Source organism: Ostrinia furnacalis, unplaced genomic scaffold (assembly GCF_004193835.3).
Source record: "Ostrinia furnacalis isolate ACB-3 unplaced genomic scaffold, ASM419383v2 OfSCF5816, whole genome shotgun sequence".
Classification (NCBI taxonomy): domain Eukaryota; kingdom Metazoa; phylum Arthropoda; class Insecta; order Lepidoptera; family Crambidae; genus Ostrinia; species Ostrinia furnacalis.
This window is the reverse complement of record NW_021136055.1, coordinates 194,444-428,693: the sequence shown is the minus strand read 5'-3', so window position 1 is coordinate 428,693 and position 234,250 is coordinate 194,444. Positions and strand designations below refer to the sequence as shown.

Genomic DNA, 234,250 nt, shown 5'->3' with positions numbered 1-234,250 from the left:
GTTATTGTTCTAACTTAAACCGTTTATGAACTATTACTGTGTGACCATCAAATTTGAGTGTAAATGAGAAGTACCCATAAATAATCTGTTCGTTCATTGACGTAGTCCGTTTCGGTTTAACTGTAAATAGGTACACAAATGGTACAATTAGTATCAGTTTCATGTTCGCTTTTTTATCGTCCGGCAACCAACTGCCGGCTCTCGCCGTGTCACGTATGTCCTGCGCCCAGATATTTCGCTGCGTATGCATAACGTGAGCCGTTCTTTATCTTCCACCATTTCATTCATTCTATTTATGGGCTGTAGCTCTTCTGAATCGGTGAAGATTGTGCAGGGCATCTAGATCCAATAGATGACATTGGTACAGTCAGGGGTTTTGCCTGGGTGAGCCGAGTTGACCTTCCATTTTTTTATTAAGCGCTCCAAATGATCAAGAGTTGGTAAATGCTTTTATAAACGTATCAGCATTGACTGAAAGCGGTGCTGTTCAAAGACTGTGTAAGTGAACTGAGCATTACATTTTGCTGCAGGAGCGTCACAATTAAGTCCTAAGAAGCATCTTGCCTTTGCTTACATTCGTTTACTAATACATTGTATGGAAACTGAGTTGTTTCAAATTCATCTGAACTGCGTTTGCCGTTGACTGTAGTCTTCAGAAACATGGTTCTAGGATGCCTTTAAATTCACGAGTTGATAGTGTACAGCTATAATTATGCTGTGTTTAATTTAAATAATAAATACCTACTATAATTGGGATTCTAATATTCAATAAAATAACAAATCTTTCATCTTTATAATATTGGTACAGATATAGTTCCGGGAGACGTTAAAAAATATTCTGGATCTGCTCGCTAGTATTCTACTTTGGACTAAGTAGGTATGGGGCATGTTTCGTCAGTCCGATTCTTTCACAGGATTGTATGGACAGAGCTCTAAAGCTTCCGGGTTCCACTTCGGGTTTGTCATTTTGTGTGGTTAATTTCTTCCATTTGCGGGAAGATTCATCCGACCCATTTGAAGCTCGGCGACAACCTCGAGTCCTGTCTTGGCGGCGCTGGTGCGCCGGAAGATGGCTTACGTAGTTGACTCCTCCATTGAGTACATTACTAATTGAATACTCCATTTCGTTGGATGTGTTAGCGGTGAGGTGGTCTTGTGATGCGACCATTTATGCTCGCTCTGAGCTCATTTATTCCTGCTGCAGGAGAGCTGAGCATTTCTGCATTTGGCTGCTCATTCTTAGTGAACTTTGCTTACATTCGTTTACTAATACATTGCATGGAAACTGAGTTGTTTCAAATTAATCTGAACTGCGTTTGCCTTAGGCTGCAGTCTTTGGAAACGTGGTCCTGGGATGCCTCCAGTTTGAAGTGTTGATACGCTATGTGCTCGCTCTGAGCTCACTTATTCTTCTTCTAGAAGAGAGCTGAGCATTTCCGCATGTAGCTGTTGATACACGTTTGTTTAGGTGCTTATTAAGCGCTCCAAATGATCAAGAGTTGGAAAATGCTTTTATAAACGTATCAGCATTGACTGGAAGTGGTTTTGTCAGTTCGTTGCCACATTTTTCGAGGTTCAATGTTGTTGTTATAACTGTGGTTATTCCATACTTAGCGGCGCGCCGTGCCCGGCTTCGCACCGGTAGGTATATTTGAATAGGCCTTTATTAATCAGGTTTTTTAAATATTCAATACTAAAATACAAATCTTTATTAGTGCCGATTGCCATATCGCTTCTTGGAATGGCGTCCGTCTGGAAACATTGGCATTATGGATACTTCAGATATTATTTTTATGATGATGGTGATTATTATTATGGCGGTATGTATTGCCCCGCGAGCGTGACACCCGCAAGTGTCCTTTTCATACAAGTAATTATTGTTTGCGTGGAATACGCACGCGGAGGGTGGGGGACGCAGGCCATCCCGCGTGCGTGATGAAATCCACACGATATTAAAAACACCCTAAATACAAAGTTTTTAAGAAATTGCCTCGTCTGTGACATTTGAGGCGCCATTATGCTCGCTTTGATGGATGGATGGGTGAGCTAAGCATTCTTGCATTTGACCGCCGAAGTAAAAGCACAGGTAAAATTGTTTATTATGTAATTACAGCATGCCTTGTCAGAACTGTAAAATAAGGGGGTATTAATTTTTTTGGAACGCAGAATTGATTTGGGAAACCGGAATTTTACTTTTAAAATATAGATTCACTAACAATCACCAGGTGGGAGAGTTTTCAAAACTCGTCTGGGTGGGTACCACCCTCTTACTTATTTATGTATCAAGCGCCAATTGGACCTGGGTATCACCTGTATACGGATGACAGCACGTCTAGCGAAACTACTCTTACGTAGTAATTGGTGCTATTTTGTATCAAAAATGGGATGTGCTGTCCGCTGTACTTACTCGGTTTGAGTTACTGGGTTAAATGCACAACCCAATACTGAATTACTGAGTTGGCGCGATTTGCTGTTACCCACGTCTGAACTAAGGTACGAGTTCGTAGCAGCAAACGGCGTAAGCGCCAATGGAATTGCAATGGTACGCCAATGGTTTCTATGTAATATGAAATACAGACGGCGTGTCGCTACTCGCTAGCAACGGATGCTATTTCATAAATACTAGAAGCTTAGGCTGATTTTCATCACTTTAATTTTAACCGGTGTGTACTTTGATAGACTGTTGACGTTTGTTAAAGTTAAATTAAGGTGGTGACAGGTCATACTCAATGCTGCTGTTACGAATTCATACCTTAGTGGTAGTTTTGATCTTAAGGGTAAAAGAGCCAGTGAAATTACGGGAATAAGGCATAACATCTTAGTCCTTAGCTCTAAGTAGGCGGCTGGAAAAGTCGCTTACGCTCTTCGGGCTCAAATAGACCTAAGCGACAGTTTTTCCATCGCCTATTTTATAGAGCATAATTATTTGGGATATAATATCATCTATGTCCAATAGGGTAGTAAACGACAACAGACGAGCTAGCATTATAGGACGTAGCACACTTATCAAAAGGGATCGTAACCGTATCAACTCGAACTCGTTTGTTCGAAACTTCATACTGCAACCGCATCGTGACGTAAACGCCTCGCCTTGCGGTTGACAGCGTGAAATACGGTGTTGATCCCTTCCAGAGTTGATAAGTCTGCTTTGACTTTATGCGACACGCGATAAAATGTGGTTCGGTTAATAATCGTTTAGATTATGCTACAACGCATAATATTGCGTGGTTCATGCTAGCCCACACAATCTTGGTAGGAGGCTTCGCAAGCGACACTTGTGTCATGTGTGGTAGGTACATACAAGCCAGCAGTGAATATTTTTATTTATTTACATTTTTTTTTTAATTATTACACATACATCGTCGCTTGCCTCTCTAACTGACGTAACTGACATTTTGCAAAATTTTCAGGCGATTAGACAGATCGATTCGTCTTGCGAAACTGATTAAGATGGTGTAGATAACTCAGTTTCGAAAAAAATGTCAGATACGTCAGTTAGAGAGGCAAGCGACGAAATATTTAGCCGTTACATCTCCAATCCAAATTGTGTCTTAAAGCCTCTTGAGGTTTGTCCAGACTCTACTGTTCTATACTAATCAGCCCCTCCCTACTCAAACGTAGACACTTTTTGTGTCCGAGACTTGTATGTGTCTAGTGAGACGACACTATAAACTCGTTTTGGACTAAAGTGTTGGTTTAGGTCCGGACACAGCTACTCGGTGTGCCGTGCGTCCGATCGCCTCTACCGAACACCACGATACAGTTTCTGTGTGAAGCTGTGTCAGTAAAAAGGTGTCTACGTTTGTGTCTTGTGGAGTAGGTACCAGTGATGTTTTATTTACAATCAACACTTGGTGTCCGAGAACAAAGTATGTGTCTAGTGGACGACATATAAACTAGTCTTGGTAAAAAGTGTTCGATGTAGATTTTTTTCTTTAAAAAATCGGTTTAGGTCCGGACACGGCTACTCGGTGTGCCGTGTGTGCGACAGTGTCCGATCGCCTATACCGGACAAAGTGTAGGTCTCTATGATGTGCCGTGTAGGTGACACAAGGTGTCTAAGTTTGCATTAAAGGACGTAGCACACTTATCGACACGGAAACGGATCGTATTTATCAACTCGAGGTGGTCAGTATTATTTGTATGAAACGCCTCGACCGCGGTTGACAACGCGGCGAAGGGCGATTCATATTGATCCCTTACCGGGTTGACAAGTGTGCTATGGCCTTTAGGCTTATAATTATTACTTTGTTAACTTTAGTTTCTTAATAAAATTGTAAGGAGCGATTAATTCAGTTTCTAAGTAATATAAAACCATCAATCTTCTACAAAAGCAACTGTTTTATTCCCAGCTCTCGTTCCCACCGCTGCAACTCCTGTGTAGCCAGGATCTACAGCTTGACCGCCAATAATCCAAATATTGAAGGTCAAGTTTGTCCCGGGGGAAAGTTAAACTGTCATTGGACCCTGTTGAATATGTAAAATGAGGTTTTTTGTTATCCAGCCTTTTGCAATGGTAGGTAGTTGATGTGATGGACAGTTGGTACATTTGTGATATTATATCATAAATTAATTAAAATTTATTTAATTATTTTTATTTTTATTTACCTAATAAGTACGTAGATTAGTAAAGTTGTTGTACTTAAGGGTGTATATTAAGAACACTTTTGTATTTTTTGTAAAAAAAAAGTAAAAAATCTCTTATATTTAATGAAACTTATAATAATCATTATAATAAATGAAACTTAGAATAATAATATTGTAATAAATTATGTTCTTAAAAATATAATAAACAAAATAATAATTATCATTTTGTTTTCTTTTTCCTATATCTCATTATAATAGCTTTGCCTGCGACTTCATTGATTGGACTAAAATATTTAACTATCGTTCGTTTCAGCCAAATGACGTCCACTGCTGGACAAAAGCTTCCTCCAAGGTTTTCCACAATGAACGGTCCTGCGCTGCCCGCATCCAGGCTCTTCCCGCGACCTTTACCAGATCGTCGGTCCACCTAGTAGGAGGCCTGCCCACATATTTTTTTAAAATAAATCAAAGCCTTATGATTATTTGATGTAACAATCAAAGCATAGATTTTACATAGTTTATGAAGATAGTCAAAAAATATAGAAAATAAGGTGAAAGCTTAAGTAAAGATATTTCTTCCAGTCGACTATGGTGACCAGGATATAACTGGTAGGTAAGTACGTATACTAAGTAAGGTAATACAATGTGTAGGAGGTATCGATAAATCTTAGGTAATCACAAGGTGGACCAAATCACAAAGGTAGCAGGAAGGCGCTGGATGCAGGCCGCTACCAACCGGGATGTGGAAATCATTGGGGGAGGCCTATGTTCAGCAGTGGACGTCCTGTGGCTGCAATGATGATAATAATGATGATGAAAACACGTTTATTTTACATAACCACTACCTATAAGAGTAGGCGCTCACCGTTGATTTTTCGTCGGCCGATAGTTTAGTCGGGCAGTTGATCAGTATGGGCATGTATGGGAGTGCGCACACTACGCCGATTCGATTTGGCCAATTCTTCATACAAATTAAAATCAGGCACAACTATCGGCCAACTAAAAAATCAACGGTGTGCGCCTACTCTAACCTAAGTTAAACGTAATCATACGTAAATCATTGATCTTAAAGGTGATACTGTGGGTTCGATTCCCACGAAGAATGTTACTAGGTATTTAGAATCAAAATTATTTTACAGAATGCATGCAATATTAACTACTATAGTTCTAGAGGTTAAATCAGTCAGTGCTTGAGGCATACGGGAGGGTGTTTTTTACCCGACTACGGCAAAGCAAAAGGAGGGTTATGATTTTGACAGGCTATGTATGTATGTATGTATGTATGTATGTTCATTAGAGGTGGGCGCCGATATATAATTGGCCGGCGGCGGCGCGCCGACTTTTTGACTTCGGCGGCGGCGGCGTCGGCGGCGTGACCTTGTTTAACCTTTATTCATTAGGTATTTTTTTTAAATCTGCTAAAAAAGCATGTGTCGTCAAGACTAATCAGGTGATTTGCAGTTGGTTGGGGTTTGACACGGTAGAGCTACTAGAGCAGTGGTTTACCCTAGTAAATCAGCTCTCTTGATCATAGATACTTTGATATTTGGATAGCAGGTTTGGCTTAGATCAGGTTTTCGTATATTTCCTAAAGGCGAGCGTACCAATGTGTCCTTAGCATGTATTTTTGAGCTCTTTGGAAGCACACAGTTAATGATGGATTAGCTGACTGTCGGTCGACCAAAGTTAGATGCCATAATATTATGTTCAGAGCCCCGATTACGGTAATTTTTAACGTCTCCAATCCAGACGCGCTCTATCGATTCTGCGATACGATTGGTCAAAACAGCTGACGTACGCTGTTTTGATCATTACGCTGACCAATCGTATCGCAGAATCGATGAAGCGCGTCTGGATTGGAAACTTTAAAAGTTACCGTAATCGGGGCTCAGATCTTTTTTATTTATATTTATGGTCTTCCCTTGTCATCCTACGGTCCAAATTTTTAAAGTAGGTTGATTGCAGCAATGTGTCGAGAGAGATTTGAGATTTGATTTGAAATTGGCCGGAAGATAAGTTAACGACGTCTTAAATGATAATATGGTGAGACTTCGGGGCTTGCTTACATGCGCCACTTGGTCAGCCAAGCATTATTGGCATTTAGCTGACTTTGCAACAGTGTAGTCACTTTAAGATCACAGTTACATTTGAGGAAAGCCGCAGCGTTCTGGTGTCTGAGCTGCTTTACCAGTAAATGTTGTAGAGTATCGGACCAAGTAAAATTTTCAAATCTAATGAATAAAGGAGGTAAGTTGCACTCGATTTGCATTGAATTAATTGGTGAGGTGTTCATTGCTCCTAATATAAGTCGCAAATTCTTATTTTGGATTTTTTCAAGTTTCTCTACAAGTTTCTTATCAGAGGCAAAACAAAAGAATGCATATTCAAAATGGCTTCTTACCAAAGATTTATATAATAATAAAAGTATTTTAGGATCTGCACCCCAATTGGTTCCAGTAAGAGATTTAAGAATATTTGTAGCACGTAGAGATCTTTCTATAAGGCAATCAACATAGGGTTTCCAAGAGAAGTTTTGTTGGAAAGTAACACCTAAGAATTTTGCACCTGATTCCAGTGGTAGTTCTTGATGGTTATATTTAATACCCGAACTTAATAAATGTATGCAGCGTTTCTTAAAAACAACAACTTTACTTTTATTTGCATTTACATCTAAATTCAAATACGATAGATAATTATGCAGTTTATTAAGTAGTACATTTATTTTGCTTGTTAACGTGGACAAATTTGGGCCTTGAGTATATATTGCTAAATCATCTGCAAATTGTAAATTACATATTTGGGGATCAGGTCCCAAAATTTCATTTAGCCTATGGATGTATATAATATACAATAACGGGCTCAAAATACCTCCTTGACAAACTCCTTTGAAAGAGAGTCTTGGACCATATAAAAAACATGAAAATTACTATGCAACTACATTAGCAAGTTTGAACAGTTCAGTATTCTGAAAATCTTGTTTTATACTTTTTCAGCGTCGTTTTTTGTCGTAGTTGGGTTTTGGGATGTCAAACCAACGTCAGCGAGACTTCAAAATAAATGTGCTTCAGTGGGCTGAGTGCGAGTTTACACCAAACGCGCTCACTGTATGAAAATTTTAGTTCTTGAACGTTTCCCGCTAGGGGCACTGTACAATCCGTCATACATTTGCCATTCTTTGACGCGCTCACTAGTGAAAACTCACTCTAGGTCCTCAGTGGGTCTAGACAAAGTGCAAATTAAAATCGCAAACCAGTCGATAAGTGGTCGAAAAGCCCCTTTTTTGTATGGAGTTTTGACGGATTCGATTTTCGATTCGATCAAAAAGTGCGTTTTGTCTAGGGGGGCAGGTATAGATGACCCACGCTGAACTGTCCCGCCAAACTCAATGACAGGGGGGCGCTACCATCGTTCAACTATATGGTTTCCAACATGGCAAAAATCTGAAACAGCGATCCGGTATTGACGGTGGCGCCCCACTGTCAATGGCATCGACAGGACAGTCCAGTATTTTGGAACTATATGCTCTGTCACGTCATAAATGTCAATGGGTGATGGACTCCGACTCCGCTCCCATACCTCAAGCACTGACTGATAAACGCTAGACTTAAAGTTCAGTAGCCTTATTCACTTAACAAAACTTGAACGACAACAAATCGCTGAGGTGAGTTCCCTTATTTTCCTGTGTACCCTTGGCTGTTCCCTTGATGGTACAGTGGAAAATAAATTTTAACCGCTGTACCCTTGGCCGTAAAACCCAACCAACTTAAATTGTACACGTGACCAAGAGGACTAGCTTTTCCTGAATTTGGCCAAAAAACAAAAACAAATGAACATCGAGAAAAACAAATGAAGTAACATGGACGTAAATAAAAGTAAATCCTAATTATAATTAATTAAGTACTTATAATAAAGACAATATTACGCCATTTTCCTGTACCACTTCTGAAATGTCAAAATTGTAGTACTGTCGACCGTCATGTAATAAAACAATACCGCCATTCCTCTCAATAAAACAAGGTATATCATCGTCAATGCAATTAGCTTCCATGATAAAATTCACAAAAAATATTGTAAAATCAGTTATGAAATAACATTCACAGGGACAATTGGGCAGAAGAATAATATCAAGATATCATATTTCTTTTTCAGAATAATAAAAATAGCCAAGTGCGTGTCGTAGTCGTGCCACCACGTGCAATGTAGGGTTCCGTAGTTGTCCGTCGTTAACACAATATATTTCAGAAAAACCAAGCAATTACTTAATCTAATCACTTTATTTAATATTTTCTTCTAAGGAATTTTCACTAGTTAAGAAATTTTATAATACATGAGTTAATTGACTATTACTCTAAAAAGAAACGGTAACATTAAATAATAAGTTCAATATCAATCCTAAAATAGGTACAGGATTACACTTAAAATGTAAAACTATAGTCTCAATCTCATTAAACATAGGTAAATATTAAATCTCATTAAATATGGGCAACTAAAAAGTATCATCTAACTCCTAACTTACGAAGTTTGACCTTTCATCATCAGCTCACCTAAAAAATCTGAAGTAATACAACTGTATGTACATACGTACCTAAAATATTTAAAGAATTATTCTCCAACTCGTAACGGTTAAGGAGTTTTACCTTCCATCATCACCTCATCAACATTAGATGATGACTACCAGATGCATATACTTGAATATCTTTAGAATAAATATTAAAAACGATATACATGCCTATAAAATTTAAAGGTTGTCCTCGATTTCCCTAGGATCCCATCATCAGATCCTGTCTTGGTGACAATGGGACCACCACAGAAGTGTACCCTATCGAACAAAAAAAAGAATTTTGAAAATCGGTCCACAATTGACGGAGTAATCGGTGAACATAAATAGAAAAAAAAAACATTACATACAGCCGAACATATTATAACCTCCTCCTTTTTTGAAGTCGGTTAAAATGGCGTAATATTGTCTTTATTCTATGTACTAAATTAATTATAATGTACTTAATTAATTATAATTAGGTTTTACTTTTATCTACATCATTTTACTTCATTTGTTTTTCTCGATGTTCATTTGTTTTTGTTTTTTGGCCAAATTCAGGAAAAGCTAGTCCTCTTGGTCACGTGTACAATTTAAGTTAAAATTTATTTTCCACTGTACCATCAAGGGAACAGCCAAGGGTACACAGGAAAATAAGGGAAAAAGTTTGCAACACGTCTTTGTTACAATAGGGATGTTTCCTGGGTCAAAAAGCAAGAGTTTTAATTAGTCCGTCAGGTAACTTATCAAAAAATACTCTACACGTATTTTTCACTTTTTCAAACTAATGAAAATTTAAAGAGATAATGCGCGCCAAAGTTCATAAGAAGAGACCCGTGACGTCAATGCGTGCATAAAAGTGCCGCACGTTGACTTGTGACGTCGTGCGGAACTTCAACGCACCATAACTATGTAATTATTTGTTAGATTGACAAATAAAAATATATGTGTCCAATATTTTTTGATATTAAACATGACGGACTAAAAAAATTTTTTTAGGAAACTAGCCTATTATTGGAATAAGGTTGTGTGTGTTGGCATCTTTTTGGCCACTTTGGCTGTTAAGAATTATTTGACGCTATACCAGAAGACGTAGTGTGGGCAGACCAGTTCCCACTAGCTAGACTAAAAGGTAAAAGTCACGGGAAGCACCTGGATGCGGGCAGCGCCAGCAGTGGACGTATCATTCGGCTGGAAAGACGATGTCTGAGACAGTCTTAACAAAAATCAACAAAAAATATTTTTGAAAGTGTGCATGACTTTTTCATTCACAATCAACAGTAGGTAGTTCAAAGTCACAAACTGTCGCCAACGTAGTAGCCTTGACCTTGAAGCAGCCACGAGCTATGAATTTGAAATACTGGCACTCATCCAATTTCCTAAGAGGTGTATTGTTGATTGTTGCCAAGTGTGATTTGCCTGCCAACTGTTGGATTCGGTTTTGTAGTGGAGCAATAAAATAAAACTGTAAGGTTCTATTTATGTACCCTACTAGCTTTCCGCCCGCGGCTTCGCCCGCGTGGAATTTTGCCTGTCACAGAAAAACTATCGCGCGTGTCCCTGTTTCAAAAACCGGGATAAAAACTATCCTATGTCCTTTCCCGGGACTCAAACTATCTCCATGCCAAATTTCTACAAAATCGGTTCAGTGGCTTAGGCGTGAAAGCAAGACAGACAGAGTTACTTTCGCATTTATAATATTAGTAAGGTATATTAAGTAATACCTTAAAAGGTCTATACCTTAAGGTAGCGCTTCTTAACTAAGTCAGTGCCTGAGGTATGGGAGCACCACGACTTTGACTTATGATGTGACAGAGCATACAAATCTGAAGGAGATTGGAGTCTCGTTGACGTTTGACCGTCACAAAACGACCGTCACCACGCCGCTACCTCAGGCACAGACTTAGTTAGCTAGGATCTTTTAACTTATTGGAGACTTATACGTTGCTTTTTGTCTGTTATTTGAGTCTTCCATCTATAAGAAAAAACATCATCTTCTGTTATCATTTATTTCAAACACGTCATTATAATTTTTTTTGTGTATCGAAGTATAATTTTAATTTTCACGGAGTCCTGCAATATTCGTTGAAAAACAAACTGTCGCTTTCGGTGAAATCTAACAGATCTTTTGACCCTAAACCATGTGCACTCATTGAGGGAGTAGAATGGTATGTAAACAGTAATTGCTTATCTCGATTCGTGATTTTCCTCGATGCAGGATTCTCGTAGTCATACCCATACACTTCTAAAGAATGGTAGGATTCTTCCAAATCTGTATTATAATCTACCTTCTTCCTTTTTGAACTAACTTCGGAGTATTTCCCTGTAACTGAAGGTGTGTACGGTACAGGTTTGCTTTTATTCTTAGTAGATTTCGTACTCGGAGATATAACTTTTCTTCTTTTAAACATGCATTCGGGAAAGCCGAAATCTTTATGTTTTCTGTGAGAATCTTCGAAGTGTATAGTCTTCTGGCATCTACGTTTATTCTGGGCTATAACCTGCAAAGCTTGGTACAAGTTCTGTGGTTCCTCAAATACGTCATCGTCCATTCTTAGCTGCTCTTTGAATAAATTAAGCAGTGTCTTCTTCTTTTCCCTTCTGGAGGAGGTTTTCTTCGTTTCTACTACACTTTGCGTTTTCAATTTCTTCGTCATCGGCTTTCTCAAGAAAGAGAACGATTCGGCGTGGAATTTCTTCTTCCTTGGACATTTCAATGGCACCTCGCGTTGGGGAGATGAATAACCTTGATCAAATTCTAGATCTTTCAGGCAGTAGAACTGATTAGAAGGCTGTGATGTCTCAGTTTTCTCAGGGCACCTAACGTTGAGTTTTTTGGCCACTGACTCGTCAATTTCTAGTGGAATTTTAGTGGAGCTAGCATCGCTGGGAGGGTTCGGCGCTTTATCATACTCTGCCTTTACATTATAAACACTGATTGTTGTTTCTAGGAGATCTACGAAGAAATTATAAAGTCCTTTGTCTTTCTCATTGGTAGCTTCTTGTGTCGGCTCTTTTTTATTCTCAGCCACTAGAGTCGTTGGGTCATCAATCCTGACCCTCTTATCCTTTCTGCTTTTCCGTCCTTCCATTATCTCTCTTGCTAAAACTGATGCTACTTCACTTATGTTTTGTTCTATAGCATCTTTATTCTGCTGACCTTTCTTGACTAGAACAGGCAAGTTGGACCAGTTGAACGAGTCGTTTTCAGAGTATATCGAAGGCGTCTGAATTATGTCCTTCTTCGATTGTAAAACGACCACTTGTTCTTGTTTTATTTCTTTGTCTACTTCATCGTTCAGTGCTTTAGATCTAAATTTAGTTTTTCTTTTAGGTCTAGCTTCTTTTAAGTCGTCATTTGTCAAATTATCAGTTCTTCGTCTAACATTATTGTGTCTTCTTACCTTCTTCTTGCATAGAGGATCGTTGGCGTCAGGATATTGGGTACCAGTGGTGGATTTGGATAGAATGGTCAGAACTGAAGCTAGAAACTTCTTGTTGCCGGGTCGTGGTCTAGGTGGAGCTTTTATAGGTCTCTCTTGGACTTGGTTTGTCACTGGAATACAAAATTTTACGTAACGTCAATAAAATATACCTACCTCGGGTCAAGTAGGTAAGTAAACTATGATATCTTTTAATATTTCAAGTAAACCAATCACCATGCTAAACTAAACAGAGCTTGCAGTGAAGGTATCGGCCAACGGGACTATTCCCACATCTTGTTCCCACCGCTGCAACTCCTGTGCAGCCAGGATCTATAGCTTGACTGCCAATAAAAACCCAACCAGTGAAGGCCAAGTTTGTACTGGGTAAAGAACTGTCATAGGTCCCACAAGGAAATTAAATTAGCGGATGAACAGGGTCAGGAAAGCAAGAGATTTTGCTCTATGACGCTTTTCTTTGAGAGAGGTTAAAGTCCAGCTGTGAACGGACATTGGCTGATTTTACCTATGCCACCAGCGGGATTCGAACCCGCAAGCTCACGTCTAAACAACCCAAGTGCCAGCAACTTACCCAGCTCATTGATGGCCTTAATCGTCTTCTTCTCCACGTATACCCCTCTTTTCTTCAACGCATGTGGCTGGAACTCTGCGTTGCTTCGACTTTTCTTATTATGATGCTCAGAGCGCGAGGTTTTCGCGCTATTCGAAGACTTAGACTTCACCACACTGGATTTTGTTTCCATGATGAGCTAAGTCTACTGAATGGACGATGTTCAATACATTTTTGTTTTTATAATTTTTTGTTACATAATTTTTCTTGGGTTATGTCGAAAATGGGTGGGTGACGTTTGTGAGTGACAGTGGGGTGATGGGAAGGGAAAAGTAATGGTTCAAGTTAGAGGAGGTTTTATTTTTGTCTCTGGTTTTACTAAATTACATATTTTTGGAACTGGAAGCCTTGAGAACCTTTCTAGGTAAAAGCCTAAGCACTAGGTGAAGAAATCGACGCTATTTCAGAAGTTAACTATATTTTTGGGAACCTAGAAATAAAAACATAACATATCCAACCTGTAAATCAACTGACTCCTACAAAACATTTTGCCAAACAAAAAAGTAAATCAAATAAATCAAGATGGCACTGACTTGAAATGTCATTCAAAATTAGGTTAAAATTTTCAGTGAATTAAATTTTTTGGCATGGATAAGAGAAATTTTAAGAAAACAGAACAGACAGACAGAAAACAGGAGAAAAGGGATATAAAAAAGGCAGAGAAACCAGTTAAAAGAGTATTTGATTTTGACACTAACGATGGTAAAGTTCCACAGGACAAATTGGACCCAAAGAAAGGCGAAAAACAAGCTAAGAAAGTAGTTTTTTCTATAACAAATGATAGTAAAATATACCCAGACAGGGGAGACTTGAAGAAAGCCGAAAGGCTACCTATAAAAGCAATAAATGCAGTTGCAAATGACGTGAAGGTTCATCCAGATAGAGGGGATTCTGATCGCAAAATAATAAAAGTAGAGAAACCTAAGCTTACCGTGATCGTGAAGAAAGAGGAAACTAAAACTAGACCAGAAAACCTCATCTCAAAAGAAAATGTAAAGAAACCTGATACAGACGTGAACAAAATAGCTGATGATAAACGTAAAATAAGAGAGAAATACACTTTGAAGAAGAGCCCTTTACAAGTTATTCCTAATGTTATGAAGAAGGAAGAACTATTGAAAGTAGGAAATAATATCAAACCAACAGTTGCAGAAGTTAAAAGTGGTAAGCTGAATCACTATTAATTACCTATTTTGTGCTATAAAACTATGCTATAACTCGAAATAAAGTCAAGTCTATAGATTGAATTGATTAATGTATTTTGAAGGTAGCTATTGTGAATTTGTGACAGTTCTATTGCATTATTTATACGTAACTTAGTAATAACAGGATCTAAAGCCCGGTCACCGAGCATGTATAATTTCGTCCAATGACCCCAAGCTACCCATTCTTATCCTTATGACGTATGACGTTACAAAAACACCCTCCCGTGCCACTCCCAAATCTCAGGCACTGACTGACTTCTATACCTATAACTAATAATGTTCTTACTTCTTTCCCACCAGATCGACCTCCCAAAAAGCCCAGCGACGTTCCCAAAGAAAAATCCGACGAGTCCAACGAATCTAAACAATCAGTAACCACAAATAATCCACCAAAACCAGAAAAGAAGGACACAGTCCAACGAAAACCCATCATCAGAACGATCGCTTCGAAGAACGATACGAAAGTATACAAAGCAGTTACATTTGTAGATCAGAAGAAGAATAAGCCTACGTTGTTACTAAAAATACCAAACGAAACGGTGAAGAACTCTAAAAATGTAACCGAGGGTAGTGTGAATTTGAAGAAGATTACACTGAGTAAAGAAAGCATAAAAGAAAAGCCTCTGAAGAGGAAAGAGAGACGGAAGAAGGACAAGAGATCCCGGAGGATTGCCTCCCCAGTTCTTTCAGTCAAAGCTAGGTCACCACCAACTGAAGTAGCTAAATGGGCACCCTCAAGCATTAACAGGCACACAAAACCGTACTATGAAGCGTGGGTAAGCACGACGCTAGCGGCAATTTCGAAAAATTCCAGAAGAGACAAACTGTTTCTGGAGAAACAAAGCATTTTGCAAAGCTTCCAGCGAGCGCTGACAGAAAGACCAGAAACACCTGAGTTGGTATACGAAAATTTCACAGATGAAAAGTATACGGGAAGGATAAAAGTCAAGCAGAGATAAATTAACGATTTTTGTTTATTGTGTCTTTAATAGAAAGTTCCAATAAAATTATTGATGGTGATATGTAAGCACAGGTTCAGAAGTGTGAATTCTAATGAAATAAAAGAGGTTTAAGTTTACAAAATTTTGTTTTATTTATCTACAGGTGTAGAGCATTCTGAGTCTTGTCAGGCCTGTTCATCTCCGCGAATTTACATCGAAAACAAAACACGCACGATGGCCCACCTACAGGATACTATTCGACAAGGTCTCACATACGAGCGAACATTGACTCACGCACGCGTATTCTTGTGTATGATGAAAGAAAATAAAGAAAATGGTGTACTAAATACTGTGCAGTATTTAACTGCCTAAATAATAATAAAAACACAGAATGTTTTTTAAGTTGCCTCAAGACACTGAGAGGTAAATAAGTAGTTAATATTATTCATGATAATTCATGCTAAATCATGTATTTCCGCAGTTTGGCACCTCACGTCACACCATTTTACCGAAGTCAGCCCTATAGCTTCGGCGCAGTGCCGATTACTGACGTTTGTCAACAAAATGGTGCTTGACTCTTGAGACAAGCTAAATTACACCATATTGTTAATGACATTGAGCATACATTTTTTTAAATACCTTCGCGAAGTAAAACTTCTGTACGTAGTACATTATTATTATTCTGTGGTCTTGTGGCCTAATTCACGTATTTTGACACAGTCAAAATCTCGCTGACGTTCAGAAGTCGTCCCATTGAAAAACTGTAACAGGTCTAAATCCGTATTCACAAGGGTCATTTCGATAGAACGATAACTCGATAGGATCGCAAACTTTTTGGCTACTTTGAGTGTCACGAACTATTTGATGCTGACTGTAGGTACTTACATAACAGGTTGATTTTCCCGAGACTGCCTTAGCCCTCGTTGCCTTTAACTAAGAATACCTACTTTATTGGATGACATCCCATCTCGAACATTGATTCTTCCAGTGACTTGGCCCACTTTTATCTTGCTGCACGGGCCACGTCGCACGGAAGTCGGAAGACTCCTTAAAATTCATATTTATTTACGCAACTTCATATTTACCTACAGAAAGAATGTATGAAAATTATTTCAGATATCATGCGTATAAGTAAGATGCGTAAAAAACTAATAACATGCGAACGAAACCAGTAGTAAGTTAACTAAATCAAAAGGCTAACGCCTTAATTTCACAAATGTTTCACTTCGCCGGACGACATTAGTTCATCTAGTCGTTCTAGGAACTCCACCGGGTCGTTGTATGTATCGAAGCTTAGGTTCCATCTGGATGTTATGTTTTCGGTCTGATCCATGGTGTACGACATGTTAGGTTTGTCGTTGTCTAGTTCTTGGTGCATCTCTGTGTCTTCGAAATCGGTTTCTGACTCACTGTCTTCGGCGGACTTACTGGCGGACTGGACTGGTTGATGGGACTGCTTGGTTCTGAGTACTTCTGTGAGGTTCTGTCTCAGTTCTTGTACGGTTCTGTTCTCCGTTTTTATGTTTCTTCTTTTGCACTCGTTCTCAAGTTCTGTCTTCTTGAGTTTGTATATCCAAGATGTCGGTTCTGACATGTGTAATTTTCAATTTGATGCGAAGTTTTGCGTTCCTTGTGGTCTTTCGCTTCTCTAGCGATCTGGTGTTCCCTGTAGGTTCCGTGGGTTATTTAGTTGGGCGCCATTGCAACGGGGCGTCTAAGCTAGCTCAGTCTGACACCCCGCTGTTTAGTACTAAGTCCCAGTTCGCCTTCTGCGATGAGGGATGTGTACCTATCCAGGATGCCTACAGGGATATTTGACCAAGGAAACGCACAATCAATAACACAATGGCACTTATAATTCAGGTTCCACAATGGTTCACTTATTCTAGTTTCACTGACTCTAAATCGCTATCGTTTAATAATGAGCAAGTTTACGAGTACTTTACAAGTTATATCACAATTTACTAATTACAACAAGAGGAATAATGACGCGCCCGGTTCGCGTCCCGTTAGCTAGTTTTCGTATCCGCGAGAGGGGCGGCGCCCTGTGCGAGGTTTATCGAGTGTTAGTCTGGATACTTATAACTAGGGGGGTAGGATGTGGTTCGTTAGCTCAAGCCAGAGACCGAAGCCTCGATAGTGAGTACGACCACTAGGGAAAGGCGTTGGACCTACGAGGTGAGGGGGTGTGAAGTTCAGGAAGGGTGGCAGCAGGATTGCTACCGCAGGTTCGGGATGAGTATCTCATGCACTACTCGGTAAGGACGAGAACCGGTTGGCTATCAACGATAGAACGTCTCGACACGACGCTATATGGCAAGCCGCGGATTAATGACGAGGTATCGGATCAAGCCAGAGTCGAACAGTTAGGGTTAGTAAGGAACAATGTGGATAGCTATTCGCTAGGGACTCTGTGCAATGCAGCCGAGGGAACGATAGACGCGCGCGCGAACGTCTGGCTGTTGCAATGGCTCCCGAGCGAATGCTAGGCGCCCGCGGTCGCCGCCGTCTCATATATTAGCTCGGTCCGTGCGGCGTGCGGCCGCGCAGCCGTAGGGTTGTCAAAATCTCTGCGCTCGGTGCTAGGGTTGTCGATGCGTCGCGGGGCGCGTCACAAGGTCATTGCTGATTCGACAAAATATCACTTGCACAATTACTTACTTAGTGAAAGAGCTGAATTCCTATTACTTAGCAGATAATAATTATGTTCACACAAGGTGATTCAAGATAATTATTATAAAATGCGAAAGTGTAACTAGTGTAACTCTGTACGTTTTTTTTCAAACCGATTATAATGATCCAGCTTTTGCCCGCGTGTAATTTGGGTTTTGTCTGTCACAGAAAAACTTTAACCTGCGCATCCCTGTTTCAAAAACCTGGATTTAATAAAAACTATCCTATGTTTCTTTCCCAGGACTCATGCTCAAACTGATTGTTAGATGCATTTTCCTATATTTTTATTTTCTTGCCCCAAGTAAAAAGAAAGACTATAATTATACAAAATTTTGCGGTGTTAAAAAAAATACAGAAAGCGTTCGGAAATTAAACAAGAAAATAAGAATTATCGGAAGGATTATTGACATGATGAATTTTATGCTCAAATCTCGGAATTGATCAAAACAATACGGGCAGGCATAAAGGTAGCCAGGAAGGCGCTGGACGCAGGCCGCTACCAACCGGGCAGCATGGAAAGCATTGGGGGAGGCCTATGTTCAGCAGTCAAGTGGACGTCCTATGGCTGAGATGATGATGATGATGAATACGGGCAGAGGTGTATAAATAATACCAAAATGTAGGCTGTTTCATGTGCTATATTTGATAATAATAGAACATTAATAAGATTAACTATTACGATAGCCGTTACATTTCTAATGAAATTCATACAAAAATATGCCAATAATATAATTGGACGTGAAAGAGTATATTTTTAATTTAAAAATAACACATACACAAAAGGCTGTGGCAGTTTTTAAAGCTAGCTTGCCGATTGTACAATCAGCGTCAAATAAGTCGTGACACCCAAAGTGGTCAAGTTGACAACACATCCTTATTCAAATTGCAACAAAGACGTGTTGCGAAGTTTTTGGCTACTTTGGGTGTTACGAACTATTTGACGCTGACTGTATTAGACACCACGCACACTCAGACTTAGTCGGCTGGTATAGTCCGGTCGCCGAGCACGTAGAATTTCGTCCAATGACCCCAAGCTAATTACGCGCGAGCGATAAGGATGGGTAGCTTGGCGTCATTGGACGAAATTCTACTTGCTCGGCGACCGGGCTTTAGTCGCTTTTTCAATTTGTATGAAGAATCGGCTGATATACCAAATGGCTGTAGCGTGCACATGAACTGATTAACAGCCCGACCAAACTATCGGCCGACAGTCTGTAGTTTGCCTGCAGGGCGTCTTATGCCCGTTTTCACCATCAATCCCTAATTTTTAAGTGACTCCTATGAAAACAAAATTCCTGTTATGTATCGTGTTACACGTCGTGTTATAGGGGTAACTAAAAATTAGGGATTATTGGTGAAAACGGGCATTAAAGAACTATTAATAAACATACAAAATAATATAACCATTTAGTTGCAGAACTCACAAATAACATTTCTATTAAACCTATTAAGAAAGTTGTTATTTACTATTCACTTTATCCAAGACTTATCACAAACGATGCTTGCTAAGTGAATCAGCAAATCGAACGCACAGTTGAATGGAGCTCTGTGATTGGTTCGTGTGTCACCCTGTGCGTCCACGCGCACTGTGAGACCTCATAGTAATGTTTATGAATACGGGCGTAAGTTAAGGGATTTTAGCAGCAAGTGGCGAAATATAGGCAGTAATTATACAGGGTGGAATTTTGTAATGCCACCTGCAGGGAAAGTGCTCTTAATATTGAAGATAGAATTTTTTTCTCAAAGAAAACATTCCTTTATTTTTGAAAAGAAATAGAAATAGCATTCAAAGATTTCCAAAAATTTGCTTGCCATCCCCGGGAATCGAACTAACTAAAATCTGTTATAATCTTAAATTATTTTAATTATGTACAGAAAATTTTATGATATGGTAGTGAAATTTTTCGAAAATCTTTGAATGCAGTTCTCTTTCTTTTAAAGAATAAAGGAATGTTTTCTTTGAATAAAATTTTCTATCTACAGTATTAAAAGTACCTTCCCTCCAGGTAGCATTACAAAATTCCACCCTGTATTTTTGACTTATTAATAAAAAATAGAATGACATAAGGATAATCGGCTACGTTTATCTGTAGTTATTAAATTTATGTAATCTACGTGTATTTTGAAAACGAATTATTATTTGGACGCCCCTCTAATTTGAACTATAGGTACAGTCAGTGTCAAAATTAAATAGTTCACCCAAAAAAGTTCCCAAGACGTCTTTTTTACGATTGGAATAAGGTTGTGTTGTCAACTCAGATCATAGAAAGAGGTTGTCAAGTTGCCATCTTTCTGGCCACTTTGGGTGTTAGGAAGTATTTGACGCTGACTGCACATACATTATTTTATTGTTATAAAAAAGGCCATACAAAAAATTCCGTATTAAACAGCAAGGTTGGTTTTACCAATTAATTTGTTTAATAAAATTTGTAAACAAAACAAAATAGTATTTAGAAATAAACTATATTTTTGAAGTCTCTACAAGTAACATAACCTATGTCATTGTTTATTTTACATTATTTAATTCCACGACACATTTAGCATTATTAAAATATTTAATTTTGAATTAAAAATCAATTAAGCTAACGCGCTGTGAAGTCAATGTAATAATAATAAAACCTCTGCATATAAAGCTAATTTTTAAATCCGTAAATGTAAGTTTACATAAATTCTCCAAAAACTATCAAGAATTGTGTAACTTATAGAATTTGTGAAGACATTTATGTGAATTTATCTATGAAACTTACGCCCGTATTCACAAACGATGTTTGCTTAACCCTTAACCACTGACGTACGTACGTGGTTGTTTGCTTAAGCAAAGCAGAAAATCGAACGCACAGCGTTGAATAGAGCTCTGTGATTGGTTCGTGTGTCAACCTGAGCGGCCACGCACCCTGTGAGACCTCAGTCATGTTTGTGAATACGGGTGTTGGATCTACAGTACACAGTGAACATTTAAATTGCCACACTGGATGCGGCCTGCGTTCAGGACAAGGTGAACGCAGCCCTCATTATGTATGAACTACATTGTCGGTCTTTATACATTTTGTATTGATGCGATCTGACAGTGCGGGTACGAGCAAAGAACGCAAACTGACAAGTGCGGGCTGAGTTCATTTGATCTGCCGCAGACCGCATCCAGTGTGACAAATGCTTGAATATTTATTGAATATGAAAATCCCAGCTAATATTAAATGGGATAGATGATGCGGACTGCGTTCACTTGACCTGGCCGCAGGCCGCATCCAGTGTGGCAGGCAAATCCTAAGTAGATTATAGAATTGGCTAGACAATGGTGATTAAACCTAATATTGCTAATAATATTCATTTATGATATCAGTAACATTTCATTTATGATAGAAGATTATAAAATGCAAGCACGTCAAAAGTAAAACTAAGTAGGTAGGTTTTATTAAGACTCCCCGCAAACTACCGATTTTTAGTCGGCCGATAGTTGCCCAATAATAGGCCGATGCGAATCGGTGTAATGTGCGCACTTTCATACATCTCCATACAGCCCGACCCAACTATCGGCCGACAAAAATTCGGTGGTCTGCGCCTAGGCTAAACAATCAAAATAAGGAATGAAACTATTTTTATACTAAAAAACATAACATTGTGTATTATACAAATTATAAAACTATATTATAAATATTATTTTGAAAAGATAGAAACTTTAAACAAGATAAGATCTTTCCCCTATAACTGTTTTATGAGATAATAAAATTATGTTCTTAGTTTTTAATCACCATCTATAGTGTGGTTTTGTTCCCCAGTCGACGAAGCACATGATGTCGTGCCCTGCGTGCCCAAACAACTGCACGCAGGAACATGTAATGAAGGCTACAGTTACTGACAACGCCACTCTTGTGGCGGAGTTTTGGGCTGACGCTGTGTAGGTTTGTTGTCGACACGTTATAAGTTGTGGTAATAAGTTCGAAACACGTCTTTGTTTTTTTTTTTTTTTTTTTGGTTTCGTTCTTTCCTCTTGCAGGAAAAGGCAAAGGCATTCGNGTTGTTTTTATTACGAAAATATTTTAATTACTTTAGGAGTAGCTAGTATTTTAGGTTTGTCTTACCTGAATAGATACCTACCTGATTTCTGAAATTAACCTTTAACTATGGACGTCGGGTCTCAGAGGCCCACCCCCCTTTTCAATTTCTCGGTTTAAATATCTTCCCGACACGTGCTGCTCTCGATCATCTCAGTAGCTTCGGTTTTAACTGTGTTAGGACCGAGGAGGCATAAAATCGCGTCTTCCGGCACTTATTACGTGAGTAATAACCATCCAAAATTTCATCGGGGTCTGGGAGACCCGATGACTATAATTTCCATACAAAGATACTTGTATGGATGTGACTTGTCAACTATAATTTTTTTATAGTATATCATTATAATATGTTGTAAATTGTTTTAGTTTAATAATACATAATGGTAGAAAGTATCTGAGTACATCAGCTATATTATTAGCCCAACTATCTAAGTAACATTCCAGAAGTAAGGTTTTACTTGTAGATTATCCTTCTTTTGAGTTTAGATGTCTTAGAAGGTACCATTGCTGCCGATTCCGATTCTGAATGGTGTATATTTTGCCTATCAAAGCTCTCAAGGAAAGATGACACATGCCTGTAGAGATAATTTGTCTTTAGTGTTCTAGGCCACTGTTTATAATTTTTGTAAGTTTAACCCTTGTCAAAAATTTTATTTTATGTCTTTCAGAAATTCTGTTTATGTTTTTATGTTACACGGTTATCAATTAGCAAGGAAAAAAATATTAGTTTGATTTATTTTTAATCGACTGTAATTAAGGAGCCTATATGTGATGCTAAGTCAATTAACACTGAAAAACGTCTACGTTTTTAAATTTGCCAAAAAATAATTAAATAATGATTAAAAATTGATTAATTTACTACTAGATCCTTTATTAATAGTTATTAGATATATATCAACTCTTTGATAAATTCAAATTGGTTCAGATATGAAATTATGAAGAATTTAAGATAGGGGTCTGTGAGACCCGACGTCCATGGGAGTGTGATTATTTTTTCACGACTATAGTTAAAGGTTAAGTCTGATTTAATTTTGTCCAACATGTGTTTTATGATGGTCACCCTATTGCAACAATCATAGTCGAAATTTTATCAATTGAACGAGTCGCCAATTTGCCTTCGGCATTTCATAGAACAGCGAGCGTTTGTAAACTGACGACGTCGTTTGTAAAATGCGGAATCATACAATTTGCCTGCGACTATACATATATAGATTGACTCACCTTATCTTTTTCCTTTTTCTCCCGTTTCTCTTTTTCTTTTCTTTCCCTTTCCTTTTCTTTTTCTCTTTCTTTGTCCTTTTTTCTTTCTTTTTCGCTGTGCTCCTTCTGTTTGGCGGCGTCGTCTAGAACTTTCTCCTTGTCGCGTGATTTCTCGCGTTTCTCCTTGCTTTTAGTTGGGAATTTGAATGACTTGGTCTTCTTTGATTTCGAGGGACTCCTGTGAAAAATAGCAAAAGTATTAAATTATGAACATAAGGGTTGGAAACTTAAAATAATTTAGAATTTAGTCAAATATTAACAAATAAACCTGACTTCCATAGTGAACAGACCTTACTCTAGTCTACAGTGAGCCACTATAGTTATGTGATAGTTCAGTTTCAGAGATAACTAATTGGTGCCACTTTCTTGGCTAGCAGTGAATGACAGAACTTGCTCTACTGTGACGTCAACTGGTGAGCGCTACGGTTACAGTGTCTATGTCTAAAAATGATCAACTAAAAATAGAAAGTATTTATTTGACTCAAAACAGGTTAAATTTACATTTATCTTACAATTTTACAGGGTTCGAAAATATCCGATATTTATTATAAATATCAAAATATCGGATATTTATGATAATATGTTACTGTAAAAGCTCGAATTTCGNTGGAAGCAAATTATTACTTTCTATGTAAAACTCCAGACGCTGTTTTATCAATTGTTCAAAAATTTTACCTACACACGATGTTAAAGCTATCGGACGATATGAGTCTGGACTATTTTTATCTTTATTCGGTTTTAATATGGGAACTAAGCAGTCAGTCTTCCATTGACCTGGAATCAGATTTTCCTTCCACAAACTATTAATGATAAATAGAAATTTTAATAGGTTTTCTTTATTTAATTTTTTTAACATTTTATAAGAGATAAAATCCAAGCCGCAAGCGGTGTCCTTTCGTGATTTGATCGATGATATAAGCTCAGTAAACGTAAACATGCTTAACAGATAAGAATTTGCATTACTTGCTGTACAATTAGTGAAATCTAATGGTGGCGATTCTGCATGGTCTGGAGTGTATTTCGTAAGAAAATCATGAACCCAAAGCGGACAAGAATCATTCTGCGAAAACTTGCAATTATTACTTTTATTAAATTTACGTAAAGTATTCCAAATAAGAGATATGGGAGTAAATCTACTTAAATTTGAACAAAATTCTTTCCAACTCTCAATTTTCTCTGTATTAATAACACGCATTTTTAGGGCTTGTAATTTTTTAAAATGTATATAATTTTCAAGAGTAGGGTCATTTTTGAATTGCACGTAAGCTTCTTTCGAGTTTTGTACAGCATTAGCACAGCGATCATTCCACCAAGGAACCGAAAGACGTTTAGACTTTATAACTGACGATCTGTGTGGAACGAAACGTTGAGATTGACTTTTTTTATTTGAGTTTGGCATTGACATATTTACAGCTGACTTGATGATGTCACAAAAGTTGTTGTACAATTCCAAAACATTGCTATTAGACACTGTAAAATCATTCAACATTTCATTGACTAACTTTGAGTAATGTTTCCAATTAACTAGTTTAAGATTAGGATGATCAGGGATATCAGTACCTGCTGGCATGTATGTTAGACGTGGTTGCGATGCAGTTGGTAATAGTTGTATTGAGGTTATGGTGGGTAAATGATAACTACCAAGTGGATCATCGTGCACTTTCCAGTCACAGCATAAAGCTAAACAGGGGCTCACCATAGTCAAGTCGAGTCCGTTCGGTCTCCAGACATGTGTTCCCACAGTCGTGGCCTGCTTATCATTTAATAAAACTAAATCACAATCATCTAAACTATCTAAAATATCTCGTCCTCGACTGTCTACAGTGTTACAGCCCCATATGGTATGATGGGCGTTAAAATCTCCAGCTACAATAACTGGCTTTGGCAAACTTACTATTAAATCTGAAAATTTCTTTATATGAAATCTAGGTGTACTATTAGTAGGACAATAAACTGAAACTATTGTGTATGATTTATTATTGATTGTGATTTGAACTGCTAAGTTTTGTAATGAGTTATCAAAATAAGTTTGAAGTCTACAATATTGAATTCTTTCATGAATCAGAATGGCTACTCCATTATGATCATTTCCACAGTCATTTCGCTCTATTTTATAACCTTTAACCTTAAATTTGTGAGTAGGCTTAAGCCAAGTCTCAGATATTACAGCAATATCTATACAATTATCATAAATAAACTTAGTAAATAAATTGCGATTGCACAGAAAGCTCTGAGCATTCCATTGAACTATATTTATTTGGTCTTCGAATTTGATGAATTAAAATTTTTACTGAAAGTGTCTGTAAGAATATCTAAAATGTTTTTGGATGAAATAGTTGTGTTGTTGCTTTTATTTAATGTTATAATTTTAACTATTGACTCTATTAAAAGATTCATTACCGTTGCATCAGAGTTCAATATAGACATTAAGTTGTTTTCAGGCTTTGATAAGTATTTATTATTTGTTCTTAATTCTGGAAAGGTTTGTTTACTAGATATGTCTGCATAAGTGGGAGCTTTAACAAATTTCACTCTATTTTCTTGTATTTTCTTTTGTTTTATTGGACATTGTGCTGAAATACTAATATGGTTTCCTTTGCAATGAGAACATACTGCATTTTCTTTAGGAGTTGGACAATCTTTATAATTGTGTCCATTACTGCAAATTGAGCACCGTTCCTCGTTCTTACAATACTTGGAAATGTGACCATACCTCTGGCAGCGGTAACATTGCTTAACTGGAGGGATGTACTGGGTGATGCTGTGCCTCCAGCCGCCCAGCTCCACGAAGTCTGGCAGGGTCGTCGCCGCAAAAGTGATGGCGACTGTCCCTGTGGGCTGACGGGAGAAACCTTCAGTTGTGGTGTCTTTGCGGAAGAATCTGCGAACGCTGATAATCTTCTTGCTACTGCTCAACATGGTAAAGATTTTTTTGTTATTGTACTTTATAGGCACATTTCGAATTATCCCCGTGGTTTCGGTGGATGAAGCTGGAATGCTGGCTTTGAACTGATTATCACTTAAGAAGGTTTTATTATTCAGTAGTGCATTGGCTAGACCTGGCTTTTCAAAGTAGACTCCTATTTTGTACTTGTTGAGTGCTTTCAAATACTTAACGCCTTTATTGTACCTTCTCAGAACGTTGGAAAGAGATAATAAATCTCTGTTACCAATGGGCCTCTGGCTATCAGATGACTCTATGAAGACTACGAATTCAAAAGCTGCAGAGTCCTCTGGGTATAACCTGGTGTAGTCAGTAACATAATACGGAACAAGGACACTTCCCTGACCATCCTCCACCTCGGAATCTGATGAACTGGTATCGCCGTTGCTGCGATCGCCCGGATCCAAACCGGTGACCTCCACTTTTTTCCTTTTTTTGCTACCCCTCCCCATCGTCTTAATAAACTTTCCTAACAACAAAAATCTAACAGATTTAGTTTAATTAATTTAAAACTTTCGGAAGCGCGTCTTTCCACTTCGAAGTTTCCCGCCTTTTTCTCAATGTTTTTTTTTTGTTTCAACAACCTACACAAATCGAGGTATAGCATAGCAACCTTCTTCTTGCCGTCCCATCCCACTTGGTCCCACTTCATAACTCGTCCCACACTCACATGAAAATGGCACAAATCAAGTCGGCCTCGACGAGTATTGTCAAGAACAAAAAAGAAAAAGAAGAAGAAATGTGAATCATCAGTATAACTATATGGTTTCCAACATGGCAAAAATTGGAACCAGCGATCCGGTATTGACAGTGGCGCCCCACTGTCAATGTCATCGATAGGACAGTCCAGTATTTTGGAACTATAGATGACCCACGCTGAACTGTCCCACCAAACTCAATGACAGGGGGGCGCTACCATCGTTTAACTATATGGTTTCCAACATGGCAAAAATCTGAACCAGCGATCCGGTATTGACGGTGGCGCCCCACTGTCAATGTCATCGACAGGACAGTCCAGTATTTTGGAACTATATAACGTACACAGATATGGATCCATATCTGTGGTAACGTAACGTAGCATCCCTAGTATTTGTTGTTGTCAAACTTGTCAATTTCTGTGTGTCAAACAGTGTCAAATGTCATTGTCTGCCAGTGTTGCCAGAAGGTTACTTTTGTAACCTTTTTGGTTACTTTTGNCATCTAAATTCAAATACGATAGATAATTATGCAGTTTATTAAGTAGTACATTTATTTTGCTTGTTAACGTGGACAAATTTGGGCCTTGAGTATATATTGCTAAATCATCTGCAAATTGTAAATTACATATTTGGGGATCAGGTCCCAAAATTTCATTTAGCCTATGGATGTATATAATATACAATAACGGGCTCAAAATACCTCCTTGACAAACTCCTTTGAAAGAGAGTCTTGGACCATATAATTTATTATTAAGTTTAACATGTACTAAGCGATTATTTAAAAAATTATGTAACCAGGCCACAATTTTAGTTGGAAGACCTAATGAAGAGAGAATCGATGATAACACAGTAAGATTGACATTGTTAAAGGCACCGACAATATCAAAGAAAACGCAGATTAGATAGTTATTTTCTTTCAAAGCCTTTTGTATATCTGTGTATAAACAACCTAAACTTTCACGAGCGGAACGCCCACGTCTGAACCCAAATTGATTGCTTGGAAGCAAATTATTACTTTCTATGTAAAACTCCAGACGCTGTTTTATCAATTGTTCAAAAATTTTACCTACACACGACGTTAGAGCTATCGGACGATAAGAGTCTGGACAATTTTTATCTTTATTCGGTTTTAATATGGGAACTAAGCAGTCAGTCTTCCATTGACCTGGAATCAGATTTTCCTTCCACAAACTATTAATGATAAATAGAAATTTTAATAGGTTTTGTTTATTTAATTTTTTTAACATTTTGTAAGAGATAAAATCCAAGCCGCAAGCGGTGTCCTTTCGTGATTTGATCGCTGATATAAGCTCAGTAAATGTAAACATGCTTAACAGATAAGAATTTGCATTACTTGCTGTATGATTAGTGAAATCTAATGGTGGCGATTCTGCATGGTCTGGAGTGTATTTCGTAAGAAAATCATGAACCCAAAGCGGACAAGAATCGTTCTGCGAAAACTTGCAATTATTACTTTTATTAAATTTACGTAAAGTATTCCAAATATGAGATATGGGAGTAACTCTATTTAAATTAGAACAAAATTCTTTCCAACTCTCAATTTTTTCTGTATTAATAACACGCTTTTTCAGGGCTTGTAATTTTTTAAAATGTACATAATTTTCAGGAGTAGGGTCATTTTTGAATTGCACGTAAGCTTCTTTCGAGTTTTGTACAGCATTAGCACAGCGATCATTCCACCAAGGAACCGAAAGACGTTTAGACTTTATAACTGACGATCTGTGTGGAACGAAACGTTGAGATTGACTTTTTTTATTTGAGTTTGGCATTGACATATTTACAGCTGACTTGATGATGTCACAAAAGTTGTTGTACAATTCCAAAACATTGCTATTAGACACTGTAAAATCATTCAACATTTCATTGACTAACTTTGAGTAATGTTTCCAATTAACTAGTTTAAGATTAGGATGATCAGGGATATCAGTACCTGCTGGCATGTATGTTAGACGTGGTTGCGATGCAGTTGGTAATAGTTGTATTGAGGTTATGGTGGGTAAATGATAACTACCAAGTGGATCATCGTGCACTTTCCAGTCACAGCATAAAGCTAAACAGGGGCTCACCATAGTCAAGTCGAGTCCGTTCGGTCTCCAGACATGTGTTCCCACAGTCGTGGCCTGCTTATCATTTAATAAAACTAAATCACAATCATCTAAACTATCTAAAATATCTCGTCCTCGACTGTCTACAGTGTTACAGCCCCATATGGTATGATGGGCGTTAAAATCTCCAGCTACAATAACTGGCTTTGGCAAACTTACTATTAAATCTGAAAATTTCTTTATATGAAATCTAGGTGTACTATTAGTAGGACAATAAACTGAAACTATTGTGTATGATTTATTATTGATTGTGATTTGAACTGCTAAGTTTTGTAATGAGTTATCAAAATAAGTTTGAAGTCTACAATATTGAATTCTTTCATGAATCAGAATGGCTACTCCATTATGATCATTTCCACAGTCATTTCGCTCTATTTTATAACCTTTAACCTTAAATTTGTGAGTAGGCTTAAGCCAAGTCTCAGATATTACAGCAATATCTATACAATTATCATAAATAAACTTAGTAAATAAATTGCGATTGCACAGAAAGCTCTGAGCATTCCATTGAACTATATTTATTTGGTCTTCGAATTTGATGAATTAAAATTTTTACTGAAAGTGTCTGTAAGAATATCTAAAATGTTTTTGGATGAAATAGTTGTGTTGTTGCTTTTATTTAATGTTATAATTTTAACTATTGACTCTATTAAAAGATTCATTACCGTTGCATCAGAGTTCAATATAGACATTAAGTTGTTTTCAGGCTTTGATAAGTATTTATTATTTGTTCTTAATTCTGGAAAGGTTTGTTTACTAGATATGTCTGCATAAGTGGGAGCTTTAACAAATTTCACTCTATTTTCTTGTATTTTCTTTTGTTTTATTGGACATTGTGCTGAAATACTAATATGGTTTCCTTTGCAATGAGAACATACTGCATTTTCTTTAGGAGTTGGACAATCTTTATAATTGTGTCCATTACTGCAAATTGAGCAACGTTCCTCGTTCTTACAATACTTGGAAATGTGACCATACCTCTGGCAGCGGTAACATTGCTTAACTGGAGGGATGTACTGGGTGATGCTGTGCCTCCAGCCGCCCAGCTCCACGAAGTCTGGCAGGGTCGTCGCCGCAAAAGTGATGGCGACTGTCCCTGTGGGCTGACGGGAGAAACCTTCAGTTGTGGTGTCTTTGCGGAAGAATCTACGAACGCTGATAATCTTCTTGCTACTGCTCAACATGGTAAAGATTTTTTTGTTATTGTACTTTATAGGCACATTTCGAATTATCCCCGTGGTTTCGGTGGATGAAGCTGGAATGCTGGCTTTGAACTGATTATCACTTAAGAAGGTTTTATTATTCAGTAGTGCATTGGCTAGACCTGGCTTTTCAAAGTAGACTCCTATTTTGTACTTGTTGAGTGCTTTCAAATACTTAACGCCTTTATTGTACCTTCTCAAAACGTTGGAAAGAGATAATAAATCTCTGGTACCAATGGGCCTCTGGCTATCAGCTGACTCTATGAAGACTACGAATTCAAAAGCTGCAGAGTCCTCTGGGTATAACCTGGTGTAGTCAGTAACATAATACGGAACAAGAACACTTCCCTGACCATCCTCCACCTCGGAATCTGATGAACTGGTATCGCCGTTGCTGCGATCGCCCGGATCCTTTCTTCTTTTTTCCTTTTTTTACTACCCCTCCCCATCGTCTTAATAAACTTTCCTAACAACAAAAATCTAACAGATTTAATTTTATTAATTTAAAACTTTCGGAAGCGCGCCTTGCCACTTCGAAGTTTCCCGCCTTTTTTCCACTGGGGAGGGGAAGTGGGGATGGAAAATGACATTGACGTTTATTTATTGAACCACAGATAATACCACCGACGACTAGACGACTACCGACCATGAAGCTAAAGATAAAAATGGAGGGCAGAGTTGGAACAAAAACTTGAGTCAAATACCTACTTATATCTATCTCGCTCTCTGCGGCCCTACCTCTCTTTTTAGTGTGAACTGTAGTATTGCTATCTTCTGANTTTTTTTCCAAAAGGTAATGAATGATGAATGATTGTCTATGGCTCCAGGGATTGCTCGAGTTGAGCATAGTTAAACCGTGGTTAAATTGCTGGCTTGTTTGGAGCCGAAAAATATCTAGTTAAAATTGAGTAGTTCGAAGACAGTATTTCTGAAAGTTAAGTCTAAGCTGGTTGTATTGTAAGTTAAATGTCTGTTGATGCAAGTTGAATGTAAATCTTAGTACCTAATGTAAAGCCGGAGGTCTCCAGCGCGTGTTTTACTCTACACAATCAACAAAAACATGTCAACATCCAGAATTTTGTTGAATGCTGAAATGTTTTTGTTAATTTTGTAGAGCAAAACATGCGCTGAAGATCCGACCAATCCGGATCCGGATAATAAGATTAATAGTAAAAAGTGCAGTAAATAAAATTAAATATCACTTGAATATATCACATGACAATATTAAATTACACCACTAGTACTTTCGTCAGTGACAGCTGGATGTCATTAACAGCTGATTGACTTTATAACCTCTCCGCTTGCTGTTTTTATCCAATTTTTATATAATATTGAGCTCCTCTCACAGTAAATTATGGAAAAATTAGTAAAATTTGGAACTACTATTCGAAATAATTGGAAAAAATCTGTAGTGGGTGTAATTGCACTTTACTATGGAGCCGCTACCGCCAAGGAAAAAATTGAGTAAGTTTATTGAAAAAATTTGTTCTTACTAATAACTCGCAAGAATCATATTACTAAAAGCTTTTTTTCAATTGCCAGGATCAACATCCTTATGCGGGCAGCATGCAAAGAAGCTGTTCGGTATGGGGACTCACTAATCCCCATGGAGAGGAACCCAACTTTAGTCACAGTTATTCTGAATCCAGTAGCAAATAAACGTAAAGCCAAAAAAGACTTCGAGAACTACTGCGAGCCTCTGTTCCATCTCGCTGGGCTACAGTTGGACGTTATTCAGACAGCTGCTGAGGGCAATGCTAAGGAAATAGTGGAAAGCCTTAAAGGGACAGAGGCTATCATTGTGGCAGGAGGTGATGGGACTTTGTCTGAGACAGTAACAGGTAATTTACACAAAAACAATAATAATTTCAATTTATTCGTGAAATTTAATTTATAAAATTGTTAAACCTAACAATTTCACTATTTTCAGGTCTTTTGAGAAGAAATGATGATGCCAACCAATTTCCCTTGGGTATTCTGCCCCTTGGTCGCACAAACGCATTTGGCAACTCCCTGTTCCCAGGTGGGGATGGTGTTGAGAAGGTCAAACAGCTTATACAAGCTTGCATGGCCATCATAGAAGGCAACACAGAGTGGAAAGATGCTATGAAGATTGAACCTATTCCTGAGGAGAATGAGGAACCCAGCAGGCCTATTTATGCCTTGACCTCATTAGAATGGGGAGCATTCAGAGATACATTTGCAAAGAAAGACAAGTATTGGTTTTGTGGTTCACTGAGAGAATATGCCTCATTTATTTTTAATGGTTACAAAGACTCACTCTCTTGGAATTGCAGTGGAGTGATCAAATACACACCCCCTTGCGCAGGATGTAGTAACTGTGTTCAAAAGAAGCCAGAGGTGAAGAGAAAATGGCTGTTTTTCATACCGAGCACACAAGCAGCACAGCAACTTGACAGCTCCAAGGTAGAGAACCCAGAGTGCTCCATTTCCCAGGAACTCTGTTTCAAAACTTGCGACTTTAAAATACAGCCATATAAGATCCAAAACCATTTGCCAGCGTTGGGGATTATGCTAGGAAGAGGCTCATATTCATACACCGAGTTTGTGTCTGAGGGGTGGGACCGTATTAAGAAGAAAGGCAGTCAACCAGACGTAATACCAGCAAGATCTGTCGAACTCATCCCTAACAAACACACAAATGAAGTAATGATTGAAATTGATAAAGAAGAATTCGAAGTGAAGCCTGTGAAAATAACATTGTTGCCAAGAATTGTCAAATTGTTTTGTAAATCTGGATTAAATACTATTTAAATGAAATCTCAAGTGAATTTTTTCATTTATTAGCATTGTAATAAAATACTGTACAATAATAATATATTAATATAGGCAGGCAGTTGTAAAAACTGATAAATGCCTGCATCTAGTTCCCTGCATTGATTAAATTAATAATAATTACAAAATATTCTGTCTTGTATACTCCCAAATGAAGATAGCTGCTGTGACATGCACATTTAGAGATCTGACGAATCCTTGCTGCGGTATTTCAACACAGTAGTCCATCATTGGCAAGAGGTCACAGGGTATGCCTTCTTTTTCATGCCTGAAAAAAATATATCAAAAAGAAGTTGTATTAAAATAGTAAATAATCTTTAAACATTAAAAAAAAAATATGCTTAAATGTATCAAGAGGAAATAATCTTGGACTGGATTGGAAGCATCTTGTTCTTTTGCAGGAAGAACATAGGATTGGCATTTTGTAGGTTTTGCTTCATAACTTCAAAATACTAATTTTATTGTAACAACCCGGTTAAGGCGATTAGNATCGTCTTAATAAACTTTCCTAACAACAAAAATCTAACAGATTTAGTTTTATTAATTTAAAACTTTCAGAAGCGCGCCTTGCCACTTCGAAGTTTCCCCCGACCACCTTGTCTTTTGTTTAATTTCTTGTCTAATTTTTTAAAGTTATTCGAATTTTAAATTATCGCGCGGCGGGGGATAGAGAATGTCAATTTAATTGTTCGAATTTCAAAACAGTTTTTCTCATCTCTGGTTCCTACCGCTGCAACTCCTGTGTAGCCAGGATCTACAGCAAAGAGTCAAAACTCGTAAAAGTTCACCAGTTTTCACCAGTATTTTGACAGTCAAAATCTCGCTGGACGTTCAGAAGTCGTTCCATTGAAAAACAATTCCAAATCCGTATTCACGAGGGTCATTTCGATAGAACGATTACTCGATAGGATTGCAATTTAGCGATTTGTTGTCGTTGAAGTTTTGTTACGTGAATGAATAAGGCTACAGTTCAGTGTTGTCGCGTAAAAATTCAAAATATGAAATAATGTACTCGTACCAAGCATTACAGCTTTGCCGTAAGCTCCGCGGAAGACATTAGCCTGCGCTCGCCCGTATCAGGGACTTAACGCGGCAGTTAAATATTTATGTTACGGTCAAAGTGATAAATGTGAAAATTATGAATAATCGCCGGTTATTATGAATAATTACCGCATGATTTGGCAAAAGTGATTAATATGAGGTCATTTATGTGTGTATAAAACTAAATAGGCGGCTTAGGGGTGGCCCAAGGGCCACCCCCGCCGCACCTTAACCTATTTTTCACTTTAAATCAAAATCATTATGTTATAGGCATCATGGAAAAGTAATATTATGCAAGAAACATTCCAAACTCATTATGCCAAATTATATTAATATATGATATCAAAACGTTTAAAAGTTTGGCTATACACGAGCACGTACACAAGATGTTGTTCTCTTTTATGATATTTGTTAGTACTAAGGTTGAATTATTACTGTTAAATGTGATTAATTTATCACTTTTACCGCGACTGTCGGTTATTATTCATAATAACCGGTTATTATTAATAATTTTCAATTTATCACATTAACCGTAACATTTATACAGCAGTGTGCAGGGCGCATGATTTCTGTCTTGTATTTTTAAGCGGTTTTTCATGACCTATATGAGGGTGGTTAAAATTGATTTACCTACATTTAATAGCGAACCAAAGCCAGTAAAAAATAGAGACTTAGGCTGGGTTGCACCATCTTACTTTAACTTTGACAAACGTCAAAAATCTGTCAAACTCCATACAAAAAACACCGGTTATCGTTATATTTACGGTCAAAGTGAGGTGGTGCAACTCAGCCTTAAACTGTCAACGAAATTTGAGTCTTCTTGACAAAAAAATCAAATAATTCAAGCTACTAATAGCGCTGAATTTAAATGATACCTACAAGTAGGTAAAAAAAAATGCCATATCTGCCCAAAGCATCTGAGAGGGTTCAATCGGACTGGCTTCACGTGCTTTTCGAAAAACTTTGGAGATTTCTTTGTGTTCAATAATAATCCTAACGAAACTACTGAGAACCTCTATGTCAAGAGAGTCCCACTCTTACGACTGGACCACAGAGACAAAAACCGTAATATAAAATAATCTTCCAGCCACATTCAAGCAAGATGTTGACGCCGTAAGCCCTAAGCGCTGCGGAAGACATTAACGCGCGTATCAAGGGCCTAACGCGGCGGTTAAACATTTATACGAGTGTGTACCCGCCCTACGTATAATCTACGATTTCCTGTATTCATACCGTCTTCCGGGAAGGGCACAAGGGTAAGGTTTTGACTTGCTAAGAGACCTAGAAGATCCGAACTACAACACGAGTTGCCGATTCGAATCTTTTCTTTATTAGAATAATTAATATTTACGGGATTCCTACCATGTACCTTTAAATATTATTTACGAGCCTTCGATATTTCGGCACTTACTTTTCTTTGTTTTTATTACTCCCATAAGGCCCGATTCGACCAAACTTTTATCCGAGAATAACTCCTGGTATAACTGGCACATTGTATAACAGTTTCAGTATGCGAAATATGTCTAAACTGACGATTTATTCTGAGATTAATATTTACTCTTGTTTATAATCCACCCTTAAGTCATGCAAGTGAAAGTTTAGTGACTCATTCAACATTCTTCTTCTTCCTCGGTCCCTCACTGATGAGGATCGCGACCACAGATAGTGTTCCTCCACAAACTGCGGTCATAAGCTGTGTGGACCGCACGATGCAAACTCCCGCCCACCGTCTTCCTCACCGCGTCCGACCATCACGTCGGTGCCCTGCCCATTACAAAGATAATAATATATTTAGTAAATGGCATGAATTTCCATTTTGAATCAATTTAGTACTTTGTTAAAAAACTGTTCTTACACTTTTAAGCACTTCGCACTTATACGAGTAAAAACCTAAACAACCCTTCTAGTCGAAGTTACTTGCAGCACTCTTCAGAATGCGTAACAAGAGTTGTTCGACTTCGAAATAGAAATATTATCGTGAACAGGAACTTTAAACTCTCCACCTGAGCCAACTTCCAGATTCAAGCGTCAGACTTCGAGCAACTTCGAAAATTACGTAAAATTGTGTTGAACAATTTTGCGTTAAGTGAACTTGGGAGATAGTAAAGGGTATTTTTGCGTTAAGTGAATTTTATAGATGTGACGACTACATAAAACTCTAGCTAGCTTTTCTTGACTTCATCATCACCATCCAGGTCATTTATGCTCATTTTCAACATTAATCCCTAATTTTTAAGTGACTCCTATGAAAACAAAAGTCCTATTATGTGATCCCTAATCACTTAAAAATAGGGATTGATGGTGAAAACGGGCAATAGTCTCCATTGAATTTTAGGCACAGATACAATTAAGTCCGCAACCTATATTATGACCCGAGCATGTTGATGGAAAATGTTTTCAGTTGCAATGTCCGTACTTATAGTCGGTTAAAGCAAACAACGATATCCTTATTTTTAATTTCAAGCCTAATTTATAAGAAAAACAACTCGTGATCAAGTAAACACTTGCTTTGACAACTTTGTATTCGATTGCACATCAACGTAAACACTGTGACATCTTATGCGGTTGCAATAGGGTCGAATTTGCAACGATATAAATGACTGTATACTACTACCGAAACAATTAGATAAAGTGAGCTGTCTCCCTGCCACAAATCTACGTTATTACCCAAAGGGTGGTGATAACAGGACCAAACAGAACCTTGACTTTTACTATCGTACGCATTTGATTGCTGCTACGCAGCTACGTGCCACTCTGCAATAACTTCGTGCTATAGCTAATCTACGGTTATGTACGTAGTGTGGGCAGGCCCCTCACTAGGTGGACCGACGATTTGGTGAAGGTCGCGGGAGGTGCCTGGATGCGGGCGGCGCAGGACCAGTAGTTGTGGAAATCCTTGGGGGTGCCTTAGTCGAGCAGTGGACGTTATTTGGCTGAAACGAACGAACGGTAGCTAATCTCTACATTTCTATAGCACCCGTTTGATTCAAATTCGAATCTTTTGGTTGAGTTGTGAAAAGGTAAATGGAGAGATGTATTTCTTATAAATGAAGTCCGCTTACCTAGGTTCCACCATCTTACATACCTACCTAAGTCTGGCGCTATAGCAAGAATATAAATAGCATTGTTGAGTTTCACAGTAGTAGGAGGTAAGATAGCCAGTTATTCTGTGGTTGAGGATTCTGTGAAGCTCACCTTGACCTTCGGCCATCATTTTCCACCAAGATGCAGAGCAAGAATTTCCTCGTCCATCAAGTGAGATGCAGACCAAGAGTGTCTTCGATGTGGTATAAAAATTGAAGAATGAGAAATCGTCTGATTGAATCTATTTGATAGATCTCCGCTCCGTGGTATATTCTCTTTAGTCTGTAAATATAGTCCTATAGCCCTTGATATTCCGATCGGGTCCATCGATAGCCGGTATAAAATATCGAGGGCCTACGTAAAAGGGCTCATTCCACACTCCGGCGTCGTAACTTTTTATGATCCATCGCGCTTTATTCGAAACACGCACTGCAAGTTGATTAGTGGAGGTGTTATGTTCCGACGGTATCTAAACGATGTCCATTGTCAGCTTTACTCATCTCTTTCACTCATTCTAAGATAACGACGTAGAGAGAGACAGGTAGAGCTGAAAATACAGCAATTGCGATAGTATGCCGCAGAGGTTGATCGGTGGCGCAGTCATCAGACGAGTATTAAACAGCCATATAACTTGAGAAGATAAGGATTTTCTTTTAATTTAGTTTGGTATAGTCGATACTAAAAATACATTTAACTTGCAAATGTATCTTCTCTTAATATGGTCAATGTCTCATTATTGAGTTTTCCCTCAAAAAAGGAATTAGATGGATGGTAAAAGAAATTACCTATTTCTTTCTTTAAGCCATAACACCTATGCTTATGACCTGATTTTACAAGGCGCTGGCCTCAAATAACCAGACATTATGTAGTACATAATGTAAATATCATTCACNCCTAACAACAAAAATCTAACAGATTTTGTTTTATTAATTTAAAACTTTCGGAAGCGCGCCTTGCCACTTCGAAGTTTCCCGCCTTTTCTTCACACGTCTTTGTTACACAATTTGAATAAGGATGTGTTGTCAAATTGTTGGCCACTTTGGGTGTCACGAACTATTTGATGCTGACTGTACTATTTCAATTACTTTATGTGATTGTAATAAATAATAATTATGTTGGCCCATTTTAATAGCTTTTTTGTAATTTATCATCTGTTTAAGGGGAAAAGAAAAAAATATTGCTAACTTAATTTTAATACAAAATAAACTATTAATACTCTACTATCACATGGAATTGATTGCAACAAAAATTAAATATAATTACATACATAACTATTAATAAAATGTCAAAGAGAAAACATGTATTTTTGGTCTTTATTTGCAAGTGCAATGATTAAATTGAAATTAACAGTTTTTTTAATGTAATCTGAACTAATCTGTATTTTTATTAAGTTGTATTTTTTTCAATAATAATAACAGATTTTACAGTTTTTTTTTTAAGTTAATAAAGGTATTATTGTTACCAGTTTATTTTGTAAACAAATACCCAATTTCATTTTACTCTTTGATTTTCAGAACCTTCACCTTTTCAAGGTCTGTGTACGGTAGCATTGCAACCGAAGAGGTTCTCTTAAAACTATGTTCGAACGTAATGACAGCGATCTTTTTTGGCATAGCCACAATGACCGTGTGACCCTCCTCAGCCTCCATTACATCGACCTGGATTATCGGACACATACTGAGAACTGGGCAGTCGTAACGTTCCATAAAGTTGTACTGTTTCACCGGTTCAGACTTAAAAATATCGAATTCACCCCCACAGTATGGAGCGTAGTAAATACGAAGCACTCCCCAGTTTGATCCAACGAAGTAAACGTCACCGTAAGCTCGGATAGTGACTATATCTCGCAGAGGGCCTTCTGGGATGCTGTGGTTAAATACGTACATCCATTGGAAATAGATCCTCCAGTCTAAGTTCTCTAAAAAGTTGAAATCTCTCAACACATGCAGTACGTTTGAGCTCGCTCCGAGTGACTGGTTATACACTAACTTACCAGCTTGTACGGAGTAAATATTCTTCTCAAACGTCAACACATTCAGTCTATCGGTGTAGCCCAAGCACATGACTCCTTCTTCGGACTGTTTAATAAGATCACACGAGATGTGTGTTTTTTCAAAATTGCAAACGAAGATTTCATCGTCCAAAGTCACGAAGTACATCTCCCGTTCCAATAGTAAGTAAGCTTTGACATTGTCATACGTGACGTTGGCATGAAACTGTGGACATTGTATGGTTTTTTGGACAACGAATAGCTGTAAATGATAACTGGAGATGACTATTGTGTTTGTGTTTTCAGAAAATCTTAAATAATCACCGGTGATCGGGCTGCGTTTGGCCAATTCTAACGTTTCGATGTTGTAGTACACGATGGCTCCTCTCGTGTGGACTGCGAGAATCCCTTCCTTCAGTATTGTGAAGTCGCGAATTTCATCACGTAGTTTTGCAGCTGATGCGAACTCATCTCTCACTTCTCTTGCAGAACTCAGTTTAGGCCATAAAGAAAGAGACCTATAGATGTGATACCAAAGGAGCCCACACCTGGATTTGTAGCGAGCAGTTTTGTAAACTCTGCTGAAGTCTTTCTTGCAATAATCCATCCATAACGCATCGCTTTTCGTCAAACTGTCGACAATTACTCTGAACCGCTGACATATCTGGCGACATTTCGTGAGGTCTCTAGCTGGGAGATACGTGAAGATTAACAGCAAAAGTTCAGTTGGAAGTTTAGTAAAGTAGCAAGCCATCGAGCTCTCACCGGCTGCCAGCCACTTTCGGTAATTATGGTATTGGCTGTTATAAGCCGCGTCGAGCCACCGCCTGTAGTTCACGTACTGGTAATGCTGTGTGCAGTTAATGCCGCACAGCTCAAACAAATCTCATAATATGCATCGCCTCTTCGTTCGGCTGTTTCCAAAATCTGGTAACAACAATACACAATTTGACATACTGCGTAGATCACAGAAAATCGGGCGAGCGACCGTCCGTCCGAGGCCGACCGAAGCAAAACATAGACTAAAAAAAAGTTTTCAAACTTTTCAATAGTGATGTTTCTAGAAACGATTCGATCCGAGTGAATTTAATCGATTATTTGTGAAGATTTTCCATAAAAATGAAATTAGATTTTGTAGTAGGTAAGTAAATAAAATAAATAAGAAAATACATCAATAGTGAATAATAATTATGAAAGAAGTTAGTGAATTTTTGATTGGAAGGTGTAAATGATGTCACGATAAAATAAACTGTGTTGTCGTACCGTGTAAATCGACCTTCCATTTTTTTTTAACTTTTAGTCTATACCATCCTTTTTTTTTGGTCTTCCTTCCTTTCTGTCACTTTCAAACGAAACGTAAACAAGCAGAAGTGAATCAAAATAAAATTAATTTACCTTAATTTTCACATAGTTTCTCACCATGTCTGCATTCAAAACCTTGCGCGATGTTAGCACTAACTTCAAAAGCGATCTGCAGCGTGTTTCTACTGAACTACACTCAGCTGAAATTGGAGATAACTTAGAAGACAAGATTGCTAAGAAAATGCAAGATTTATCAGTGTTTACTTCAAAACTAAGGCTTTTACGGGCCAAACCGTTAGCTGGTAACTATCTAATTTGCTCATTCTTAACGTAGGATTATTGGTAGGATTTATTACTTTAGTTCTAACGCCAGCACAACTCCATCATGATCCTAGCAGTATTATCATATCTAAAGTGACACCTTTTTACAATTTCAACACATAATTAGTACCTCAGCAATACTTTTACACACTTACCGTGTATCCTAAATGCTAAATATACACTACATTGTTTAAAACATCAATTTATTTGCCAAAAACTGTGATAACCTAATAATTTTACATTGCCTCTTATTTTCAACAGAAAACCCACAAATAGCGGATCAAGAACGAAACGAGCAAACGACACTCAAGGAATATGAAGACACAGCAACGGCAAAGGTGTTGGAGCAGCAGATCATCAAGTTTCTAACACAGTCTCATGCTGTGAAGGCACTCATAACGTCTCCAAGTAGAAAACTGGACCCTGAACTGGTTGAGAGAAAAGAGTATGTAAATAAAATATTATTTTACACTTCAATCAAATCTTTATTATTAATCTTTATTACTCAACTTCAAATTAAAGGCTAAAACCTGTGTAATTAATTAAACAAATAATTTTTTTTTTATGCATAACAAGGCAGGTATTTGACCACAATCGCACCTGATGTTAAGTGGGATGCAGTCTAGGATGGTACATATCTGCCCTGGAAGTGCCTATTCCCTCGGGGTATGAAAAAAAAAAAAATTGTAACAGTAAATTAAAAATTGTATAATAAAATATCACGAATGATGTGACTGAGACATTTCATATAGTTCTTACTTTTTTTTAATAGTTTACATTATTATCTAGCACAATTATCTGAATAATTATTAAAATTTTCTAGTGTTAAGAATCACATCTCAACTCTACATATAAATAGATATGTTTTGATTTTGTGGCACTATTTTTGATAGAAATAACTTTTTTTAAATAAGGGCAGATTTTTCAACCGTCGGATAATTTTTAACTGAAGAATAAGTTTGGCACATTGACAGTTTTAGTACGGGAAATATGTCAAAATGACAAGGTTATTCTTCAGTTAAAAAATCTGACGATTGAAAAATCAGCCCTAAGTACCTTAATATATTTTTAATTTGTGAAGATTTTATGACATTGGATAATTTTAAATATTTTGTTACGTCGTTATTATTATTATTCTGTTTGGCTTCAATGGTGCGTATTTGAAGCACACTGGTTTCGCCAATGTCGAGTGTAAAGACACACGGTGGACAGTGGAATTTGAAGTTAGCCCGGTGATCATTTAATTCTTTTAATAAAAAATCTAATAAATCATCAAATAATTCCAGAAAGATCATCACAAGCCTCGCAGAGTTCCGTCAGCAGGAGTGCCAGTTGCGGCACCTCCAAGCGTTACTAACGGAGAGGGAGGCCCAGCTTGCAGTGGTGAGGGATCAGTGGGACACCGAGCTGGGACAGCTGAGGGACATGCGGGACGGAGTTCACGGCAATGAAGAGGTTGAGATGGGACGGTTACACAAGTAAGTAAAGATTCATCATCATCATCTCAGCCATAGGACGTCCACTGCTGAACATAGGCCTCCCCCAATGCTTTCCATGTTGATCGATTGGTAGTGGCCTGCGTACAGCGATTCCCCGTTACCCTTATGATGTCGTCCACCTTGTGGGTGGACGTCCCACGCTGCGTTTTCCGGTACGCGGCCTCCACTCCAGAACCTTGCTGCCCCATCGGCCGTCAGTTCTGTGTATTATGTGCCCTGTCTGCCACTTCAACTTGCTAATCCGTCGGGCTATGTCAGCGACTTTAGTTCGTTTACGGATCTCCTCATTTCTGATTCGATCTCGTAAAAAGACACCGAGCATAGCCCTCTCCATAGCACAATGTGCAACTTTGAGCTTCTGTATAAGGCCTATAGTGAGAGGCCACGTAAGTAAAGATTGAATACTCGTAATATCATTCAGCAGACCACAAACTTTTAGTTGGCCGAAAGTTGGGTCGGGCTGTTAATCAGTATGGAGATGTATGAAAGTGCGCACATTACACCGATTTGGTATCGGCTGATTCTTCATACAAATTAAAATAGTACCCAACTATCGCATTTCTTAATATGGCACTAGATGGCGCAAAGTATTATGTCCAAGGTTATTTATAATTATTATTTACCATTCCAGAAAACTCCGAATGCTCGTAGACAAAATGGAATCCATGAGGTGGCTGATCGCCAAACTAGTGATGTGCCGTACCGGCAACTACGATTGGCAATCGGACCCGCACAAGAGACTGAACGCCCTCAAAATGGCCAGGCAAGCTAACACAATCGAGCAGTTTTTGGAAAGCTGATAATTCCCATTTGCCCCACTGAAATTCCCATTTGTCCCCACGAAAATTCCCATTCGGTCCCACAAAATTTCCCATTCGGCCCCATTAAAATCCCATTTGGCCCTACTAAAATTTATATTTGCCTCATAAAAACTAAATTACATTAAAATTACTGATATTACAGATTGCCATGCTTATTATTATTATTAAGACTCAAGTAAGTGCAGGTAAAATTTAGATAAATCTGGATTTTGAAATAAAACAAATATTGGTGAAAATCTCTTATTATTTATTGATCTTAATTTTAGTTTATTTTATTTTATTTAAGTTCTACTTTATAATTGCATTCTTAATACCCACATTGTCCAGTAAATTAATATGTTTTTAATTACAGTACAATCTCGATTATCCGGACTTCGATTATCCGGATATCCGATTATCCGGACTCATTTTTCACGGTTTCTAATTACTGATTTAGGGTCTGGGCCCAAAAAACGAAAGGCGCCGCCAACGTAACACGGTACGGACGTCGTCTTAGTTCATTGTTAAAAGAAATGGATTCATCCATATAAATTTAGATTTTTAGACTCTAAAATGATGTTTTGAAAACCCTTTCTATTGAAAAAAGTTAATTATTATTTGATTTTACTTTGAAATCGATTATCCGGAACACCCCTGGTTTTAATTGATCCGGATAATCGGGATTCTACTGTATTAATTTATAGTTTTTGCAACTCACGATGGCGGGTTAGTAGTGGTTTCAAAACTCGAAAAACTAACAGTAGCGAGCCACCACACATGTAAAGCTCACTCGCCTTCGTGAATTGCAACAACTATACTTTCTTGACATTTCATAGACAGCAGTCAGCACTGGCATAGGGCTACCCCTTTAAGAGTTTTTTTTTTTTTTATTTTAAACAGTTTCTTAACTTATAGTCTTTTTCACGTAAGATGATCCGTATGACACTTCAAGGTTATCCATATTACGCATACTACATATGCAGATTATTTTTGAAAAAATATTTGTATTTTATTAGCAATATAATAAAAAAAAAATTAACTACTTGTCTTGAAATATATAGTAAAATCTGAGTCTATTGATTATATTTTAATTAAATACGATGTAAAAATATTTTTTATTTAATGTACGCAATGTGTGAAACGGAATAGATTTAGTGCTGGGGTATTTCTTGTTTAATAAAATCGATTATTTCCGCGGTTTATTAATCGATTACAGTGAATACTTAGTTATTAAAAACATCACAAAAATCAACTATATTTTTCGATTATTGACTTTAATAAACGCATTGAAAATAAATAAATGGTTTTTAATTCAAAGAAACAGAACCAGTACTTTTTAGGAATCGTTTTTTTGAACACGAACCATGAAATTTGAATATTATCAATAAAAAATTGTTACAATAATATTTGTAATAAAAAAAAACATGTTTTTTGTTAAATAACACCTATACAAAATATTTCTCTAAAAGTAGGTTTCACTACCTCTTCGAAAAAAATCGATAGATAAATCGCTATGGTTTAGTTATGTGACATCTCTAAATCTTTCAAACTCGAAACGTCATACGGATCATCTTAGGTGAAAAAGACTAGTGTGTATTACAAAACAATGCACGAAGCAACTTAAGTTCAGTCTTAAATCTATCTTTTAATTGGCTTAAAGAGTTAATGCTCTCTTGTGAAGTTGTTATAGTCTGGTCGCCGAGCACGTAGAATTTTTTCCAATGACCCCAAGCTACCCATCCTTTAGCTCGTGCCTAATTATATTGCTGTCGCGACTGTGCAACTGGCACCCGCAGTGAGTGTGCGATCGCGACAGCAACTTACGCGCGAGCAATAAGGATGGGTAGCTTGGGGTCATTGGACAAAATTCTACGTGCTCGGAGACCGGGCTTTAGTTTTGCGAATGTTATTGTTTTTCCTTTTTTCTTCTTTTCTATTTAAATTCGACAAATCAAAAACATCATTCTACGAGTATGCTTGAAATTGTTTTTTTTTTGTTTGAATTAAAAAATAGTAAATATCAGGATTTTAAGTAATTTGTGCAATACAAATTACAATGTTTTCAACTCGGTTCTGGGGGCGTAGTGCGAGGTTACATCAAATAAAAATGTATTGACGCTGTACAATCCATCATGCATTTAATGTAATTTTTTTACGTAAAGCCCGGTCTGTGAGCACGTAGAATTTTGTCCAATGACCCCAAGCTACCCATCCTTATTGCTCGCGCGTAAGTTGCTGTCGCGATCGCACACTCACTGCGGGCGACCGTCGTACAGTCGCGACAGCAATATAATTACGTCATTGGACAAAATTCTACGTGCTCGCAGACCAGACAAAGTCAATATTGAATACGTTCGATGTAAAATCACACTAAGCCCCTTTAAAACAGACCTGACTAACTCGCATCTTACAAAATCCCCTAAAATTATTCCCCTGGCCACACCACGCTCTCAATCCAGTCCAGATAGCTGTACACCCTAGTGTAGACCGCCGGTTGGCCCGTCTTCGCACACTTGGCCCCAAACGACGTCAAGCCCACGATGTTAAAGATGCACTGGTTTTCTTTTGACGGCACTTGGAGGGGTGATCCTGAGTCGCCCTGAAAAAAAAAAAACAATATTATTAATTTATTTACTTTAAGTTATGTATTATTCGAATTAGCAAGTATTAGCGCAGCGAGAGTTGAGGCAATAAACACAAAGTAATTTGCTTGTGTTTATGTATCAACAGCGCGTGTTTGTTAGATTGAGACTTGAATTAAAAATAGTGCACTGTTACGAGCTCGCTAGTAAGACAATATCACAACTTTCCTCCTAAATTTTTGTGTGTTCATGTACACAAGTTTTAATTACCGTGTTTGCCTCAACTCAACTCTCGCTGCTAAATAACTTGAAAAAAAAAATCAATCTGCCTAATGGCGCATCCACACATATGCCGGGTGGCTCGGCCGGCAGCCAACCCGGCGTTCATGCATCTTTTACTGGCAAGGCAGAATGAAAGCCGGCGGCATGTGTGGATGCGCCAAAAGGCGGGAATTGAACCCATGACCTTTCGCTTGCCGGGTGACTACTCTTCCTTCTGCGCTACCTAGACACTGGCAGTTCGATTATTTCAAGTTATTTATTTAGTTTCAGTAGCAACTCTAAATGCTATGAAATAATAACTAATGTATAGATGCCCCACGCTGAACTGTCCCACCAAACTCAATGACAGGGGGGCGCTACCATCGTTCAACTATATGGTTTCCAACATGGCAAAAATCGGAACCAGCGATCCGGTATTGACGGTGGCGCCCCGCTGTCAATGTCATGGATAGGACAGTTCAGTATTTTGGAACTATAACAGGTATTACCTGACACGTATCCTTTCCCCCTCTGAGTTCCCCCGCGCACATCTGTGTGTGCATAAAGCCCCTCCAAAGCCGATTGCGGATGTTTGCCAGCAGATTGTCACAGTCGTCGTTCTCGAATAACGTTAGCGACACCTTCTGTAGCTCGTTTGACGTCTGACGTGTGTCTGAAAGAAAGAAGCTTTCATCATCATCTATCTCATCATCATCATCATCATTTCAGCCATAGGACGTCCACTGCTGAACATAGGCCAATGCTTTCCACGTTGATCGATTGGTAGCGGCCTGCGTCTAGTGCTTCCCTGCTGCCTTTACGATGTCCATCATCTATCTAAATATACTATATAACTCAAAGGTGACTGACTGACATAGTGATCTATCAACGCACAGCCCAAACTACTGGACGGATCAGGCTGAAATTTGCAGGTAGATGTTATGACGTAGGCATCCGTTAAGAAAGGATTTTACGAAACTCCACCCCTAAGGGGATAAAACGGGATCCACGCGTACGAAGTCGTGAAGTCTAGTTTTAGCTATAAGACGGCCACTGCTGAACATAGGCCTCCTCCAAAGATTTCCACAAAAGCCGGTTGGTAGCGGCCTGCAACCGGCGCTTACCTGCTACCTTTGTAAGGTCGTCAGTCCACCTTATGGGTGGACGTCCTACGATGCGCTTTTCGCTACATGATTTCCACTCCAGAACCTTGCTGCCTCATTGGCGTCAGTTCTGCGTACTATGCGCCCTGCCCATTGGCTGACATTAAAAATAAAATTTATAAAAACAGCTTTGTATGAAAATTACATTAATTAAAATGATCACCATACCATTTATATGCATATGTTAACATGGGCTAGTGTCGGCTAATATTACCCATTTACCTAACACCCTGTATAAGGACATCAACTACCCTCACCTGGATCAATCACTCCCCATCCCGTAGCTATAGCCGACTTGTGCGGTGCGAAGTCTGGCCTGTTCCACAGACAGGCAGGTCTGATGTTGGAGGTGAAGGTCACTTCGGTTATCAGAAGTAGAGCGATGTCATTGTACTTGCCAGGCGGCTTGTAGTTCGGATGCTTCGTGATTTGTTTGATCGGAACCTGGAAGGTAGAAATCATGGTCATTTATTTTTTGCAATTATTTATTTTGAAGCCACGATAGCCGGACGGTGAAGGGGTCCGATTCGAGATCCGAGGAACGCGGGTTCGAATCCCACTGCCGCTCGACTATTGCGTAACACAAGTATATAGCTTACCACGAGGGGCTAACGGGACTATTAGTAATTTGTGCAATACAAAAAAAAACTTTTACAGCGATATGTTTCTGGGAGAGTAAGGATTTTTACAAAGACCTGGTCCTACACTGCCCGCATCCAGGTGCTTCCCGCGACCTTCGCCAGTGACATTGTAAAACAATCAGCAGGAAGGCGCTGGATGCAGGCCGTCGCCAACCGGCCATTGTGGAAGTCATTGGGGAAGGTTTCTGTCAGAGTAAATACAAATGAGTAGGTCATCTTCATAGAAACGCATCGAGCGCGGTTTGTATGTGGATTAGCGCGGTGTTACGCCGAATTTTGTCAGTGTGTGCGTGCGCGCCGCATACGTGTTGGCGCGCTCACATAAGTACAAACCGCGCTCGGTGCGTTTCTATGAAGATGACCTAATCATTTGTATTTACTCTGCCTATGTTCAGCTGTGGACGTCCTGTGGCTGAAATGATGATAATGATGATGAAAAATAAGTGCTTACAGTAATCGGATCAGCGCCATCAGCAACAGAGTCATCTATATTCTGATCGCCGAGCCTGACCACAGCAGGCTCAGGATACCTCGCTGACGGATCCCTGATGCAATGACCCGCAGTCACCACGAACTTGTTGCTGATCAGTGCACCTCCGCATTTGAAGTCGTAACCACCTTCGAAGTTCGTCCAGCCAATAGCTGCCTGGAATACAGAAGTGTCAGATTATTCCCATTCGCCCCCACTGGTGGGGCCAAATAGGAATTAAAGGTTCTCTTCTATGGCAATATACCTAGATGACCCACGCAGAACTCGCCCACCAAACTCAATGACAGGGGGGCGCTACCATCGTTCAACTTATATGTTTTCCAACATGGCAAAAATCGGAACCAGCGATCCGGTATTGACGGTGGCGCCCCACTGTCAATGTCATGGATAGGACAGTTCAGTATTTTGGAACTTTAACGATTTATTATGTCACACTGAACTGTCCCACCACCCGCGGCATTGACAGGGGGGCGCCACAGTCAATACCGAATCGCTGGTTCCGATTTTTGCCACGTTGGACAAACATGACACATTACCGGAGGGCGCTAATATCAATACTGGATTTAGTTTTTTATTTTTGTCACTTGACGTTTCAGAATCGTGGGACTTTATACCGATAGCTAGCGGCCGCCCGCGACTTCGTACGCGTGGATCCCGTTTTACCCCTTTAGGGGTGGAGTTTCGCAAAATCCTTTCTTAGCGGATGCCTGCGTCATAACATCTACCTGCATGCCAAATTTCAGCCCGATCCGTCCAGTGGTTTGGGCTGTGCGTTGATAGATCACTATGTCAGTCAGTCAGTCACCTTTGAGTTATACTCGTTTTCGTATAAAGTTTAGATTTGTCACAATTACCACTACTTACCATGTGTGGAAATTCACCCTGCGAAGCCTTTTCACCCCCCACTATAAGTTTGACTCCGATGTAGTCACACTTGGCGCTGGTGATAGATAATCTCTCAGGGTTCGGCAGGAGAGGGAGGAATTCCACCTTCTCCACGACAGCTTTACTGTACTCGTCGCATTCTGAAAGTAAAGAAGTATTAAATAATAGTGACTGAGTTTCTTGCGCTGCTTCTTCTGAGCACTGGCCCATTTATTGTCCCGAAGCAATGGTAGGGTTAATATTGGGACGTGTAAAAGTGCTTTTTAAAAGCCTACTTGCAAAAATAAATGAGTTTTATGATTTTTTTATTGTTCTGGTTATCTGGTACTAGCTGGCTTGGCGAAATTCGTACCGATCAGTCAATTAATGTGTGTACCACAGATCACAGAAACTAAAGGGAGATGTGCCAAGGGGGCGGGGCCGGTGTCGCAGCAATATGCCCAAAAATAGAAAGTCAGAACACATTGCTGCAGACGTCATAATGTAAGCAGGTTACATTGCTTGCGTAGTACTGAAGATTATTCGAACGTTGCGTACTGACACCGCAGTGGATAATGAGCACATATTTTGATTTCTTTGTGTGTGTGAATTTATAATGCGACACTGAGTTTCGAACTCAGCGCATTAGTTGGCATCTCTCTATAACTCTACGGTTTGGGCATGTATGGAAGTGCGCACATTACACCGGTTGATTCTTCATATTCTTCATAAAAATCGGTGGTCTGCGCCTAGTCTTATCTGGGAATCGAACCCATCCACCATCCACTAAGGCCCAGAACACACGGTGAAACGCAACTGCAACGAAACTGTAACTTCTAGTTACTTTTGAGTTGCATCCGATCAAACTGGTCGCGTCATGTGTGGTCTCTCAACGGAATCTATGGCAGAAACTTAGATGTGTGTGTTTACGACAATCGCTAAAGTTAATGAAGTAATAATTTAATTATTTATTTTTTAATAAAAGAAGCAGGTTAGGTATAATAAAACTAAGAAATGCACGGTATTATAATTTTATTTTTAAACAATAATTTATAATCCAAGTTTAAGATAGGGTAACTGTTCCTTATAATACAAGATTACCTTAGTAATTACAGGGTAAGAATTACTTAATTACTTATTCTAATTACGAGAATCTCTGAGTATTAATTGAGTTTAACAACGGACAGTAAATGTTTTTTTACATTACCTAACTTATCTACCAATAGCTCATCCATCATTTTATTAAGCAATTTTACAAAACACCTTAAATAAGTATAACACTGAGTATTACAGGACAAAATAAATATGCGAACATCAGGCCTCCCCAACTTCTAGCAACATATAGAAAAAATATCTAGATACACTTTACGGCGTCTTAAGTGGGGGAAAGACTGGGACTTTTCAAAATTTTACCGGGGGCAACTGGGACATTATTTTTTACGAATTCCCAGTTGCCCCCAGTGGAATAACCGCCCGTCCGGCTGGCCAGTGGGGAGTGTAGGCCAAATCCTCCATTTGCCTCTGGTAAATTAGAGGGTCGTGCTCCTGCAGTGGAGACTAAATGACCCGATGATGAGTTTACTCATAATATGTGACACAGGACTGCAAATTACAGGTTTAGCGCTTATTGAGTTATTGTCTGAGGTATGTTGGTCTCGAAGCGCTGGTAGGGTAAAAAGATTATGAGACATGTAGAGGCTCCTTAAGAGCAAAATGACGATTTGTAAGAACTATTTATTAGTCTAAACAAATAAAGAAATTTTGACTTTGACTTTTGACTTAAGTATAGGAGGGGCACGGGAGGGTGTTTTCAAAGGGCGATGTTCTTCTATTATGCTTCAGATTTGTATGCTCTGTCATGTCATATGCCAATATTACCCCTCCCGTGCCGCTTCCATATCTCAGGCACGGACTCTTAAGCGCTAGACCTATACAGGGTGTTAAGTAAATGGGTATATGAGCCGACACTAGCCCATGTTAACATGGGCATATAAATGGTATGGTGAAGTCAGAAAATTGATATCATCATTTTAATTATTTTAATTTTCATACAAATCGGATTTTATAAAATTTATTTTACCTAACACCCCGTAGCACAGAATAAGTAATAGTACAGGTACAGAAGGATTACTCCGCAAGACGATTTAAATAAATGTGAGTCTTGCTACGACGCGATACAGTGGAATTCAGCTCGCACAGCACTACGTACCTACAATTTTATTCACCTACAAGTTTTGTCTCTTTCTATCGCGTGCCTCTGAACTCTTCTTACGCTGTTAGGGTTGCTGTCTGTCTAGTAAAAAAATAATTAATCTACTTATTTGTAATGAGGTACGTATGTAGGTAAATACGCATTCATTATGGAAAACCTTGAGTAGAGGCCTTTGTCCAGCAGTGGACGTCATTTGGCTGAAACGAACGAACGCATTCTGAGCAGTAGTCATGGTAGGTTAGGTTCCTATACTATCCTAAGAATTATTGATTACCTACATGGCCAACATACCTTTCAGCATCTTTGGGAAGCGAAAAAAAAAGATAAATCCGGTAGATTTCTTTTCGAATTTAAACACCCGAACGCCGCACAATAATATTTCTTTCTCTTTATGTCAATTTTTAAATAATACTTCGATCATAGAATTAGGTACTACAACGCACGCCAGCGTCCTGACGGGCGCGAGCGTGACACTCGACTGATATAATACCCGCCGGCGGGGCGCTTCGCTGTAGGTAATTATCGGATGTACCGCGCGGAGTGAGCCAGGCCTGCCCGTAGATAGAAGAATGAAGGTCATAGCAGACTTATCAACTCGGAAAGGAATCAACACTTTCGCTAGCTGTCATCGCGATCGCGAGGCGAGGCGTTTATGTTACGGTGCGGATGTGTGCGTTGCAGTATGGAGTTTCATACAAAGAAAGACCGCCTCGAGTCGATACGGTTACGATCCCTTTCCGGGTTGATAAATTTGCTACGTCCTTAAGCCGTGTCAGCCGTGTTCTTTTAAACTATTTGCTATCACAATTCTTTATAGTTCTTGATTTTTATCCGCATTGAAACTCAACTGCAGTTGCATCATAGGCGAATTAATCTCAATATTTCTTTTATCTCCAAGTTGCCTTGCTTTCACTCTTATCTTTTCCAAACTTGCTTTCTCACAAACAACAGGGTTAGATACCATTTTTAGATGCTTTTTTGTCAAATTCCCTGATTCTGCTTCAAACAGTACATCCGTAATTATTTTCTCAGCGAATCTTCGTTGTTCTTTGGATAGGTTCTTGAGTTTCAAAGCCCACAGCTGGGCTAAAAGCTCTTCTGTTCTCGTGTCTCGTTCGGAATCGATTGAGAGGATCGTCTTTCTGATGGAGTCTTCTATGCGGTCGATGTCGTAGACCTGGAAAAGAAGATAATATGATTAATATAAGTTAGTATTCCTAAAGCCCATTTGTAAAGGTAAACAATTCATAATAATTGTTAATTTCATAACTAAATTATTTAACTAGATGTTGAGGATTTTTCCCGTCGGCCCCACCAGGCTTGTCCCCACCAGTTTATTTAATTATATATTTTTATTCCCGCTGTCCCTACTCCTCCGGCAGGTGAAGCGGATTCAACGGCAATTAAAAAACTAATATTTTTTAAAATTTGTATCTACTAAGTAGTAGCTTCTGATTTTTTTCTTAAAAACTGGTAAAATTACAAACCCATGACTTTTCATACAAAGTCATAACCGCTAAGACTGACACCCTGACACCCCAGTGATTTGGACTGAGTTTTCGGTGGGGCAAAATGTGCATTTTAAGGAAACTACTGATACCCATTTAAAACTGTATCTATTCAATTTATGTATTTGTAAGCTGTTTGTTTTCTGAACAAAACAAAATAAAAATAAGTAAAACAATTCTGGGTTTTTGGTCAATACAAAATGGTTCATTCAAAATTTTCTTTAATATGAGTTATCTAAATACGTTTTTACTAGGTACTTACTTCATCTGACAAGGGTTGCACTGATACATTGTCTACTTCGTCATCTGTAAAAATTGATAATTAAATATTAACAATTTTATAATTTACGTTAAAAATGACTTACATAAACTAAATGTAACTTTTGTATAAGCAACAAGAAAAGCGTTTGAAAATGATCGACTTACCTTAACTTTAGTAAAGATTTATTAAACACCACACGATATCATTAAATAAGCAATACAGAAAATAAAACACATTTGAATTTTGTAAGATCAAAGCACGAATTTTCTTAACGTGAGCACGTAGAATTTCGTTCAATGACCCCAAGCTACCTATTCTTATCGCTCGCGCGCGCGTATTTATATTGGTGTCGCGACTGTGCGACGGGTGGCAGCAGTGAGTGCGAGCGCGACAGCAATATAATTACGCGCGAGCAATAAGGATGGGTAGCTTGGGGTCATTGGATGAAATTCTACGTGCTTGACGACCGGACTATAGGTAGTTGTTGGGTTAAGGTAAGGAGATGTGATAGTTGATGCGATACTCAAATTAAATTGCGAAAATTAGTTCGGTAAAATTGGTAATAGAAGAGAGGCACAGATGAAAGCCAATTTAGTGCAGACGATAGCATATCAATCTAAACTAATTGTGGCAACTTAAGTACAACCTGTGGCCTAATTCACGTAAGTTTTATACGCAAACGATTCGAAGACGAAATTTGTTCATGCTAGAGGTACAGGTGCGCATTTAACTCTACCGGGTTGGTAGTAGTTGTAATTACACTTTTAATGTCCCATTATTAACCCTACCACTGCAGAGGTAGACCTGCTTCGGGACTGAGTGTCCCAGTACTGAATTTGACATCGCTTTTTAAGTGTCCCGTGTGAATTATTATTACACACTGTATGCATTATAAAGTGACTCGTGAATTGTTTACAGTCAACGTCAAATATGTAGTTCGTGACACCCAAAGTAGCCAAAAAGTTCGCAACACGTCTCTTTTTGGCCAATTTGGGTGTCACGAACTATTTGACACTATCTGTACGTACCATAAAGAATAAAGAAGTCCAACAATAAACCGCCCTAGCTATGACATTGTCAGGAGGGCGCTACTATTAATACTGAGTTGTTGGTTTTAGATTTTTGCCACTTGGCGTTTCAGAATCGTGGGACTACATAAAGGTAATAAAAATAATAAATATTTCACTTACTTTTCTCGCTTACTCTTCTGGTGTCTGTAGGAATCGTACTAAATCTATTCTCGACACTGGGAGTGATCACGGGGGGGTTAGGACTGACATCCTGGGGACGGGGACTGTCATCCTGGGGGCGGGGACTGTCATACTGGGGCCGAGGACTGTCATCCTGGGGGCGGGGACTGTCTTCCTGGGGACGGGGACTGAAAAATAAATGTTTAATGCATATTAATTCACTAAAAACAAAGACAGCATGTATTGTTCTTGTTTAAAGAAGTTGTTCTTGTTTTTGCTAAACATATGGTACGGAACTATTCCTACGCTCCCACTGCTGCAACTCCTGTGTAGCCAGGATCTACAGCTTGACCTCCTTTAACCCAAGCAGTGAAGGTTAAGTTTGTCCCGGGGGAAAGTTTAACTGTCATTGGCCCCGCAACGAAATTAATCAGAAGAACATAGGAGGAGTTCGAAATTAAGTTTCGACTTCCATCCATTGCAAAGCGGATGACAGGTTACAAAAAAAGGATATATGGATAGATGGATACTTACACATTATTGAACTGACTGACAACATTGAAGGCGGGGATGCCATCCTTGCAACAGACGAGGGTTGTCCCAAATGGGCTGTACAGGCAGAGGGTCGGACGGACGCCATTTTCACTGAAAAGATATTTTATAAAGCCCGGTCTCCGAGCACGTAGAATTTTGCCCAATGAACCCAAGCTACGAATCCTTATCGCTCAATAATAATTATGTTGCTCGGTGACCAGACTATAGTAAAAATTGCTTGCTTGCTTGTGGGAAACGAACCTAGTCTTTCGCTTGCTATACTGCTCTGACCTGTGAGCAACCGAGACGTTGGGTCATCATCATCAACATTTCAGCCACAGGACGTCCACTGCTGAACATAGGCCTCCCCAATGATCATCATTATCCATCAAGAGTTTCTTTGTTGTGGGTAAAAAATGTAGACGTCGCGTTGCAGTCGCGACACAATCGCGTGAAAATGAAAATGAAAAATGAAAAGTTGTGTTAAATGTTTAAAAACAATAGGTGAAAATTGACATTATTATGATGTGACAGAGCATCTTCCGGCTCGTGGTCGCCACTCAAGAACTTTCCTGCCCCAGCGGCCGTCAGCTCTACGAGCTATGTGCCCTGCCCACTGCCACTTGATTTTAGCGATTCTGCGAGCTATGTCAGTCACTCTGGTTCTCCTGCGGATCTCCTCATTTCTGATTCGATCACGCAGGGAAACTCCGAGAATAGCACGCTCCATCGCCCTTTGGGTGACCTTGAGCCTTCTTATGAGGCATAGTTCTTGAGTGGCGACCACGAGCCGGAAGACGTAGCGTGGGCAGGCCTCCCACTAGGTGGACCGACGATCTGGTGAAGGTCGCGGGAGGCGCCTGGATGCGAGCGGCGCAGGACCGGTCTTTGTGGAAATCCTTGGGAAAGGCCTTTGTCCAGCAGTGGACGTCTTTCGGCTGAAACGAACGACAGAGCATACAAATCTGAAGTCTCGCTGACGTTTCACCGTCACAAAAACACCCTTACGTGCCGCTCCCATGCCTCAGGCACTCATTCAAGCGCTATAAAGATGACCCACGCTGAACTGTCCCACCAAACTCAATGACAGGGGGGCGCTACCATCGTTCAACTAGATATATGGTTTCCAACATGGCAAAAATCGGAACCAGCGATCCGGTGTTGACGGTGGCGCCCCACTGTTATGTCATGGATAGGACAGTTCAGTATTTTGGAACTATACCTATGACTTACTGGTAAGCTTTTCTGGCTGAGTCGCAGGATTCAGCTGGGGTACACTTGCCGATGGTCTGTGTGTAGTTGTCCACGCATCGATCACCGACTGTTGAGAAAAATCTAAGTCAATTATTTTGTTCAGGCACACTCAGCGTCAAATAGTTCGTGACACCCAAAGTAGCCAAAAATTTCGTCTTTGTTACAATTGGAATAAGGTTGTGCTGTCAACTTTTTGGCCGCTTTGGGTGTCACGAACTATTTGATGCTGAGTAAAGCCCGGTCTCTGAGCACGTAGAATTTTGTCCAATGACCCCAAGCTACCCATCCTTATCGCTCGCGCGTAATTATGTTGCTGTTGCGCTCGCACACTCACTGCGGGTGCCCGTCGCACAGTCGCGACAGCAATATAATTACGCGCGAGCGATAAGGATGGGTAGTTTGGGGCCATTGGACAAAATTCTACGTACCTACTCGGCGACCAGACTATACCTTATTTATTTAGACCGACCGACCGACTACAGAATTTTAGTCGGCTGATAGTTGATCGGTTTCTAATTTGTATGAGAAGTCGGCCGATACCAAATCGGTGTGCACTCATGCTGCTCAACTACTAAATAAACGGGCGACAAAAAAATCTGCAGGATACTTACTTTATTGATAAATTCCAAGATAAAAAAAACTTCAAAAATCGTTAGTTCCTGAAAACCAAGTTAGTTTTCGATTGGCTGAAAAATGTGATTTTTGGTAACCTTGAAATTAATAGTCAATTGAAATAACCGTCCGTATTCACAAACATTACTGTGAGGTCTCACAGTGCGCGTGGACGCACAGGGTGACACACGAACCAATCATAGAGCTTTAATCGACGTTGTGCGTTCGATTAGCTGCTTCACTTAAGCAAGCATCGTTTGTTTGTGAATAGGGTGTAAAAAAGTAGAGCCGTTTACGTAACAAGCATGATCAAAACCCCCGACGAAAAACCAAACTTCTTCTTCCAACTCCNCGGGCAGGCCACAACTTGACTGGCGCAGCCGGTAGGATTTCCGCGACGCGAAAACACTTAACTTCAGTGCGCGCCGGGCACTTTCTTGTTGCCTTAAACGGAAATCCACCGAACAAACAAATTTGTCAACTTGGAAAAGCCTCTACGACCGCACCTGGAGATTATTCGTCGGCAGACTCAACTTCGAGTGATGGGCAGTTTGTGAGTAGACCAAAATCGCTATTCCTTTCTATCCTGTCATATTCGATCCTAGATAAGTGTCTGAATCTAAAATTGCATATTTTTCAAACATCAAAAGTAAGTAATTTTATTTTCTTTGCTAGTTTAAGTTAATGTGTTTTTTGTGTGAAAAACCGTATTTGTGAAAGAGAAATCCTAATCACTCATATAGGTAACTAGCTTTCCGCCCGCGGCTTCGCCCGCGTGGAATTTTGTCTGTCACAGAAAAACTTTATCGCGCGCGTCCCTGTTTCAAAAACCGGGATAAAAACTATCCTATGTTCTTTCCCGGGACTCAAACTATCTCTATGCCAAATTTCATCAAAATCGGTTGCGAGGTTTAAGCGGGAAAGCGTAACAGACAGACAGACAGACAGACAGACAGACAGACAGACAGAGTTACTTTCGCATTTATAATATTAGTTGGGATAAAATAAAAAAGTATTAATTTATGAAAAGGAAATCCCGATCATAAAGTGAAAAAATTAATTGAAGTTAAAAGAAATTAATTAAAGTAAAAGGAAATTAATTGTGTTTATTAAGTGTTAAGTTTAGTTAATAAATTGTACATCTTACTTAGAATTTAATCACGTTCAGTCGTTTATAGAGTGATACAAAAATCGATCACATCCATTAACACCAACGTGAATAAATAAACAAAACATGGACCGCATCGTACAAATACCGCGTGAAATGAGTAGTGTCATCCCCGTCTTCAACGGCGATGAAAAATTACTCAACTTGTTTATACAAAAGTGCGAATATGTAATTAGAACGTGTAGAGTAGATGGAAACCCGGACCAAGACCTATACGTATACCACGTAATTACTTCAAGATTAACGGGAAAAGCAGCAACGCTCATTAGCGAGCGCCAAGACATTTCAACCTGGACAGAGCTAAAGCTAGCACTTGAACAGTACTTCGGTGACCCGCGATCCGAAGAATGCATAGCAATAGAGTTGGAAACATTGAAAATCACCAGTAGCGAATCATACCTAGATTTCTGTAACAGAATACAACACGTAAAAGGTACGTTAATTGCAAAAGTTAATTTAATAGCAGATGAAAATTTGAAACGAAGTAAAGCTATAATTTATGACAATTTAGCCATGAATGTCTTTTTATACAATTTACCCGAGGACCTTCTTAGAATAGTCCGCTTAAAAGGTTGCAGCTCATTAAAGAGTGCCCTCAGTATTGTGTTAGAGGAAGTAAATTTCCTTCATCAATATAACTCACGAAACAAAATGCTCAAATCAAATTTCTTTCAACCAAGACCACAACCAATGGTCAACAACCCGTTTACGCCCAATCCAAACACAATGGGATTAAAACAGTTCTTTGACCCGCAACCACAATTTAAAGGGTTATGCCCACTTAGTATGATTAGCCCACTTAGTATATTGACCTTTGGCCTGAGGTGGACAGACATTACAGCATGTAATTTGTTATTTATTAAATAGTCTATCCCAGTAAGAAACAGAATATAAATATCATTTTGTATACAAGTCCTTAAAAAAATTTTTTTTTTGCTTAAGACTAGAAAGGTTAGAAGCAAAATAAAACACCATATTTTTTATTATTATTATTTTAATCTGACTCATGGGTCAATAAAATATTGTCTAGGAACAAGGCAGGTGGAAATACATGTTCCTGATACCTTGCCCAGCTCAAAAACCACAAAATTGTCATAACATGAGCACAGCAACCTACTGTTATTCGGCCAATATCAGGGCAAATGAATCCTCGTCCCATCATGTGTTTGTTGGGGCTCCACAGCATGTGCAGCAGCTCGATCAGCTCACTGCCACTTAAGGATGACATATTTGGTCAGATCCCCGCAGCTGAAACAAAGAAATTAATTATGGTATCATTCAAAATTCATTCTTTAACATATTGAGATGTGATGTCAATTTTTATCACCTAGAAATAAATAATAAAAAAACCAAACTAATTCAATTTAAACCACACCAAAAGAAAAAAGTTAATCTTAGTCCAGTTACAGAAAAAATAAATATTGAAGAAATAAGTGAATTTAACCTCCTTGGCATAACATTAGATACCCACTTAAATTGGAAAAAGCATGTTGAAACTGTTAAATTAAAAATATCTCAATTTCTTTATGCACTGGGTGTACTAAAAACTAATTCGTCGAAAGAATCGGCCCTCACGGCATACTACGCCTACGCGTACGCGTGGCTGCGTTACGGCATTATCATGTGGGGTCATAGCTGTGATGCTAAAGACTTATTTGTAAGCCAAAAAAAGTGTTTACGAATAATCGTTAATATAAAACAGAGAGTCAGCTGTAAACCTCATTTCATTAGAGAGAAAGTACTAACTTTACCATCCTTATACATTTTAGAAGCGGCAATGTTTGTCAGAAAACACACTTACCTATTTCAGCATGATCAAAACCCCCGACGAAAAACCAAACTTCTTCTTCCAACTCCTAATTCAGAAATGTTCAGAAATAGTCCTGCCTACCGTTGTATACAAATTTATAACAAGCTGCCTGATAATGTAAAAAATATACCTAAAGATCACTTATTCAAAGATAAATTAAAGACATTTTTAATAAGTAAAAGTTTTTATAATGTTAAAGAATTTATGGAGGAAAAACATAGTATTTCATGTTAAGTTGGTAAATAAATATTGTTTTAACTGTAATGATTATACATTATAATATTTTTAAGTTACTTGCAATTGTATGATATATTTATAAAATTTATAAGTAGGTAGACTTTAGATTTATAATAATTGTTAATAATATTTAATAATTGTTATTTGTATTGCTGTACCCAACCGGGTGTGCATTTGTATGTTAGTACCTAGTACCTAACAATATACAATGTATCTATTATGTGCAATAAATAAATAAATAAATAAATAAATAAATAACTACATTATCTAACGTAGTTATTGGAATTATATTTCCTCTATGATAAGTATGTGAAGATAATGTGTATCAGCCCGTATATTTCAAAGTTATTTAGAAATTTTAGACCAACATCCCATGCAGGTGGTTATTATCATGGCATTTTAACTCAATTATAGACCATAAGGTTGGGTAAGAATCGATTTTCATAAAAACTCATTTTAATTTTAAAAGTAGGCTTTTAAAAAGCACTTTTACACGTCCGGCGCGTCCCAGTATTAACCCTACCACTGCTTCGGGACAATAAATGATGCTTCAAATGATGCGAACTCCCCTACCCGTCTTGCCAAATCCTCCATTTCATCATCATCATCATCATTTCAGCCACAGGACGTCCACTGCTGAACATAGGCCTCCCCCAATGCTTCCCATGTTGATCGATTGGTAGCGGCCTGCGTCCAGCGCTTCCCCGATACCTTTACGAATGGAGGCCGCGTACCGGAAAACTCAGCGTGGGACACCACCTACAAGGTGGACCGACGACAATCCTCCATTTGCCTCTGGTAAATTAGAAAGGGTCGTGCTCCTGTATTGGAGACAATGACCTAATGATGACGACATGCTCTACGATTAATTTTACGTTTCTAAATGTCAATAGTCAAGGTCACTCACCTTGTACTTGGTAGCTGCTTTCGACCAGTGCGAATACGAGGAAAACGATGACATTCCAAGAAATCATACTGCATCTAATTTATTAGTTATCCAGTTTGTGTGTGGATCAGTCTGTAACAAATATTGATTGAAATTGAAAGTGCAATTAAAATCTATACTTCTATACTATATTATAAATGCGAAAGTAACTCTGTCTGTCTGTTTGTCTGTCTCTCTTTCACGCCTAAACCACTGAACCGATTTTGATGAAATTTGGCATAGAGATAGTCCGAGTCCCGGGAAAGGACATAGGATAGTTTTTATCGCGGTGTTTGAAACAGGGACGCGCGCGATAAAGTTTTTCTGTGACAGACAAAATTCCACGCGGGCGAAGCCGCGGGCGGAAAGCTAGTCTAGTAAATAAATAAATATTCTTCCAGTTTCAAACCAAGCATTTGCACTGCGGGTGTTAACCAATGGAATTATTTTTCAAAAACCAGAAGTCAAATTAGTATGATTCAGTCAGAGTCGAATAAGTAGCTAAATATTGAAAAATACAATTAATTTTATAAAAGTAACTAGCGGCCGCCCGCGACTTCGTACGCGTGGATCCCGTTTTACCCCCTTAGGGGTGGAGCTTCGTAAAATCCTTTCTTAGCGAATGCCTACGTCATAACATCTACCTGCCATGCCAAATTTCAGCCCGATCCGTCCAGTGGTTTGGGCTGTGCGTTGATATATCACTATGTCAGTCAGTCAGCTTTGAGTTTTAATAAGAAAGTGCCCACAATTTGGATAAGGCCGCCGTCGCGTAACATAAGCACGAAGCCAATGTTCATGTACAGTTTGTACAGTCAGCGTCAAACATTTCGTGACACCCGAAGTGGCCAAAAAGAATGATGATGAAGATGATGTGACGAACTTATTGGCTACTTTATTTGTGTATTGTCGCGAACTATTTTTAACGCTGAGTGAGGTACTTAATTGTTTTTTTGTGCTTTTTTTAGTATACTGCGCTGCACGACTTTACTGTGGCTTTACCCAGGCATCGAACTTGGGGATTCCCTGTCATTTGACAGAGGCACAACAATCTTTACCATCCCGTAGCGCATCAGAATTTTTATTTGTGTAAAAACATGGTACACTAGTTTCTGCCCGCGGCTTCACCCGCGTTAAATTTAGTTTGTCACATATCGTCATTATAAACTATAGCCTGTCTTATTCAGGGTTATAAACAATAATACTGTAAAGTTTCATCAAAATCCGTTCAATAGTTTTTGCGTGAAATAGTAACAAACATCCAGACACCCAGACATTCAAACTTTCGCATTTATACTAAAAATAATAAATAATAATATATTAAGTAGGAAGAAGGATATAAAGATGTACAGATTTCAGTAGTGCACATTAATTTGTAGGTAATGACAAATAGCATGCATCATTTTCAATAAAATGTAACTACAATGGTTATTGATTTAAGAGGAAAATGCAGATCTTAAACAATAAACGGGTCTTTACCTTAAGAGCAATAATTTCCACATTTGTTTTTTGTTTGAAATAAATAACTTAATTGCCCTAGTTTTATTGTTATACATTTTAATAATACCTATCTATGAAATTGCCGTTTTGTATGCGTTTAGCGAAAAGCCTTTCAATATCTATTACAAAAAATATAATATTTTTCTTAGGAATGTCAAGTTTAATTCTTTTTGCGTTTATATTAAGACTACATTAAGCTCTATGACAAATGATTAAAATTTGCGATAATGCATACCTACACAACTTTAGATTTATTAACTTAGAATCAAGCGTAAACCCGTAAGAAAAACTGAAGGTACCTAATCAATATCAACAATCAGTCAGTATCAATGTTTAAAAACCTGTATAATAAAAGAATAGTAGGTAAATCATGATGTAACAATACAAAAACTTCGCAATTATCAAATTTTATCCGCTATTTAAAATTCAATTAAAGAGACCAATAAAAAGAACAAAAACAGGATAAAATTATAAAATCGATATTATTGTGCGCATGAACATATTTGTTTGTATTGGTCTGGGTGTTTTCTGTCTAAAGATATAATAAATTAATTAGTTATACAGGCACAGAATAATAATAAGTACTATACAGGGTGTTAGGTAAATGGGTATATGAGCCGACACTAGCCCATGTTAACATGGGCATATAAATGGTATGGTGGAGTCAGAAATTTGATATCATCAAACATCAGTTGACAACACAACCACAACCTTATTCCAAATTGTAAGATTGTAACAAAGACGTGTTGCGAACTTTTTGGCTACTTTGGGTGACACGAACTATTTGAAGCTGACTGTATACGGCATGTCAAGCTAAAAATGTGACGTCTTATGTAGTTTGTGATAGAGGTGAGTTTGCAACGGAATGTTAACACTGATGTGCTGGTTTGTAAAAAATATTGGTCTTCTAAAATGTTACTTTAGATGACGTCCCAAGCAAAACTGGTTTTAACTAAGAAGGATGTACCATAATATCGATTTTATTACCTATTTCCAATCATTTTATTGTACCCTAAAAAAATAACACTAAAAGCTAAATATAAAATGCTTAATAATAAAACTTACCGCAGTTAAAAATTTAAGTTAAATGCAAAAAAAACACTAATGTCACTGGCACAAAATCTATAAATATGTGTGAACCTGTCTGTGACTTACAATACACTAGCTGGTTATGTTTACATCGTGTATGAAACTGGTTTTTAGTTAGTCATCTTTTGGTTTGCGAAGCTCGTGCATAAAAGTACAGGTATTTCTTGTTTATAAGTTAGAACTTAGGTAGGTATAAGGAAAGAATATTTTGATAAAGAATGCGTAATAAATTCAGAGAACTGCTCCTGAACCAATATGTAGCGATTACCGTTATATTTATATTTTAACCGGCAGACAGTGGTGACTGAGTTTGTTGCGGCGCTTCTTCTCAGCACTTGCCAAATGTTGGTCTCGAAGCGCTGGTAGGGCAAAAAGATTATGAGACATGTGAAGGATCCATCTACCTCTCATTCCCATCGCTGCAACTCCTGTGTAGCCAGGATCTACAGCTTGGCCGCCAATAACCCAACCAAAGTGGTGAAGGATCCTTAAGAGAAAAAATGTAAAGTTTTTTTTATTAGTCTTTTTTTATTTTAATGTTCGACGATTTGTAAGCACTATTTTTAATAGTCTATGTCAATAAAGGAATTTGACTTTTTTGACTTTGATGAAAGAAGTTGTAAATGGGACATCTTTACTCCAACTTGAAGGGATTGGGGGATCAGCTTTCATGCATTAATATCAATAATTTCGTAATTACAGTTAAGTACTTGTACTTGCTCTTACTAAAGTTTTCGAGTGGCGACCAAGGGCCGGAAGACGTAGTGTGGGCAGGCCCACCACTGGGCGGACCGACGATCTGGTGGAGGCCGCGGGAAGTAGGTACCTGGATGCGGGCAACGCAGGACCGGTCGTTATTGACGCTGTAGGTGTTGGACGTAATTTGGCTAATACAGTATACTTGATACTTAATTTTGATTGACTCCTATCTGTAGAGTCTTTGTCACTTTTCTCGTGGATGTCGTAAGAGGCGACTAAAGGACCAATATGCGAACATCAGGCCTCCCCAACCCGTCTGGCCAGCGTGATATTTGCCTCTGACAAAGGTGACTGAGTTTCTTCCGCCACTTCTTCTCAGCACCAGCCCATATGTTGTCCTGGACCTTAATTTAAGCACTTACTAAATAAAAAGCTTTGATAAAGGGTTGTCCTCCTACAGCTCCAACTCCTAAGCATGACCCTCTATTTACCAGAGGCAAATGGAGGATTCGCTGAGAGAAGTCGCTGACATAGCCCGACGGATTAGCAAGCTGAAGTGGCAATGGGCAGGGCACATAGTACATACGCAGAACTGACGGCCGATGGGGCAGCAAGGTTCTGGAGTAGAGGCCGCGTACCGGAAAACGCAGCGTGGGACGTCCACCCACAAGGTGGACCGACGATATCATAAAGGTAGCAGGAAGGCGCTGGACGCAGGCCGCTACCAACCGGGCAGCATGGAAAGCATTGGGGGAGGCCTATGTTCAGCAGTGGACGTCCTATGGCTGAGATGATGATGATGATGATGATGATGAAATGGAGGATTTGGTATACCTTCCCCACGCTGGCCAGACGGGTTGAGGAGACAGGAGGTCTGAGTATTTAAAATACTTAGATAACACCTATCTAAATTGATCATTTAAAATTGTAGACACTATTAAATCGATGCAACCTAAATACCTAGCAGATGCGTATTTCGGATGATAGAATACATAGCTATTTATACAAGTAACTTTGTACAGTCAGCGTCAAATAGTTCGTGACACCCAAAGTAGCCAATAAGTTCGCAACACGTCTTTGTTACAATTGGAATAAGGTTGTGTTGTCAACTTTTTGGCCGCTTTGTTATAAGATGACCCACGCTGAACTGTCCCACCAAACTCAATGACAGAGGGGCGCTACCATCGTTCAACTATATGGTTTCCAACTGAATGGCAAAAATCGGAACCAGCGATCCGGTATTGACGGTCAATGTCATGGATAGGACAGTTCAGTATTTTGGAACTTTATTTGACGCTGTACATTAAAAAACCTCTAAAATCAAGTAAAATCATCCTCAACCAAGGATAAACACGTAACGAAGAAAAAACCGTTGTTTTACTTTATACCGTAAGAAGGTGGCGGTAGAGCCAGGCGGACCTAGAACAAGCCCTACTACCATCCAAACCGACCAAAAAATCTTTGCTTCCATTGAGAATCGAACCTGAGACCACTGGGTCTGACTAACCTATGCAGCGAATAATTGTACTTAGTATGTAGGTAATGATACTTAATTATCACATTGTTAATAGAAGAGGAAAATGATAGATATATGAGGAAAAACCTATTCATAATCTATCTTAGATTAATTATCATCTTAACAATCAATTGATGAGGTCAGTAACTTCTATATAAAAGAAAAAAAGGAAGAAAAAATATTTATTCAGTGAAAACAACGAAAAAACTCACGCGCGTATTCACAAGCATTACTATGAGGTCTCAAAGTGCGCGTGGACGTACAGGGTCACATACGAACCAATCACAGAGCTCTATTCAACGCTGTGCGTTCGATGTGCTGCTTCACCGTTTGTGAAACGGGCGTCAATTCTAGTACAAAAAATTCAACGTTATGAAAAATTTATCTAAAAGAAGAGGCAGGAGAGGGCAGTGGCGGATTAACGTATAAGCACTACAAGCACGTGCTTGGGGCCCCTGTCAGCCCCGGATCTACGATTTTTTCGAACCGGGGCAAGAACTTGATATAGCGCCCCCTCTCGTGAGCGTTTGATTAACACTAATATTATAATATGTGGCATTATTGGTGATCGAAAGAATACTCTTTAATAAATTTGTACTCTTTATTATCTATTACTAATAACTTTTTCTTAGGTGTGACATCAAATTAAATATAGCAATCATATAACAAGGCAACTGATAATCAAGACTTTGTTTTAATTTTTCTCATCGTTTTTTTTTCTCTCTTATCTTACTACCTCTACAGCTTCACACGGCGTGCTTTCTTTTCCGCGAAAGAATCTATTAGCTCATCAAAGTCCGTTTCAAAGGCAGTTTTATTTTCAATGGCTAGAATCGCGAGGCTAGATAAACGTTCTTGGCTCATTGTTGAACGCAGATAGGTTTTAATTATTTTCAGTTTGCTGAAACTTCGCTCACAGCTTGCAGATGTCGTCGGTAATGTGCAGTATATCCTTAAAGCTATACTAACATTAGGAAACGCTTCTTGCAAGTCATTCTTACACAGATGTTGTAACAGGTCGAATGCACTTGATTTTTCATTAATTTCTGTTACTAGGTCTTTGAATACAGAAAGTTCCTGGCAAAAATCAACTGCATTCAAGTCTTTTGAATATTTTCGTGCTAGATCGGCTCCATTTTTCTGCAGATCATCAGTCGACATATTTAAAAACGCGTGACCACTGAGGAAGGCGAAATTTTCATGTAGACTCTTTGCGCTCTCTACCCTTGTTTCTATTTCTGTTAAAATTCTGTCAAATACTACTTTTATATCTTTGGAAAATAGCCCATTTGGGTCTAGAGTTCTTGATTCATCTTCGCAGAATTCGTCGTGTTGCCTTTTCTTTTTGGAAATTCGTTTATTTTGAAGGACTGGCTCTATTTTCAATTTTTCTGATATAGTTGCAGCTTCTTTGATCCAATGTTCTATTGGTTTTTCTCTCATTCCCTGTATGATCTTAACAAGACCTTGCATTATCATCACAGAACGCGGCAAGATAATATCCTCTTTTTGTATTTCAACGTTCACTCTATTAATCTCTCGAAGAATATTATTCCAAATTGATAAGTTGAGGATAAATTCGAAATCCATCATCGCATGTAGTAAATGACTAGCTTCATACTTCGATTCTGCGGCTGAAGAGGATTCTTCAATTTCTTCTAGAGCTTTGACAACTTCCGGTAAATTATTTAATAGAGCAGTAACAGCTTGGTGTTTAGCTGACCATCTGGTTTGACTACTTCCTTTTAAGTTTGTTTTAGTACACTTTTGCATTATTTTCCATCGCGTGGTGGATCCAACAAAGAAACAATAAAGTTTTTGTATAAGCCCAAATAGGTTAACTGCTTCTGGACATGATGACGCTGAATGCACGCCCACAAGATTTAAAGAGTGTGCTAGACAAGGTACAAACATTGCCAGCTCGTTCATTTGCATAACTCTGGATTGGACGCCTTTGTATACGCCAGCCATATTAGATCCGTTGTCGTAAGATTGTCCGCGGCATTTTTGAATATCCAAACCATCATCTTCTAGTTTTTCTAGAATTTGCTGTGTGATATATTCTCCAGTTTTTCCATCTACTTCAATAAAATCAATAAAGCTTTCCTTAATAGTGCATCCAGTTTCTGTTATTTTTATATACCGAATAATCTGGCTCATTTGTTCTGAATGAGATATATCTGTAGTGCAGTCAAACATGATGGTAAAGTAGTTGGCCTCCTTGATCTCATTGATAATGGTATTTCGAACTTTTTTTGCCATCATATCGATTATTTCGTTTTGAATTGTTTTCGACAAATAGGATACCTGTCCTTTTTTGACGTGATCTAACTGATACTTGAGAGTAGGATCGTATTTAGCAAGTAGACATACCAAATTATAGTCCAGTCATTTAAGGTTAAATTAGGTAAGAATCTCGGAATTAGAGATACCCAGCTGTAAGTCTGTAAATACTTGTATATTGACATCCTAAAAGTTGTCTCAAAACCTACCTAAGGTAGGGTGTAAGCAACTATTAAATTTTAAGGTCAAAGGTCACAAAAATCGGTTTTTTGCGCTTTTTTTTGGAAATATCTCATTTCCTATGGGTTTTTTGCTATTTGTATTTATTATCAATATTGTAGAATACTAAATTCTCTACAAATTTTGTTTAAAAAATTTTTTTATACGGTGAACCGTTTTCGAGATAGAGGGCGGAGAGCGCGCGGTCACTGCATCACTTCAGGTCAACTTAAGCGGTTTAGGTTTTTCATACAAAAGGATTTTCCCCAGGGCCGGATCTACCTATGGGCTGATTGGGCTGCAGCCCAGGGCCCCGGGGTTACAAGGGGCCCCCAGATCCCGCTAAAAAATAGGCCATAATTTGAAAAAAAAATAAAAAAACAAAAAATAATAGTTGTCTGTAAAGTCGGTTTACGGACGATATTTTTACGTGACAACGTCATAAGAAGTTTCAGCCCAGGGCCCCACAAATTCACGATCCGGCCCTGATTTTCCCGCTAATTCCCGTGGGAATTTCGGTAATTACTTGTTGTAAATAAGCTTTAAGTTTACTAAGGTACCTACATGCCAAATTTCAAGCGTCTAAGCGTTTAGATTTTTCATACAAAAGGATTTTCCCGCTAATTCCTGTGCCCGTGGGAATTCCTAAGTAAACTATAACCTGCCCAGGTGTATGAAGAATAATTGNTTAATAGAGCAGTAATAACAGCTTGGTGTTTAGCTGACCATCTGGTTTGACTACTTCCTTTTAAGTTTGTTTTAGTACACTTTTGCATTATTTTCCATCGCGTGGTGGATCCAACAAAGAAACAATAAAGTTTTTGTATAAGCCCAAATAGGTTAACTGCTTCTGGACATGATGACGCTGAATGCACGCCCACAAGATTTAAAGAGTGTGCTAGACAAGGTACAAACATTGCCAGCTCGTTCATTTGCATAACTCTGGATTGGACGCCTTTGTATACGCCAGCCATATTAGATCCGTTGTCGTAAGATTGTCCGCGGCATTTTTGAATATCCAAACCATCATCTTCTAGTTTTTCTAGAATTTGCTGTGTGATATATTCTACAGTTTTTAAATCTACTTCAATAAAATCAATAAAGCTTTCCTTAATAGTGCATCCAGTTTCTGTTATTTTTATATACCGAATAATCTGGCTCATTTGTTCTGAATGAGATATATCTGGAGTGCAGTCAAACATGATGGTAAAGTAGTTGGCCTCCTTGATCTCATTGATAATGGTATTTCGAACTTTTTTTGCCATCATATCGATTATTTCGTTTTGAATTGTTTTCGACAAATAGGATACCTGTCCTTTTTTGACGTGATCTAACTGATACTTGAGAGTAGGATCGTATTTAGCAAGTAGACATACCAAATTAAGAAAATTTCCTTGACTAGGTTGAGGAAAATTTTCAGTGAGATCACTCAGTGTTTCTTTAGTACCTCTAAAAGAAAGACAGTTTGTGGCAAGATACATGACAGCGTCCATTACTACATGTAGAATATGTCTCCATTTTTTTTTCTCAGAGTGAATTAATTGCTCTATATCGCGATCAATGCCCTGGCACAATTTCATTTGCTGCAGGCGGGTTTTCCACTTAATAAAACATTCTTTATGCGTTTGTGATACTTCATGCTCAGTTAATCTTTCTAAAGTCTTTTTCCAATTAATGAGACCCTCTGTACACAACGCTGATGTAGAAGTGCTGGCAAATAACTTGCAGACAGTGCAGTAAAGTGCATTTTTTGTTTTCGAGTAAACAAGCCAGGATCTTTTAATAATTTCCTTATTTGCCATTGTTCCGAACCACATGTTATGTGTCAAATGCCTACCGTTGCGTTCAGTGGACCTAAAGTCTATGTTATTTGGATGTTCATTATTTAGTAATACAGCTTGTTTACTCAAAAATGACCTTTGTTGATCTGTAATTTTCTCTTGGCTCGGCCATGTACCTGGATCCATTAAATCTATGATTTCGTCTTTGCTGCTCAACTGCAATAAGTCACTAGATGCTAGTTGAACGTTATCTCCCTGCTGAGATAACACAGACGAATGATACTGTTTGCCATCATCTGAACCTTGAAGCTTCAACTGATTTGTCGAATCAACTTGAGTGTCCAAATTACAAGAGTTATTGGAAATACCTGAAACCGTATCCGAAGTATCAGTGGAACTTGACGATGGAGCTGCTTCGTAAAGCCATTTTCTCATCTTAGAAGCAGATTTATTTACGTCTTTAAATTTCTCTTTAGCTCTTTTTCTATTTTCAGCCCCAGAAAGCTTTTTTCTCGGTGCGCTCATCGTTGATCTTTTACAACCTAAAAAATATTCATAATATATTTTACTATATATATGTTACGGTTACATATATATTTTACTAAATATTCATAATATATATTATGGTAAGTAACTGAATTACGGAGCCCAGCAAAACATGAGTTATAGACACTTCATCAATTACATAATACATTAAGGAACAGCAATAGGATCGAAAAGATAATATAATTAATATGATTTATAATATTATTTTTATTACTTACCTATTATTTCGTAAGGCGTTTATTTCCAATACGGTGTAGTTTAAGTCAATAGTTTCGCTAATAATTATTATAATTACTCGCACACGCAATCAATCACATAAACAAACAACGATAGTCCCTTGACGTACAGGTTTATTCGGCTCGGTTCGTGTAGCCTCTAGTTCTACATGTGAGTCTCTGCCGGGAATCCCCGTATGTGACATACGGGGATTCCCCCGGCAGAGATACGTACGCTATCAGTGTTGCCAACTAGGTTAATACAGAATGTACTAAATTGATTTTGGCGCCCTCTGAAACTGCCGCCCGGGGCAGGTGCCCCGGTTTGCCCCCCCCTAGATCCGGGGCTGCTTATTCTACTTTGCTCATTGATATAATTATCAAATTCTTCTTCACTACTGTAATCCATTGTAAGATAATATTAATCGAATACAACCATAAATAAAGCAAACAAACCTCAAAAACGAGAATAACCTAAAAATTTTGACGTAAATTGCAAATTGCAACGCATAGTGTCTACTATGCGTTGCGTAATACAGCTCCCTGGCTACCTTAGCTTTGCGTTCATTCTAAGGGACGCATAGTGCTTGTCACCACTGAAGTATCGTCTATGAATAGGTTTTTGGGACCCTGTGCATCCACACGCACTATGAGGCCTCAAAGTAATGTTTGTGAATACGGGTGTTAAATACTTTATTTTTTGTAAATACATACATATTATACATAGAAAAAAACCCAGTCCAATACAAACAAATATGTTCATGCACACAAATGTTTGTACTGTGCGAGAATCGAACCCACTACCTCCGGAATAGTAGTCCGCTTCGAAACACTACACCAAACGGCCGATAAAATACAAAAGATACGTTAAGAATATTAGTGCTAACGCCAACAATCTGAACGATCCTATATTATAGTCAAAGTCAAAGCCTTTATACAGTACTTAGGTCCTTTCCAGGGCGCTTATACTCGTCCTAAATATAGCTTGTAATCTATGGCCAAAAGCCCATTGTCCAGTGTCAGGTTACGAATGACAGATGACTATTCAATAGTTGTTACTTCGATAGTGAGTGTAGTGGAAGTTAATACATAAAAGAAAAGAGTGGACTATATTTAATTAATTGTCTATTCGGTATAAATTTACAATAATATCGAGACCGTTTAGTGCAAGGTCGTTGAAGAGAGTGCGTCAGGATCGTCTTCTTCGATGTTCGCTCGCGAACCGAACATTGCTCGTTCATTCGCCGAATGCTCGCCGCTCCCTCCGGTCACGCCGCCCGCGGGCAATGTCCGTGAGTAGACAATAGTAGAATGTCAGAATAGCGTGTCTCTGCGCACTTATTGATTATGGGTATAAAATAGGTAGGTACTTTAGAAGACAAGGAAAGAAAGAGGGTAGCAAAATGGTCAGTGCAAACGATTAGCCCCAACCCCAAGGTCCTCAATAAATGAATACATTATAAAAATATAAGTTTTCTATCAATAAAGCAATAAACTTACTTCGTAAGATGAACGTCAGGGAATAGCTTTTCCGCTTTGGTGACGAAGTACGTGATCAAATTGAAGGACATGTTCAAAGCGGGGCCCATCGCTGTTGTTATAGTTTGTATGCTTGCGTGGTTCACCTGTAACAAAAAAATATGTTTTGACTCTTATGTTATATTCACTTAAGGTTGAAAATCATTTATCGTGTAAGTCGCATACATTTACACATTTTGAAGTTAGGCAAATGGAGAATTTGGTCTATACTTCCCACCCTCGTCAGACGGGTTGGAGGCCTGATGCTCGCGTATTTGATGATATCTACAGGAAGAGTGACCTATTCTAAAGTCCGGTCGCCGAGCACGTAGAATTTTGTCCAATGACCCCAAGCTACCTATCCTTATCGCTCGCGCGTAATTATATTACTGTCGCGAGTGTGCGACGGGCGGCACCAGAGTGTGCGAGCGCGACAGCAATATAACTACCCGCGAGCGATAAGGATAGGTAGCTTGGGGTCATTGATAAAATTCTACGTGCTCGGCGACCAGACTATACTCTTGATTATTGCCAACTCTGCAATTCTTGCGTAGCTAAGAAATACAGCTTGACCGCTAATAAGCCAGTGAAGGCCAACTTTGTCCCTCGGGGAAGTTAAACTGTCCCAATGACAGTAGTCCATTATTCGAATCAAAGAATAGAAGTGGTCCTAGTTGTTAGAATGGTCAAATTTTACTCTGAATAGATCTGAATGGATCATCCATTCACTCACTCACCTGTTCGTTCGCTGCGACGCTCTCAAAGTGCCTCATAAGCCAGGCTAGCAGGTTGTAGTTACATGGAGGCTGTTTCCCGACAAGTGACATCATGGTAGTCTCTCTTAGGGGCTCCGCTATGGTCNAGTGACATTATGGTAGTCTCTCTTTGGGGCTCCGCTACGGCCGTGAAGCTTGATTAAGTCAAGGAGTTCATTGAAAATCATCATTCATTCACTCACTCACCTGTTCGTTCGCTACGACGCTCTCAAAGTGCCTCATAAGTCAGGCTAGTAAGTTGTAGTTGCACGGAGGTAATTTCCCAACTAGTGATATCATGGTAGTCTCTCTTTGGGGCTCCGCTATAGTTGTCGCTTATTCGAACGACCATGAAGCTTAATTGAGTCTGGGACTTCACTGGGAATCATCATTCATTCACTCACTCACCTGTTCGTTCGCTACGACGCTCTCAAAATGCCTCATGAGCCAGGCTAGCAGGTTGTAGTTGCATGGAGGCAGTTTCCCAACCAGCGACATCATGGTAGTCTCTCTTTGGGGCTCCGCTATGGCCGTGGAGCTTGATTAAGTCAAGGAGTTCATTTGAAATCATCATTCATTCATTCACTCACCTGTTCGTTCGCTACGACGCTTTCAAAGTGCCTCATAAGCCAGGCTAGCAAGTTGTAGTTGCATGGAGGTAGTTTCCCGACAAGTGACATCATGGTAGTCTCTCTTTGGGGCTCCGCTATGGCTGTCGCTTGTTCGAACTGACCATGGAGCTCTTGAGTGAGGATTGAGTCGGGGAGTTCACTGGAAATCATTGAGAATAAGGTTTATATAGGTTTTTAAAAAGATAGGTATGTATTGACACCGTCAGCCAATTGACATAATTTTTAGAGATGGCAAAGTGCAATTCTCCCAAGGGTTTTGTAATTTTTCGCCAACTCAATTGTAAAATGTTTGATGATAGAGGATTTTTAAGAAGAGTATGTATTGGCAGTGTATAGATTACTAATTTTCCCGCTAACTGCTCTGTAGTTGTTTTACATACCTACACCATAATTTTCCAGCGTGCATTATGGTGAGTTCACCCGCACGATATAATATCCATTGGCCACGAGTCGCCAAAATTGAAGTTTCAGAGCTAAAATTACGAATATTTCGGAACTATCGGTTAGCTTTGTCAACTGTAACTTACCTAATGAAGCTTTTGAGCATAGCACAGGCCACCGGCACATCCCAGTGGTAGGGAAAGGTGGGCCCGCGGTCCGTGTAGAGTTTTCTTAGCTGCTGTAGTTTGATCTTGTCTGGCTCGGTGCGGTATATCTGGTTTGATTTTAAGCCGTTTGCCTGAAATATACGCAGTAGAGAGAGTTAATATTACTTTATCATCATCATCCCTATTATTAGTTCAATGATGGCCGTTTTCACCATCAATCCCAAATTTTTAGGTGACCCCTTTGAAAACAAAATTCCTGCTATGTATTACCATAGGGTCTTAGGGATTGATGGTGAAAACGACATGAGTCTCCTCTGCAGGAATACAACTCCCCAACTCGTCTGGTCAGCATGGGGTGTGGGCTAAATCATTTGCTAAATGTGGGCTAAATTGAAGAGGATCGTATTCCCGCAGTTTATTCATAAACAACTTATGCCCTGGCAAAAAATTGCTTTGACCACCAAAATTCAAAAAGAAATAGTCTCCGTATGTCCTGTACGTATCTATCAGTTTCTACACTAACATTTTCGCGGCCATTGCCAGTGGGCCACATATCAGAATATGCATGTTTACTGCAAAATAGCATCTGTTATAACCACATAAGGTGCAGCAAAGTGTAACTTGATGTGACGTCTTTCTACGCCTCTGTAGACACAATAACAATATTTGCAAACATTTACTGTTAGTGTTCATGACATTTCAAATTAATGATGCGGGTCTCCGTAGGTCAAGCCTCTTGAATTTCAAGTTTTATTTTATACTTTAAATTCTTAAGTTTCCAAAATGTTAAGCAATATTTATTATACATTCACCTTTGTTTCCTGATCGACAAATGAGTCATAGAATGAAAAATGCTGTCGCAAATAATGTCAATGGATTTAGTCTATCAGGAAATGATTTTTTTTAAACCAACCCAACCAGTATTAACTGTATTTTATATTTTATCAAAAGAAAAATACAATTTATGCACAGAAATGTACGAGGCCATCACTGTGCCAAAATGAAGTTTAAGGCACCATTGGATAACTTAATTAAATCCATTCACTAGTCTTTTAAAGGTGAGTTGCACCACTTTACTTTAACCGTAACCATTTTTTATTTATGGCAACCAAACCTCTCTGGGAGGTTTATTTCTGCCATTACCATTACCGGTGGGTATTTGTATAGAGCTTGAGTCAATCTTGACAGACTTTTGACATGTGTTATAGTTAAAGTAAGATGGTGTAATCCAGCCAAATGCTTCAACCTCACCAAAGCGTGCAGATCGCTCTCGCCGGCGCGGTCATAGTCATAGTAGTCAGGCCAATCTTAAGATGACTGCTATAGTCTGGTCCGAGAGCACGTAGAATTTTGTCCAATGACCCCAAGCTACCCATCCTTATCGCTCGCGCGTAATTATATCGCTGTCGCGCTCGCACACTCACTGCGGGCGCCCGTCGCACAGTCGCGACAGCAATATAATTACATAATTTATTTGCAGTACAAAATAGGATGAATTCGAAGCTAAAGATCCATACCTGCAAGTAATCTATGCTGTCCCTCACGACCAGAGGCAGGCGGGAGTCATCGTGGCATCTGGATCGCTCCACCGACTGCAGGAGGGGCACGCCGAATATCGGGAGGGCCACTGGAAATAGAATCGTTCGATTCAATATAATTTCAGCATGACTGTCCACTGATGGACGTAAGCCTTGCGGACCCGAACCCGCAGAAAATACGATCTCTCGCTGTTTTTAGTCAGCACAGTCAATTAATTAATTTACATTTTATTTATACACCCTTTATTGTAAGCTGTGGGGGGAATTATCCTAGACTAGCGGTCGCCCGCGACTTCGTACGCGTGGATCCCGTTTTACCCCCTTAGGGGTGGAGTTTCGTAAAATCCTTTCTTAGCGGATGCCTATGTCATAACATCTACCTGCATGCCAAATTTCAGTCGCATCCGTCCAGTGGTTTGAGCTGTGTGGCTGTGCGTTGATAAATCACTATGTCAGTCAGTCAGTCAGTCACCGCCGTCGCCGCGCCCCTACACTGTTCATACGCGCCGAGTAAAGCTGCCGCCGCGCCATCAAAGCATAAGCATAATTTTGCCAGCGGCGCGGCGGCGGCGCGGCAGCGGCGCGTATGAACAGTGTAGAGGCGCGGCGGCGGCGACGTGTGCAGGAGCGCTTACGCAGTGACGCAGTACGTGCATAAAGACGGATTGAATAAATTTCTGATTTTTAGAAAATACGTCCGCAGGTTGGGAAAAAATTAATACAGTACACTTGTCGTACATTATTGGTTACGTTTAACGGCAGTTCTATTATGGGCAGTTTCAGTCTCTTCAACTGTACCTCATACCTACAAAAAATCTACAGTTTGACCGCTAGTAAAAGCCAACCCAACCATTAAAGGTTAAGCCTCGGGGGAAAGTTGAAATTGTCTTCGATTCCGTAACAAAGTGAACCAATTACGAAATGGCATAGCTCACACCAGCGCAAAATAGTCTGTCGGTCGCTTAATCGATATTGCTATTTTTAACTGAATAAAAACACGTCCTCCCCAAGCCGTGTGGTGACGGCAGAGTAGAATACATTTATCACCAACCCCTACTCTTCCCACGGGTGTCGTAAGAGGCGACTTAGGGACTACACATCAAACAGAGAACGGGCAGCAGCGCTCTCTGAAAAACATTAATCTTTTAAACTGCGATCTCCAACCCGCCTGCCTAGCGTGGGGATTATGGCAAAACCCTCCACTATAGTGGAGGAGGCTAATAGTCCAGCAGTGGACTGAAAAGGGCTGTTGATGATGATGATAAACACGTCTAAAGTTTGAACCGTATGTTTTTGCCCGCGATTATCTCGCGTTTGGCTGTAATGGCACCACTATGGCACAGCCACCAATTCTCATTAAATTAAAGCGCTAATCTGTGCTGTCATGAATGGGGGTCCAAACTCAAAAGCAATGAAATGCTAGTGCTGGAGTGCTAGAGATGTATCATGTTTCTTTAACATAATCCATTGCGTAACGTAATTGTTTCAGATGAAACTATAAGAGTTTCACCAATTTGAAACGCTACAGACACGCTATTGCCGCTATGTTACACCACTGAAACGCTTTTATAAGCGTCTAATATGAAGTCACCTAAAAATTACATGTTTTGAATCTTCTTGACAGGTAATAGTGATTATAATTCTTTTCCCAACACACGTTATACATCACACAATAGCTGACTAAAGTCTTATCACCTACACGAATGCATAAACGTAAAATAAATTAACAATCTCACCGCCAATGGAGAAGCCGTCTAAAAACGGATTCATAGCACAGACACAGCCCAGCAACGTGAGATTCGAACTAGCATAAAAGTGTAAAATAAACTGTGCGCATCATTTTACGTTATCTTTAGGGTTGCCAACAGACCTATCGACAACTTAATTAATTTTTGTGAAAAAAGAAAAGGATTTATAGAAGATCAAAAAATTAACTAACTATACAGGGTGGAAACGATAAGTGATCTCACTCGATTATTTCTAAACTATACAAGATATCAAAAAACTAGTTACTGATCCTGAAAGTGCTTCATGAGCTCTATCAAATGGTATTAATAATAGGTTTCTGAATAAACTGGATCTATCCGAAAATTCAATGTTTCCAGCTTCCATACATTTGGTAAAGTCAATTTATTTTAAAAACTACACATGATATCGTTAAACTAATTACTGTTTCTAAAAGTGCTTCACAAGCTCTATCCAATGGTATCAATATTAGGTTACAGAATAAACGGGATCTATCAAAAAATTCAATGTTCCCGTCTTCCATACATTTAGTACTACCACAGTCATGACACTCATCTCTTGACAATATTATAGCAAGTAAAGCCTTAAACGAATGTTTTCCATGAATAATTTTAAAGAAGAATATAATTTACGAGTTTATTTTAAGAGTTTATTATTCAATAAAAAAACACACTTGTAATATTGTGTGTCTGGTATACATTTAGTATGGAAGCTGGAAACATTGAATTTTCAAATAGATCCAGTTTATTCTGTAACCTATTATTGGTACCGTTTGAAAGAGCTCATGAAGCACTTTCAGGATCAGTAACCAGTTTTTCAATATCTTGTATAGTTTAGAAATAATCGAGTGAGATCACTTAACGTTTCCACCCTGTATAATACATTTTAATAACTTGAATAGGTACGATACGAGTACAATATCCAACAATACACATGATACGAGTATGTTCCGGCGTTTCTTCTCAGCACTTGCCATATGTTTGTCTCGAAGCGCTGGTAGGGCCCAAAAGATAAGGAGACATGTAAAGTGCCCCATAAGGGCTACCTTTATTTTTTTATTTTTTTGACGTTCATAAGTGCCACTTGTGGTCTAAACTGAATAAATGATTTAGATTTTTTGATTTAGATTTTTTTGATTTAATGCAAATCTATTTTAAATAGCATGCAAACAAGTTTCTAATATACATGTAAAAATATCCAAGACTTCGAAAGGTATGGTAAAGTATAAAGCTTTCTACGCGAAGAATCCAAAGCCTACAAATGGTCGTCCTCCTCTTTTTTTAGACGTAAAGGGTCTTGATCCTTAAATGCACATTGCACAGGGCCCTCAATAGGTTAAAACGGCCCTGTCAAGGACTTTTCTTTAGCCCTACAATTACTTGTAGATGGCGATTATAATGTACCTCATGTACGTTTTATCATGGCCTTAGCTTGACCGATCAGTGATCAATCAATATGCAAGTAGAGTTCACAAGGTCGGGTACCTACGCATCCACGCTGCAAGCAATTATGTATTCAATAGGCTTTACTAATTTTCTCATTTTATTTGTGGTATAAAAATTTAATTAAAAAAAAATTCAAAATTTATTTATTGGAAACAAGAAAATCCTGTAATTCCTAAATTGAGATTTTTAACTTGAGCGTGCTCATTCTCATAATATGTAGTAGAAAAGAGAACGCTCAAATTAAAAATCGCAACTCAGAAATCTTGCCATAAGGCATCAGAATATTATGTGAGCGTGGAAATTTCAATGCGCGAGACTGAAAATTAGAGCTGTACTTTAACTCTTGAAAAATGTAGAAAAGCATGGTTTACTTCTTAATTTTCTCTAAAAAAGCTGTTGCATTTTTTCACTTATTTCAGTGGCAACCCTAGCCCTTATCTAGCTACCTTGAGTCGCTTTGTTTTGGTTTTGTCGCGAGCGTGACTCTGTGTTTATCACCCCCGCCTTAATCAAACGTGGCCAAATGTAATTGTCTTTGAACAACAGGTATTTTCAATATAACATACAGCATTTACAGATTGGTTTCTTTTTTGTAGTCAACATCAGACTATGCATTTTTGTAGCAAAATAGCATCTATTCCAACACCATAAGAAGCATTGATGTGTATAACGTAATTGTCTAGTTATCAGTCAATGACTTCAACCGATAATGGCCTAATGGCTTCAAAACCTGTCTAATGGCTTCAAGGTACATTAACCAGGACACAATTTTGAAGCAATAGAATTTTAATTCTCATGCTAAATAGCATATTTCTTATGCATAATCCCACAATGTTCTACACTACCTTTGCCCAAGCGTCTCTTTTTTCCCCATTATTTTAATTTGGTGTGCAAGATTATATTTTAGCTTGGCAATTCACATCTAGAATAATCATAATAGTAAGAGTGTTATAGTTCCAAAATACTGGACTGTCCTGTCGATGACATTGACAGTGGGGCGCCACCGTCAATACCGGATCGCTGGTTCAGATTTTTGCCATGTTGGAAACCATATAGTTGAACGATGGTAGCGCCCCCCTGTCATTGAGTTTGGTGGGACAGTTCAGCGTGGGTCATCTATATTTGTTTTATCCTCATTTCTAATTATTCTATTGTCAGCGTCAAATAGTTCGTGACGTCCAAACTTCGAAAGTGGCCAAAAAGTTGACAACACAACCTTATTCCAATAGACATGTTGACACCACAGTCAATTGACGTACTTTTTAAAACTGTCAAAACGAAACTCTCCCATAGATTTTGTATGGCACTACATGCAAGTGACGTCACTATTTTGTCAACCCAATTAAACTACTTTTTTTCAATTACAATTCGAACAAAAATCGAAAGGAGAACAACCACTTTCTATGAAGCGTTGGGCCCAGTACTAAGTTATTTGTACAGCTACAAATTTTATGTCGTTTTTATGCCTTCATAAAGTAGTTTATTATTGTGTTTATTTGAGGTTGCTAACTAGTGTCATTCTCGAGAAAACTAAATTAGAAAAAAACTAGAAAAAATGTTACTTTTATACAAAATCAAGTCGTCAGTTACCCAAATCGCAAGCAGAATCTATTAGAAATAGCATAAAATGTTATTAATCGATAGTTTTATTTCTTCTTCTTCTTTTAATTAGTTTTAATTCAACAAGCATTCGCAACAGTCTCATCCTTTAGATCCTTTAGACTTATTTTCATTCATTATTTCATTCAATCATTTTAGTTTTGTCATCTGTCAGTACAAACCTTCTTAAAGATCAAATACACTGAATCGTCCCACCCGTGACATTGACAGGGGGCGCCACTGTCAATACCGGATCGCTGGTTCCGATTTTTGCCATGTTAGAAACTATATAGTTGAACGATGGTGGCGCCCCCCTGTCAATGAGTTTGATGGGACAGTATAGTGTATTGAGTCTTTAATCGATTGACTTTTAACGTTCCATTTTACGTTATCTTAGATTAAATCATTAATTCGTTTTTATTATTTTATACGACTTACGACATCAGTTAAAATTATCATTTTTACCGTAAAATACTCCCTAATGTATGCGTAATATAATATCAAAAACCTACCAATGTACAACTCTGTACAAACTTGGGCCCAAAATGGTTGTTCTCCTTTACAGGTAATTTAAAATAAATTAGGTTTTTAAGACCAGAATGAAGAGTCTTTTTTAAACAGTTGTGGTTTCCAATTATTGGGGTATGGTGTCAAACTGTCTATTATAACAAAAACATGTTGCGATATTTTTTGGCTATTTTGGGTGTCACGAACTATTTGACGCTGACTGTACCTCTATGAGATAATAACCTATATCTATATGAAAGAATCGAAAATAAAAACAAATAATCTCACCTCCAAGTGTAAATATTTCCTCAAAAGGAACACCAGAGGTCACTGTCGACGGCACTTTAGTCAGTTTCTTGTCTTTTTTGTCCTTGTCCTTTTCCTTAACTTTTTCTTTGTCTTTTTCCTTAACTTTTTCTTTGTCTTTCTCTTTCACTTTATCCTTGTCTTTGTCTTTCACTTTCTCCTTTTTTTCGTCTTTTAATTTTTCTTTCGATTCTAACTTGAACTTCGCCTTTTCTTCTTTTTCCTGTTAAGATAGAAAGTAGTTAAAATACTTTAGTTTTTGGATACGATAAGTCACGTGCATTATGTAGAGGTCATTTGCAAATTGGGTAGGTATTGTTAAATTAGGTTGTAAAGAGCATTTCTGGTAATATACATAAAAACCGAGAAAAATACATGCATAAACATTTTCCATAAAACTTACACGCTCGTTGAACAGTGTTTTGAAGTGACGTATAGTATGGAAATGTCATTTTAAAACAGTGTTCAACAATTGTGTAACTTTTTATTAGTAAGGGGGTCTATTTGGGTTGTTTTGTTACTCTACTAATTTATTCCTAACATACTTGAAAGTGAACAATTTTGATTTCAACATTACTTGTTTTAAATCGTTCTTTGTAGTTCCAATGGAAGACTCAATAGATTCTCGTCGAATATTTACAGAGCGTCAAGACATAAAAAGTGGCCCCTTAATTAGTACTGCAGATGCTATCAAGTTAGGGTCAACGAGAAACGAGTGGTAATCCCAGAACAGTACTCCCTTTATTGCAGTAGGTCACACAATGGGGCCGCAATTATACAGGGCACCGTGATAATTGAATTACGCTTGTTTTGTGACCAATCGACGTACTTTTGTTGCTATTAATAGTTATTCAAGTGTAAGTTTTATTATTGGCGAGTGAAAAGTCTAATTTTATTTGCTTATTTTATACCATTCTTAGAAACTGATCACTGAAAATGTTTATTTAACTTAATTTACACGCTATTCTAGGCCTATGTTGTCTGTCTCTAACAACTCAGCATAATTAATACTAATAAGTAGGTACTGAGAACGTGCGTTTTTCCGTTTTCTCAACCATTTAAAATATGTACTTTTCCCTTCTTTTCTCATAAACATTCTGGTATCATTTATTTACACGTAGTTGACGTAGTGTATGCGATAGAATAATAGTTTATTGTTTATTCAAATTAAAGTAAGTTTGTGTGCGTTAAAATAATTAATATTATCGATTATTGTGACTGATGAGCAACGAGGGACTCTTGTTACAGCTGTGTTAGGTATCTCTGAATACACATAGTGGGGTATTCATAAAAAGTACGAATACATATCTAGCACATAATAAAATAAAAGAATCATGTTACGTCTCGTATAATGCAACGCGAAAGTTAAAAAAAATACCTACACAGATTAGAGATAAACAAAAAAGAATAGTATTTTTTCATTTTCTCCTCCAAATCAAAGATAACCGGGTGAATTTTTAATTAAGGTGGGTATTGGACCTTCGATTACAAATCGTATTTTTGTTTTTAAATATAAACTAGCTGACCCGGCGAACTTCGTACCGCCTTAGCGTAGAGATTTTCTTAATATTTTTTTCCGTAAGAACCATCCTTGGACTTCCACAAACATTTAAAAAAAAGAATTATCGAAATCGGTTCAGCCGTTCACACGTGATGCCGTGACAACGCGAAACGGGTTTCATTTTTATATATATAGATAAGACAGTGAAAATATCAAGGTAACAGATAATTTTATAGATCAAGTAATTGGCAAACATAATCCAGATAGACGAAATTATTTTGACCAACGATACAATTTAATTTATGCGCATTCATTAACTTTACCTATGAAAACAAAACAAACTATCATAAACAACTAAACGCTCCCTTTTATGACCATTATTTACACAAAATTCACAATACACTTTCACTTCTGCCCAACACAGCGGTGTCACATCGAAAACAAAGTTTTTCACCTTAGCAAAAACATTTCGTAGGTGGTGCATGACGGTGTACCAGCGGACGACTGAATAAACCATGACGTGCCATGACTGTGTCTGCTGCGTACTGTACAGTTGGGTACACAAGTGTTGTGCGTTATTATGGTAAACGCAATTTCTTGGTTCTAAACTTAGTACAAATTAGTTAATAAGTACTAACGTTGCAGTTAAACCTGTTAGTTCATTATTATCAGCTGGTAACATTTATAATACCATTAGCGCTACTAAGTAACTTACATTATTCTTGCAAGCTTTAAGTGATAGTGCAATTAGCTTAATATTTTGCGTATTTATTATATTGTGTACCTATTGTTGTAGAGTACCTACCGTTGGTGTACCTAAATAAATAAATAAAAACTATGTAGACATGTATTTTGACGCGAATTGAAGAAATTATAAAAACACAGACATAAATAGGAAGGCATTTCTGTCTGACCAAAAATTGTAGATTTTTTTTACCCGTGTCTGTTATCATAGCATAAGCCCCTCCTTCTAAAAAATTGGTACTTATTGATCGCTTCGAAGATCGAATCTCTTAACTCCATACAAAAAAAACGCGAAGGCCTTTCAAACTTACAAGTGGAGTTTTGCCACTTGTTTAGGGGGCTGTACAGCTTAGAATGGCACCTACTTCTGACGAAATAAACCAACTATTCTCTCCAATTTCATTGCCCTCACAACCTGCAATTTTACTTTTGTCACTGTGTACTCGACTGTACATCAAGGTCGATCTGAACGGCGGATTATGCAAAGAGTTGTCCGCTCAACCGTGAAAATTAGGAGTGGGCTGTCGGTTGATAACGACTGATGTTTGTAAACAATGTTCGTATCGATATTGGGATATGGAGTTCGATGATATTGGGATAGATTTGATATTGATCACTATCAGAAGCGTGAGGTTTGGGTAGACTTGACTGCTGCAAGTTATATTTATTCACTTCTACGAAACAACGAATGACTGATTTAAAAACTGTTAATTCTGACTTATGTTATAAGCCTATGCCAGATATCTGACATCAAGTAAGACAGACCTCAGAATAATAGGAACTTCATACTTAGAACATGTTTTTTTGTATACCTTTTATACACCAATATAGTTTCAGATCAAAATGCATGCACAACTGCTTTCGTTGTGCTAGCAAGAGTGACGTAGTGTTTTGTTTATAGCTCTATCATTATTGTACAGTCGAGAGCACATCAACTACTACGAAATGACTAGTTTTCCCAATGATTGTGTAAACAGTTTGTCATTTAGCTGCAGGTTGATGAAATTTAAGTTTAAACGACTACATCTCAACATTCTCAACGGAGGTATCGGACTTGCCGACTCGAGATACGGGGAACGCGGGTTCGAACCCCGCCGCCGCCGGACTATCCTACTAACTAATATTATAAATGCGAAAGTTTGGATGTCTAGATGTTTGTTACTCTTTCACGCAAAAACTACTGAACGGATTTTGATGAAACTTTACAGTATTATTGTTCATAACCCAGATCAATATAATAGGCTATAATTTATGACGATCTGTGACAAACTAAATTTCACGCGGGTGAAGCCGTGGGAAATAGCTAGTTTGTAATAAAGCCTCTCGTATAAACGCAAGCATCCATTTAGCTTACCACGAGGGATGAACGGGACTATTAGCAATTTGTGCAATACAAATTACTATTTAAAATAGACAGCTGAAATAAAACAAGGACAGACAATAGGCGGTAGGTTTTGTCAACTTCTTAGTCACAATTCACAATAAAATAGCTGAGCTTTATTGCCATTAGTATACAGTTCAAAATAGACTTTTGTCATCAGGGGCAAATGAGTAGGAGTCAACATTATTTAAATAAGGATTAGACTATACTCAGACTCAGTAGCTACAAATCTTTTATGACATTACTAAAGGTGATTCAAGTCGCAGGGTGAAAAGGTAGCCATTTACGGAATTTTTCAATCTTTGAGACCACATTATTGTGTCTGTGTGAATTTGGACATAGTGGCCATATTGAATCTATCTGTAGTTTGATGATGATGATGTCAGACATCATCATCATCACATCAGATGTCTATACTAATATTATAAAGCTGAAGAGTTTGTTTGTTTACTTGAACGCGCTAATCGCCGGAACTACTAGACTGATTTGAAAAATTATTTCAGTGTTAGATAGCCCATTTATGGAGGAAGGCTATAGGCTACTATACAACATCACGTTACGATCAATAGGAGCAGAGCAACAATGAAAAATGTTGCAAAAACGGGTTTTCACGCGTACGAAGTCGCGGGCATAGCTAGTAGAAATATGCAATATAATACACAGCTGTTTGTAGAAAATCAATAATACATTGATAATTCAAGGTGGGTGCATAGAAAAATAGTGGTCACTTTTTATGGCAGTATTAATGTCAAAAGAGAGGTATNCACCGTCTATAATGGACGACTCTGGTCAGCACGGAGGTAGGCATAGACAGTGGCTATAGGACGCCCCGGCATAGACTAGTAGCTACAGGACGCCCTGCGGGAGTCGAACCTGAGCCTGTGTCCTCAACTCAATTCTCCTAGAGTTGCTCGCGCACCACCGCGCCGTCAGCCAGCACGGAGGTAGGTATAGACAGTGGCTATAGGACGCCCCGGCATAGTCTAGCAGTCACAGGACGCCTGGTGGGAGTCGAACCTGTGCCCGCGTCGTCGATGGACGACTCTATTTCCAGCACGGAGGTAAGCATAGACTAGCGGGTGTAAGACGCCTCAATCCTGAGCCCGCGCTTGCGCCGCCACCGTCGCTAACAAAAGTAGAAGTGTCCAAAAAACTTATGGAAGTTGTATTTACGAAACTCTGCTGACTTCCAGAAACGTATGTCCAAAAATCTCGACGTGTCTGGAACCGGCATTTGTCACGCTTGCAGGTTGTTGCCATTCGAGCCAGCTACTACAAATTATTAAAAAAATATTGACGAATTTATTATGTTGCAGTTTATAACATTACTTATTTAGATGCTAACCATTTGTCTTGCTAGACAAACTGAATCTTACAATGCAACTTGCCTCATTCCAGACGACGTTATCAGGCGGGCCGAACAGCACGAGTTTACCGGGCCCCTTCCCGGGCTCCTGCGGGATGCGGCCCGACAACATGCCCATCAACCCCAACCAGGGTCCTAACGGGCCCATGACTTCGACAGCCTCCTTCGACCCCATCTCGTCTCTCGCACAGGTTCATATATTATTTACTTAACATAATCTTAATTCTAAAGAATGCACGCACATTCACGCATACACATTACATATACACTATAGTCTGGTCTGCGAGCACGTAGAATTTTGTCCAATGACCCCAAGCTACCCATCCTTATCGCTCGCGCGATGTTGTGATTATGTTGCTGGTACGCTCGCACACTCACTGCGGGCGCCCGTCGCACAGTCGCGACAGCAATGTAATTACGCGCGAGCGATAAGGATGCACAGTGTTTTAGAAACCCTCAAAATCGGACATGATTAAGTTAATGCCATGAGTCGATAGCGTCTTATGTTTCAATTACAAGAGTGAAACTCGCGTGTACTCATTTTATTTGGTTTTTGAGAAAAAAATTGTGAAAGTTGGCCGTTTTTAAAATTTCTAAAAATGAAAAAATTTTTTTTTTAATAATTAAGAGGGTTTGTAAACTTGTGATAAAGCTGATTCGATTGATCATTAAAAGACGCATGTATTGTACTTTATTTCATTTCTACAAGTCAAGTAGTTCCAGAGATTTTAATTATTTTTCATTATTTAGACTTTATTTTTTTTCTTCCATCCTAAATGAAATCCGCAATTTTATTTCATACTGAACAATACTTTGGTATAGCCTCTATGTAGAAATATTTTTATCTTTTGTGGATCGTGTCTTGTACCAGAGGTATATGAATTTCTTTTTTTTTATTTTCGCCTATACAATTTTTTATAGCAATGTTTCATCGACGCATTGGAATATGATAAGGCGTTTTAAAGAATAATTACAAGGGGACTTCGTCGTCAAAAATACGTGTCTCCCGTGCCAAATACATTGTGTCGTTCATATTATTATGGACTTTTCATCCTCTGTACTGTGTTCGGTATCTCCAGTATCTTCGGTGTCTTGGTGTTCGTGTTGGCAAGGTTGAAGTAATGAAAGTACTGCTTTAGAGAAAGGTATTCTTTTCAATTTAATTTGCTAAATGGGTTTTAGCAATCGCCCTACGAGTGTGGACCCCTTCCCGTGCCACACACAACCCTTCATCGGAGTATAGTTAACGTCAGATTATATTTCAATGCGTAGATGAAACATTGCTATAAAAAATTGTATAGGCGAAAATAAAAATTGGAGCTCACGGGTCAAAAGTGGCCCGGTCCTTTATAAGGCTTGCGTGGGGATACAGATCCAACACGTAGAGGCCGTTTTAAGCGCAAAATAATCGACAAAAGTGAAAGTGGTGCACATGCTGGATCTAGTCTCTGACTATATCATGGGATGTAGCCAGAGACCATCCCCAGCCTGTGCACAGGAGCTATTGCAGTTATTGGAGAATGGACTAGGGTTATGGATGAAGGATGGATGGACTGGTTACTGGGCTATGGATGGAGACTACGGGACACCTGCCTGGTTCATAGTCTCAGACTGAAAAAATGGCAGGCGGTGACTAGCCAGCGACTAAATGGGCCCCCCCTGGCGTCATGAGTCGTATAGACCGGACTGAGGGGCAACATTGGCGTCTACCAGCTCAGGGGTGTAGAGAGGTGTGCTGCGCTTTCTCCGAAGTTACTCGCGGCGTTATGCCCTTTAACACTTCCACCCCTGGAGCATATAGCTCTAGCGACTCCACTCTGGCCGGCCGGTATTATTATTACATTATTATATTACTAAATACCTAGCATAGGCATTAGACTCACACAAGAATGAACATCAAACGTATCTTATACATTCACTATGTAACTCTGTTCGATTTTTGTGTGAGTAAAATAAAGATTTATTATTTACTAGCGGCCGCCCGCGACTTCAACCCCCCTTCAAGGGGTGAAGTTTCGTAATATCCTTTCTTAGCGGATGCCTACTACGTCATAACATCTACCTGCATGCCAAATTTCAGCCCGATCCGTCCAGTGGTTTGGGCTGTGCGTTGATAGATCACATGTCAGTCAGTCACCTTTGAGCTATATATATTTAGACTTATTATTATATTTACTCGCGCAGATGTCTCAGCAGCTGACGTCAGCAGTGGGAGCGCCGCCACAGGGCGCCATGCCCAGCGGTGGGCCCATGGGACCCTTCCCGCACCATATGCAGCACCATCACAATATGCATCCGCATCAGCATCCGCATATGATGATGAACGAGCTAGGTCAGTTGGTTTTCATATTCGTTTCAGCCAAATGACGTCCACTGCTGGACAAAGGCCTCCCCAAGGCTTTCCGTAATGAACGGTCCTGCGCTGCCCGCATCCAAGTTCCTCCCGCGACCTTTACCAGATCGTCGGTCCACCTAGTAGGATTTTTCTTATATTTGAGTGCAACCACACCTGACGTTTTTTTGTTTGTGGCAATCAAACTTTTAAAGAGACCTCGATGTTTCTAGTGAGAATTATTGTTTTTATAGTGGAACATGCATGTTTTAGTTCTATCTATCCTCTCTAATTTACCAGAGGAAAATGGATGATTTGGCTTAGTCGCTTTTAACAACCACGGGAGAAGAGTGAGGGTTGTCCTATTCAAATTCAAACTCTATTGCACATTGTTTTACATGAGATCTTATTATGTTCTACTCTGACGGAACCACACCCCACACCAAGGCCTCCCCAATACATGATGATTTATTGAGAAAGTGTTTTGTATACCACATAGGACACAAAAGTTTTGCGCAGCTTCTTAATTAATAATTGCCGTTACATTAACCACTAACCTTGTATGTTTGGCAGGCTGCCACATGGACGCGCTGGGCGGCATGGAAGGTGTTTTAGGCGGCGAGTTCGCGCCCGACAGCCTCAGCCCGAAGTTACACGATGCCTGCATGCCGCGCGCCAAGATGCCGCCCTTCAACGGCGCCAGTGTACAGGTACCTACTAAGGCCGTCCCTACAGGGCCCCGGGGCTCCCAGCCAAATAATGACGTACAATCCAAAACTCAGCCCGAAGTTACACGACGCTTGCATGCCGCGCGCCAAGATGCCGCCCTTCAATGGCGCCAGTGTACAGGTACCTACTAAGGCCGTCCCCACGGGGCCCTGGGGCTCCCTGTTCTTTAGAAGTTTACAACTGGATAAAGGATTGACAGCCTCGGTCCCAAGCTGCACGACGCCTGCTTTTATAACGACCGATGACCCTGTGGCCATACACATTGTTCAATGCTACAAAGGGTAACTGAATAATTTTGTTGTTTCGTTGCCGCGCGCCAAGATGCCGCCCTTCAACGGCGCCAGTGTACAGGTACCTACTAAGGCCGTCTTATGGGGCCCCGAGGTTCCTATTCTTTAGAAGTTTACAACTGGATAAAGGATTGACAGCCTCAGCCCGAAGTTACACGACGCTTGCATGCCGCGCGCCAAGATGCCGCCCTTCAATGGCGCCAGTGTACAGGTACCTACTAAGGCCGTCTTATGGGGCCCCGGGGCTCCCTATTTAGAAGTTTACAACTGGATAAAGGCTTTCGCCAAGGATTGACAGCCTCAGCCCAAAGTTACACGACGCCTGCATGCCGCCCTTCAACGGCGCCAGTGCACAGGTACCCATTAAGGCTGTCCCTACAGGGCCCCGGGGCTCTCAGCCAAATAATGACGTACATTCCACAACTCAGTCCCATTGGTGCCAGTGTACAGGTACCAACTAAGGCCGTCTAATAGGGCCCCGGGGTTCCCAGTTAGTTAATTTCAGCCAGCAGTTCACAACTGGATAAAGGCTTTCGCCAAGGATTGACAGCCTCAGCCCTAAGTTACACGACGCCTGCATGCCGCGCGCCAAGATGCCGCCCTTCAACGGCGCCAGTGTACAGGTACCTACTAAGGCCGTCCCCACGGGGCCCTGGGGCTCCCTGTTCTTTTGAAGTTTACAACTGGATAAAGGATTGACAGCCTCAGCCCGAAGTTGCACGACGCTTGCATGCCGCGCGCCAAGATGCCGCCCTTCAACGGCGCCAGTGTACAGGTACCTACTAAGGCCGTCCCTACAGGGCCCCGGGGCTCCCAGCCAAATAATGACGTACATTCCACAACTCAGTCTCAATGGTGCCAGTGTACAGGTACCAACTAAGGCCGTCTAATAGGGCCCCGGGGTTCCCAGTTAGTTAATTTCAGCCAGCAGTTCACAACTGGATAAAGGCTTTCGCCAAGGATTGATAGCCTTAGCCCGAAGTTGCACAACGCCTGCATGCCGCGCGCCAAGATGCCGCCCTTCAATGGCGCCAGTGTACAGGTACCTACTAAGGCCGTCTTAGGGGCCCCGAGGCTCCCTGTTCTTTAGAAGTTTACAACTGGATAAAGGATTGACAGCCTCAGCCCGAAGTTACACGACGCTTGCATGCCGCGCGCCAAGATGCCGCCCTTCAACGGCGCCAGTGTACAGGTACCTACTAAGGCCGTTTTATGGGGCCCCGGGGCTCGGTTAGTACATTTTAGCCAGCAATTCACAACTGGACAAAGACCTCTCCCAAGGATTTCCACTCCAACCAATTCTGCGCTGCCCGCATTCCGGTATCCCCAGATCGTTGATCCACCTAATAAAAGCCCGAGGCTCACTAGAAAAAAAAAAGGGAATTGTAAAACTGAATTACGTACATTCACAGGTTATTGTTAATTTTTTAGAGTAGACGGCGACCCCCCATATCACGGAGCCCTAGGCACGTACCTAATATGGATGTAGACTGTCTCATTAAAACCTTTTTTCTATATTGTAAACTCAACGTAAACTTATTACGGAGCCCTTGGCGTGCCTAATATGGATGTAAATTGTGTAATACTATTTTGTTTATACACCGTGTTACTTTGCATTCTTGCCATATTCACAGAGATAAAAGTAGGGAACAATACCTATTATTTAAGATAAACAAGAGACTCCCATAAAGAAAGTACACTAAGATTTTAGTAAATTTGGTTTTTCAGTACAAATTGGAATAAACCAATTTTGTCTCGCACGTTCTACAGGTGCAAGTGGAATAAACCTAGTGGGCGTGGCCTAGTTCTTATTAATCTGTTGATTTATGGCTCTGGGTACCAGCCTTTTTATCCAGTCATAATAATTATTTTAAAATACTCTTCAGTTGATTTCAGATTTCCCTTTCTACTTTACGGGCTTAGGACCGTCAAAAATACGTAATAATTATTAGGGTTTTAATTAATTTATAACATTGTACCCTATTTTTACAAATTAATAAATTAAGTATGAAATGAAATCACCTTATTCACAATTAATTTCTGCATTTGATTATATTAATCAATATTCGTCGTTCGTTAAGTTAATTTTTCGCTTACTCAAATTCATACCGCTCAAGTTATTAAAACAGTAAGTATGCCATCATCAATCGCTAAGTTATTTTTTAGTCGATCGTTTTATAATTCCCCATTAAGAATTACTCATTGTTTTATTCCTAAAACCAACATCTACCAGCTGACAGAGGTAAAACCTAGCATATACTGAATTCGAATGGTAAAAGATCGAAAAAATCGTCGTATTTTCAGAAATACTTACATTTACCAACTCATGTCGGTAAATCCTAAGACTTACACTTAAATCTTAAGATTAACCGTAGTTCGAGCTTTTACAGTAACATATATTATTATATCCGATATATATCAACTTTGATATACAGGGTGTTAGGTAAATGGGTATATGAACCGAGACTAGCCCATGTTAACATGGGCATATAAATGGTATGGTGAAGTCAGAAAATTGATATCTTCATTTTAATTATTTTAATTTGTATACAAATCGGATTTTATAAAAAAAAATTGTATGAAAATTAAAAAAAATAAAATGATGATATCAATATAAATATTTTGTTTTGACGCCTTTGTAGTAATAAAAAAAGAGAAATAAGCCTGCATACGACCACAGTCGAAATTAGAAGAAGATGTAGTGAGTGTATACGTTGCCGAGGCGGACATCTTGAACAAAATTTGTAATAATTAATAAACGATCAAAATAATTATTTTCGTCTATAGTTTCAAGAAATCCACATTGAAAAACGATAGGGAAAAGGTTTTTACATTGCATAAGATAAATAATTTTTACCTGTAGGTATTTAACGTGCTATTCACACAAAAAGGGGCTATAAACACAAATTTCGCAAATCAGTCTGAGTAGAGTCAATGCACTAATTTAAGGAATTTGTGAAGTTGTTGTTATTATTTAAACAAGATTAGTATACCGTTTGAATGGGGATAGACTAGAGAAGTTTTGATAAAATCCGAAGATCGCTATCTCTTTTAAAAAAAAAATTATAGCTATGTAAACTGAAATGTTCAGTTCATTTTTAACTTTTCGGAAAACTTCAAAGCTGAATTAAAAAAAACTAGATGATGTTTGCCAGTAAATTTAGATTTGATGCAACCCTACATCAATGCACGTCAAAACAAAATATTTACTTTGAGGCTACGTCTAGTAGTTATTTTTTAAATCGAAATTAAATGATGCGATTTGGGTATTTTGGTGAAATTACTAAAAAAATTAATATAAAAGTAGCCGCCTGGCATGGAACGTGTTATGGGGGCTGAAAATATAGGAAATGACCCATTCTATCTGCCAAATCATTTTGGCACACGATGCGCCAAACACCCTGTATATCATCAAAACCGGCTTGATATACAACGTGTCCCAAAATTCAAGGATAAGCCGGCGCCGCAGGATGGACATAGTCACGACTACTTTAGGAAAAATAAGGAAAAAAATCTATCTCAATTATTTTTTAAGTTACACAATAAATTACTAAATTCTTCGAAAATTGACACCCCTTATGATATTTTACATTACCACGACCGCCATTTTTGGCCACTTCCAGACTCCATCCAGCTCAATGGTACCATAATATTGCATTGTCATCGTACTTACATAAGTATACCAAATTTCAGCTCAATTGGTTATGGAGAACTGGTTTTAAATTCAGTTGCAAGATTTATCCCATACTAACTAACAAGCGAAGTGCTTGTAAAAATGGTACGCATATCTTTTTTGCGACTAGGTTTCTTAGAGTATTATACCATTTTGGAATCTTGGATAGTTGCGTCAACTTTATAAATAACTTGCCGCAGTAGTGTTCATACTTTTTTTTTACAAAACGATGAGTCAAAGTGGAGTGAAAGTAAAAATCGTTGAAAATTTTAAGGTAATAACATATTTTGATTAAGTTTTGTGTAAAAACTGCAAGGATTCTGGGGGTTTTAAGAGTTGGGGTGGACAGCAGCACTACTTAAGTTGCCGATATAAAAAGAAAAACAGGAATATTTGAAAAATTATGGTCGTGGTAATGTAAAATATCATAAGGGGTGTCAATTTTCGTCGAATTTCATAATTTATTGTGTAAGTTAAAAAATAATTGAGATAGATTTTTTTTCTTATTTTTCCTAAAGCAGTCATGACTAGGTCCACACTGCGGCGCCGGCTTATCCTTGAATTTTGGGACACGTTGTATATCGGATATATGTCCGATATATATCTTGATATATATCCTCGAACCCTGCAATTTTATCTATGAAATTCTAGAGTAATAGAACATCTCCTCACTTTGCATCAGTATCTTCTTCAGGGGAACTTTCCCCTTCAAGAGCAGCATAGCCCCTGTCTTTCTTCTCCTTTTTTTCTTTGCGACGTCCCAGCAGATCTTTCTTGCTGGGTTTCTCATGCTCACCACCATCGCTGACTGAAACGAATATGAAAATTAACTAAGTTTTTTATGTTATTTTAAGGTTTCTATAAATTCAGATTTAGCAGTATAAATAAATAAATAATAAATATCCTTAGACATTTTACACTGCGCTTCTAGTCCCAAACTAAGCAAAGCTTGTACTATGGGTACTAGACAATGGATATAAACATACTTAAATACTTTTTTTTTTGTGAATACATACTTATTATACATAGAAAACACCCAGTCCAATACAAACAAATATGTTCATGCACACAAATGTTTGTACTGTGCGGGAATCGAACCCGCTACCTCCGGAATAGTAGTCCGTTTCGAACCACTACACCAAACGGCCGACATAACTAAAACTAAAGCAATGAGACAGTAGTTTAATCCCTAGGACTTTAAAATATACTTACAAGCAAAAGTATGGAATCACCAACTTGTGTTTTGTTCTGAGCGATCTTAAGAACTGAATGACTATGTATGTACCTATGTGGTATCATTTTAAAGTTTATATTAGAATATTACCTTTAAAATGGTACAATTTTTATTTGTCTTCTATTAGTCATTTAGTTTTTGTGATCGCTTGAAACGAATAGGGTGATTCCATATTTTTGCTCGCGAGTGTAGTAACATGAGAAATTCACATTCATACACAGATGAAAAATATTGCTTATACCATCAACTTTTGTTTACAGAGGCAGGTATTTTACCGCAATATCACTTGATGTAATAGTAAGATGCAGTGTAGGGTGGTACATAAAAATACATAAACCTTAAGATTCAAGACACTAACGTAAGTATTGAAAGTACGAGTTGCTTTGAGTCATGGCATACAATACATTATCTCGGTTAAATGATGACACAGTAAGATTGAAACATTCCCCAGGTAATCGCTAATAAAAAGAGTAGCATTGCCTATTATGGTAATGACACTTTTATTATTAATTAATGTATAAAAATCTACTGAAGAAAGAGAAACTACAGATTTTAATTAATAGGTACTTACAGTCGCTTTCATTACTTTTTCGGCCAGTTTCGGATGCATATAAGCCAGGAAAATCCTTTTCCACGTCAGGACTTTCGAAATCCATTGTTTCTAAATGAAAATCACCAAGATTCTAAGTTAAAACAGCTTTTTTATTTACTAAACTGATAAAATTATCACGTCCATGTCCATGACAGTTTTAAAACCATAGAGAATTACACTTTTTTTTAAACTTGGATGACAGTGACAGATTGGGGTGAATCGTGGTCCACCAAAAGAAAATCACAGGAATCGATACTTAAGAAATAGTTCAAATTGAATTCTAATCGATTAGATGTACTTTTTTTAAGTTCTGCCAACATTACTAAAAAAATGTATTTGACATTGACTTGACGTTGACAGAACAAAACAATCATGTTTACGTGTCAAGTTGACTGTCATGAAAATTCACAATAAAAAATTCAAAGAAAATTATTTAGGCCCATTTTACTAATGATTGGTAAGAATCTATTGCTTAAAATTGCCTATAACTTGCTATTGTAACCCTTATGAAGTATTTTCTTGATCGATGATCCGTGAAATTTTTTTGTAAATCACGAAATGTTTATAACTTTTCAGGATAAAATTTACAACAATGTCATGGTTCGCGGACCTCGCCGGCAAGGCAGAGAACCTGCTGAACAATTTAGACGAGCAGACCGGCGCGGCATTGCGGAACCATAATGTGGGGAAGCCGAAAAAACATGAATTTCATCAGGAATTTGCTGCTGGGCAGAAAAAGCGGCCTACGGGTCGTAACTTCAAGAAGGTGTCTACTTCAACGGAAACTAGGGCCACTATTACGCCAAGTCGGAAACCTTCACCTACATCCCACCAGCCTCGATCGCCAAGTAAAGATAGCCAAGACATAGTCATCAGAACACCAAGAAGCAAAAAGTCTCCTAACAGAAAGCCTAATACTCAGTTTAGTCTCAACCATTGCCCAAGAACTCTGGTGGGTGACATAAAAGATAGTGATGTTGACGATCAATATGGTTTAAAACAGCGCAGTAAGTTTTTGCTTTATAATTTTAAAAGATTTTCCAAGCAGTTTTATTTCTACAAATATTGTTAAGACTAAAGGCTCTTCTGATAATATCTTACCATCAATTTGATGAGTTAACAGAAAATTATAGTTAATTCTTTACTGATAATATCTCTCTTATGAATTCAGAACTATGTTTCTTTTATAATCAGATTTATTACATTGGTAAATTATCATTCATTGTCCTTTTTGCAGGATACAGCTTGCCCGCAGATTTAGAGCTACTCAGCAGTCATAACCTGACATATAAAATGCAAAATTTAGAAGTGGAAAACGCCATGTTGAAAAATGAACTCAACGTCATGAACCGAGAAGTGTCGGAACTGTTGGACAGGCTACGTCGGACGGAGGATGGTAATTTTAAAATTAATGGTTATAGTGAAGGTACTTTGTTTATTTGTTGGCATGATGTCAAATTGGTGGTGGTACCATAATTATGTTGTTTTATTGAGTTTTTAGCTATCTTTTCTGCTTGTAGTGAATGAAAAATGTATAAAATTTGCCTAGTTTGGATCTAAATTGTGCCTTTAATGTTATTTGTGTATTATGTATTAGCTACAGATCTCAATTGTTTATGTTTGAAGCTTCATCCTAATTTTATTTAATTAGGCATTATTCATGTATTGTTATTAGGTAGTTTATTCATGTGATCTGCTAAGTATTTCCTTGATGCTTTTTCTTTTAGACTAGGGTATAATCACAATAGATTTCTTGCAGTAAAACTTTATATTTGCTTCCTCTCATGTATAATTTTTAGCTTGTCCTTGATCTAGGTTCTGACTTCTGAGTATTATTCAACAATTTATATTGGTTCCAGAGCTAAGCAAGACACAAATCAAATTCGAAAATTCAGAGCTGCACAATCAAAGGATAACATTAGACAGAGACTCTCAGATCACACAAATTGAACAACTTAAGCACAAGATAAACGAAATTACAATGGTTGAAGTCGCGCGGCAAAAGGACCACAGTCAGGCCTTGGAGACGGAACTCAGTTTGTTGAAAGATAGGAATTTGGAACTAGAAGAAAAGTATGTTGATTAAATTGTTTTGAAATTAACGACTTTTATGTTTAAGTTTGCTCAGACACTTCTCTGATTGTTCTTGTATGTACTTCAAAACTTTAAAGTATAAGTAAACCTACTCCCTGTTTTAAAGGTAAACTTTGCAAGCAACAAACACTATTCCCTGCCATAGGTCACCAGCTTAGACATTCTACTGATTACTATCTCTAGAACTTATAAAGAGGAATAAATAACAATAATTGATTATCAAAAGCATCACTATCCCTTCAGTCTATCTAACTAAATGCATGTCATTGAATACTAAAACTTGTTTTTTTATACACATTGATAGGTGTTTTAATATAAGTTGTATTAAAATGTTATTTTTTATTTATTTTAATATTTCTTTATTTTTATTTTCCTTCTAGAATCAAACAACTCACAGACAAAACCAATGAAAACAACGCATCACAATTAAAACTAGAAAACGATTTACGACACGCACAATCCACAATAAGTGAACTAAAAGCCAACTTAGAAAAATCAAACGCCGAATGCCAGAGGCTAGAAAAAGATTGGGAAACGTACAAACTGCGAGTGAAGAGTATGCTGTTTGCCAAAGACAACGAAATCAAATCGTTACAAGAGGGGATGAACCTAACTGAAGACACGAAGAACTTGATCGAACAGTTGGACGGATTGAAGTGAGTGTCACCATTTAATTTGTGATTTATTAAAGGGCGATTCCATTTGTTGCACTCGCGATATAGATCGTTTCATCCACGAAGACGCGCACCACCATTCTTCCGCTAATGTTTGAGTGTTATGGGTACACGCTAAATTATCCATGAGTGCACACGCACACTACAATAATGACGCTCGGATTGCTCGGACCAACTCCCCGCACCCCTCGACCAAAAATTGGTGGGGCACGTCTTCGTGGATTAAACGATCTACCTATTGTACTTTTGAACCCTCCTTTTTTTCCAACATTGATTTTATTGAAGGTCATTTTTGTTGTGTCGTTAAGGAAGGAGCATTAAATGCGTTTATGTGTTACACCCGCGTTAATGGAATCGCCCTAAGGTTCCGCTTATAGATCTTCGGCGTAATTTGTTACTGAATTTGATTTTAAACCAACTTATCAATAGGTTAAATTAATTTTAAGATTAAAAAATACTTATTTTGTCCAGAGAGGAACGCGAAGTGTTATCCGACGCAATATCCCGAGTGCGCGGCGAGTGTAACGATATGAAGACCTACATAGATCAGCTGGAGTCGCGACACAGCGCGACGGAGCGCGTGGTGACAGCCCTGAGAGACGCTTTGAGGGACGAGAGAGCTGCTAAGAACAGGGCTGAGGCACAGTGCCTTGCTATAGGAAAGGTGAGCCATTTATATTGACCACAGCTGGATGCAGTGGTTAAGAACTTTATAGATTACTTGGAGTCGCTACATGGCGCGTGGTGACAGCCCTGAGAGATGCTTTGAGAGACGAGAGAGCTGCGAAGAACAAGGCTGAGGCACAGTGCCTTGCTATAGGAAAGGTAAGTCTTTACAGTGCCTTGTTATAGAGAAGGTAAGATATTTATATTGGATGCAGTAGTTGAGATCTACGTAGATCAACTAGGGTCGGGACACAGCGCGACGGAGCGCGTGGTGACAGCCCTGAGAGACGCTTTGAGGGACGAGAGAGCTGCCAAGAACAGGGCTGAGGCACAGTGCCTTGCTATAGGAAAGGTGAGCCATTACAGTGCCTTGTTATAGAGAAGGTAAAACATTTATATTGGAGGCAGTAGTTGAGACCTACATCGATCAGCTGGAGTCGCGACACAGCGCGACGGAGCGCGTGGTGACAGCCCTGAGAGACGCTTTGAGGGACGAGAGAGCTGCGAAGAACAGGGCTGAGGCACAGTGCCTTGCTATAGGGAAGGTAAGTTATTTATTGACTAAAGTCCGGTCGCCAAGCACATAGAATTTCGTGCAATGACCCCAAGCTACCCATCCTTATCGCTCGCACGTAATTATATTGCTGTCGCGACTGTGCGATGGGCTGCCGCAGTGTGTGTGAGCGCTTGGGTAGCTTGGGGTCATTGGACGAAATTCTATCTGCTCGGCAACCGGACTTTACATAGCTTCGAGCAGTGATTGAGAAGTACTTTGGAATCGCGACACAGTTGACGTTCATAAGTGCCAAAATATTTAATCTTGATTATGGGTCTTGGTTATTACACCGCACTGTCTTGGTAACATCTAATTTACCACATTCTGCAAATAAGTCATGTATATTTCATAGATTGATTCTCAAAATTGTTCCAGGAGTTGAAAACCGTTCAAATCGAGACAGGCCAGACCATAGCTAGTCTCCGTACAGCATTACGAGACAAAGAGAACGAGCTAACCAACCTCCGCAACACGACCTCGTCTATCCGGACCACAGACACGAGTGCGCTGAATGTAGCCGACTATGACGTCATGCAGGAGTCCATAGACAATGATAAGATACATTATTTGACGGAGACGTTGGTCCAGAAACAAGGGAAGATCGATTCGTTGTTGGCTGATAATAACATGCTGAGGATACAGTTGGAAAAGTTGGAGGTAAGTGTCTTTTATTAAAACTTTAAACGTGTCACTTTTTAGTCACCTTCAGACCGCCCGCGCAATAGGCAGCCAATAGTATATGAACACTTGGCTGCCTAGTGCGCGGACTCCCATATTAACCATAAGCTAAGTAATTTTATTTAATTTAATATCTCCCATACACAGCCAGTGCGCGGGCTCGCTTATTACTTTGTAATACGTCTCAAAAATAGTTCAAATGACACTTTTTCAATTCCTATTCGGACTGTACAGTAGACAGATTTCATGGCCATTCTTCAAACCACGAACATTTAATTTTTTAATTTTAGAAAAATAATTTGGTTGGTAATTCGTTAATAGCAATCTTTAGAGCAAAACTTTCCACTCGTGTCGCTATGTTAAACGACTCGTGACGGCCCACGGTGGATCGAGCCCATACAAGGTGTTGGACATGGTGCTTTAAATGCAACTACTTAAAACAAGATTGATTTGCATATAAATTGAAAGATGAGACTTCATTCTATCAAATATCACTAATATCAAGTCATGATCTACTATCATAGTTATGTGGTGCGACCGTAAAGTGAACAAAGTCAAAATCATGGATTTTCTGACTTCTGTTTGTATTATCAATTTATCCAATTTCGTTCACTGGTTTTATGTTATTACTTATTAATGTATTAGCTTATACCTTTATCTTAATCTGTGTGTTAAAATGAGTGCCTAAAAAACTTCTAGCTTGGCTATTTTGACGTATTTTTAAAAGGTATTTTTTTAAATGAAAACTGCGTGTTTTAGTTGACATCTTGGGCGATCTTTAACAAACCATGAATGAGAGATGATAGATGACAACGTGGGCGATATTATTACTCAGTTTTTAGACCCTTATTCATCCATATTTTCGAGAAAATCACAAAAAACTAAATAAAAGCGCCTCATTTTTCCGCATAGCAAAATTAACTTAGGTAAAATTCGTTACACTAAAATAATGTCAGGTAAACCAAAGATGTTTATTTTGGTTTATGAGTTGTTTATCGTGTGCAATTCAGTAAAAATACTCATTAAAATGAAAAACCTCAAGTCAAATAGAGATTTGTATGCATTATTAAAAACCACGATGAAAGATCGCGCTAGTTCTTTAGCTAGGATACTAGAGCTGTTTTCGCATACACTCTCTTCAGATAAACAGAGGTAAGTACTAACGTAGTTAATACTTTATGAACATAAAGAAATACTATAAAACAGATATAGTAAAAAAATCATATTGTCATCATCTCAAAAGATTGTCGTTGAATTTAGTACATACCATACATACATTTTGTATGTATTTTTTTCTTAATTTATGATTGTGTTAGGTAGGTACTGAGTTACACATTTTATTTATCAGATAACTATAAAAAAAAAAAATAATTTCATTGACACTGTTTGTCGCAAGAAGAAGTAGTGTCATTATAATGAGAACCAGTTTTTAGCTACAAACGTAGATTGGCTTAGGCAATCTGTTGATTGGAGTCAGTTTTGTAGTCCGCTAAGTCCCTATAAAATTGCATTAGTATGTATCTAACAGCTAACAGAATATAAAATCAAGCTCGACAAAATCGAACAAAGTGATTGTGTGCAATGAAAAATCAGGCGTTTGCAAAAACATTTCTTTCATAATTTTAACACTTAATGAGAATAAATTTAGAGTATTGTTAGATTATGTATCTAACAGTTAACAGAATATGAAATCAAGCTCGACAAAATCGAACAAATTGATTGTGTGCAATGAAAAATCAGGCGTTTACAAAAATATTTCTTTAATAATTTTAACACTTAATGAGAATAAATTTAGAGTATTGTTAGACTATGTTACTCTTTAAATATGGAAACAGACCAAAATGATTGAGTATTTGCTTTTAATTGAACAATAAATACAAGTTTTTCATCACTATATTTTAAGAATTTTTTTCACTTATATTAATTGCCATCTAATAAGTAAAATCTATCACATTAGAAAGATAAACTTGTCAACCTTACACTGTAAAAATTTGAAGTTACTACGTTGACGCAATCTCATTTTATTTTAAAAACACTGAGTAAGGAAGCGATGTCCAACGCTTTGTATGGGCTCGATCCAGTGTGCGGCCCAGCCGTCGGCACAGGTGGTAAAACCCAGCTTTCCCCGTTCAAAATACACTCCATAACTTTTACAGAATACGAACTAGCTATTTATGTTCTTTAGAAAGACGAGATAGCTTTTCTATTTAGTGTTTTACTTTCTCTAAGTCAGCGACCTATTAACGTGTAGGTTACACAGGACATACCTAGGGCGATTATCACACTGCGCCGCGCTCCGCGTGATTTCGTATAAAAAATCCCAGTTGTCAGTGTGTTGTGCCGCGCGTGTTTTCTATACAAACTGAGGTACTTACATACAATGATTAAATCTGTCGTCCCGCGTACCGCGGCGGAGCGCGGCGCAGTGTGATAAAGTATGATAATCGCTTAATGATACAAGTAACATGACCATATGAGTACTTATATGTTTTTATCGGTCTGGGTGTTTATTTTCGATATTATGTCGGAGCGATTATGTTCGATCCGATCCGAATCCAAGAAAATTCGATTCAAATGGAAATAGTTCTATAGTGAAAAATTACAGCTTAACAAACTACGTAGCTGAATGAACTATGTATGTATACTTTTTGTGCACGTAACTGAACAAATACTACATCTATTGAGTCTGACATTCTCGTATAACGATCGGATGCAGAACGTAAACGATGTTACTCGTTGCAATTAAAAACCAGAACATGATTGGCCGTTTCTAACCGCAAAAGCAATAAAAAGGCCATATATGGTAAAATTGTTCTATGGTCAGTGCACGGGTTTATCCAAATTGTTATTCAAAGGATTTGTTATGCTAAATATAGTTTTCTTGGAATTCCCAAATTAGAAATGCCGAATCTGTATATTGTATGGTCGAGTGCACATCAGATTACACATTTTTGTTAAAAAATAGTTCCTATTACCATATCATAAGGTGCCAGTATTTAGCTTGATGTGCTTTGGCTGCACTAACATTGTAGTTTGGTTCTTAAAAGAGTGACAGAGATAATATTAAATGCCCGTATTTATAAACGATGCTTGCTTATGTGAAGCAGCAAATCGAACGCAGAGCGTTGAATAGAGCTTTGTTATTGTTTCGTGTGTTACTCTTTGCGTCCACGCGCACTGTGAGACCGCATAGAAATGTTTGTGAATACGGGCGAGAGTCTGTACTCGTAGTTACCAGAGTAAATAACAGCACGCACGTATTATCTCCGTAAATACCCGTAAATGCACCGTGACACAAGTCATGCATGAAACAATTGTATCAGTGTATATGTCACCGTAAAATTGTGAATTCCGTCAGATTATAATCTGACGTAGATAAATTACAATCTAACCTAACCTAACCCACTGTTAGTTTACAATCTAACGCGTTATATTATAAACTGACAGAGTTCACAATTTCACGTTGACATATATAAACCTTAATTTACCGCTTCAATCGTCGCACCAAAAATCCGCCACATTAATAATAAACAGCATTAAGTAAATAATAGGTAACTGCGTTTCTCTGAAATATCTCCAATACTTCGTGACCTCTATACCCCTATAGTAAACAAATTGTTATTCTCGTTTCAACGCACATTTTCCTTGTGGATATCACGATAACAATATTAATAACCAAAGTATGTGTAATGTTCCTGGGTTTTTTGCTCACTTAATCAACGCCATTTTAGACCTTGATGCATTTGTTTAAGTTTAAAATTGGTTTGCCTAGATTTAAGCAGATGTTTCTGATAGTATCTACAGTTCTTCCTAATATGGTAATTTAACAACATATTCGCGTTTAAATTCTAAATGTTTGTGATTGATTGAAACCACGACATTTCTGTGGTATTCCCATGCAATCTTATTTATTTAATGTGCTATTAAATGTGACACTGATTACTTTATGAAGTAGTAGGCCAGTAGAATTAAACACAAAAATTGATTAAATCGGAATATAAATATAAATATAAATATGCCTGGTCCAAGGTTCGACGCCACAAAATCAACTTTGTACGCGTGAAAGTAGTTTAAATACTATTTTCCGTACTTGCAACATTTTTCTTTACTGCTTCGCCTCTATTAGTCGTAGAGTGATTGTATATATCCTATAGCCTTCCTCAATGTATGAGCTATTCAACACAAAAATAATGATTTCAATCAAACTAGTAATTCTTAAGATTAGCGCGTTCAAACAAACAAACAAAAAACTCTTCAGCGTTTTAATATGAACTTGTTGTTCTTGATTTTTGGCGTCGAACCTTAAACCAGGCATACGGCTAGGCAACGTAGTCATGCAGGAGGATACAAGGAAGAGGGGCAGCCACAGTAGGTAACACAGAGTCGTTCAGGTGAGTGCCAGGAAGAGGTGCAGCAACCGCAGTTAAGGAACGGCTGGGACGAACAAGGATAGGCGCATCAAGCTTGTAAGCCTTGATAGGGTTACACTGGTAGAGGTGGCCCTTTTCAAGACTTGGAAGCCTGTGGGTAACAAACCANTTAGGCGGTTTCTGACAATGTCCTTTGAGTAAACAATGATTCAGGGTTGTGTTTTTACTGTTCTATTTGTGATGTGTTTGTTAATCGCCATTTATTTGTTGATAAACCTAGTAGGTATCTTTATATGATTTAAATAAAAATTTTCCTCCTCGCGTAATTAAACCGATCTGTGGTTTTAAATATTTTTTTATTGCTGTTTTTCTAAACTTATTCATATTCCGGTCATGTGGTCATGCAAGTGTGTCTTAAATGAATGGTTTTGTTCATATTCCTTTAATATTAAGATCTTACATGAAAAACTTTTGGCTTCCTTAAGAACCTGATCTAAGAGATGGGTAACTAATTACCGTTTTCACCATCAATCCCCAATTTTTCAGTGACCCCTATAGTAACACTTATCAGTTTTGTTTTCATAGGGGTCACTTAAACATTAGGGATTGATGGTGAAAACGGGCATCACTCTTGCAAACGTTTCTTGCGTCAACTCAGTAGGTATTACCTGAGCCTGCTCATTGAGTTAATTCAAAATTACGCTGATTACAAAGGACTGCCAAAGTGCTCTTTGGTCAGCCAGCAGATTATGAGAAATGAGCCATAGCGTGCTCGCTATGGCTCATTTCTCATAATCCTGCCCCCCTAGACAAGTTGCACTTTTTGATCGAATCAAAAATCGAATCCATCAAAACTCCATACAATAAAAATGCTTTTCGTCCATTTTCGACTGGTTTGCGATTATAATGTGCACATTGTCTAGACTGATGTTTAGAACTAACACATTTAAAACTTTCCAGTCTAAATTCAAAGCAGAGGTGATGTCGAAACGCAACCACACGCACAGCGTTCACGTAGAAGACCGCGACCGATGTCGGTCCCGCCACCAGCCCGTGTCGGCGTTGTCGGCGCTGTCGGTCCGATTCAGCGTCGCTATGAAGAGGCACCCGCTGTTCAGGACGTTTATTGTCATTTATATGGTAAGATCTTTGTTTTTCTTGAAAATATTTTTTTTAATAAACCGTAAACGAACTAAAGTCGCTGACGTAGCCCGACGGATTAGCAAGCTGAAGTGGCAATGGGCAGGGCACATAGTACACAGAACTGACGGCCGATGGGGCAGCAAGGTTCTAAAGTGAAGGCCACGCAGCGTGGGACGTCCACCCACAAGGACCGACGACCTGATAAAGGTAGCAGGAAGGCGCTGGATGCAGGCCGCTACCAACCGTGCGATGTAGAAGTCATTGGGGGAGGCCTATGTTCAGCAGCAGCAGTGGACGTCCTATGGCTGAAATGATGATGATGATGATATGGTAAGATCTTGAAACTCAAAACAGAGGTGATGTGGAAACGCAACCACACGCACAGCGTTCACGTAGAAGACCGCGACCGATGTCGGTCCCGCCACCAGCCCGTGTCGGCGTTGTCGGCGCTGTCGGTCCGATTCAGCGTCGCTATGAAGAGGCACCCGCTGTTCAGGACGTTCATTGTCATCTATATGGTAAGATACTACGTAGTTCGTATGGCGGCCGATGGGGCAGCAAGGTCCTGGAGTGAAGGCCACGCAGCGTGGGACGTCCACCCACAAGGACCGACGACCTGATAAAGGTAGCAGGAGGCGCTGGATGCAGGCCGCTACCAACCGTGCGATGTGGAAGTCATTGGGGGAGGCCTATGTTAAGCAGTGGACGTACTGTGGGTGAAATGATGATGATGATGATGACTTTTTTTATGCAGGACAAGGCAGGTATTTGACCGCCTTCGTACCTGGTGTTAAGTAAGATGCACTCAAGGATGGTACATATATCTGCCCTGTATGTAAGTGCCTATTATTCACTCTCGCCTTGAAAAGGCCCGGATTATAGTTTCTTACATTAGCGTTCTAAACTTCTTATACTGGGTGGTCTGACATCCAAATTAGTGGTGTGATATGATAGCTGGTAGCACATTCGTAGAACGAATAGCCGTTGGGACAGAAAAGTTCTCGAGTGGTGATCACCTATTTTTATTATTTATATAGTGGTGGACATCTTTCCAAAGACCTTTGTCCAGCAGTGGACGTCATTCGAAATCACACAATTATTGAAACTGCTGTTTGTCCACAGATATGTCTACACCTATGGGTACTGACGGTTCTCTTCACAAGCACGCCCGATGGTCACATTCCCCGGCACGTCAAGTCGTGAGCTTTAATATAGTCGCAAAATACGTTTCATGTTCATAAGAAAATATATCATTTCAAAATTTATCATTTCAATTCTATGGAAGATTTGGCTTAAACTCCTAACGCTGGCCAGACAGGTTGGAAAGGCCAGTTATTCGTATATTTTGTCCTTGTCTCTTCTTATGGTGCGTCCAGACTGGGCGAACAGGCTCGCGCGGCACGCTGGTCATCCTGCTCACCCTACTCTTGAGTGAGCAGGATGTCGAGTTTGTCGTTCGCCCAGTCTGGACGCACCATTACGACATCCACGCGAAGAGTGGTAGTCCTGTTCTACTACTCTGTCGATACCACACTTCTAAAATCAAACTGTCTCTTTATTAAGCAACAATTTATTTTCTTGTGAACATGAAACGACTTAAAATAAGCTTTAAGACAAGTGAATAAGCACCGATGTAAAAGTTCTGCTCAAATTAAAATATCACAAAAAAATTGATTAACCCCGCTAGTTTTAGAACCCAGTATTATTGTTTTATAATTTCCGCTTTTTCATGTTTTAACCGACTTCAAAAATGGAGGAGGTACTACAATGTAGTCTGGCTTATAGTTTCATAACTATACTATACATACAATACTGTATATCTCGATTAATTTGGAAAACTAACATCTAACATCTTCAGAACTTTTGCTAATGCTACCAAAATTCGATCAAAATTTAATAAAAGCCTTTAGCAAGTCTTTATGCAATATGTATTGGTGCTAGTGAATTGTATATAAATTGAAATGTAAAAATTGTATATTTAAAAAATGTGTAGTCGAATCTCGCTATGCGTTTCTTTGCCATAAATGTACCTTCAACAGTGTTGTTATTTTCGTAAATTGTATAATTTTGACGTTAAATTCTATTTTTTTATTCAGTGAATTGTTATTTATGTACTACTTTACTGGTACAGTCAGCAATCACAATATTAAATTAGTGATTAATTAATAAATAAAGTAGGTTAATTAAGAGGCAGCTATTATTATTCCAATATTATGTAGCGAGTGGTGTCAGTGAATTATAGTAGAAAGTATTTATTTATTATTTTGTTAAAACCTTTACATGCTGGCTGTACATCCAAAGTAAACACGTGAAATAAAAATTTGGTATTTATAACATGTGTTTTATTTCTATTCAGTTAAGGCTGTTTTCCACTAAAGCTGAGATGGAAAAAAGAAGACGAGAAGAGTTTTAAGCAACTAATACAATTTCTTACACGTCTTGTCTCCGTTTAGCTTCAGTGGTAATGGTTGAGTAAAGCATCGTCTATGCACATAATTATCACCTCCCCTTTTAGTGGAAAACGGTCCTTAGTCGATAGAGGGTGACAGCACAAACGCACCAATTTATAACGACAAATGTTTAGTAAGCTAATAATTTTTATTTAGGGTCTATAATTCACTATTGTCGCAAGCAGACATCGAGTGAGAAGGATGCAGTTGAGAGATTTAGAGATCAGAATTGGTATCACCAAATATTTGGCATTCAGTTATTAAGTACTTGACAAAACTGGAATTATTTTATGACACTTATTAGACATTTTATATTTTTCAAATCACTAAACATTCAACCTGTATGATTTTTTTTAAATTTTCAGCGGTACGGTACTTATTCTTTGACAGACTAACTTTTCCTCATGGTATTTGTATAGTGGTACCATTAGTTACACCTTATTTGTCGTTTGGTTTTTCCTCGTCTGAGTGTAATTATTAATTACGTTTACACTAACGGTACTTTTTCTTCGTATATTGCTTCTTGGTGACTAATCTGATTCGTGAAGTATTGGATTTGCATCATAGTCATTACTTAACCAGGAAGCGATTTATTAGGTAAAGGAGGTAGATAGATTCAAATAGGCGTTAACTGAAGTACTATCCGTTCCCTTTAAGTTTGCCGCTGGCGATATGACGTCACTCGAAGGGAAGCGTCTATATTTAACTTAACAAACTATAATTTAAATATTTTTTATTTATTATTATTGATAAAAAATTGTGTATTTGCGTAAAATAAGACACATCAATTGCGTTTAATCACTAACTAATTGCGTTTAATCGCGGTTGGAAGACGGGACGCGCATTCCACGGACCGGCAAACTTAGCGCGAACACGGGTAGTATTGGAGCGGCACGTGAGGGACATTGATATTTTATGACGTGCCACAGCATAACTGAAGTCCGGCTAACATTTGATGGCTCAAAAACACCCTCCCGCCCGTGACGCTCTCACACGTCACTGACTGAGAAGCGCTAGTCCTATATTAATGCTTTTATGTTACAAATTCACAGTTACCTACGATTGGATTAGCGTAGCTGATAGTATTGTGATTCGAATTACACATACATACTAGGAAATGACCATAGGACGTTGACCGAATAGAATAGCTACTGTCCATTACGATGTGGTCATCACACTACAATATGTACACTTGTCCACTCCAATGTTGTTCTCCAATTTTTTACAGTGTTGTCATTTAAATACTTTCGTTTATTATCTCTATTTTTTCATGTGGTTCGGGAAAACTGTACCTATAGACTACAACTTTAATAGCTACAGACTTGGCTCGATCAGAACACAGGAATGATCGATCGTTATCGTCTGTCTGAGCAATAGATACAAAAAAAGTAAGATTGGCATCGAACCCTAAACAGTGGTGGTTGATATCGTAACTCTTAACCATCGCGTGGACATTAAACTGAACTGAAGAGGAGAAAATCCACGATTAACACATTTAGGTACAGCGATTTAAAAATTACGCGAACGAATCTAAACTAAAAACTTGATTCTATGGTTGAGTAATACCTAATCGTTTCCCAGAGCATAAAATTGTGTAGTTACAATCATGTGTGATGTGATTTTTGTACCAAGTTTGTCCTGAATCGACAATTAATAGCAACATCCTGTATGTGGGATTTGTTTTGACGTCATGAAACTACTATTGTCGTCGACGTCATAAAATATCTCGAAATACCATTGAGTGCGATGGGCACTACGTTACGTACCTATTTCCTTTTAAGACTCCCCAAAACTCCCCAGGTTAATGCGTTAAGTTGACCAGTAAAATATTGGTCACGGTAATTCAAATTCAAATAGTTTATTCAGTACATAGGCTCTGTGTAGGGCACTTATACACGTCCCATATATAGCTTGCCCTTCCACCACTTCGGGACAACATGAAGTGGCGGAAGAAACTCAGTCACCTTTAGTAAAAAAGATAAAGGGAGCTAGATCGTTTCCCAAGAGAGGCAGTTTGTGAAGAGCATAATGTGCTTTGCCTGTCCAATAATTTAGCACCAGAAATAAACTATGTATTCCCATCTCTCGTTGCCAACGCTGCAACTTCTGTGTAGCCAGGTTCTACACCAGAAATTGTAGGTAACTTCTTTTAACGACTAAAATGGATAAACATAATTCTGTTGCTGTCTTTGCTTAGCTTGGCTACCCGTGTTACGTGAAGGATCTCCTCAGCAGGCACTGGAACATCCACGGTCTTCATAAGTTGTTCGATAACTTTGGTCAGGAATCAGGTCGGTAGTTGACATTAGGTAATACTTAAAATGCATAACCAAGCCATGCGGTATCAGTATCATGCATGCATTGCCAAAAGCTATGTCACATACGATTCGAACCCGCAACCGTTTTGCTTTTGTGTGCTTTTGAGCACAAATAAAAATTTAATCAAAGACGTTATCTACGAGTAATAACTAATGTCCAATTTACTAATTAGCGTAACTGTTGTGGAGTGAAGTTGTTTTAGGTACGGTCAGTATATTAGACAATAACTCGCAGTTCCATCCCAGAGTTTGGGAGGACACCATCATGTTTTAGTGCCCTGCCCATCTGGCAGGGGGAGCCTCACATAACCCACTGGTTCCTCCGGGCCAGTGGGTATGCAATTTCAGGCATTTTCTGGCGAAAAAACGGTACGGTCAGTACCAAGTACCATTTTTGTAATTAGGTACACTATACTTGGTAATTTTTCAGATAAGATTCGCAAACTGTGTATTATGTGTCGTATAAAGATAATACACAGTTTGCGAATCTTACACACATATACCTACAAGGCTCATCACTCATAACATAAATAGAATGCCCGGCTGATCACTCATCAAACCGGTCATACCTTCCCAGGTCGTCATCGAATCAACTGACCGACCACTGAGTTCGCCAGCTCAGTCGCGCCCTACCCACGGACTGGGCCGCTTGTGTGTAATCATGATTCAATAAACATTACAAATACCCTGTGCGGTGCTAACAGTGTGCAAAACTTCCAAAATAATATAATTAAAAGGCCGGATCTCAATCGCCTTGAAGTTAATTTTTCTGTGTGTTTTCCTTATCAACATAATGACTCCAAGATTTTATTTCGCACTTTTTGTAGGTAAGTTGGTGATGTCCAGTTTTTAGAAGTGTTTGGCTATGTTTTTTAAGTGGTTTTGTTGGAAGAGACATGTCAGACCGCCTTTAAAGAAGCGTGAAACTCGCGATTGTCGGTTTTAATATGGGTATTTCCAAGCAATGAGGACGTTCGCACCAGTAAACAAAATGTCACGGTTCAAGCAGCCATACCTACCTAGTAGGTACCTATGTACAATTTATTCATACTCTGTTTTGTAGAAACCCATATTATTTGTTTATTAAGAGACAAGTGAATCTTAAAAATTATGTTTGTTGTCGAGAAACAGAATGACCTCATCTGGGTCAATGTTTTGAGATTGTACTGAGTAGGTTGGATAAGACAGTAATCGTTTATCATTTATGTATGATTCTTGATCATTTGTGTAACCAACATCAACATAAACAATATAGCGTCTGAAAAGATTGATCGGATTCTGAAAAATCTTTCAATACTAGTTTCAGTATTCTTCTATGTTTTTGTGAGGGTAGATGCCCAAATATTGCCAATTTGTTGTTAAAAAGAACACATAACAACTACCTACCTAGGTAACTTATTAAATCGTAACAACGGACAGACAGTAAAAACTGCCAGGAAGTAGGAGTATGTAAGCTAAAAACATCTGTAATAAGGAAATACCGAAAACAAATGGCAAGCAAGAACCCAGACTTGCCTAACGATTTTTCATCTTTAAAAATAACCTCTGGGCCGAAATTGGGACAACTCCTTTAATAAACTACCCAAACAAAAATCACATTACTTACGATTGGACTAAGCTATATTATAACGATTATCGAGAGAATCGTTGACTTGTTAGCAAACAACTTTATCTTTAACCACAGAACAGGCAATAGTAGTTAACTACCTTACTAAAGGTAATAATTTTACACCACAAACAAAACAATATCGTACAGGAAAACAATTGAATGCCCACTGTCCACAAAATAGCAACTACTCGTACCTATCTGGTAGGTAACTTATTACAAATTCATTTGTTGGTTGGTCACCTTCGGATTTTGGGTTTTTGCGGTTAACCACTAGTCAGAGTTAATGATCGGTTGTAAAATGACGTAGATAACGCTATCTAAAGGTCGGTAGGTTACAGTGGAAATACCTACGACTAATCACTTGATACAACTACGTACCTAATTGTTATTGTAATTGTCCAAAGATGGATAGACTGCAACCTAATGGCACAATGGCTACTAAGCCTAACACAATAGATTGTGATTCTGATTTACATGTAATTTAAAATAAAAATGATTAAGATCAGTCTAGCAAATTACAATAAACTCATGAGAAGAAGAATAAGGAAACCAGTCTAAAGGAGTAAAGTAAATTTTTACAAGAGCTCAAAAGATATGAGAATAAATTACTTTATTAACAAAATAAACCTAATTGTGAGCAACAGAAACTGACAAATTAGGGAAAATCCTACCAGATACAACAAAAATACATCTAGAATTTACTGGTGGCATAATTGATTTAACTCTACGTGGATCAAATAGGAAACGAAATTTAAGAATAAGGATAGAAACCCTTCAGTATTGGGGTAGTCCACCTCTTTTGTACGTTCATCATCATCGCCCCAATTTAGCAGTATAACTTATATTCTTCACTATTTCCTTTCCAGTGGGCCCAGCACTATGTGTAGCCCAACAAATCGACCCGAACACGTTGATTAACGTGTTTGGAACCCCCAGCAACTACGCTGCGTCTGTGAACCCCCATGACCCTGCTGCGAGTGGAGTGCCGTTGGCCCAGGCCCTGCCTGTGAAACCTATTAATGAAACCCTCACTGATCCCGACTATTGGGATATAGATGAGTTGCCGGCAGCAGCGGTAGCTGACTATGACAAGTTTGACTGGAGTTTGACTAAGGTAAGTTTGCAAATAGATTACCTAAATTGTTCCTAGGTAAGCCTTTCGGAAATTCAGGCGAGGTGTAGGTAGTTGAGAGTCCACTGATAGATGTTTATCATGATACATTTACTTAGTTCATATTTTATTTTATACAAGCTCTTTGATAGCTATTAAGTACCTACGTACCTACGACCTATTTCTATTCTTGATTTAGGTCTTAAAACGAATCTAATCTGACTGAAGAATTTTATAATGTAACCTACCTACTGCAAGTATGATATCGTCATGACGGTTCCTATCTATAGTAGGTATAGTGGTTTGATGTACAGGTAAATATTCGTACTTGCCAAGGTTGACTGCAGGAATTTTACTACCTACTCGTCATATAATTTGAAGTTTGATGACCCGCAAGTTAGTCAGAGCACTGGAAGCGTTGTTTAACTGGAATTCGTCAACCAAAAATTCTTCGCAAAACACAAATTTCAGAAAACAGAAAATAGGACTGGATAAGGTTAAGAACCGAGATCTGCCGACCGGTCCTTATACGGTTTAACACGTGACAACAACAGGTTTTATCTTCAAAAGAACGTGACTTATAAGCTCGTCCACATCGTGATGCGTGTGCGTGGTATCCAAGAATAAGTGCACTTGTTTTCGAGCTAATCGAGCTTTACTTACCCTAAACAAGACATTGAATTTTCGGATAGATTCAGTTTAGTCTGTAAATTATTGATATCGTTTGATAGGGCTCGTGAAGCACTTTTAGGATCAGTACCTCTAGTAGGAAAAACTTTCGAGTTCGTTTCGTTGCGTATTCAAAGTGTCATCGAAAAATTTTGTATGAAAAATTAAACAGCGCCCCCTAGGGCGGCTATAATATAGGGGGCGCTGTTTAATTTTTCATACAAAATTTTTCGATGACACTTTGAATACGCAACGAAACGAACTCGAAAGTTTTTCCTACTAGAGGTACAGTAACCGGTTTGATACCTTGCATATTATTTAGAAATAATCACGTAGATCACTTCTCGTTTCCACCCTATAGGTATTATACTTACCTCTACGACGTACCTAGTGAAATTAACCATTACACTTGACTTGTTCTTTCCAGAGGCTATCAGCTTCCTCAGATACCAACTTCCTTCTGTCTCCCCTGGGTCTGAAGCTAGCCCTGGCCATCCTAACGGAAGCCGCGACCGGACTGACCAGGTCAGAGTTGCAGTCAGTGCTTGGTTTTGAAATGGATAGAGTGGCTGTTAGAAGAAAGTTTGCGAACATAGTTAATTCATTGCAGGTAAATAAAGCCTTAATTTTATTGTGCTTAAGTTAAAAATGTACAAATTAAGATGATTTTCTTTCATTACAATGCGTGCAATCATTACCGGCATACATATAACTTTATTTGTTTCTTTTACAGCACAAATCGCCCCTATACGTCCTTGACTTAGGTAGTAAAATCTATGTGGAGAACACTGCCCACCCTCGTCAGAAGTTTGCAGCAGTTGCCCACGAGTCCTACAAAACCGATCTGACTCCTATTGACTTCCATAACCCTCCTGCAGCCGCCAAAGCCATCAACGACTGGGTTGCTAACCTTACCCAGGGAAGGATCACTGACTTAGTACATCAAGGTTAGTTACTTTGCGTGTACTTTCTTGAATTTCAGTGGGCTCTTAAAAATATTATACATAAGGTTTGAAGTTTGCAATGGGGGCTAAAATTATCTCTTCAATTTTCCAGATGACCTCGAAAACGTGGTGGTGATGATCCTCAACACACTATACTTCAAGGGCAGCTGGCGCCACCAGTTTGCACCCAACGCTACCAAGCAGGGTCAATTCTACGTCACCCCGAAAATAGCTAAGCCAGTGTATTTCATGAATGTGAAGGACAAGTTCTACTATGCTGAGTCTGCCAAATTCGATGCTAAGATCCTCAGGATGCCATACATGGTAAGTTTAAACTCCTATGAAACCAATTTCATTCTATTTCGAAAAAAAAACACGTTAGACAATTTTTCTATATTCTACTTACGTGGCTTAGAATTCCTTCTTCATTGCGCCTAATCTTATGCTTTCTTATCTTTCCAGGGCTACAAATTTGCAATGTACGTAGTAGTTCCCAACTCATTGACTGGTCTGAACCGAGTATTGGATGGTCTGACGGAGCTCCGCCCCGAAATGGATTTGTTACAAGAGCGCTTCGTCGACGTCACTTTGCCCAGATTCCAGTTCGAATTCTCCTCGCACTTGGACAGCGTGTTGAGAGATGTAAGTATATTGATGATAATTATATTGATTTCTGTTTTATTAACTTTGAGAACAACTTGCTTGTTTGTTCCTATAAATATTAAAATATGTAATTAAAAGAACTGTAATATTGACATGTTTGCGTAAGTATGACTAAAAGGAAATTGATGTTATTTTCCTTACAGGAAAGGCAATAACTAGTCTAGAGTGTCTGGGTTATGTATTATGTGAATTTAAATGGCAATAACTTATGTGCCAAATCATCCATTTACCTAAAGTAGATTAAAGAGGGCTTGCTTACATTGGAGACATTTACCTCACCTGATGACGATGCCAATTTTCTTATTGATTGTAGGAAATCAGAAACCATTTCAATGTAACGTTAATGGTTATTGCTTTTACAGATGGGTGTCAGACAAGCCTTCGAGGACACTGCGTCGTTCCCTGGCATCGCCAGGGGACAGTCCCTGCAGCAGCGCCTCAGGGTCTCCAAGGTTCTGCAGCGGTCGGGCATCGAGGTCAACGAGCTCGGAAGTGTGGCCTACTCAGCTACTGGTACTGCTATTTGATAAACCATCTAACAGACATAGAAAGTTCAATATTTTTGGTATTTTTTGGTCTTACAAAGTTGTAAGGATCAAAATATGGCGAGCACTATTGCACCTACCTTATTTTTACTAAGACACTAGGAATTTAAATGAGTTATTTTTACTGTGACTGCAATTCGCACAATCTTAACTTCTGGACCCTAGAAATTTAAATAAGTTATTTACTGTGGCTGTGCAATCTTAATTTCTGCTATAATTTGCATTTTAACTAGCCATTCGTCAAACTACTCAACATTCACTGAATAGGTTTCATTAGAGTCAAAGCTGTCGATCCTGGCTCTACAGCAGTTGCAGTGGCTGATAGTATGGACTTTGACTACAAATAGTCAATTGCATAATTTAGACCTACAGATCTTGTACTAGCAATAAAATAAGACATAAAACCTGTACTAAAAGCTTTTGTTTCCATTACAGAAATATCTCTAGTCAACAAATTCGGCGAGGACGACGATACTGCTGTGGAGGTGATCGCCAACAAGCCCTTCTTCTTCCTGATCCAGGATGAGACGACCAGGCAACTGCTGTTCACAGGCAGAGTAGCCGACCCCACCTTAGCCGATGGCTCTTTCAAACACTCATAGGTTATTTTAGGGTTAGGGATGCCCTTTTAGTAATCGCTGACTGAAACTTCCTTGATTCTTAAGTTAGAATTTCCCACAGGTCTTGCTTAGGGTAATTTTGTTTTGCAACTGAACTTGATAAGGATCTGAAGTGTACCTATTGCTCGTATAATTGTTTTTCTAATAGCTTATGATAATGTGGTCAGTTTTTTGGTTACGTAATTCCTCAATAAAATATTTGCATAGTAAACCCATCTTACGTGGCCAGAAGTGCTAGAATATTGTAGATAGGATACAGCTATCGTTTAAGTAAATTTGGAAAGGTGATTACTGAGAGGGCATAATATTGTTTAAGTCATTAGTCTAAGTTCCATGTAAATTATCATGATATGTATGAAATCAGGCACGATATAGAAGTCAATGTTAAGAATATTAGTAGGTACATGATGGCTCTCTTTTGATTCGATCTGTGATCTGTTTAACATTTATACGAAGTAAAAATATAATTAAACCAAGGTTATTCAAGCATGTGCCATTGATGCCTTTGACTCTACGTTCTTGCATTTTCATAAAAACACATAATAAAATGTCATTTTGATCCTAAACCTGTTTTTTATTTTTGTCATACCTGTTTAATAAATTATACCCAAGTCCTTATTAGAACAGCGAACAGTTAAAAAGCCTGTAATTTGTTTGGGAGGCAGAAAATAAAATATTCCTACGAGTGTAGGAATTGCTGTAGAAGTACATGACAACAACAGTGTTCTTTAGTTAGGAGTTTTTGGAGAGCTGATGTTGAGAAGTTGGGTTGACTTACTTCAAAGAGAAAGAGATTTTTTTTTGGAAATTAAGTGAAGATTCCAAAAATATGTAACGTGGCGAACTGAGTTTAAACGTTTGGTCACAATATAATGCGGTACTGCAACAAAATAATTTTGTGGTATTGGCGTAGCTTTACTCTGCGCGTCATACTAATCTACATACTTAGTTATTAATTCAATTTAGAACAAAGGCCAGCATGAAATTAGGCTACATAATATATGAAGCGATATGAACTTGTTCATAAATCTTGATTTGGGATTTCATTAGTTGTCCCGCATTCACTTATAAGATTAAAGGCATACGCTACGAAGCAAATTCAAAACGCCTAGCCAAAAATTATATGCAAACTTACATCATTATTCATCTAGCTAGCATTAGCAGTATGATATTGGAATCCTTAATTCAAACACGTTGACGTTAGGTAATTTGAAAGGAAAGTACCTTTATGTAAACCATACATTTAGGAACCTCCTTCAATTGAAATATTAGGTTTGAGATGATATTTTGTCGTAACATTCGCTTTAAATTTTTGCAACAGCTGGATTTTAATTTATTACGGGAATTTGCAACGTGTATTAGCTGTATTATAATATCCAGTATCTGTTTATTGACTGTTTTTAACCTTTCGTCATCCGTGGTTTCATCCTCAAACCTATCATCTTAATTAATTCTTGCATCTAGATTTGAAGCGGAATGACAAGATTCTACGCAAAAACCAGCTACCTACGTCACACGAGAAGTTGTTAAAGTATCTACCTGTCTTTTGTATATCATTCAGTTCGCAATCTGCTAATAGCATAGCTGTATGATTTAATTAATCATCCGTTCACTCACTGTTGGCCGGGCCGGACCGTTCGGTTCCTCTCAGTTATTGTTTATTCCTTGAACGTACTAGTGTTCCGAAATTTTGTGTTGTTCTGCGAATACAATCATCAACATACAAATGGCATTTTATACAGCTTTTAGTTTCGGTAAGTTTTATACCGGTTATTTTGTTATTGTCTTTACGACCTTCCTCTTGGTCATTATCCACTTAAAAACAAAGCTTTGTACGAAACTGACCCTTGTTGTTATCAGATTAAGAAACATGGGATATGGCCAATTGATGAGCAAACTTGATAGACTACCTGATCATTCGTTTGTCTTTTGTTCCATTTTCGTTACTATGTTTGTCTCTAATTATTGTATTCTTGTTTGTATGGACAAAGACTTCTTAACACCTAAAGTAATTTTTGGTGTCTAATGAATGTCTAACTTTCATCAAATTGCACCGTTTGAGTTTATTAGTTCCGGTTCGGATTAATTAATGTCAAAATGGAATAAACGTCTGGAGCCTAAATGCCCATACCTTTAATTTTCCTCCAGCGTTATTTGAACCTACAACAAAATCTTTCATTTTAGTCCGTTACTAACCACCAAACTACGTCATTAAAATATGCGTAAGGAAAACCTCAAATTCATCGAAAAAATCTTCTTCATCATTTGGAAATTTTCCATGGACAATAGACATGTACCGAAAACCAAACGTCGAACAGTCGGTGAAATTTATCATTCAAATTATTTATCATCATTATTTCAGCCATAGGACGTCCACTGCTGAAAATAGACATAGGCCTCCCCCAATCATTTCCATATTGACTGGTTGGTACTGGCCTGCATCTAGCGCCTTCCTGCTACCTTTATGAGGTCGTCGGATCACACATTCACATTAATACCAACTTATTCTTCTAGTGCTCTTGGCCGTGTCCCTTCAAACGATCCACGTCAATGGAGGACTCCGTTCCGAAGCGTCACGCCTCAACTACTTCGACATCGACCTCCTCCGGTACTGCGCCGAGGAGCGAAAGGGAAACGTCATGGTCTCCCCTGCCAGCATCAAATCCACACTTGCCATGCTTCTGGAAGGAGCTCATGGGACAACAGAATCGGAGATCAGAGCCGCGCTAAGATTGGCTCCGAATAAGCAAGAGTATAGGGAACAGCTGAATGTGTATCTTCAGGGTTTGAAGGTAGGTTTAATTCAACTAAACTACTTAGACAAGTAGTCTACAATCTTAGGAATGCTAAGTAAGTAGGTATAATTATTTGGGCAGGAAGAAAGATTTAGGTACGCCTTATTACCAAAAATCCCCAAGCGGTCGCATAGGACCGCGTAAGGCGATTATCACACTGCACCGCGCTCCGCCGCGGCGCCGCGGTACACGGGACAACAGATTTAATCATTATATGCAAATACCTCAGTTTGTATAGAAAACACGCGCGGCACAACACACTGACAACGCGTTTGCGCGCGGGTTTCTTTATATGTCGCCACGCGGACCGCGGCGGAGCGCGGTGCAGTGTGATAATCGCCTTATGATTGATTTCAATTGTGTGCACAAAATATTTTGTTCAGTCATGATTTCGCAAAATGAATTTAGCATTTAATAAACACTGGTAATACAAAACTATATTGTTGCGAGTAAATTCAAAATTGGGAGTAGGGACATAAAGGTCTACATTTTCCACCTCCACATTTCATTGTAGTACTTTTTTATCATAATTCTATTGAAAAGAATTTTTATTTTTCCATTACGCAGGCAAACTCATCTGGTGTCGTCCTCGATAACGCCAATTCAGTGTTTATCTCGACGAAGTTAAAGATGAAAAAAGAATACGAACAAATGATGCAACATGTGTACCTGACTGAGGTGTATAAAATGAACTTCACAAATCCTGATGCGGACTCTAACTTCATCAACAAATGGGTGTCGACCAAGACACACGGGCTGATCAATGATATTGTTGAACCTGGTAAGGAGGATTTTACATTATCTACAGTTGCAGGTTTACTGATAACTCGACGTGTCAATACATTATCTGCACAAAACCTGACGGATTTTGAATTAGAATAACCAATTTTCCTGCTATATGGCGTTATTAATTTCGATACGAGTAAAATAATATTAAAGTGTAAAATTAAAGCTTATTAGTGACCTGACGTGGTGGGAGCCTGATGACCTGTAATACAGGTATACTAAATACCTAGCATAGGCAGAATGATCAGACTCACACAAGAATGAACATCAAACGTATCTTATACATTCACTTTGTAATTCTGTTCGATTTTTTTTGTGTGAGTAAAATAAAGTATATGTATGTATTTTATTGTTACAGGTCATTAGCTAGAGCAATAATCTTTAACTAATAAAAAAAAATAACTTATATTAAAAAATGGCTACTTGAATGTCATTCATTCTGTATTAATTTATTTAAAATATTCAGAATACTCGTAAATTGAAATTGAACACCCTTGAAAAATTGGCCTAATCTTTGCCAGTATTTGATTGTTGTTATGTTTATATTGTTTTTATTTTACCGCTGATATTTCCAGTCAACGTGAACCCCTCAACCGAGGTCCTGCTGGCCAACGCGCTGTACTTCAAAGGATCTTGGAAGCATTCCTTCGACCCGAAGTTGACCAAAGGCGCGTGCTTCTACAGCCATGGGGTGTGCAAAAACGTCGCCATGATGGATATGCGCGCGCAGATCAACTACGCGTATATTGAGGAGCTGAGGGCTCATGCGCTTGAGTTGCCTTATGAGGTTTGTTGCCTTTCATTATCATTATCATTTCAGCTACAGGATGTTCACTGAGGGACATAGGCTTCTCCCAATGATTTCCAGATTGGCCGTTTTGCATCAGTTGACTGGTGGTACTTGAGGTGTACCTTAGTTTCTAGCAAAGCATCGAATGTTGAAAAGTTAGTTATAGTGTCTTTGGGAACTAACTGGACTAAAGTTGGTTAAAACATATTTGCATTGCCAATACACCTGCACACCTAAAATAATAATTTTACCTAATAGGTTTTAGGATTTGCGGGATTTCGATTGCTTATTATAAATCTTCGCACATTTTGAGACGATATTGTAGTTTTACTTTATCCCTCAACTGAGTCATGAAAAGCATGTGTTTGAGAGATGGGTCTAGTCACGATACTGGCTATGAATCTTTCACACAAAACTTCATTGATAAACTGTAAAATTCCCAGACGTCTTTCTTAAAATTTTATTACGGATCTGTGTGTTTATAGCAGCAAAACCTTGACTTTCCATGCACTGCTTCAAGGTTTTCCTTGTAAGTATCATCAAAATAATTTCTTGCTATAAATATAAATTCATAACCAGTTTTGCAGTTGTTGTTAAATGCATCTACTTCTACGTAACGTTACCTAATCTTAGATGATCCTACATTTAGATTACCACAATTTACCTACATTGGAAGTTTCCTACAATGCAAGAGTAACCTCCCTTTGCGTAAAGTTGCAACTTAAACTTATTCCTCTTTCTATCGTGTGTGTGGTTATGCCCTTTAGACCGGGTTCATGTGTTATCTATCAAATTTATGATCGGAGTAAAGCTTGCAAAGTCGCTACCAAAATTACCAAAATACGACGTGTCCCCTATTTGTCTCATCGAAGAAAGCAAACCTGAACCATTTCTCTAACCAATAGATAGCGGAGTCGGAATCAATCGAGAATTTGATGACGAAGTTAGCATCAACCTTACCACTGCGCCGGAACACTAATAGACCAGTGCTGATAGAAACTAACTTGGTTTGTCGTGATACAGGTGCATACCCAGAGCGAGGACCGCTACCAACACCTCTATGTTACAATCCACTATAGCATGTAATTAGCTTAATACAAGACTGTCATTCGGCTTTTGTAAATGTTTCTTGCTTAAAAAAAATATTTTATTTATTTATTCATCCTCAAAAATCAGAAGAAGAAAACTCTTATTGTCTTCCACGTTAAGGTTTAAAATATGTTCTTTCCAGGGTGGCCGTTACGCCATGATCATCCTAGTGCCTCTCGACCGGGATGGGTGTCCAGTCCTCATTAGAGACCTACCCTACATGAGTCTGGACCAAGTCGTCAGCAACATGGAGCCTACCGACGTCACTCTGATGATGCCAAAGTTCACTATTGACTACGCCGAGAACATGGTCGGGCCTTTGCAAAGCGTGAGTATACTTTAAAGTGGAAAGTTTTCTTATGATGGATTGATGTTTATCACTGTTTAACACAAAAACTACAGGACTGACACTGCTGAAACTGGGCGAAGTTGTGGGATTCTCATTGTGTTATTCATGGTAATGATAATTATGATCATTATAAGTTGTCAATTTCTGAATTCTTATTCAGGTTAACAGGTCGCAAGCAGCCTATTATTCTGTGTCCATCAGGATGCACCATGCATCATAAGTTTTGTATAGTTCGAAGATTTTTTAAAAATAACGACATGTTATAATGATATCTGCAAGATAGGTAATAAATTTTTACTTACATTGTTACCATTTTTTATTGCAGATGCGTGTCACAAGCCTATTCTCCTCAAAAGCGAATCTTTCTGGCATCTTCGAGGGTGGTTCTCCGTTGCTGAACAGCCTCTACCATAAGATCCACATGATGGTCGATGAAAAGGGTACCATTGCTGCGGCCACGTCTGCAGCTATGGTAAAATTTTAATTTGTTAATTATTCTTACCGTGTAAATGTGATGAGTCAAGTAGCCCAAATATTTATCTTTTAATAAGACTAATGCCCGTTTTCACCATCAATCCCTAATTTTTGAGGAACAACAAATAACAGGAATTTTGTTTACGTAGGGGTCACTTAAAAATTAGGGATTGATGGTGAAAACGGGCATAAATGACCCAATATTGATGAAAATGCGAATTGGTCTTGCACGAACGGTTACTTACTTATACTACCAGCACTACCTAACTACTTTTGTTCTTCGCACATTTTGTGAAAATTTTAACTTCAGTTAAGTTTAGTACAGTGCTCGCTGACAGAAGGCGAATAGTGGAAGTACTATATTAGAGTCATATTAGCACCCTTTGCGAATGAAACACTAAAAATCATAGCCTACACATTTTTTTGTAGTGTTATTTCACTTTCATGGCTGTAACTAAAAGAGATACAACATTCACAACAACAGCTTAATCAAACAAAAGAACGATGTTAAGGACTAAGGTGTCTGATTAATATTAATTTGTTTATTTTCCCAGGTCATACCGTTGATCGAGAATGGGGTCCAACTGAAAGTGGACAGGCCTTTTGTCTTCTTCATCAGGGATAACAACCTCGGCCTGTCACTGTTCGAGGGGAGGATCGAAGAGCCAACTCTTTATGTAGAGCCGATCGCTGCGAAGGGTAAGTAGGGTAAAGGAAGCACACTTACTCGTATCTACCCGGAAACGAATCGTAACCGTATCAACTCGAGACGGTCAGTATTCGTTGTATGAAAATCACACTTATCCGCACCGTAACGTAAGCGCCTCTCTTCGCAGTTGACAGCGCGGCATAAGGCGACACGGTGTACCCTTTCCGGGTTGATAAGTGTGCTATGACCTTTACAAAGGAAAAAATTGCTATGCGAGTTTACAGAAAAATATTAGTGGATCAAAGAATCTCTTAAAACGATAAATTAAAACTTTAACAACTCGTTATAATGTGTTGCCAGTTGCGGAAACTCTGAGATCAAACTTACTACGAGTACATGGGAGGAGAAAGAAACGCAGTGAGATAAATAAACATCCATGTCACTTGCAGGGATGCCGGCCTTTGCCGCCGCGGGAAGGTTGTGGTTTCACGTGGTTCACGCATGAGATAGAAAACCTTAACCAGCTTTATAATGACGAATGAAAAATTAGCCTATGTAACTCCCCTGCTGGATGCTTAAAGGTCATAGCACACTTAACAACCCGGAAAGGGATTAATATGTTATCGCCTTTCTTAGTTTCATACAAGGAATAACTACTGACAGCCTCGAGTTGATATGGTTACAATCCGTTTCCGAGCTGATTAGTATGCTTCGTCCTTTATAAAGAATGATAAACTAGCCTATGTCACCTTCTAACTTTCCCCCGGGACAAACTTGACCTTCACTGGTTGGGTTTTTATTAGCAGCTAAACTGTAGATCCTGGCTACACAGGAGTTGCAGAGGTGAGACCAAGAGGTGGGAACAGTCCCGTAGCTTATGCCAGTCCCCTGCTGGATGCATCGTCCACAAAGCACGGAGCCTGATCTTACAACAAATTAACAAATAAGTAGCTGCTACAATCTTGGCCAAAACGCTATTTATGTGATCTTTTTTTTTATTCTTCTGGATAATTTCAATGCCAGCTATGTTATGATACCTTTGTAATAAACCTGTACCTGTACTATCCATCTCAATGAATGTACCTACTACTGGACACCTGGGTTGCATCATCTTACTTTAACATTAACAAACGTCAAAAATATGTCAAACTCCGTACAAAAACACCGGCTATCGTCATAGTTACGGTCAAGTTAGGTGGTGCAACTCTGCCTTATTTTGCTGCGCTTGTGCTTTTTATTTTAACTGCAGTATTTTAAGCTATTTTTTTGTTTCAGCACCCGTTCCAGTTACACCACCCCCGACAACCACACACAGCCCAGCCAAGATATCATATGCTCGCATTTAATAATAATAAACATCAAACAAAGTTTTTTTAATGAGTACCTGTATTAATAAAATTAATAAAAAGATAGGACCATTGAAGATTGCCCAAAAATTAATGTTTTATCTTCGATGCCACAATGATTAAAATGATTATAATATAACAATATTTTATAAAACAAAGTTCTGTGCCATTTAAGGTTCTAGATACATAGATTGATTACAGGAATGAACTGTGAAAATGAGATTATTTTACTTAGGGTTAGTTAGGTACATGCATCTTACAAGTCGTAAAAAAATCTTGTAAGAAATAAAGACTCATGTGTATTTTTATTTTCAGTGTATTTTTAACTATTTGTTCCATTAAACGTAACAGAATAGTAGATATTTTTAATAAAGCCCATATAACTGACTGTTAAACACCGTTATGTATAAATAAAAAGATCACAATCATATGTGACCCATCTGTCTATTGTTTAAAGTTCTCGCGTTTTCCTTCTCGATGGCATTTAACAAAAGTTTAGTCGCATGACCTAGAAATATGATATGTTCTGGCAACGATATGAATCTATATCTATATGATAAGAAAGTCGTGTTAGTTACTCCACTTATAACTCAAGAACGGCTGAACCGATTTAGCTGAAAATTGACAGGGTGGTAGTTTAAAGCCAGGAGAAGGACATAGGATACTTTTTATCCCGTTCGAAATTAAAAAAAAAAGTCTGCTTATTTATTGCCATTAAGGCGGAACAAAGTTCGCCGGGTCAGCTAGTAAAATATAAAGACTCTCTCTTGAGTGTTTTAATTTCTCTAGGGAGTAGAAATTCCTCGTTTAAGTAACTTTTAACTCGAGCATACAGATCCTTTGGAGGATAGGTACTGCACGTTTAATCCTGAGGTGGACTTTTCTATTAAAAATAAGTTTCCATGAAATTTATTTGCTTTAGATCTACGACTAAAATCGCGTTTAATTGGAAATCCATTTAAACAGGAATAGTAGAAAGTGCATAAATAAATGCTGTCATTACATTCACTTGTATTTATATTATTATCTTCGTTTCATTTATGAAATGTTTCTTAGAAAACAGGAAACGCATGACTGTGCTCCGTTACTCTGAACAGGTTCGCAATGAGACGTTACCCAGTCATTTCACTTTTCTAGGTGTCCGTAGAAAAGTGCTAAAACTGGAAATCGTAATTTATTACTCGGGTAACACTTAGGAAGTGGGGAATTGGCACAGCCGTTTGTCATAGATTGATAGGTTTTGTATTATTGGCGTGGATTAGTTTCTAAAGTCGTAATATGAGAACATACTCAGCATTTAGAGCACTAGTTGTACTCTTAACATAACTTTCTTTTTCATCATCATCATCATCATTACAGCCTGCTGAACATGGCCTCTACCCAATGATTTCCAGATTGGCCGGTCAGTAGCGGCCTGCATCCAGCGCCTTTCTTTATGTGGTCGTCTGTCCGTCCACCTTGTTGATAGGCTTCTTACGCTGCGCTTGCCGCTACGAGGCCTCCACTCCAGAACCCTGCTGCCTAATCGGCAACTTTCTGAATGTATCACCGTTTCGGGACAACTATCTACTAATGTACAATTAAACGGGCTGTGAGTATTGTCCTAACTTGGACATGAACTATGGAGGTTGGGGTGATTCAAGAAGTCAAGAGGAGGCACCGGACTGTCACTGTCCTCAAGAAGATGTTAATGATTTATCAATGAAAGTCACTTTATTGTGATAAAATGAAACAACGGTCTGTTTGCTATTACGTCTATTTGCGAACTGGCGAACCACACATCATACAGGAGTATTTATAATAAGTTTAAGGTTTACCCTCCATACATAACACCTCCACCCTTATTTTATACAAAGAAGTTCAACTAACGAATTCAACCAATAACTAAATTAATAACTAAATTATGCTATGAAAAATGAACTGAGCATAACACATTATGTAACAGGTCTTCACTACAAATATTTATTTATATAAGTATAACTCATGAAAAATAACATTTTAATTTAACCTTGTTTCATATAATAATTTTATTAACAATTACCTACCTAACATCGGACGGAGATAGGTAGCCTAGGAAAGGTACAAACATAGACATATCATATTTACAAGAAATCTTTAAGTAGTAGATACCTACTCATTATTATACAATACTATAGTAACAACATACTGTTATAAAGTATTATTATTTTGGATTATGAATATCCANAATTTAAAGCATTCATCATGTCACAAAGATGTAATCTAAGTTGTTTCGAGGCAGGTGCTTGTGTTTTTATTGTTTTGTGGAAAGCTATATGTTTAGATTTTTTGGCATTTAATGTCAGAANTTTTGGCTACGGAACCCTAAAAAACGTCAACTGTAGCGAGTCGTAGTATAGGTACCACCAAGACATAATGCGTCTGCGCTCGACTCTATCGTAGCTACAGCCATGGTAGAGGAATTCTGTTGCGGTCCTCACAAACATACTTATCATGTTTACCAAAATTATTTAATTTTTAGCGTTAAGAGTCGCATCTCAAACTAATGTTGTAGTGGGTTAAATTCCCGCCTTAGGCAGTTCGATTTTATAAATATTTTTCAAGTTATTTATAATTTTCAAATGTACCAAAATTGTCTTATTGCCTTTTTCTGAAAATTAAAAACGTAAAAAAAACAACGTTATTTAACGTTTTTCAAAGGATTGGTGTTCGACACGAAAGGAAATTAGAATTTCAAGAATAAAATATTTAATAAACAAAAATAAAAACAAAGACGAGAAATAAGAAGACCCAGAATCAAACCGTAATAATACTATTAAAAAAAAAAAAAAAAAAAAAAAACAATATACAACTGAAAAAAAATTGATCTATGACAGGATTTATTGCGGCTTTACTAAAGATCGCGACTATGGAACGTCTCTATCGCCTCTTGTAGAACCACCAAAGACCACACCAGATTTTTTTTCTGGTTACAACGTTTCAATATTTTTATACCCCCTTATTTTTAATGGGTACAGTCGTTACTTTTTCATTACTACGAGTATCATCACTTTCTGACGAGGTATGAGTCCGCGCCAGTGTCACTGCACGACCGCCTCTTTCCCTGGCGGTAGCCATTACAACGCATGAACATGTATAAATGCCTGCAACATTAACACAATAACCCACATGATATGCAATGCAATCATTCGGATAATGTTCTCATGGCACCATTCAAAAAACTGATATCATATAGGTAAGTATTTAATGTGCTCTACCGACCACGCGCCAGGTCGTGCTATATTCGAATGTTAAACGAATATGTACTAGGCTAGTTTGCGGTGACTTAGCAAAAGAATAAATATTTGGTTGACATGGTCGACTTGCGGAAAACATAGCGTTGATACCGTTAGTACCTTACTAAGCACTTGTTTTTAAATAAAGTAAGCCGATACAGGTTCCTTTGCAGGATACAGGCCTCAACTCACGACGCCACGATAGGTGAAGGGTCATTCACACCCCTTAATAATGGCTTGACGTCTTGAGGTACTTGATATGAACCGGGATCAACCTTTGATGTGCTTTCATAAGCACGAAGGTGCTTGTAAAGGCATGCGAAGTATGATCAGATTGACGCTGCTGCCACTGTTAGTAATTCATAGACAAAACTAACTACTACTTCTATGAGCTAATAAATGAATTTTAATACATAAACATTTTGATGATGATGAAATAACTCTTTCATATTGATATTACTTGTATTATTCACATGTTCTAAACTTCATTACTATACATACTTCGGCTTAAAATGTTATATCATTAGTTATTTAATTATGCTAATTGCAAAATAACTAAATGGTTTTCTCTTCATCAAGCGACGCGGCGACGTTCATTACGCTGTGCCTACAAAGAATTATTATTTTCTTAGCAGTAGCCTAAGGCATTGTCCATCAGTCACTCAGAAGCGAGTAATTGAATCTTACACAAATAAAAATAGATCAAGACATTCCGTGTGCAGTGTAATTTAAGATTTTCATCGCGGAGATAATGAGTAGCAATGCGAATCGACATTAACTTTCACTGCTGTACGGCGCACAGTTGGCCTTAAATCCTCCTTTGGGAAACCGCAGGAAGTGAGATTAAAAAGACCGAGTTTGCACGTTTGTTTTTATTGCACGGGGAGTCATTAACCGATACTAAGACGGGCAGAACATAGAAACTCATTTTAAATGATCATTTTATTAATTTTCTACTTCTCATTAGGTAATATTTATAGTAGGTACAAGAGTAATTAAACCACAGAAATAATAAATACTACTAAACTTCCTAGTGTGAATGTTTTTTATGCGATTTTAAATATTTCATTAAGGTACTTGAGTGCTTGTAATAATTAACAGATTCCTGAAATGGCTCATGTCGGTAAACTATTATGATGAGTGTGATTGGTGTAAAAAGCAAAAAAAGAAAAGAAACGAAACAGCACAATTTTTGCTGCAATATATTACACCAATTACAACCTACAACGTACAATTACTCAATTTACCATTTTTGCTGTATGGTTTTTAGGTGATTTTTGTCCTAACTCTATCCCAACTAATATTATAAATGCGAAAGTAACTCTGTCTGTCTGTCTGTCTGTCTGTCTGTCTGTCTGTCTGTCTGTCTGTCTGTTACGCTTTCCCGCTTAAACCTCGCAACCGATTTTGATGAAATTTGGCATAGAGATAGTTTGAGTCCCGGGAAAGAACATAGGATAGTTTTTATCCCGGTTTTTGAAACAGGGACGCGCGCGATAAAGTTTTTCTGTGACAGACAAAAATCCACGCGGGCGAAGCCGCGGGCGGAAAGCTAGTCTAATATAAATAAAGAACTCTTACGAGCTACATAATGATTACGTACTCGTATATTACCAAAAGCATTTTCCTTGACTTTTGTTTCATCAGCAATTGAATAATAAACATTTATTGCCATTGACAACGAAAAATAAAAGTTGCGAAAAATTTATCTAAGTAATAGGTTGTAAAACAACTTACCTATATTTTTTGCAGCTATTGTTCGAGTGCATAATTTACCTAAGTTCGTTTTTTGTTTCTTTCGGTTTAAACACATTTTATGATTATGATGTATCAGTAAAGAGGTAAAATTGAGGGAACCACATAATCAAAACAAACTTGTAAAGCTAGAAGTTCCTGAAAAAAATATAAGTTCCTGCAGTGGAATTAAATCGCCTTTAGGTAGGTGACGTATTTAAAAATATTTTACATTAACATTTGCGTTAATTTATTTTCTGTTAAATAAGTAATTATTTATGGAAGCACCTCACCTCCTATACTTTAGCGGTCGATTTATATTTTTAGTCAAGCAGTAACTTGTTTAATAAATCATATAAAACATATACCATATTAAAATTAAGTATGTTCTTATGTCTTAGGCAATTGCAAGATGTCTAACGTCACTGAAAGGCCAACAGTGCAATTTGTTATTATAAATATTCGCCATAAATGCAAGTAGGCGCAGGTGTTGTTGGACAGCTCAGTTAAGTTGAAATCCAAAGCTCTGTTATAAACTTACGACCAAATCTAAGTTAGAATATAAATAAGGCGACAGTGACGTTATTATACGGTTACGTTGATGTCATATCATAAAGAAGTAAATGCATGACGTGATGTCAGAGCCTTGCCTTTATTGTCAGACGTTTAGTGTAAGGCCCATAAATATTTGATTTCCTTCTTATTTTATGTGATATGAATACGTTACTACTGTCATCCATCTCTAGGTTAATAACGTAGGCGAGTTCACAGTAACACAATATCTAGTTTGCATACTGATACGACGTAATTATAGTATTGTGTTTGTAAATAATCACTTAATTCCACAAACGCTTTTTGTCGCGGTGCCATTCAACACGGTGCGCGCTACTCGCTGTTTCTTGTTCATTCATCGCATCAATTTTGCCTACTGAATCATGTTTGTACACACACTTAATTGCTCTTCACAGTAACGTTAACCTCAACAGCATCTACAAGGCTTAAGAAAGCAAATATTTTCCCACATAAACCGAGTTCTTGTTCCGCATTCATCTAATTTGCTCGTTCACATGTCAGGACCAGTGTGAAGCTGCCGGTGCCAAGCACGTAACCGCATTAATCTATAGCGCTCTGTGCGGTAATTTTACTATAATCGCGTTGTGCAAAACGCAAAACACTTCATTCACTGCCTCGCTACGGTCCAATGAACTAATACATCAGTGTAACCTATCATTATGCCACTTTATGTATTGATTTATTCATAATTTATGCTTGTTTGACATTTTTTGACATGTGATATGTTTGACATATAAATTGAGCTATTGTAAGAATTAAAATAATGCTTTCTGTGCCTACACTTTTTTGGTCACTGTGGCGCCAGTAGTTACATGCCTGATTTTTGTATTGTTATTAGATGAAGACTAGACCTAGCTGATTCAGAAGTATTTACATTCATAACACAATGTAAACCTGTATGTTGTAAAAAAACATAACTCGAATCTATCAAAAGTCGCGGTGATTCGGGTAGCCCTAGTGATGCTCTACCTCTGGGCTTCAGCTTGACACTACTTTTTGGGACACCCTGTATATTAAAGTTTTCTGTACCTCTCAATTAATTTATTTTTTATTCTTATCACTCGTCATATCTATATATACACCGTGTTACTTTGCATTCTTGCCATATTCACAGAGATAAAAGTAGGGAACAATACCTATTGTTTAAGATAAACAAGAGACTCCCATAAAGAAAGTACACTAAGATTTTAGTAAATTTGGTTTTTCAGTACAAATTGGAATAAACCAATTTTGTCTCGCACGTTCTACAGGTGCAAGTGGAATAAACCTAGTGGGCGTGGCCTAGTTCTTAATAATCTGTTGTTTTATGGCTCTGGGTACCAGCCTTTTTATCCAGTCATAATAATTATTTAAAAATACTCTTTAGTTGATTTCGATTTTCCTTTCTACTTTACGGGCTTAGGACCGTCAAAAATACGTAACAATTATTAGGGTTTTAATTAATTTATAACATGTACCCTATTTTTACAAATTAATAAATTAAGTATGAAATGAAATCACCTTATTCACAATTAATTATTTATTTATAAGTTCCTACTTACAAAGTTTACGGACTGCGAAGCAAGTGTTCAAAGGGTCCTCCGTTCTGATGAAAGCACAGTCTAGCACGGCGCAGCGTAGGTTTTTCGCTTTAGTTTTCGCAACACATAAACGTTTTGTCTCACAGTTTCACTAAAACAATCCTTTCATGTAACGCGTTTACACTGTTTATCTCTTCTGCGCATACCAGTCGTTTCAATTCACTCTAAAAATCCATTGGTGTCAGGTCCGAGGATCGTGGTGGCCAAGCTACTGGACCCCTCGTCCAATCCACTGTTTACCAAACGTATTATTCGCGCACTTGACGTCCTTATTGTGGGGGAGCACGGAGCACCATCCTGCTGGTAGTAGGGCATTTGGTGTAACGCTAAGGATACGTCATCAAGCATTTCGTCTAAGACGTCTTGCAGACACTCCAAGCACCATTTTGATTAAATTATTCGTTATTTGAATACACTTCAGTCATTTTTTGTATTATTTATAACGTGATTTGTGATTGATGGATTTCTCAGTTATTTACAAATGTCAAAAAGACATTTTAAAGACAATAGATTGCAATAGATATTTAAAAATACAATAAAAAGTAAAAAAGTCTCCATCGCCATCGCCAACAAGTGATGTGCATGCGTTACGATAATTAGTGGTGTGTTTAACAGGTTGTCGATAAAATAAAATACTCAAGATTAAAAAAAAAAAATTACGGGCATTATTTTTTTACGGATTTGTGTTCAGTATCAGTAATATAATAACCTCTGTAAATATGGCAAGAATGCAAAGTAACACCCGTCAAGAAAGTCGTGTTAGTTACTCCACTTATAACTCAAGAACGGCTGAACCGATTTAGCTGAAAATTGTCAGGGAGGTAGTTTAGAGCCAGGAGAAGGACATAGGATACTTTTTATCCCGTTCGAAATAAAAAAAGTCTGCTTATTTATTGCCATTAGGGCGGAACAAAGTTCGCCGGGTCAGCTAGTATAATATATATATCACACTGATCACATTAACGGATTAACGGATTTTGATGAAATGTGCGTGCATTGCACTTAATGAAAAGAAAAAAAAAACGTAGCTTTAATCAAGAAACATCTTAGGGGTTAAGTGCAATTTAAAAGCTCACGGAACCATGGCGGTCAATTGCTAATAAGTACTAGCGATGATATTTTATATTAAGTTATATTTTAAGTGTAAATAGAGCAAACAGTCAGAGTGCACTTAGTGTTTTGGTTTGGCATCGATGGCCTTAACCGATGCCATTTATGTTACCGTCGTGTCCTCTTCCGTCTAGGGTATGCAAGCGCTAACACCAGCGAATTGCAGCGTTCAGCTCCGGGCGCTTTATTGAAAATTCTATCTATCTGTTACAGCAAGAAGGCGCTTTTCCCGGCGGAGAATATGGCCCTTGCGCCCGCGCAGCACGGTCGCTAGTCGGGTGGCTGAGCGCAGGCGGTGCCCGTTATCCGGCGTCAGGTTACGGTCACGTCTATAAAAGACCGCGGCGTCTTCTTCACCATTTCATTCGGTTTGAGACGCCCGGCCGGCTGCGTGTTCGCCGCGTTTTCCGAACATTCGCGCCGGTGTCGAGCACCAAAGTTCGCTAGTTCGCGGTTCATTTGTTCGGGACTTCGGGGTCCAGTGCTCGCTTCCCAGCCCCGGGACAGTTTAGTTTCCTGTGAACTTTGAACATTATCCAGTGATCATCACAGACTGTGAAGCAGCCTGCTGTGCACAGGTATAAAACGTGAATTTTACACTAACCAACTTTTCCTAACAGCATTTAAAATATTAAAGAAATGCATGAATCACATTACGAGTGAGTAGGCATTACACAAAATATCAGATTTTTATAAGTAATTACGCAGTTTTCTTTGATACTAAAGATTAAAATTTGTTATACCTACATTTAGTTTGTCTACATTTTTTAGCATGACAATAAATAAAATAATTTTCAACACGAATGTTATTACATAAATAATTTAATATTTATATTGTGTAAGTGGATAACCAAATTGAACTTACAATGTTATGTAACTAATGTTATAAGTTCAATTTAGTTATCCACAATAACATTTCTTGTTATCTTATTATTAGGGGACATTGACCTTTTATTATCCATTTTTATCATCGCATGTTATACTAATAATATTTATTTCGGAAACAGGGGCCATATTGAGTTCAGTTTCATTTCAGTGAAAATAATATCAGAAAAATATTTTTAATAATGTAGAGATTGCAGGGATATAATATAATTATAGCGATTACTTTTGAATCATTCCTATTCTTAGCGCAGAAAAAAACTAAACCAAAAAAAGTTGAATACGAAAAAAAAAACAGGTGTAATAAACAGTCCTAGAATAAACATAATGCCTGCTTCATTAATCCCCGGCTAAACTAACCATTACGCTAACAGACGTCCCATAAAAATACTTGTTTAACTCACAACTTGAATCAAAATAAAATTACTCGTGTACGTTTAGATCAATTTTCTGGTCGATAAATGTTATTCATGATCATGACTATAAGAGGTCTACAATCACTAAATTACAAACATGTCGTCTTTTACCTTTTATTCGCACGGTCCTCCGCGGCCCTATTGCTCTGTACAAACGCAAGCTATTGGTATGAAGATGATAAAATGATTACCGTCATTACTAGCGAATTACAAGGAGACGGTCTCTTGGGGTATTACATGCACTCGCGTGAGATATAGGCTGTGTGCGACGATTGACGTTTTTGTTGCCACGCTGACTTCTAATAGTTCGTGTAAGCTTTAGAACACAGGCAGGTGGCTAGAAAGAAAGCTATTGACATCAATTTAGTTTGAAATAACTCTTATTTCCTTGCAGATAGTCATTACTTGCTAGGTGGATTCCACCACGATATACATATACGATACACTCATGCGTTAGGAAATAAATAGAAACGTTTGAGGGTAAAATGTATGATGCACCTATGATATTTCAAGCTTCAAGGTCCAATTGTCATGTATTAAATATATTTATAAAAAGCTACAGGTTGAGATTATGATAATAACACTGTATACAACTGGGATTAGTCAAGGGATAAATCTGAGCTACGATTATCATGATAGTTTTATGTTTAACATCAACGTTCACCTTTTTTGTGCAAAAAGCTGCGTGGATTCGAAGAAGTCGTGTCTTTTTTCCGTTCCTTAAACATGAATGAAAATATTTAGTTTCATAGCGGTAAGTCGTCGTCGGAGATAAAAAAAACTTGGAAAGTTCCACGTTGTATCCATGTTAAAAACCTTTTTTGTAAATCATGATACGAGTATATATTATTGTGAATAATTCTTGACATTTAAAAAAATAAGAATAACTAGTTAGGAATAGTTAGAAAATGAGTTTGAAATATAAATTATTTAAAGGAACTTTAACTTGAAACTTAATTCTACTAATAGGTTTTCAGTCCAATTTATTTGCCGGCTGTTCTTTAAATGGGTTAATAATTCAAACATAAAGATTAACATAAAAAAGATATTTACAACTGTCCCATTACAATCCTATAACTGATGTCTTTGTGAGCAACTAGAACTAACTCGCTTCTATTTTCTCGGTTCTCGTTCTAAGACTAGTTCAAGAACAGGTTGCAAGGCGTCGACCATTACAGGATGCAAGTTATTAAAAATTTAATAACCCTCTCCTAGTCTTTTGAACGACTCCCTTCAGGCAAACCAAACACTAACCGTGTAAAAATAAAACTAGTAGGGAAAGTAAAGAACGTAGGGCCGCGTAGTAACAAAAACGTCCCCCATGTAATTTCCATGGCAGACTGTTAACTAAATTATTACGCGTAAACGCTATTTTATTACACTTTCATTTATTATGCTCACGATATCTTATCGTCGTCATTACAAATAAAGTTTGAAGGAGCAAAAAACGTATACCAAATCATTTTACCGTATACTGAGTCATCACAGTAGGAGGTATTTAAATACAGACAGAGTTAATACCCGTCACATTTTTTACTCTTAATTAACCATTATGGCCATTAATTTGAAGACTTAAGATTTGTCTTCTTTTTCTGTTTCGCACGCTTACTAGCATTTTTTTAGTATTTCGGCTACTTAGCTTACGGGTATTATTATAAAATTATGCATTTGTGTGTGTAAGAACTATCACAGATTCATTGTACATAATTAACTACCAAACAATGTGCATAAATAAGTGTCTAAAGTGAAGTTGATTGCAATATTTTATGCATTAACAGAGATATTGTGTTGTGAGAAATCAGGTCCATTACCATGTAGAATATGTATATTATAAGTGCCGCTTTTATGGATTACTCTGAACACTACATGCACTGCTTTTCCTCACTTTCATGTTCTATGCATAATATCTAATTGTAAAATGAGCTCTAGTAGTTACTTCTTAAGTGAGTATCGGCGTCTCTACAAGTGGAACACGTTCGCCATCTTGGATTTTAACATTAATACTACGAGTATAATCGCAATTAGCGCCCCGACGACCCCGGAAGACACAAGACATGCTCGTAGCACTCGTAACAGGCACCAATTTTTATTGATAGAGTTTGCAACTGTGGTAAATAAGCATCATGTTACGTGTACGTAAGTACTTATGTATAAGTAGGTACCTACATACAGTTTTTCTCAACACAAACAAGTAGGTACTCTTTAGAAACAACCAACTACAGCTCTTGTAGAGCTATGGGCAATAGGATAGTGTTTGATCTTAATCAAATTAAAGTATAAAAAGACAGTATACATTAGTAAAATGGCATACAAGAGAAGGTAATAAAACATCGAACATCAATAACCCGCGTACTTACAAATTATTTGTATGTCGTAAGGTGTTACCGCAAAAAAAACACGTCTATGATAACCGCATGCGTGGGCGCAACCAGTTAGTTTTTTGCGGCCAGTGCACGCGGCCTTGACCGCCCCACCCGAATCAATCTGTCCTGGTCCAGTTATGAGCCGCATATCGAATTCATATGGCGCCCGCCCGGTTGGTGTCACCATTGTGTTCTGCTTATGCGTAATGCGTATCGACTCTTTATCACTTATAGACTTAATATAGTGGCTTCAGTACGCGTTTTGTAGGGCAACTCTACTTTAGAATCGCTCAACGAAACAACGTTGCATTTTCCTGTATGCGGAACCAAATGATAAATTGCTCTTTTATAAAAGCTCACAAGTGAAAATCGACCGTGTTTTTTTCTGACAAACGTGCCAAGTTTTCAGTAACATCTTATTTGTAACTGTACGTTACATCTTGATCATGACTATGTATTCTGTCACTCTATATGTTATCATTGTTACTTTAAAATTAAAACAATAAAGCACTGACTTGCAAGGAATAATATGTGTTAACCTTTACCTTTTGCAATTCATCAATTTGATTGATATGAAGTAACAATAACATTTGTTTTTTTGCTAGCGCTACACACTTTATTCGTAGAAATAAAAAGTTACAAACCACAAATAAAGTGAAATTACTAAAGTAAAAAACAGTATTCTATGCAGACATGAATATGGTACAGAATTGAGTGAAATGAGTCGACAAGTGTCTGGAAGATTAATGGTTTTATAGTTAGGTAAAATTGATCGCACGTCACGTCACACGTTTATTATTATTTGATTGATTGATCGGTGTTTAAATAGAAGTTTCGCTAACATTTCTCACAGTTTCACGCGGCAGTCGGCATGCTATCCAAACATTTAGCCTCGGCTTGAGCTGCCGGGCATTGATAATGACCTTTATTTATGGCTTCGTGTTAATCATTATAATTTATAACAAATTGCAAATTATTTCGCGGTTCATACATACACTTTAAGTTCCATTTAGTTTACTCCTTCCTCTTTATTAAAATACGATTTATGGAGCAATAGTTGGGTTGCTTAATACAATTATTAATGTTTATTGGATTTCACCTAATCGAATATAATAAATAAATATATTTTCTTTACAAATTAGTTTTTACAAAATAATTAAGTTGCCTGTATATCAAAGAAAGTGCCTGATTAGTTATTAATTTATTAAAATTAGCGATGTGAATTAGCGATCTATTGTGTTCATCACACTTACAGGCAGATACACGATTATGCATGTACGAATAGTTCAAAGGGTCATACCCTAGACATTCGTGCGTGACTCAGAGTTTCACAGGCTTTGAAGAGGTATTTTTGAACCATTCGACTTGAATTCGTGCACGGAACAAATCATGTGCGTAATTGACAACTACAGATTTTTTATTTATTTGTAACCATTCTAAAGTAGTATTATTTTAGTCTTTGGTTGCTTTTAGTTTGGGGAAATCAAAAGTTAAGTTAAAAAAAAAAGTATATTTTAAGTTAAGTTTAAGTTTCCTTCAGACAAAGAAAATGTTATTAAACATAAAGACAATTTTAAAAGCTACGTAACTTTTATACCCGTCTTTAAATGTAGGTTTACCTACATCTAAAAGGCTTTTCATTTGGTTGTATCAGTGTGCTACCTCGGAAGCCACAGTCAGAGACGATTTCTAAAATCCGCCAGAGACATAATGTAGCAGCAGATCGGCGGTGTAATTGCGGCATGCACCGTGCACGTACATAAGGCCCCACTACTTTCCCCACGACCCAGTGCCCTCTCAGTCGAAGCCGACCCACTACTGCCGCACAATTCCGTAATGTCTCGCATTTTATTTGAGATTTGCCGTGCCTCATTACACGTTCAGCGTACAGTTATATCTAATAACACATCTCTATTATACGATTGTCCACTTCGAGTTATCCCGCGATAATCGATTGTAAGTAGCACTCGCCATTGTCATAACCAGCCGATTTGGATAGAGATTTCTTATTCGCATTTTATTTGAATGCTGATTATGATAAGTGTGGATAAATTAAGCTAGTTGTTTGCTTGATTATCATAATGAATAAAATAGATCAGGATTTGCATGTCGCCATTTTTACTTATGCTATTGATCTTACAATTTTATAGTTCCGTAGTTACTTATAGTCTTCATCACATGAACTCAACAGGTACTGCATTTATGTAGTGTTTATACATGATATTAGTATTTTTATCGGCTATAGAAATCATCACAAAAGAGCTATTATGTTTTTTTTTTCAAAGAAAGTTTTTTGGTTGTTATGTATTGAAGTTTTTACTTTCTTTCAGAATTTGCATATTTACACACAATGTTTGCGAATATTTTCATACAATGACTTGTACTAAGAAGTCACGCCTACATCCTTGTAACTTACGCAAAAATAAAATTTCATCTGGTAATGCATATTATGGCTATAATAGTTTTCACTAACCATTCTTAAATCACAAATGATTTAGGTAACCTAGTTGTTCAAAAATAACTTTTAGTTTTATACTTAGCTGCAGGCGGAACTGAAAACATTTAATATATTGCAGATTTATATGAAAGTACCCGAGATTCTGAATATTAATCAGTTTGTACGAGAATTTTTAAGTCATTAATCATCATCAATTCATTTAATTGAACGTAAAATTAATGTGATCATGTTGATTGAGTAATTTATGACTCAGTGGGTGATGAGTGGCTTGTGTATACGTTGTTGGAATTCGGATAACAGTCAATATTTGGTCGTGAGCGCGTCTCCGCGAGTGGACGGTGCTGCGGCGGCTGTGGGCATAACGCTCGCTATCGCCTGCATCTCGCGGCAATATGCCGCCTCGAGTACAGTTACCCGAGATTTTTAACATTCCGCTCTATTCGCTTGACGAGTACGTAAACATTCGTAGGCGTGTCCTTCACGGGTTTGGGCCAAAACGTTTTATCCACGGAATAAGACTTAGTGGGTTTAATAACGGTTGTTTCATTTGACAAAACGACACAAATGTAACTTTCACTGACAGTTCGGATCACGTAGTCGGGTGGAAACATTAGTGGTGTATTGTTGGGTATAATGGATTTACCACAGCCGGCCGGGCCAGGGCGCGTGCTCGCGGGCGCACGTCGCGCGCGACCCACTAAGCTGATGAATAAACGAGAAAGTGCACGCGATACCACCTCGCATTATGTCCGGCAATCGGCAAACTTAATAATTTTGAGTTATGACTCGATATCATGACCCAAAAAGTGAAGGTGCGTATTGTTGTGAATTCGCTAGTGGAACGTCGAAATTGACTTTCCAATCATACAAAACATTGTAACCAATCATTTTTCAAATGCGTCTGGTGCATAGATGAATTGAACTTTAAATTATGATTAGTTAAATTATTCAAAAGCTTGTTTAGATAGGATATGAATACATTAGTATTAGTGTTTGCTGTAAACAAGCTGATTCATTTGATCGATAGTGTGAATGAGCTGGTGGTTTTTCGCGTGCATTTCTCTTGTAAGTGGAATAGTGTAACGCTCACATGAAGCGAGCGTCAGTGGTGCGTGCGCTTGGGAACCGTGCCGCCCGCGCTGCGGCGACCCGCCCGCTGCATCGATGAGCTCACTTGCCACTGCATACGTATCAGACATCTAATCCAACGAACACATCGATATTCCGCTTCACAGGTCATTAAATTAACTATGTCCGGCCTCAGGCGTAATTATCGCTAGGCATTAGATGTGCTTGTAAAAGCCTACACGACCTTATCGACACCTTAACACCTAACTAAGGTGGCGATTACTCATTATGTATCTTAACATCATTTAATTTTAATTAAGAGCATCATCCGTTAAGGCCCCCTGTAAGTATATTAATTTATTACCTTACAAGGAACATGCAATAGGTGTCTTATACGCACTTTTACCATCAGCAATATAATTTATGCAGTGTAAAGAAAAACAAATTAAAAAGCTCGAAAGCTTTCAACAATATTTCAGATAGAAACTTATCTCCGATAATGCATAGTGCCCGTGAATTTATGTGATACTAGCTTTCCGCCCGCGGCTTCGCCCGCGTGGATTTTTGTCTGTCACAGAAAAACTTTATCGCGCGCGTCCCTGTTTCAAAAACCGGGATAAAAACTATCTTATGTTCTTTCCCGGGACTCAAACTATCTCTATGCCAAATTTCATCAAAATCGGTTGCGAGGTTTAAGCGGGAAAGCGTAACAGACAGACAGACAGACAGACAGAGTTACTTTCGCATTTATAATATTAGTTGGGATTGTTATACCATCCAAGCACTTCAAAGGCTGGATAGTGGATAGTTAATTGAAGGCTGGCCGCGGCGCGCCCACGACACCGCGCGGCGGAGCGTGACGCGGCCAGTTATCCGCTGACCGCGACACTCGCACTTCCTGGAGGCACAACTGGCTTTCGTTATTACAGCGAACCGAAGCAGGCATCTATAGGAAATCTAAGGCATGGAAATATTATCTTTGTACAGAATAGGTATCATATTTTACAGCGGCGGTCCATGATATCTAGCGACAGGCTTTGATAGCAAAGTTTTCATGTCAACTGATGAATACTTAATCATATTTACTAAAATAAATAAATAAGTACAACATACTGATTCACCAAAAAGTTTGAGATGAGATTATTAGAAAAGAGATGATATTGCCATAACAATATTTTCCCCAGAGCTTTCTTGAAAAGTTGATTATATCATTACAATTTTATTCCTATCGTCACGACGAGCAACTATCCATAGCATTCTGATAGCATCATGTTTATTATTCTAAACAACAAGTGGTCAGTTCATTTTCATTACACGCGTTATGTTTATTTTGATATGTTGCTCTGCCGACAGATGTGTGCTCGATGCGCCGTCTGTCACTGCGATCAGATAACGTGTGCGGCGATGTAACGAGTGTATTATTACGACAATGGCGCTGATAACAGCTCACTTATCTCCGCCGCTTTGTATTTTTATCGGTCAAGTCTTACCAGTCCGCATCGCAACTAGTTATGTTAATTTTGTGCCGTCTCTCAGCTATTTTTACCTAGTACGGTACGATGCACTAGCGTGCGGTAATATAATGTAACAATCATTATCATAGCATTATTTTGTTAAGTGGACAGCAAAATATGATGGATTGCCGTTAATATTAGGAAAAACAATGACATTACAAGCATGCTATCGCTTTTTTCTTCGAGATATTTGATTTTTTTTATTTTCAGTTTACGTAAACAGGACAGTGATTGATTTAAGTGTTTAATTTTCAGTTCAGAAAATTGAATTGAATAAAATAAATGATTGCATTTTTATACAATAAACGTTAATAATTTATTTTCGAACGACATTGATACAGAACAATAATATAGAGGATTGCTGGTTCCAAATGATTATTTTATGTCTTTATTTTTATAAGAGCTTCCATTTCTTGCTTGCTTTTCTTGTTGGCTCTATTATGATGTCAATTTTGTGTAATCTTATTAAAACTACATGTATTAGAACCATTTATTAATTAATTATTAGTTATTACTAGATAGATAATAATTTACGTAATAAAATAATTATATGGTCTATATTTTAATAAACATCCATAAATAGACACAATTAGTTTGATCGCTTCGCATATTTTCGTGGCCAGGTGCTCGTATATTAAGTTAATGGCTTATTAGAGCCGCACGCGCATCAGCATAAACGCCGAGAACCGATTCACAGATTACGTGCTTTATTAACTCATGCAATAAACATCTGTAATATTATGTAGAATATCCATAGGATATTAAAATTATCAATTTACAAAATGCCGGATGCCTCCGTCGGTACGCCAGTTCAAAGCTCTCTTCAAGACTTGCTGTCTCTAGAATAGCAAAATCAGATTTCATCATCTCAATTATATGGAGGACGAAGCGCTCTTAATAAAAAGTTATGAACGCAAAATTGAAAATCTGAAATTGATGTTATTTTGGATTATTGGATCAATTTTATTAAACGCAAAAACCATTCACGTGCAGACATTCGCAGACAACAATAAGCCACAATAAAGCAATAATGTCTAAGAATGGATCATAAACAAAAGTGAGCCGAGCTAAGCATCGCTAGTCCCTTCCTTGTGATCTCGGGCGTGCGGTTGTATTTGAAGCTGTACTTATTATTTTTTATTACATAATAATTGTGGGGACGCTGTTCCGCGGTCGCCGACCAGAGCCTGCCTCCTCCTGCACCGTATCAGATCAGTACCTCTAGTAGGAAAAACTTTCGAGTTCGTTTCGTTGCGTATTCAAAGTGTCATCGAAAAATTTTGTATGAAAAATTAAACAGCGCCCCCTATGGCGGCTATAATATAGGGGGCGCTGTTTAATTTTTCATACAAAATTTTTCGATGACACTTTGAATACGCAACGAAACGAACTCGAAAGTTTTTCCTACTAGAGGTACAGGATCGGCTCCCGCTTCTCACCACGACAAAACAATGAGATAATATTATCCACGCTGTCAACGATCGCTGATGATCGAAGTCACGTTGTCGCTTCGAGTTTTGAAACAAGGGCATTACCCCTTTTGCGAAAGCTCCGGACAATACTTTCTAAAGAAGCAATCACAGAAATCACGAAATGACGTAAATTGATAGAAAGTGCTACTGTGATTTGGTATTTTGTCATTATCAAAGAAATATTGCTACGAAAATATGAACGCGTGTATTAGACATCAACGCGCTGTGACCTATGACTACGTTGTTTCCGTAGCTCGTAGCAAAACGTGATTTGTTTGCTACGATGCAAATAATTACCCGAAAAGCTACCTACGGTTTTTTCCACGGTTTCGCACGTATGAATTCATCACTTAATTTGAAAATTATCAATGCCACTAAAATTTATAGCGACCGGACTATTTTCATAGTCATAATTTTCAGTTTAACAAAATTTAATAGTACCTAACTATTATATATTTTTTACGAAAGAATGCAAATTTGAACAGATAATTGCATAGGTATAATGGGTTAGTGTAATAAAAATTAATCATTAATAACTTTTATGATGGGAAGAGTTTCAGAGGGTAATACGAGTACACGCGATGGAAAGATGTTAAGAAACTTATATTTCTGGAATTGGAAAGTAAGGTCAGTTACATTTAAAAGCAAAACGATGCGATATAACGCATTTAAAGAAATGTAACTCTACGCGGAGTACAAAAGAATGCTAATTGTTTAACAAAATCTAAAGTTATCGCGGACGAAGTCGAGGGCAATGTCGAGTAAAAGATAAGAATCAACGGACCGGAGAAATCACACCTAAAAAGAAATAAATAATTGTGTTAACCTACTATAAAACATCATTGTGTACGTATCTGCTTCTAATTTGTAATTATAGGCGTAAAATTCGATATAATAGCGTGTCGGGCCGTGTCCATCGTCAAGTCGTTTGCGAAAAGAATTCTAACGGGCTCTCTCCTAAATTGGTCTCCGGAGTCCGCCGCGTGGCCGGCGCTGAGATGGTATCGGCACCGCGCGATATCGCACTCGTGTATTACTCGAGCTAATGTTTACACATTACGGCAATTTGTGCTTTTTTATGTGATAAACAATTCGTTTTCTAAGGTATAAGCATTCTCTCAATTATACCGCAATAAATAAATGAAAAACGTAAAATGATTAATTGAAAGGAAAGGAAAACTGATTTCCTAGATAAACCTTTTTTGAATTACTTACTTACATGCTTTTTTAAATAGTCGTAATAAATTCATTTTATTCGATGAATGTTTCTGTCCAATTAAATTAATGCAATTAAAATTTCTTAGTAAAGCATCAAGACTCATATCATTTTTATCAAAAGATCGAGTACATTTCTCAAGTGTAACAAAAAATATCACACAAAAAAGATCCCCGGTAAGTTAAGCAGCGTTTTCTGTGAAGCGGAGCGGACTTGTGTATATTCGTAGTATTGCTTTCTACAGAAGTAGATAGAAGAAGATATATATGAACTATTCCCACCTCTCGTTCCCACCACTGCAACTTCTGTGTAGCCAAGATCTACAGCTTGACCGCCATAAAAACCCAACCAATGAAGGTCAAGTTTGTCCCGGGGGAAAGTTAAACTGTCATTGGACCCGTAACGAAATTAATCAGAAGATCATAGGAGGAGTTCGAAATTAAGGTTCGACTTCCCTCCATTGCAAAGCGGATGACAGGTAACAAACAAAGGCTTAATAACCTTCATGAAAAGATATGCACCACGGACAATAAATATCAATTAAGGGGGCCTATTATGAGCAATTAGCTGCCAATAATATTTTTCACAAAATCGCTTAAAAACACATTTTTCCTTGTCGCAACAAGATCGGTGTAATAAATTGTGGAAACAGTACAACAGTGTATGTTGTATTGAGTTAAGCATTATATCACGTTCATGTTTCCAAAGATCACACTCCCACAAGATACGATGGGCAGACTGCTCGCTCATGACTGATATCATCAGTGGAACACTCGCAGTAAGGAGACGGAACTAGTTTGAATTCGTGAAGTTCGTGAAGAAGAAGGGATATAAGAGGAGAGGAGCTGGAGTCGACCTTTGATGACCCAGACGAAGGTGGACTTTTGGTGACGCGGACGCCATCAGACAAATATATGTAGGAATGTAAAAGAAAACAAACTTTAACTTTTATTTTTTTAATTTCGTTGAAACGTTCAAATAGTGAAACGTTAAAATAAACCGAATGATAGGATTGAATGAAAGGTGCGAGGCTCGCTCTCTCTCGTCCGAACTGCCATGACGTGCAGGTGTGCTCCGCTAAAGTTATTAGAAATAAACGGTGTATTTTCACGAAACTGAAAGCTGAAGTTTCTCTTGAGAACCCCAGCCCTACATATATGGCATCGCCAGCAGTGTGATTCTATTAGCCCACACTCGGCCTCGTCGGCACGCGCACCGACGATCGCCCAACGGCTAGAGTACCTTCTGTACTCGCCACTCTGCCCGGTGAAGCTGGAAAAGCTCTTCAAGCTAGCAGCGCGCGTCCTTTAAAAAAAAAGGAATTCTATTTCATGTTTTTCATTATGTTCAAATTTTATTACATTGAAGATTGCTAGCTTTTCGCATCTCTATCCTTCAATCTACTTTTGCTCCGCTTCAGTAAAAACGCAGCCTTATAAAATATTGAATAATATTGTGTTGTTGTTAATGTTATTGTGGGAAAAAACAAAGAAGGAATAGCATTTTTATTACATTAATTGCAATTAAATTGAATCAAAAACACTTCGTTATAATGATTAAAGTGAGAACAGAATGTTCTATAAAGTTGGAATGACTCATTAAAATAGTTTTACCTATTTATTTATTTAAATTGTTATTCAGCATCGTCGTACACCAGTACAAAAATACTTCTATATCTTTTCTTATATTCTCACTCCTTCTCAACACACAATAAAATGAATGGTAATGGTAAAATTTTTTACAGACGCCTGGATGAATTCAAGGTTTCTTCGCTATTCTTAGGCTGGGTTTCACCATCTTACTTTAACTTTAACAAACATCAAAAGCCTGTCAAACTCCATACAAAAAATACCGGTTGTGGTTATAGTTACGGTTAAAATAAGGTGGTGCAACTCAGTCTTAGTATGTAACACAAACAATGAAAAAGCACTGAATGGTTGATTCATCCCAGCCTAAGAATGTTGAAAGTAAATTCTCGGGTATAAGCAAATAAACTTGTCCACTTGCGAATTCACTGAAAAACACTTAACACCTTTTGCTTTTTGTGCACATTAATCTTCGTACCTGTGGGCTGCATGTTTATAGATCGAGCGGATACGTCTAGCCCGGCGGGCTCGACTAAAGGATTAAAAATACTTAAGAATCTCTATTCACAGACTCGGGTATTTATTTGACATCCAAGTCCAAGCTCCTTGCTCACGATTTGGAAGACGTGTAATGATTATTTTATTGATTTATTCATATGATTTTTTATACCGTTTATTATTTCTTAAGGTTGTCAAGAAAATTATACGTAATATCCGTCTGAACTCCAGGTACCTATTTTATAGACTTTTTTTAATAAGATGATAATAAATTAAAGCCATTAAAAGATTACTTATAAGATATTTTTTAGCTTAACATTTTTTTTTCAAATCAGCTAAGTAGATGGTGGGGCAAAGAAAATAAAATAAAATTGCTAAGTTCGTTATTTAATCTTAACGTGCTATCTTCAATTAAGACGCTAGAGGCATCTGAAATGACTGAGAAAAATAGAATAAAAGAGTTGGAACATTTTCCACTGTCACGTTCGTTAAGACTAAGCTGTGTTGCTAGATCTTGTGCAACTAAACTCTTGTGATGTACAAAGATTTATCGAGTTTAGCGCAGTTTGTGTTCGCAGTAAAATCTTTTTATTCTATTTATTCACTACGAATGCATGTGAGATGACTTTTAATACATTTACAAAGATCAGAATAATCTGGGTCTGTTGAATTTTATTGACAGTCTAGCTAAATCGTTTCAGGGTAAACAGTTGTGGGAATGAGTCGCGGGCATGGTTTTTGGTCAATTAAATAAAAGCATGAGACGATGAAAAAAATATTAACATATTTAAATCTTTAAGTCGTACCTATGTAGTTTAAGTAAAATTACTAAATAGTGCATCAGCTCTACCACAGAGTTTCATAGTTGCGTAAAAACGAAATGTAAAGAGATACATTAACGTTCTTATCTAGTAGTAACTGTATTTAATGTTTATGTGTGGTTTATGTAGTCATTGCATTGCCTCGTAGATGGATCCGTTATTTGCGAGATTATTTGTATAATCGGCACGATTTATCATAGGCAACTTGGTGGTTAAAAAGAAACGTTACTTTAGACTTAGAAATATCCAAGGCTAAGAGAGCACTTATCTATTAATAGGTGTAGGGAAGGTGAGCACGGCGATCCTCTCTTGGGTGAATGCTTGTTATTTATAGGATATTTAACATAATCTAGTAAAAACGTGTGCTTATATTAAAGTAAATCGCTTTTATGGGTAAAGTTCAAAAGCTTTTGCGGTGTTTTAGTTTTTGTTACGAGTAGAAGTCAATGAAAAGGGAAATTAATAAAGGCATTACCTACTGGTAAGGCGTGGTAGCATTTTTTAATTTTTTCAATATTATCTGTAATCAGCGGCGGTGTATTATCTTCAAAGGCTTTCAAAGCAGAGTGAATACATACAGCTGCATCCGTTCGTATTACTATTACCTACCTCCATGTAAGAGAAAGATCATAATATGTATAATTTTGCAAGATTCCGCTGGTATTAAAAGAAATTATACAGTACATTAATAAAAAATTGTTTCAGAGAAGTCAAAGAATATTTGTTATTACTTTTTAATTACACTATAGAGATTAGGAAAATATTTTAAAGTTTTTAATTAGAAATAACCGGTTATTGGCTATAATACCTCGCTGTGATAGAACGCCCCTATTAAATGGGCAGTTAAAACAACAAAAAATATTGTTCTTAATGACGTCAACTATTTTCCCATGGCCTTACAAATGAATGCTGGAGCACTGTTTTATAACTTGCGGTAACTATTTAATTTAACTAACGGTAGTTATAGCCTGTTGTTTTAATTACAACGTAAATTACTTAAGTGCGTGATAATTATGTATCTAGAAGTACGTCTATAATAGTATTTATTACTGACCTTTACTCACACATGCATTGCAAATCGTCATTTTCATAAAAAACTAAAAAAGTTTAGAGGAGAAACATCAAAAGGTTATCAAATGTTTTATTTAAATATCTACTTACATATTTTATACAGAAAAAATAACGTCCATGAATGTTTATAAATATATTGAATAGTATTAGAAATATTATTATTTTATTTGATTAATCTTCTAAACAACATGTCCAGTTTTACGATTGTAAATGTAATCATGTTTGATTAATGGCCAATTCACGCAGTTCTTTACGGCCTGGACACTATTTTTTGTGACAGCCTTGTAAGTACATTTACAACTTTACGTGCTTGTAATATTAGTATTAATAAACATTTTTATTTCTTTCTAGCCTTAAAAGCGTACATACAATTAATTCCATGAGAAAATACATAATTAAATAGGTCTAAATGTTTTTGATTAAGGCCCTAATTAACCGCACCCCATAAAGAGGTTTTCGACGTTGCTGGTTGTGGGAAAACGATAAAAACAGAGTAAAATTCTTGGTTTATAACTCAAGTAACAGGTGTAGCATCACAGTATAATTTTATGCCACAGAATGCACGTCTATGTGACATACTTGAAGTTCGACATGAACAATGCATGTTCGCTTTACGCCTTGCCTTCAGTGTCGCCATAAAAATATTCACGTCCCCCATCAGTAATTCTAAATATGGAGAAACAAGTTGTGCTGCCGATTCTAGTAATTACACAGTTCTAATTGTGCTTTCAAAAGCTCTGCCGACACTAGAGAAATCAAAGGCACTCAAAGCTCTTTTATGTTTATGTAATATCGATGTAAGAAATAAAGCAAATTATTTTCTTAGTACATCAGGTTTTATCAGAAATCAAAATCGGTTTGATAATACAATAAACCACGACGTCAACGCTCTTTGAAAACGAACTTTTTGATATTTTTGTGGAACAATGAAATGAGTTCACTGTTGCTGTTTGGATTTCATAACTGAGAAATTGAGCTTGATCAACGTCACTTCTTTTGTCAATATGCAAACTAAATGAGTAAACTGCACATTTTTTGTACAAAACGTCTTTTTACTTAATAAATTAAAAAGTATTGAATACTATTTTATTCATAAGGGCAGACTCGTATTCCAAAATGTACTTCTGTGCTCTAGTTTAGAGACGCTTGTTATGGGTAGTGCGTGGGTAGACAATAAAGGCAAATAGTGAAGGAATGGGCTCATTACGTGTGTTTATGTTACGCTCGGCGGGCGCAGGCGTAGGCTTGCGCCGATTCGGACTCATTCCGAACGGTTTCTGTGACGTACGCTTGTGCTTTTCCAATTATTGGATTTGGAGTCCGTTATTTCCCGTCTGGGTAGATTCACAACGCTTTTTAGATTACGATTAACGTAAAAATTCAAGAAAATGCACAAATGTGAGTGTGAATAATGTTTATTTTAGAATAATTGACAAACATTACCATATTTAAGAAGAACAACGTTCAAAATAGAGTGAGATTTGTTTCTTGTTCTAAGTTCTCGTCGTATATCGACACATTCCTCTGTTTGTTTAGTGAGTGTGTTTGTTCTTTTACAACTTTTTGTAGGTTTCCAAAGGTTATTAACCCACTTTAGGGCATCATAGTACTCGGCCGCATGTGTGTTTGAAGTTAGCATCCTAAATATTGTCCCGCACGTGTAATTCTTGCGTAATGTTATGCGAACAAGTGAAAAGCTTGAAGTGTTTGGTCTTCTACGATTGTAAGACCGGTAGAGCCACTTTAACTTTACTTACAAGAATATGTTCCTATTTTTTTTCTGTCGAAGCAGGAATGAACTGAGAAAGTGGGTATACTTATCTTGTTGAATACCGGATGATTCTTAATTATAGTTGGTTTATACATTATGTAAATTAGCTTTTTATGAACACCTGATTAGTGATTATAATATGAAATAGATCAAGCGTTGACTATATAAACTACCTGACTCTACGTACCCTGGTTCAAAGTTTTAAACGAACATTGATAAGACCAGGAACAATACAGCGCTTGGAGCTGTAAACTGCAGCGGGGCGTAGTAGATTACATGCAAACGATACTAATGCACATTCCCTAAGTGGCCTAAGTAATAGACTAGACCAGGGAGAGTCGGAGGGCCGCGGGAGCGTACGAAAGAGCGGGTGGAATGTGCGCGCAAGGTCATTGCGCCCTGCGCGGTCATGCGCTCGCGCCGCGCCCGCGCAGCCCACCCCGCACCCACCACCACATTGTCTAGTGATCAGCTGCGGATAAGGGGGAAGCGACCGCACCGAAAGCCGATAGGAACCACTTCAATGCGAAAGTGCCTTTATTTTTCCATTTTGCCCGTCCGCTCGGACGAGCCGGCACGAACGCCCCGAGCGATATTGTTCCCTGCTCTAACGCCATTCTCTAAGCTAAGAAAAAGACTATTGGAGCCGTCGTCTTTTATTTACGATGCTTACTCTTTCCAGCTTTTATCCCACGTATGCGCTAGGGGCGTTTGAAAGGGTTTTCTGTCGGGGTTTTAGAATATTCTGTCTATAATTAAGAAACTACTAATATTTTTATGACTCTATATCTTATGAATATTATATCCTGCGTTACATTTATAAATGCTTAAATCCTAAGAATAACTTGAAATACCAGCCATTAACATAATATTACGAATAGATCACGTACTTTCACATCGACCGTTATATATTTCTTAAAAAGCAAAATTAAAGCAGCGAATGTGTGAAAACAACATTCTTCGTCTTTGTTGGTGGCAATAAATTTACAAGGGATTTGCAAAAATTATCATGTTTTGCCGAGTTAGGCAGTCGAATGATAAATTAATTCCAGCTTTTATACAATGACAACATCCATTAAAATACTGTTTTATCGATTATGTTAATGCGATACAATATCGATTGATTTTTACCGGTGATGACATACTTTAGTTTTTAAAATTTATAGCATTATTGCGACAGGCTTTCGGTATAAAATTTTGTATTTTTTTAGTTTTGTAGGTGTCACTTTATATGTTGGTCGGTACGAATATGGTTATAAAAGCGTGTCGCTAATTAAGTAGCAGTTTCACTTGGTAATTGATGAGGTGATAAAATCCGCTTGGTAGCGGCCGATGGGTTGTCGCGGGTCAGTGGTGCGGTATCATTACTCACGCAAGTAGCGCAGCGCAGGGTCCACCCGAGCGGCCAGCGTAAACATGGTAAGGTCAATTAAAATGATCAACGATTGTGTTGGTTAAGTTAAACGCAGGTAACCACGATTGAGGCTGGAGCAAATAGGAGTTACTTTGAAACATTATAGGGCATTCTATCTAACACAGTTGTCACACAGAATATCAATATCAACAATTCAATGTGGATAATGCGTATACTGGTTTCAGTCGCTTCAATGTGGCTACCAAGATTATGTTAACAGGTATACTTACTTTTGCGTTCTGAATATAAATGTACTTGTAGAGTAGAGTAGAATATTTTTTCTTCGATTATCTTGTATCATCAAGTTGTTTTACTTGACGATCTTGATGTATCGAGCGATACCAGCTCATTATTTATTTATTTTCAACCGACTTCAAAAAAGGAGGAGGTTCTCAATTCGACCCGTATGTTTTTTTTTTTCTATGTTTGTTACGCGATAACTCCGCCAATTATGAACCGATTTGAACAAATCTTTTTTCGGCGTATAGGTAATACCTCAAGGGTGGTCCCATTTAAATTTAATAATAAAAAAAACAACCCCCAAGGGTGGAAAATTGGGGATGAACTTTTTTATACGCAATATCTCCGCCGATTATAAACCAATTTGAACGATTATTTTTTTGTTGAATAGGTATTATCAAAAGGGTGGTTTCATGCGAATTTGAAGAAAATATTTCACCCCCAAGGGTGGAAAATTGGGGATGNTATTTTATCCGAACACTGGCAAGGCTGGCTCACGATGTACACAGATGCGTCCAAGCTCGCTGATGACGGCTGCGTCGGCGCCGCAGTGTGGATACCTGTGTACAAAATCGCTCTTAGTTACAAATGTCCCCCAGTGACATCGGTTTTTACCGGTGAAGCAGTGGCAATTTTAGAAGCAATTCTATACGCTAAATCTCACTCATTAAATAATGTTTTAATTTTTTCGGACTCCCTAAGTTGTCTCCAATCGATTCTGGCTAATACTTTTAAGTCTAAAGTTAAATTTCCAACCGTCTTAAAAATAAGAGAAGCTCTTTTTGATTGCCGTTCGAAGGGTATAAATATCGTTTTGGCTTGGATCCCTAGTCACAGAGGAATTCCAGGAAACGAATCTGTTGACTCATGCGCAAAACATGCTATATCCTCTGGCTCCCTAGAGCACTACTCACTATTCTCTCATGACGCTGCATCCCTCTCCCTAGCCCATCTTTATAAATCGTGGAGAACTCATTGGGACAATTCAAAAAGGATGGTTGGCAAATACTATGCAGACATTCAAAACGATATTCCCCCTAGACCCTGGTTTTTTAAACACAAATACTTACCAAAAAGTTCTGTATCAATTACCTCAAGGGTGGTCCCATTTAAATTTAATAATAAAAAAAACAACCCCCAAGGGTGGAAAATTGGGGATGAACTTTTTTATACGCAATATCTCCGCCGATTATAAACCAATTTGAACGATTATTTTTTTGTTGAATAGGTATTATCAAAAGGGTGGTTTCATGCGAATTTGAAGAAAATATTTCACCCCCAAGGGTGGAAAATTGGGGATGAACTTTTTTATACGCAATATCTCCGCCGATTATGAACCAATTTTTTTTTGGTCTCAGTGTACTGCCTACCTTCAGTGGTAACATCAAGGTAATAATTAGTTAACTAAAAAGCAAGAAATAAGTAAAATTTTATAAAAAAAATAAAACCGACTCCAAAAAACCTACACTAAAACGTAGAAAAATAATTACTAATTACCTACTTATTTATTAGGACGAATTATTAATATTTATGTAGGTATACCATGATTGATACTTTTGTAATTATTTTTAATTATTATATAGTAGGTAATTAGTAATTATTTTTCTACGTTTTAGTGTAGGTTTTTTGGAGTCGGTTTTATTTTTTTCGTTGTACCTAGTTGTTTATAAAAATAATAAGTAAGTGCCATAATGATAGTTATTCAGTTTTATCTACATTAAACGTATATTAGTAACTATCTTAAAATTTTCAGAAATATAAAACTTTTACAGAAGCTTTAAAATACTAGTAGTGATTCAATTTTATTGTTGTTCATAAAATGTGACGGTAATATGCGAATATTATTGCCCACTTGTAACGGTTGCTTGTGCGGTATTGTGAACTTAGTTTTTTGCAGCTATTGATCAAATTGAACGTCAAGAAGACATTACTTGGCATGGCATGGTCGTGTTTTTCGTTTTTACAACGTTTTATGTCATGTTAAGTTCATTCTTATAAGTATTACATCGTTCAGCGTAAAATGGTGCAGTTATTCAATTTTACTTTTCTTTGTTGCAGGATTTGGTTCCTGGGCTACTCATACTTCTGACGAACGGGTAAGTTTCAGACACCTACATAAAATAAAGTACATTCGCACAATAAAAACATCCAACATTTCAGAAGTTACAATCGTGTAAATATGCCTATCTACCCATGTAGGCTCGTACTTTAGTTAATCCAATACACTGTTTCTACCATTGTTCGTATCCTCTGCTCTATTGTGTGACACTGCAAAGAAACATGGTCTCGATACCTTTCCGTGGGACGTCCGTGAACTCTACCTCTTTTTGTGTTGTCAAGCATTTTACTCGCGAGTTAAACAAGATTGCATGTCTGCAACAACTTTGCGTTGACCAAGTATCTATATTCAAGACACAACCAGTCTTTACTAATTCTACTATTTTACAAACTAGCCTATTATCTTGTAAATGTAGATATAACTGGATATTCCCCGATACAAAAACAAGGCTTTGTTCGATGAATGATTTATTGATATTGAGTTTGCACAGATGAACTCCGGATAGCGTGATTGATAGAAAATAAATTTGCTGTATTTATGAGATAGACGTTTTCGTCATTGTTGCTTGTGCAAGTGAAAGTAATTTCGTAAATGATAAATAAAAATTAAGTAGCACACGTCTTATAACTTTCGATTATTAGTGATATTTAGGAGTTTGATTTTTATTTTTAACTGCTTTACTTACTTGAAATATTAGTAAATAAGTTTAGTAGTTTTTTGTAAAACAGTTTTCACTTTATAACAAAGTAGATAGATGTAGAACTTGTTTAATTAGGTAGACTATTAATATATCAGTACTTTTTTATCCTGTCCTTGGCTGAAGAAAGCCAAGTCCATCGTACTTAATAACGTTTACTCTTTGCTTAAATTTCATTTAAGATCAGTTTCTTTTTAGTATAAAATAGTGTTCTGAATCACGCTTCCGAAATTGCTGTAAGATAAAATTTAAAGAGCGAAACACTTTTTTGCTCAACGCGCCTCCGCTGATATACCGATAAAAAGCTCTGGTAGAGTTTGCTCTAAATGCGGAATGTTGCAATCAGCCTGCATTTCGCCAGCGGTTTCTAGAGAGACCTAGTTGGTTTTACGCGAAGGGCTAATAGACGTCATCTCTAAATAAGTGGTTATTGAGATGTTACACGCTAACTTCTGTAAGCATGAGTGACAGGCCGCGCCCCAGAACATGTTCCTCGCCCGCGGTGCGGCAAATTTCTATCATCTAACACTCGATTCCTATGAAATGTTTAGAGAGAAATTGCTATGTAATGTCAGATAATGGCCAATATCATAATTGACAGACACTATGTCCGTAAATACGCCACGTTTGTGACAATGTGGTTAATAATAGTTAACGCTCGGTGGGACTGCCACTGGTGAAATTTTCAAAGAAAGCTGTGTCGTTTAGATGTCAGTAAAACGACGCTACTTTTATTTCTGTCGTTAAAACGGTGAGAAAGAACTTCTTGAATTAGACTCGTGGGTTAACGATCACAGCAAGTACTTACAAGAAAAGTCATTACGTCATTTTATTTATTTTAGTAGGAAATTATATAAAATATAGTGACCATTCATTCCTGGGTTTGTCTGTGGTGTAATCGTTAAGTCGTACGTGAGCAATTAAACGCTACCGTTAATTGTTTTCTTTCCGTGATCAAGGAACGAGCGTAGGACGCGTGAATGCTCGCTCGGTTTGCGGTAGGGCTCGTAGCATTCCGCGCGGTACTTCATGCTCATTCTGGCATCCAGATAAACGGAAAGTAGTAAGAGTGAAAATATGTGGCAAGAAGAGTTATTAGACAAAGATTAGTTTTTCTTAAAGTTACGGTAAGCCCGCGCCCTAGCTTAGTAACCGCCACATATCCACTTACCTCAATGGTATGTATGCACCCATCCATTAATCATACATTATTTTGTTCAGTAGCTTGTATCATATCTACTTTTTTGATGTATTCAATTTGCGTGACTTGATTACCTCAATAGCTATCGCTTAATTTCTTCTCACCATAAATTATGTTGCAATCTAAGTATATTCAAGAATCTAGTATTTCTGAACGAAGTGGACTTTCGATGCGATTAACACACATTCTGGACATCAGCGATAGGAAATCATGTTTGCTTGCAGCATTATCAATTACTCTTTGGAACGGTTTCTCGCCCCTATAAACGCTCGCCAACGCGCATTAACTTCACTTTGTACAACATGGTTGCCGCGTGTCCTAATGGCCTTTCTTGCCACTTTCTAGATTTAGGTTAAGAAGTAGCCGGTACTAAAACTATATTATTAATCTAGAGACACTAATTAAATAGGTTAGCGACGCGAAGTCGGCTTCGACTTAACGAGTAGTAGAAGTGCGCACTTGTTAATGCAATATTAAAAAGGTATTGGGAATTAAATCATCGGTAATATTTTTTCTAATAATAAATTCAAACTAGCCAGAACGTACATGATGTTGGTGACTACTACTTAGATGTACTAAAATTATTATCTAGTATAAGTAACTTTGTAAAGATCATTTTACCACTAAATTATTCTTTTACAACAAACATTTATTTAAATGGAAATCAAGAATAACTGCTTCCTATAGCAATTTGCTTAGTTCTTGTTAGTAGGTATCTACTAACATTTTCCAATCAAATTGTTACAGCAAACTGGACATTACTAACATTTACATATTAGAATTAGCTTGACGTACTTAGTACTGTATGTCTAGGACGGTTCCCTACATGGTTTATTTTAGCGTCCGGTTGTGTCCGTAGCTGCAGTTTCCTGACCAGTCCAGTCGCGGCGTTAACGACGTCGTGCGTTTTTCATCCCGTGCCATAAGCCATGAGCCGAACGAGCATTATCATAAAATAACACATTAGGGTATTTCTCATCGCCACGGTTCTCATCGTCACCTTCGTGGCTGTTGGAAGTATACTAATAAAAGAGGGAATTATTTCAATTAAACGGTTTATTGACGTCCACACGGACAGATCACAGAGAATACAGAGTTAGCATCATAGACCAAAGTATTAACTTTTTAACTATGGCAAAGGGCGGTGTTTATTTAAATCCTACATCCTCCCTTAAACACAAACCCATTTGCGATACACAGTATTCTAATTTTGCATGCGTCGTTGCCTTGGTAAGTGCATCTGCAACCATCATGTTGGTTTGTACATAGCGAACATCAATCACTCCACTTAGTACCTTGTCTCGGACAAAATGGTGCCTCACGTCAATGTGTTTTGTTCTGGCATGATATCCATCGGTACCTGCAAGTTTGATTGAGCTCTGGTTATCGCTATAAATAACCATCGGTTCACTCTTCAACTGTGGCCAAAATGTTTCTTGAAGTTTTNTTTTGTTTACTTTAGAGTCCTAATTGGTACACTTTCGAAACACACACGATGGCATTTTTTATTTATTTTGGTAAGAACACAGGAACTTACGGTGTGGTACGCACGCGATTGCGCACGACGCAGGCCACACGAAGACTAAACACAAGACGTCCCAATTGGGACGTATTTGAGTATTCACAGCGCGAGCGCTTATAACATATCTGCTTTTGTTTTTATATAATATCATTGGTTAAGGCTGATTAAAACGTGTTAAGTAGGTACCTACCTAACTACTTTATTGACTTAATTTTAAGTAATTAATTGCGTAGTAGTATAGTACAAAACTTAGTGTTGATGAAAAAGAACTCTTGTGTCTCACTAAAACTTATTTCCATTAACACCAAGCACTCACCGCTTACCACACTTTATCTTTCAAAGAAATAAATTAACAATTTGCATACGAGGACGAGGATAGAATTACACCTCCTATGAGAATTTATACGATTATCATGAGTTACGAGTCACCGCAATCTGATTGCAATATGATTGCGGCAATCATTTGACATTAGCAATGGGCTCATGAAACTTAGACAATTCGAATTTTCTGTCAAAATCATATTCATCATTCACTCATCGTATAAAATTACGATCAAATCGTTAACATATCGTTATCGTTTTATGAACTCCTTACACAATTAGAATTAGCCGTTTGACACATCATAACGTACGTTATGAACTGTCAAATGAATACGATTGCCTTAGACAATCGCACCACAGGTCGCTTGCAGAAAGTAAGAAATATGTTTGTTACAAAAGTTTAAGCAAGCTCCAAAAGTTAGTGTATATAATTATGTAGACTTTATATGATAGAACGATAATTTGTTTTTCTACCTTTTTTTCGCCAGTCACGAATAAAAATGTATGCCAAACCATTAATGATAGAATATAGCTTAGAATTTTATACAGTCAGGCATATCAACATGTCTCACTTTTGGCACGCGTATTTTTAACTTGATGAAATGTATTTTCATAATTATGTCAGCAAACTTGGGATATTGACACGATTAGATTGAGAGAAATTAAAAATAATTCGAAATACATATATAAAATAACAGTACAGTAAAACATTAGGTGTTTTGTTTATCGCGTCCGCTTATGGTGTACCTATATCAGAGACAGCGCGCGGCGCGGGCGCAGGCGACAGCGACAAGCTTTAGCATTCCGAGCACTGCCTTCTTTAGCGCAACACGCGATCCTTTGCATCCAAGATATTTAAATAAGCCACATTAAAATAATTAGGGGTTGAAAATGTATTTATAGGATTTTATTTATACTGTTGTGATTAACAGCTTGTTTCATTTGCGTTGTTTTTTCAAATAAATTCCATGAACAAATTAGATAATGTCATCATGATATTCAACGTTAATCATTTTATAACGTTAAGCTGAAGCATTAATTTTTAATTAGATACCTGTGCAGTGTGCTTGTATGAGTGCACCATTGCATTGATTTCAATAAATTAAAAGTGATGAGTTATGGTAATCGTACCAATAACACGATAATCCTTTTAGAGCCGGTATGAAATTCTCGTATAATAGTTTTGAGGAATCTGAATTTATTCATGTTGCAGGAGAAGGAACAGACGTGTGAAAGTTGAAACGAAAATTCACACGCATTCGAAAACAGATGCCCCAGTTGGAACAGATAATTGGGTCAGCCGAGCAACCTGTCGAGCTGCTCACACGCATTGTCTCGCGTCTCGGTGCGCCCGCGCCGCGGTACCGTTAGCGCTCGGTCAAGTTCGGCCCATTGTGACGTATCGTGCTCATGAATGTGACATACGGATTTAAAACTAGACCCTTTAGGTGCGATTAAATTGATTTTTTAGCTTTTTTGTATCAATAAAACTCACGAAATACTTACAATTCTGTAGAGTAAGTTGGTTTCCGCAATTTAGAAAGTTTTGCAATTTAAATAAGTTTTAAGGCTAAGGAGTTTTAAAATGTACGTTAACGAGGCTTCGCGTGCTCGTTAGTGATACGACAGTTTACTGTATCTTAAATCCTTAGACGAGGGAATGGAACGTGCAAATAAATTCGTTGCAGACGGAGATTCCTTAGTAGATACGAGCATTATTTAAGTACGTGGACTCGGTTCTAAGGTAGGCGGCCGGATGAGTACGTGAGCCCGTGACCCGCCGGGTAACATCAAAAAGATCTTAATGCTAGTGCATAACTTCCACTTGTGTGGCACCGCTTTGTCCGTGCCCGCAAACATAATATTATGAGTGACCGCTTTAAATTGCCTTCAAAACGATTTATATCAAACTACACACTTTTTCGGAGACATTGTAGGAAAAGTTGATATTTTTAAAGCTTATGTTTTATTTCGACACACTTCTTGGACTTTTGAATTGCTTTACACATTAATCTGGAGTCTCAAATAAAATGGCGTAATGCGCCCACTGATTTCGGAAAGCTCTCTCAACTTAACGAGTACACACTTAAGTTTGAAGGCATTACCATGCCGTACCATAGGATACAAGAAGAAAACAAGCCCAAGTTTGGTTTAATTTTAGACTTTTTATACGTATAAGTAGATTCAAATCTGTGTACTCTATTAGTAAAGTGTAGATGGGGTTTAGTTTAAGTCGGTACACATACCCATACCAAAGGTAGAGTAGAAAGATATGCTGTATATAAACTCGTTAACGTTTCTTATTGCCCCCGCATCATTTGTTATTGTCCTCGACTAAGCTTGTTATTGTCGGAGTTAGTACCACGTCACGGGCACTAATTAGAAGAATGATTTGACAAATGGAGAGGTCAAGCATAGGTCCGACACAACTTTCTATTTTAAAAACCAAACAAAAATACTAACAATTACCGTTGTTGATTCCGTTTATTGTTGTTTAGAATTGATAGTTATCAGTGGAACGGTGGGAGTGTAGAGAATGCAAAAATCTCCGCCGTTTCATCAAATGATAGTACCTATTACCTTTTTTATGGAAATAAACGGTGTTTGTTTTCTCGATCTTTTCTAAACGTATAACGACGTATATAAACGTTTGCAAATCTATTTTAGCTTTGCCATTCCGAACAAAGGTAAATATTTCATTTCAAAGAAACCGAGTCGTGAGCTAAGGTTTGTTTACTAGTTATGCCACTTAAATTTATTTAGTAGTAAAAGGTGATCTTGCAAGCGAGAACCATTTTGTTTGAGTTATGATTGCTCTAGAATATAGTGATCTCCTAGTACGGTTATGGTACTTGGAATACAATTATGGGCTACCGTATTCATGTTTTATTTATCCATCTTTGTTTTATTGTGAGAATCTTTTAGCGATAACCCTTTCACACGCTGCATAAGCGCAGGTCGGGTATTAAGTGCTAGCAGGAAATGTAAACTAGTAATTCTATCTTACAATGCCTGTGTGAATAATTGTTTAAGGTCGATAGAATTGGTATGGTCGGGGCGGTCACTAATCCGTACATTGCTTGGGAACACAGGCTATTGTATGGATAATGAAGAATAATACCCCCATGCCGGCTCGGTCGATTGCAAGGTAATTATTAATTGCACTTGGATCTATTCATAAAATCATTGTGCATTAAAGGTTTTCAGAAAGGTACGGTTGTGTAACTTTAATGACCAGTTTCTTTGATTATTACTGTCGGATCACCGTTGTACGAAATACTACGTTATTGTATTATTAGATTATATTACCCATATTAGGAAAGAATTAATATAAAAAAGTCAGAGAACATTAATCAATTCGACATTTAATGAACTTTTATGGTTAGTGATGCAATCGTTACGATGTGAAGTTTTGTTACGGATATGTTAATTAAGTCACTGTTTTCTCAGTGTTATTTGATGTTCATTTGATTCGATATGTTCTCGTATTACGGTTAGTATACCAACTACTTATCGTTTTACAAATGAAAAATGCTCTGTTACAGTACTTGGTAGTGATTTAGGATGCTAACGGGACCAACATTAATTGCGAAACGTTTTAATATTAGCCGAGCGAGTCGCGCAACCACGAAGTTTGCAATTTGTGACACAGTCTGATATTCTCCACCGTTAAATTGGACAATTTGTGTAGGCACACGGTGGCTGCGCGCCCGTTGCGCCACGCTCTGCGCACCGTGATATAACTGTTGCGACGATTACGTGACATATGAATATCGTCACACGTACTAATTGCCGCTCGTTACGTTACGGCCTCGCACACGACACGCGTCCCGTTCCTATCGTAACGGCTCCTCCATATATCGCTTATGACATTATCTTGTTAGTCTGATGAGAGAAAATGTGCCCAAGAGCCTGTTTATGGCGTCTTCATTGAATATCAACTGTAATTGATTTTGATAACGGGTTATTATCGTGATATGCGATCTTATCCTATTAGTAACGTAAAAGTAATGGTAAGTAGGTAAGTATCATAATAATTTTACACTTAAGTATACGTTCTCCTGCAGATCTTACAAGGTTTCTTTTTACAAATAAGTAATAGTGAAATAATAAATCTTTTCGTTAGTAAAACATAGCTCTACCTAGGTAGAGCTTAATAAACTGGAAATAAACAAATACTAATTGTAAGTACATTGTTAAAATTAACGATAGTCTAGTCACTAGATTTGTAACGTTCAACCATAAATGTTAACAAGAATTTGACATGAACAATCACACTAAATGCGATTTCAAATGGCAACCAAACGGTCAGCTAGCGGGAGTCGATAATTAGGAATTAGGTAAACAACTTCTAGAAAATGATTATACCGTTATGCATTTGTATTAGTTAATATTGTGGCTGTTTTATGTCATCAATAACTTAGTTAATGTTTTAACATAACCCGTCACATTCACTCACTTTGAGTTCCGTTAGTTTTCAATAAAGTCGGACAATTTGCACGTTCGGGCCTACATGGAGCTTAAACAAAGGCCTTTTAAAATTGCCACAATTGGAGCAAAGATTCCGCTTACGATCGCGGGCAAAGCAGTGCCATAATGGAGTAATAACTGTCTGTTTTACTCCTTCCGCTCTTAACCTCTTTGCTCTATCTTTCCCTAGTCGGATTTTAATGCCGAGTATCGCGGTGATTTGTTTTTGTGTATAAAATCATCTCTACAAATCGTGGTTTCGTTTATGGAGTGGAACCTGGCGTTAGCGTGGAGCTTTAAAGTTATGCGTCGGGAAAGGTCAACGAACGAAGGTTAAATAATAAATAATCAAACAATATAAATTAGCATTTATGTGGAGAGTCGAGCGGAGTATCTAAGCGTCTGGATCTATATACGATACCAGAGCTCCTGTGTTTAGCTTTAGGTGAACAATCTGTGCTTTTGGCGTAGTTGTTTACGAGCTACTGATAGAATCGTTGAAATATGTTTCTGAAGTATTAAAATATTCATTCGACATCATATTTCATTTCTAACTTAATGCAACATTACCTTATAGTTATACCACAAAGTTTTGTAAACCAAAATTTGTTATACTCGTAAGTAGTTTTTTATGTGAATATAGGTCGTCACCGGCAAATGTGTCCAAATTGTCAACACCGCAAGACCGCTCGTAGAGTTGTTTTGTGGTTCGTTAAAGTTAAGAAATCAGCACCGTAAAGTTACTTCTTCCGGTGGATTTTGAAACTCACGATGCTTAATAGATTAATCTCATAGCAGACTGTACAGAAACGGGATCTAATATATTGCAGTTATTCTGTGGGAACGCACTAGGGAGTGGAGTGATACAGTTCAGATTTACATGAGAACCTAATGAATATGTTTATCTTGTATTCTCGATAACATGGTTCTTTTAATAGGCGCATTTCTTTCTTAATTATCATTTCTCTGGTATATTCAATCAGGAGCTGGAGTAATGCCTTCTCAGATTTCGAGAAAGCAACCTGAATCGATGTAGCGGTATAATAAAGTGCAATTTATTTTATTGCTATATTGGGCAGTGCAGCATTCCGCAATGTGATAACTTAGATTGAAGAAGGCTTTGGGCACGTCTCAGATACAATTCAAACTCATAGTGATTGATATGATCATTGAAGCAAAACCATCAAATAATAAAAGGCTTTTTGAACGTGGTTAGCAAAAAATATTTCTGCTGATAGTATTTAGACAATTGTAGACTTTCACGTTTACAAATTATTCATTCTGCTTGATAAAAGACCCAAGTGAAAGCGATATTGCTGTGTAAAAAAGTAAATGAAAATTCGTGTCACTGACTTTCCTATAGCTCTCGCGGTTCGCCGGATCGGTCTTGACCCGCATTCAGCTGAAATCGCAGGCATTAGTGGGCTCAGGTTCAGCTGGCGGTGAGATGTAATCAACGAAAATCCTTAGGCTATAGCTGAAAATCAGTGGTTTGCTTTTAAGTAAACCAATTACTGAGCTATTGCCGTTTTGCATTGCTGCGACACACATTTCTGTATAAAGTGTGTACCTATATTGTATGTCATAATGATTTTTTTTTTCTTTTTATATCTGTCTTACCATACCATGTCATATTGTCCTGAGGGTACTATTTTGTCCTACTTTTGGTACTTTCTGTTTGTAATGTGTGTTTCTGTTATGCAAATAAACGTTTTATCTATCTATCTATCTATCTAATCAACGTAATGATACCATCCGCTTATGATAATTTGACAGAAATGATTTTAAATTGATATTTCAGTTAATTCAGTTTCACTTTTTTCATTATATGTAGTAAGCTTTATTACTTTACACAAATAAGATATTTAAGAAACTATGTTTTAGTTTCTTAAATATTGTAATGTATGTACCTATGTAGTTTGAAATAGTACGACATGATTGAACTTGACTTCAATAAAGTAAGGTTACGATAATCCTAGATTGTGTGAGTTATAAAGTTTCGGCTTGGGTGTAAATGAAGTTTAGTGTAGATAATTATAATTTATTCACATGCCTGCCTGAGTCACTGCCGACTATTTGAATTGCCATATAATAGACTGGTCTACTCCTGATAGATAAATATCTTTGTGTCAGTAGACAGACATCCATAAATGATTTGGAAATCGTTTTCGACTTTTGTTTCTAATTCGATCTGCCTCTAAAATAAATAATGATAACATCATCTGTCCAGATACGATCGCATGTAATGTCATTGTCGTTGACCGGCTTTCGATTTTATTCATTGTAAAATTGACAATGCAGCCGCGAGTGCGAGCTTGAACGGACGTCCTTAGTACTTGCAACTTTCTACGGCAAAGTAGTTTTATTTTAGACGGTACGATCAAGTACGATACCAGCATTGTACTCAACGGGGTGCTGTCAACAATTTATCGCCGGTAGATTTTATCTTATTGTCCTTCGCCATTCATGAATGTTAATAATTTTCAAGAAACGAGAGAACCGATTCGAAAGTTTATAGTGCGGTCATTTATCTTTTATACGCGTAAGAGCATTGATTGTATAAATATAGCACTGGCTGTAAAAGAAGTAGGGCTGCTTTTAAATCTGCGGTTTTGCTGTGTGCGTGTTAGTTATACAAAACTATAAATTATATTTTTATATTTATCCGGACCGGCCTCTACACAACGACTTTTTCTTCTTTTTTATGGAAAAAACTTGGGTACCTAGTCCTACTGTCCAATGTCGATGAAGTTATAAGTCTTTTAAAGGGGTTATGAAAACCACTTACAAAAGTTTTGTAGAGTTTGGTGTATTGATTATATTTTATATGCCTTATGTAATATTGTTTGTTTCAGGTGGTGGATCCGTCGGCATGACTGGCGAGACGCTGCGCTGGGCGCGGCTCGCGTTGCTTCTGTTGCACTCCTCTTTTGCATTCAGTAAGTTTTGTTACCATGCGACTTATTATTTTAATGCCTTTAATCTGTTGTTATTAAACGTGCAATAATAAAATTAATTGATAAAAATTAAATATATTGATAATAATATAAACACAGTGCGATTTTTGAGGTGCAAGTACGTTATTAAGAGAATTGTAAAAGCTTTTAGAGCTAATACAGTAACCTATATTTTGAAAAATACTGAGCAATTTTAACAATCTCTATAATGTCCAAGGTCTTTGTTAGATTCGTTCCGTGGGAAAAAATACTTCGACAGATTACTGTTTACTTAACATTGTTTTACTTACCTACTTCCCTTAATATTTACACATTAACTGTAAAGGCTTCTTCATAATACTAAACGAACATTTTCGTTGCAGGTCGGATCGCCTTCGAGAAGCTCACAGATGTGGACTTCACAGGCACCGCGTACTACACTGTGCGCAACCTGTCACTCTACGAGTGCCAGGGCTGGTGCAGAGAGGAGCCCGACTGCCAAGCTGCCGCGTTTAGGTATGACAATAACAATAATAATTTTGTACGAAAGTTTTATTAATGATAGCTTTGCCTGCAACTTCGTGTCCGTGAAAATAGTTTGAGATCTTTTTCTCATTTTCGCAACATTTTTCGTTGATGCTCTATTGCCCGTAGCGTGATGATATTTGTATAGCTTTGGTATGGCCTAGTCTTCCTCGATAAATGGGCTATCCAACGCATAAAGAATTTGTTAAATTGAACCAGTAGTTCCTGGGATTAGCGTGTTCAACTAAACAAATAAACAAGCTTTTCAGCTTTATATTAGTAAGTATAGATAGATATAATTTTGTATTGAGTATTGATGATAAGTACTATCATTATGTTATTGTGATTCTAATATCAAGCACAACTTTCAATGTGCCAGTTCGTAAATTATTTTCATCCGTTCAGATGGTTTCTAAACGTTTAAAATGTAGGAAAGTGACTGAAAGTGTGAAAGTGAAGCTTTCGTGAGCACATTTGATATGGTCGCACCAGTTCCAAACGTGGAATATTAAGTATTTTAAACATTTTAAAAGATATTAAGCGAGACCAATGTACAGATAAGTATTAGCCATGGGTTTTTAAATATTAACCAGAAATTCACTGAACGAGGTATAGGTACGAGCGAATTTTTTCTCATCGTTCGAGTTGCGATCATCGAGTTTTTAGTATCGATCAACAAATTCCAATCACATTAAAGACTTGAATCGTCATTCTCTGACTGATCACGAAATAAATAAAAATCAACGTGTCGTTACTATCTCCAATCACGATGCTCCTGACCCGAATGTCTTAGATAAGATCGGATTGACGTGAAGATCCACTAATACTCGTACAGCCAAGGTGCAAGGGGCATTAGGGAAATTTGAGCTATAGACGTTTATGGAGCATGTCACGAAAGTGGCTTGTGCGTGAACGAGTTCTGCACGCTTTTGAATAACGAATTTCTTTTATTGATAGCATAATATTATTGTTTTATAACTAATCACGTTTTGTTAAATTTGTAGGCTGAATAGCTCATTATTCTCAGTGGAGCTACAGCTCGTAAGCGTAAGCTATACGCTTTCATCTCACGACTTCAATGTATATAGGATCTAAATCGTGCGCTATCGTTCCTAAACACAGTCCTGATGAATATATATGGCCTGCGCGTAGACATGTTTACTGGCCGGCTGCAGTACATGCATTAGGTGGGCTGATTGTGCTCGAGCCGCTTCGTGTCTTGTTTTGATACTCAACATTGAGCGCACAATGCGAATTGCATCTGGATTGTGGTGGGGCCAGGAATGTGTGTCAGTCTGCCACACGTCCTCCGCTTGTGGGATCCCAATGACACGCTGTTGGTTAATAACAATGTGTCTCTGGCATCGCCGGCCACAGACCGTGTAAAAGCGGAAACCGACCTCGCCGCGCTCCAAATTGGATAACAGTAAAAGTGATCGCATACGTCTTCAATAGATTATTGCCGGCCGTTTTCAAGCACGCCAATAGTTTTCATGACTATTGGCGGTTTGGAACGGATTACTTAATTTATTGTTACTCTAGAGCTATGCACGAGATTAGATTAGTCCCGATGCTTCATAATAGGTTTAGCTTGAGTGCACTTGAGATTACTTACTATAGTTTTGGGAACGTTATTTTCCTACTATCATCAACTTTCTCTACTAGTGTACATTGAAGTCGACAACGCAATCTTTAAAAGAAAATCGTGTACCTATACCTACTACACACGCGTATATAGTATTGCCACAAGTAGGTGAATGCATCGATTATCCGATTGTCTATCTATATGCTAAAATTGTATTTAATTACCGTGTCTAAGTGCAGTATTTTTTGATTACGCCAATTAGTTAAAATCCATAAAGGCAGATTTTATTCTAATACCTAACTTGTTTAATACAATTTTAATGTACAGTTTAATAATAATTTTATAGTTATGCGAAAAAAATAATTGCTTAAAATAGCGTGTAACTGAATAACAATGCTGGTTAGATACATCGAAATCAATTTGAACGGGATCGATCTAAAATCAATTCGGCATTCAATTAAACGAGATGGAACTTTCCCGCGCTTCTAATCTGGCATTGTACTAACACGGTACGTATCTCGAATCAATCTGTCCAGAGAAATGGCGATCTGACAAAAGAATAGGATAGATGCGGTATTAACAATCAGTAACTGTTCACGGTGCCACTGGCTTGCTCGTTTACGGTACAAGGCCACACAACATGAGCTATCTCTTATCTCACCAGATATAAAGTCCAAAACGAAATGATAATGCGCACTACCGATGCGCCGCAATTGACAACCGCTTTGGATACCGCTTCTTCAATGGCATAATTCAATAAAATCGCGCACTAAAATCAGGAGTATCTAACGTGAACGTGACCCTTGCAATCTGATGCTGTCACGAGCGATATCTTGAACAATATTTCACTTTGAAGATGCTTCTAAATTATAACTGGATAGCGGGCTCTTTACGAAAAACAAATTATTAACAATCATGAACGGAAGAGCCCAATTACAGATCTGATTAAACACATAAATACCATTAATATCTGTAGCCGGATGGTAGCAATAAACACGCAAAAATCATGCCGTAAGCTTCCATTGAACAAATAAAATAAAATTGTGATGTAAGTGGTCATTAATACTGCAATCAAAATATTTATGAGTGTTTAGAGAGTGAGATGAAGTGTGGAGATAGTACGCGGGCTACTTAAGCTATTTTCATCGGCATTGGGCGGTGATTGATGCGCGCGCGGCTCAATGCGTCGGCGCAGCGTGGGATGCGTAGACGCAGAAGCTGTAATCTTTTGTTGTCTGAGGGATGTTTTCAATACTGTTATTAATGTTTATTAAGTGTTATTGGCGAAAGTATTTCGATTCAAAGATATATTTGTTATAAAGAGCTTCTGAATAATAAAATTATAGGTTTTCAGGAAAAACAATGTTCTTACATTTTAAGAAAGTTTTCCTAAAAAACCATTTTCCCAAAACTTAGGAATTTCTGTTATTAGATGTTTTGCTCTGCTCTTTGACAGTTAATTCATTGATGTTCATGAAGTTCAGAGTCATGTACTCGTATAGCCTCAATAATTTAATGCTTTGAATGAAACAGGATAGCATTAGAAATTTTATTGTTCGAGGCTCACTGGTGAGCCGCGCTGCATCCAACGTGTTATCTGGTCGTTAAGCAGTGATAATATCCTGGTATAATGTCGCGGTATTATGAAACACACGTCACAGCGCGTTGTCCCAGCTACCAGTTGCACGCCACCATAAATCGCGAGGACGCGTCATCACTCTCGTAATCGACGCCCGCGGCAACCTGACTCTACCTACCTCTCTCTCATACCTGATGCGATCTTGATACGCTTTGATGGGAGGCCGAGCTGGATTGCGGCTATTATTTCCAAAGGAAAGCTAGCCAGCCAGTGAAAAACTATGTGTGCGGATTCCTTTGTGAGACGTAGAATTTATTTCTGAACGACCACCCACTGAAAATAATGATCTAAAGTTTTTGTTACTATGTTGTACACAAAGTACTTACTTGCACAAAGGGCAACACAAACGATTTTAACAAAACGGGCAGCGCAGTTAGATTTCATACTGAGATCCCTGTCATAACGAAAGTTATTTTTAATGAACATAATTTGTCGAATGTATATTCAGTGAAAAAGCACTAACTCTATTTTACGAGCTTTTAACTTCAGGTTTGATGTGCCTATGCTTATTTCAGTCGTTCTATTTATATAATACTGATTTTAATAACACCTTTAATAATATGTGGAGTGCTCTGAATGCATAAATTATAGCTTTCTGATTTCTCGATATCCTGCAGGCCTATGCAATTCTATTGTGCATTGGCGCTGAAATTGCTATCTTTTCACCCATCAGAGTGCTAGGAGCTCACATGCATAGATACGAGTAATGCTAAATGAAATTAAAAAACATTATTTTATGATTCATGTTCTTTATCATGCATACAGCATGTTTCTATGGCGCGGCTTCTTTTTGCAAGATTCATCTGCCTGCTTATTTTTATGAAATTGCTTTTATAATTTTATTATGATGATGTTCGTAGTTATCAGCTTTTTAAAAACATAGAATGTCACTGAGTAACAAGCAAAATGTATATTCTAATTACACAGTTATTATTACTTCATCAAAGTCATTTATGGCAATTTTAAGAGAATGTGATAATATCTTCATCACAAAAATATCTAGGTGATCAATTTGCAATAACAGAAGACGCCTTAAGCAGTCCTAGATATGCATCGCAATATACAAGTAAGTGTTTTGTTGAATGTAAAAAATGCACGCCCGCAGCGATTGTCAGTGCATTTTTACTTTTGTATGATTAATGTATGTTATCAAATCAAGGTCCGCGCCTACCTGATAGTTATCTTTGCTATCCGCAGAGCCACATCGTACGGAAGGAATGCCCATCATTCGTTTAATTACCACTTTAATGACAGAGCACACGTTCAAAGATTTATTATGCCAGTTGTGAAACTAAAACGAAATCCGATGTCATTAGTCTAAGGGCTTCGGAGTAACATTAATCAATTATTTTTTGTAGTTATTTTTGTGTTTACATCTGACTTAACAGCAATTTATATGACCGCGCCTGTAATTTGTCCACGGTTGATATATTGAAATAAATGTAGAACATGAAAAGTATTTAGTTCAAGTATGTTTCGGTACATCTGTGTTAGTTTAAAACTTTTAACGACCTTGCGCATTTTCATCCGGAATTTGAAATTTATTATGTGCCGTATACAGTTTTATGGCAATTCAACAACATCACGATACGAATTATGAGTGAGTTAAGTGTACCGCACTTAAATTGCACGATTTAACGACATTGTAAGAGTGGTTAGTTGAGAAAGCTCTCAGTAGCTTATAAAATTCGAAATATCACAGCAAACGGTACCACGCGCCGTTATGCGCTGCAAGCAAACTGTAACGCAGTGTTCTTGCTCTTGACACTTTGCCGATATAGGCCTATGAATCAATGCTGATTTCATTCATTCGTTTTGTAGATAGATATCATACTTAAGTTCCTACTACTTTGCTATCGTTATTGTTATACTCGTAATAGTGGATTCTCAGTTCTATTGAATTATATTTAGAGGAGGCTGGAGATTTTTTTAAGTAAAATATATTCTTTATTTGTAAAGAAGACAATTTAAATTCATTAGAGCTTTTTCAAAAAGGGGGCAGTTGCAAGTTTTTGAAATATACGAAACCACTGTACAGTACTAGGCGTGTGCACACACTCGTTCATTACTTATTTGGCAACTACGATACTGTATAGAGCATTACCTCACTGCAGCCTCTGAAGGGCATTATAGCGGCATTTACAAAGAAGTGTGCCATCGACTCCATTTCTCTAATACCATAGAACAAGCTCAGAGTTAACACCCTTATCAAGTGCAGTTCCATTGCACCATGATAGATGGCATTCACGCTGGTAAGTATAGGCTTGGGTAGGGACCTGCTTTTATAAGGCACAATTCAAGTTACGATAGTGTTTTTAAGTGCACCCTTTAAAGCTGCTACATTCTTCACTGGGCGCGCGATACCTAAGGCATAATAACTAATTGTATTAACTATTATAAGAATTTTAGATTTGTGGTGGCAAAAAATATTGTTATTTAAACATTGCAAGCATTAGGAATTATATTTAAGTTATTGTAATATCGTTGGTGTTATGTGCATATTTATGTTTTGCTATCTACAAAATGTTTCGGGTTAAAAAAAGGATTCCAGTATGTTTATACTGTACCGTTGCCCGGTAATAATTTGCATAGTTTAGGACTGGTTGTAGCTGTGTAAAATGCTAGTTATTTATATTATTCATTATTTTATAATGTCAGTCTTTAAAATTACTCAAATGGTCTATATTTAAAATATCGAAAGAGATGTAAAATAATATGGCGAGGTGAGGGTAAAAATTATAACTAATCCATGCATAGCCTGTCTGCAGCCGGTTCCTCAACTGTAAGAGGCATCTATGCAATTACATCGCAGGTACATCAGAATGACGCCACTTCAATTAAAAAGCTAGCATAATCATATAGTTCCTTTTGAAGACATCAAACAGGACTTCCTTTAACACACAGGTTGTTTCAGCGTGTATAAATAAAACGCAGGTTTTTCAACTTTTTCTGCATACCTCGTAGTAGTCAACGATCGTGTGGTTTATAGTCTAGATTGCCGATGGAGTATCAGATTTCAATCGCGTATTTATGTGACTATCTTAACCGTATTTTTACGAAGGTACTCGTACTTTATGTTTGAACGTATATTTTTTACATGATAAAGTTTATAAACCCTCAAACAGGTACTCTGTTATTTAGTTGATGTTTACTTACAACATTTAAATACAAACATCGTAACCCAAGTAAATAAGGAACAACAATGGATTCAATGTCAAACAAACAACACGGGACCGTAAACAACTGCTTAGGAGATCAATGTTTTAGAGCTGCCACATCTTATTCGCATACACCCGTTTTGCATCCAGCTAGAACTGTCGTTGAATAATTTACTCGCGTGATTCACGTAATGCTGCATTCGCTGATGCGGTCCCGCTATCGCAGCCGGTAGCCGTCACTTCCCGGTACAGTGAGCCATTTTATGCTCACTTTCTAAGGCCTAAGCGTTTATCAAAAATCTTAGTTGCCAACTAGAGCTCAGTACTGCATTTAAGATGCAAAGCGTTCTATTTAGTTAACTCCGAACGGTGAACTTGAAAACACGCGAATGTTAGGTAAAGGAACACGTATCTAATGATAAGGCCAAGTTAACTCAAGAGGAAAAATCATGTCTATATTACGAGTATTTTAAGTAAATAAAAAATATTTTTATGTAAGTACCTAATTGATTGTTTTTAATTTAATGCATGGTTAACCACTTTAAGGGTTGTGTGAAAGTTATTGTAGTTGGTAGGTATTTTAAATTTTTAGACGGGTCATTTTTCAAAATTGTGATATCTATATATATAAAAGAAAGTCGTGTTAGTTACTTCGCTTATAACTCAAGAACGGCTGAACCGATTTAGCTGAAAATTGTCAGGGAGGTAGTTTAGAGCCAGGAGAAGGACATAGGATACTTTTTATCCCGTTCGAAATTAAAAAAAAAAGTCTGCTTATTTATTGCCATTAAGGCGGAACAAAGTTCGCCGGGTCAGCTAGTTTAATATAAAGTAATGAAATTAGCGGTCATAATTCTTGAGGAAGTAGAATCGTGAAAGAAGATTTTATTTTATATTATGAATTATGATGCACTCACCAATTAATTTAAATTAATAGAGCATGAATATTATGTTTAGAAGTACAAGTAGGTCAGCGGTAATAAACAGATAGCGTGCCACTTACAGCATTCCCCATTATTATTACGTTATATTATATAAATTATTTATGATCCATTTTGTTAGCGATTAACTCACAAAAAATGCAACACCTAGTACGTTTGTTCAGAAGCCCATGTTAAATATAATATACCGTATTGTGCATCATCATGATTAACAGCCGAGAGACTTTAATGCCTATTACGGCGTCCAGTCGAAATAAATTGCGGATAAATTGCAATTATTACCCGGTTTATTGCCTTTTGTGTTGCCGTGACTGCGATCTGTAATGATCTACATCAGTTTCAGTTAACATTACGGGTGGGAAGAGCTAATTATTAAAATAAGTAGTTTTTTTTTAAAAAAAGCATTTGATTCAATTTTGTTTCGCTATTTATGTTGTAACTGTATGCAATGTTATGTTTGTTTGTTTTCTAATAGAGTGTATTTTAATATCCATCCATTTAAAACAGATTCTAAAAAGCACTTAATATCAAACTCATGTTTCCATAAGAACGGACTAGGTAGAGTTTGTGGGACTACTAGTTAAGAGTGTACTACTGTAAATAAAGCAATAAATGTTATTAGTACTTTTCAATAATAAATTATTATGAACCACTTTAAAGTATTATTTTTATTTATTTTATGTAATGAAATATTATCTTGTTGCAGTTTCGTTCTAAACCCACTGACTCCAGTGCAAGAGACCCGCTGCCTGCTGCAGAACGACACGCAGGCCAATAACCCCATGGCTACGCCACAGGTAATAATCATTTTCATTTTAATGCCTTGATTTTTACTTTTCTTTGAAATTGCAAAGGGACCGCGGGATAAGCTACCCTTTTAGTTTAGATATTTTACTCGCAATACGACTTTAAGTCCTGTTTATCAGACATTTAAGAACTATACTGTCAAGTTTTAACGATTAACATTAAAGATTTAATGCCACAATCACTTACATTGAAATGACATGAGTATTAGGTTAATGTCCATTTTCTCTTTATTTGATTGAGGTCAGGCAGTACGTTGCTTTAAATATTTTAAGTCGTGAATAATTCAAAGTTAAATTATTATCAATTATCAAGTAATTTATAAAGTTTTAGTTCCTCCAATAAAATGAAAGTTGTTACGGTAGTTGGAATTCCACATCGATAAATGATTTTAAATATACAAGTATTAAGTACTCGTAAGTATAGTTAAATATTCACATCACATATCAATTTCATGATAAATTGCCTTTGGTTAAAAATTGAACTTTAATTTAACTTGACATGCATTGGCTGTAGAACTGGACTGGGTTAAGAAAATTGTGGGTGAACTGATCCCTGCAACTTCAAAGCTGGTTACAAGTTCTAAACAAAGTTTCTGCCTATGGCCTTTTCAACCAAATAAAGCTCTTTAGAAATGCAAATAAGCACGTGTTAGCGATGCAAGGCGTTGCTTCAGTGAAAGCAAAAGTTTAGAAACCACTTAATTTATGCATAATGGAATTCAAGATTACAGTTACTCACTGTACTGTTTATCGTTTTTGTTGTTTCGGTGTTGTGCGGAATTTACATAATGTTACAGTGTACAGAGCCGTGGAAATGGAGATATTGACAATGTTATAATTAAGTTATAAATAAGGATTAAAACAAATTATTCAGAGTACTTATACCACCTATATTTGTAAGTTCTTATATGTATCTAGATAGGATCAAAGAAGGATTATAATACTTTTGAAATATAACTACTCCCGGAACTTTATTACGGCTTAAATCCCAGAACGCCTCGTTGCCGTGTTCCATTTCTCTCTATTTCTAGATGGAAAATCCATACCGGGCTTATTAATAGTCGAATAAATCTCTCTGCGATCGCGACGGCCAGCCTTCCCCCGATACTGCCAATTAGCCCCAAGATGCTGAGATAGGATTAACAATTCAGATTAAATCGGGCGACCAGTCGCAGGAAATAACTACCGATACACATTGTAACTGTACAGGTGGATCGTGAGATCACCTAATCGCTTTCAGGCCTAACGAACGATTGTACACAAACATTGTTAGGCGGTGCATCGCAAGCGCCCATACATAAAATCTTTGCTAATGATGTTAAAAACAAATCTGCAATAAATGGACTGTATAAGTGGATAGCTTGTACGTGGTAAGCAAGGCGTTAAATTCAGTAATGGAGTAGCCTGAATCAATTAAATCTCCATTGTATACTGCGGCTATGGTCAGTGGTTGCGATCAAAAAGTAAAAAAATAACAATATGTTCATTATACTTTTGCAGTTTTTTGTAGTAGGTCAAACGTTAGAATTAGACTTCATTGTATTTATTTGCGAGTACTTAGCCTTATAAACTATGACCCGTATCTTAACATGACCTGTTTTTTGTTGTACCAGCGCGCTGTGAACACATACTACATGGTGAAGCTACAAGTGCGTACTGAGAGCGTCTGCCTGAGGCCGTGGGCCTTCGAGCGCGTGCCCGGAAAGGCCCTTCGAGGCCTTGACAACGTCATCATCTACACTTCCACCAAGGAGGCCTGCCTTGCTGCGTGTCTTAATGAGGTAACTAATAACTTTTAGGTAAATAGCATTATTGTCTAACTAAGAAGGAGAAATAATGACTCTGTAAAACATATGACGCAGCAGATTCAGGTTGTAAAAGCCACTAAAATTTTCATGGCAAGTTTAATATCATATCAGGTTAAAACTGCATGTAATTATTTACCGTATTTTGCCGTACACATAAAGCACAGTGTGCAAGCACCCGATAAGAGCTCTTGAGAGTAACAGGCTGGCACCGTTGTTAACCAAGAACCATCGCTTTGAGGGAACGTCGCCTCCGCATTGCAATTTACCGTTTATCTATTCAATTTATATTTTATGGTTTCGTCCCAGTTGAGTGGTATTCGAGATATAGGCGAAACGATACGGGCATGTTTATTACGTCCGGATAACATGTTACAGAATATTTTGAAACTAAGTAAACCCTTAGGAAACGTACGATAGCCATCAAACTTCGTTGCTCACCTGTATTAGTGACTATAGCAATACTCGTATATTGTGCATAGAGACATTACGTTCATAGTCTATATTTAAGTATTATCAATATTATCATGTTAAACCGTCATGTTAATTATACTAACCACAGTCGCGGAGTATGTGGTTCCAGTAAAATTATAATTCTAGGCTTTTAATAACGTACATGTCACGAATGCGACTAGTGACCATCTTTATGATAAGAAAATTAGCGGTTATATTTTAAATCGCTTAAAAGAAGACGTTAATAGGTCGCTGATAGTAATTAATGGTTTCAGTCAGCAGCCTAATAAGTCAGTTAAAACCTTAACGACCGAAGGCTCCGCGCAGTTAAATACGTGTGAATTGATCGAGCGGTACTTTGCTCCACAATTTATGTGTATCTTACATACGTGAACGTTTTATTTACAGAATATCACTTCGGTTTCATTGGTTGTGAGATCGAAACCGGTCATTACGCTTATATTTTTTTCATTTTCAACTTGTTAAGTTATTAAGCACAAACGCCGATTGTTAAGTCGAATTATGTTGTATGAGCAGTTGAGTTATTTTAGTCTCATCGAGTTATAACAATTCCAAATCAGGCCAACGTTATTATGATCTAAATCTTGCTAACCTACTTTCGAGGGACAATTGTGGCTTCGGATAAGATTTACGTTTACACTTACACGAATATTGGTTGTTACTGAAATATTTCAGTGCGATTGAGAAACTCTAGTAATTTGTGGCTGAAACACTACAACAGAATTAAATAAATAGTAGATACGACCAGCGCAATTGAGAAACTCTCTACAATTTGTGTCTGAAACACTACAACTGAATTAGATACGAGTAAATAATGGAAATGACGACAGGTGCCTGTACGTCTCGCTTTCCCGATGTAACGGGCGAGCGAGAGATGTTAATGAGTGTCGTGATTGGCAATTTTTTTATGATGCTATACATCCTAAGTAGGTTGTATAGTATAGTTATAAATAAAGTCCTCGGGTGTTTATCTTTCGGTTACTCATAAGAGGTTAATTACTTTACAACCAGAAACGGTTCCCGTGCCGGTCTGCGGAGTACGAGTACGGCAGCATGAGGTGTTCGCTCAGCGACTCTGATAGGCGCACCGCCCAACACATCGTGCAACTGGTCGACACGCCCGGCACTGACTACTTTGAAGTAAGTGTTTTTTATATCCTTACTGCCATTATACATTTACATATTTTGTTCCCTCAATTCCTAAAAAATTTACTATGAACACCATATATTTGTATGTAGACCACATTAAACAATAATAAGTTACGTTGCTTTTTGATTACTAATTCAATATTCGAAATTGTTGCTTAAATAGAATGCGGTACTTACAGCTATAAAATAATGTTAACTAGATGTTTATTACAGTTTAATAAGCGAAAATGAATAAGGAACCACCCGCACGTTGAGGACGGCTAACTGCCACTTTACACAGTATCGTCGTGTAAAGACACAGTATCGCTTCTGAGCAACGCGAACAATTTCAAGTGAAACAATTGTAATTTAGTTGCGGGACGTTTGAGTGGTCGTGTAAATAAACATCTTGGTTGCGTTATTATAGTGGTGGTGTGTTATTTGTCTGATTGTACACGTGTGTGGTCCAGAACTTGTGCCTGAAGGCGGCGCAGGCGTGCAAGGGACACCGTCTGTTCACGGCGCCGCGCGTGGGCGTTGCGGAGGACAAAGTGGCGCAGTACGCCGGTCTACACTACTACACTGACAAGGAATTGCAGGTAATAACTAAACCTCGTTTACCACCTTTTTCTTTATGCCCGTGAAGTGCTGACGATGACGAATAGCGAGTCAGAAAAACGCGAAGCCACTGCACATTTTCTCTCCCGCGCCCGTGAGAACGCTCCTTCAGTGATGTTTTTATCGACATAAATTTTCTTGTTACGTTTTTACATCGAACATTTAGCTATGAATACACGTTGTTTAGGCTTGTTTCTTTCTTAAAATTAAAAAATAGCTTTACCTGTGCTTCACTCCCGTTTAACCTTGATATCAATTCCCTACGCGGGACTGTGTAATGTTGTGGGGAAAACTCCTGGAGATCAAGTAGCACCATTAGGTACCTAGACTTTCAATTTGGGTTAACAGCTCTACAATTTTCTCTTAATTGACTAAAAACAGACATTTCTTCAAATATCCATCAGATTGCAGAGCAAATTGTTTTAATTCACCAGAGAAATTGACAGACGAAAAATTACATGATTTCTCTGAAATATACTTTTTTTTGTCTCGATAATGGGATAAAACATCTTTTTATTCGTGTTTTAGTTTGTTCGTTTAAAGATACGACTTGAATTTTACGATTCCACATCAGAGATGCGATAAATTACGTGTAGATAGATGTGTACCTCAGCAATTAACATTGCAATGAAACCTTTTGTCCCCGTCATGTACGCGGCCCGCGGAGGGCCAAGTGATGACAGCATGTTATTAAACTTGGAAATTGAAAGTTGACTTAAGTAATATTATTTTTATTGTGGGATCACAGTAATTACGCGTTGTGATGGTTCGCTATTTTGATCGACTCATTTGTTCAGCCTTTTAGTTAATACGATTTACTTGCCTCTGGCATTTGTGGCTGTTAATAGAGTGGAAAAACACACAAGCTTTATTTAACTTGGGGTAAAAGATTGATAAAGCGAGATATTATTTTAAGGTTTACAAATCGTTGTTTTGTGAGTCATTGATTTAATTGTTCTATCACTGTCGATGATTTTAAGACTTGGTCTTGCTATAAATAGAATGAACATTTACTGTGTGTGTGAAAGTGGCAATAAAATAAAATGAATAATAAAACAGATTTAGATACATAAACTATCAGTAATGTTCATGAAACATTATGAACGAAAGCTTTATTAGACGGAAATGTCAGTTAAAATTTGCGACTCATTAAGATACGATTCCGCAATCAAAACTTTATTACCAAATGAAAATTAGATGATTAAATGTAAATCATAAACGCAGGTAACTTCCGAGGCCGCATGCAAGTTGGCGTGCGAGATCGAGTCGGAGTTCCTGTGCCGGTCGTTCCTGTACTTGGGAGCACCTCACTCTACCGCATACAACTGTCGACTGTACCACCTGGATCATCACACCCTGCCTGATGGACCATCGGCTTACTTGAACGCGGAGCGACCCCTGATCGACGACGGCGAACCCATCGGAAAGTACTTCGAGAACTTCTGTGAGAGTGAGTACCTTCAATTGTTTTTTTAGTTAAAAAGTGCAGTCCACAACTCGACTTTCAATTGGTTTTTTTTAACAGTCCTTTCTGCAAATCTGCTTAGTTGTAGTTTAGACATTGCTACGCTATTCTACGTTTTGAGTTTTAAAAAATGAATCATGTCAGTTGGGTTCCATGTTATTTCAGTTACGTATTCAATCACATTATTCAGAACAATTTAGGTTAAAATGAAATTAAAGCGGAAACTTTAGTAAGAAGTAATTTCATATCTGAGACGTATGAGTGTTATTAGGCTCTGTATCTATGCTCATAATTCACTCATCTTCAACTAAGCGTTATAAAACCCGGTGTTCTACTCCTTTGCGGTACCGATATCAGAATGTGGCTCTTGAAAATATATCCAGTAGTTGTTCCAATCATTTTCTTGCCTTCGGTGGATTAAAGGCTATCTCGGCGATCCGTTCTCAAGAAACTAGTCTAAGTGCGATATAAAATAGATAAAGCAACTAATCGGTATGTTATAGCTCCTGCGATCTTGTTGTTTTGCTCGTACTTACTTACCTTTTATTATGTTCATATTTTTTGTCTCATAATAATAGTGACTTATATCTCCATAATTTTTTCTGGTAGGTAGGTACTTAATTTTAAAGGGAAACAAAACCTTGTACATGAATTTATTCTTGACAGAAAATTCTCATCATTGCAGAGAAACTAAGCTTGTGAATGCGTAATTTTTATGTGTATCAAAGTTACCTAGCTACAATTTATCTGATTGATGACCACTTTTTATTTCACAATGACATTTCCACAATCCTCAGTAAAAAACGAACAAATCATACTGCAGCACCCTTTAATGCTACATTAATTGGTACAAAAATAGCGCCTGCATTTGCATCAATGCACATTGTTACTAAAGTAGCGTAATGGACGATTCGAATACTACGAGCACAGATAATATAATATAATATAATAATAATATAATACTACGAGTATTACATAGTCGTGACATTAACTTTTTATACTTTAAGTGCGTTATTACAGACAGGCGTTCATTGATAATGGAAAAATAATGCACGGTTTGAATTAAAATCATGTAATAACTTTATAGTGGCCAATAATTATGTGGACAGCGGCGCCAACGTTGCGCTGTAATGTAAGTACCTAAATAGCTTCTATGTAGCCGAGCTAATAATCTTTTACAATCTTGCAAACAAATAAGGCCGACTAACATTGACACCGAGTTATTAATGCTCCTAGTGATGTGCATGTGAAGGTAAGTTACCTTGGATGGCAAATTGACATAATCTTGAACAATGCAGACTCCGTTTTAATAGATTTTTATCATATCTTTCTTGAACCAGCGCTAGCCTCGCTAGGAGTTATGCATCCCAGGGTTTATTGCAATAAATAAATGCATAAAAGTAACGCTATATCATTTATGGCTGGTTTACATACTTACAATCTATTTTGACGTAATGGCTAGCTGCCGTGGTACACATTTTGAAATAACTTGATGATATTGTAAAGTTAATGCGCGGTTGTATCGCTCATTACAATAAGTGAAAAAATTGTAACGTAATGAAAGTAATAGCCATACCTGGACCAATTTTACATCAATACATGGCAATAAGTTGATTACAGACTGCTTTTGTATGACTTTGACTTTTTCTAAGTAGAATTACATTCTTGGTGATAAATAGATATGGCCTACATTGATTTTGGAGTAAGTACCCAGTAAATATGATTTCCTGGTACGATATGATTTACTTGCTTGGATTCTGAGCCTAGTTAAGCGGAATTTATTATTTCATGGCTCGCAGTATACAGCTATTTGCTACAAATACAGTGTGAGTCACGTTAAAGTGTACATATGAAAATAGATGAAACTAGACCTATTTTTATCGACAAAAAAGTGGTCAAAAATTTTTTGAGATTTTTTTTTTATTTTTTACAGAATTTTTTTTCTACCAATTACTTATTGTAAAGAAAACGTAATAACTTTTAAACTAAGCAGTATATCCTGATAAAATAAAAACAGTAATAATGCTAAATAACAGGCGATACTAAAAAAATACATACAATATACAAAAAATGCCAACAAATAATAAAAAATGATACTTTTTGAAAAAAATCTGCTTAAAAATTCGTGTTTTTTTGGTTATTTGATAAATTTCTCCGAAAAATGCCCCTATAACAGGTGGTTTTTATTGTTTTGTATTATTCTCTATTGTATTACCTTTGTAAAACCAAAAATTGCATGTCTCTATCCCTATCACAACATTTGCTATGATCGTTTGAACTAAGCCTCTCCGGGCGCGCCATTCAACGCTTCGTTAAAACAACGAAACTGAAAATGGCTCTAGATTTGTAATTTTGATAAAGACAAGTTAGATTTCAAGTAAAAACAAAAGATTTCGAAGTAAAATAAGCATTTTAGTTAAAATTAAAATTGTCCCTACCTGTAGAGGAGAATAATGTTGTGGTAGGCCTTTGTTCAAAATATCATAGCAAATGTTGTGATAAGGATAGAGACGTGCAATTTTTGGTTTTACAAAGATAATACGATAGAGAATAATACACAACAATAAAAACTACCTGTTATAGGGGCATTTTTTGGAGAAATTTATCAAATAACCAAAAAAACACGAATTTTTAAGCAGATTTATTTCAAAAAGTATCATTTTTTATTACTTGTTGACATTTTTTGTGTATTGTATGTATTTTTTTAGTATTGCCTGTTATTTAGCATTATTTCTGTTTTTATTTTATCAGGATATACCGCTTAGTTTAAAAGTTATTACGTTTTCTTTACAATAAGTAATTGGAAGAAAAAAAATTCTATAAAAAAATAAAAAAAAATCTCAAAAATTTTTTGACCTCTTTTTTGTCGATAAAAATAGGTCTAGTTTCATCTATTTTCATATGTACACTTTAACGTGACTCACACTGTATATTTTATCTTCAGATACCGAAGCGCGCGGTGTATATTTGAAGTGACGGCCACATTACGGAAGGGCCGCGCATGGTGCATTATCGTGTTAGATTTATTACTCATATTTTGCTCAGATACGGTATTAGGATTTTACGGTACTAGGATTATAAAATAGAGCTTAGATATCAAAAGGTGAATTTCACTTAAACATTTTCCCGATTTATTAATGCGGAAAACGGTGATTTAATATTTCATTTTCCATTTTCAGTTGCAAAATTACTATGATATCTAACATCAAGCATTCTTATTTGATTATTGTAAACAATAAGAAGTCGTGTTACAGTTAGCCAAACAAATATGTCTAAGTCTAATCTGGTTCTTTAACTATTACATCGGCTAAATTATTTGCAGCTCGAGGTAAATTAATGCCATCGCTGACTACTAATGACAGACTGATATCGCCGCAATCAGCTCTAGTCGGGGACACCGTGACTACGGGCGCTGCGGCGGCGATCGTTCACCCCTCGTCGACCTAACGACGCACTGCATCGCAAATAAATGCTCTCCACCACTCAGCAGCCAGCATTGTATCCATTTGAATATCCTTAATTTGCGTCGCGTAAATGGTAGCCCTCCATTGTGCTGTCCAGTCCCATCATCATAAATAAAAGCTGCAGCTAAACCATCATTTCCATTGTTATAAAGTCTTATTAATATTGCAAACAGGATGCAAGCAATTAGTATTTTCCACGCGCTAACAAAGGATACGTGAAAGTAATTCGCGTATGTTTTTCTTAGAACAAACCTTTACCCTCAAATGGCGTCGTTCGTATGACTGCTGGGCATGAAAGTGTGCGTATAACGCAGCAAGAATAGAAAATAAGTGTATATTCGTGGTACTCTGCGACTATTACCCTATTTACTGGCGATCTTCCCCTACAGAGCCCCGATATTCTCGGTCAAGATGTATTCACACGATTCGCGGTATACAATCGCACCATAATTCGTGACTGCTATCATGTCTTCTATTTATTGCATTGCATGCTACTCGCGTTATGAATTCATGATGCGTGTAATATGCTTTTTTATTTCTTTCTTAGCGAAATGGATACAGCTCGAACAATGTTGCACGTAATAGTTTTAGACATAATAAAGAGTTATTATAGATTTATTAAGTACTTTTCGAATCGTCGGTCTACGGGAGAGAAACATTTGTTTTGTTGTATTAACATAGAAATTTAATTGCAACTCGTGCTTTTGCTGTACAATTATTCGCAATGCATTGTTTGGGTTCAGGTTTAGTGCACATGCAATTTAATTGAAAGATGAAAATCGCGGGAATAAACTTTATATTGTCGTGACTCTATGTGGAATCCGTGAGTATTCATAAGGGTGTACGCGATTGCATTACAGAACCAGATTGTTTTCATCCGCGCTAGTATGGGATGCATGTCCCAGTAATAAAATGTATGTTGCCTACACGCTAAGGTATTCGAGACAGGACGGATGGCGACGGGCGGGTTAGTCCTAGTACATATTAAATATTTCTTATGGGACTAGCGGACGCCCGCGACTTTCTTCGCGTGAGGTCTATTAGTCCAGATCGATTTGTTGTATCCTTTTAGTATATACCTATACTTTCACGTTTAAAATATTTACCTAGGTAGGTAAATAAGTTTCAAATTACGGTATCTAATTAAAATCTATTGCAACTAGCTAGGTCACTAGTTCATCGCTCGTTGCATCTAAGTAGTAGGCTTAATTGATAATTTACGTAAAGCAATTTACAAAAGCTGTATGTTATATACTGGGCTATAATTAAATCGTTATAACATTATCCATTAACGAGCTCTACTAACACTAGCTTATTGATCTAATTCTCAACGAAAGCTGAGTTGACACCTGATTATGAATGCGCGGTGCTAGATTGTGGGGCGTTTTTGCAAAGCGCGCATCAGCGCGACGCACTGAACAGTTATAAGTGTTAAGCTAAGCCCCTATTTACTTGATAGCACCGCCATACAGCATCATTTGCTAAGCTAATAAACATTACCGCGGCTCAGATGCCAACTGATCCAATTGACAACATTTCACTGTGTAAAAATAAAGAGAGATAAGTAGTTACTTACTCGTAGCTACCTATCTTGACTTCAGCCTTAGATGTAGGAACATATCACCAGTTTCAACTAACTAAGACTTGCTGTCTTTAATAATAGTAATATGTTCTGCCACAAAAGGTGCTTACTTTTCGTAATCTAATCGTCGAAATTATGAGAGCTATTATCGTTAACGCTTTGTCAGTTTTATTGGTCTAACAGCAAAATAACTTCTATGATAATTGTAGGAATATGCAGTTTCCGGCGAATATTATAGTGATCAAATCCAGTGTGCAAATATTATGTACATTTATACTCATAGGATTAGATTTTAACTAGGATTTTAATCATGTGTCGAGCCTCGTATGAATAAAACAGCTCCCGGCGCAGCGGGATGCATCTTGGAAAAATATGAACATAATTTCAAATGCGAATAAAGCTTGAAATTACGAAATAAAGTAGACGGTCTTGGCAAGTTATTATCCGACCCCTATAATAACTGAAGAAATATTACGGTTGCAAACTTATAATAATCACCTTTAATTTTACTGAAGTAACTAAAAATAGGATGTAATCGCGATGTTTGAAGAGATTTATAATGGTTATTAAAATTTACGTTGCCTTTTAATCTTCTATGTATTACCTAATAACGTAGCATGATTTTGATTTTGGATTTTCGATAGTCTTCCGTGAAGCAATATTGTAACGTGTATTTTACACAGGTACTTGCAGTTATCTACTATTGACATCTTCTTTTCATCGAACGCTGATTGGATTTCCTAATTATTGCTTTTTGCATTAGCGAGCCGTTTCTAGTTGGCCCGTTGGCGCGTCTTTCCGTTCTATACATGGCCAGAACGCACCCATAGGAAACTGCTCGTGTATATTTCGGAGTGCCTGTTTGTAAATCTGTGACTCCAAACTATACACGAATTTTGCGTACTGATCGTGTATAGTTTGGAGGAGCTTAGTAAAAAAAGTCATCTCCAAACTATACTCGATTAGTTTCTACTACACCACTTACACTTGACTAGAGTGTGTTTAGTTGATATTGATTTAGTAAAATTCAGTAAAATATGGAACTATATTTAAAATTACATTTATTTGATATTATTACATAAAATATTATTATTTTACTGAATCTATAATAAATCTAGATTTTTAAAACTATTGTACCTAAGTGGTTTTTGAAATTAAATTGATTAGGTAGATTTCAAATTAAATAACAATTTAATTAATATGAGAGAGAGTGAGAGAAGAAAGTTCAACGCGCATTAAATACAATATTATGCGAGACTTTAAATGCTAGGTTTGTATTGTCGGCCGTTTGGTGTAGTGGTTCGAAGTGGTAGCGGGTTCGATTCCCGCACAGTACAAACATTTGTGTGCATGAACATATTTGTTTGTATTGGACTGGGTGTTTTCTATGTATAATAAGTATGTATTTACAAAAAAAAGTATTTAATTATGTTTATATCCGTTGTCTAGTACCCATAGTACAAGCTTTGCTTAGTTTGGGACTAGAAGCGCAGTGTAAAATGTCTAAGGATATTTATTTATTATTTATTTTATTTATTAACTTTTATCTCAAGAACAAAATCATTTTGACATATTTCCATACCTACAATTGGTGAAATATCAGCCCCAAAACAAATATCTTTTCTATGGCAGAATAAGAAACACCAAAAAATCCTTTATCAAAACAATGACACGTGTCGTAAGATGATTCAATGTTTAAAGTAGACACGCAGATATGAATTAATCTATCTATATAAATAAAAATGAATTGATGTTCGTTAGTCTGATTAAAACTCGAGAACGGCTGGGCCGATTGAGCTGATTTTGGTTTTAAAATGTTTGTCGTAGTCCAGGGTAGGTCTAAACGGTGAGCAAATACGCGCGCGATATTGTTTTTCTGTAACAGACAAAATTCCACGCGAGCGAAGCCGCGGGCGGAAAGCTAGTATGTAATAGAAAGAGAGGTCAATAAGTCAAAATGACTAGCATGCAACTACTCGCGTATAAATTGTAATCACGCACTTATTACAATACATACATGATTAGTCCGTATGCGTACTGGCAATGTATATTTTGGAGGAAGATAATTGACCTAAGTCACTACAAAGTATACGCGAGCAGTACGCAGCGTATGCGTACTGGTCGTGTATAGTTTGGAGGAGCTTAGTAAAAAAAGTCATATCCAAACTATACTCGATTAGTTTCACACCCTTGCGTTCTGGCTATGTATAGAATGGAAGGACGCCCCGTTGGCGCCACACAGCTCAGCCGTCCATCACATCGACAGAAGCCCCAATAGCTGCATAAATCAAGTCAGATGCCGCGAGTGTAATAATTAGTTGGCATAGCGAGTTGCACAATCACCTTGTAGGTGGTCGCGTAACGGGCTTTTGCTAGGAAGAACTACGCCGGTCATTTCTGTCAACCGGCGAGGTGCCTATTGTGGTCACAATAAAGCTCGATTTGAAATATCCTTATAATAAACAAGTTGTCAGCAGTCGGAGCGAGCGGCTAAGAAAATGTAGAGTTAATAGACAAATAGCTTGAGGTTGTTTTGAAAATATAGACTTGATCTAAATATATAAAAGGAGAAACTGACTGACTGACTGACAGATCAACGCACAGCCTAAACGGTTAAACGTAGGCACTTGAAATTTGGAAGGGACGTAGCTTAGGTACCGTAGAGGTGCACTAAGAAAGGAATTCCCGAAATTCCCACGGGAACGGGAATTAGCGGGAAAAAAGGAATTCACGCGTACGAAGTCGCGGGCGGCCGCTAGTATTAGATAAAATATGTTAATGCCCCATACACCTGAAAAGGATACAATAAAACAAAAAATAAATTTATTTTGTTTTTCTTGACTATATTTACAATGAGATATAATTTACCATTGAATGGGATCGCTAACTGAATCATTCCTTCTAGAGATCTAATAGCATTCATAAAAACACCACCTCGGGGCGATCGAGCATGAGCCGCATGCTAGGTGCAGGCCGCGGATCCAGGGCATCGGGCCTTAACGACTGGCGAGAGACTGATCGCTGTTCCCATTTATGGCGACAAAAACCCACAGACACTTAATTCAGCTCCAGCTTTTTGCCAAGGAAAGTGTTGGAATAGGCAATCTAGGTAAATCAATCAAGAAAACAATTATTTCGTCGACAGTAAAAACAAAACGCGTTCGTGCCAATTCGAAAATGGAACTACCGCAATAACGTTAATCACAAAGAAAATCCAATTATACAACTCCTCAATTATTCACGATCCACAACAAACCAAGTTCATTTTGAAAATCAATTTGTTTTATGATTAAAACACTCAGAGATACAAATCACATAATTACGCCATTAGCACTGTATGTTCTGCGGATAATAATAATTGCTGTGGTTAATTTTTTCCTCACCTGAACTTCTCACCTAGTGTACTCGTGAGAAATGTCTGCAAGTCGACAATGAGATTGTTTTTGCAAGGTTATCAGATTAAACTTCTGTGCAGTGTGATTGAACTTGTGGGTTCCACAGTGGGCGCACGCTTCGGCAGCGACGTTTTACCGTAAATACGCCCAATTAGTAAGCTGATTAATATGTATGAAAAGTGTTTATACCTAGTAATAAAGATAAATAAAACCGCTGAAAAGGTTTAACTTACTACTACCGCGTCTGGCATACCAATAGTTACTACAATAAAAGCGACGACAGCATAATGCTCGTTTGAACTAAATCAAAACGTTGTTTAAACCATAAAGTATCATCAACAGAGTCAAGCAGCGTTTACATAATTGTAATAAAATTCAAATCGTGAAATGAATTTTAATTCACGGTTACAATGTAGCTACAGTTATCTACATTCACACGGAATAGCTGTCTGAAGTGGATATTACGTGTAATTAATTCCAACTTCCAAGAAAGTACTTAGGGAAACAGTTGACAATCGTGGCAAGGAAAATCTCAGAGGCACAGTTATAATCATGTTGTAAGAAGACGTTGAAATATGCGAGTTCATATCTCACGTTGCGTTCAACGAGAGGTCAGGGTTAGAGGGGTCCAATGTACCTTAATCGAAGAGTCACCGATCGCTAACGCTTGCTACGAACCACGATCGCACCGATAAAATCGATTCGCGACTTGGAAATAATATTGCCCGCCTAGACATTGAATAATGCTGAACAGAAACAAAGATCGTGACGCAATTCTTAGGTTCATTGTAAAATGAGAAGACAAAACAAATAAGATTCGTACAAATGAGAGATGCGATTCTTGTTGTTTGCTCTTATTGGCTATCATCATTACACGCTTTCATTATGTACCAGACGTAAATCTAAAACGTTAAATTGGTTTAGACGTTCGTAAATTTGTAGCAATTACAGTTAATTCCTGAAGTCCTTCATATCAGCCTGTAGCACACATCGAAACCGTGCTGAGGCAGTATCCATCATCGGTTCCGCAATAAACGAGTTGGTTCCTTGCTACTCTATTACGATGCCCTGTTGTTATGGTATTAAGATTACCATCAGCCCGATCCACAACGAAGCAATACGAACATAATGAATTAGGTATTCAGATATTTCCATCCGTGCACCGTTACCGGGGCGAATCCAATCCCTTACACATCCTCTTCCATAATGGATAAATGTAATTACAGCTAGATACAGGATATCTAATGATCATCAAATCATCAGTAATGAGAGTCCGTACGAAGATCTTACCGCAAATGCTAAAGGTGGAATTCCTTCCTAATATGACTGCAGTTTCAGCAGTCATATTAACGCTAATCTTACTGAAGCACGTGTCAATTCGGCTACAATTCATCCAACAAATTAGGAATTCCCAAGTCGGCTGCGGCACGTTTCATGCATTGTCGCGCCGCAATGCACATCTGGGCAATGAAAGATTTTATCAACTTCAGAGCTGTAATTGATACTTATTTACACTGAATAGATAACATTATCGATAATACGTCATCGCAATTTGGTTATTTATGTTTACAATGATGAAATGTGTTGAGTCACGATAACATTTGCTGCATCTCGGTGCAAAAAGTATTAAAGCGATGGTCATTGTGAGCGACGTCAGCGCGGCGGCGCCGGTCGTGCGTGCTCTTCTAACGGTGGTAATACACAAATTGAATACTGTTTTTTGCTGCCGGTGAGATCGGTTTCCTCATGCCCCAGCCCTAATTCTCGGCAAATTGAATTACGACGGATATAGACCGCGATAGCCGATACTTATTGAAGTTAAAAGTGTACCTAAGCTCATGTAAGGCACGTAATACATGTGATATCCCTTGAGTTTTTTATTATTGGCCGGTGTCACTCAGTAAAACACATAGAGTTCTAATATACTTAATTAAATATTTTCTATTTTCTTACAGGTAATGAAATTTTTCATTCAGTGTGAAAAAAAAACAATAACCAACTTTCTCACAGTAATACGTGCTATGAAAATGTATTCTTTACTTTATATTCACATTGATAAATTCAATATAAAAATATCGCTGTTCTATGGTTCTTTACAAGAGAGAGATGACAAAAAAGCATGAAAAACTAGTTGAATAATTAGATTATCGCATTCTATCAATGTGTCTTTGGACTGTCAGCCACCTGGGTGGATATCAGCAGTATATCAGCCGTATATTAAGCGTTATTCTAGCCTCTAGCTGGATAAGGAGATGCTATTAATAAACTGTGTCGGTATCGTGTTAGCTCGGCGATGTTTTAATAAGCTGCAGCGAGCGAGGCGGTTATGTGATGGCATAACGGCCTTGGTCGGCCTTGCCACTCGGGTTACATGAACCGGGTCACTGCCCTCCTCGGTTATTGCTAATCGAATCAGTACGCGTCATTATGTAACTTGTTATGCGCGGCGTTTAATTAAAATTGGGACTGAAATGATTTAGGAAGAAGATCTTTGGTTCCGTCAGATACTTTTATATTTCTATGCAATTTCCTAGTTAGAATAGAAATGCAAAACTTTAATAACAATGAAAATAGCGGCAAGCGATCATTACCACCGGGAATTGAGCTTTTAAGCTCAATCTAAACATCTCAAGACTAACTAGATTCCTCAAGTGGCCGGCAGACACGCCGCCATAGGTAGAAAGGCTCGTTTAGTCCCGTCACGAGCCGGGCAGCGGCTCTGTATCACGGCAGCTGCTTACAACCCTGCTGCAAGGGCTGGCAATGCTTTTAGAACTAAATATTTTTGAAGTGTTAGCGAAAGCTAAGTGAAACGTGAAAGAAAAGACGCTACGGAAATTTTTCATGAGCAATATTAGAAATGGATTCTTCACACCACTACCATTTTTGTCTCGAAGCTCTTGTTGATGATGATTAGTCTAAAAGGAGTACTTTTACGATGGGAACAACATTAGATTTGCGTTTTTTTTTCTCCCTTTTCATGTAAAACAGCGCTCTACCTCGACGGTAATATTATTATGGTCGGTTTGAATTATCTTCAAGATTCTAACGTAGCTCCCATTGAATAATTAAATCGCCATCCTGTGCAGTGAAAAATGCTTTTTGTAAGCCTACTTGCAAAGATGAATGGGATATTATTACGCACCTGTGCTAGGACGTTAACGATGAAATTTATCTAAGTACTTGGCCTCGAATAAAATTCTATAGTGCAACTAAGTAGCAGCACTGCAATTAGTAGCAGCCAATTGATAGGGTAAGCAAATGAACCGTCGCTAAACAATGTCTAAGTCTAAGCACACTTCAGAGCCACGAAGGTTAATATTGATAGTTTTCTTCTACTAGTGTTTGGAAAGTCCCCGGTAGCTGGTGGTACCCCTGCGAATGTCCAATGCTCCGTTATCGCTGTTATCGCGGTGCCACTTCCGACCTTCGTAACTAAGCGCCTACACAGCTTTCCTAGTGACGTCCAAGCGTGCCGACTGACCCGTTCAGGTTTCAAAGGATTTATAATGTCATTTTCTTAAAGCACACGCACTAACCGCCCGTGAATGGAGCATGAATGGTTTAAACCCCATTTTTAGAGCCTGACTCTACAAGAAAACCACGACTTCTATATTTATCTCGACTCCAACAAAGTGAAAGACACTTATAAATATGGATAGGTGAAACATGTAAATGAAACAAAACATACGAGCAAACAATACTTTCGATTACCTACGATTTTTCTTAAGTTTCAGTGATACTTACCTTGTTTTAGTAGACCACTGTAACTAACTTAAAAAGAAATAAAGATCTCAATCTTTATGTCTAAAAATACTGATTCCCCATCATAAGTTGCAGGGATTTACTTGATGAAGAAGCGTGGGAACTTATTGATCGTATTTTGTGATTCGTCGGAGCGTTGCAAATATGCTTGGTGCAATGTCATCGACACCGACCGCCACGGAAAGTGTAAAAGTTCTACCAAACGGAATGACTTGGTTTTATTTCTAGCTCCCTTCCCTTTAGGGTTTCCTTTAAACTTTTTTACGAGTATGTTCCATCTATTATGAGCTATTGTAACCTAAAAGGTCTAGAGATTTTAAATTACCCGCAGTCAAGCTTTTCGTTTTTTACTATGAATCCTTGCTTATTATCGTAATAAGCTATTTACCATTTTAAACAGCATACAAAAGGCAATGAAAAGTAAGGCAACCTTTACAATATCATTAATTTTGCCTTTAAAGATACTATCTAAACGTAATCAAAAAACATTTTAAATTCTCATTAGCATAAATAAACAAAAAAAGAACTTCGATCGTAAAATTGCAACTCTGTCAAGATGGTCGATAGAGTAGCTCTCATTATTAAACAATAAACATTATGATATAGTAAAACTAATTTGCATTCGCTCATAGCGAAACAAGCTTGATGAAGTTCAGATACTTAACGTCATCTCCCGCGCATAAATCATCCGTGTACTAAAATAAATAGCGCGTCTAGGAGCACCAGGGTAGTTTGCTAAGGATGTCATTACCATAATAGGCTGGGCATTATAATAATTTTGATTGACAGTTCAAATCGATGCGGCTCGTGAAAAGTGACCGGTTTTGCGGTAATCACTATAGTGTATGCCTAGGAGCAGCACGGTAATTTGGTCCACTACGAGTGTTTTATTCTGATTTCTCTTCAACAAAGTAAGATTTAAATGACGCAAATAGCGGCTAAGGGCTCTATAACAGTGTAACTGTTGGGCAACAGATGCAAACGAATAATCATTTCGATAAATCGAGTTATTGGAATTGAAGCTATATCGGGCTTGCTTCTTACTGACCATTGTAATTTAGTTTTAGTTTTGTCGATTACAGGTTCCAGCCTTGTAGTTAAAACTATCAATTTATAAACAGTTAAAATGATTGGAATAACGAACCAGGTGTAAAACATAGAGGTGTATTAACCGAGCTAGCGTGAAGTTGTAAAATGAAAATTACCTATTCACTTCTTTAATTGTCTCGTCTAATATCCTGGTCAATTTCTTTCTAAACTGTTGCCGTTTCGGTCGCGTTCTCGTGGGCGAGTGACAATCCTTTGTCCATCTGCTGCCGGTCAACGGCCTAAATCGCCAGTTTACGTCACCTCATTATTGGCGGGGACCGGAGAACATGTCGAGACATTGGCGCTATGCTAACGAATCGATTAGGGACGGTTCACCGACCGTCATCGTTCCGGTAACCGATTCATTTATCCGCTACCTGTCCAAAATTTTGTATTGATTTGTCACCACTTTCTGATAACGTGTTATCCGAAATAGCTAGATTCAGATACATTACATGCGATTTTTATTACGAAACAGCAAAACCTGAGCACACTCAATAGGTACTCTATCCACATAATAAAGCTATAGAAAGGATGAGGATAATTCTACACAATTACTAGAGAAAAAATAAAAAAGGGCCATGGACTTTTAATAAATGGAATTTACGAGTAATTTTAATAAAATATTGACGCCCTTGTCTAGAAAAAGAAAGCACAGCTAGTAATTGACTATCTGTGCAACTTGAATATGTTATGTTACAGACAATCATCCAATTACATAGATGGATAAGTCTAGAACCTAAGTACAGCTGGTGCAAGTAGATTGTCGTATGATTGGTAATTATAACGCGGAGTCGTCGTTTCAGCCGAAAGACGTCCACTGCTGGACAAAGGCCTCCCCCAAGGATTTCCACAAACGCGGAGTAAATCACCATAATAACGACGCGTTACGTGCTTCCCTCACGAGGTTTTAACAGCTGCCATTCGTTCTGACATTAGGCGATGATTCTAACCATGGAGTACTTATCAATTGCGTGTGAAAATCAAGAATTGCTCGACGCGGCAAGCTTTGCGAGAGGCACCAAGAGTAATTGCAGTAGTAGGATGCAGTCGGAATCACCGAGACGGACATCGTGGATCGCTGCAATCTTGTATTGATTATGATGATACACGCGCAACACGCACTAAAACCCGGACCTAATCAAAGGTTCGCTTGTATAAAAGAACTCGAATCGAACCCTACAGTCATAGATTTGTTCAGGTTCATTAGTCGGCATTTCTGCTGCATTATTTATGCACTTTCACTCGACTTAAAGTTTAAATGATAGAGTAATGTTGAATTCGTCTATTTGTTCTAGAGCCCCCAAGCAACTCTAACCCGAGCGGCGAGTTACCGGTTACCATCGAGCACCAGCAAGACACTAACACGTCCAGCAACTTGACGAGGAATGACGCTAACTGTGACAAGACTGGCACTTGTTACGATGGTAATTACATTTTTTGTTTTACATTCCTGCTTGTGACACAGGCTGTCACTTTCGCGAGCTAGTCCCTTGGAGGATTTGTGTTAATGAACTCGATCGTTCTTTGGCGCGTCTCGAAGAAATTACTCTCTCGAGCAACTTGTGCTATTACTTTATGTATAAGGTTATTGACATTTATGTTTGTGTTTCAGTGTCGGTACTTTGCAAGGATACGAGAATCGCTGTGCAAGTTCGCACTAACAGGCCTTTTAATGGTCGTATCTACGCGCTGGGTCGATCCGAGACGTGTAACATTGACGTCGTGAACAGCGATCTCTTCCGACTCGATCTAACGATGGCTGGCCAGGATTGTAATACACAGAGCGTCGTAAGTGCCTTGAAGACGAAATCATTACATAACTCATTTTGTTTGATAACGTTTCTAAAATGAAATATTTTTTCAGACCGGAGTCTACTCTAACACTGTCGTCCTACAGCACCACAGTGTTGTCATGACAAAGGCGGACAAGATTTACAAAGTAAAATGCACATACGACATGAGCTCCAAGAACATTACATTCGGAATGGTACCAATCAGGTCAGTGTTTAAAGTAAACGGTATCTGTCTGTAGTTCTGTACACACAATGGATGTAATGCAAGAATGTTAAAAGGCACACAACGCGCCCTGCAATTTATTCAGTAACAAGCCTAAAGACATGCCTTGACGGCATAATGAGAAAAAGGAAGCCGTATCGGCACGTGAAGGAAAATTTAACGTCGAATATCTCCCTTACATCGTAAACGCGTAACAATTAGATTCACAAGCTGGCACTTGTGGCGATCGTGATGCGCGCTGCCTACCAACTGCAATTATCTACTTTGTATGTATGTAGTTTTAATGAAGTGAGCAGTACCGTGATAACCATCATGATTGCTGTCAATGAATGTAATGCGATTGCACCGGGTCGGCCATAATAGTAGAATTTATTATGCAAAGTGCAGTCAGTAATGTAACGACGTGTGAATTTAACTCATTAGTTGCCGTTTGACTTATTTTGATATCTTACAATTCAGAATATTAATGTGAGACTATAATTAAAATGGGTTGTAATATTTTAACCGCAGAGATCCTGAGATGATTTCCATTACGGCATCACCGGAGGCGCCTTCGCCGCGCATTCGTATCTTAGACGCCCACCAGCGAGAGGTCGAGACGGTCCGCATCGGAGATCGTCTTACCTTCCGCATCGAGATTCCCGAAGACAGTAAGATCACTTTCAATAACGAATATATTCATGTTAGTAATTTGGAGGAATATTTAAAAAATAATATTGTATTATTTGCAGCCCCGTATGGCATCTTCGCGCGCAGCTGTGTCGCAATGGCTAAGGATTCAAAGACGACCATACAAATCATTGACGATGAAGGGTAAGTTATTATTGAAAAGCTACGACGCGTACGATTATACATTTTGAAAAATACATTTATGGAATTGTTATTGTTTCCAGGTGTCCAGTTGATCCCTCAATCTTCCCTGCCTTCACCCCCGACGGCAATTCATTGCAGACCGTTTATGAAGCCTTCAGATTTACCGAATCCTACGGTGTCATCTTCCAGTGCAACGTCAAATACTGTCTTGGACCTTGCTCACCGGTAATATTAATATTATTAATTTCTTTTTCTTATGATTATTGAAAAATATGATTTTATTTACTTCCATATTACTCATAGAGCTGCAGACATACGTATAATAAAAGCTTCGTAGGTGTCATTATAGGTCCTTGTCTTGGACGGTCCTTGTAGATCTATGATTTCCACGCCATCATTGAGATGACCCCTTATGTGGCGGAAGGCGGTGACATGACTTCATAGCAATACAAGGTTTTTGCTCATTAGGACAATATCGTTAGTGACGCATAATATAAAGCTCCTATTACTATTAGACACGGCGGAACCGTTCCGGCTAATCTATAACTTTATTATGATGGTAATCTTCGCTTCCAGGCGGTGTGTGAGTGGGCAATGGAATCGATCGAATCCTGGGGCAGAAGGAAGCGTTCTTTGCCACACAACGAGACCGGCGAGAACCACTCACAAGAAGAAAATATGAACATTTCCCAAGAAATACTCGTTTTGGACTTCGGCGACGAAAGACAGAGCACAGACTTCTTAAGGTCCGACAAGCCTGGCGGCACGGTGTCAGAGGCTAACTTCGGTGGTAAGTAGTTGCTCTATTTATAACAGTAATAGCGCAGGCCTTTTATGGCTGTGACTAATGAATTCGAAGGAGTTTACTATCAATTAAAGGTTGTTAGACCATAATGAGCTTGATTAACCCTTTATAGGTCCAGTTCCTTATTTATATTCTTTCTCAGATGCGGTTAATGACTCTTCATAATTGTTTTGTTTATATCATGTTCTTGATTTGTTAGGTAATCTTTATGCGATTCGTTGTTACATTCAACCAATATTTTAATTATTGGTGGTTTTTTTACAGAAAAAACTGTGACAATAGTAGAGCCGTGCCCCAGCAAGGCGTCGGTGCTGCTGCTGGGCGTGGCGTGCGCGCTGCTGGTACTTCTCTACATCGCCACCGTGTTCTGCTACTACATGCGCAAGTGGCTCGCGCCGCCCAAACACATGTCGTAACCTGATCGTCAAACCACACATCATTTTGACCGTGTTCAGATTCCCCATTTTACGCGCGTGTTTTGTTTTTAAACAGAGTTCCACCCTTATTCAATCAATCAGGTTCGCGAATAGTGTGTCCAAAAACGCACGATCACAAATCACGCGCGTAAAATGCGTCAGACACGGACAGAGGCTACGTCGACGATTGGTCTCGCGAGTAGTTCCGACGTTCTTCTCCGAGGAACTTGTGATACGAATGACTGATGAAAAACAATATCAATTATTCACAGGTCAAATCCGTCCATTTAATTTAGGAACCCTCATTTGTAATTGTAAACTAGATTATCCTCGTGGTGTCAAGCATTGGAACGTTTTTGATATCTGTTTTGATGATATTATTGTGACCACCGCGTGTTTTGCATTAACTTTAGTGGTAATTTATTGCATTTAAAAGCATTTATTAATATTAAGTAGGCATAGAAGTAACGAAATACCCTGCAGGATAATCATTATGCATTTATTTAGCAGTTAATCGAATTCTAGGATATTTATCCCCCTTATAAACTGCTGCAATAGGGTACCTAGGAAATTGTATTATTAAGTAAGACAATGCATTTATTAGATAAATAAGTTAAGCAACCAGTGTTTGTACAATTGTTTAGCATTTTTAGTGGTACCACGAATTATATTTTTGGAATAGTCCCTAAAAGCGAATATTAAAGCAAAATAAATGACGAATATGCTTTATGGGATTATTCCGAACGACTAAAATTTTAAACTGACTACATAGTTTAGTGAACAAGCTTAATTTAAGGACAAAATTTTTGACGAATGCTATAATTTACTCGTAAGATATCTGAACTCTTCCAACATTATTTCAAGTCAGTTTGACAGCTTAATGCCGCTTTTTACCTCTGTCAAAAGTTCAGACTGTATTTTTGTAAATATTATACCATTTATTGCAATTGCTTTGGCTCAAGCACTTTAGAAACTCTTATGAACTTTCAGTTGGGTTCTGAAGAAATATATATAGGACTAATTTTATTTATTGTACTGAGTGCACAACTAAATAGTCATAAAAATATAATGTTTCTCTTAACCCAACTTGAGATTTCTATTTTATTTATTTAGACTAATTTTATTTTTTACTTATTTATTTTTCATTATGATTAACAAATGAAATAAACTTGTACAAATTAATTTTGTTTTTATTTCATAACACATTCTAATTTCAATAAACAGTAACAAATAGTTAACTATTAAAATTCACAGATCAAAAATTAATAAATTATTTAAATTTTAAAACTACAATTTTCATATCAAGCATTTGATACCAATAATTTGCTATAAACAGTGTTGAGTATCTCTTCTTTGATCTTTGTATCTAGTTCATCAGATTGACAATCAAATACTTTTTCAAAGTTACGTAAAAACAATGGAGTCATTTTGTCAATAGAGCATAAAACACCAGTTTCTTTAGTGAGAGAGGTAACACCTTTATCTTCTATACCACAAGGATCAATGTGGTCAAACCAGCTGAGATCATTATCACAGTTTAGAGATATGCCATGTGTTGTGACATACCTGGAGGCATGGATCCCGATGGCAGCTATTTTGTTATCATCTACCCACACGCCAGTGTGTGGTGACCTTTTAGCTTTGATACCTTAAACAAATACAGACATTTTAAAAACAAACTGATAAACTTAGTTCATTTTGCCTCTAAAATCATCATTTGAGGTGGAGAATGTAGTACCTACAGTGGAATCTCTATAACTCGAAATCCTCAGTACTTAAGTCGAAAAAATTTGCCATTCCCTTCCGCTAAACACCTAAATACGCGGTATCTCGAATTATTTAGACTTTGAACTCGAACAAAATGTTATTTCCCTACAAAGTATTGATGATACATATTATGGTTCGGGGCTTCCAATCTATTGTTATTGTCTTGTACACGTGCAATGAATGAATACATTCATGAAACTTTTCTAAGTAACACAGCTGTGAACGTGATGTTTGTTCCTTGTCGACACAGGACACGATTACTTATAGCGGAGCTTGTTAGTATTATTTTGGCTGTTAACCAACAACAACATGAGTACAAAGCGGAAACTAAAGACTTTGACTCAACGTGAAAAAAGCGATGTTATCAATGCGGTAAAAAGTGGAATGAAAAAAAAAGACGTCGCAGCTCAATACGGATTGCCAGCAACCACTTTGTCTACAATAATTAAGAATGAAGCCGAAATATTGCGAAGATAATTATGAATCAAGTAGCAATTTATCCAGCAAAAGACGGAGTCTAGCTGTGTTAATCGTACTAACTATTCTAATTCTGTCGTATCAATAAAATGCAGTTTCAGCACGTATTCCGTCTATTTTTCCTCAAGTGACATTAATAATAAAAAAGCGAACATCGAAAGTTAATAGACAATAAAAAAACATAGCGTAAAAAAGTATACATATTTATCAAAAAGTGTCCATTCGTGGACAAGCTGAGTTTCCTGATTTAGAAGAATACTTACTCACTTGGTTCAAACAGTGTAGGGACAAAAACATAAGCGTATCTGGGCCTATATTACGCAAAATGGCAGAAGAACTTTCAAAATCACTGGGACACAGTTCTTTTCGTGCCAGCAACGGTTGGTTGGTGAATTTTAAGAAGCGTCATAAACTTGTGTTTATAAAGGTTTGCGGCGAAAGTGCAAGTGTCAATAACGAGATAAGTGATGAATGGATAATTGAGTTGCAGAGTTTATTGAAGGATTATGAACCAAAAGCCTTTGTCAAAAGCCAAAAGTATTTAATGCCGACGAGACTGGCCTTTTTTTCAAGTGCCTACCTGATAAAACACTTATTTTTAAAAATGAAAAATGTCATGGCGGTAAGCACAGTAAAGAGCGATTAACAATATTGCTAGCAACAAACATGACAGGCTCTGAAAAACTTAAACCATTAGTTATAGGAAAGGCTAAAAAGCCTCGTTGTTTTCCTGGTTGTAAATCTCTACCACTAGACTATGATGCTAACAAGAAAGCCTGGATGACAGCTGAAATATTCAAAGGATGGCTCATTAAAGTCGACAAGAAAATGATTAAGGAGAAACGCAAAATATTACTTTTCATTGACAACTGTACAGCTCACAACATAATTACGCCATTAAAAGCCGTGAAAGTTAAATTTCTTCCACCCAATACAACATCTTCAGCCCTTAGTTCAAGGAATAATAAAAAACTTCAAATCGGCTTACAGAAAGGAAGTTGTTAGGAAACTGATTGATTATACTGATCCAGCAAGTTTTGAACCAACAATAACAAATAAAGAAGCCAGAGCTGCAATCAACACTCTATGAACTTATGTTGAAAGATGTGATGATATCGAGGAACATGTGTTCGGTTCATTGTTTGAGCTTGAAAAAATAATTGATAAAAAATCTGCAAATTGTTTAAATCAAAAGAAGATAATGGATTTTTTTCAGTGTACAGTTTACATCATAATTTGTTTTAATATGTAAAAAATATAAGTAGAAATTTCAGCAGTTAAGTCATAATGTATCTCAAAGTTCTTGTTAAGTCGAAAACTCGTTAACTCAATTTTTTTTTGCATTACCTTTAACATTCAATTTATAGAGATTCCACTATAAAAGGTAATTAATATAGTGGCCAGGTGATGCCAACTGATTGACATGCATTTAATACTGAGACAATAAAATTTGTAAATAATAAATAAATTGTATTAAGAACTTAGTAGGGTCAATCTTGCAATAATATGGAAATAATTACACAGTTTACAATAAACAGTTAAAATCTTGTCTTACCTAAATCACCACACATCCCAATGACCGTTTCTTCCAAACTATTGACGTACCACTTGACACTAGTTTTGAAGTGCTTCAAGTTTATGACAGGGTACGCTACAAGCTGGCCGGGACCATGGAAGGTGATCAGCCCACCCCGGTTTGTTTTTCTGAACTCTGCTCCAAGTTCTTGGAGGCGTACTATTTCATTTTTGGGAGTATCATCTCTAATACCTGAAAGAAGAAGTATAGTATTAGGATATTATGTAATAATAAGGAAAATCTACTCCAACCACATGAAATTACTGTCATAATAATATTAAACTTAGGAACTAGGCAAGCATGAAATGATGAGATACTTCTTATTTGCACAGTTATTGTAAAGCTCAAGTTGTAAGTTCAGGTAAGGGGCTTTACGACACAAGATTTTTTAAAAGCTTGATAGACTTACCCACGGTATAGACTGGCTTGTGTTCGACAAGTAGAAGAGTATCGTAATTGGTTTGTACTCCCTTCACCATTCCATCGAGGTGTTTTCGAGCTATAGCCAGTTGGATTTTCTGGGCGGTATCATAGCTCATCAGTCCTAGTTTCCAAACCTTAACCATTTTGAATTAGTTCTATTTTTAGTAAGTTAAGACTTCTTTCAAAAGATGATCAGTAACATGTAGGTATGTATTTTTATTTTGATTTTTTGCACTTTTTCTGTAAATTTTGAAAACAAAACAAAAACATGTGACAATTTGACATTGACAGTTGTTGATTCGTTTTTGACCACAGATTGTTTTTGACAGAGGCCGGTTTAATTTTTTTATATTTGATTTTATTGAATGATATAAATTATTTATTTTCAAACAATGATACTGCATATAAAATAGTTATTTACAAAGAGATATTTATTAAAAAGATCTTTTTTCAATAGTTTTATGGAGGTGCTAGCACTACTGCCATCTAGTAGCGACTTTTAGATACAAAGATTTTCATGATAGCACTTGCAATATGTAGTTAAGCATGTAGTTAATCTATTCACCACTAGATGGCAGTATCTGAGTAATATCTCTAGCCTGCCATCTATTATTAAGTTCTTAAAACTTTTATAGTAAAAAGTACCACTACTCTATGATAGATGGCACTAATTATGCAACTAGTTTATTTACTCGCCACTAGATAGCATTGATAGCATGTCACAGTTTGCCCTACTGGCGCACTTGTAGGCACCACCAACAACGTTTTAAGGGCACAATTTCATTCAGTTGGTTCAGTTTCCGGAGTTCCCTGCCCGTAAGGCGGTGTTTCGTACGTTACGTAAACCAGCTGTCAATTTCATCAGTGTGTTTTTAATGCGCTAACATAAAAATATTTAATACATGGCATTGCTTTTATAAATTAGCTTTCGGTTAATACATTCGGTTTAAGTGTTGCAAAAGGTTTAGATTCTTTAGCAAAGTAATGGGCTGATTGTCATGCTGATCCTTGTTAAGTTTAGATGAAACATAACTCTTATGACACAGTTCGCGCAATTACCGCCCTTATGTCTTGTTTGGACAAGGTGTTAGTACGGTCGGAGATGTGGTGTTCTCTCAAACGATGACAGGAAGGGTAAATATTTTTGATTCTATGTCTGCAATATTTATTAAGTTTCTTTGTTTCAACGCAATCTCATCTGCGATTAATTGCAGACGAGCTTGCTACACTGATGCCTGATTGACAACTCAATAATATTACCTATCTACATTCTTAGATTGTGGGTTGACAGGTTCGTGAGCAGGAGCTTACTGTAATCTAATAACCAAGCAACAGCAGGCAGCAAGGATGGAAAATGTAGAGTTGTTTCATAACTCACCTATTAAATTGCTGATAAATTAACCAGTTAGTTATCCAGGTAGGTAATTTGTTGACTACTGTAATTGAACTCTAGTGTTATAATGCTGAGCATTTTTCAGTTTTGTTCAGGTGATCTAAGGTAGAGGCATAAATGCGGGTAGTTTGACTACTTGTCCATAAAAAATGTCCACTAGTCTTAAATGTTTGTTAGTCTTGTAAACAAGACCTCTAGAAACTTTTTTTTTAGGTTAGCGTACTGCCTAGTCTGTACCAAGATTAGGTAGGTACCTACCTACCGACCTGGACGTTAAAGCCGTTAAGACTGCGACTGCATCCTGTGCCTATTGTAAGAGAACCTGGTAAAAATCAATACGTCTCTTCATAATCCATTAACAGTCGGATACCTAAATTCAAAATTAATTTGAGCCAAATAAAACAAAGTCCCATCTGTAGTAGAAATTAAACAGTGATTGATTACGCCACGCAACGCACCATTGCGTACGCGCACCCCAGCCCTCTCTATAAATAGCCGCAGGATGCCAGGAAGCCGGCCTTCCTGCTTCTATTTGACACTTGTTTACCTTTGTGCGGTTTTTAACCCTGCACTGTAAAGGGCAAAGACCGGATCACTTGTTACGAAATAGGTACTAGATGCACGTGTCCTCAGAGTTAGCGGGAATCAGTCAAGAACATGCTCTACATTTTTAATGTAGTTAAATATTTTTGCTTACATTTATGTTTAATAATTCAGCAGGCAGGTTATAAAGATGCTGAGATCAAAAAAAGATTTACTATGAAAATTACAATAATAATATATTTAGTTATAGATGTGTCAGTCAACACTAGAACATGGGTTTCCAAATTTTATTCAGCTTGATGTTTCGTCTTGTGTATACAGCCTTCATCGAAATTGGTAGCTGAATACTGCCAAATATTTCATAGAATATTGCTTACTGAGAATAAGTAGGTATAGTGTTAATTTTTGCCATGATAAAACCTCAAAATTAAATGACGTAAATAAGTGCCCTCAAAAGTGCCTAATAACTAATAGGTACCTACATATTATGATTTTTTTAAATGTTTCGATGAATATTGCTTACTACGAATGTAGTGTTAATTTTATGACAATGCTTCTCCCGAATATTGCGTGCGATATTTTGGCGGGCTCGGGCCGGGCGCGTCGCCATGGCGACGGCGCAGTAGGCCTGCAGCTCCGTGATGCGAATGTCAAGCCGTGGATCGATGCGGCGCTATCTACATATCGCTAGATCCGTAGATCTCCTGAAAAACTTTATCGCCCTTGGGGAATGTCATCGCGTGAAAAATTAAACGGCTTACGGTACGATGAAGTTGACTACCAAAGAGCTGGAAAACACACTTTAGTAACAAATATTTTTGTAAAAGCACAGTAGGCGGGAAATATAATTTTTTAAGTTAGATAGTAATCAAAATCACTAATTTTCGAAGGAAAAAGACTTAAATTCTACAAAGAGGTGTCTCAAGAAAACTTTTAACGTTATATTTTGTAGTGCCTACGTAGTGCAAATCCTTGCAAAGAAAAACAAAAAAGCTCTAATTACTGTTTTTAGAAATATCTAGGAACTTCATCTGTCTAACTCTACACTCCTTTAGTTCGTAAAGGCCAGTTTCGCTACCGGGGACGCTAATAGGTATTCGTACAAAGCAAACAATGAGATGAAGCTTGCAATTGCACTTAAGATAATGACAAGTTTGTGCACATGTCTGTGGTTCCCACAAGTGCATTGCTTGTAGCGTTTTGGTTATCTCTAACGAGTCGGCACAGCTTTAATTCACTACATTTAGCTTTGTAAGTGACCGTTTTTATGGCTTTCATTTATAATTTTGATCACAAATTACACTGTGTTTAATACTTTGTATTTTCAAGACTTCTTACCTATATTAATTTGCCACAGGCCCAGTTAAGAGCGCTTTCTTTTAATTAAACTCATTGACTTTATTTTATACAATATGCCGCTAGCTAAATTTTTTAAAAACTAATTTTGACTTCGAGATGTTAAGGACTCTGATGAAATGAAATTAATTAGTCATAAAATTCTCGTAGCTATGTAGTTTTATATTGTTGTAAGAAGTGTTTTTATTTGTGGTACCTATGTACTTTATTTTTGTACTTTCAGACTGCTAAGTTTGGGGCAGTTAATTAGTGGAACAATATATTATGCTACTATTCTTTTCTAGTCCCTTAAATTAACAGGGGTTGTTCGTACAAAGTTCTTCAACTAATTTCGTCTTCCCAACAAGGTATGCATATTCCACTCATCCTACAGGATCATCCCGGGCCCGGGATGTGACTAATTAAGTCGTAAAAAGTGGCGTTTGTCTACATAACGTAAGTTATTTGGTGCCGGCGAGCGAGTGAGTTATCGCCTGTATCCCCTTTAATTATTCATGGCGGCCCAAGTTTCAGCAACTTCGGACCGACATCTGGCGGGCTACTGTTAAATAATTTGTATTCGCTTCTTTAAGGCGCTGGATGCGGTTTGCATTAGAATTAGCGAAAAACTAAGTTCAGAGATCAAGTTTGACGGGTTAATTTATTGGGGCGCTAATTTCAGGGAGTTGAACAAAGTTTGCGTGTCAAATTGTTATCTAAGCTAGTATACAATAAGTATATCTTCCTATTTTCTACCCTGATTAAAATGGTTTGATTTGAATCCAATCAAATTCCTTGTGGTACTTTTTTGCGGGCGTATCTACAATGTTCGTTGGCTGTTTTATGTTCTACAAGGAACTTACATAAGTAATTGTATTTTATGATGTACCTAAATGCGAAAAATGCTGTATTGTTTCAGATGTGGTCGCCGCGAGCGCGCGCGCGCCGGTGAGATGAGCGCCGCGGCCGCAAGCCGCAACTACTCCTACGATGAGACTATACAGGTAAGCCTAGGGCTTACCAATATGCAATCTAAAGTCTACCACTAGTCCAGAAAGTACGATACTTAACAGAATCTACCAGTTTACTGGTACTGATTCGTTCGTTTCAACCAAATGACGTCCACTGCTGGACAAAGGTCTCCCCAAGGTTTTCCACAATGATCGGTCCCGCGCTGCCCGCATCCAGGCTCTTCCCGCGAACTTTACCAGATCGTCGTACAGATTATTAGGCTAGAATAAGATGAAGAGCTTATTCGTATTCAGATACACGTGTCCTAGAACATAGGCATTCATGTTTAATAAGCTATAACCCTCCAAAGAAGAAGTTTAGAGAATAGACTAATGCGATAAGCTTCTTAGAGAGTAAAGTAACCAGACTAACCAGCTATAAGGGAATGGACACTGACACAGAACGCTATGCGGTTACTTAGAATGGGCTTTGTTGTTTATTCGTCCAAGGCTTTGTTCCATAAATGAAGATTGGCCTGACTTTCAACTACATAAAACAAAACTCTGTCTCTGACCTTCAACCAAACCTCACTAAATAATACTATTTCATTCTGAGTTCTGAATAAAGGTATTCAGTAAACCAATGTTAGAATTAACTATCCTCAAACTTTAACAAAACCTAATAATGTTCCATTGTGTCGCAAAACGTAAACGCCTTCAATTTCATTACTCCTTTCAGCTTATATTTGGAGGTTCAGCACTTTCACCGCTACTTCGTAGTTTTCAGTGCCGCAGACTACGTACAGAATGAATAAAGTACTTTCCCCGCGATCGAATTCCGATTAGTGTGAAGGAAAACCGACCTGAAACATGTTGTCATAAAGCTTATATTGTATTGTAAAGAGCGGAGTGCTAAAACTGCAAGCTCTTCCCGGTGGCCCGTAAACGCGATTTTAGGGTTGGCAGTTTCGAAATTTGAGGCTTGTTGCGGGGTGATAGAGTTGTTATTTAAGTGTCAATGGGTGTTTTTGGGATATGAACGAAGTTTTTCAGGACGGGTCATAACGACACATTAGCCGACATGGGCGCACTTACCTTTATTAATGCGGTACAAGCGTTGCCGCTTTAGCCTCGGGCGCCCTCGGGCTCCAGGCTCTGGGTCAGGGATCGCTAACTACGCATTAGAGTCCTCTTACTCGGCACGTGTTGAGGTGCAAATAGCCAATTGACCTATGAAAACAGGATCTTTGAACATGACTTTTGTAATTGTTGAATTTGGAGGACTAAGGGGCCCTCTAGATGCGAGGGTTAACGCTTCTTAGTTACAAGCTTTTATTTCTTACTTTATTCTAGTTTTTTTTATCAGATCTTAAATTAGAAGCGAATAATTATTATTTGAAAATTTAGAATGAAAATATGAACATGCCTTTTTAAAGTGTACCCTATATCTCATTATACCAACCACTTTCGTATCTCTCATCTTTACGGCTTAGAGACTAAACTTTAGTCAACTTCCATCCTATATTCCAATTTCAGTATCATTGTTTCGTCTGCTCTTATCGGGAGTCCCATTATTTTTAGGCTGCGGATCTTAATTCAGCAGTCTGCCGCTTATCTGGAAGGCTTTATTTGCCGACACAATATAGCGCGACCATTTGTCACCCGCGACCCACATCGGCCGGTTTGGACAGGTTCACTAGCTTTTCTGTCTCTGACCAGCGTATGCATGTGTGAGTTCCAAACTATATTAGCCTAGTGAAACGTATCGATGAAGATTCTGTGAGTTGAATTTTCAGGCATAAGTACCGACATAGATTCGATAAAAAAATCAATAAATACCTACTTAATCAGTATAAAAAACCTTATATTAATTTTTCATACTTTTGTTTTTCAAATTGTTTTGCTAAACTTTGCTAGACACATCTAAATAACGTAGGAATAATTACACAATTGACGTTTTAAAAGTATCAACAACAAAATGCTAGGGCCTGTCGATCCTGTGTGGAAGATATTATTCCATCACAACATAAATAGATAAAAGATCGGGTTTAATTACATTTTTCAAATAATCGAGTGATTTGTCACAAACAACAATCGTTTAATCCGAGTTTAATTCGGCTCTGCTTATCGCGCGGGCTTTATATCGCGTAATATCGCGAAGGGCGCGCGCCATTTGTTACCGCCATCTGCCGGGACGCCTCTTTGTATTGGACTACGATTTGCGATAGTTGTTCCATAATCGCTATGTTGACGATGGTCCAAGCTTTTTATGTTTCTGTGTCTTGTTTGGGGATAGTTTGATGGTTATATGTAGATGAAAGACGCGATTTTCCTGAAAAATAACTTGAGTTTTTTGTTTTATTTGTGGTCGAAGTTTGTTATTCATTGATAAGTATAAATTGTTTCTTCTCAAATGAACCTCAATTCTGAATTTAAGAAATTATCAACCTACTATNACCGGCGTTAAGGCATTCATTGACTGGACTACTAGTTTTGTGAAAATTTTATAGGTTGCTCTACCTACAGCTTTAGGGAAATTTATTTGCAAATGGTTGGACTTCTCGTGCACTCGTGTGTAGGTAATGTTGATCTTTTTACTTGCTCGCTGTAAAAAGGTAATACATTTTTCAAGTTACCGTTTAAGTCAACGTTTGCGGTCCTAAATCTTGGTACAAATACAACTAATCCCAACCGGAATAGCCCCATTCGATTACTTTATCAGCGCCCGAAGCAATATATTGTGATTTCGCTATCTGTATGACCGGAGATTGGCCCAGTGAATTTGATTAAGAGACTGTTTCCGCGGCAAGGGTTGGGCTAATGCGTGGACCGCAGCGCATTAAGGAGGCGCGGACCAGAAAATCGAATTTTCCGCACTATGCCCCGCATACATCCACCTTTGTACCTCCGGTTTTTCAGAGCGTGTCGTCTACACAAACTTTGTTACGCAACCCCTTTCAGAGGGCGCGAGTCTCCTACACTTTTTATGGAAATACCCACCAATGAATTTCAAACGTAATCTACATATTTTTACGGGAACAATAAACTGACGACGTTATTTGCTTTGTTAATTCCCGTTTGACCTGGTTTCCGTAAGTGCTTATCTCCGATATCTGAAGAGTAAACAGCTACCAATTTCAGGGGCGTAGAATTAGCGCGTGTTTGCATAGATTCCAGGAGGGTAGGCCCTTAATCCGAATTTAAATTTTCCGAAAGATAAAGCGGCCGGGCTACGCAGGTTTACGGGCCCCGGGAGCCTGCCGACCCGCCACTAAAGCGCCGGGTACGGATGGATAGATAGTGACATTTACGGGGCCCGGTGAAGTATTGGTACAGTTTTCAAGACTCCCTGAAGGGGAAGATATAAGTGCGTTTTCTTAGAGCAGATAAGTTTTTTGTTCTTTTTGTGTACATCATGCCACAAAACTAGGTTGTAAGAAAATGGCGACATTATATTCAGTCGTGACACTATATTGAGATTAGACGATATAGTTTAGTCGTCTAAGCATCATAGAAATCGTAGACTGACCTGATTGTATTCGTACAGCCGAAGGTATCGGTTTTCCGGGATAAAGTTTATTAAATTGTAATGAAAAGAGTTTTTTAACAAAATAAATTGAACTCAATATCTTTACAGCATCAAAAGAGTTAATGAATAATTAAGTACACTTTGTTAATTGATTTTCTTTTCAACCCCCGCTATCTCCAAAGAAAACCTCAGTGTGATTATACAGGAATTAGTTTGTTGAAAGGAAGCCGACTGCGACGATATAACTAACGAAGTTAATTAAAAGCTTTATCAGATTCACAGCCATCCTTTACAGAATTGGAATTTTCCGAAAGATTAAACTGCGGACAGAAGGTTTACGATCCCAGAGAGCTTTAGGAAGCCCTATTGCTCCGGTATTATTTATTATTCTGCGGTCTTACTGGGAGACCTAAATGGGAGTGTAACTGCCTTTATAAACCACCTCTGTTGCTAAGACACAATACAGAATCGTTTAGAAATGAATGGGTCTGTATTCCTCGAATTCCCTTTGATAAAGTGGTTTAATTTTACGCTAGAATTCGATCTTTTGATACTTAACTAGCTACCATAACCAAAAGATGAAGCCTAGTAACGGAGAATCGCAATACTTCCTCACATTAACCTTTTATAACTTACTTGTAATAATTTACCAAGTTACCTCGTGCGCAGAGGACGTATAAAAATATCCGGTAAATCTAAAAAGCGTTCTCATGTACAAATTCATCATAAAGGGACGTGAAATTAAGGACAGAGACGCGGGGCTGTATGATGGAGCCAGACGAGTCTCCTGCGACCTTGGCGATGTATACTAAACATAGACATGTAGGTCCCAGAGGAACAATGTTCATTAAAAACTTTCAGCATGAAGATTCGTCTGTAGTTTCTTCATAAAACTTTTGTTTCTCGAGTTCGCCGACTTTGACACAACACAATCAATCCTACCTTTATCTGTAGCATATAATATATCTTAACCAACTTCGTAAACTACATTAATTACTTGTATATCTATGTAATAAACGAATAGTCCTTTTTTGTATTTCTTTATTGAAAATAATTAACAAACTTGACCATCCGTCTGGTGGTGCGCGCGCATATTGTCTTGCAAATAATAAAATACAATATCGTCAAGAAGACTTACTGAACTGAAAAGCTGATTTTCTTCGCATTCACTTCACATTCAAATTGTTAAATAATATCATTTAAATACGCCATGTAGGTACAACTAGACAGCAATCAGCTCTACCATACAATTACTATACAAAATGGACATGGTAATTTGTCGCAATGATCCCTGGAGCGATCGGCTGTCTACCGACACAGACATGTTGGTCCCATTTAATTTGTGCAACATGGACTACGCCGGTGTCAGTTTGTACAGTACGTGGTCACGTGCCTTCAGGCTGAAACAAAATCAGACCACATTCGAACCAATTAAGTAGGTATATTTTATGATAATCGACCAACTCAATTCCTCGAGGACTGCCTAAAATAATGAACGGACAATATTGAATTTTAATTAATATTATTTTGCAACGGTTCAATTGTTTAAAAAGCTTCTTGATGGCCCATTTATATAAAGCCAATCCACGAGACAATTCATTGGCACAATGATAGCGACAATCCAATAAAAGGCATTCCATTTTACTGGATTTTCTTTATTTCAATTGTAGGATTGGCTAATTAGATCTCTTGATTGATCTTGTGTAAAGTTGTGTATAAATTAATAGTCCAGAAAGTACTAAAACTCAACTATCTCAAACTCAAGTCAATAGTAACCTAGTTAATATTTAAAATCCAGTATCTTGTATGTGGGTCACAGAGTTTTGCTTATGTTTTAACTACGGGACTATTCCCACCTCTCGTTCCCACCACTGCAACTCCTGTGTAGCCAGGATCTACAGCTTGACCGCCACAAAAACCCAACCAATGAAGGTCAAGTTTGTCCCGGGGGAAAGTTAAACTGTCATTGGACCCGCAACGAAATTAATCAGAAGAACATAGGAGGAGTTCGAAATTAAGGTTCGACTTCCCTCCATTGCAAAGCGGATCACAGGTGACAAACAAAGGTTTAAAACCTTTAAGAAAAAGATTATGCACCACGGACAATAAATTAAATTAAGGGGGCCTATCTTATGAGCAATTAGCAACTACCTGCCAATAATATTTTTCACAAAATCGCTTAAAAGCACGGAAATTTTTCCTTGTCGCGACAAGATCGGTGTAATAAATTGCGGAAACAGATGTAGGTATGTTGTATTGAATTAAGCATTATATCACGTTCATGTTTCCAAAGATCACACTCTATGTTTTAACTAGGAACTTTTAATTTAATATTTCAATTGAATTATTGGTTCAGTCGCGCATTGACCTATTTGCAGTTGACAACAAGAGAATACTTTTTCCACTTGGTCGTTTATTACTGCCATCTAGTATCGGGTAGCGGAAATAAAAATAGTATGGACGTTCGATTGCCCTACCCTTAACTAGAGGGCGTTCAGGGGTTAATATGCAGCCGTGGTTTAAACCGTGTTACCACTGTTACTGTTTGCTACAACCGTCCATAGCATTGAAATGAAAGAGTCAGTTTTTACTTTTTGGTATTGTTTTTAGTGTAGTCTTATAAAATACTGTATATAATGTGATAAAATGAAACAACGGTCTGTTTGCTATTACGTCTATTTGCGAACTGGCGAACCACACATCATACAGGAGTATTTATAATAAGTTTAAGGTTTACCCTCCATACATAACACCTCCACCCTTATTTTATACATTGAAGTTCAACTAACGAATTCAACCAATAACGAAATTAATAACTAAATTATGCTATGAACAATGAACTGAGCATAACACATTATGTAACAGGTCTTCACTACAAATATTTATTTATATAAGTATAACTCATGAAAAATAACATTTTAATTTAACCTTGTTTCATATAATAATTTTATTAACAATTACCTCCCTAACATCGGACGGAGATAGGTAGCCTAGGAAAGGTACAAACATAGACATATCATATTTACAAGAAATCTTTAAGTAGTAGATACCTACTCATTATTATACAATACTATTGTTACTAAACAACATACTGTTATAAAGTATTATTATTTTGGATTATGAATATCCGTATCGTTCTGGGGGTCTACGCGTACGTATTGGGTAACGAGGCTCATTCGCGATGGGCAGGGGTTCATGGGTTGGACCTGTGTGTGCTCCGGTCTGGTCCTGAGACCTAGTTACTTCCGACCCAGACACTTCGCATTCGCCAGGGACCGGGCCCGTGGGCCGACTACTGCCCTCGCCCCCCACCGACGTCACCCGCCCACCGCTCGGTGTGAGACACGCAGCTGGATAAAAAACCGGTTTCCTTAGACTCAATTCTTCCTTTTCATTCGTACCTGTGCTGTTTACAGGGTCCGTTGAAGTCATTTGGGACGTATTTACTTTACATTTCAATCTCATTTGATCGGCGTGCCTATGTACCACTGTGCCATCGTCTAATTTTACATTATAATCTGTGTTACCTAACTTTTCGATAGTTAAACCACTTACCCACTTACTCTGCGGATGATACACCCGCACCCAGACGGAGTCGCCGGCCTGGAAGCCGCGCCACGAGCCGCCCGCCGCGCGCTGCTGCCGGCGCTGCGCCGCCGCCACTAGCTCCTCCCGCGGCGGTTTCAGCCGGTCGAGTCTCGTTCGCAATAATCTACCTTGTAATATTTGCGCTGGACTTTCCTTAGTCGTACTATGTTCCGTGGTGCGATAAATTAATAAAAAACGTTGTAAGGCCGCATCTACGTCTGCTCGCTGTGCGACCGCTTTTTTAATAACCTTTTTACATATTTTTACAGCATTCTCAGCCAAACCGTTAGAAGCGGGGTGGTATGGTGCAGAAAAGATGTGTTCTACGCCATTGTTTGTTAAAAAATAATTAAACTCGTCGCTACTGAACGGGGGCCCGTTATCGCTAACGAGTTGTTTAGGGATACCGAAACGAGCCCACATTTCCCGTAATTTATTTATTACCGTTTTAGCAGTCGTAGTAGGCATCTTGCAGATTTCGATCCATTTAGAACAGGCGTCTATAACTACTAAGTATTTCTCGCCACAAATTGGCCCTAAGAAATCTACATGTAGCCTCGTCCACGGGCGGGCCGGCCATGGCCACGGCACGGGCGCGTGCTGCGCCGGCGCCGCCGCCTGCTCCGCGCACACGGCGCACGCCCGGCACAGCGCCTCCACCGCCTCGTCTACGCCGGGCCACCACACGTAGCTGCGGGCGTGTAGTTCTCTGAGTACGTCATCCCGACAAGTGCTAGGAATCACGAGTCGATACCCCCACATAATACAACCCAATTCTATCAANAATTATGGAGTCGGTGTTGGAAGATTTGAAGATTTTATAGTTTCCTTGAGCTGTCACTTGACAGCCTGGCATACTTTTACGATGGTGGATCAAAGTATTTTGATTTGACTATAGAGCGTGAGAACACGCACACAGTCATAATTATTTTAGTGTGAATAAAACTAGCATCGAAATTACCTAAACTTGACATGCCACGCTAGACGTAAACGCTCTTAAGTACTACAAATAGAGATAAACTCATCACGTGACCGTTGTCTCAGGAAGAGTTATCACCCGCTTCGGCCCGAATTAATCTAGACGGAATGTGTGTCAAAATATTGCATTAACACCACATTTCCGTTGAATTTCTCATTTCAAAGGCACCCGTTTGTCGTACAACCGTCTCAAAGGGGCAAGATTTCAGAATACCTGAGAAACGCCGTGAACGCAGAGATTACACAGCGTCTCCGTTTTAATTACAAATGTAATTGAGAAACATGATGCGGGATTACAGGTGTACCTGTGTAATCCTTTCTGTTCTTAGTTTTACGCCGGTTAGGATTATGGTACACTGGCGCAAGTAGATTTTGCATTTTCTCGTTTCATAACTACGGGGTTACCAGAAAAAATCCGTAAAACACAAATAAATAAATGTAGAGAAGACAGTAAATTACTGGTATTTTAATTAAGTTAATTATGTAATTTAGGGAAAAATCGATGCTATAATCACTACACTATTAGCCTAGGTGCAGACCACCGACTTTAAGTTGGCCGATAGTTGGTTTGGGCTGTTTGTTGGTCAGTATGGAGATGTATGAAAGTGCGCACATTTGGTATCGGCTGATTCTTCATACAAATTAGAATCGGGCCCAACTATCTATCTACTAAAAGTCGATGGTTTGCGTCTAGGCTTAGGAATTTAACCTGAATTTAAAATAAACAAGTAGCCTTTCGTAGGTTAATAAAATTTATAATATAAACTCGTACAAAGGTGGTCAAAGTCACCTAAATCATTCCCGAAGTGTGCCCCAGCCTAACCCTATTCTTTACCACACAAGTGCGCCGCTACACATGTAAATACGTAATTGAATTAGCGTATCTTCATGTAGAATACTACTTTAGCGTTAACGTTCAACGCTTCGGAGTGAACTTTTAGCGCTCCTATTTAACTTTTGCGGGATAATCGAGTTATTTGTTGGCATTAACGTTAATACAAAATTGTGGGTAGTTTGCCCGTGTATTGTATTTAATTGGTGCCTTGTCTGGAATAAAATATTTATTTGCCGTTGTAAGTGGTTAAATTGGACGCTTTCATAAATAAATACAGGCTTTTAAAAGATTTAACAGTTAATAACTTTTATTACATTTTAAATGTTTTGGTTAAAATTATTTTGAGTACTCATTTAATCCACAAGTACTCACTTATGTGGAATAATTAATTTGACGTTCGTTTTCCATTAATCATCGTGCAGAATTTATTTTGATTTGATTGAAGTTTTAATATAATTAAGCATTTATTTATTACCAAAAAATATGTACATACAGTCAAGTAATTTAATTCGTGATAAGGCTGAATATCGTACAGCCTAACTAGGACTGAAACTTTGACCCCTAAATGGTAGTTAAATAATGTTCAGTTCGGTCAATCCGAACAAACCACAGATGGCAAATTCACAGAAATCAGAAGCACCATTCTAATCATTCGTAAGATAAAAGCCAAGGAATGTACCTACTAAATCACTCAGTGGAAGGGAACTTTTATAATGTATATTCCGGCGCCCTTCGGACCGCTAATGGAAAAATTCCCTCGTTAATATTCATAAGCGAACAACAGTTTCTTGATTTATCTGACTTACGCACACGCGTTAACATGATCGGGCGGAATTTTTAACTTTCGCAATTATTGGGGCTTTAAATTTTCATGAAAGTTGCTGTTGACGGACTGGCGTGGTGAAGAGAGAATGTACGTACCTACTTATCTGGCGGCTTAGCATGTACAGGAAATTAATCTTTATTGTATTGGTGTTAAGCTCAATCTTGTTTGACTAATTCATAGGCTGGGTAGTGAAGTATTAGGGCATTCTAGGCATCTATCTACTTGAAGTGACAACACCTACAAAAAAAAGTTTGCTGAGCGATTTTATTAACAGTTTTAAGGAAATTGAATACATTGAGGTTGAATGCAGGTTAGTAGAGTCTGCCTGCAATAACATTTCAATTTCTCTGCTTTATGATATCAGTCGTTTGTAGAGAAAACTTCATACCGTCTGATTCACTGAAGCTCTAAATAAGCTACTAATGAGGATAATTTTATCATGCGTTAAAACTAGAGCTATTTAAATCTATGATAAACACGACAATAGATTATTTAAAGGAGACAGCATTGTGTGTTTCTTCGAGATCAAATCAGAAATAAGGAGATCTCTATACGGAGTAAAGTTACCGACACACCCAGATTCACTTATAAAAGCTGCTAAATGTGGACCGCTTCCAATTGGTCAATCTGGAAATTCATTCATTCTGGGAATTCATAGGTCATCTATCTAAATAATAACTCAAAGGTGACTGACTGACTCACATAGTGATCTATCAACGCACAGCCCAAACCACTTGACGGATCGGGCTGAAATTTGGCATGTAGGTAGATGTTATGACGTAGGCATCCGCTAAGAAAGGATTTTACGAAACTCCACCCCTAAAGGGGTAAAACGGGATCCACGCGTACGAAATTTCGGGCGGTAGCGGCCGCCCGGAACACAATATGACCGTCAGTGGACAACCTGGCTGCTTATTTATAGCTGAAATTACTATAAATAGACATAAAAAGCAGGAATTACTAAACCACGTTTCAATAAATATTTACATCGTGAGCCAGAATTGTTTCATCGAAGAAATTTTCAAACTTTTCTGTCAAATAAATGTTCATCTTATTGTTTCAATTGTTTTCTCAATCCTAATAAATAGAAGCCCTGGCCTATGGCTTACTCCAGCCTCTGTATAACTGTATTAGGGTAGTACATTAATAGTATTCGCCGAATGCTCTCACACAACAACAGAACATATCAATCGATGTCACTATAATGGAGTGAAGCTATTTTCTCTAATAGATTCCACTTTGTTACTTGTGCTTTAAACAGTAATGTGATCGTTAAGGCCCTTTCAGAACGTCTGGGCTGTTTGTGGGAGAACTTGAAGGATTAAGGGCATTTAACGGAGGATTTAGCGAGATATGAATTTAAAATGGTAGTTTGATTGTAGTTGGAAGTTGGGAGGCTTTGGGAGTTTGTTATTTAAGGAACAAGTCACTGTTGAGAGGTAGGTAGTAAGTACATTTTGATTTTAGATCTGGATCATCGTGTTAAGTGGGGCATGATAGAATTGCGTGGTTTATAAAATAATTTCATAATGGAGACGCCTTTGAAATTTTAATAACACATTCTCTTGTAAGGTTTTTCTAGTTTTAGTGAGATTGAAATAGTGAAAATGCAAAAAATATTTTTTGTTAATACTTTTTATAGTACGTAACTATTTTAGAGTAGGCGCACACCGTTGATTTTTCGTCGGCCGATAGTTTAGTCTGGCAGTTGATCAGCATGGGCATGTATGGGAGTGCGCACACTACGCCGATTAGATTTGGCCGATTCTTCATACAATTTAAAATCGGGAACAACTATCGGCCAACTAAAAATCAACGGTGTGCGCCTACTCTTAAACAAATTTTAAAGCAAAAAATAAATAAAAATGTACCTCTTGCTTGATAAAGTTTATCACCGTTTTGAAATGAACTTTATAAGTATGAGAGTCAAAATCAAAATTATTTTTATTCGTAAAGACTGATTGAATTAGTATGACTTACAAATTGTAGCAATAATGACAATCCGGAACTAGCTACGCAGTTATTCATTGAAGATTAAGGCTGGTTTGCACCATCTTACTTTAACTGAGATAAACGTCAAATATCTGTCAAACTCCATAAAAAAAACNCCGAAGGCCATTTCTAAATTACAGATGCCGTATGTTTTAATTTCGCTGTCATTTGCCGCGTACAATTTAAAATCGCAAGACTCAGTAAAACCTTTTTTTAAACATTTTTTTGGAATTACCGATATATTGGCCCCGGTGTCAACTAAAAAGGTTAGCCTAGTTAAATTGTCCCGAATTAATAACCGATGATTTTTAGATACCTGATTCTGAGTACATTCGTCCACCGATTCCGAACGTACCGCACTCAAGTTTTCCGCATTTTCCTCTCGCCAGGCGCACGGTTGCTCACAGCTTCTCGCGTTCCGTCTGTATCGGTAATGGAATCTGCACAGCCAATCAGGATCTCCCGGTGTCCTCCTCCTACGCGAACTAGCCCTGCTTCCATCTTGTCCTCCGTTTCGGCTTCTCGAACGCCCGCGACCTTGCACCTCACTGCGCAGCGCTGCCACTTCCAGCACCAGCTTATTCACCTGACTGGCCAACTCTGACAACGTGTTCGACGCGTTCGTCTGTGCTGGTGTATCCGACACTGCTGCGATCTCGAAATTTCCGCTGTTTTCAACTACTTTGTCAGCGATATTGGCCAAACTATCTAACGACTGATCTTGGCACACTGTGATGACTGCTCTGACTGCGGCCGGCATCCTTGATGATAAAATGAAACAACGGTCTGTTTGCTATTACGTCTATTTGTGAACTGGCGAACCACACATCATACAGGAGTATTTATAATAAGTTTAAGGTTTACCCTCCATACATAACACCTCCACCCTTATTTAATACATTGAAGTTCAACTAACGAATTCAACCAATAACTAAATTAATAACTAAATTATGCTATGAACAATGAACTGAGCATAACACATTATGTAACAGGTCTTCACTACAAACAAATATTTATTCATATAAGTATGACTCATGAAAAGTAACATTTTAATTTAACCTTGTTTCATATAATAATTTTATTAACAATTACCTACCTAACATCGGACGGAGATAGGTAGCCTAGGCAAGGTACAAAGTACAAACGTAGACATATCATATTTACAAGAAATCTTAAAGTAGTAGATACCTACTCATTATTATACAATACTATTATAGTAACAGCATACTGTTATAAAGTATTATTATATTGGATTATGAGTATCCATATCGCTCTGGGGGTCTACGCGTACGTATTGGGTAACGAGGCTCATTCGCGATGGGCAGGGGTTCATGGGTTGGACCTGTGTGTGCTCCGGTCTGGTCCTGAGACCTAGTTACTTCCGACCCAGACACTTCGCATTCGCTAGGGACCGGGCCCGTGGGCCGACTACTGCCCTCGCTCCCCNCCAGGGACCGGGCCCGTGGGCCGACTACTGCCCTCGCCCCCCACCGACGTCACCCGCCCACCGCTCGGTGTGAGACACGCAGCTGGATAAAAAACCGGTTTCCTCAGACTCAATTCTTCCTTTTCATTCGTACCTGTGCTGTTTACAGGGTCCGTTGAAGTCATTTGGGACGTATTTACTTTACATTTCAATCTCATTTGATCGGCGTGCCTATGTACCACTGTGCCATCGTCTAATTTTACATTATAATCTGTGTTACCTAACTTTTCGATAGTTAAACCACTTACCCACTTACTCTGCGGATGATACACCCGCACCCAGACGGAGTCGCCGGCCTGGAAGCCGCGCCACGAGCCGCCCGCCGCGCGCTGCTGCCGGCGCTGCGCCGCCGCCACCAGCTCCTCCCGCGGCGGTTTCAGCCGGTCGAGTCTCGTTCGCAATAATCTACCTTGTAATATTTGCGCTGGACTTTCCTTGGTCGTACTATGTTCCGTGGTGCGATAAATTAATAAAAAACGTTGTAAGGCCGCATCTACGTCTGCTCGCTGTGCGACCGCTTTTTTAATAACCTTTTTACATATTTTTACAGCATTCTCAGCCAAACCGTTAGAAGCGGGGTGGTATGGTGCAGAAAAGATGTGTTCTACGCCATTGTTTGTTAAAAAATAATTAAACTCGTCGCTACTGAACGGGGGCCCGTTATCGCTAACGAGTTGTTTAGGGATACCGAAACGAGCCCACATTTCCCGTAATTTATTTATTACCGTTTTAGCAGTCGTAGTAGGCATCTTGCAGATTTCGATCCATTTAGAACAGGCGTCTATAACTACTAAGTATTTCTCGCCACAAATTGGCCCTAAGAAATCTACATGTAGCCTCGTCCACGGGCGGGCCGGCCATGGCCACGGCACGGGCGCGTGCTGCGCCGGCGCCGCCGCCTGCTCCGCGCACACGGCGCACGCCCGGCACAGCGCCTCCACCGCCTCGTCTACGCCGGGCCACCAAACGTAGCTGCGGGCGATGCTCTTCGTCCGCACGATGCCCATGTGTGTGTCGTGTAGTTCTCTGAGTACGTCATCCCGACAAGTGCTAGGGATCACGAGTCGATACCCCCACATAAGACAACCCAATTCTATGTATAACTCGTCCCGTCTATTGTAATAAGGTTGAAGCTCGCGAATTTCGACTTCGTTCGGCCACCCGTCTTTAACGTAACTTAACACGCGACCTAGAATCGGATCTTTCCTAGTCCCGTCTCTGATATCCTCGTATTTAAGTAGTAATGCTTCCGAAGCAAAATGTAGATAAGTCTGTTCAGGTTCGTTTGACTCGTGAGTAGTCGCGTTCAGCGCTTTGTAACTTTCCAACATGCGCGATAATGCACCGGCCGTATTGTTATCAGTGCTAACATATTCGATAGAAAAATCGTAGGCCGACAATAACAACGCCCACCTTTGCAACCTACTAGCCGTCATGCTCGGTACACCTGTATCCGGGCCAAAAATGCTTACAAGGGGTTTATGGTCCGTCCGCAAAGTGAAGTGTCTACCATACAAGAACTGATGAAATTTTTTTACAGCAAAAACTATAGCAAGGGCCTCCTTGTGAATTTGGCTGTAATTAATCTCGGCTCGGGTGAGCGCCCGCGAGGCGTAGGCCACGGGCCGCTCGGCGCCCGCGCCGCGCTGCGCCAGCACCGCGCCCAGCCCGTGCGCGCTCGCGTCGCACGTCAGCACGAGCTCGCGCGACTCGTCGTAGTGCACCAGCACGTCCGCGCCGATTAGTAGCCTTTTTACTAACTTAAAGCAACGATCATGAATATGTTCCCAATGCCAATGTTTTCCTTTCCTAAGCAAATCATATAAAGGTGATAAATGAAAACTTAAGTTTTTTATAAATTTGCCGTAGAAATTAATCATCCCTAGAAATGATTTAAGTTCAGAAACATTTCTCGGTGGGAGAAGGTTTACTATCGGTTTAATTTTGTCTGGATCAACTTTAATCCCTTGATTACTGATTATAAAACCTAAATATTTTACCTCTTTGTTAAAGAAATCACATTTCTGTTTTTTTAATTTTAAACCATGGTCCTGCAATATTCTTAGTACATTATTTAGGGTTTCCAAATTCGATGAAATAGATGTACCTCCTATTAAAATGTCATCCAAAAACACAGTGACATTGGGCATGTGGGCAAATAATTGTGACATAATTCTTTGAAATATTCCTGGACTCGACGACAGTCCGTAAACAAGTCTATTATATTTAAAAAGACCTCGATGAGTATTTATCACCGTTAAATTACTCGTATCATCTAACAATACCTGATTGTAAGCTTGAGATAAATCCAGCTTGGTGAAATAGTTATAACCGCTTAATTTAGTGAGCAAATCATCTATTTTAGGCACAGGGTACTTATCTACTTTTAAAACTTTGTTCAACGTCACCTTATAATCAGCACAGATACGTAAAGCGCCGTCCGGTTTATGTACAATTACCAGCGGCGTGGCCCAATCCGAGCAGTCCACGGGCTCGATGACGCCGGCGCGCAGCATGGCGTCCAGCTCGGCGTCCACGCGCGCGCGCAGCGCGTACGGCAGCGGGCGCGCGCGGCAGAACACGGGCGCGGCGCCCTCGCGGATGCGAAGTGTCGCCCGGCCCCCGTTGAAGCACCCCAACCCGCCGTCGAATAACTCCTTATATCTATCGACAACATCATTAACGATTACATTTTTTTGTACATTGTTCAATTCCTTTACTTCGTTTAAATTACAATTATTATTTAAAGAGTTACATTGTATAGGTATACTTGGTATGGAAATATTTAATTCAGCTATCCATTGACGCCCCAGGAGCGATGTAACCCCATCATTAAAAACGTACAAATCTAGCTTTCTACACGTTTTGTTATAATTTACTGTTACCTCCAAATAACCTAACGGCTTAACTTTACTTCCATTATAGAATCTAACCGATAAATCACATTTTTGAATAGGCAAATGTTGGAAAAATAATTTGTATGTATCAAATGAAATGCAAGATAAAGGTGAACCCGTGTCAACTTCCATTGACAAATTTACATTATTAACACATATTGTCATGCTCACCGGTCGGTACTGATTTAAGGACATTTGATAAATTGCTTCTTCATTTCCGTCGTCTTCGCTGCTATATGTAGCCCCGCCTTCGTCCGCTTCCTCACGATACGTTTCCAGCCGATTCACCTTTGACCCCGAGCGGCCGCCTCTGGAACGTTCGATGCGGTTGCCGGCGTTACCGCCGTGAACGCCACCGCGCCCCCATTGTCCGCCTTGATAGTTACCTCTGCGAGTTCTAGGCTCGTGGGCATCTATATTCTGTTGGCATACCCGCCTTAGATGACCCACTTTTTTACAACGGCTGCACTCGTATGTCTTAAATCTGCAGTCATTTTTCTTATGCCTATAATCACCGCATGCTAAACATCCTCCCTGTAGATGTAGCTTGTTTAGTGTCCCAGCTAAATCCATTCCCGCGGAACTACGTCGTCCCGCCGCCTCCGGCCCCGTCCGGCCCCCGGGCGCAGCCGCAGCCCGCGACGCCGATGCGCCCTCGCCGCCGTTGTGCCTGCTCACCGCTGCTGAATCTCTTTCCGCCGCTTCCATGGAGTTCGCTACTGACACTGCCTTTACAAACGTAATTTTTCCCTCCGCAAACAACCGCTGTCTGATGACGTCACTCATTATTCCGCACGCGAATTGGTCCCTTAAATTCTCGTCCAAGCTTGTTCCGAATTCACAATAACGCGACAGTTTTTTTAGTTCTGACACGTAAACTGCCATATTTTCACCCACACATTGACGTCTTTGTCGAAATTTGTATCTTTCTGCTAGAAACGATGGACTGGGTTGTAGATGGTTTAACATCGCCTGCTTGACCTCTTCCAATGTCATTTCGGCTGGTTTGCGCGGGCTGCATAGATTTACTAGCAGTTCATACGCCTCCTCACCCATGAATGCGATAAGCGTCGGTAATTTGAGATCGTCTTTCACACTATTTACTTTGAAATACATATCCAGTCTGTCACAATACGACTGCCAATTGCCGTCCTTCACGTTGAATTCACTCAATTTCGACATAGTTCCGAATCACAAGTAAATTAAGTAACACTACGAGTAAATATAACGGTCGCGTCACTTTTTCAAGTCCACCCGCAGTCGCCACTGATAAAATGAAACAACGGTCTGTTTGCTATTACGTCTATTTGCGAACTGGCGAACCACACATCATACAGGAGTATTTATAATAAGTTTAAGGTTTACCCTCCATACATAACATAATGTACCTATAATATAATTATGCTATAATTTTAGAACTTTTAGGGAAACTAAATGTTAAATTGTAACCGATACAGCATTTAAATTACTTACTTATTCTATATTATTGTTCATGCAGGTAAAGAGTTGGAATCTCAAAAAGATTCATGTACCTTACCATTAATTTAACTATAGGTACCTTCCCAGTAAATTCCAGTCTAATCCTTGCTTTGTACACTGACCGCAGACCACAAACACAATGTAGGTAGGTACTCGTATATGAAGCATTGGCTATCAAAGCGTATTTTGGCGGTAAAACAGTTGCCGGGTGATTCGCGGCCATTACTCGTTGTTCAATGACCATTTGTCGCAATTACGCAGGTTAATCTCGCGCCGCCCGCCCAACGGGCTCGCCGCGGCGGGCTGAGTCTAGACTGTCAGAATTTATACGACTTTTCATAAGTTAATTATGTATAATGATATAAAAAAGTGAGAATGAAATAATTGTATCAGCTCAGTAGCTTGCAGCTTAGAGGTACAGGTAACTCGTAGTTGCATTAGTTTTCGAACCAAAATGGCTAATATTTTTGGTCATGTTATAATGTTCACGATATGCAGCGCGGTGAAATTACTTGACCGCAAGGTGTTATCAGTGGACTTCAGTGGAGTCGAGTCGGCTAAGATAATTTATAGTTCGGATGTTCAAAACAGAAATCTTTGGTATAAAAAATGTATTGCTAGGAACAAAATCACTTCTAAAATATCTTTGAATCCTATGGCCAATTAAGGCAAATTTTTTATGTCTGATAGTGTGTTCTGCTTTAATTCAAGAACTGAAAAACTGAAAAAATATCTAAGCATGGTTTTAGACGTTGGTAGACTATGACTGTAGGTACTATATCATAGATAGCAAAAAGTTTATTTCTCTACGAAACTTTCCAAAAGTTAATAGAGTCAAAAATGCCATACGGAAATGTGCATTTCCCAAAATCAATAATTTCGCACTGGCAACCTTATTTGGGCGGGCGTGCGAGCGCCGTGCGTCGCGCCGCTCTAAATCAAGCCGTGCGGCCAACTGACAACTAGCTACTTTTCAACTACCTACGTAACGTTGCAGTACGTCACTAAGTTACCGTAACCATGCTACGTCAGTTGCGGCTGCGGGTTTGAGTTTCGGCAATGACAATGATAATATTAAGCACGTGTATTTTATTCCCAGACGCACGACAAATTTTTTTACGCTCTATTTTTACAAGTTTTTTTGACTATTACAATATAAAATATTAGAATTCTCATGAGCGACCATGTGACTGAGTGATAACATGGGTGATTTTCCCGGAGTGGGCCAAATGAATGAACCAAATTCTTTAAATTGACCCTACCGGTCAACGAATCTGGGACCCCTTGCACTCAAGGCACTATAGAGTATACCATAGCACTGAGTCATATAAAAAGGTGTGAACTAGCCACGTGATACAAGTAGCTAGGCAATACATTTCGCGGCCGAGTCAGATGACGTCACCGCCCGCTGCGTCCCCAGTTTCTTTCATCAAATCCTAACATAGCTCACTACGATTATTCACACAATCTTGCTGGTGGTTCTCAACATGTAGGTAACGCTTTGTCTTTATTTATGGCCACAGTACGAAGTACTTAACTGCTGTACTGCAAAAAATAAAAGAATAAACAAAGCCTCTTTCACGTACCTACTTTTTAAAACGCATAAAAACATACACTCGAATTGAGAACCTCCTCCTTTTTTTGAAGTCTGTTAAAAATATTTATGTTGAAAAATATTGACAGTTCATGAAATCCCAAGTAATATTATAAATGCGAAAGTAACTCTGTCTGTCTGTCTGTCTGTTACGCTTTCCCGCTTAAACCTCGCAACCGATTTTGATGAAATTTGGCATAGAGATAGTTTGAGTCCCGGGAAAGAACATTAGGATAGTTTTTATCCCGGTTTTTGAAACAGGGACGCGCGCGATAAAGTTTTTCTGTGACAGACAAAATTCCACGCGGGCGAAGCCGCGGGCGGAAAGCTATAGAAAAAAAATATTTTTTTAAAAAAATAGTAAATGTACGAGTAATACGAGTATACCTATTTCCGTAATGATTTCAATAATGAAAGCACCTATACGCGGCACATTTTAAGCATTTTTAAATCTGTCGCTATTTTGTTACAATACATTTGCAATAGTTTGACAATCCAAAGATATAAAGGAAATAAACGATCCCCTTCTTACAACGGTAATCCCGAAAGTAGATGGCAATGTGGCGATATTTTCAAACAGGATGATTCAAGAGTTGGTAGCTTATAACTTTTTATCTTAGACAAGCTGACCCGGCGAACTTTGTTCCGCCCTAATGGCAATAAATAAGCAGACTTTTTTTCAATTTCGAACGGGATAAAAAGTATCCTATGTCCTTCTCCTGGCTCTAAACTACCTCCCTGACAATTTTCAGCTAAATCGGTTCAGCCGTTCTTGAGTTATAAGTGGAGTAACTAACACGACTTTCTTTTATATATATAGATAAGGTCTTATTCAAAAGCTTGAGGACTTGGCACTGAGTTTTAATAACTCAGTATACACAGTTTGTTGTAGCTTTTTTTTGCAGTGTCAGTTTTATTTTGTAAGAGGTGTCAACGTCTGCTAATAAGTATTACCTAAACCAAATAATAATCCAATAGTCATTTACAGCCTTACGTGAATAATATTATGTTAATACTAATCCTTGTTTTGTATTAGTCGACATTATATTCTTGAATTAATAAAAAACTGCATATAAGTCGAACTAGGGAATAATATCAGTACCTCTAAATAGCTTCCCCTGACTCAACGATTCGGTTCGTTCTATGTAACATACCTACGTTTTAAGTACAAAGCAATACAGGTCTAAACGACTTGATTGAATAATACTCATAGGCATAGTTCCAATACAAGATACTTTAAAACACACCCTGTATACGGCGATGCACCGGTGCATCTCGCGAGGGCGCAGTGGGCTGCAAGTATCGCCGCCTTAATCAAACCCAAGCAATTTATGATCGCCACACGCCGCCGGAGTGTAATTCTTCGAGAGAGTTTTATTACCATTGCAAGAGATATTACATTGTAAAACACTCGTATCGATTATTATATTTGATAAATACTTGTCTAAAAATACCATTAAATAGAAGATCTGCGGTTTGATATGATAAAAAAAATAAAAATAAAAATAATCTTTATTTGTAAGAGACTAATTAAATCAGTACTTACAAATCTTCAAATGCTCTTAAGGAGCCTAGACATGTCTCATTCTTTTTATGCTCTACCAGCGCTTCGAGACAATCAATTGGCAAGTGCTGAGAAGAAGCGCCGCAACAAACTCAGTCACCCACCATTGTCTGCCGGTTTATTTTCATATGACAAAAATTGGTCATTTATGTGTTTTTAACCAACCTATCTATTTAATTTTAGAAATAAATTAATCAAAGAATTTAAAATTACTTTTGAAATTATAAAGCTTTTGAAAACTATTAAAGCAATCTCATACGAGTACACAGCTTTGTTTCCTTAAGAAAACAGTCCTTTCTTCAGACAGAATATTTGGTAAAACAGCGAGTCGCAGAATGTCCCGTGTGGCTGGCGTATTGTATCTTAAAGTGTGAGGGCGGAACCCCAATCGAAAGTGCTTACATTGGAACTTACACCGGCCGGCTGCTCTCAGCTCGCACAATATCGCACCTCTCTGGATTGTGTAACGATTTTATTTCTATTGTCCGATAGAACGGAAAAATATTCATTCAATGAAAACCATTGAATTCTTGATATTTGTATGGTTTTTCTTAGTCTTAATGAAAATGATTTTGATTATCGTGAGTGGTTCATATTGCTATAAATTCTTTAGAGGAAAAAAAATTAATCATCATCGTCATATAAGTAATATGAATTTTACAGAACTGTTACATCTCTCGTACCAAGATGTTTCCATGCTACGAGCTACGAGTATGCTGCGACAGCGATAGATGTCCAAAAATATGAAAACAGTTGGCAGTCGCTTCACTGAAATACAGTTATATTGTTGTACTAGCTGACCCGGCGAACTTCGTACCGCCTTAGCGTAGAGATTTTCTTAATATTTTTTTCCGTAAGAACCATCCTTGGACTTCCACAAACATTTAAAAAAAAGAATTATCGAAATCGGTTCAGCCGTTCACACGTGATGCCGTGACAACGCGAAACGGGTTTCATTTTTATATATATAGATGCAAGATAAAGCGTAAATTACCTGCAAACTTTTATCACCAAAACACAAAGTCATCCATCTCTCTTATCTAATATCGAGGACAGGATAAACCCTGTTGAGGCAAGTTTAATAAAGCGATATCTTCCTAACTTTAGTGTCAACATTTCCCTAGACAGGTGGCAATCGATAAAGGCTTACCTAAGCTCACCTGAGCGGCGATGTCATATCGCCTTAGCTAAACCGACTTGCGGATAAAAGTGCACCACGTCCTGTGCTGCTCGTGCATTATTGAGTAACTGGCTTTTCATTTTAAGGGACAAAATATTTACAAAGGACAATGTACTTAGAGGAGAGGCGATAGAGTGTTTATGTCTTAATTTTGCTCGCGTTGGCGTTCTAGTAAGGCGAGATGATAAATGGGATGGTAGTAGATTGAGTATAAAATGAAAGTTGCACTAAGTATTTATTAAACTGAATTCGGGAGAAAACTATCTGTTGAAAAAGTAACAACAGAAGATTAAACTGGTAAAGTTTTCGAAGTGATATCATGAACGCAGATCAAAAGTCTGATAGTCTTTAGATTTAGCTTGTGTAAGAAAAGTTTCTTAACATTGAGAAGGTTTCGCTCAGATGTTGCATTTTAAACATTCAAGCTAGATAATAGAAACCGCATTCTGTATACAAAAGAATAGCTTTGGAAGCTTTGCGCAAATTGGACTTACAATGTAAAGGTTACTTGAGGTCTAGCAGTAGTTTAGTTTAACGTCTTGGTTAAACAAAACAATCTTGTTTGTAATAAATGCATCAGACGCAAATTGACCTCACAGTGGCAGTAAAGTCGACGGGCACATAACCGTGGTAAGGTCGTGCATGTTGTTTCAGTGTCGAGAGCCGAACTACCGACACAGCTGTCTGCGAACGGTCTGTGTCGGACACTAAAATGTTTGCTATTAGGCTGGGTGTCCACTGTGGATACAAGGCACAAGAGCATTACGGACAGTCTGTGCGCGTATGTGCTCTCTAGTTAATATTTGAAACGGTGTGTTTATTAAGCTTGCGGTTCTTGATGAATAGCTCGTCGGAGGATAATAAAATGACTTTGAGTAATTAACTGACAAATGACTGGTTTGACTGGTGCAAAAATAAATAGACGCATTTATGAACTTGATTGTAGTTTCTAGATATACAGGGTGTTAGGTAAATGGGTATATGAGCCGACACTAGCCCATGTTAACATGGTCATAAATGGTATGGTGAAGTCAGAAATTTTATATCATCATTTTAATAATTTAAATTTCCATACAAAATAAATTTTATAAAATCCAATTTGTATGAAAATTAAAATAATTAAAATGAAGATATCAATTTTCTGACTTCACCATACCATTTATATGAACATGTTAACATGGGCTAGTGTCGGCTCATATACCCATTTACCTAACACCCTGTATAGAGAAATGGCGCAAACTTTCATAATTTGGAACATAAAAATGCAGTGGATTTTAATAAAATGTTAATGTAATCACATTCAGCTCTGAGACTGAAGGGGAGGAGAAATGATCACTTTCTTACAAGTCTATAAAGTCAGAATTCTACGGCAAATATTAGGTATCTCCTGATATCTTTATTCACAGAGTCTCTAGATGACTCAAGTGGAAAGGCAGCTCAAAGACAATAAAGGTGTTCGGCAATAATTATCGTGCTCTCGGTACAAGTAAGTACCGTTAAAGGTTACAGTCAGAAATGCTGGGAGTCTACAATACATTTTATACATTTGCGGTGGTTTAAGAATTTGGAATGAAACAGAATTCTTAACTACCCTGACTTACTCGTAGGTTAAGGGAAACTTGTATAAAGATAAAAGAAATGCGAAATATAATTAAACTAGGTTCATTATTGGAAATTTATTGAGATGATGAAAAAAGTAGGAGTCACTGATTTTTTATTAATATTATTCAGGTACTAAATTAGTTGTGTATATGCGTGAATATTGTTGCAATATTTCAAATTTTAATTCCTAAAAACGCAACGAACATGCGCTTACTTAGATAATTATAAGCCATTTTTTAACTGTCACGTTATTCGATTTGTCTAGAAACCCTCTCAAACAAACACTTTCTCGAATAATTCACTTCAATTAAACCAGAAACAGGCGACCTTTCGAGAGGAGAGCAGCCCCATTAAAATGTGCATTCAAAGTGCAAGTCATCTGGGGTGCGGGTAGGGCGCGCCTACGCTGCGCTTACACTCGTTAGAATGAACTCTATTTTCAACTTTATTAGTATGGTCGTAAGGCGAATTAATTTTTGCTGTTTCTGCACTCATTTATACGGCCGACCATGTGGAAAATAGATGAGCTTGTGGTACAACTACTTTAATTAGGGTGTTTTTTCATGGGCATCTTCTTTATTTTAAAGTCTAATGCTATGGCATTTTTTAGCTTTTCTCTTGTTTATTGAGTTCAATTAATAAACTGAGAAAGCACGTTCTTTTAAAATTTTCATTTAATTTAAAATTAGTTAAAAGGATTAGGTAGTTTCGAAGTAATTATAGTACGTGGTAATCAAAATCATAATTCTACCCAGAAAAAACATGTCTTTTTTATTTTATTTCACCGTAAAAGTTAACCCTACGAATGCAAGACAGTTGTATTTGTACAGAGCCACGTATTGATTTCTATCGTTTTCTCTGCCATCGTTCGAGCACGGGTATCCGGGGTTAGAAGTTTTACTGTAAGATCAAAAAGCCATTTCTCTTCGCTTTAAGACGTCAGCCCGAGTTATGGAAGGCTACGTGACCAGGGGCTCCTCGGAATCCAGTTAGGTTGTTTTGTTGCTTTTTTACTGTTCTTCCTCATTTTTTCAAATCTCATTTGTCTCGTACAAATGTATCTGTAAAGAGACATAATATCACAAAGTTGAAACTGGACCCATATTTTCCTGGAAAATGTGGCGATTGTTATCTTGATGCGACTTCATTTTCATTTGTTATGAGGAAAATCGTTGTGTTTTGCGTTATACATAGGCCTACGTTTATCAAATTCTTTATCAAATGATTTTTTTTATCAAAACATGCTTACCAACAAATTAACTGTGTATCTAATGTTTAAGCAAAAAACTTCACTCACCTATAATGCAAACTCTACCTGTAGTTGAATTCAAACGTGACATTGCAATGTAAGAAATGAAGCTTATTATTTTACTGAATTTTGCTCTCTAAAAAAGGAAGCATGCAAAATGCATGCATGCATTTCAGTCGACAGCGGAGTTTTCATGAAAACCTATTCTTACTACACGCTTCTGCATGCTTTTAGATTTCCAATACCGAACACAAAAAGCGCATTCTTGACCGCATTTTTAGTTCCTGATCCAACCGCGAGTATGTAGTAAGACGATACGGAAGTGTTGGCCCAGATTCCAGCGGCGAGGCACTGAGAGGCTTTGCTTCCTGCAGGGAGGCTGGAGGCATGTGCGCCCTATGAAGCGATAAGGGTTTCTAATTTCGTAGCGCGTAGTAATTTCGTAGCTTAAATAAAGTTGGGAAAATATGGGAGAAAGTTTCGTAGCTGTGTCGGGAGATTTTTAGTAATGTATTGTAGGTACTCGGCTACAGAATGGGGGGTTGTTGACATGCGTGTTGTTAGTAGGATACTGTTCTTTCATTGTAACAGACTAAACAGTTTAGTGGTGAATTGACTTAAAGTATGGAAATATGTGGTTTCATCTTCTATTTCTAGCAAATTTTGGTATTTACAATTATAGAACGTTTTAATTAAATATTTATTTTAGCCAAACGATAGACTAAAATGTGGTAGGCCCCTTACCTAAATAATAAACTTTTGTTATTATAATAGGAAAATGTGTTGCGTATCTATGAAATAATTTGCCACAAAATACACCACAACTGTATCCAACTATCTCGCCGCCCAAATGTCTGGTCCGATCGCGATTCGAACTGCGAACTTGAAGCACCGTAACATGGTAATGACCGAACGGTATAGATAACAAAGCATACTTTCCTCATTGAGATAAGGCGCTGCAAATGCGCAGCGAGGGGCGGGCGGGGAGGCTGCACGCCGCCCGTCAGTGCGCCGCGCGCGCTCGACACGAAAGCGCCTCGCGCGGGCTAGGGCGGGAAAATCGGAAGTCGCGTGCTTGTTACAACTTTGTATACATGTGCGATAGTTTGTATACATAAATAAACAAAACTTTTTTTAAGTGTAGTATTCTTATGTACTGCTAAAACAGTGGCTTTGTGATACTGGTGTAAGTTTCAGTGTTCGTGAAAACTTTTTTCGTGCAAAAATATTTTTGAAAAGTGCGCAATAATAGCTTATCAGATTCGTTGGAATACAGTCCAAAGGCGGGAATATTTATGTATGTCATATTTCCTTTTGCGGCCTTTTCCGCGTTTTCCTTTTTTACGGCTTAAATGTCTGTAGGGGGATCTTTGTGGGTTTGTAGACTTGTGTTTTACGATATTGGGTACTTTATAAACCTACCTACCAACTCTGTTACTTAAAATTTTTGTCATTATTTTGGTTCATAAATAAGTATGTCGCGTAAATATTTTTCCGCATTGTATGTATTGAAAAGCGTTTCAGGTACACGTACAAGAGTTTAATTGTTCTTTAATAAAGAAACTAGGTAGTCGTAAAAAACGAATGGAGTGTGATGGATGAGCGTATTCTATTATGAGTCATTGTAATGGTTTCAATAGTGGCCGCTCGAAGCGCACGCTACGATACGCTACGAGTTGATTGATTGATGCTACGCTTTTGTATAATTGCTACGAACTGTTTCACCTACGATGATTTTCATAGTTTTCATTTCCATTTACAACCTTTAAATAGGAGTAGATTCTAAAAATGATATTGCAAAGAACATCTCCTGCTACGAGTCTAAAATCAGTTGTTTTGAAGTAAATATTTTAAACTTTTAATGGCTATGTGATTTTATTGTAATATGTATTTAAAAAAATAGTAAACAAATAATGTATATTACGAGTAAATTGAACCGCAAACTATTAAATAAATGTATACAAGTAGAGCTTTCTTTATTACTTACATTAACTTATTCTACTTACTGTTTACGCCTCTATTAATATGATAAGTAGGTATAAGATATCACTTTCTACAGCATAAATTGCGGGCAACATCGCGAAAAGAGACACTCGTATTTACGATTTCCCCTAACACGCAACAAAAGTAGACGCAACGTTGTAACTTATTTGTATTCTTACACGTAAGTTAATACAAATTCACGTATATTCTTGAAATTAACAGAGCACAGTGGTACGGAATTTTCATACAGCTTATTTGATATTCTCAAGTGAAAATTGCAGCGGGCTCGGATGAGTCAGAATTATTGGGAGGAGACGTGACCGAGCCGCCGTGCGACGAATAACAATACAGCCGCGCGACAATATTTTGCCAGCCGGGGAAACACACGATTGATACACATATGTACGCTCGATATAAAGTAATGGGATTGTGTGAGATACGGCTTACTCCGAAGGGTTATTGGACCTATGCCGCAGGAACGCTGCCAGTGCAGATCTGTTCACATTTTGAATGGAAATTATAACAATTATTATTGTATTTTACAGGCATTTGTTTTTCTGAGTTTTTCTGCTCAAGGAAAAACTGTCTTGATATTTAAATAATAATCATGACTTAATAAATATTCTATCATCAAACAATAAATTACTGATTATCTGTTGTTAAGTTAGTTTAATTTATGAACGAGGTATTAAAATGTTTTTTTTATTTGATAAGTAAAGTCTGTACGGTACGTGCTCAATATCAAGTAATGAGATTGCTATGAGATACGGCTTATTCCTAAGGGTTATTGGAAAACTGATCTCAGTATTTGCTCCAGTATTTTTCTTTATTCTGTAAAAGGTGCTCTTCTAATTATGACAGATAGAGGGATGTAAGTAGATAATATTAGACATTTGCTTTTAACTGAAGGTTATTTAAGTCTATTAAGTTATGCAACGTGTAAGTTTAAAAATAATTTACCTATGTTAAACCAAGATGTAACTATTTAAAGTCTATTTAAATAAAGCAAAATATTCCAAACTTTTCTAGCTTTCGTATTATGATTTCTGACCATAACATTGGTAAACAATACTATTTTTTTATCAGCTTTCAGAACTTATTTAAAATCTGGCGTTATCCTTTATAAAATCAAGATAAGACCAAAAAAGGCCGCTCGCCTGCGCACAATGGCGTTGTTTAAAGAGCAACCATTTACTTCGGCAGTTTTCTCCAAAACTCAATCTCAGTTTTCCTCTCTCGGGTGTAACGACTCCTCCTGGAATTTTACAGAATTCAATTATAATGTGGGAACTTTTTTGAATTTGGGTCACGCTAGGAAAATGACACCATCGTCTTCTAAATCAGGGAACAATGTCGTAAGTTCGAAAAAAATAAAAGAATAAAACTAGGTCTACTTACTGCACATTGATTATAATTATGACACTAGATGCAGTTCTTTTCTATGATAAAAATGAGCCTAAGTTAATTCACAAGACAAGAGAACTCTCAAAACAACTAAATAATGTTTCTACGTTTTCGTAAGAGAGCATTAACAACATAATTGGTTGATTAAAACAATCGTTATCGTAATTAGATACTTTATTAGCTCCATCACAAAAACAGTTGAATCCGAAAAGGTGCACCTAATAATATCACGTATCAAAACAAATCTTTGGCCGCGGGCTGACAACAAAAACAAAAGAGTGTCGCGTTGCCCCCGCCCGCGACCCTCGGCTCCGGGGCCTACATTTGTTTTTGATTAAACAAATTGCCCGCTCACTTTATTGCTCCCCAGCGCAGTTGCTCAGCTGCGACTCTTGCTGCATGATGAAAGTGTTCCCATTCGATGAGAACACTGCTCGGAATAGTTTTTTGTTTTTTGCTAACATCGTGTAACGCGTTTTTTCGTAGCTAGCTAATCGTTCAGACTACGATAAAGGACTACGCCTCACTATTGCGATGCTACGGCGTAGCATGTACCTACTTCGCAGGGACTTCGTACTACATAGTAAGGATTTGAGCTTGGGCAGAAAAAATAAATTTGCATAAAAAAAATATACCAAAAAGGATTAAGTTCCTTACTGTTCAGGAAAACACTTCTTAATAAAATGTTAATCACGTAGACAAATTAAAATAAAAGGCAACAAAAATGCGAGCCTACGACTGGGCAGTCCGTTTGGGTACGCATGTCAGGTGCACTGGCAATTTCACCCGGGTCTGCTGGCACCCAAAAGGGGGAAGTGGGGGTCAGACAGTAGCCGGTCTATTTGAGAAACGGTTAAACCAAACCTTTTTATAGCCCCTTGGAACAACCCCCCAAATCTGTCCGCCTGGGCACGTTTCACATTTATTGAGATTTTTATCCATATTTTTCTATGAGTCTTACAGATATTGCCGGTCGAATTACACAATAATTTTACATTACACGGGTTTCATATTTATTTGTAACACATTTATGTTTTACTGTGTTTTTTTTTTGTTTTTTAGTAGTGTACCTACGTAAGTGTTTGTCTAAGTTATCGTAATAAAGCTAGACAAAGTCTTGATAACTAATACTCAACTTGAAGGATGTAACTACGGAGCTAGCTAAATATAGATCTAAAACAATACAATGTTGAAAGTTGTTTCAAGTTGTAGCGTGAGTAAACAGCATTAGACGTGAACCCTTTGGTGTTATTTATCGAGGAGCGCAGTCGCCCGTGTGAAGGCTTGTTCGCTTGTGAGATGCGACGGAACTTCGTAAATATGTCTCCGGCGCATTTTTAAACTACATTTCTATAAGTTTATCCA

The 234,250-nt window shown here is 38.0% G+C and overlaps 13 protein-coding genes across 16 annotated transcripts; 7 read left to right on the top strand and 6 right to left on the bottom strand.

The window, feature by feature from the left end:
- Positions 1-11,149: 11,149 nt before the first annotated feature.
- LOC114361539 (uncharacterized) lies at positions 11,150-13,722 on the bottom strand. The gene is made up of 3 exons (XM_028316603.1): positions 13,711-13,722; positions 13,139-13,316; positions 11,150-12,680 (listed from the first exon to the last, which is right to left on the bottom strand). Exons 1-3 carry the CDS (start codon positions 13,720-13,722, stop codon positions 11,188-11,190), a joined length of 1,683 nt encoding a protein of 560 aa, XP_028172404.1. The 3' UTR covers positions 11,150-11,187.
- On the top strand, positions 13,710-15,443 carry LOC114361543 (nucleolin 2). The gene is made up of 2 exons (XM_028316606.1): positions 13,710-14,341; positions 14,683-15,443. Exons 1-2 carry the CDS (start codon positions 13,765-13,767, stop codon positions 15,339-15,341), a joined length of 1,236 nt encoding a protein of 411 aa, XP_028172407.1. The 5' UTR covers positions 13,710-13,764; the 3' UTR covers positions 15,342-15,443.
- Positions 15,444-31,530: 16,087 nt separating this feature from the next.
- Mulk (acylglycerol kinase-like protein Mulk) lies at positions 31,531-33,065 on the top strand. The gene is made up of 3 exons (XM_028316605.1): positions 31,531-31,742; positions 31,821-32,119; positions 32,209-33,065. Exons 1-3 carry the CDS (start codon positions 31,633-31,635, stop codon positions 33,051-33,053), a joined length of 1,254 nt encoding a protein of 417 aa, XP_028172406.1. The 5' UTR covers positions 31,531-31,632; the 3' UTR covers positions 33,054-33,065.
- Positions 33,066-40,519: 7,454 nt separating this feature from the next.
- Positions 40,520-43,256, top strand: LOC114361544 (uncharacterized). The gene is made up of 4 exons (XM_028316608.1): positions 40,520-40,793; positions 41,074-41,257; positions 42,099-42,290; positions 42,943-43,256. The coding sequence occupies exons 1-4, from the start codon at positions 40,610-40,612 to the stop codon at positions 43,109-43,111; spliced, it is 729 nt and encodes a 242-aa protein (XP_028172409.1). The 5' UTR covers positions 40,520-40,609; the 3' UTR covers positions 43,112-43,256.
- Positions 43,257-45,378: 2,122 nt separating this feature from the next.
- Positions 45,379-63,490, bottom strand: LOC114361541 (serine protease snake-like). The gene is made up of 10 exons (XM_028316604.1): positions 63,390-63,490; positions 60,807-60,917; positions 56,052-56,139; positions 54,819-54,929; positions 54,285-54,472; positions 49,113-49,273; positions 48,210-48,404; positions 47,375-47,561; positions 46,464-46,627; positions 45,379-45,710 (listed from the first exon to the last, which is right to left on the bottom strand). Exons 2-10 carry the CDS (start codon positions 60,871-60,873, stop codon positions 45,537-45,539), a joined length of 1,335 nt encoding a protein of 444 aa, XP_028172405.1. The 5' UTR covers positions 60,874-60,917; positions 63,390-63,490; the 3' UTR covers positions 45,379-45,536.
- A 5,480-nt stretch (positions 63,491-68,970) lies between these two features.
- On the bottom strand, positions 68,971-71,015 carry LOC114361538 (uncharacterized). Its single transcript, XM_028316602.1, has 3 exons — positions 70,676-71,015; positions 69,046-70,453; positions 68,971-68,995 (listed from the first exon to the last, which is right to left on the bottom strand). The coding sequence occupies exons 2-3, from the start codon at positions 70,434-70,436 to the stop codon at positions 68,971-68,973; spliced, it is 1,416 nt and encodes a 471-aa protein (XP_028172403.1). The 5' UTR covers positions 70,437-70,453; positions 70,676-71,015.
- Positions 71,016-72,147: 1,132 nt separating this feature from the next.
- On the bottom strand, positions 72,148-95,286 carry Rlip (Ral interacting protein). The gene is made up of 11 exons (XM_028316601.1): positions 95,088-95,286; positions 93,955-94,090; positions 90,177-90,292; positions 89,359-89,566; positions 86,328-86,440; positions 83,222-83,370; positions 81,249-81,489; positions 75,643-75,752; positions 74,105-74,256; positions 73,536-73,716; positions 72,148-72,297 (listed from the first exon to the last, which is right to left on the bottom strand). Exons 1-11 carry the CDS (start codon positions 95,170-95,172, stop codon positions 72,169-72,171), a joined length of 1,620 nt encoding a protein of 539 aa, XP_028172402.1. The 5' UTR covers positions 95,173-95,286; the 3' UTR covers positions 72,148-72,168.
- On the top strand, positions 85,923-89,465 carry LOC114361545 (protein BCL9 homolog). Its single transcript, XM_028316609.1, has 4 exons — positions 85,923-85,953; positions 86,291-86,449; positions 88,443-88,590; positions 89,164-89,465. Exons 1-4 carry the CDS (start codon positions 85,927-85,929, stop codon positions 89,448-89,450), a joined length of 621 nt encoding a protein of 206 aa, XP_028172410.1. The 5' UTR covers positions 85,923-85,926; the 3' UTR covers positions 89,451-89,465.
- A 174-nt stretch (positions 95,287-95,460) lies between the features above and the next one.
- Golgin84 (golgin A5) lies at positions 95,461-107,408 on the top strand. 2 transcript variants are annotated; one of them, XM_028316611.1, is made up of 9 exons: positions 95,461-95,565; positions 95,685-96,115; positions 96,346-96,504; positions 96,968-97,181; positions 97,583-97,858; positions 98,348-98,540; positions 99,474-99,755; positions 105,107-105,286; positions 106,412-107,408. In XM_028316611.1, exons 2-9 carry the CDS (start codon positions 95,701-95,703, stop codon positions 106,490-106,492), a joined length of 1,800 nt encoding a protein of 599 aa, XP_028172412.1. In that variant the 5' UTR covers positions 95,461-95,565; positions 95,685-95,700; the 3' UTR covers positions 106,493-107,408. The 2 variants fall into 2 exon arrangements, with proteins under 2 accessions (XP_028172412.1, XP_028172411.1); XM_028316610.1 differs by having other exon boundaries at positions 96,346-96,534.
- Positions 107,409-110,602: 3,194 nt separating this feature from the next.
- serpin-3 (serine protease inhibitor 3) lies at positions 110,603-124,548 on the top strand. Its single transcript, XM_028316600.1, has 16 exons — positions 110,603-110,884; positions 112,533-112,780; positions 113,874-114,056; positions 114,180-114,393; positions 114,503-114,714; positions 114,853-115,032; positions 115,416-115,566; positions 116,034-116,197; positions 117,897-117,972; positions 118,733-119,010; positions 119,581-119,794; positions 120,375-120,586; positions 121,821-122,006; positions 122,353-122,499; positions 123,056-123,200; positions 124,426-124,548. Exons 1-16 carry the CDS (start codon positions 110,851-110,853, stop codon positions 124,494-124,496), a joined length of 2,715 nt encoding a protein of 904 aa, XP_028172401.1. The 5' UTR covers positions 110,603-110,850; the 3' UTR covers positions 124,497-124,548.
- Positions 124,549-133,126: 8,578 nt separating this feature from the next.
- On the top strand, positions 133,127-197,287 carry tyn (trynity). Its single transcript, XM_028316622.1, has 17 exons — positions 133,127-133,325; positions 153,596-153,633; positions 164,663-164,746; positions 165,127-165,259; positions 173,298-173,388; positions 175,011-175,178; positions 176,688-176,816; positions 177,275-177,403; positions 178,647-178,872; positions 193,481-193,609; positions 193,798-193,973; positions 194,050-194,183; positions 194,712-194,851; positions 194,933-195,014; positions 195,095-195,239; positions 195,591-195,804; positions 196,084-197,287. The coding sequence occupies exons 3-17, from the start codon at positions 164,680-164,682 to the stop codon at positions 196,233-196,235; spliced, it is 2,115 nt and encodes a 704-aa protein (XP_028172423.1). The 5' UTR covers positions 133,127-133,325; positions 153,596-153,633; positions 164,663-164,679; the 3' UTR covers positions 196,236-197,287.
- Positions 197,288-197,404: 117 nt separating this feature from the next.
- On the bottom strand, positions 197,405-200,748 carry Lipt2 (Lipoyl(octanoyl) transferase 2). Its single transcript, XM_028316632.1, has 3 exons — positions 200,465-200,748; positions 200,035-200,247; positions 197,405-197,883 (listed from the first exon to the last, which is right to left on the bottom strand). The coding sequence occupies exons 1-3, from the start codon at positions 200,619-200,621 to the stop codon at positions 197,537-197,539; spliced, it is 717 nt and encodes a 238-aa protein (XP_028172433.1). The 5' UTR covers positions 200,622-200,748; the 3' UTR covers positions 197,405-197,536.
- Positions 200,749-217,667: 16,919 nt separating this feature from the next.
- On the bottom strand, positions 217,668-222,194 carry LOC114361552 (uncharacterized protein K02A2.6-like). 3 transcript variants are annotated; one of them, XM_028316626.1, is made up of 2 exons: positions 217,896-222,194; positions 217,668-217,852 (listed from the first exon to the last, which is right to left on the bottom strand). In XM_028316626.1, the coding sequence occupies exons 1-2, from the start codon at positions 222,010-222,012 to the stop codon at positions 217,701-217,703; spliced, it is 4,269 nt and encodes a 1,422-aa protein (XP_028172427.1). In that variant the 5' UTR covers positions 222,013-222,194; the 3' UTR covers positions 217,668-217,700. The 3 variants fall into 3 exon arrangements, with proteins under 3 accessions (XP_028172427.1, XP_028172426.1, XP_028172425.1); XM_028316625.1 differs by having other exon boundaries at positions 217,668-217,855; positions 217,899-222,194; XM_028316624.1 differs by having other exon boundaries at positions 217,668-217,883; positions 217,927-222,194.
- Positions 222,195-234,250: the final 12,056 nt, after the last annotated feature.

Excerpts from the sequence above, each read along its gene's own strand:
- LOC114361539 (XM_028316603.1), bottom strand. Across the intron at positions 12,681-13,138 it reads TAAGGCCATCAATGAGCTGG|TGACAAACCAAGTCCAAGAG; the intron begins GTAAGTTGCTGG and ends TTTGTATTCCAG.
- LOC114361543 (XM_028316606.1), top strand. The coding sequence starts at position 13,765 with ATGGATAAGAGAAATTTTAAGAAAACAGAACAGACAGACAGAAAACAG. Across the intron at positions 14,342-14,682 it reads AGTTGCAGAAGTTAAAAGTG|ATCGACCTCCCAAAAAGCCC; the intron begins GTAAGCTGAATC and ends CTTTCCCACCAG.
- Mulk (XM_028316605.1), top strand. The coding sequence starts at position 31,633 with ATGGAAAAATTAGTAAAATTTGGAACTACTATTCGAAATAATTGGAAA. Across the intron at positions 31,743-31,820 it reads ACCGCCAAGGAAAAAATTGA|GATCAACATCCTTATGCGGG; the intron begins GTAAGTTTATTG and ends TTCAATTGCCAG. Across the intron at positions 32,120-32,208 it reads TTTGTCTGAGACAGTAACAG|GTCTTTTGAGAAGAAATGAT; the intron begins GTAATTTACACA and ends CACTATTTTCAG.
- LOC114361544 (XM_028316608.1), top strand. The coding sequence starts at position 40,610 with ATGTCTGCATTCAAAACCTTGCGCGATGTTAGCACTAACTTCAAAAGC. Across the intron at positions 40,794-41,073 it reads ACGGGCCAAACCGTTAGCTG|AAAACCCACAAATAGCGGAT; the intron begins GTAACTATCTAA and ends TATTTTCAACAG. Across the intron at positions 41,258-42,098 it reads GAACTGGTTGAGAGAAAAGA|AAAGATCATCACAAGCCTCG; the intron begins GTATGTAAATAA and ends AAATAATTCCAG.
- LOC114361541 (XM_028316604.1), bottom strand. The coding sequence starts at position 60,873 with ATGATTTCTTGGAATGTCATCGTTTTCCTCGTATTCGCACTGGTCGAA. Across the intron at positions 54,473-54,818 it reads GTCAGTCAGTTCAATAATGT|TCCCCGTCCCCAGGAAGACA; the intron begins GTAAGTATCCAT and ends TTTATTTTTCAG. Across the intron at positions 46,628-47,374 it reads ATGGGGAGTGATTGATCCAG|ACACACGTCAGACGTCAAAC; the intron begins GTGAGGGTAGTT and ends TCTTTCTTTCAG.
- LOC114361538 (XM_028316602.1), bottom strand. The coding sequence starts at position 70,436 with ATGAGCGCACCGAGAAAAAAGCTTTCTGGGGCTGAAAATAGAAAAAGA. Across the intron at positions 68,996-69,045 it reads CAAATGAACGAGCTGGCAAT|CGTCATCATGTCCAGAAGCA; the intron begins GTTTGTACCTTG and ends GCGTGCATTCAG.
- LOC114361545 (XM_028316609.1), top strand. The coding sequence starts at position 85,927 with ATGGACGACTCTATTTCCAGCACGGAG. Across the intron at positions 86,450-88,442 it reads CCATCTCGTCTCTCGCACAG|ATGTCTCAGCAGCTGACGTC; the intron begins GTTCATATATTA and ends TTACTCGCGCAG. Across the intron at positions 88,591-89,163 it reads TATGATGATGAACGAGCTAG|GCTGCCACATGGACGCGCTG; the intron begins GTCAGTTGGTTT and ends TATGTTTGGCAG.
- Rlip (XM_028316601.1), bottom strand. The coding sequence starts at position 95,172 with ATGGATTTCGAAAGTCCTGACGTGGAAAAGGATTTTCCTGGCTTATAT. Across the intron at positions 94,091-95,087 it reads AAAAAGTAATGAAAGCGACT|TCAGCGATGGTGGTGAGCAT; the intron begins GTAAGTACCTAT and ends TATTCGTTTCAG. Across the intron at positions 74,257-75,642 it reads ACAGCATAGATTACTTGCAG|GCAAACGGCTTAAAATCAAA; the intron begins GTATGGATCTTT and ends CGTATATTTCAG.
- Golgin84 (XM_028316610.1), top strand. The coding sequence starts at position 95,701 with ATGTCATGGTTCGCGGACCTCGCCGGCAAGGCAGAGAACCTGCTGAAC. Across the intron at positions 96,116-96,345 it reads ATATGGTTTAAAACAGCGCA|GATACAGCTTGCCCGCAGAT; the intron begins GTAAGTTTTTGC and ends TCCTTTTTGCAG. Across the intron at positions 97,182-97,582 it reads AATTTGGAACTAGAAGAAAA|AATCAAACAACTCACAGACA; the intron begins GTATGTTGATTA and ends TTTTCCTTCTAG.
- serpin-3 (XM_028316600.1), top strand. The coding sequence starts at position 110,851 with ATGACTCCAAGATTTTATTTCGCACTTTTTGTAG. Across the intron at positions 116,198-117,896 it reads ATGGCTCTTTCAAACACTCA|TGTTCCGAAATTTTGTGTTG; the intron begins TAGGTTATTTTA and ends TGAACGTACTAG. Across the intron at positions 123,201-124,425 it reads AGAGCCGATCGCTGCGAAGG|CACCCGTTCCAGTTACACCA; the intron begins GTAAGTAGGGTA and ends TTTTTGTTTCAG.
- tyn (XM_028316622.1), top strand. The coding sequence starts at position 164,680 with ATGACTGGCGAGACGCTGCGCTGGGCGCGGCTCGCGTTGCTTCTGTTG. Across the intron at positions 173,389-175,010 it reads ACCCCATGGCTACGCCACAG|CGCGCTGTGAACACATACTA; the intron begins GTAATAATCATT and ends TTGTTGTACCAG. Across the intron at positions 195,240-195,590 it reads GTCTTGGACCTTGCTCACCG|GCGGTGTGTGAGTGGGCAAT; the intron begins GTAATATTAATA and ends CTTCGCTTCCAG.
- Lipt2 (XM_028316632.1), bottom strand. The coding sequence starts at position 200,621 with ATGGTTAAGGTTTGGAAACTAGGACTGATGAGCTATGATACCGCCCAG. Across the intron at positions 200,248-200,464 it reads CAAGCCAGTCTATACCGTGG|GTATTAGAGATGATACTCCC; the intron begins GTAAGTCTATCA and ends TTCTTCTTTCAG. Across the intron at positions 197,884-200,034 it reads TGGGATGTGTGGTGATTTAG|GTATCAAAGCTAAAAGGTCA; the intron begins GTAAGACAAGAT and ends TATTTGTTTAAG.
- LOC114361552 (XM_028316626.1), bottom strand. The coding sequence starts at position 222,012 with ATGTCGAAATTGAGTGAATTCAACGTGAAGGACGGCAATTGGCAGTCG.